Source organism: Barbus barbus, assembly GCF_936440315.1.
Source record: "Barbus barbus genome assembly, chromosome: 13".
Taxonomy (NCBI): Eukaryota; Metazoa; Chordata; class Actinopteri; order Cypriniformes; family Cyprinidae; genus Barbus; species Barbus barbus.
The window spans coordinates 19150361-19386291 of record NC_136741.1 but is presented as its reverse complement, the minus strand read 5'-3'; the positions used below and the strand labels follow the sequence as shown (position 1 = coordinate 19386291).

At 37.3% G+C, this 235931-nt stretch overlaps 1 protein-coding gene across 3 annotated transcripts; it reads right to left on the bottom strand.

The window, feature by feature from the left end:
- Positions 1-14723: 14723 nt before the first annotated feature.
- pik3r3b (phosphoinositide-3-kinase, regulatory subunit 3b (gamma)) lies at positions 14724-178171 on the bottom strand. 3 transcript variants are annotated; one of them, XM_079431954.1, is made up of 16 exons: positions 177841-178171; positions 176639-177527; positions 118212-118307; positions 117499-117576; positions 96787-96918; positions 90524-90725; positions 88063-88148; positions 21048-21159; positions 18772-18870; positions 18493-18673; positions 17827-17952; positions 17509-17651; positions 17250-17426; positions 17079-17153; positions 16818-16988; positions 14724-16297 (listed from the first exon to the last, which is right to left on the bottom strand). In XM_079431954.1, exons 2-16 carry the CDS (start codon positions 176961-176963, stop codon positions 16096-16098), a joined length of 2205 nt encoding a protein of 734 aa, XP_079288080.1. In that variant the 5' UTR covers positions 176964-177527; positions 177841-178171; the 3' UTR covers positions 14724-16095. The 3 variants fall into 3 exon arrangements, with proteins under 3 accessions (XP_079288080.1, XP_079288081.1, XP_079288082.1); XM_079431955.1 differs by lacking the exons at positions 88063-88148; positions 90524-90725; positions 96787-96918; ... (2 more) ...; positions 176639-177527; positions 177841-178171 and adding an exon at positions 30680-31137; XM_079431956.1 differs by lacking the exons at positions 88063-88148; positions 90524-90725; positions 96787-96918; ... (2 more) ...; positions 176639-177527; positions 177841-178171 and adding an exon at positions 27583-27764.
- Between the last annotated feature and the right edge of the window lie 57760 nt (positions 178172-235931).

Below are 235931 nucleotides of genomic sequence, written 5' to 3'. Positions count from 1 at the left end.
TAAATTGGTATTATATAATTGTGTACTTAAATTTAACAGCTGACAGCTATTCAACCTAATTCATTACATACCTTTCTATCAAAGTTATCTGACATTATTAAAATGAATTTGTTCTGACAGTTTTACTCTGAGTTCTTGTCATATTTTATTACCATTTTCTAAATTATAGCGAATAAACTGTGATAATGTGAGAAATGTTGAAGGTGTCTGAATAAATTTAGGTTTGACTGTATGTATATATATATATATATATATATATATATATATATATATATATATATATATAGGTAATGTAGTAATTAATGCAAAATTCCATCCAGATAATTTGTCATTTAGGGTGTGCTTAAAGAATGTAATGAATGAATGGTTTTTAACATTCCAAATGACATACCTTTAATATTTTTTTCACACCACAGACATGCATCAATACAGCACACACTCAATACACACATATGGTCAAACTTTGAAAATGGCTGAGTAACCCAATAATGCTAATACATGCACACACACAGAACCCGATCTGGCAGTAACAGAGAGCAGTATTGTTCTGTATCAGGTGTTGGCGTGACCTAGGCGTGTGATAAGGGCAGGAGCGCCCGGCTGACTGAATGTATGGGGTCAGCTGAGCTCTTCAATGGGCTCCGGCTCCAACCAACACAGCCACTCTCCACTGCTGTATGGAGCCTTTCAGCTCACCCTGCTCCACTTCCAGACCCCTCTACTGGGCTTCTGGCCCAGAGGATCAGCCTGGGTTCATCCAGAGATGTGTAACCAGTGATTCAGCAGGCGTAGACAGTGAAGCTTTTTGTCTCTGTGTGCATTCCCTTTCTGCGTCTCTCTCACTCTCACACATACGCAACAATAGTGATCCAGTCATATGGCCGAGACTGCAAACACTGTGACAAAGAAAAAAACCTTGTAAACCACTCTGTCCCTTGCCTCGTGTTTGATGTTTGCATTATGTGTTTGCACAATGTGTGTCTTTGTTAATGGAACTGAAACTTAGTCTGTTTCTCCTCCATCCTGCTCCTCATGTCCAGCAGAATTTGTTGAAGAAAAATCAAGCTCTTTCAATTTTTTTTTTATGCTTTCCGTTAGAATAGGCCTGTTAAGCAGAAGGTCTAAAAATACTCATGGAGGTCTGGCTTTTCCCCTCTCTCCTTCAGGGCACAGAAGATTGTGGCGGGCTGTGTGTGTATGTGTGTACACGCAAGCTATAATTAGTGTGAGTGAAGGAGAGGTAGTGTTACTTGATGGGGTGGGGTCCACCATTAGGGAGTGATGGAGTGGGGGAGCTAGAAAGAGCTGACGATTGACATGCACACACTCACTTGCATATGCAGTCCAGTATGTGTCCTAGCTTCCATGGAGCCATGTACAAACACAGACATCTGATATGTCTTATCATATGCCTACATGATTCCACACTCAGTGTGATTGATAGTTTGTACTTTAACAAGAAAAAGGCATTTTAGTATAATTAAAAAAAATGTAAATGTAAGAATAACTTTTATATTGTCAGTAATATTACAGGATGAACACTTACTGCAACTTAGGTTTACTTGATCATCCATACATCATTGCTAGAAAAATCATGTTGAAAGGTATTAAATATGATATAGCAGCTTTTGAGGAATCTCTCAATCATTGTTTTATTGCATTACACTATATGTTTGCCGTCAACAAAAACAATTATAGAACTATGACCATAAAACTAAGCATTTAAACATATATAAGCTCTATATATAATAATTTATAATATATAATCTTACTAAGTCTATACTTGCTAAGAATGAATGTTAGTCTACAGTTATAAAGATCTCATTGATTTACATTACAAGCTACATAATTTTATCTTACTCTTTGGTGATATAGATATTGTACCAAATTGCATATTTTTGCTCAGCTTGGGCTTCTACATAAAACGGAGGTGTTTTTCCTCTTTGAGTAGACATCCATATTATCCAGTATAATATATGAGCCATAAAAGCTGATGAATCAAATATGATGCACAAAAACAAAAACCCCACAAATGTAATTTATTTTATTATTTTATTTTATTTTCAATATATCTCCCATTTCAAAAATCAGACCATTATTTTGCATATCAGGCTTTTACAGGGTTAAATAAAATTCAAAAACGGGGAAATTAAAACCATTTTATTTTATTCAGTAACACATTTAGACCACCAAACTTTTCTCTGTATTCCTGTCTAACTCAGTCTCATAATGCCAGACGTTAACCCTGTAGTGAGAAGCAAAATGAAATAATCTCTCTTCCTTGGCAAAGCGACATACACGTCCTTCCAAAAGTTAAACCCTTCCATTTTGCATGTGAGGATATTTCAAGTAAATCTCCCTCTTCCGTTGTGTTTGTCTAACCCTGCCCTCATTTATTGTTCCATTCCTTCACTGCCATTTCCCTTATTTTATTTTGTTAGCATTTTGGTCTAAGGAAAATGGTCTAAAGCGACATCTCTGTGTCTTCCATTAGTGTATCACAGAGGAAAGTTTGAGTAACTGTCGTCAGCTCTTTAAAATGCATGTTATGTTGTGCAGTGTTAGTTCTAAAGGCAGGTTTTCCTTTATAGTGAAGGGTGAATTTGTGATCTCACTGTGTGACATTTAGCAATACCGTGAAATGTCATGCTATACATAATAACATAATATGGCTGAGGTAAATGTTGATTTAAGTTATTTTTGACATCAGTCTTTAAACGTTCTGAGACAATGTTTATAGTCTTCTCCTCCATCTGACTTTTAAAAACATGCGCCGCATATGTGACATTTCAATTATTTTACACACACACACATTTATTCTGTATACTCTCTCTCTCTGTGTGTGTATAGTGTATACATACCCTTTTATTTTCTCTTTTTGCCAGGTCCTTGTTATTTGTCAAGTGCCTCAAAATTTGCTACCATGTACAGTTCACGTATTCTCTTTAGTGTCAGTATCCATGTTATTACCAAAATGTTTCATGTGTTTTCGCCTTTGTTTTCAGCACTGTAAAAATTCACATATTCTGTTTCATGTGTCAGTTTGCAGCACTCAACAGTGAGTAAATACCTGAACTAATCTCCAGTCACACTGTTCGCACGTCTTTTCACACTGCTGCAGTCCGGCCAGTGAAAGCACAGACAGCCAGGTCTTAACATTAAATAAACATTCATTAAACTATTGAAATAGGAGCTGCACATCTGCTGCAGAGTTCTCATAATGTTGTGGCTTTCTTGTCCACTTCAGACACCGCCGGAGAAACTGGAGCTTATTTCAAACATGTAGTCCGGGTCATAGCATCAAAAAAAACAAGGCCACAGCTTAAACAAATATGCCAGAGTTTCTTTAACCTGTGCACAGGGTGGACAAACATAGCCGTTAAAGTGTAACAGTCCTTCCCCCCCATCCAGAAGAACACTAGTCCTCATTCAGAAACTGCCCACTCCACCGCAAGCCAACATCACAGACCTGTAATAGACACAAGGTTAAAAGGAGGCCATTGAAAGGGACCTGTAGGTCACTGCTATATTTATAAACATTACTTTGCAGATTTTTTAGTGGCCTGACCACATATAATTGTAATTGTAATTTAACCCTCTTTCACACACCCAGCACCACCCTTATGTAAACACTGTCACAGAGGATAGTGCTCCACTTTCCACTGAAGCGTCAGGTGACGGGTACAGTCTTGAGAACAAACGTATAGTGCTTTCACAAAAGGGCTCTTAAAAAATCATTCTGAAATCACTCTTATCATCTAGTTCTCATACCAATTCATGGAGCAGACCTCCTGTTGCATTTTGTATGCATGCTTTGTTTAAGCCATTGCAAAGTCCTTAAAATACCCATTTTTGATGTACAGACCTATCAAAGAGTAAAAAAAAAAAAAATGTAATGCTTTTATTCAACATTGAAGCATTAAACTGATCAAAAGAAACTGTAAAAACATTTACTGTTACAGATTTCCATTTGAAATAAATGCTGTTCTTTTGAACTTTCTATTCATCAAAGAATCCTGATAAAAATGCATCATGGTTTCCACGATAATATTAACTGTTTTTAACAATGATAATAAATTACATTTTTAAAATACAGTTATTTTAAGTTGTAATGTTTCACAGTATTACTGTTTTTACTTTATTTGTGATCAAATAAGTGAAGCCTTGGTGAGCAAAAAGAGACTTCTTTCAAAAAACAAACAAGCAAAAAAATTATAAAAAATTAACACCCCAAAGAGTACTGTATATACATTACATTTGAGCTTTTAACTTTAGCTTAAATTAATATACCTTACATATAAATATTTATAAGAGTAAACTTTTGTTTAATGCGTATTTTCATTTCTTAATTCACAAAAATTAGTTTGAGACAATAACCACCTTACTAGCTTACTACTGACCCATAGGGGTCACAGACTCCTGTCTTGTCCAAACATGTGGACATGTGCCTTTTTATTGGAGATATATGCAAAGCTTGGCTCGCTTCTCCACTCCTCCAACACTCCTGCCAACATCTGCAGCTCCTCTGCCAACACCAACATCCACCTTTCCTTTTTACTTGCTTTCTACACCCTTTACACACTCTCTTTCTCTGTTTTTCTTAATCAGTCTCTTTTCAGTGGGTTTATGGTTAGACAACATCCAACTCCAGAACCTGATGAAGTGTAGATGAAAGGAAATGTGTTCCTCTAAAAACATCACTGTAAAGATCAAAACTCGCCAGCAAAAACTTTCCCAGCAGAATTACAGCTCATTCCAAATTACAATTTTAGAAAGTTATAAAAGTTTACTCACAAGCTGTTCCCACATCCCCACGGACTTGAAAAAGAGCAGCCTGGATATTCTTCAGAAATTCTCTTTTTGTTTACCACAAAAGAAAAAAAAAATTCTATAGGCTTGGAATGATATTAGAGCAAGAAAATGACAAAATGTATGTTTTTGTGTGAACTACTCTATGTAATGTCATCTAACGGAAACTTTGTGCTACTTTGCCCAGAGTGATGATGACTCATGATCACAGCTTTAGTTACATGGCATTTTATTAGCATATTACAGATGCTTCTACATGTAAACTTTGATTGCCCTCAGTCACATCAGTAGTGAGTCATTTTCGTTTTATGAACACACATTAATCAGAACTCAGGCCTTGTTTATGATAGCTGACAGTACACGGGGGTCTGAATCCCGTCAAGCAAGGTTCAGCACAGACCTTTCTCTGAAGGTTGTCTGTCTGGAGCTGGAAAGATCCTTGTCATGATGTTGGAGAGATATGAGAGCTAGCTATAGGTGAAGAGGCTTCAGATCATTACTGCTATCTGGCAGACATCGTCTCCTCTCTTAGCTGGGAGTAGTCGAGGCCTTGGGCTGCCAGAACAGTCTGACACATGTCACCTGTGCTTCCTGACTGCAGAGTCAGCAGCTCTCACTCAACGGAGCTCAATTCTGGGGAAACAGACTGAATGGTGATCTGTGAGGATGCCAAAAATACAGTCAAACCAAAACTGTCCAGTATCACTATATAAAATATCATCTCGGCCTCGGTAGTTTGAGGAAAAAGTGTGATGCAGAAAGTTTTTTGCCATTGTTTGTTTTATCATTTTATTTGCATTATTTATTACCTGTTGTTTAGTAGGCCTACTAGAGAAGCTACTTTGAAACAAGCTAGCTATGCTAATCAAGCAACTAATCATGATTTCAGTTAAAATACAATTCAGTTAAAAGATAGCTGTTTCACAGCTGTGACCATATTTCTGTGTTAACACTGTCTGATATCTATGAAAACATTTGTAAAGATTTTATTAAAAACTATTAAAGTCAGTTTATACCACAGGCACAGACAGGCTCTAGTGAGTGTCATATTAATCACTTTATAATTTAATTGGACAATATTATTCACACTCAATAAGGATGGCTTATTATTATTATTATTATTATTATTATTAATAATAATAATAATAATAACAACAACAGTACATTTGTAACAGTTTGGAATTAATAGCTTGTTACTGGAAGAAACACATTTTTAAACTGTTATTTTAGTATTATTTATATACATTTATATACACTTTTATAGTTTTTATTTTTACTTTTTTCAGTTTTCATTAAAATTTGTGTAATTTAAGTACATCAAGTTTATGTGCTTTTATCATTTTCAGTTATTTGTTTTTTATAATTAGAATATACATATATACAGATATACATATATTTTTATATGAATAAATATTTGTATTTAAATATTTTATATAACTTATTAATCATTTTTTCCTTTATAGAATTAATTATTTTTTAATCTATTATTTATAATTTATTTAAGCTTTATTTTAGTTACGGATTTTTAGTAGTTTTAGTTGTAGTTAACAATAACCTTTTGAAAACAGAATTCCTTCTGTCATGCCACTGCAAAATGTAGTTAAATTCTACTTAATTGTCTACTTATAGTGAGACTAGGCTAGTCTCCAATATTGATATTCTTATTGCTTTCCATGCATTTTATAGGCAGCTTTTTCAGCACACTAGTCAGCACAACCAAAGGAGGGATGTGGAGAAATGCAGTTCAGTCAGTCATGTCAGTCTCCGGTGCCAGATATTTGAAGCGCTCAGAGGGAAATGTGATAGGATTGGCAGCGAATTCCAAACCCCATAACCTGTCAGAGAAAGGAAGTCGCTGAACGGTCACAGCAGCTTCACACACTGTCTTTTATACAGTCCACATCTGCCTCGGCTGGGCACCAAAACAAAGTCAACATTTAATTTGAAATGAAGGAAACTTTGTATGGATATGAAATAATGGAAGGAGCAAGGCATGGAAAACTATGAAGTTATTTTTTCATTAGGACTGAATGTTGCCTGTGGGCTTTACACAGAGAAAGAGAGATCTAATGTGCGCCCATTAGGTAAATGGATGATGCAATGACTAATTAGATAATTGAGTTATTTGATTGCAATCAGCAGGAAACTATTTGGATGGCTTGATGGATGATCATGGTGTGTATCACTCCATTAAGAATATGGATGTTTCAAGGTAACTAAACTGGTTATCTCCTCCATCCTGATCCCATTCCATCACTGTCAAATGTTAAAGGATGTCTCCATCCTTTTGAAGTGTTTGGATGCTTCCTTCCAATCAACAAACTAAGGACAAACCTAATTTGAAGTGCTATCAGACAAATCAGAAATATGAGTATCCCATTTGTAAATTGCATGAAGTCAAGATTGATTGCACAACACCAGTTTCTGTTTTTGAATGCCAAGGTGAGTTTTATGACTGTGGACTGTAATATTGTAATAAAATATGAACCTTATGTATACATTGTTCAGTGTTGGGGAGTAACTAGTTACATCCCAGACAGCAACATAGTGTTGGCACAGATCCACAGATGTGGGCCGGATCTGGGCCAACACTGCTTGCTGTCTGGGATATAATGGCATTATGCAATTTAATTACAAAATAAATGTAACTAATCTGTTACAGTTACTGAGAAACAAATTTCATTAAATTATAGTTACAGAGAATTGGCTTTTTGATAAATGTTTTGTATTTGGGTTTATGTATATGCTTTATTTTTTATGATCAACTGTTTTTTTTCCAAGGCATTATAGATTTGATTTGATTTCAAAAACGGTATCTTTTTCAAACTATTTCTTATGATTTCAAACCTGTATTTAACCTCTGAATGTTCTCAAAGTATAAAGAGTTGCTAAAATCTGATTTTGTGGCATCTTTGCTTTAAATGATTATAATCTTAATTCAAGTGATGAAGGATTTTGACAGTAATTAGTGTTTAGTACATACTGTAAGGTTAACCTGCGCGCTTTAAATTGAAAACATTAGTTAGAAATTTAGAAAAGTAATAAAGCAATTAAATGTAATCAGTTACATTTAATAAAGTAATTGAAATGGTTACACTACTTTTTACATTTTAAATCGGGTAATCTGTAACCTATTACATTTCCTGTGTAACCTTCCCGACAGTTACATTGTCTACATGCACTTATAACATCTTAAGGTCCTTGCATGCTAAGTCTGAAGTTTCCGTATGTGTTTTTTCGGGTGTTTTTTCGTATTCATCATCCTTTCCTATCAAAATTCTTTTTATGGATGCAAAAACAGAAAATCGAACCGGATCCAAATTTTTTTATGACTGATGAAAGTTTCGGAGGCAGTGTATAAATGTGACTGAGACTTTAAGTTTGTAAAATTATTCCCCTACGATTGTTATTGTTGCATTGATATTGTGATATTTTGGTTAAACTTTGCAATAACTTTGATTTTAATGTAATTAATTGATTCAAAATCACAGATAACATGAAATATTAGGCCATTACTGGCTGAAGTGTTTCTATCTCTGTTTTCTGTTAGTTTAGAAGTAATGAGACTAAGCCAAATAAAAAAAATCTGACTGGCAACAAAAATCTCAACTCATGCTAAACTACTGTAAACAATAAAAAGAAGGAAACATTGGTACACCACAGCTCCAAAAAATGCAAAAATGTTTATTTCATGTTCTCACCACAGGTGACGTTTTGACCCATATGGCTCTTCAATAGACGGTCATCATGTCTGATGCCAACAAAGCTAAATACAGCAATTTTGATTGACACATCAACAAAATCTCACCATGGGCTCTTATTCTTGCAGTTTATTTGGACAGTGCTGTGATTTTTCTGGGATCCTCAGCTGACTCCAGCCAGCTGCATGTGAATAAGATGACGCTAATGGTCTACATAGGACATTTCATCTTGCGAACGTCCAAAGTAGACGTAAAGGCAAGGTAAGTGCCCAAAGCGATGGTCTGTTGGGAGGTGAGATGACTCAAATGTGTCTCGCAGTGATTTCTGACAGAACTGAAAAAATGCCTTGGTGGCAGTTTTCAAAGTTTACCGTTTTTGAAAGGTGATAATTTCTTTAAAGCGATCAAATTTACACAACCGAAGTAGCACTGGGAAAAAAATAAACTTCATGAGTTCAGTAAAACAATCAAATCACAGATTAATATCTGGGGTGAGGTCTGAGGGAAACTTCACCTTTTAATAACTGAAACTATCAACTCATGATATTATCGAACAGCACGACTTGGAGGCTATTGATTTTGCTATTATTGTGTTTTCTAAAGTTCTAGCAAGGTGACTCAGGGGGCTCAAACTCCATCCCTCCCAATGACCTCACGCTCCCACCGGACGAGTGCAGTTGATAAAGGACGCAAAGATCAGCTGCCCCTTGGCCTTTATAGATTAACGAATATGAGTTGTCAGCACCTCATCTCCATTTCCAATGATTTGCGTCACGTTTAATGAGCCTACCAGGGCCAGATAACGCACTCACAATGACTTCTGGGTCTGCTGTATGCATTATGCACACTGTCCGTTCTAGCAGCTTAAAAACGGTTAAGAGGGTTAAGCTGCTATAAGTTACAAAAATATAAATTTATATTTTGTAGGGGTTTACATTTAAGGAGAGCATCTGTTAAATGTACTACATGTACATTTTGAGGCTGTGCAATATATAGAGAACCTGAAAATCCAGTGAAGTCTTTTGTTTTCATAGTATTTCAAGTAGCTTCTGAACAAATCCAGAGATCATATCGGATCACAGAGTGAAGATCATCCATGCAGCTGGACGAATGACTTGAATTTGATATTTTTGTTTATAATTAATTACAGCTGTGTTTAATGTGACATGTCTTAGCACAAAGTGTATCACAGTGACTGATAAAGACTTGGCTCAGAGGACTTAGCCAAAGCGTAGCCCTTGATCCAGAGCCATGAGCAGGTCGGAACAGTCTGGACATGCATGAAGGCCATATGATCTGGTCCAGGAATAATATCAGACTTTCTCTACCAAAACAAATGCAGATTGAGACATGGGGCAAAACGGTTCACCTGCCATTTGTTTTAAAAATGGCATATTTACTTTAAATTAAGAATAATCTCAGATTAATTTCAAAGTACCATTATTTATTACTTGACATTATATTATTTATCCTTCTTTAAAACCACCTGTTCTCAGAGCTTAATTCAATGCTACACACACACACACAAATATATATATATATATATATATATATATATATATATATATATATATATATATAAGAACCGTTTGTACTGACAGAAGGAGTAGGTTAATTTTCAAAATACACCTCTTCTAACAGATTTCACAACTGTGTTTTTTATTTTTCGTATTTTTTTTTTTATTTTTTTTTCAATTGTTTTGGACGTTTAGATTATTTTCTTAATTTGAAATAGTTTTTATTATTAGGTAATGACACCAGAAACTAACATTTTATGGTTAGTCAACACCATAAACTGCCAATCTAGTCTGGGAATAGAGACGATTCAGTAGATGAAGCTGACAACCAGAATTGAAAAATTGAAAACCATTCTAATCCACAATTCATTCATTAATGCAAGTTTATAATAAATATTTGACATCTGTACTTGTGAATCTGACAGTGTTGATCCATATCGAAAGATGGAAATTTTTATTTTTAAGAAAAACATTTAGAAGAGTGCACCAAATGTAAATGAATACCCCTAGTAAAAAAAAGTAATACATTTACAATATTTCATACTATGTGGGTCAAATCTATTAACGTATTTACTTGCACATGGCTTGAGACTTACTGATATTAAAATAATAAAAAACAAATTGGGGGTACTTGTGCACAATTCACATATTTAAAATACATTGATTTCATAGTGTAGTTCAAATCTATTAACATATTTACTAACACATTGCTTGAGACTTACTGATATTAAAAATTATAATTCAACTTTATTTGGAGTACTTCTTGTGCACAATGCACATTTCTTAATATTAAGCCTAAAATGTGTTTTAATATCACTTAATAAGGATTGTATGATCTTTGAATAATATTGGTCTTAAAATTCTGGATATTTAAAGTGTTCCCGAAGTATACTTGCAATATTTCCACTTTAGCACAATCAAATCTACTTCAGTATATCTTTAGTTGGACTTCAGCACTACTTTCGCACTATTAAAATGAATTAAGAAAATTAGTTCCAGTTTAGCAGACTTTGTCTATTAGTTTAGTATACTAAAAATACGATTGCAGGGTATTTTTATTAAATGCATATGCAAATTTATTTGTAGCATACTTGGCATGAAATAACTGTTTTAAATACATTTTAGTATATTTATTTTTCAGTAGGGATGTCTTAACATGTTTAACTTTTACTATAGCTAAAATAGTTTCTTAGTACATGAACTTGTATTTTCTTATTTAGCCTGTTGTTCCTCATGTTTCAAAAATCAATAAACTACAAATTTATGCAGCAAATGTGCAGCCTTTAAAATGTGAAGTGTTTACTTCATAAGTCATTTACATATATAAAATGCATAGTATACATTTGTATAGGCTATAAGCGATAACGAAACTCCTGAACCCACAAATTGGAAAAATACGTAAAGACAGAGATTTGAACAAAATATTTTCTTTATTCTCCAAGAGAACTGAATATTGTGGAGTTCCATTGATTATATACATGAGTTCAACTCATAACAAATGGAGAGTCTACAACCAATACAAACTATTGTAACAGATACAAGAAAATGTTGTGGTGGAAATCGTAACTGAAGAATACCGATAAGTCCGAAGCAACAACGAAACTCAAATACTGAGAGAGAGGATTTCTGACATCTCTTGTTCTCTACATGAAGTGCCAAGTATCTCATGTCCTTTTGTGCCATAACTTGTCTAAGACATGAAAGACTTGTTTCTAGAAGCATAAACGGACTGGAGCCGGTGTTTATTTTCATTGCAGTATGTATGTTTTTTTGGACATGGAGAACCCGTGGCTTATTGCTCAAGCTGAGTCTAGAAAAGTCCAGAGATGAAAACACTGCTGGTGTTAAGGAACTATTTAGATTTATGCAGAATAAAAGTGAGTTTTCAGTCAATAAGATGATCCGAGTATGAAGAAAACACGTTAGTTTAAAGGTCTAAGATGAGATGCATATTTACGTTACTGAGTCGGTTGTGCAAACGGTATTGAACACGCTGTTGTCTATTGCTTCAGCTCCTCTGTCTCAGTTTTTGTGGACATCATTTTGCTTTTAGTCACTGTAACAAAGGGCTCCAACTTATTTTAGCTGAAAAAGCAGACTTTTTTTCATAAGCTATATTAAAATTTATATTTGACTACACCATAAACAGACAATTAACAGTTTTTGTTCCACATTATTTTTTTTGTATGTTTGTTTTTAATACACAAAACAACAGTCAAGAGTACCAAAGAAGCATGCTGGGTTTAGCGTATGTCAAAGTGGGAAGGAGAGTGATATTTTTTTGAAAACCTCAATTTTCTAATATATATAAGAAATGTGCTGGATATCATGGTGGAACAGCTGTGGTAAGAACAAAAATGACTCCCAATGAGAATCACAACGCATTCGAACCTGACTGCAAATAAAACTTTGCAGAAATGCACAAGGGAGCAATAGCCAGTGCTAGTTAACAGTCCGGAAATAACCTTAGCCAGGTCTTCTAGTCATAACAACCTGCTTTGTACAGAATCTAACTGAAAACTCGAGCGGTTATGAGTCAAGAAAGGTTGTTTTGGTACATGTCCAAACCCTCTGAGCTTTTGAAGCAATGCACTGTTGATTCTTTCGGCTTGTTATGCTGTGCGCTCCCCCTCCCGTTCCCAATTCAATACAAAAGAAATGCACTCTAGTAAATGTCTCTCATACGATTTCCCAATGCAATGCTTTTCATGTCCCTGAAAACTTTAGGAAGGAAAAAGAAAACCAGAATATTTCATGCTTTGAGTATAGGAACAAAGAAAACCAACAAACCCCACTGCTTTCTGCACTGCAGAGAATGACAATCACTTTTCTTATTTTCCTAAACAACCATACATTTCTGTGTGGTATAGGGTTGTGTTCTCTTTAATGAGTTTTACAAAACAGAAAGAAAAAGCAACAATGACTCCAGCTGGAGTAAACGCAAGACTATTCTGTAAAGAAAAGAGGCATAGAAACACTTGATTTTGGTAACTTTAGAGGTGGTTTAGTGACCTAACGGACAAATTAATGACAAGGAATAACTGTGATGACACGCGCACACACACAAAAAAGCATTTATCTTTTACAAACAAGTGCAAAAATGAATCTGCTTTAGGCCAGGCTGTTCAAAACTACATTTCATTTCGGTAAACAAATTGTCATCAGTTTTTTTTTTTTTTTTTTAAATGGCAAAAAAAATTGACCCCCAGCCAATCTACAGTGAACCCTTAAATATACGGACAGTAATAAAGACATTGTTATTTTGCCAGACAAGTGAGTGGCAAGCAATAGCAACCCAAAAAGACACGTCTAGCAAAACGTTAGCAAAAAAATTAAGTTTGCATGAAAGCAAGGCAATTGAAATACAAGGGAAACAAATTATGCATCTCTTCAAAACTAGAACTACCCAAGAAAATAAAACAAACCAAACTTAAATCTTTGGTCTCGACGCCTGGGAAAACGCTAATAAATGTAGCAAAAAAGTGATAAAACATTTTTTTCCAAACAGTTATTCAAATATGATGTGTGCTATACTGGACTCCAATAATCAGCTCTGTGAACATAAATAAGCCCCTTTACTTTCAACAAAACACACAAGTTGAGTTCCAGTCTATACGTTTTATACTCCATCCACTCATGCCATAAAAGGGATTTCCTGTGTTTTAATAAATGTATCTATGTATTATTAAAGACATTCAATGGTGAGTGATGCAAGAGTTCAAGTAATAGATGGGGCCCCTCTGGGGCCCAGCTTAAAAAAAAAAAACAAAAACAAACAAAACATGAATCTGAAACTCAAAACATTTGGAGGATAGAATAAAATGAAAATAAAGCTGGACCTATGATATAGAACTCAGTAACCAAAAGCTTTCCACAGAAAAATGGCAACACCAAGGCTGCAAAGACATTAGTGAGCGGTCGCGCACACACAACTAAAACCAAGCAGCTGATCTGCTGAAGCTAGCGTGTTCTGGTTGTGCCACAGCGATGCTAGAGCAGACAAGAACGCTGAGTTCTGCCAGTAACACCCAATCAAACCCAAGAAAACCACAGCCACTTGCAATAGCAAATGAAAAGAACAGTGGATGGGGAAAAACCTCCATCAGTTTCCCTGTCTGCATGTGGTTTTCATTAGGACTCTAGGTTGTAAGTTCATCTCAACAGCTGAACTGACTGAATGCTCTGCCTGTTTCCAAACTAACCCACCAAAAGACTCCAAGTTTTCCATCTCAAATAATGCAGATCACTTTAGAAATAAATAATGATTTGGCAATTGTTTTGATTCATTCGAAAAACTTCCACCTAAATGTAAATGGGGTGTAAGCAGATCCAAAACAGTACAGTTGTTTGAATTTGCCACCAATTTGGCAAAACATAAAATAGTTAGAAATTGCCATTAGTGTTTTGAGTTGAATTCACTATATGCTGCTCTTTCTACTGCAGCATGCGGTGCATTGAGTGAGATGGGTAACTGCAGTGGTGGGTGAGGGCTGTCTGTGCTGGTTAATGCCCTGTAAGACCGTAACAGTCTTATACAACTACATTTTAAAAAGGGGAAACTGTGGGAGAAAACGAAAAACAACAATGTGGACTTCAATACTAAACACCTGCATGCCAGAAGCCCAACAAAAACAGGAAGTGATATAACTGACGTACCGACAGTGAATATTGTGCATATAGCTTTGAATATTTTCATAAAGGTTTTATTGTGCGACATTAAAACCAACAGGCAGCCAAACAACGAAAAGTGTATTATCTCTTTTCTGATACAGAATGAGTCAACCTGGTAAAGAGAGAAACACTAGGCAATAAAGGGGCTCTTTTTAAAAAAAAAAAAAAAAAAAAAGGAAATTCTTCAAAAGGTTCAAGTGATTATCACTTTTTGATGCCACAGAGTAGTTTGTTTATCTCTCTGACAGACCACTTCTCTACCATCAAAAGCTGGATTGCACTTTTTTTCAAGTTACATACTAAAGCACATCTGCTCTAACACTGCTCCCGCTTACTGAAGAACGACTTCTGAACATGTTTGACAGGTACACAAATCCAATTAAGCATTAAGATGCCACATTAGTGAAAAACCACACGAATAATTGTTTAAATTATTATTTTTTTTTTTCAATTTTGCTGCAGTGGTCAGTTGTCATTCCTATATAAGTGCTTTATGTCGACTGTGTCTGTGCATGCGATTTTGGTTCTTAAAAAAAAAATGTGGAGCTTCTGTTCACAGGACACAGATCCAAACTGTTTTAAGTAGTTTGCAAACTAGGTGTATTAAGTATAATTTTGCTCAATTAATACAAGCCAATTTTATCACAACTAGTTAAAAAAAAAGTAGTCCTCCCCATGCCAACTTTGGTCTCTGCACTGAGCTGTAGCGATCTTCACTGCTTAGGAAAGGACAAAACATTTGATCCAGCCAAATAGAAAACAAGGCCAAAAAAACCTTAAAAAAAACAAAAAAAAACCACCCCTAAGGTTAGTGTTAAAACAAGCTTTGTTTAAGACTACAACACATTTTCACTTGTGCCCTCCCAAACAATCCCACAACCCCTCGTTCAGCAGCAGTCACTGTGAGAACACTCTGGAAAGTGTCAGTCGTCTGTTTGCTACAGTTTTTGCCTTTTTTTTAAACACTTAAAGAGAGAGATGGAGACATTTAAACAAACTAAATATTTTTCTGCCTTACATATAATTAAGAATTTTGCAAAGACCATACAAATAAACAAAAGAAAAAAAAAAAAACAGCTGAATGAAAAACAGAAAGATGTGAGAAAATCGAGGCAGGGAAAAAAAAAACCTTAAGCTAAAGTGGAGCATGTAAAAAGTCCCAGCTGGAGTTTAGGTAGCAGCGCGGGTCACCTGAAACTCTGCTTCCTTCTGCTTTTTTCACATTCACAAACATTTAAAACTTCCTTGTGCAAATCAAGCAGTCTTTAGAAAGAATGCCCTCCAAATTGTTCTTGTAAAAATATATAACTCCAAGGTGGCTGACGTGTGTTGCAGCAAGTGTTTTTTTGTAGTTGTTGGTATTTTTAATTTTTTTTTAATTTTGGGGGGGCGAGTCTTCATCTCCGAGGGCCTGAGGGCATCTGTGCATACACTGGGTACACCAGCCGCACGTTGAGAGAGTCGTTGTGCTGGACCAGTGAGGTCTGGTGGTAGTGCAGGACCAAGTCTTTCAGAGTGCTGTACAAGTTGTAGGGCTCGGCGAAACCATAGCCACGGGGTGTGCTGTAGATGACGCAGTGCTTCACCTCGCCGTCCACACTACAGACAGAAACAAGACCGATCTCATTATCAATGTGCTTTCGAACCAGAATCTGACCTCAGACAAAGATAAAGCGTTTGCTCAATGATAACTAAAGTTCATATCACTCTAGAGGTGGAAAATAATCAGAGGATCGATACATTGATTTGTTTCTTGTTGCTGGTAAAATGTAGTGTCTTAATATTGAAATGCCTATGAAAAATACATCTGATTTTATATAAATGCCTACATGAGATGAGATGGGAACAGACAATGCAAATATGAGACAAAAAAAAATTATGGACTGAAATGGCCTTAATGTTAATGCGAGTTTGTCGTTTCATATACCACTGTTAACAAATGTAATTTTCTTTTAAAACTACTTTTAATAAAAAAAAAAAATTAAAACTGAAACAAATCTAGGCAACAGAAGTATACAGTCTATGAAATCTATTTGTAGACACTTAAGAAATCATCATTCTCCCATTTCATTGGCGTAACTATAACCTCACTATTTCTACATCTTCTTAAGATACTCACACAACAGAGCAGGCGTAACAGCCCTTCTTGCTGCTCTCGCGGATGAGGAAGGCTCCATCGGGTTTGGCGTGTAGCAAGTCCTCTGCCTGCGTTCGGTTTAGGTCCCCCACAAACCAGCTCTTCTCATCGTAGTGTGGCAGATTCTCATCCTCCTCACTGACGAAGTAGGCGCTGTGATTTGGAGAGGAAATGTGTTAGATGCTGTGATGGAGCCAGTCATTTGATCTTAAATTTCAAGTAATGCATGACAATTTGACTTACTCATCTGTGTTCTCGTTTTTGATCCCCAGCCAATCGTTTATTCGTTTCTGTCGAACACCTTTATGATTGAGCCAGCTGCATGAGAAAGAAGCAGTGGAGTGTTTATACATGGAGGAAAAACTGTAAACAATGAAGATGACGAAATGTGGTGCAAAGGAAGGTTCTTCTTACACAAGGTACTGATCTCTAATCTTTCTGAGCTGAATGAGATCTGGCTTTAAGCTGTTCATTTTCTTGTCCGTCTCCCTATTGTCCAGAGCCTGTGTTTTCAGGTCTTGTTCAAGCCGGGTCTTACTGTCGTGAATCTCGCCAAGCCGGGATTTGAGCTTCTCATAGTTCATCATGATCCTGAGAAAGAAACAAGAACAATTTGTAAACCCCTAGATCAAGGTTGCCGACCAAAGCGCTCCTAATGGAGGATTTTGCGTACCTTTCAATCTCTTTTTCATTGCCCTCTCTGCGGAATCGCTCGATGTATTCTTTACTGTAGCGTTCCTGCGTGTGACACTGTTCTTCAAAAATTTTAATGGTCTCATTGAAGGCCTCTATTGCAGTACGTTTCATCTGGATCTCCTGCAATCGAAGGAAAGATAAATCAATGGATGTGATGCTGTGCCTCTTAATAGACTTGGTTAATTGGTCAATGAGCTTCTGTAATGGAATAAATTGTTTGTGCATGTGGCGTTCAGCACTGGAGTTAATGGGTCGGTTGTCTATCGATCCGATAGCGATGTTCTAAGAGGCTTACCTGTGAGGTTTTTGTGTGCTCCTCGTAGAGTCTGTCATATTCTTTACTCTTCTCCTGATATTGATTGTGATATTCCTGGAGTTTCCTCCCCACTGCATCAATGTTGTCCTCTTTCACCAGCTGATCCTGAGAGCGAGAGTAAATGCATTGTTATTGATATGAATTGCTGAGCGAAGAAAAGTGCAATGGGGAAAAAAAAAGGACTGCTCGCAGCAACATACTGTAGGTTTTGCTTACAAAGTGAAAGCTATTTTTCAGGAATTTTCTTCCAGGAATCATTAATAAAAATCTTGTAAGCCCTTGAGAGGCACTTACAGATTCCATTTGTGGAACCCCCTAAATAATGAGCACCTGTGTGTCTGACAAAGATACCGGGAGGGCGAAGGAGGGGGAAACGAATAAATGCCTGGATGGCCTTTCGACATTGTTTATTGTCACAGCAGCGCACCTCCTAAATAATTACACACATCCACAAAGTAATATTTCATGCCAAAAGCATCCTGCTGCCTCTGCAGTTTCACTCACAACAAGCTGCGCAATTCATTCAGCAAACACGCTCTTTAGGGCCGGAGCGAGGGAGGGAGAGGTGGGAGGACAAAGAGGTAAAAGGAAAGGAAGGAATGGCTGTAAATGTGATACCCCCGCCCTCGATCTAAGCTCATTTACCTGCTGGTAGCGGGAGACGGGATACATGAGCTTTACGTCCAGTTTGGTGTTGTACTGGGCCAGGGACTCGTGCCTGTAGTGACTGATGAGCTCCACCACTGAGCTGAACGTGAGCGGGTCTGAGAAACCGTACTTCCCATCCCGGTGGTAGATCTTTATTAGCTTATTGTTTCCACCTTTCCTGTAGGGAAAAAAAGAGATTGCGTTGGACCACAGATCAATGTAAGCTGAATGGAGAGGGTTTTAAACGAGTAGAAGCTTTCCAAAATATTAAGCTACCTTAGAGTTAGTGTGTAATCTCCCTGCATCTTTGTCGAGGCGTCCCGTACCAGGAAAGTACCATCAGGCATGTCTCTCAGTTTGTCATTCACCTCTTCCCTGCACAGAAAAAAGACAGATACACCACACATCAAATACTGCACTTAATAAATAATTACAGCTAAAATAAGTTTTCCGTGGCCTCTGTCCTATACTCTACGGAAAGGGCCAACGCACACACACAAAATAAAAAACATGACTTCTCTTTGCCTGGCTGTATAAATAAATTTGGTCTAGCAGAGGGCAAAGGCACTGGTCTGTGACCATACTGTCTGCTACAGCCGTCTGGGAGAGAGTGAGACATCTTTGAATGGTTTAACTGTTGACCCCGTCCTGCACACCCACATGTATGCCGATACCTCGAGCTCTTGTCTTAAAATCAGACAGTCTGTCTCTTTAAAAGTGCCTCCAGACGACCAGCGGAGGAGCTGTCAGGCTTCAAAGACTTTCCTGCTTTTTTGCCCCTATCTCTATTTTAGTCTGTCTGGGATGAATGTCACACAGGCCTCCTCCCATTCTCCTGACAGCCAACAGCCTAGTCATGCTGGAGCTCAGCTGACCCCGGCCCTGGCTCTCAGGAGGGGGTATATTTAGCCTACTTTGGGCTGCTGAGGTAAGGAGCCTTTGACTAAGCAACACTCCCACCCTTCTGGGGGAGGAGGCCTCTCTTACATCCTGCACTGGGAGCTGTGGGAATCAGGTGCATTTTTAGGCTGCAGTGCATCAGCAAGTTCATCATTTAGGGGAGGTGTCCTATTTTAGTAACATGTTTGCATTAGAGAAACAATTGAGAAATGAAATTACAAGCATGTTTGCTTCTGTAATTGAAAAAAAGCATTGCAATATGATGTATGAAGATGCAAAGAGCAGACAAAAGAAAAGGTTAGCAACTGTGCACAGATGATGTCATGCGCATGATGAGCAAGCAGCAATAATGTCAGTGTGAAGTGGAAAACCTGGGATGTGTTTTTGCATTCAAAAACATCCGGATAGAGGAGATTTGGACAATGAATCAAATTCAACAATTATTGGGTATTATGCAGCCTTACTAATTACTTAATCATAATGGTTTATCAAAATTATCGAGACAAACATTTTATATCTGTGGAATAACAGGCACAAGTTTGTATAAAAAGTAGGCCTACATATTGTAAATAAATAATAAAGTTTGATTTTATCTAAGCTCAAGCCTACAAGAAAATCAGAAATCCACAACAGGCATGCTGATGAGTAACATGACTGAGAACCATTACTATGTACTCAACTAAAATTTAAATCTGATCTCTCAATGCACTACCACTGCCTTAACTAAGTACTAGTATGGTTGTATATTAATAATATTATAATAGGATTACACATTCTTCACTGAGACCATAATGGCAGTCCATATTTTAAATTTAACAGTCAGCATCACTGTGCTTTGGAGTTCTTTATTTGATGCCTAGTTTAGTTTCCTTTCTGATCTTGAAACTAGTAAGCACTGAGCATAGGTTTGAAGTGAAAAGCAGATCTGGTTTATCTGGGAAGGGACTGTGAGAGTTAAAGGATAGCAAGGCTTCAGAGATCGGTGAGCCTGTGAGCATCTCTGCAGAATTTCTACTCGCCCAACATCAAACGAGTCTAAAGCTGGTCACTAAGCAGCAGACTAATCTGCTAAAACCTGCGAGTTTTATGGGTTGTGTTGGAAACTGGCCAGACAGCTTGACATTTTGGAGATTTGGGTTCTTCTATCCCTCCCCTTAAGTAATGGCAACTAAACCACCCCCTGTCTTTCTTTTTTTAGCTCTTCCTGTGTCTCTCCCCCACTGCATTGCCTTTCTGCTTTTGTACAGCTGCAGAAAAGCGTACATGCCTTCAGGATAAGTGAGCCAAAAAAAGAAGAGAGGATCAAAATAAGTTCACCAGCTCACATAAAAAAAAAAAAAAAAAGAATAGAAAACGTTTGCGGAGCAGCTGAAAGAGCAACATGACACTCCAGAGCTAACTCCACCTCAGGCTACCAACTTGGAAGCCATCAGGTGGAGGGATAGGAAGATCTGACATCTCCCAACAACCCAGAGAACTTTTAATCTGATCCAAATGCAGTTTTATGACTGTACTGGCCAACTATTACCTGCCGTACGTGTCCACCACGAGGGCAGCGTCACACATAACTAGCATGAGGAAAGATTTTCAGACCAGAACAGACAGAAATCCAATCAAGTGAGAAATTAAGTCTAGTGTCAAGTGACTCTTACCTTGATATGTCTCCCCAGTACCATTCTGCTTCTTGCAATGAGCTGCTGGCGGCTTCTTTCACACCGTTGCCATTTACTGGTGTCATGGGTTTTGTTGGCTTGGGAGGAAGAGCTGCAGAAGAAATGAGAGATTTATTTTAGTGGAAAGTCTTCTAACCTCATGAGCAATCCTACAAATATGAAGTTAGTGTTGCTACCTTACAGATGAAAATCTAACCTTCTTAAAGAATAAACTAAGCGGATATCATGTTAACAAATGGCTGTGTTGTGAATCCTCATGAATAAGGTTAAGTTGCTAAGAGAATCCAAATTTGAACTTAAAATGCCAAAATGGTAGGAATACAATATCCTGAAGCGCTCTTTTTTTTTTTTTTTTTTTTTTTTTTTTTTTGCAGCTATAGTGTTTTTTTTTGTCTGCAAATACTTGGAGTACTGACAGCCAAATAGTAGTAAAATTACCACCCAGGATTAACTATTGACCTTTAGCCCTTAATTTTCCCATAGATAGCCTTTCAATACTCTCTCCTCTGTCACGTGTGTAGTTAGACGAGCTTGTTTCGGAAAATGCAACAGTGATTTCCACTGAAAAGGCAAAAGATCAGTTTTCACGGAAAATGCAACAACAACATATTCCGTTCGGCCCAAGCAAAAGTGTAAACAAAAAACAAATGACCTTCTCTGCCAGTCTTGCTTTTCTTGTACTTGCTGAATATGTAATGAACATGTTCCTTTCTTTTGAGTGATAAGCTTCCTTTGTTGCCAGCAAAAGCAACAGCTGCCGCAACAGCACGCTGGAAAGCTAACGCTGATGATGCTTTTGTGGCCTTGCGGGTCAGGGGTCACCAAAACGTGCTGCTCAGCCACGTAATGCATTATGACACCCTCACTCACTGAAATGTCGCTGAGAGAGTATGTGCTGTGTGTTACATCTTCACAGCATGCATTCTCATGTCTAATTTCCTGATGTGAATTTGTCAAACTTAGAGCCAAACTAAACTTGAATGACGGTTAAATGCCATGCAAATCTGTTACACTACTTTAAACAAGACTAGCTGAATCTAGGGATGCAACGGCAGTTGCTCTAAACAAGTTGTTCACATGTTTGTGTGTTCAAGTGCTTCAGGGAAACCTTCAAGACCAGGTGCAGTTGGCAAAGACTAGTCTGAGACAAAAAAAAACTGAAGGCTGGAACTCCGTCTGAAATGTACAGAGACATAGTGTTCAAGCCTTGCACCTACCGCCAAGCCAAACTAACCTCCCCCTGACCTAGATGAAACTTGCAACGGGGGCCTTGAAACAGCAACGCACCACTCCGTTCTCAATGCACAGGTTTATTCAGAAGGCTTTTAAGTGAAACCAAAGACATGCTCCAAGCAATACCAGTGGACTGTTTAGGGAGGACGTGGCTCAAGCAGATTATTGCCATAATGAATTCAAATATGACCACATCATTATAAAAGTCAAGTTTCTTTAAAAAGTCACCCAACTGTCCTTAGTCTGGCAGAGACAAGGCTGTGTGAGAATGGGTGTATATCTATGCCAGGACAGGGGAGGGGGAGTGGTCTACTGCATTAGGAAATGGGGAAGGCATGGAGCAAGTGAGCATACAGATGTCATAAAAGCCCAAGCTGATTCTAGAAACCCCTGGGCCCTTCTAGCCAAAGAAACTTCTTTCTGTATGCGAATGAAAAGAGGCAACACTAAGGTTCAATACACCGGAGGTGAGTCACGGAAATAAAAGCCCACAGGTACATGCAATGCTCACTATAGCCAATGAATGAATCATTGCTGCTGGCACACTGTGGAATGACCCACTGCTCCACACACAATTGGCTCCTTTAATAAGAAATGATAATAAAATCGTTAAAGATCAGAGAAGAGATGAAGGCTCTCTGAAGAAAGAGAGAGAGAAAGACACTTTCTTATGATGCCATTTCAGTACTTTAAATTTCTAAAGTTGTCATTGAAGTTTTATTACTTCCCGACATTGCAAACATTTGTGAATTGAAGATCTTTAATGGTTCTTTAAAGTTTTGGTGATGCGAGAAGAGGGGTGTGTGAATGGTTGTCGTTGAGGGTGTCATTAATTAAAAGCAGTGGCGGTTTTTGGAGTGAGAGTGCATGAGTGTAGTCGGAGACCCGGGAGGAAACACCTTGGTCTGGTGGAGTGAGCGGCTTCACCAAAGACAAGCAAAGCCAGGCTAACAGACACATCCCCACCCAAACGCTACTCCTGCAGGTGTGCATACACCCTATTCCAACATTTCAGTTGGTCTGAGAGGAGACCAGCCAAATGCCTTGAATGGAAAATGAACATTTCTTCAAAGCTGAAAATATGGCATCCCTATGCACTTTCCTGTCGTCACAAACTTTAGGGGGAGTGCTCACCACCTGGTAGGGGACCGTTTGTGCAGCATAGCAGCTTATGAAAAGTCATTTGACAATGTATAACCTTCTGTTCCCTCTACGCCAACACAATAATCACCATATTAATATTACATTTGCAAATACCCGCGTGGCTCACCTCCTCCACTCCCTAATGTAATTTAGAGACTCAATAAACCGAGATTCAATCTCTCACTATTCAATACTAACATGTGAGCTGAAAACACACACACCAACAAATATAAATATAAATATATATATATATATATGCGCCTGAAGTAGGGCTGCACGATTAATCGAAAAAAAAAAATCACGATCTCGATTCATACATAAATGCGATCTCATTTCTAAATGACGGCGATTCACTTCCGTGTATTTCCCTGCATTCAGATCATACTGCATTCACGCGTTATTGGTCACTCACACAGTAACAAAACACTACTAATTCACCAATCAATCATAAATCTCGATCACTTGTCTCCTCTCCCTCATTGGCCACGTTCCGCTGTCACTCACGTGACGTGTAACAATGCAGCAGACCTAAATGGAGCCAATAGGCGCGTTCGCAGAATGATCACCGTATGACATCAAAGTACCACGAGAGCGATAAGAAAGCAGTCGGATCCTATGCATTCAAATCGTTCTTGCGGTACTTTGATGTCATACGGTGATCATTCAATCTGCGCAGCGCTGCTTCAACGGGGCGTCAGCATCAACGCTTGACTGAGGGCGTGTCTGAAGCTTGTTGCTGACCAGAGCCGCTGAGAAACAGTTGCAACACGCTTTGATCTCGCCGCCGTGCGGTCACGTGGTTCATAGAGCTCTCAATAGTTCCAAACAACTCCACGCTGTCAATTGGGTCAGACAACAACAGCGGGTATACTTGCAGCATTTTCCGGCAAATATTAACACATTGTCCATTGATTAATTAGTTTAATACACTGATAGTATCATTTTTCTCTGTGGAGTTTAATGGAAATTAACTATGGAGTAAAAACATAGTACAATGCAACACAAGATAAGCCGGTTACATTTCTTTGTATGCAAAGTATAATGTAAACTGCTTAATAAAGATTGGAGACTTGAGGCATGACTTTGTGTTTTTGTGTTACACTTATTCCTGTGGATGTGCAGACCAATGAGGAAATAAATTATGCTTATTTAAAGAGTATAAGAAATCTAATTAGTATGTAAAATGTGTTGTATTAATATACATTTCTTCATCTATGGTAATCTATTATTCACATTTTAATACAATATTATGTTAAAATATAAGATACAATATGCATACACAAGTGAATATCAATGAATGCTAGAAAAATGCTAGAAATGGTTTTAGCCATTTAAAAAAAAAACAACAACATCTAAAGACATCTTTTTCGCCACCAGCTGACCAATTAATACTAGCACTTGCCTATTCTATTTATTTATATTTATTTAAAAAAAATCATGCTATGTGAACTGCGCTATACTAACTGAGACTTGTATTTTGTTGCTCTTTCGTTGCTCTGTTTGCTTCTACATTGTAAGTCGCTTTGGATAAAAGCATCTGCTAAATGACTAAATGTAAATGAAAACTGTAAATTTAAGTTTTGCAAATACTTAAAAATAAAAAAGGCAACCAACTGTATTCAAAATATTTTATTATATAATATCCACGTTATCTAACTGCAAAATATAGCATATACTGCCTATTATCTAAAAATTTAAAACTGCCTATTAACTATAACGTGTTTCATAAAATACAGCTACTGGTCAGATTTCCGAGAGGTAAACTAATGCGTTATAATGGCAAAAAATGCTGTAATTTCCTCAAATTTCTGGCGACTGTGTTTGAGAAGCACTGAAATGAATGGGCTTCAATGCTGAAACTATCGGTTGTTTGGAACTATTGGCTGCTCCATGACATGCTTTACTTACGCGTTCCTATGGAAGCCTATGGGAGTGTCGCAACTCTGTTTCTCAACAGCTCTGGTGCTGACGCGCCATCATAGTGATAACAGCCAATCACATACTTTTCTGGTGCTGCATGAACGGGATTGGCTAGCGTCTGTGCTAGGGTATTTGCATAAGGCGATCTGATTGGCTGACGCCTGCGTTGGCGCTTGAAAAGTTGAAAAGTTTTCAACTTCTGCCGCGTGCAACGCCAGTGAAGCGACGCTAGGGACCCACAATTCAGTTCGGGAACGCTTGACGTCACTCCATTCAAAGTAAACGAGAGGCGTTGACGCCCCGTGTGAATGTGAATATTTTTATTTATTATTGTTAATGTTCTCTTATGTTCAACAACTTAAAGCTTTAAAATTATTAAATTTAAGGGGTCTAAAATAAAGGAGAGACCATTTTTTTTTGTTACTCCAGCACTTTATTATACTGAATGCCCGGTTTCTTTTTTTTTTGTACTTGAGTGCAATACATTTTGGTTGAAAAAATGAGAATCGTGTAAGAGAATCGTGATCTCAATTCCCATGGAGAAAAATCATGATTCACATTTTAGCAAGAAACGTGCAGCCCTAGCCTGAAGCATATATTTCAGCCTGAGATTTCATTTAGTCACAAAGCCTCTTTCAGAGCTACAGTAGCAGCCTTCCACCAGTAAGGGAAATGACCCCCCTTTTTCTCACTCGCTCTCTACAGCAGCCAAAAGGCAGGTGCACAAGCCCAGATGAAACCTCAAATTCCTGCCTACCAGTTTTCCACTGTCAGCTCTTTCTGTAAGTGTGTGACCACCTTTGTCCTACACACACACTTGGTTATCTTTGTGAGCTAGTGATGGGGTGCGAGTATGAAATGAACATGGAAAACGGAAGGAAACAGATCAAGAAAGAGGCAGAGATGTGACTAGGTGATCTCCTTACAGCAGTCGCCCCATCTGTGTTAGTGTCAGAGCTATCGCATCTGGGGGGCACACAATGGAAAGTCCACAAAGACGCAGAATGCACTCATTATTAAAGCTACCATTCACAGATTCAAACTAATCACGATCATGATTTATGGCAAAAGTGAACAAACAAAGGGGGTCAATTTAAATGACAAAAGTGAAAAGATTTCTTTTAAATTTCTACAACAGTAAACTAGCCCAGCATGCTTCACTATAAAAGCAAAAAAAATGTGTAAAATTATTTTTGTAAAACAATTGTAAGATATAATTCAAAATATTATTATTCTTTCTAAATAAACTTCTAATGAAAGAAGAAAAGGGAAACGTGAGAAAAGGAAAGCGACTAGGATGTAGGATGGAAAGGAGTGAGTGGCAATGCAGCGCTGCAGAGCTGCGCAAGTCTGAACAAAGAAAACTATACATCCATAGGTAAAGCCTATGGCGATCGGCGACCAAGCAGTCCATTGTTTAGGAAACAAATATAAATGGCAACATGCAGCTCAGAACAACATCTCCAGAAGTCATTGTTCTGCAGCCATGCACTTGTGCACAGAAACAAAAAGACATGTTCAAACTTCTGGTTCTACAGGTGATTGAGCCGATAAAGCAACGGTACTTTGAAAGACAACACAAACATAGACTGATACCACACACACACGCACGCACACAAAACAGTTTAGTTTAGGGTTTGTATGTACAAATTAGAAGGTGCATTAGCATGAGAAAAAGCATGTGGCAGAGAGTGATGACAGTGTCATTGAGGAGAGCAGCAGGCGAGGGCTGCCACGTCCCAATCCAGGGGGAATGAATTAAAAGTGTCACCAAGCACATGGGTGGATTAGATAGTCCGTCGGGGATATTCACAATCGCATGTGAAACCATACGCGCTCTGTGCACTTATTATCATGATCCACTGTCACCATTCGCTCCCAATGAATGACTAAAAGACAATCCTTGCAGCTGAACTCATAACAGCCTCAAATTATTTTTTAATAAAATAAAATCACAAAACAAGAAAAATGAAGTACAACTATCAATGATTACATGTCCTGGAAAAAGCATGGTTCTTACGTTAATTCATGTTGACAACAGCACGTTTCCATCCATACAAGATCCAGGACACTTCCCACACAAAAGAACAAACACTAATTGTCATTGCGCTCCCCTGACAGTCTGTTCAGAGCGTTACAATAGCAAAGACAGCAAAGACGAAAGCAAAGACCGTGACTGTGAAAAAGCAGAAGAAAAGAAGAATGGTGTCTCCCTTACCGTCCTCCTCGGGATCCTTTTTGAGCTGCATGTATACAGCCTGCACTCAGCTGTCTGTGACACAAGTCCTCTTATTCTTTCTCTCCCTCTTCCTCTCCCTCTCTCCCACTCGCTCTCGCTTTCTCTCCACCCTCTCTCGCTCACTCGCTCAGCCTTTCAGACTAAAGCCAGAGGGAAAATCCCTGCTCCTAAATTCAGATGCTGCTGGCTTAACAAACCCTCTCAATGGAGAAATCGGCAGCAGCCAATGAGAAAGCAGGAGGGGAGGTGGATATAAGGAGAAAGAGAGAGCGGAAAGCTCTGGGGAATGATGGGGGGGCGCTCTTCCCAGAGAGAGAGAGAGAGAGAGAGAGAGACAAGGCAAAGACGCTAACACGCTGAGGCAAACACAAACCAGGACACATGCATCGAACCGCTTTACAGCCACACTGCTGGAAACATAAGAGTACCAGATGCTAAAAGTGTACTGATTGCCTAAACACACTTAATTTATTAAATATATATGACAATGTTTAATATGATTATATAAAAGAAAAAAACGTGTGTGTGTGTATATATATATATATATATATATATATATATATATATATATATATATATATATATATATATATATATATATATTTCACATACATATATTTATTGTATTATGTGCACATATGCCTATTGGTACAGAGAAAGAAAATGCTGTGTTTTCACATTCTGCTAAAGAAAACCCTGCTTCCTCAACATAATATCAATTTTCTGTGGACATTTATGAATGAACAAGCTCAAATACATTCAAGACAGAACAAGCTGAAAAGGCACAGAACAAAGAAAGAACCATGTATCAAGAGAGATAGTGACATTTCCATCCCTTATGTCATACGAATGCCCATTGAGGGATGTTAGAAGCTGACTTTCCCTTTGGTGTCGCTGCACTTTTGTTGTCCAGCCAAAGCACACTGCTCCGACAGCCTTTATTACACTCACACATCACCGGCCCTAAGAGACAGGGGCCAACTTTCCCCTGGGGGCGGCGTGGCACCTGTGCTCATTGGACACTGCAATGGAACAAAGCGGTCGCTTGCTTGTTTGCAGACGCACACACATGCAGGACCGTACCTCAGAGCCTTTCACATCTCAATTCAGCTGTAATAAATATTCTAATGAACATCTGCACGGGAACCTCGTCTTGATTCTTTCCTTTCAGAGTCACTTTCTAATCTACCCATCTTCTCTCGGGCCATGCAGATTTCACTGTCCCGCAGTGCCTCTCTAACAGCGTCTCGGAGATGAAGTGCCGTGAGTTGAGGAAGAAGCAGATGATAAGTCAATGTGTGGCTATTGACAGTACATGGGGACAAACGGACATAGAAAAAAGGAGAGATCTGATAAACCTGTGTGCAGTGGCATAGAATGAAAGATAAGATTAATGTGTGGGTTGATCACACGGTGCTGTGCTCATTCATCCCCGTGGCAGAGCAATCGAAGGGCTATTCAAGCCAGAATCCTGCTTGCCAGATCCGTTCAGTCCACCACAGCTCATTTTCAAGGAAACGAGGAGGTTAGAACTGAGCGTTAAGCATTGTTCCTTTGAACAACGCAGAGAATATCATAAACGTAATAGAATGATTCATTCTGCCCACTCTTGGAATAAGGCTGCATTTGGACCAAGAAACCGTTAACTATCCTGCATGCGGATACATAAAGACAGCACCATCTTCACAAACTAGCAAGCTCCATAAAATGTTACAGATGCGCTGTCAAGAAATGATGCACACAATGTGTTTTGTGTTTTTGCATTAAACACAGTTTGTCTTAAAACCCCTCACAATGGTCACACGGAAGTAACAGCCTCATGCAAAACTGTCAAACACAGTCTCTTTTCTCATTCCATTCACATTTCATGCTTCCAAAGTGTCATCCGTCTCTTTACAGCTGGAATTAACGACATGAATTAACGACCCATTGTCAACTATGCCTGTGACTTCTGAATGGGATCCAGTTTCCAGTCTATGACATCATTGTTAATGGCAATAAAATGGTGTCAGCGCTTAATAAATGACACATGGGTGGCACTGAATTTGAATAAGGAGCGCAGAACACCAAAACTAACATTCAGAAAGCTGGGTAACTTGCTCCAAAAGACCCCTGAAGCACTTTCACCATATATAATTCAGTGACTTCACTGGTCTACAAGTTATATAGTGCCTATCTGCAAAAACGGCTCCGGAGCAGATTCTGTGTAACACCACTTAAAGGTGTCGAACCACTTCATAGAGTGCATTTCGATCTCTCCACATTTTGCATATCAATACCATTTGTGGTGAGAACGTACAAATCTCAGGAAAAACTGACTTGTATAAAAAAAAAAAAAGATGCAAAAAGTAAATGGAGACTGACACTAACATCTCATTTTGTGTTCTACTGAAGAAGAAAAAAATGTCATACAGATTTGATATAATAAGAGGGTGACTAAATGACAGGATTTTCGTATTCAGGTGAACTATTACTTTAAAATTAAAACTACAGAGGGATGTAGACTGTTGCACTCTCTTCAGGGAGAAAGAGGCTTTAATATGGCTCCCATGTCTGAGTGAGAAGTCGGTTGTGATGCATTCAAAATGTTCACGATAATGTTCATGCAGATTATATCAGTACGATTAAGGCACATTTTACTGACAAGCTGACAGCAAATGAACGATTTTAAGATGGCGAAATGGGTTTTTAAATGCAGCCATTCATGGCTCGCTGTACCTAACATTAAAATAAAATAAATTTCATCTATAAAGAGGGGCTTGTTTGTTTAAGCAGACAAATGACTGCAATGTCAGATAATGCGACTTGTGTAAATGTTAAACACGCTGAACGTCATTCATGAAACAAAATGAGATCTGCAGAATGACATCGGAGTCACCATTCATTTTCACTGTATGAAGAAAAGATACAATGAAAGTAAATGGTGACTGGGGCTGTCGGTCTCTAACCTTTTGTGCTTCACGGAGGGGGGAAAAAAGTAATATGTGTTTGTATCAATGTTAGAGTGAGGAAATGACTAAATATACATTATCGGGGTGAACTAATCGTGCTGTTAGATTAATTGTTGTATCTGTACCTGGTGGCTGGTCCATCTCAATGTAAAATATTAATTCAGTGGAATAGGGCATCATCACTTCTCTCCAGTCGTCATCTTCTTTCTCCGTACTCCACACTGTATTGTACATGGTCTGAGTCCTCTGGTGATCGACTAGGCTCTCACCGAACTGAGTAAAATCTAATTTTCAACCCAGACGAATGAAAGACACATAAAAAGCTCGTCTGACTGAACGGAGAGCTCAACTTTAACAGTCTGAATGCCTGCTTCAGAGTAACTGCGTGTCATGAAAGCTGTCAAAGCACCAGGCTTCACTCATCCGAGATCACTTGATCGAGCATATTTTATAAAAAAACAAAAAAACAAAAAAAAAACTCTTTAACAGTCCGACAGAACAGAAAGTAGATACCAGCTCTACAATCCACCCCGTCCTACCATGACGACACAGTAGTGTTCTTTTCAATCAGCTCCCCAGGTCTACCGGCCCTTTCCCTTCACGAGCGAGGAGGAGTCCATTCGGTGCGCACAGCATGGGGGGGACCTGCTCTAACCGTCACGCGTGGAGCACATTACTGTACTCGTGCTTGCGTTTCAGCGGCTAATACATATGATAAATAATTACAAACGGGAAAAGAAGGCCGAGTTTGTAGTTATTTATTGTCGTTTCGACGTGTGTTACGGTGTCGTTTCATTCACAATTGACATCATTTTACTACACCCCTTCACCGGCACGAAATGGACTCGCCTTAAAACGGATCACTGGCACTGTAGGTGCTGTGGAGCACGCGCACTCCAGATTTGGAGCCAATCAGAATGCGCAGCTCTCCCAACTAGTTGCCAAAGTCGGAGTTTGTACATTATTTGCAGCCGCGTGTTTCTCATGATCCAATGAACTGGTTCGAAGAGCGGAAGTCGAGATTTTATTGGTCAAACCGTTACTAAGAGGTACAGAACTGATGGAGAGAGCGGAGTTCGGTTTGAACGAAGTAATGATTTTGATGCTATATACGTAAAAGATAGCATGTTGATTGGAGATATAGACAGTGCATATCAGTAAATATATTAGAAGTATCATAAGAGAAACAGCAGCTCATAAAAGTCTATTATGGGCAACTGTGGAAATACAAACTGGAATTAATCATGGACAATGTCATTTGTGCTTATGAAATAAAGAACACACATGCTAATAATAAAATAAAAGAAGTAGCCTAACATTAACAAATAAAAAAACCTTTTCAGTCAAAAGTTCAGTTCGGTTTGTGTTGAGTCCGTCAGTCTTCTAAGTTTCAAAAATAAAATATTAAGAAAAATACTGAATTTCCTCCAGGCATTTTGCAAAAATTTTATATTTGCTAACTGTTGCCTGTGCTTCAGGTTTTCTTTTATGTGCATATCATTAATGGAGGTTGGTGGTCTGCTTTATAAACAATTATATTGTGGATGGCAATCTGTCTTCCTGTACGCCTCTTTCAGTCCCCTCTGTTCTCATACGTGTGATCTATCCATCAAGACGGAGAATGACCCTCTATGGCCAGAGCAAAAAATAGGATCACAATGTTTGCATCTCTTTAAGGGAGGAACCTCCAGATGGCTCGTGCCTGACAATGGCTGTCCTTGTCAACTGTGTCAAACTTGCTTAATTGTCACTGTCCATGCTTCAGTTCAGCATGAGCAGATGGATCCAAAACAATGACAAGCAACCGAACAGTCACAGTAATCCATAAAAAGCTGTGGGAAAATATTAATCACTTACACCCAATGCATAATGAACAAGTAATAAATGTACTGGACCATGTAAATTATGTCCATACGAGCTGTAAATTCAAGACTGATGCATTTATCTGCGGTCACTAGTGTATTGCTAGCCGCCTCAGCAACACTGGAGAAAGACACACGTGACTATGGGATTTGAGCGTCAGAAAAGTGTGTGTGCCTTAGAAACCTTAATGCACAACCAACTGAGGCTTGTTATTGGTCCATGCCTGTCCTCTTATTGGACAGTGAGCTAAATGCTAACAGTGTTTCTATGGTATGTCTGCAGGGTATTCAGATTTGGCTGATCCAAGATGTGCAAATTAAAAAGGAAAAGATCTTGAGCTGGGAGAAACTATATGCACTGCAAACTTTAATTACCAAAGTGAGTATGAACTAAGACATGATGAATGCCAACATTAAAATCAAATGTTTGGTCCCAATTATTCATTGTGTTACAGAGAAATGTATACCCAGCAAACTAAAAACCTGGTCTTCTCTGTGGTTTAAATAAAGTTATGCCTACCAGGACATGTCAATTCTCGAGAGCATACGATTGAACAAATATCTGTGTAGTGCAGGATGAGTCATCAACATTTTTCCATGTAAAATTTAAAAGCAATTATGTGCAACAAGTTTATTTTGTCACTGTTTAGGAGTAAGCATATAGTTAGCCTTAAGGCTAACACACATAGAAATAAAAGCAACAAAACTTTGAAATAAATTCTATTTGCATGTATAACTTATATTAACCTACTTTTTGCCATCAGGTTTATGTCTTTATCTTTTGTAATGTTTGCTAGCTGATGTTTCACACTATACCTGCATGATTTATTATTACACTCTTTTCTCCGATTACGGCGAAATGCGTTTCCACATGTAGATTTTGTGAGCCCAAAAGGCAGGCATGTCTAGCAGAATGAGATTCTAATCTGCCTGACTATAAGACCCAGCTAAACGATGCCAAATCCTGTTGAAAGAATGAGGCATTAAGAAGGGTTAGGGGAGTTACATCCATGCCATGTAAATTTGAGGATGATGAATGAAAGGACATTTTGACGACATGCTAATATAAAAGTCGCCTGCTTGCTGGGTGACAATAGCCTGACTGTGCTGTATTTGTATTGACTAAATGTAGCCGTGAGCATCTCATATTTTATCTGTGACTGTAACAACTAGAGTGGAAAGTACAATTTCAGTTCAGATGCAAATAGGCGGCTTCATTGTTCCATATTTAACACAGACATAAGGGCGGCACAGAAGAGGCACACAAAACCCAGAGCTGTTGTGTGACCACTGGTGTGCATTATACATAATTCATAAAGGAGATGAAAGCTGAAAGAAGCAATATCATTGTTCCCCAGCTGATATCATGGAGGGGGAAATTAATTTCAATCCACTGTAAATTACACACAGTGAGACAGATCAACTTTTCTGTTTTTCTGCTGAGCTCATGAGAATCAGGCTGCTCTCTCTGTCACTGTCTCTATGCCTGGAATAAGCCATAAGCTGTTTCTCTCAAAGCCAACTGAGAGAAAAGGAAAAAAACAGAACTAACTAGAGATGTTTCTTTAAAGGAATAGTGTACCTAAAAATGAAAATTCTTTCATCATTTACTCCGTCATTCTAAACCCAAATGACTTTACTTCCATTGAACACAAAGGGATAATTATACTGTTTAAACTTTCCCACCCAGTTAGTCCCCAGGAGAACTGAAGCTTTCAAATATAATCATAAAAGTGGTCCATATGGCTTGTGAGCTATATTCAAAGTCTTCTGAAGTCATACGCTTACATTACATGAGGAACAAGCTTAAATTTAAATCCTTGTTATGCTGAAAGGAGCGACCAAATTCTGATTTTGTGTTCCACAGAAGAAAAAAGCCATACAGGTTTGGAACAACATGAAGGTGATTAAATTACAAAATTCCATTTGGTGAACTATCCCTTTATTGCTGCAATCTCCATGATAAATATAGACCACATATGACATATAACTCACAAAGCTCATTTTGGACTGGACACACATTATAAAAACAGTAGTTCTTTATTATCAGATACTTCAAGCATGACTAGATATCAGTCTCTTTTATCAACAAGGTTGCACTAATGGGCGCACTCGGCAGAAGGAGTCATGTGTCTTGGATAATGTATGCTCTGATTCGAGTTAAACGATTATGCATACTGTCTGGTATTTGTTCTTCACTTCTCATCCTGAATTGGCGGGATTTTCAGGGGTGCAAAAAGGCATAAATCACCGGTATTGCCGTGCTAGCGCATGCGCAACAGAGCAGCCCCAAAAATGACAACGATGTGTTAATGACTCTGCAAAAAAAAAAAAAAAGAGCAGCACACTGGCTTATTAGCTAGCAAAGGCAGAGGCAGTCTCTCTCCGTCTCCATTTCTGGGTGGCAGGCAGTCTGCGCTCCTGTGATGTCATCCTGCAATGTGAGCATCCCACTAGGACTGATGCAATACTCCGGTGACACTCGGTAACAAGCAGTCAGCGTCTGCCAATCCCCGCCCCCATGCCCCCTTCCTCCGTCTCATTGTCTTTCTCCGTCATTCTCCACCTCTTGTCCACTTTTCTTACAGCGTTCTCAAGTTTTAATCAGCCTCTCTTTCACCTCTCTACCTTTCTCTCTCTCTCTCTCTCTTTTTTCTCCTGGGTCTACTTTTCTTGTCATCCTTTTCTTTCCACACGCCTACTCCTCAGCCACCTTTCTCTCTGAACGGCCCTCTGGTTGTCATGGCATCAGGCACCATTGCTCAGCATTCTGCAGTTCAGCAGATAAAAAAAGGGCTGTTTAACTCTTGCCTGTCTGAGCCAGATCGGTCTGCGAGGCACAAAGATAGTATATCAGCAGTCATAATCCATATATCCTAGACTAATTAACAGCTTACGATGATGATTAAACAGTCCTAAAACTAAATATCAGGGATGATAAGATGAAACACTCAACAAACAGAACATTAGAGGCTTGATCTGTGGTTTGAAGTTGCAATTAGCCCAGCTACAGCGTCTAAAACCATCACAATAAAACAAGCACATTGTCTTCTAGTACAACACCAGGGAAACCTGCTGGGTTCACCGGATATCTTTGCATTCTATCATGAGACTAAAGTGGATAAACGAGGTCTGCAACTATGAGAGCGTGTCCACTTGAGAAGCAAATAGTAACAGATTAACCCTTTGCCATAATGGCAAGCCTGCATTTATAGAAGCCAAGTAATGAATAGACTATCAAAAGATTAGAGGCTGAACCTGGGTGTGCCTCTTTAGGCAGGACTGAGGTCTCATCGTGTCTTACCTACATCACTTTACTAGCTCATACTTTTGTTCTTTTCCTAAAAGTTATGGAACTTTGCATAGCAGCACTTGTTAGAACCTCCTAAGGATGTATTTCCATTAGCTGCTTTGGATAAAAGTGTCTTCTGAATGAAAAAAAAACAATTCTGAAACGGACATCTAAACAGTACTCATCTCAAATGAGCCCTTTAAGAAACACAGATATGTAGCATAATGTAATACATGTGTAAGTATACGCCAATATGTTCTGTCAGTGTTTGTCAAAAGTGTAGAATATCATGACAGTTGATTAATGTGATTAATCTGAAATATTAATGATTCTGGTTCTGATTTTGATTCCTTTGATTCGATTCGTTTCGATACCTAAAAAACTTTTAGTAATTTTGAAAATAGCTGAATGGAACAGAAATAATTCTTCAATGAGATTCACTACATTCAAAAGTCTGGTGTTGAATTTTGATTTTAGTAACACTTTAGAATTAGGTTCCATTTGTTAACATTAGTTAGCTACACAAGTTAAAAGGAACTAACATTTCTTAAAATCAAAAGTTGTATCATGCTCTGATTGCATGCTAAGGGGATGCAGTTTGTCCCACCCACTTTTGTGAAACATTGATTATATTTTTAGAGTTTTATTTTGCTTAGCCACAATGCAAAGTAAATAAGTAACTGCAGGTGGCCTCATAAAACATCAACTTTAAAGCAGAGGCCTCTGTCAGACAATTGCATCAGTAAATGAACGTGCATGTTATAAGCATCAATCCTACAGTGGATCGCACAGACTATATTTGCTGGTGCATGGATTTCCACCAATCACATAGAGCTACCGGGCAAATTTCATGTTAAATAATAAATATTCAAGAGCAAAGTTGAACTTTTATAATTTTATGCCCAATCCCCCATACGCACACAGATGTTCCAACACTTCTGGGTCTTAGCATGAGGTTTTGGTCATTAAAATATATGCATTTTAATATTCATACTTGGGCTGTTTTCTGTCCTGTTACCATGAATAAATATTCAATGTGGCATAACTTCTGTTTTAAAGCTAGAGCCACTAAACAGGATTTGTGACTCCTGGCTACAGTACGGGAGATCTGTTTTATCTGCATTCATATCTTCCTGCTTTGTGGAAGTTTTTTTTATATGCATCAAATGTAACCATTGGTAATGTAAACCATGACACAACAACTTTACATCCATTCTATATATTTTAATACTAGACCACTGAGTGGGATGAAACCTATTATGATAATAGTCAAACTTTGATCTCTTAAACTTTTGTTTATAAAAGTTCTTCCACATCTTTATACGAGTTGTGTTATTCTATTAAATGTAAACCGCATGGGATAACATAACGTCAAGACCCTTCAGTGTAAGTGTTTCAAGGTTTTATCCCATCCCTTGATTGTAACAAGTATCTCAGAGAGTTGTGTGTATAATTAATTTAGTCTGATAACCGTGTGAGTTCCGATGAGATTTCATGCTGAAGTGAACAAACTATCCAAAAACTCCCCCACTCTCCTCCCAGCTCTTAGTTACAATTATAACCAGCACCTGATGCCTGTTTCATCCCTTGATAGAAGACTGAACTCAGTGACACACACATGTCATTGTATCAACTGCTGATTGCCTTCAACTCCCACGGTTGTGGTTGCTAGGCATTTTAATTGCATCCAAACAAAGAATGGAAAGATGCAAATGAGACTCCCATCCTTGCTTGAAACCACAGAAAGATGCATTATAACTTGCATGCGTAATGTTTAACACCAAAATAAAAACAGTTCAGGTAACACTTTACAAAAAGTTCCTATTAGTAAATGCATCCATTAATGCAATATATATATATATATATATATATATATATAGTTAGACTGACCACCTCTAGTAATTTGGTATAACTCATGAACTAACATGATACAAACATTTGAAAAGTGCACCTATATTTTAATAAGCAACTCCCTTCAGTTTATACACCTCATTAGGGTCAGTAGCCATTGACAGAACAGCAGCTGACCCCATCCTAGCCTGCAGAGGGGATCTGTTTCTGTACAAGCAAAACACCATCACTGAGAGGCCAAACAGCCTGTGCTTAACAGTTGTGCCATTGGCAGGTTTGGAGATGGGAGTGTGTGATTGTTCAAGGGAATTGGAGCCAGGTGGAAACACAAGGATTCCATCAAATTCATAAAACACACTCTTGTGTTTGTTTCTCTACTCTACTGTAGTACACACACAAGTTCAGAGAATAGTTTATTTATTTATTATTTATTTATTTTGTTTTTCACCGTATGCAAATCCAGACTTTAACACCACATATTGCAGAAAATGAAGCACTTCGGGGTAAATGTAGAATGTTATTAAAATGACCCACAGTGAAATAGTTTGAGTTGATACAATAAATAACAAGCAAGAAAGAATGATGTAGGGAAAAAGCAAAGCATGGTACTGCTGGCTCAGCAAAATACAGATTTACAAATCAGATTTTTTACCTAAGGGGGATATTCATGAGCAAGCGCCAGTATGAGTTTGTTAAAGTATGATTCTAAAGTGCTAAAGCATGGCAAGGTTTTATTTGTTTATGAAAAATACAATACATGTTGCATTAAATATATTTTTAAGAAGTAGGTTTCTATCACTTAACAGCACAAGAGGTAAGATGAGGTAAAGAAGAAACATGAGGAGAACATAATTGGTGACAAGTGGATAGAGTGAGATATGTGAAATTAAGTAAGAGTCTGAAGTGGCAGGCTGGGTAAAAAAAGAAACATCCATTGTTTTTATTTATATTTCAATGCAACTCAAATGTCCAAAAGGAGAAAGCAAAGAGTATATGACTGCAGTAAGTGTAAACAGAGGATGAAGCAAGTGACTAATTGTGCATTTGAAAGTATTTCTGACAAGCAGAAGGAAACAATAACTAACTCCATATTCAAAATGCGCTGTGCTCTCTCTGTTCAAATATGCATTAAATTGATAAAATGTGGCAGCAAAGACATTTATAATGTAACAAAAGATTTATGTTTTAGGTTTTCATTTTTAACTTCTTATTCATCTACAAATTCTGAAAAACTAAAGTTTCAACAAATATATTAAGCAGAACTGTTTTCAAAATTAAGCACCAAATCAGCATATAGAATGATGTTGTAACGGGGCGAATGAGACGTGAGACGTGCGGATCCATGTGCAAGCTTTTATTAATAAACAGTCAAAAAACAGGCAGGGTCAAACAACAGCAAACAGGTATGGTACGGGCAAGACACAGAGCAATCCTAGGGCTAGCGAGAGTCGACGATTGGCGAACAATATCCAACAGGGCAAGGCAAAGGGTAAATCCAGGAAACACGGGCAAGAATCAAAACACTAGAAAAACACACAAGGCAAGACTGACAACAAAGTGGTTTCCGTATTGCAGCTAAAACTAGGAGAGTTATAAATGCAGAACAATACTGGAACTAAACAGAAAAACACAGAATGGCTCGGTAAGGCAGCTAACACTAGGGGAGTGCTATACTCAGAACAATACTCTGCGATCTGTGAAAGAAGTCCATGGTTTATGTATGGTGTGTGATTAGTGCATACAGCTAGGGATGCAGCAATTAACCGGTTCCGCGATTAACCGCGCTTTAAAACGTCACGGTTAATTAATCGTAAAGGTTCCGCAAAACCGAGTGTTTCTGTTGCGCGGAACTGAACTGTTGCAGCTTGTGCAAAATGAAAAAGTCACACTACTGGTGGTGCACCAGCTTAAAATTACGTGCTTATCAGAGACTCGAAGGCTACTACACGCATTAGATTAGTGACAGAGGGACTAAACAGCGAAGCTTTATTTCCACCAGAGAAATGCCTGTCGATAGTGTGGGACCATTTTGGGTACACCAAAAATGACCAGGGTGTCATTTAAATATTGCCGTAAGAAAACTAATGCTAAAAGAGCGAATACATACGGCTAGCTGTACACTGAATGATTTTAATGCACGACATGAAGGCAAGAACCACCTGACGCGAAGCTACGGCTCGTTAGCTCAGCATTCTGCCCGCTTCAGATCAGAAAGAGATTAAATAGTGCAGTAAGATCACATTTATTTGAATTAATTAATTATATTTAGCTACTTTAATTAATTATTCGAGAGAGAAGGAGAGAGAAGTGATAGTTGCCTGTGTGAATTAGCCTACCTGTGTCTGTGTCTCTCCAGTAGGCCATTTCATTTAATTAATTAATAAAAGTCACGGGCCGCGTTCTCAAGACGTTTGTGTCCTCCTGAATGAATCTCCGATCTCACAAGCCAAAACAATAGACATGATTTTCTCAGGCTACATGTAAAATCATATGAATTATTATAAAGATTATTAAAATGAATACGTATGGATGACAGTTGATTACAATAATATTTCATTTTATTTCCATCATTAGTAACAGTTTCCCCTGTGGGATAAATAAAGTTAATATTAGTTGTATATTAATAATACTTCATTAAATTTATTTACTATCCCTGTTGTAGTATTATTCATAAGTAAAAACCAACAAGATTTTTTTTTTTACCATGTTTCCAAATTCTCTACCCCAGGTCCAAAAGAAACTGAAAACATTAAATACTTTTGTGATCTATTTTCATTTATTATTTTCAAAGAGAAATACTCTCATGGATGTTTACAGAGCAGCGGTCACCTTTTTTAATTCTAATGGGAGAGATGGACTTTTGTTTGTTTATTATTATTTTGTGCTGTATTGTTGGTTACTGTGTTATTTGTTTCAAAAGCCAGTAATAAATAACACTTTAACATCTAAAGAGTGTTCATGTGATTTTATACATTATTAAATGTTAGGAAATGAATAAATGCATAATAATCGTCATAATCGTAAAATCGGGATTATTCATCAGACAATAATCATACCAGCAAAATCTATAATCGTTGCATCCCTACATACAGCTGTGTGTCGTCAGTGCAATGGATGATGGGAAACGCAGTCCAATGTGATGCATGGTGTGAGAGTCAATATGATGGAGAGGCGACCTCTTGTGGCAGTTGGACAAAAGACCACGACCCAGATTCGTGACAGATGTCTGAAAGATCATGTAACACTAAACACTGGAGTTGAAAATGCTGAAAAATCAGCTTTGTCATTACAGGAGTACATTACAGTTTAAAGTATATTGAAAACAGTTATTTGAAAGTGTAATGATATTTTTCAATATTCCGTATTTTTGATCAAATAAATCATGTGCGCATAAAAAAAACCTGAAAAAATCGTACCGATCCCAAACATTTGAACGACAGTGAACCCTATTATAAAATATTTTGGTGAATTTTTTTTTTTTCCTCAAGCATGTAAAATTATTGTATTCACTGTGCCTGGTCAGTTTGACCGTACGCAACTACATGACCACGCGTACGCATTCATAGGACACAACTCTTCTCTGAGACCTCAATGTTCTCTAGGAGCTGGAAAGCAGAGTGATTTACTTGTGAACGCTAGATTGAATTATCCTGAATGAAAAAGGGGAACTGAGGAAGACAAATTACAGAATGAAATCGCTTATGTGCATGGACACAGTTATTGTGGTCAAAAGACAAGCAGTCCACGGAAAATTTAGAAAAGCATGCTAATATGCTATGCAGCATTAATTACAAACACAGAGCGACTGTGAGACATAAGTTTTGTTGAATGTTCCCAAACCAGCTGTGGGAATTCTTGAAGTCTACCTCACATGAATTGGCAGATAAATAGCAGAAGTGCATCATATTAGATTCATGACTGCATTTAATCAAATTGTGATGTTCTTTATGAGATGGGTAATGTTAAATGTAACTATCTATAATGTAAAAAAGTGCATTTTCATTTGCAGTTGTTTTTAAAAGCAGTAGGCCAAGACATGCTTCCACTACTAGGCTGCATGTCAATGTGTTGTTTTGATTTGACTGTGAAATACAGAACTAGTAAGTTCTAGATAATTTGGTTTGACCCCTCAGTCTTTTTCTCTTTCGAGAGTTATGGGGGATTGGTGCAATGACATCACCTCAGAGCATGACAACTGACACCGCAGCTCTCATTGACCCAGTGCACTCTCGGCTTTGTTGACTGAGCAGCCAATCATTAGAGCACATCGTCAATTATTCAAGGTACTGCTATGTCACTTATCCTCCCTGATGAAGACAAATGGGGTTGTGGCTATGGTAGGAGATGACACTGGGGTCTGCTGAGGCCTGACATCAAGTGCTAAAGAGACTTATTCATGCGCTGAGAATTTTTAAGTGTCCTCTGTGATTTGACAATAAAGAAATCCCAAGCATGATGCAGTATGAGATATACAGTGTCTGGACCTGTGCAAACAAAAACAAACCAACAAACCTCCCGAAGTACAGGATCTGGCATTTACATGTCAAACCATCATGAAATCCATCATGCCAATTATTTTGAAATAATCTGCATAAATATCTGCTAGATCTCACCTCTTAAGTGTTAGCTGGTCTATGATTATTCTAGCCTCTTTATTAGCTTAAAATACTTCAGTCAGATGAGGCAGAACACTTTCAGAATGACATCTCATAATGGCAAACCAGCCACCAACACAACTTTGGCAAGACCCATTCAAACATTTTAAAAGGTTATCTGTGGTTAAAAGTGTACTAAAATTGAGGGTTCAGCCCCAGTGAAAAGGTTTTGTTCCATTTTGTTCCAATTTTTCTGCCACTGTGGAATTCCCAAGAGCCCAAGAACAAGATGTTTTTCAAAAACATACTACATGGTGAACTTGGGAGTGGAATGAGGATTAGGTGTTGATTTGAACATTTGTCATTTCCCCTGGGCAGGTGTCCACAGTATGAAGGCCGTAGGTCCAATGGTTGGCATAGAATGTGACCTGTGAACTGGAAGCATTCGTTTATGATGTTGGCCAAAAACCAAATGGTGAACTTCTTAATTGGAGATTCGGTCATGATAGTAAGTTTTTAAGATCCGACATAAGCATGTTTGTTGGAAAACGTTCAGCCGTGTAGTGATCACTGCAGATGAATTCCACTTTTCACTAGCGTAGGTGGCCGTCAGGATGACAATCGACCTTAGAAAATGAATCTTTGTTTGCAAAGCGATAGTCACTTACCTCCAGATGGGCAATAGCCATGGCATTGTTGCAGATGCTTTTCCGATCCGACATGAGATGTCCTTGTCTGAGCTGCTGTCTGGCTCTATGATACTGCCAATGTATGTAAAGTAATTGACTTTTTCAAGCGGTTGCTGACCCACAAGGATGGGGGTATGGACACGGGCGTAGCCGACACAAAGGATTTTACTCTTGGAGGCACTGATCTGGAGTCTGATCTTTACCGCCTTGCACTCCAATGTGCCACTAAACTTGTTGAGAGATCGCTGGGTAGCTGCAAGGAGGGCGATATCATCGTCGAAAACCAGATCCCCTATTCGTCTACCGAGGATGAAGAGGAACAGCGAGATCATGAATCCCCGGCAGACGCCAGTATTAATCTGGAAGTAGTCAGAATTGCCTCAGTACATTTGAACGTAGTAGCTGGTTTCACAGATGATGTTCCGTAAATTGTTGGCGGGATGCCATACCTTCGACAGTGCTTCTTGATGAACGCTATAGAATGCCTTTGTAAAATCGATGAAGTTGATCGATAGATTCTGTTGGAATTACAGTAGGTGCTTTGCTCCATAAAATTCCTCAGGACAAACATTTGATCGATACACGAGCTATCACTTCTAAAACTGGACTGCTCCTCCCACAATTGTGCATCAGTCGCTCAGTGGTGTCGAAGGAAAACCGAGCACAAAATCTTGCTGGGACGGAGAGTAGCCTGATACCTCCCTAGTTGTTGCAATCGGCAAGATTTACCTTCTTCGGAAGTTTACCAATAATGCCTCATCTCCAATTTGCGGGGATTGACAATTATTCTAACATTGGTTTATCAAGGTGGTCATCGTGATGATTAGGGATGGACCACCGTACTTGAGCGTTTCCACCAATATCTCGCCAATGCCTCGTGCACGGCCACTCCGGAGGATCATATCTGCCACTTTAGTCTCCATGCTCGAGATTAGTCCATCTTCAAAGGTACAGTAGGTCAACCGCGGGCAAGAATAATTCCTCTGTGAACTTTGACACCGGTGCAGGCTGGTTCAGAGTCCTTCAAAGTGTTCCACCCAACATATCTCTTGTGCTTCAGCTGTCAGCAGCAGCATACATATTCAGATAAATAATCAGGGAATGTTTGGGAAAAAATGTGTGAAGTGAGACAGAAGGACTTTAAGATCTACTGAGAGAGTTTGTCAGTGTAAGCTTGGGTGTTTAGGATTGTAGATGTGGTTAGCCATAATGGGATTAATGGAGGAAAATATGTGTGAATTAATCTGATTTAACGGAGAGGGAAGCTGAAAGATGCACTGTGCTCCTCGTCCAGCTGCACTGCTACTACAGTTGCTGTGGCATTGACTGGACTAATTTTATATTTCCCCCCATTTTATAATTTTGCTTTAACACTGAAAATGATCTGGGTCAAGGCTCTTCCTTTGGCCACGTACTGTTCATATGCTTATGCATGTATGGATGGATCCAAAAATACCACACCCTACCTTGGGAGCTCTCGTCTGGTGAGACGGCCTACAGTGTCATCTGCTCCCTGCCCAGTGGGTATGAACAACCAGCATCTGCTGCATGTTAAACATTCACATGCACACTCATGCACATAAGCAAGCACACACACACACACACACACACACACACACACACACACACAAACACAAACAAACACACTGCTAAACTGCTGAGAAAACAACTTTCTGCTCAAATCCCAATGTTTAGTTCTAATCCATCCTCTTAACAGTTTTCTAAATCGCACCAAGTGGACCCATATTCAAAAGGAGCACATTCTGGGATGCAATTCATAATAAATGCTGTCAAATATATTTAGTTGATTAATTTAACTTACAGTCCATTAAATCTAATATTTTAAACATAGCTTTTTTTAAGGCTTACAATTTAGCTAACTTTACTTTCTTATGAACTCTTTTGTAGTTGGACTACTTATGAGTATCTTCAAAGCAGTTTCCTCTCCACCATGCTATAGACATATTGAGGGTGTGAAGAGCTGCTTATGATGTATATCAATGTGGCCTTGTTAGGGCAGTCCAGCTGGGAACCCACTTAGCTGCTGTTGTGCCCCCTTTTGCACATGCATGTGAATACATATGTGTTGTGTGTCAGAGTAACATGCTTGACATCTGCATGTCAACAGACTCTTTTAACACAAAGCAGAGCCATGTTGCCCATGTGTTGCATGTGTGAGATGTAAAATCAAATTAGACACAATACATATTCTTTATATCTTGTTCTCTTTGCCTTTTGTATCCCTCTACTGCATTTAAACACCTAAGAGACTGACTTTGTGTTAATATAGCTACACATGACTAATGATATGAATAATTCACTGTGACTGAAGTGATAAGTATGCATAAATGTTTAAATAAATAACATTGATTTTGTTGTGTATTGTTAAAGAAAAACATAGCACAGGTAATTGTTTAAAAAAATCTTGATAAATGTTGTAGATTACACTGTGAACAAACAAATCCACTTGATTTAATTGTTGAAATAAACAATTACTTTCATGCATTTTTTTTCTGTAACTAACATCAATGGCCTAATTGCAAAATATCGTAAAAAAGTTGTCTACAATACCCAAGAAAAAAAAAAAAGTTGTGAGAATCTAACAGTTTGTCTGATCTCCTGAAGGACATTTTAAAGAGTGATATTTTTAACTTAGAAACAGCAGTCAACACCTGATTTAGATTACGGTACAGATCTTGGAACAAGAGAGACAAAGAGGATTCCAAGTGCTTACAAAGCAAGCGAATAAGGCTGCCATACAACATATCTGCCAGGAGAACAAGGAATTGAAGATTACTGAAAAATAGGAGTGACAAACATCTAGATGCTGACCTGAAAGCTAAACAAGGACCAGCTCACCAAAGTAACTGATATTAGTGATAAATCGACAAAATTACAAAAGACAAAATTACAGAACATACTTGAACTAGACTGCAATACAGTCAACACAAAAAGAGGTGTAGAATCACGGGAAACTGGACAAAAAAAGATTTGGCAACTGAAATTAGAGTTACGTGTTTATGATATGATATTATATTAGTTTTTATATAATAAATTGTAATATTTTATATTAGTTGTATTTATTTACTTATTTATTTGATTTGTTGTAGCGGTACTTAAATCTTTAACATTTTAAGTCATTGTGTAAACATCGCATTCAAAATTCACAGAATGGTGCTTTTGTATGGGTTAAAAGGTGGTTGGTTCAAAATTTTGCACATTTGTATTTTAACCAGAGTAGTTCATGGCAAACCTAATTGCATAGTTAGCTGAGCATTTTGATCCTGATGACACTCACAGTTCTTGAATTTGCACTCAGAGAGATTTTAAAATGAGCAATGCTGAAATAAACGAGAGGGAACATTGCTTAGGCCCACTCAATTTATTCAGGGCATCCATCAGAAAGATGAGTCAGCAGGGTCTCCTCCTCATCTGTCTGTGTCTCTGTCCCAATGACCCCCCTTCCCCATGACCCACTCTTTAACCCATTCCCCCTATCGTCACCCCATCAAAAGAGCTTGTGCGCTCAGAGGGTCCAAATCAGCCGTCACGCATGACAATTATGCAGAAGTGACATCTCTCACTGTGACATTAGCCAGATGTACCAGTATCTAGAATGTACAGAGTGAGTTATAGACATCAGTGGGAAGAGAGTTTGGGGGATGAGAGGGGAAAAAAAGGCTAAAAGAGAGACATTAAAGGAAGATGAGAAGTGAAAGATGTGCCAGAGAGGGTTGACCAAACAAAATCATTTAAAAAAAAAATTTTTTTTTTTTTTAATCTGAGCATGATATTAAAGTAAAAAATATTATTTTGTAGACATGTATTTGAAAGTTTTACATTCAATATTAGACACATTCACAAAGATCAAAGTCTGTGACTGAAGCCTGTGATAAATCTCATTACAGTAATGCATTCAAGCAGTCATGCACACATCAAGACATCTGTGCATCAAAGGAAAGGTCAAACATCCATTTCAATGGAAATGATGAGGATCACATACATGGTTTCACACATTATATCAGCAGATCTTCAAGTTTGCCAGTGTTCAGAATGGCACGTAGCATTCATTCTCAGTCAAATAAAATTTTATGAGGCACAACTTTGTATCAGAGTCAGAAGCACATAGAAGGAATTTTGAAATAGGACAATTACTATGTACATGGTGACTGATCAGTTTATGAGAGGTCAGTGGAAGTAACACTTCTCCAAAGTTGGCATTGGGAAGCCGTAACAACTATATTTGGCTTATCGCTCGGACACAGGACACGATTTGGTCCAACAATAGCATCATTATTTACACCCAGATGGAGAGACCAATTGATAGGCGGAGGTGGATTTATGCTGTGAGCGTGAGGAGGGTTGACCTACACCCCTGACCTTCTCTCATCTGTCCCTGAGAGGGGAATTGATGTTTGGATGCACTAGGCCAACAATGGCAGACCTAGACACAGGAAGAGAGCCTCTGGGGGAGGGTGAAAGGAGAATGAGGTTCATCAGTGATGGCTGAGAAGGAAATGACCTACGCCTTAGTGTGGTGATGTCTTTGTATTATTTCAGATCATCCATCTTGGGCTATTGTAACCAGCAAAGAGTATGATATCAGCAAAAGGTTACGAATTCTTTAGGATGAAGCATCAAGAACTTTTTTACCAGGACATCATCTTAAAGGTCCAAAATGAAAATTATAATTTTAATTGTTTTTGTCCATAAAATGAATGTCAATGGGGTCCAAAATATTGACTTTTATTGAACTGACAAAAACCACTGAGACATTTATCAAAATTTTGGCTAACGTATCCCTTTAACAAACAGTGATTGGTTAGGAAAGTGTTTTGAGCCTGTGTACTGGGTCTACAGGCTCAAAAGAAGAGACGGCTAAACAAGCCCTATGGATCAGACCATTAGATGATGCTGTCAGTCACTGGATGTCTAACTGACAGCAAATAACCTCTTGTGGCCTGAAATGGATCTACTCACTTTCCTCAACTCATCCAACAGGCAACTGCTACAATAAAACCCACAGTCCATGAAAGATATATAGCTTTTGATGAAGAATCCCCATCATCCCTCTCTCGCCACTTTGCCTGACATCTCAAGCCTTCCGCTGGCCTCACCTCAGTGAATATATCTCCATTCTCATCCGTTCATCCATCCATATTCCACAGCTTCCCAACAAGATCATCTGTGGGACACTAAATTGAAGGAACCCCCTTGATAATTCCATTCCTGGATAAGAAATACAGGATATTTCAAGATCTAGACATCTCCGTTCTGACTGAACCTGGTAAATCTCCTGGGTCACTGGAGCTGCTGATATGCCCACTCGGCTCTATTGATGGACAATCCCATCTTTCTCTGTAACAGCTGTAGTAATCCATCCAATCAAACGCATACAATTGAGGCCTAGGGTCAATAATGCAAATCCGATAGCGCTTGCGCCAACTAAACATGGAAAACATTCAGATTGTAGCTATATTTGATTAAACTCAAACACTGAAAGCCTGCTGATAACTGGGGTGACTGTGGCAGGAGTTCTTCTGAAAGGAAAACAGGCATTTTGAATAGTGAATGGCAATTTGGATTAAGGAGATAAATTATTCAAGTGTATGAGAGCAAGACATACTGGGCAAAGGTAATCAAAAATTTTTATTTCTCAAAGCATGACATATTTTTTAGATTCAGAATTATTACATCTGATTTGGTGTATTATGACAGTGACAATTCCATGAATAGATCATTGTTGCCTTGGAAACTTTGGTTCAGACTAAAACCTAATGCTAGAGCAGCAGATTTGGCAGTGTGGGAGAAACCAATTCTGCCTCGTCATCACTGCCATAATTTTCTTCGCAACACTGCAAAAAGAAATCCATTTCTTTGCATTTCAGCCATCTGTTCCAGAAAACAGAGACAAAGCTGGCTTTTCAAGGTACATGGATATTTCCCGCACCACACAGTTATCTAGAGGGGTTTTCATTTTTTTTTTAATTTGCATCCTTTGCATCCTCTTTATTAAAATATAATGGCAGCTACAGTTTGACAAATTTTTTTAAAGTCTTATAAAGTATATATATATATATATATATATATATATATATATATATACTTTATAAGACTTTAAAAAAATTAGTCAAACTGTAGCTGCCATTATATTTTAATAAAGAGGATGCAAATTAAAAAATGTGTATGTATGTCTTTTTTTTTTTTTTTTTAAATGAGTTAACATGTACATGTGAGAGAATAATGAGTAGCAGACATTAGGTATGTTTCCATCCACCTATTTTTATGCGCATTTTGGAATAACACATACCCCCCACCCCCCCCACCCCCCCCCCAAAAAAAAAAAAAACGCTGGATGGAAACGCCAATATGTGCATAAATGTGCATAAAAACATATGCACACATTTGAGTAGGAAAACATGCGCATAAACTATGATGGAAACACATTTGCTGAATAAATTCCTCCATGCACAGCGAAAAAGCCATGTGACTTTGTGCTATGAGATGGGATAACTTGACTAACCAGCAGACCGATCTCGTTCACAGCATCTATATGATGTTATGGTCTGTCGTCAAAGTATTTCTGTTTATTTGACTTACACGATTGCATTCCCAAACAGCTGGCATCCACCTCCGAAAGCGATGACGCCATTTATTGTGTTATGTCTGCTCGCTCTGATGCGCAAGTAATTTATCATAGTCCTATATGAAAAGTATTATATTTAGTGGCTTCTCCTAGTTTTCTTAGTTATATTTAGTGCCAGTTTATCAGGAAGTGTTGATTTTGTTGGCTTTGACTCGTTTGATGGAAATGGTCGCAAATGTTTTCATTCTGATATTCCAATTTTGCGCAGAAGTTTAATTTGAATCTTTGGATGGAAACATAGCTATTGATCTTGGTATGTGCTTGTGAAGGCCTAGGCAAAAATAATCGTGCCCGCTTAAGATATTGCATTTAATCAAATATTTATTTCAGGCTCCGTCAACCCCTTGACAGACCCTAGTTAAAATGTATATGTTTCATTGATATATTTGACTGATGGTGTTTTCAGCTCTGTTTTCAATCTGAAATTTAACCTTGACCAACATCACAGCTTTGAAAAGCAAGAGAAAGCATTTTTTTGTCCCTCAAAAAGAGAAAATATGTCAGTCTGACCTCCATATTTTGGTGGTTATACTCTGAGGCAAACTGATTTGAGTTTCAGTTCACAGTTCAAGTCAAGCTCTACACACAAAGCAGTCATAACACAAACAGTTTCTGCAACAAAATCCAACACAGAGTACCAATAGAAAATGGATGGATATTTTAAAGACAATAATATAACTTGGGAAGTTGGGTATCTTTCATGGAAGCATTTACATAAGTGAGAATTTCTCTAACTAAACTCACTTTTCTCTAATTTATGTTCTACATATCAAACTCAGATCAGTCTTCATTGTCTCCCACACAGTCTCACGCACAAAACAACACTGCTGGGTATATGCAGGTGGAAAGCACCCCATGTCTCTTTCTGACCTCATTTAAACCTTCCTCCTTTGCACAAATGAGGAGTAACCAAACGTAGGTGTATATTCTTCATACCTAGTAGAGTTAATTAGGATTTCTTGTCGCCTAAAGTCCAAAGATACCTAGAAAAGCAGACTGGACTGGAAAAAATATCATGTGAACCTACTTCATTGTTTCTCTTTGGCATTCATTTACAAGTTTCACACACATGACAGGCCAATTCAGTTAGATATTTCTATGGGGACCCATTTCAAATTACACTCTCCAATAAGAATTGTTGCATTTGAGCCTGGAGGACAAAGTGACTGACATCAGAATGTAAATACTGCATTGATTTTTGAGACTCAACAATGGGCCTTATAAAGAGCATGCACACACACAGACATCACAGCCTGGCTGACATTTCATGCTATTCGATCCAGGGATCCAGAGAATGAAAGCTTGAATGAGGGCTGAGATTTACACAGAGAGAAACGGAAGTTGAAAGCAGGAAACCTTGGGCACACACGAACAACATCGTTTGACCGTTTATTTGATAATGTGATGTAGGCCTTCCAGGAGACACTGCATGTCTGTATATGTCTGCAAGTATGAGTGTCTTTGGGACTGAAAAGCACCTTTCTGTTTGCTACATCGAGTCAACAAGCATAAGACGTCTCTTATATGCTCACCATGGCTGCATTTATTTGAGATACAGTAACATTGTTAAATATTGTTGGAATTTAAAATGACTGTTTTCTATTTTAATATATTTTGTATAATGTAATTTATTAAATTGTAGAATCTAATTTACTCTTGTGATAGTAATCAGCAACCATTACTCCATTTCAGTAACATGATGCTTCAGAAATTATTCTAATATGCTGATTCAGTGCTCGATTATTAGCAATAACTAGTGCACAAGTATTAATCATAATTATTATTAATGTTTTAAACAGTCTTTGCTTCTTATTATTTTTATGGAAACCATGATAATTTTTGTAACATTTTAAATGTCTTTAATGCATCCTTGCTAAATAAAAGTGTTAATAAAAAAAAAAAAAACCTTACCAACCCCAAACATTTTAAAGGTAGTGCAGGCTGAACAACAACACTTAAATACAAATTCTACTGCAGCAGAAGTACTATTGAAAATGATTGAATTACTGCTATTTGATCATTAAAATAGCATACTATTAAATTATGCATATATGCCTTGCTCAAATGCTATGTTTGCTTCATATCGATAGATTCAACCATGTGATTATTTTACTATTGCCAGCCTTTAAACCCTCTAACATAAACCTTTCAAAAGGGGTTTTTCATAACAATGCCATAGAAAAATGATTTGGGGTTTCTGAAGGAACCTTTCAGTGCACTTTTTTTTCTTTGTGTGAAGAATGTAAAGAATATTTTTGCATTATAAAGAACCTTTTGGAACAGCTAAGGTTCTTCATGGAACCAAAATGCCAATAAAGAACCTCTATTTTTAAGAGTATAATAAATCTGTGCAGTGCTCATCTGCTGGGACAAAAAAAAGACTGGTTCAAAACTAGTACCTAAATTATATTTACACTCAGGACTTGAGAGACATTACATTGAACATTGTGTTGATGGAGCCTCCCATCACCAAAAAGCCATGTATACAATCCATGTGACAAGAGCTAAGGGTTATCACGAGCTGCAGAACACAGAATAACAATACACCAGCCATCACTGACATTTTGCTATCAGATCAAATAAATGACCTCAAGCTGTTCTGAGGATGAAAACACTCATCCTGTCATCCAGGTTCCATGAGGGTCATTGGTGCTCCAGTTCTGTAAGGTGTGAGGCAGCAGGCCCTGATGATGTATCATCACATGCTCCGCAGACATGTGCAGGGCAGCTGACGCCTGCTTTCATACACTTTAAAACTCTCAGTGTCTGTTTTGTGGTTCATGTCTGCTACAAAACAAGCATCACGTCGGAAATTGCCATTTGCATTCAATATTCATCAGATTGCCATTGAACACGCTGTGGGTGGTCTTTGGTCGTATCGCCTGAAGCTTTGGTTTCATGTATAATTCCAAGACATCTTTTCTCTCATGAACAACTTGTGAATTATGACATGTATGACAGGATGCTGTTTATTGATGTTGTGAAACTCAAGATATTCTAGACGGACTGGTTTTAGTGTATATAGTGACATCTGATATGCTATCAGGTGGACCACAGGCATTCAAAATGGGAAATAACCTCATCAATATAGGCTATAAAGACCGACTGTTGCCTTGACCCCAGAGTGGACTCACTAATCATCTCAGATTGTCCTGAAACCAGATGATAACATTTGTTAATGACAGCTGAGAAATTGAGTTCTCCGCAATAACAATGACACTGTAAATAGGAACAAGACATTAGATCGGATAAACTGGGGTCTCTAAAACCATTCTATTGGCTGAACTAATTCAGAAGTGTAATGGCTGGTTATGATGTAAACTAAACTAAACTACACTAAAATAATACAAAAAAAGAGAATAATATAACAGAATCATAACAATAATAATAATAATAAAAATATAACAGATTTTGGAATTCCAAATCGTAAAAACAAATAAAAAATAAAATAAAATACAGTAGTCAACATTTGAAGTGGATCAAAACCTTTCATCAAAGTTGTCCTAAAACCAAAATGCGTTCTTGTCTTAGGACAACTTTGATTAACTTTTTTTCGAAATGTTGACTACTGTAAAATAAAATAAAATTTAAATTGAATAAAATAAATAAAAAGTTTTCAAATAAAATAAAATAATTTGAGAAACAGTTTTGTATTATAATTTCCAATTTAACAGTATTTATATAGTAGACTGGTTACACAGTTTAGTTTAGTTACATTTTTTACAGGTTATGTAAAATTATGTGTTAGGTACACTTGGAAACATGGTACCAAAATCTGGATATATTCATTCATTGTTAGCTGAATCACTCATCTCAGAGATTAAACATATACCTGATGGTTATAACCCAAGGGTTTAAGTGTATTACAGCATTTACAGTAAGAGGTTTATATAAAGCGAGCAGGCTCATAACTATTGAGTGTTTGTGAAACACCCAGGGGAAATGAGGGAGAGCAGCTACGGATGCGCTCTCTATTTCTCTCTCTCTCTCACACACACACATGTTGGTTTTTGTGGTTTATGGGGACTCTCCATAGGCGTAATGGTTTTTATACTGAACAAACTGTGTGTGCTATTGCCCTACACCAACCCTACACCTAAACTTAGCCCTCACAGGAGACTTTGTGCATTTTTAGATTTTCAAAAAAAACACCATTTAGTATGTTTTTTTTAAACCTTTTGAATTACGGGGACATAGGCAGTGTCCTCATAAACCCCCTTCATATAGTAATACCTCTGTCATACCCATGTCATTATACAAATTTGTGTCCTCAAACCACATAAACATGCGCGCACAAACACACACACACACACACACACACACACAGGGTAAGTAATAGCATGGTTTGCACTAGTGCAACAGAGACTATAAAAAAACATAACAGACATTTCTGCTCCTTCACATACACACTCCTTGCTACTCTACGGGGTCTTGACGTACCTTGACTGCAAATTAAAAGCTTACATACATACGCACACACCATAATTCACTTTCTTTCTCATACACACAACCTTCCAAGCTCATTATGTCTTTGGCGTCAGTACTCCATGTGGGTCACATCCCTTTGGCCCAAGAGACTTGTGGTCTGGTTGGACGAGGCCGACACAACCCCCCCCCCCCCCCCCCCCCCCATCTCTGGTTCAAACCGGGACACTGACCTAACTAACCCTTAATCAGCTTAAAGTGCGTCAGTCTTACTTTACCACTCACCCGATGTAAAGCTCACAGACAGCGCAGACCTCAAACTCATGCCCCCTTTCTTCCCCTCTCTGAGCACGAGTCTGAGTCTTGCATAACATGGCAATTCTTCCCCAAAGCCCCCTCATACTGAAGAATTAGACCCCTGGAATGCATTAAAAGCCTTTGCTGAGAGCAATGAAAGACCTGCTGTATGCTCTGTTCAAAGAGATGTAATTTGGCAGAATCATTTTTTTTTTTTTGATTCATCGGCTTTGTGCCTTTAATTTTACCAGAAAGTGGAGTGGGAGAGACTATAGAGTTGGGGAATGATACAAGATGGGATCAGTACATGATTTAGTCTCAAACATGAACATCTGTGAGGATCATGTGCAATACCAAAAATATAGGTCCGAAATTTGGTCGGTAACTTTCTTAGGATAATTATTATTATTTTTATTTATTAGCAAAAACCCCAAATATTTAAATGGTAATGCCAAGTCTGAGTTTTTCCATTGCTTTTGAAAGAAGTCCCTTAGGTTCACCAAGACTGCATTTATTTAATCAAAAATACAGTAAAATTATTATAATATTACTATTATAGGGGAAGTCGTGGCCTAATGGTTAGAGAGTCGGACTTGTAACCCAAAGGTCGCGGGTTCGAGTCTCAGGTCCGGCAGGGATTGTAGGTGGGGGGAGTGAATAACCAGCGCTCTCTCCACCCTCAATACCATGACTGAGGTGCCCTTGAGCAAGGCACCGAACCCCCAACTGCTCCCTGGGTGCAGCAACATAAATGGCTGCCCACTGCTCCGGGTGTGTGTTCACTACTGTGTAGTGTTGTTTTTGGCGGCCTGTTTTAATTTTAGTTTTAGTCTAGTCTTTGTGTGAAGCTGTCATTTTAGTTTTTATTAGTTTTAGTCACGTTCATATTTTTAGTCTAGTCAAGTTTAAATCAACTAAAAGTCTGAGCATTTTAGTCTTATTTTAGTCAGAATTATCCATGACTTTTCGTCTAGTTTTAGTCGACGAAAACTGATGACATTTAATCTAGTTTTAGTCAATGAAAATGGCATTTTAGTCTCTTTTTAGTAATTCTATTTAACCCAGTCAATATAGTATAAGTACCTAGTAGCAGTGGCATACTGTGGGGTTTTAGTCAGGGCCTTCAGTAAGCAAGGTTAGTTGTGTATAGGTTTATAGTGTTTTTTACTTTTATGTTGTATGTCTGTATTTATGTAGCACAGTGGTCCTGCGAGGCATGACATTTCGTTCCACTGTATGTCCCCACATGTAGCGGAATGACAATAAAGCTCAACTTCAACTGTAAACATCTTACACATCTGTTACAGCTAACGCAGCTATATGCATATAATGCACATATTATGCTGCACACAGGCTCTCAACAAACAATGACGGCTGATCAACTATTTTAATAGTAGGCTAGATTGGGGTGGGTTAAATGCAGAGTAAATTTCCCTACATGGTCAGTATAAGTAATCCGCAATACACGGGTCACTGTGCACATTCATGTCACTCTAAAATGACGACGCGCCCAAAGCAGCAAAACTGTACAAATTCTGGACATCCACACACCACACCACAGTATTATCAACACACCACCTACACCTCCATAACAATGTGCATGATACAATACTCATCAAATAATAAAGCACCCACCTGTCACTTGTAAATAAAGTCCATGGATCTGTCATTCCATGCCACTTTACTGGGATTTAAAAGTAAACACATCCAACAAAATAACTTGTGCTCGGTGTTAGCTGTTAGCCACTGATAGCACTCATAGTTGCAATCGTTGAAATGGTGCATAAAACCTTTGCTGGCCTTTGTTAGCGAATTGACTTTGGGTGTAGGTCTTCCTTTCTCAGTTATTCTCTTTTGTCTGCAAAAGAGCGCCTTGAAAAATACGATTTTAGTAGATTGGCAACAAGATCTGGTGTAGGCGCCGCTGACTGCAGCTGTCATGTTCGTACCTTAGAAATCCCTGATTAAAGGAGCGGTCTAACGCTGGGGGTAGCTGGACCCAGAGGGCGGGCTGTCATTTTAAGTCAAAATTTGTCACTAATGCTTGTAACAAATCAGATGTGACGTCTTTCAACGAAAGGGTAGCACTATCTGTAGTGCTGGCCTCTGACTTTTTTATGTAGGATATTCCAGTTCAACCTCAACTAAACTAATCATGGGCAATTTAGTGGACATTACACAAATGAAAATGATAACTAAATAATCAAAATCATTTTTCACACAATTTTGTTTTTTATAGGGCCAGCAGAGAAGGCCCTGCTTCCCCTGACGGCCCACCATTGCGCTAGTAGTATAGACGAAACCAACATTTTCTTTTACCCAAACCCATTTCAAACAAGGTTATCTTATTACATTATTGTAACCTTATAGACTTAAGAATACATCCATGCCAGACAAGGAAGACGCTCTGATTTGAATTTACAACATTTATTTTACCAACCAAACATGTTAACATGTTTGTTGTCGTCTTCTAAATAATGCCGCAAGTGGGGCTTGAGGAAGTGACGTCGCCTGCGTCTGCGCAGTGCAACCTGATGCAGCTCCAGAAGTGACACAGGAAACAGAAATACTGCAAAATAATAATAATAACGTGACTAAACGAGACGAAATAACGTTATAACATTTCGTTTCATCTCGTTTTATTCAACGAAAATGAAGAGACATTTTAGCATAGTTTTTATTTTGCAAAACACATTTAGTCATTTTTATTCGTCAACAATATTGCATTATATATTTAATTATTGTCATCGTCACATGACCAGCATTTACGTTGCGTCTCGTTTTCGTCACGTGATAAAGGTTCGTTGACGACGATATTTAGTCACAATTTCTGTTGACGAAAGCAACACTACTACTGTGTGTACACTTGGATGGGTTAAATGCAGAGCACAAATTCCGAGTATGGTCACCATACTTGGCCACATGTCACTTCTCTTTTCTTTTCCTTTCCCTATTACAGTAAAATATAACTGTATTGAACTGTTATAAAAGAAATACATAATATACACACACTATACGTACAGTGTTCAAGGTTAAAGTAGAACTGGAAAAATGAAAAAGACTGGCAAGAATTATTTTTGGCTGATAAAATCCACCATTGGCAGTTGTGGCAAAAAGTTCATTTTGAGCCCTGTGCAAAACCCACTGTGCCACAGCTTTGACAAATTACTGTTTTTAAACACACAATAGTGCCAAAATGATCTTCCTTACAGGGATAGTTCACCCACAAATGAAAATTTTGTCTTCATTTACTCACTCTCATGATGTTCCAAACCCTTCCTCTGTGGAAAAACAAGAGATATATATTTTTTAAAATGTCTTTTTTTTTTGCCAATACAACGAAAGTCAATGGAGTCCAGAGTTGTAAGAAACAAAACAAACAACCCCCCCCCCCAAAAAAAACATTCTTCAAAATATCTCCTAGATACTAGTTTGGAACGATATGTGGGTGAGTAAATGATGACAGTTTTCATTTAGTAGATAAGAAGTGATGAATTAGAATGAGGGAATATAGGGAGTCCACACAACATAATACCACAGCATGTAGGAGGCAGACAGCAAAGAGAGCAAGCCAGACGTCTGGAACCGAAACATCAAGGCTATATCGACTTAATCGGACTCTCTGCTTGCTTCCAGCTCCAAATGAGAGGGGAAAAGAAAGAGGGGTTGGCTGCTGGTTTGGGTGTAGTGGTAAGACTTCATTGGGCCTTTTTGCTGAAGCTTTCAGGGTTGCGCAGGATTGAACACCCCATTAAGAACTATGGTGATGAAATAGATTTCTTCCAATGAGGGGAATGAGTAGTGGTGGGAATAACAGCGAGAGAATTTGAGGCTTTTGAAGTTTGCTCCAAAATCCATAAGTGTTCAAAGAAACACTAAGAGAGATCATGTTTAGATGAACTTACTTATACATTTAATAGGCAATGGGATATTTTCATTGGCCTTAATGAAGTGTCATACCAATTCTGTGCCTTTTGGTAATGAATTGACCACTGAAGCATATTAAGGGGGGGTATAGATTGAGTATATACATGCAGAGGGGATCACAAATAGCTATAGAACTAGAAAATGTAAAACACAAAGGAGTAAATATGGTCAAATTAACATGATCGAATGAAACCGACTGTTTCTGTTCTGTGAAGCAACATTATACACAGCATTAACCAAGGCAATTTTCCACAACAAAAGTTGAATGTCACACAAGAGCCAGTTAATGTTGGCAAAACTTCAAAATAAAGTCATGGAGGAAATTACATTGTTTGCAAAATACATTTAGTCAAATTCAAATTCAAATTTTATTTGTCACATACATATACATACATAGTACGACATGTAGTGAAATGTATTGTACGACTGTCCAACAAAATTAAGAAAAAACCTCAAGTTTACAAAAATACAAATAGAAAAAGTACAGTAAACATATATATAGAAATAAACTAGCAATAAAATAAAATAACAAATAGATATGAGAATAAAAATAGATATGAAGAATAAAATAGAATATGATTCTATAAAAAGTAAAGTGTATGTCAGTGATAAAGTGTCTGTGTGCTGTGCAGTGCAGTAAAGTGTGTAAGTGAGTAAAAGGAATACTAAAGACAAATGGTATGTAAGTCCCACTCATTTATCCTTACGTGACCTTCTACAAATTAGTGCAGATGTAATGAAAATGTGCAAAGTGGAAGTGTGGGGTGATGTGCTTAGAGTGGAGAGAGGTTAAGACTCCGAATGGCCTGCGGGAAGAAGCTCCTCCTCATTCTCTCTGTGTTCGCCTTCATGCAGCGGAAGCGCCTCCCTGAACGCAGCAGAGAAAAGAGTCCATTGTTGGGATGGCTGAGGTCCTTCACTATCTTCCTGGCCCTGGTCAGGCACCGCTTGCTGTAGATCTCCTGCAGGTTAGGGAGCTCGGTGTGAATGGTACGTTCCGCTGAACGCACCACCCTCTGGAGGGCTCGTCTGTCCTGCATAGTGCAGTTCCCAAACCAGGAAGTGATGCTGCCCGTCAGGACGCTCTCGATGGTGCAGGTGTAAAAAGTCTTAAGCACCCGAGAGGGAAGTCTAAAGTCCCTTAAGCGTCTCAGATGGTACAGACGCTGCCTGGCCTTCTTCACCAGGGTGCTGGTATGACAGGACCAAGTCAAGTCCTGCGTGATGTGAACACCCAGGTATCTGAAGCTGTCCACTCTCTCCACTGGAGTCCCGCTGATCGTGATCGGCTGGTATGACCGCTCCTGCTTCGTACTGAAGCCCACTATCAGCTCCTTAGTTTTGCTGATGTTCAGGTGTAGACTATTCACCTGGCACCAACTCTCCAGGTTCTTAATCTCCTGTATGTAGGCCGTCTCGTCGTTGACATGTCAGTCAGTCATTTACATGTTTAATTAATAAAGCTAAAGTCTAATTTCTGCACCATTAGCATCACAGAGTGGAACTGCAAAAGTAATAATTCTTTTAAAAGACATTTTTCCTGTCATTGTTTGACAAACAGATAGCACCACCGTAAAACCATTCTACTGGCTGACCTAATGTTGAATTGTAACAAAATGGTCATATTAAGTTTATCAGTTAAAATGTAAAGTTTAAGTTTAAATTAAACATGAAACAAAATCACACACATGACCTTCATGAACTGGAATCATTGTGAGAAAGATTATTTATAAAATAAAAGGAAAGGAGATGAGGACCTGTAACACTAAAGTATGTGACGTGAAAGCATCAGACTTAAGCTATAGAATGATCACCTCAAAAATGATGAGGATGCAGATTAACTGCTTATACTTTACACAAATAGGGTGTCACAGAGTTTAGACTGCACCAGTATGAAGAGATTACACTGGTTTCAAAAGATTACGAAAGAGCATGCTACACATCTGTATGTCATAGTCCGCTTTACTGACGTTCAGTGACAAGGGCAATGAAGGACTCCTGGATATCACACACATTCAAAGTATAGCCTATAACATGATATGCCTTGTAAAGTAGTAAAGGCGCATTATACAGGGCTCACTCAGGGATCAAGGAGAGAAGTGTAAATTCAGATGCACTATTGCAAAACAAGGCTTCAGATTCTTGTTCGTCTATACTTCAGAAAGCTCTCTGTGCATTTCAAAAGAATGTTAACATGGTAGGTCACTTTTGTTTCCCACACAAACCAAAGCCTTCACCGAGGATGCAGGAATTAAGTCCAAAAGACAGGGTTTTCCTCTGTGCCTGGTTCAGAGGGAGGACATCATCTTTTAGCGAGGCTTAGATTTCCCACAAAGCTCCCTGGGTATAATTTTGCAATGTAAATCCATGCATGGGAGTACTTTATCCAGGGAAGTGACTGAGACATCCACCACATCAGCACAGTGAACAGATGCTGTACTGACGATGAAACTTAGCAGGGTAATGTCACCTGATCATCTCGCTTTAATTGTAAACAGAGAGAATTGTAGTCAAAAAATTGTATAATGCATAAAAAATACAAAATATACAATCCAAAGACGCTTAGACAGCACAATGATGCACCTAACTGGTCGGTCTTCATAATATAATGTGAATCAGTGTTTAAAAAAAGGATATGACTCTTCTAAAAAAATAATATATAAATAAATAACTTGCTCTTTCATAACATAAAAAATCCATGAAAAATGGCATTTTATATTAAAAAAGGTACTTTTCAAGTACTGTGCAATGTTTTATTTATTAAATGCTTTAGAGTCTGAGACGTCGTCGGTAGTGCGGTACTCCACAGCATTGTGAGATGATGCATATATGTGTGTGCGACTCAAATTAAAACTATTAATTAGATAATAATAAAAAACAACAAAAGAAAGAGGAAAAAAAAATATATAAAATAAAAAATTGATTTAATTATGGTTTAATTTGCAGAATAAAAAAGGAAAAGAAAAATGATGAAATTAAGTTAAATAAGTTAGGATCAAAGATTATAAATAAATAAATATAATAAAATACCAATAAAACCCAGACCTCTGACCTCTGGCCAGGTTCTGTCAATTCCAAGCATCTCAGTTATCTTGCGGACTTCTCTTGTGGGCATATTTATCCTTTATCCCCAGATTGGATGCAGGTATTTCTTTAAGCGTAAGTGTAATCGACAATGTTTACATATAAACAACATGATTAAGAAGCACCTTTATTATAACAAAGATGTGATTTATGCAAGACATAACTCTGCAAAAACAGACACAGACATTTGTTTTTGTTGTATTTGCTGTGTTTGATATTCATGTGCCACCAGGTGAATAGATCAATACAAGCCTTCTATCAAATGAAGAGCCCTGCCAGTATCTGCTCGAACTCTCTGGAGAGAGTACCGGAGGTCAGATGAATGGAAAGAGGGAGGAGGGGAGCCACAGCTCTCAGCCAGACGTCTGTGCTCGCGTGAGAGGTTAGGAGAGAAGGCATGCGATGGAATCCCTTGTCTGAAGTGCAACCACTCGCAACCTCTCTTTTTCTCTCTCACACACACTTACACATACTGTACATATGAACACATTTTTACACACTGTGCGGCAAGGACAATTTGCACTGGTTTACAGTGCAGCCTGTCAGAAGCAGTGGCTTAGCTTGTCACTTTGGCATGATGGCTGCCGCTCTGGGACCTCCTGTCCAATGAATCCTTATGGTCCCTGCTGTAGAGGGGTGTTGAACATGCATGCAAGCTGTGATAAAAGACAGACGCTCCAGTAAAGCAGGAAATGCGTGTTTTCTCTACAGTGAGGATGGTGTCAGAAAATGTCCAGAGACAGTATCTATCGAATGTGGTCCTGTCAAGGGACGTGACTATAGAAACAAGCAACATTCTATTATAAATGTAGAAAATGCTTCAACTTCACTTTTAAAATCTATACTACTTTCGTTGACTTGACAACTGAATGAAAATTAGATGTGAAGTTATTAAACAGGCCCTGTGACACATCTAAGCCAAATGAACATTACCGTTAAGCCTCGTCTAGACAGACAATCTAGTGGTTGACCCATGTTAGCGGAGTACAGACTGTCAGTTTCTTTGCATAAATTGCATGAGGAAAAAACTCACTTTGCATCATGTTCATTTTTTCAGTGGCCAAACATAAGGTTTTACAATAGCAATAGTGTAGACTTAAAAAAAAACACATTGACTTAAATGTGAAATTTTGAAGTTAGAAAGACTGAAATAGTATTTTCTTATAAAACATACTCTTAATTCGAGAGAACTTTTTTTTTTACATTATATAAAACTAAACACAGACAATTAAATAATTTAAAAAATATTTTATTTAGTAAATTAAATAAAATATGGAGTTTGTTGGGTTTTATGAATATTATCTACAAAAGTAACAGTCACTATTATACGCCGACCACTTTATTTGCACCCTGCAAAGTTTAGGCATTTTGACAGCAACTATCCTTGCTTTTTAGTCATAAACCTTTATCAGCACCATAAAGCATATCAGCTCCTCTCTTGTGTAAATACATCTTAACAATAAAACCCCTGGGTAATCCAAAGCCCACAAAAAAAAGATAAAAAGAGTAAGCACTTCAGAACCTACAGAAATCCAGAAGCCTTAAAAGTCTCACAGATCTAAAGCCTCTTGATCTGACTTGGTTTAAGAATTTGTGGTGTGGCATACTAGTGAGGTCAGTTTGGCTAGATTTTGCTGCCATAGTCAAAGTCAGTAGACAGCATTTTTTTGTGCCTGTTGTCCCAGAGACACTTCAAGGAACATTAAACATGAATCAGTATGCCAGGTCATTTGAGGATAATAAGATTGATTTCAAGACCAAGCTCATTCTGGTGGTATCTGTGGGATTCTGGCTTTTGTGTTTTCATAATCCTTGCATCGAGGTAGGTTAAATTGAGAGAAATCTTGTGAGACTATTTCAGAATTGCAAGCGCAAAGGTGTGCGTGTGTTTCTGCATGTGTGGCAAGTGTGCTCTCTCACTCCCTTTCTCTAGCTCACTCTCAATCCTATCACCTCTCTCCATGAACCATTTACCCACCAATCTCCAAGTCCAAACCAATCATTTAATTGACCAGTGCTAGACCCTACTAATACTCTCAAGGTATTAAAGGTAAGGTATTAAAGAGGTCTCAAACTGAGCCTCTTATTGTCTTTGCATAGTCGCACCAAGACGACAGAGGTAGAAGTGAAGATCATTAGAGTAGTTAAATTGGCTTCCACCATTAACAGTTGGATCTTGATGGATTAACATTATCATTCATTGTGATTGAATGGAATTAAGTAATTTACCATTTTAGCAATCTTCTGTAATAGAACCTGTCAGCTGGCTTTGGTATGGTAAGCCCATTTGATTTAAGGTTATCTATGGATTGGGTATTAAGAAAGGACATTGTTAATTGTATAAGGAGGCCGTCTTCATCCCCATTGTTGCTAAGAAGAAAATCAAATAATAATTCGTAATACTGCTTTAAAATAAAATGCGGATATCAAGATGGCAATTACCAAGACAGGTAACAGAGTTGCATTTTAAATTAGAACTCAAAAGTAAAGGTGAACACTGAAAAACAAGATACAAGAGTCTACTGGGAAAGAAAAACAATTTAGTGGATTGAGATGTTAAAAAAACATCTTTGGATGTCCATCTAGCTCAGGGGTGTCCAGACCTGTTCATGGAGGGCCAGAGTTTAGCTCCAAAACGATCCAGCAGGATTAGACACCCCTGATCTAGCTTAGGTAGACGGTGGATCACCTTGGATCTGCAACAAACCAGCAATCAGCAGGTTGTACTTGCTTAAAATGTCCAAGCTGACATTTTAGACATGCTAGCTGGTCAGCTGGTTCATAACCAGCATAAATCAGATAGAAACCATCTACAAACTTGATTTTCCCAACAGGGGAAGACAGCTAAGGTTTTTCTCGGTGACTACCAATGTCGACATTTCTCTTCCTTTAGTACACCAATGCAATATAAACTTAGGTGACCTCAGCAATGTAATCCAGAAGTAAACAAACAAAGCAGATATATGTGGAGAGATACACTGAAAGAAGCTTGGCACACCACTGGCCACGCACTGGAGCTGCATGTTTCTGTAAGTATACAGTACAAGCAGCACCACATTCTATTCCTGTAGCACTTGCTGTGAATGCTGCAATACGTCATTGAGGGTGCAGCCTGGGAAAGAGCTGGTGGAACAGTGGCCCCAGGACTGAATAGTCTGAGGTTGAGGGGATTTTTTCGAAATGTCTAACTCCCGACCAGGCCTCACCCTGACGAGACATCTCAAATACTAACAGTGTGGTGAAAGGATGGCTAAAACTTGTTATAGGACATTTTGGGGTGGGGAGCAATAGCATTGATTTATTGTTTCTAGTTATTCGCATACGTACTGTAGCTTCAGTTTTGCTTTACTAAACAAGAATTAATTTGTTTAAAACCAATTAAAACAAATTTTATCATTTATTTTAGAGTAGCACCACTACAAATAGCAATGCTAGTAGTTAGTAGCAATGTTAGTAGTACTTGTTTTCTGAAAAATGTATGAAAATTAAGTGACTTCATGCTGAAAATAGGAAATGCCAATGGGGTAAGACAAAATAAACTTAATTTAAAACGAAAACAAGGTGTTTTTCCCCACTGCCAGATTTTTTCCTATTTTAAGTGTTAAGTCACTCAATTTTCATACACTCTAAAAAACATACTGGTTTAAAAACAAGCCAATTTGGGTTATTTGGCTACCCAGCGCTGGGTAAATATTGGATAGAACACATGCTGGATTATTTTGACTCAGCTGGTTGGGTTAAATGTTTTTACCGAACATGCTGGGTTGTTAAATTTATTGTTTAAAAATGATTATATTGCTGGCTTAAAAAAATAAAATAAAAAAAATCACACAGATTTACTATAGGCAACAACAATAATCAATCAATAATCAGTCAACAGGCTTTTCAAAATCCAAAAATATTTTTAAAACGGCGCTTTTACATTTCGTTTTGAAACTCTTCTGCCATCGTCTTGTCTTTTTCACCTCACTCTTGTCAGTCAGCTCGACTCACTCTCCTCAGGTGATAAATGAAATCTGATCTGTGATGCGCGACTGTCGTTCGTTCACAAAAATGAACCGAAATACATGCCTCACAGACATGATAAATATATCTAAAGAAAGCTTTAAATTGCTACTTAACGAAATAAATAAAAATGAAAACAAAAACTATTTAATACAATCGTTATCTGTGAAGATGCACTTCTCTTTAAAGGCGTGTCTAACGAGGAGATGGCGAATCCTAACTATTTCCCCCGGACACATTAATGGTAATTACTTTTGCTGGGGCTTTTGATTTATTGCGTGTATTTGAAGGCAGAACTCTTCAGCTGTGCTGACGGCTCGCTGCTGCTGCGGGACACTAAACACCGTCGAGCCGCTCTTGACAGTCGAGGCACGGACTCACGTTGTTTCCACCAGCGCGGCAATTTTTTATTGATGGATGTCTAAAATATAAAGATAAGGAGAAGCCTAAAACAGGCCCGAGGACCGGCCCGCGTCTGAACTATGATGTGAATATTGCCCCGAAGCCCGGCCCTAGGGACATAAGTAGGAGCCCGACTTGAAATTAAATTTAAAATAATAATAATAATAATTGGGGGCTAAAAGTGTGTTGTAATGCAAGCGTTACTGAACATGTACAGAGTAAAATATTACTGAAAATTGATTAGTAATGCCTTACACTACTGCGTTACAGCAAAAAGTAATAGTTACTGTAATGCATTACTTTTGTAACGCCTTACTCCCAACACTGCTTAAAGACTATATAACTTTCTCATCCTCGTGCACTAAAAACGTTGAATAGATGCATTTCTTTATGCATGAAATATTTGAATATAAATTTGTTGTTCATGAGTTGTTAATTGCAGAGAAAACCATAGTTCTGTCATAATTCTGTTAAACCATTTCTGTTACAAAGTATTGTGGTGCCTTACACAAAAAATAAAAAACATTTGAAGAGTCAGGACTGATGTTTGCTATAGTTAGGCCAGAGCTACTAACATATCAGTTTAATCAGTGAATCTTAGATTTTGTATTCTCCTGGGTGCACAAACTGCAGATTGTGAAAATTATAATATAAAAATATGAATTTATCGGTATCTGCATCGGCCATGAGAAGGACTTAATTATCGGTTATTGGTATCGGTTACAATTTTTCATATCGTGCATCCCTAGTTCTCTGCAATCACTTTTTACCGTAATAGTGCTAATTCACGTGCCGGTGTGTCGCCGAAATCTGAGCCGGTGAAGGGCTGCTGTTCGCGGGGGAACTCAAGCTCAACCCAGCGGTTAGGTAGAAAACAACAACCCAGTATTAAAATAACCTAATAAAATGACCCAACAAGCTGAACCCAGCATTTGGGTTAAAAAAAAAACAAAAAAAAAAACAGCATTTGTTTGTAATTTTTCTTATGTAATTTAGCTTTTCCAGCATGTATCTTGACTTAACAATGTTTAGATATTCGTACTGGAATTCAAGACAATGCTGAGCAAGATTTTTTATTTATTTATTTATTTTTATTTTTTTGCAGTGCATCAGTAATACACAGCTTTTGAATAGCAAAGCTATTAAGTAGCATTTTAGCACTGCCACTTACACTTAACTTGAAAAATATTTAAAAATGATTTAATACACAATACATCTAAGTCGGCTGTCAGAATACACTACATACACCATACACTAATGACTTTATTCCGAATGGCATTTTTAACACCTCAGATTAATAAAAAATATGAAGTAACTTAAATGTAGCAAACTACTATCTCCATGTAGCCTGTAGCGTATCTAGCTACTAATCTCCAATAAATAGCCTTAATTTTAGTTTAGCTATTTCTTTAAAAGTTTTTTAATTAAGAACTGAATTAATCAACTTTGGTTAATGTTCCCAAGTACATATGCTACATATGCTAAAAAGTTTGAAAAAGCGAGCGAGTAAATAAAGAAGAGCATGAAAATGTTTTTGGTTAGGTTGCGTGCGACTTCGAGAACTGGTGGCTTCTTGGGAGTGCATTCTTCTCTGACAGCATCATTAGGCCAAACGAGTGTGGCCTGGGAGACGCGTTCTATCAATAAAGTACCAGAGACTAGAGGCAGACTGCCAAAGCTTGCCCAAAGAGAGTGGCTGAGCTGTGGGTGCAAGCAGTGGCTGGAGGCTGGCCGAGAGCTGCGTCCCTGGGGGGTTTGCTTGGAAACACACCCAGCTCTCGCTGCCTCACATTTCCTTGCTCCTTCCTCTCTTTATGACTCAAACTGTCGATGTACAAGCAGAGTCCTCCAAGATCTATGTTTATACTACCCCTCTGCAAACCACAGTTTGGTTTTTACCGCTGTACATGTGCTGAAAAAACACATAAAACAGCATAGTGAGTGGATAGCATGACAACAAAACAAAATAGCCATAACAGTAAGTAGGGCAGAGTGAAGGTCTGATGAGGCCTTCGTGAAAGATGTTCTCCTGGCTTTGAGAAGCTGCTGGCAGCCTGCTCATTGCTGTTCAAGCAGCGTGAGAGAGCAGCTTTGATGACAGACCACAGAGTAAATTTCCATTAATCTAAAAGCAAACGGAGCTACAGCCACTGCAAAGCCAACCACAGAAGTCCCTCAAAGTTCCAAAAAGTGTCTAAAAAAAAATCAAAGCTCAGATGGTACATAAAACGATACAGCTGTAGTTGATATTCATTTTTTTTTTCTGGACCCCCCCCCCCCACAAAATTTAACTGAATAGGGGAAAGATACAAATCATTGCACTGTCATTTGCTACATGTACAAAAATTAACATGTGTCCCTTTTATTGGCACACATACAGTTAGACAAATTAATGCGAACTCCCATTTTAATAGAAGTTCATATAATTTGTGCATGCAACAGCTGAAAAAAAGAGTTGTCATTATCTTTTCTTCATTGTCTATTTTCTCTAGACTGTTTATCAGTGTGTTATAAGTTGTATTCAGTTGTGTTTAGTATAAGCCGTGGATGAAATTGGATCGCTGACTTGTCAGACTTCCAAAAAGGGCAAATCAAGGAAACCTGTTTAACATTAGCAGTCTGTTTTTTTTGGAGTTTTAAGAACAGCAGTCTTCGTGATTATGACTGCATAAACAAAGCATATCACAACATCATCAGTGGGCGAAATATTAAAGTGAACGATAGGGACCATCAATCACTAAGAAGGATGGTGTCCAAATAATGCAGAACTATCACAGCAAACCTCAGTATTCACCTTGAATACACCGTTTCCACAAAAACTGAGCAGAGAGAACTTCACAAAGCCACCATCCATGAAACAGCCGCAAATTTCATAAAACCTGGACAGTTAGAGCACCAAGATAAACTTCAACATCTGCCCTGGCCACACAAATAATCTGACTTGAATTTTATCAATCCACTGTGGGCAGTTTTGGAGAAAAGAGTGAGAAGCCAACATCTCTGAAGCAATTGGCAGATGTTCTTATATTTGATATTCAACTGACTATTCAAAGTCATGTGTTCAATTCCCAGAAAATACGCATACTGGCCAAATGTACATATGGATAGTTCAATCAACAATGAAAATTCTGCCATCATTTACTCATCTTCATGTTGTTTCAAACTTTCTTCTGTGGGACACCATGAAATAACTGATAGAAAGTAGAGCAACATAGGGCTGAAAAATACATCAAGGCTTTCTTCATAGTTATCAATGTTTGAGTTGTTTTGTCTGAAATGCATTTCAGTGCACTATTCTTTATAAAAATGTTCAAAGGAGACCTTTTAAAAGTAAAAAAACTATCCTAAGCACTTTTCTATTGATTGTCAGTGTTTGTTGAACTCATCTCTATTCAGCAAACACACACACACACACAAATACTCTCGCCTAAAGGCAGACATTTCGACACACAGCCAGACATTACACACTCTAGTCTGAAAACTGTGCGCAGAACAACAAGAACAAAGTTTATAATCAGTTATATAGAGCTACTTGGCAGCACAGTAGAAGAAGAAGAGAGATCATATTTTTCCATGCTTATATAACTGCTGGAGAATGGAGGAGGAGGGGGAGGCAAATGAGACTTTGCTAAACGTTAGCTCCGACTGAGAAAAAGTGGAGCAAAGAGATGCCGTGAGAATCTGCTGAGGAAGGCAGCCTCAGTCTGAGATCTGCCTGGGGGCCATCTCATGCAGTCTTTCCCTCTTCTCTTCCTCTATCCCTCTACCGTTCTCGTCTGCTCCTGAGGGTCAGGACCATCACAATCCCCTTGACTGTTTCACGGAAGAGGCACTGCTCTCATTATAAAGTCTGGGACTGTCTTGTTTTCATGTGTTTTTACCAGACTAACAAATCCCTAAGCATAGTGCTTGCCTTTTCGTTCACTTAAACTGCATTAGAGTTCTTCAGCTCAAGGGCTTCAGCTTTCAGAACAGCCAACTTCTTCAAATCATCTACTACAGTAGCTGATAATGAAGAAGCCATTGAAATGTTATGTTGCTATAGCAGCCTTGCATCTGTGACAAATTTGAATGTTACTAGGGCTATCAATTTGACACATTCTTTTAGTTCAATTAAATAATACAATAAAACATTTAACAATGCCAGAATGCCATCTGACCCGATACATGTATGTAGATACAGTGAAAAAGGAATTGGAGATATGCAGGCTTGAAGAACCATCTTGAAACTCCACCGTCAGCATAGATTTCTCTGACCTCTCACTCTCCTCTCTCTCACACGCACACACACACACACTTCAAAAGTCTGGGATGAGTAAGGTTTTTCTTGAATTGATTGAATTGTTCTGGGGACAGTGTCAGAAAAGACAGTTCTAATATACAAAGGATTTCTTTTTTTCCAATAAATGCCATTCTTTTGAACTTTATATTCATCAGAGAATCCTGAAGAAAATGGATCAACAAAATTATTAAGCAGCACAACTACTTTAAAAATTCACAATAATATGAAATGTTTCTTGAGCACTAAATCAGCATGGCTGCAAAATATTCAGCTTTGCTTTCACATTAATAAATTACATTTAAAATTAAATAATAATAAAAAAAGTTATTTTAAATTGCAAAAATATTTCACATTATTACTGCTTTTACTGCACTTTCGATCAAATAAATGCAGCCTTGAGAATAAAAGACTTAAAAACATAAGAAAAAAAAAACTTACCAACCCCAAACTTTTGAACAATAGTGTTTATCATATATAAAAATTAGCACCATTAATTAGCATATAATGCAGTTTCATTAGAAATTTTATGAAATCGTTACAAATGCCCTAGTTGTTACCAATGTATGGTAAATGTACATATGGTTAAGATCCTCTTTGGGAACATCATAATTGAAATATGCAACAAAATTCAATAAAACATTCTGGCAAAGAAACTTGACTGCAGATGCTCTCAAAATGCCAACACTCAACTATCAATTGCCACCATAAAAAGCTATGTCCCAAAGCTTGCAAATAAATTAGATCTGCTTTCCCAGAGAAGGCGCGATCTTTGTCGCTGTCTTGACTCCTGTGGGTTTCTAAAAGGGCGCATCTTTGATAACACTCTGCAAATCGGCCCTGGGGTTCTTCATTTGATAATTATCAGGTAATGTCATTGATGTAATTGGCACTCATTAGAGTACAGTAACTCTTTAACTCTCAGCCCTTCTGAACTTTCATTTTAATAACACACACACACACACATTCATACATTTGTGGCTGGGAGGACTGGGACCTTTGCGGTAAGGGGGGTTATCATAATTACCACCGTAATCAGTTTCTCCTCCACCATGTTATCGTCTCAGTAATTATTCGGGTGCTAATCGGGATTTATAGTAATTAATCATATATCAACACGCATCTCTCCATCAATTAATGTAAATAAGCAGCCGTGTGATGAGAGGCCAGTTTCATCTGCTGCTTTCTAATCTTTTTTCTTGTGATGTTAGGGGTTAGTGAAGAGGCCTAAGGGTATTTAACCCTATAGACATAGCAAAAGACTGGATTATTTTATGAGTTCCCTTTAGAACCAAACGTAATCCTCTTCAGCCGCTCAGATGACGGGAGTAAATGACTAACGTTACTGCTATTTTCATTATTACATCCAACAAAAAAACACCTCAAAACCCCCAACTGCTCCCAGGGAGCCGCAGCATTGGCTGCCCACTGCTCCAGGTGAATGTTCACTACTGTGTGTACACTTGGATGGGTTAAATGCAGAGCACAAATTCTGAGTATGGGTCACCATACTTGGCCACACACCACTTCCCTTTCCCTTAGGAGTCATTCTTGTCCACATCTGCTCCGGCAGTGAAACAACTGATGACAGCTCACTCAGGGCGGGTCTGAGGTAAGACACCAGTGCAGTCTGTGCTAAAACGCTACTGGTCAATCAACAATCGGGGGAGGGGCCTCTGTCCGTGTGACGTCACATGGACAGATGGCTCGATTTGAGAAAGGGGTAAAGATTTTAGTAGATAAAAAAAAAAAAAACACTTGGTGGATTTTTATCATTATAGGGTGGTTGTGTAAACACTGCCAACACACATTTCAGTTCAAACAACTTTTAAAAGTGCATGTAGCATTATATGACCCCTTTAAATATCATTTATGGATTTATTCAGTTTGTGTGTTGATATTAAAAGATTAGTCCACCCAAAATTCAAATACGTGTTAGTTTTTATTTTAATATGTTTCTCACACAAAGCTATCATAAAGCTTCTGAAGACTTGGAATACAGCACAAGATACGTTTTTAAACCACTTTTACAATATTTCTATTTTTGTTATTTTATTTTTATTCTATTAGAGCTTGGCATCACCAATCTTATTTTAAATCCATTATACCGAAAGTGTGGCCAGAAAATTCAAATATTAAACTTTTGTATCTTATGGAAGAAATAAAATGCATAGTGATTTGGAATGATTTGAGGGTGATGATGTGAATGACAATTTTCATTTTCAAGTACTGTATACCTTTTACGTGGATGATTTAAAAAATGGAGATAGAAGCAAGTATGGAGATTAATAAAAAAAAAAAAAAGGAAAATGAGGGAGTGAAAAAGAGACGGTCTGCTGTGTGAGGTCTTATCTGAGTTCTCTCTGCGTGACACTCACATGGTCTCTGTGTATACGTCAGATAATTTTGCACAACAGCACTAGACAATTTTTTATTGATGTTTGATCACCAGGTGGCTTACATTAGCCTTGACAGCAACAGGAGTCAGATTGTGTTATACTCTTTATCCATTACTTTTATAGGTTTTTGGGTGGGACACAGATCAGCGTAATAAAATGTTAACAAAACTGCAATCACCGCGTAAAGCAGCTCCAAATATTCTTTTATTTGTGTTTGGTGTTGAAATGTGAAATGAGCTTATAAAATCTTATTTTCCAAAATGTAGAAAATGTAGAAAAAAGATTCACATTATTTACTGTCAGATTTTAGAAGGCTGCAACAGTGCAAATGTGACACAAGGTCACCTTTAATCTTTTAAGTATCTGTAGTTGACTAAATGCAACTGGTACGTTTTGCAGCAACAAAGTCCTTTGCTCAACTAAATGCCTTCAATCAAAATGACTATGTATCATCTTCCATAGATCTCGGGACATTCAAGGTTGTTCTGCCATCTCAGCATGACATCTGCTCTTGGTCTGACAGCTTTGGATCAGAGGCTAAAGACACGGGCATCTTTAATTGTACGGAGAAACTGTCTTCAGCCAGCAGGGCCCTGAAGCAAAGCAGTTTATGCTATCACAACAAGTTATGCCAGAGTCAATCAATGACTTAAGCAGCTGTTTTCTGACACACTGAGCAATGCATAAAAACATATTTTGGCCTAAATTTAAGATTTATGTGTTTACACATACAATTTCCATCCATTTGGATTATGTAGGTATAACAAAGTAATACGCGCACATAATGAAGCAGGTAAGAAACTGTTTACCTTACTCATCCCAGACTTTTGAAGTGTGTGCGTGCGCGTGAGAGAGAGGAGAGTGAGAGGCCAGAAAGATCTATGCTGACGGTGGAGTTTCAAGATGGTTCTTCAAGCCTGCATATCTCCAATTCCTTTTTCACTGTATCTACATACATGTATCGGGTCAGATGGCATTCTGGCATTGTTAAATGTTTTATTGTATTATTTAATTGAACTAAAAGAATGTGTCAAATTGATAGCCCTAGTAACATCCTAGTAACATAGTTCTATTGCATTTCTGTAATAGAACTAATTAACTGAATCCGTTTTAAATACAAAATTAGCAGGTGCATATATTTATCATCAATAAATTTGTTTTCAAATCATACACATTAACTAAGTGAATATTATTTGTTCCTTAGCTAGTCATATTTTAACCAAGTTCATACTTTTTAACTAAATCAATTTAATTGTTTTCACATTAAGCAGTTTTAATAAATGCATTTTGATATAGATATACAGTAAATGAAATATGATTTATTGGGAAATATTTGAAATATGATTATTTAAATAAAATCAAGTTGATGCAAATGGTTAGTAATCTACGCCACAATTTTTGTGCAGAAATGCAGAGTGCAGAAATCTAATAATTTATGCATGACTGACAAATATGCAACATTCGTTTTATTGTAAAATATGCTTTTATATGGTACAAAATATGTTACATTATTGGTAATTTTCACATACAGTATTTGTGCACTACAACACTAATATCATTATTATTATTGGTTTCTGTCCTAATTTGTCATTTTAAAAGCACATACTGTATACCAGTGCTAATGTACCTATCAGGTGCTGTTGCCACCATCTGTACAACTTGGTGGCAACAGTACAGCCACATATCTCATATGTTAGTCTGGAGCCCTGCCTAAAGACATAATAATCATTAGACTATGTCCCGACATTCTAATTATGAACGCACAATTCATCATGACATGAATTCCTAGAGCCTCTTCTATTCACTATTATCATCAACCAACATGTCTCCAACTCCAAAGATTCATGAAATTTACAGAAAACTTGCAGACTGACCTACAAGACTAAAACTGCCATTCAAAGAAGTAAACACTATTTCAACACGTCACTCACCTTCAGAAACCTGATTCAACCCTATGCCCAGAACAAACCAACTGCTCTGAAAGCCAGACGGCAGCCCTGATTGGATTCAGACGGAGCCTCTTTCAATTTCTAAGTAATGAAATCCAAACTCATTAGCACAGGGAGAATCCCTTTAGCCAACCATGCAGAATGCCCCTATAACAGCCAGTCAGATTAAGACCCTAGAGCAGGCCTAAGACCATGCACCATGGAGCTCCAGTGCTGCCTAGCTAATTCAATAAGACAGCCTTGAGCACCTAGCTCTGTAGCAGGGATGGCCTTTTCCAAAACAAACTGCATTTGGATTTGCATTACAACCCGAATTCCAGAAATGCTGGGACGTTTTTATTTATTTATTTAGCAGACGCTTTTATCCAAAGTGACTTGTTGGTTTTGATTGCTGCTTATGTCCTCATTTGTAAAAGACCAACAATGTGCAAGTGCTATTACAAGTCTTGGTTAGCCTAATGCAGTACAGATAATAATTATTATTTATTTTTTTTAATAAAAAGACATAGTTAAAATAAAATTAGAATAGAGAGTGCTAGAGTTAGAGGGTCAAGTAAAGATGGAACAGGTAGTAGGATGACTGGAAAGGATGAGTTTAGAGACTTCTGCCTGAGAGAGTGGAGAGAAGGATGTGAACGAATGTATGTTTGCTGGTAAGATGTGTTTGATAGATTGTGGTGTGGAAAATTGTGCAGCGAGGTTTGTAATTTTATTAATGAAGAATGTGGCAAAGTCGTCAGCTGTTAGAGATAATGAAGGAGGGGGAGGACAAAGGAGGGAGGAAAATGTTTTAAAGAGCATGCGAGAGTTATGCGAATTGTTAGTTTTGTCATGATAGTATGTCTTTTTAGCAGTGGAAACATTAGCAGAGAAGTCAGAGAGGAGTGATCGATATAAATTAAGGTCAGTAGGATTTTGTGATTTGCGCCACACCCTTTCCGCAGCCCTGAGTTTAGAACTATGTTTTTGGAGAACATCAGATAGCCAAGGGGCAGAAGGGGTGGTACGGGCTGGCTTGGAAGATAAGGGGCAGAAAGTATCTAAACAAGACGTCAGAGTGGAATAGAAAATATCAGTAGCACTGTTGAAACCATAGCAGATAGCCGGGAGGGTGAGAGTGAACGCAAGTTATGTTGAAAAGTGACACGTGGAGGGGTATGTTATGTGTCAGGAATCATGTTGAGGTTAAGAGTGAGGAGGAAGTGATCTGAGGTGTGCAGTGGAGTAACCAGCACATGATCAGTGGAGCAGTGTCGTGTGTAAATAAGGTCCAGTTGGATGCCTGATTTTTTTAATTTGAATAAAATGAAAACTAAACTACTTTCAAATCACATGAGCCAATATTTATTCACAATAGAACATAAAGAACATAAATGTTTTAACGGAGACATTTTACGCTTTTATCCACTAAATGAGCTCATTTCAAATTTGATGCCTGCTACAGGTCTGAAAACAGTTGGCACGGGAGCAACAAAGGACTGAAAAAGCAAGAAGTTTTGAAAAGATGCCAACTAAAGCTCTATCGTGCAAAAAGGAAGCCATGAACATGGTCCAGAAGTGCCGTTGTGTCCTGTGGGCCCATTTAAAGACTCATTTAAAATGGACTGTTTCAAAGTGGAAAAGTGTTCTATGGCCAGACGAGTCCAAATTTGACATTCTTGTTGGAAATCACGGACGCTGTGTCCTCCGGGCTAAAGAGGAGGGAGACCTTCCAGCGTGTTATTAGCGTTCAGTTCAAAAGCCAGCATCTCTGATATGGGGGTGCATAAGTGCTAAGTCCTAATTTCAGGGAAGGCCTTGTGTATTTCAGCAGGACAATGCAAAACCACATACTGCAACTATTACAACAGCATGGCTTCGTAGTAGAAGAGTCCGGGTGCTGAATTGGCCTGCCTGCAGTCCAGACCTTTCACCTATAGAGAACATTTGGCGCATCATCAAAATACGACCACAAACTCTTCAGCAGCTGGAAACATATCAGGCGAGAATGGGACCAAATTCCAACACCAAAACTCCAGAAACTCATAACCTCGATGCCCAGACGTCTTCAAACTGTTTTGAAAAGAAGAGATGCTATGGTAAACATGCCCCTGTCCCAACTATTTTGAGACCTGTAGCAGGCATCAAATTTGAAATGAGCTCATTTTGTGCATAAATTTGTAAAATTTCTCAGTTTAAACATTTGTTATGTTATCTATGTTCTACTGTGAATAAAATATTGGCTCAAGTGATTTGAAATTCTTTTAGTTTTCATTTTATTCAAATTTAAAAAATGTCCCAACATTTCCAGAATTCGGGTTGTACAATGTTGCAACCAAAGAACTACCCATTTCATGCAACCTCCAAATCCAAATGGTATATGGGTATGGAAATATTCATGAGCATTTTGATATGGTGCAGCAGTACATGTGGGGACTATGAATCATAGTGGATGTTAAGATACTGCTGATGATAGATACTTTTAATTGTTAGAATCAGCTCTACGTCATAAAAAAAATCATATACTGTATACACTACACAGCCTCTTGCACGCCTGAGAAATCAAATGCACTTCTTGGTCAAAATGCCTTTTGTGGTATTAATGTAAACACAGTCCGTTTGCCTTCAGTGATTGTAAACGTAAACAAAAAGCCAGGTGTGCCAGAATATTGGATTTGTTGATTGAGCCTTGCAGTGTTAATTCAGCCTAATAGACCTGCTCCTGTCTATTATGTTGTTAATATTAATTAAATACAAATATTGAACAGAAAAAGAAACTATTAATTATTTCTTTGTTCTTTGTAACGGTTTATTTGAGTAATTATTTGGATATTCTATTGTTTAAATATCATTTATTTACTTTTAAATAGAGAAATGTATTCAGTGGCACATTAGTTATTGCTGTTGTAAATAAATCGGTGATGAAAAGTGCGCAATTTCGCTGCTAATGAAAGTTCGATATTGTGATACCTAAGGGATGGTTTGCCTAAAAATGAATCTTTAATGTGAATTTAAAAAATAATAATAAAAACTTAGGCATTTTTGTGTTCCCGTTTTTTTTTTTTTTAATAATTTAAAAAAATTATAATAATCTTTCACAAATTTCACAAAAGACGTTAATTTATGGACTAGAATCATTTGGATTGCTTGTGGATTATTCTGATGTTTATCATCACCTTTTTGGACTAAGGCAATGGCATTCAGTGTCTACCACACGTTTTACCCTAGTGCATGCAGTCAGTTACTAGGTTCAGAGGACAATACAGTGGCATGTTTGAGTAAGAAGAAAAATTATGTACTGGCCTAAATCCACTATGTCCTCAACAGGCTTACACAAACAGAGCAGGACATTCTGAACTCCAGGACTAATTGATACATGGGTGTGCTACGTACTGTACAACAGAATAATGGACAGGATATTCTTCTAGGCTCCTCATGAAGTGAAGCTCGCCGGGGATAAAGTGACTCTGTTCCTTCAGCAATAAGCCATTCAATAAAGAGTATCATGTTGCACATTCATGGCAGGAGCTGTTGGAGATGTCAGACCCCACAGGGAGAGGTTTTTATTGTGAGCTCAAACGCTTCTGTGATGCTAAATCGGTACGCTGCCTCCCAGGCCATTGTGCACAGCCCACATCAGATGAGAAGAGGCTCTATCAAGAGTTATCTTACAGTACTTACATAATCACATTGCAGAACGGATGCCTTACTTTCAATACTTTCATAGGTGAGGCAGCTGGGAAACACAACTATTGTGTGAAATATGTTTGAATATAAAAACACTGTTTTGCTGAACATTAAGTGTAAATAATGCATGTCTTTGCATTATTAAAAAACAAAAACAAAACAAGGTGCTGTTATATTAAAGAAATAAAGCTCAAACACTTTAGCAAAGTGTTTCATAAAAAGTTGTTTGTTTAAAATTATAAAAGAGATATACTGCTCTTATTGAAAACAAAATTTGCATCTAAACCAATGATATTCAGGAATTTTAAGTGTGATTTCAACCCAGTACAGTTGTCATCGTGAGTAGGACAAAAAAGTGTGGGTAAGCACTAGAAAGAAAGAGAGACAAAACCCTGGAGGAAGAAAATATAGGGGATCAGAAATAGATACTGAGTGGTTGTGCATGAAACTCACGGGTCAAATCTTCTTAACCTTTGGCACTGACACGAAAACTCTTCAGAAGAGCCATGGTCATATGGTCATAGCCATGTTATGGTGTGTGTGTGTGTGTCCGAGGACAGCAGGGATGATCGAGACAGCTGGTCTAAGCTAAAGGCTATATGCCAGACTGCCAGATATGACCTCATGGCCTCGCTCAGTACCTAGGATAAAATATGCATTAAAAATTTCCATGAACATATACTAGATTAGTTTTACTACTTCACAGGTTTGATTTATGACCTGCCAATATGCACTTTTTTCTTCTTTTTTTCAACTTCTTATCTTACCATACTTGGTCATAGACAAAATAAAACAGATTTCTCTCAAGTAAAATAGTAATTTTAAACATTTGGACATATAAAAATAAGTATAATACTGTATGTTATTTATATATATATATATATATATATATATATATATATATATATATATATATATATATATATATATATATATATATATATATATATATATATATATATATATATATATATATATATATATTAAAATTTATACAATTATTTATAAAAATTAAATGGTCTGAAAAAAAATTTGTATGATTGATTATGATTAACATTTGGGCATATGATGAGTTACATATCATTTCCATCAAATAGAAAAAAGGTATTTTGATATACAGTGTACCATGACAACAATGATACTTGGACTACATACTCCAGGGCCCTCACATTGTATATATCCACAAAAAGTTTTTTAAATCATGGTTCCCATTAAAACAAAACAAATTAAAAACCACTGAAGTAGCATGGCATTATGCCAGAAAACCAATGATGATTCTTTTTTGTGGTTGTTTGCACCAAAAAAAACAGAATGGTCAACATGTAATTTTCCAGGCTTACAACAACTTATTGCCCTGAGGTAAAACTAAAAACTAAAACATATCAACAATTTTAAAAAGAAATAGTCATCAATATCAAATACACAAAAAGCATACAACCAGTATTACTACTCATTTGAGAGCAAATTTCATTATCCATGCTTCTTCACTAGGGGACAGGGCAATATATACGGTCCACACTTGTGGGTGTGGGCATGTGTGTCTATGTGTGTTTATGAGGCACAAATGCATGTTGACAGGGGCAAACAGTGTGAATGTGTGTGTGAGGTCTCAGGGGCTCTGTTTGTGCATGTGTGTGTGAGGCCGAGATGTCATTGTGTGCCTGCTTCCATCTTGCCACCCTGACCATTATGATCCCCCGGCTGCCTATAAACCTTTCCGCTCATGAGAGGAAAGGTGAGGCAGCTGTTTTATTGAAATGTGAACAGAAATTAGAGCTGTTTCTACACATCTCAGCTCAGGACAATATCAAGGCCCATTTCACATCTTCATACAGGCTAACCTTGACCCCTTGCCCTAAGGGCTTGCTAAAGGCCCATAATGTCACACCATTATTCTCTGTGGGCTAGAATGAGATGGTATCGGCGACAGTGCAGATGACCTGATAAACTGCACTCCACACACTGCTTGGCCACATAAAAGCCGTAAAACCCCAGCCTGGGGCTGAACCTCGTAAATCACACCGCATTAGGGCCTCAGTCGCAGCAGACAAAGCCTTCGCTGCTCATTTATGCAACATTCAGCTGAAGTTCTCAGTGTTACTGCTAGTTTGACTTTCATCCCTTCTCTCTATTGTCCAGCTTGTCCCTGTCTCACCCTTCATCTCTTCACATGCCAGTTTCTGAGACACTAACGTGATGATGTCAAACCTTAGGCTCATGGGTCTAAAGGCAACTTCCTGTTATTAATATTTCAGGCTTTAGTGTTATACTACGTATATTTTCAATAACTAAAAATAAAAGCATAAAAAACAAATAAAATAATTTTTTTTTAACATATCTTATTAGTGACAAGGCAGCATTTCTCATTTTTGTTAAAGTACCGAATTTACTAAAACTGAAAAACAGGCTAAAACTTAAAAACTACATAGACATACCATTTTAAACAAAGACGTAAAAAAACAAACAAACAAAAAAAACCTAAAAGTGACAAAAACATGTAACAAAACTAAAACAACTGAAAATATAAAAATAAAATCGAATTCAAAATATTAACAAAAAATATAATAGTATATCAATGACACTAAAATAACAATGCTACATAGGCTACCTAACCAGTTGTTTATTTGAACTGCTTCTGAATATTTTGAATAAACTTAATTAATAATGCTAAATTCTAAATGATTTGTTTTTCAAGCAATGCCAAGTTTTCCCTAGCGTTATTATGAAATATATATGTTAAAAAGTTTTTAAGTTCTTCTCCATTGAGTACAGGAAACGCAAGCTATACTTACATTTATTTTGACACCCTTGTACTTGCCTTAGTCTCTCTCTGTCCCTCCCTCTCTCTTTCTCCCATTTGCTCGATCATCCAAACATTCCCAGTGGAAAAGAGCTATACAAGGCCTTGCACTTCAAAAGGCAGTGCTAAAACTGGAAGCGAGGCAAAACAAACAAATGCAACAAATATATGCATTAGAGTTGACACATGCTGATGAAACTGACTGGAAACACTTTCAAAGCCGCAGATGGTTTGGAGCACACACCCTCATTTATGACTGACCGAAAAGCTGAGACTTTATTTTTTTATTTTTATGAATCTAATAAGCACGTGTGGACACACTTACAATAAAGTACCATGGTATTACATTGCATTCTATACATCTAGGCAGTAGGCACCTTTTCAAACAAGATGTATTCTTTTCATCAAATGTTATATAATTTTATTTATTTTTTTCAGAAAAGAAAATTGGCTATAATATCTGGAAATTATACATATTTAATAGAAATATACAGAAAACTCAGAGAAAGGTGTAATAATGGAAAATTATGGCATATAATAGCAAAACATTACTGATTGGTTTATAATTATCAACCCATTCTTTCCATTCTGATGCCACCAGGACCTTTAGACAAAACCTCATGTATTTTAGCCAGTTACATCAATTTACCCAGCTGACAAGTTACCAAAAGTAATTTCACAACAAAATGTCACAGAATATTAAGTGCTTACATTTGTAAGGCATTAAAATAAATGTCAGTTATTAAAGAATTCATGATATATAGCATTATCAGATATAGTGACTCTCTCAGTCTATATTATACAAAGACTGCTTTGTATGTCCATAATATTGGCATAAAAATATCTATAAAATCAGAAATCTCAACATAAAAGACATCCGATTGAGGACAGCAATCTTTTAGTCCTTTGCATCCCAAGATCACATTCATTGATACTCTGTTCTTTCCTGGCACATAAAACAATTTCCTCAGCCACAGGGATTTCTCTTTGCCAAGTTGAAACCCGGCTGCTTTTCCTTTTTTTCTTTTATTTTCGGCCAATTTCCTTTGTTGGCGAAGTGCCAGTGTATCTGCATATGACATTTCTGCATGCGTGCAAGTAATTTGTTATATTAATTGGTCCGGATTGTCTCTCCAACTTGCCCCTGAAGAGACAGAGCAAGACACAGAGAAAATAAAAAAGAGGAGGTGGAAAGAGAGAGGGAAAGAGTCAAGGTCGAATAGCTGTGTGTTAGGATTTATTTGCTTTTTATGGTGGTATAAATTCTTTTGTGACACACACTTACTCGCATTCACAAACACACAAACACACGCTTACTCTTTTCGTGCACTACTGTCCACTGGACCTTCTCTGAATCTGTAAGTGTGGTTTGTTCGCAATCAGAATGTGAGGAAATCCGTTCTTTTGTCTATATGTAAATCTGACCAAATAAATCCTCATGCGTACAGCATATGATATCATGGCTGAGCAAACACATAATTGGATGAGAGGCAATGAAGTAAGCAGTAAGATGACAGCGGCAGAAGCTATGAAAATTCTTAGTTCATTAAGGGCGTACACAATTTCTGCGTAAACATACACAAATGAAGTATGTACATACTAACTAGTCTCCATGATAATCAGCTTTGCATAAGCTTTCCCAACTCATAAACTGACCCTGGGGTCAGCCACCATGTACACAATCAGACCGAAGCTTTTAGAAACAGACGAATCTTAGCTAAGCCTGAGACAGCGGCTTTGCTGGTTATATCCATCCCTAACAATGTATATACCTGACACGCGTAATGTATTGATGTTTTTAGGTCACTTTTTAATGGAAATCGCTCACATATCATATGTGAGTAGCTAAGCTGGCAGCAAAAAGTTCATGTGTGTGTATGCCAGATACATATAAAGTAGAATTACTGCCTCAGCACAACAGAAGGACTGTCAGGCCAAGTTATTGGTATTAAAATCCTCTGCTCATTTTGAAAAAAACAGTGTAGTGGTGGAGAAACACACATGAAACAGACCTTGAGGGAAACTGAAGGACCGCTAATGCACAGCTACCGATAACAAGACAAACATAAACAGTAACACAGCTGCGCCCTTGGCAGTGCTGTCTATCAGGAAGCATGTTTAAGGGTTCTCATAAAATGATGGCGAATAACTGCAGGCAAAAGCATTCTCATTGAAATAATTATTGTGAAATTAAAATTTTGGCTATTTTGAACTTGCATTATTATGCCGTCGTAAATGAAGCATTGAATGCTCAGTACAAATAACAGCTCATCACTTTATAGTCAACATGCAGACATGCTAGATACTAATTCCTCTTTTTAACAGTTTATCACATAAAAGATCCACAAATCAGAGTCTTTCTTGTCTGTGCTGGATAGTTAGCTAGTACATGTGTAGCTGTAGGTCCATCATTTTTAATGCGTGTAAAATACTGGCCATACAGTAATGAGCGTCTTGGCTTCATGCCTGTACTTTCCACACTGGCCATCTCATATCAAATATTTGAGTAAGAATAGGTGGCGAATTGCCAGAGGAAATCATTCACAATGTGTTTGTATCTGTGGGGGTTTATTTTGCTAAACTTTAAGGACCAATTTGTCCCAAGACATTAGCTAAATCTGACAACCTCGCTATGGGCACATTCAGTGACATGCTCATTTGGAAAAACAATTAATAAAGCAAGTTTTTATTTTTAATGCTAAAAATCCAAAGTTTATTTTGGGTTTATATGTAGATAGTTCATAGTAGTTAGGATTAGCTATATACAAACAACAGTAATAAATAGCTAATAAAAGGTTGTTATATTAAAAAGGCCAATAAGAAAAACTTAAATGTTCAGAAAATATCTGACCATGACATTTTTATCCAGTTCAGAGAGATCCTTTATATGAAAAGAATGATTAAAAGGCGAATATGGTCCATGTTCACAATTTATATTAACCCTCCCTGTTTTACATTGCAAACATGCACGTAATCTAGAACAACGTCACACATCAGCTGTGGCTAATTCTACACCGGATCACCTTATCAACAATGGTAAAACTAGCTAAACAGCTTAAGATCGTCCGCGTCATATTAATAAGAGCTTGATTTGCCCTGCGCTAAGAGAAGGCAGGGGATCCTTTAAGGAAGATTAATGTGTTTTAGAGTGCAACTGAGGCAACCTTAATGAGATTGCTATCTCTTTAATGAAGAAATGGTGTAATCAGAGGGAGAAAGCCAGGGAACTAGAGAGAGAAAGGGGAAAAGAGAGAGCATCTGCTTTTCTTAGGCATTAAAGCTCAGATGAATTAGTCCATGGCGTGTGAGGACAGCTTGGCGCTAATATCACGTAAAATGTACAGTCAAAAAGTAATCCTAAGCATTCTAAGTATAATATGTGATGAATAGTTCCGCCATTCATTATGCCTGACCTCATCTACTCTCATGTTAACTGCCCAATCACAAGACTTCAGCGCTACAGCTACCCATAATGACCAGGCTTGAGGCCTGTATGACCAAGCAGAATGCCAAATTTGAGCTTGTGCTTGCAAATGACCTTAGATGGATGAAGACAGAGGAAGGGAAAAAATGGCTGTGGAACAAAGGCCATCGAGTGAGCAGCTCAAAGATTATTACATGGTACATTGAAGCATGTGATTTTGTGCAGCTGAGAGGCAGCGGAAGAAAGCACTGGTCATTTTCACTGGGTCATCTGGGACACCAGGTCAGCCAGTGGGGAATTCCATGAGGCTGCAACATGACCTCAGGAGAGAATGTGTGCTTGTGTATATATGGAGGTTAAAGTCAGTGCTTGAGGGCAGAACTGCTGTGTGTGATGGGAAACAAAGGCTAGGAGGGACAGCGGAATATACACAGAGAGAGAGAAAGAAAGAGTGACAGATGTAGAGCTGACTTTTCAACACAACAAAAATAAGCACTCCTTCAGCCAAAGCAAAGAAATGTAAAATTATTATTATTATTTTTATGTGACAGCTCAGCTCATTGCTAAAAGAGAAAGAAGAACTGGAATGAGAATAGTTGAGTGAAAACAAAAGAGGAAAACAGCATGCCGTGGCCTTGAGATGATCTATTGTAGAGTTTGGACAGCTTGGTCACTCTGTTTCCAAAACCTAGTAAGCTGCCTCACTCCCAACTGCCTACACAGGCATCTGTTGTTTAAAGCAACTTCACAACATACTAATTCTTTAGTGCACCCAAAAAGTACAATTCTGTCATTAACTACATGAGTGCTCACCCTCTTGTTGTTCCAAACCCCTAAGACCTTTGTTCATCTTTGGAACACAAATTAAGATATTTTGATTAAATCCGAGAGCTTTCTGACCCTGCATAGAAAGCAAAACAACGGACACGTTCAAAGCCCAGAAAGGTAGTAAGGGCATCATTAAAATAGTTCATGTGACATCAGTGGTTCAATTTTAATTTTATGAAGCTACGAGAATACTTTGTGCACAAAGAAAACAAAAATAATGACTTTATTCAACGATTTCTCTTTTGTGTCAGAATGCACATTCACAACATTTTTTTCAGCAAGGATGGATTAAACTAATCAAAAGATTTTATATTAAAAACTATTTAAAAAAATGCTCAACAAATATATAAACAAATCAGCATATTGAATGAAACAGTTATTTTAAATTTCAATAATATTTCACAATATTACTGTATTTACGGTATTTTTGATTAAAGAAATGCAGCTTTAGTGAGCAGCATGGACAGTAGTGTACATGACGCCTTCAAATGCTCACCAGGTTTCGGGGAAAGAGCAAATATGACTCATGCACATATTCAAAAATGTTCTAAAAGTTGCAATTTTTCTGTATTCTCCATAAAGTAGAAGAACAGAAGTCCCTGACAGTGACATAAATACCATAAAAGTGGCTGTGACCTTTCCTAAACTGTATTCGTCATACCCTTCTCCTTGCTTACTTGTATTTGCCCACTTTCCTTTTTGTTTCCTCTCTCACTTTCTCTATAGAGCCCATGCTAACAGCCACAGTGAATCCATCAGCATTTGACAAGTGCAGTCATCCAAGAGAGAATGAGCCCGACGTGGCCCCCAAAAGATTGCTCTTTAAACGCAATGTTTTGCCAACAAACTTTACCAAGCTGGAACATATTAGGGCCAAACTAGAGAGCTGGAGGCGCAGGAGGGGTCAGTTGTTTGCTAAAGCACTCTAGGTACATTACTAGCTGCCTCCAAAAAGGAAGTCATTCATAAGCTGATGGGTTATCGTGCGAATGGATGCATTCTAACCTATTTTTTGCTCTAGTTGTTCTTTTGTGTTTTGTATAAATCACATTTTGAGCTGTGAAGAGGTTCACTCTGCTCGTAGGCCACCCATCCAGGCTCCTTTGCCCTCTGACCCCAGTTAATGTAGCCTTTAGTGAAAGAGATGATGAAACCATTAGAAAGGAGAGCCTGTGCTCACAGTCTCTGCAGATTCTGAGTTAATTTATCCACACAAATTCACAAGGATGCTCGAGGGCTAGTAGTATCATGCTTGTAAAATATGCAAGTGGAAAAAAACATTTTCTATAGTTCAAAATTATTATATTTTTAAACTGAAAGTTAATACGCTACCGTTCAAAAAGGTGTCACTAAAATTTTTTGACAGAAATTCATAATTTTATTCATCAAGGAAACATTAAATTAATCATAAGTGACAGTAGAGAGATTTTTAAGGTTACAAATGTTTTCAATTAAACAAAATGCTTTTCTTTCGAACTTTCTATTCACCAGAGAACTCTGAAAAAATATAATCACTGTTCCCACAAAATACTAAGGAGCAAAAGTGTTATCAACAATGATAAATAATATAGAAACTTTTTAGGCACCAAATTAGCATTTCAGAATGGAGTAATGGCTGCTCAATATTCAGATTTGCCGTCACATGAATGAACATATGTACATTTTAAAATAAAATAAACAGTTAATTAAATTGTAATATTTTACAGTATTACTTGTTTTATTTTTATATTTTAAATAAACAATTATGTTAATAAATGCAGCCTTGGTGATCATAAGACATTTCTTTCAAAAACATGAAAAAATAACAGTAACAGTAGTGTATATGACAGCCAATCGAATTAAATCACTGAATATAGTTTAGGGGTAAATGTTTCTGACCATGACTGTTAGCTCTAAGTAAGGCTCAAGCTTGCCACTGATATCATTACCCGTAGTCTTGCTTTGGGGCTAAGGTTATGACCCCACAGCAGCGAGAGAAGGTCACACCAGAGCCCATAAATATATGTGTGTCCATGGGTGGTGCATTTATTAGCTTTAAGTTCTAGTCTGTTACTTCACCCCAAACTGAGCCTCTGTGTCAGAGACTGTGTTCCAGTTTCCAATTACCTTTTAAAGTGAATTTTGACCAACTTAAATGCTGAGATTTGTCTCTGAGAGAGAGAAAATTATGTTACACCGTGAATCAAAGTATTATGTTTTTTCCATATGTTTTTTCATGCTTGCTGATTTACAAACCCAAAAATGCTGTACTGCAAATTCAGAAATGAATGTACATCATTCATAATTGCTCAAGTTTGCCCAAAGTGAATTGCTTAAGTGCATCAAAATGGAAACCATAAATACTCCACTGTTTTTTCTTGTGCTGAACTGATATAATTCACATTTAATGCACTGCTTTATTATAAAAAGCTGATGCTAATGTTAACCGCTTAGGACTTCCTGGGACTCCGGACATCTAATAGACCTATATTCATTTATATTATATTGCAGAAGTTCAATGAGTGAAACTCAATGTTTGGATTCTAAATAATGAAAGTAAAGAGAGAAGATCCATAACAACCAAGTTTCATCGGGCCTGGAAAAAAGCTGCATCAATGATAGTACCTATAGATGTAAGTATTGCGAACTATTACTCATTATTTTATCCCTCACAAGCTTACCATGAAAATGTATTAAGTCCTCATCAACCAATCACTTTTATCAACCTCTCTTCCTTACACACACACACACACACACACACACACATATATATATTTAGGCCTACACCCACAGAAGACACTACTTTCACATCTACTTCCAGAAATGTCCATCCTGAAGCATAACATGTTTGGACAAAATCCACAATCTATAGATAATTATGATAATTCTTAATAATTAACCACCCAAGCTAACAAGTTAGTTATCAGTGCCAATGAAACAAAAATGAATGGAATATAAAAACCCACTGGATTCTCAAAAGGAAGCATTGGGTGATGCAGTAAGGGTACAATCATAGTATTAAAAATACAAAGTACACAAATAAAAAAATCATCCAAGAAGATAAACCTATAGAAGATTGATAAAATGATGAGAACCTCTGTTGTCCTACCTGGAGCTGCTTGTATCTCCACTAGGCCTCCAACCATGATAAGTGCCTCAAGAATCTTCACATGATGTTCTGGGTTTACATCCGCACTGGAGCGAAAGAAAGACATTTTAAGATTGAGTATATATAGTCATGCCATGGTTAAAATTGAAGCTGGACCTGAACAAATGCTCTAATAACTGTTACTCATGAAACATGGAAAGTTCAGACAAAATAAAGTAAAACTTACTCTCTCACACACACACACACGCACACAACACACATCAAGAATCAAGTTGGTCCTAATACACACAGGTCATGTCATGAGTTGCAGCGGCTGATGTACTTGGTGAACTGTTGACTGCTTGTTTACGGTCGAAACTTGATTGGATTTTTCGAGGCCAATGTTCATTTGCTTATGTATTCAGCTGTAATTCAGGTCCTGTGATGCCTCAATGACCTCAGGTAGTGTGTGAAGCTGATGACTAACCAGAAATGACTGCTTCTGGCATAATGCGCTCTCTCTCCCTCCTTTCCCTCTATCTCTTTCTTTTTCTGTCTGAACTGTCCCAGAGCTATAAGACAATTGACCGTCCGCTAAGAGCAGGGAAAGTCCCACTGGAGACTCTTGGCAGAGGGACAGAAATGCAGCTCACAATCGAATAAGAGGGAGGCGACTTAATGGACTACAATGTGCTGACTGAGTTAGCAGTGACTCACTTGCACACTACTCTTTATTATGTGCACTAAAGTCCTTCATTCAGGAGGGCGCTTTATAGAAGGTGTGATGTCACCATCTATTTAACTGTGATGAGATATAAATCTCAAAAATGCCAAACTAGCCAAAAATTACTATGGTACATATTATTTGGATATTATTTTTTGTTTTAAAATGTAATTTATTCCTGTGAAGGCAAAGCTGAATTTTCAGAAGCCATTACTCCAGTCTTCAGTGTCACATGATCCTTTGGAAATAATTTTGATACGTTGATTTCATGCTCAAGAAATATTTCTGATTATTATTCATTTGTGAGTAACGATTAGTGCCTCTACAACCTCTTATCCACAGTCAATAACAACAGAGATCACAATAATGATTCATTTAATCTGTGGCATAAAATAAATTTGTAAAAAAAAAAAATCAGTTCCATAGTTAAAGGTGCAACAATAATATGATCATGATACAAAGGTCTGGTACATAATAACAGTCAGGTTACATAAATAGTGAGTTATCAACATTCACTCCTGGTACTCTTCAAATGGCAAGTACAAGGGATTGTAACAGTGCAACACATTTTAATAAGCATTCCCATCTGTTGTATGTTATGTGCTGTTCCTCTCAGGAGATTGTACTGGAGCTGTAGCCATTAAGGGCTGTCTTACAGTGGGCTGAGGGACAGATCAGGAATAACAGCTCCCTCATCTCTTTCTGCTCCACTTTAATTAAACTAGGGGAATAAAGATAGGCTTCGACATATGTTCGACTGAGTTTTCTGCTGAAACAAAGAACATGCATGCACATGCAAGTATGAATGTGAGCATGTGTAAGCCATCAGTCCTTTGTATTGAACTGTTTTTTTCCGCAAGAGCAACCACAAGATTGAACATGATAATATATGTATATACATAATTTTTCCAGTCTCAAACATATTTTCATTGTGATGCAGCCAGTCTAGAAAGGTAATGACTTTTAACTCAAGCCCAAATTATAGTTGTTTATTTTGTTACATAATTTGCCATGATTAAGTTATCTTAGCCTCTTATTCTGCATATACACTAAATATATACACTAAATAAATATATATATATATATATATATATATATATATATATATATATATAGAAACAGTTTTCACTCACAAATAATTACAAAAGAAATGTCAAGTAACACATTGAATGAAACATGACATTTTTAAGTAAAAAGTCTGATATAGAATTTTCTTGTAAAATGTACTTCAAGGTTTTATTTACAATTTTTGAAAAAAAAAAAAAAATTACACTACCATTAGTTTTTTCCAGCAAGGATACATTAATTTTATTCAAAAACTGACAAAAGACATACTGTTACAAAAGATGTCTATTTCATATAAATGCTGTTCTTTTGGGCATGCTTTTAATCATAGAATCCTTAAAAAATATTTCACGGTTTCCACAAAAAAAGATACACAACTGTTTTCAACGTTGATAATAATATGTCATGTAACACTGAAAACTGAATTTATGGCTTCTGAAAATTCAGTTTTGACATCACAGGAATAAAGTAGATTTAAAAAAAAAAAAAAATTAAAATAGAAAACAGTTCTTTTAATTTGTAGTTCTATTTCACAATATTACTGTTTTACTGCATTTTTTGATCAAACAAATGCAGGCATGGTAAGTATAAAAGACTTCAAAAACCTTAAAAATCCTTTTGGCCCCAAACTTTTGAATGGTAATGTAGCTCGAAGACTGTAGATTTCAGTTGACAATGAGTTATTTACAGTACCTGAAATGATTGTTTTTGAAGATGGCCTCGCTGTATGCCAGAGCCAGAAGCCTGGGGCTTGCCTGAGCTGCTCCCCCACTTTGGGCCATCTTACTTAGGTGTCGGGTCAGATGAACCAGGAGCTGGTGGTTAGCCTGAGGGACACTGGGAGAGTCAAGGATTCTTTTCAGCTGCTGTCCACACTCCTCCATGTCTTGGGTTTCTAAAAGAGACAGAGTGAGACTGTTGGCAACACAAAAACACAAACAGCTTCAAGCCTTTATTGACAATCCTGATTTATGAAGGGAAATGGGAGCAGACAGAGAATAATATACATACAAAAACAAATTGGACAATGGAATTCATATATTATTAGATATGAAAATATATGTGATTTGAATGTTAAACATTTAATCTAAATAGAATACACTCATACTTTTGAATGGCTGTCAATGGATAAGATGCATTTAGCAGCCGGATGATGCAGTAGCATATACCAGCAGGGACTAAAAGCGAAACATCCACCCTGTGGTTTTCTAATAATATAGATGTAACTTATCTGAACTCAGACAGCAGCATTGAACATTGGGGCACATTACAAAACCCATGACCTGAGACTGGAAAGTCAGCTCAGCAGGAGTTAAAGTGCTAGCCTAAAACTGCCCTCGAGTCCATTGTCTATGAGCACCTACAAGGACAATGCAGTTATTGCGACAGCTTCCAACATATTGATGAACTCCTTTGAGATGGGGTTTCCCAGCAAAAAGGCCAGCATCTGTGATTCAGGTTTATATGAGCTAAAGTGTACCCTGGTGGCACAACTAAGATATGAGCATTTCATCCCTAAGTCCCTTACACACTATGAATTTGTCTTCATAAGCCAAAGGAACACGGATACAGTCTGGATATCAATGCGGGACATCATCCAGTCTGGAAAGTACAGAACGAGGGGGAATTCACTAAGTATAAACCGCTGATACTTCTGTTTATTCACTACGTATGCCTGGTTATAACTCCCTGGTCACAATCATTTGAGGAATTAACGGTCACCATAATTGATAAAAAAAGCACACAAATACCTCTTTTAAATAAAATTTTCTACATGCTTTTCCACATGCAATGTTCTAGGACTTCAAAAAAGAAGGAGTTTAATTCATACAGACATAATACATACATGTCGAAAATTATGATTGTACACCAAAAAACAAATATCTATTATTTATTTTAAATATAATATATTAGAATATATGTTTAAATAAATAAACAAACAAACATGAATGACTGAATGTAATTAATTGAGAGATGATACAATGTCAACAATTACTCTATGCAATAAGTATAGATTATTCATATCTATAATAAATGTATAATATAATATATAAATAACACAGTATATGTTTAAATAAATAAATACATAACACAAATTAAGGTCTTATAAATACATTATAAAAATTATATTTATGAGACCTTATTTGTAAGTCAAATGTAGACATTTTTATATTATATAAAAATGTATTAATTTATTCTGAAAAAAAAAAGTGTCATGCAACAAATCTCAGCTAGCAAAACATTATATTAAAACAAATGGCTTGTATAGTAAGCTTTCTTCATCATTTGATAAAATGTTTAAAATGTACACTATTTTCTCATATCCCTTTCATTTTTGTTCATTTGAATGTTTCTAAGTCATAATTCAGAGTCAATGTGTCAGCTTGCAAACAGGCCAGTCCTGCAATACACTCAGTAAATCTTACCTGTCACAACACTTTCAATGTAAGTAAAGATTACTGCCTAAAAGCTGCTCTCACCCCCCACCCAACAAACACACAGACTCAATCCCCTGCCAACCGCACTTCCTGCATGAATTATGAGCATGAACAAAGCCATTAAGGCGTTGGCTAGTTAAGGCGCTTCACCCATAGTGCTTATAGAAGATAAGTGCTAAGAGGTCAAAGGTTATGAATAGTGGGTGGCAGGGGGTCGAATGATGAATGTCTGACAATCTGCCGATCAGAAAACGGGTCACTACTTTGACCTTGGCCTGAGACTTGCTGACCATTGATACAAGAGGGTTTCTATCGATAAGTTCTATGCATACACTCAGTAATACATGCACAGACACACACACACACACACACACAGACACCCATGCCCCCAGTCTGGAGCCGGACAGTCCCACCAACCGCTGCCTCCGGGAGATTAGCGATAGAGACTGACCCCTGTTCAATAAAGGCCAGCGTCATGGGCTGCAGGCCACGGCTGGGAACTTGGCCGAGTCCATCTGGACTCAGCACGACACAACCGGGGGAAGGGGAGCCCTGCAGACGGCCAATCGCATTCCTGGAAGAGGGCATACAGCCAGATGGGCACCGGTGCTCAAGGCATGAGAGTTACCACTGAGTAATGCTCTTAAAATGAGACGTAGACACTCAATGGGACTCAAAACTTCTACCTGGAAAAGGACTTTTTGCACTTTTCTTCCACTAAATAAAACTGTCATGCTTTGGGAAGCAATACATTGTCAAGTTGATTTGTGTTAGATTAAAGCTTGAAATGAATTTGATTGTTCTACCCTTAAGTCATGCATCATAAAACTCCTGGAGTTTTGGATAACATGATATTAAAAAAAAAATGATTCAATAGTTTGAATTGGTGTGTTGATTAAATTAAGCATATCAAACAAAAGCATGCTTGATTTCACAATTAAATGGATTTTATCCAGGGAAAAGGGAGGTAGAGTTTGGCATTGTTAAGGGCACCCCATGACAAAGGGGCTTTCCAGGAAAGCTTACTTGTTATAATAGTCCATTGATTCTTTAAGAACGGTTAATGCACAAATGCTGAATATGCCATATGGCAAATCCTACAGTGACTTAGCACTTGAAGACTCACTGACCCAATATAAAATGTATTATAACCCCAAGTACATTATAGTGAGTCATTGCCTTGATTTTTGTTCACTGCACAAAACTAATATTAGTTCCCTCTTTTGAAGATAGAAGGTAATATTTCCTTTTAAATTTTGCAATTTGTTTATGTAACTTATACATAGGCCTGTCACAATAACTTTTTGTTGTGCGATATATTGCCCCAGAAATAATTGTGATAAGCGATATTATTGTCATTTTAAAGACCATTTTATGCCTATGAATAAATAATCACATAACAGCATAATAATGCAAGAAGGCCTACACACTTCCAAATGACACATTTTTAAGAATATTTAGATAATGGAAATTAAGTATCAAAATATTAGACTCCTTAAAAAAATTAAATAAATAGTAAATAAACATTTTCTAACAAAAAGTGCAAAGTAACAAGTAGAAAAAAAGAAAAATGCACAAAGAACTTGTATGGACATTTTTCCATCTACAGATTTTCCCCTGACCTTCTTTTCTCTGTAAATTAAGGATGCACACTATTGCTGAAAAACACAATCACTACATAGAAGTCAGATGTCCGTTTGCACAAAGGCACAGATCCCTAAACAAGACCATATCTGCAGATGAAATTTTTTTTGTAGAAGCATTTTTTAAATTTGAACTAGCAACTCATGACTACACCACGTTATGTACGAGAAGCTGCAAAAGACACAGGTGCAAGTGGAATGTACAAAACATGGTGACATTAATTTTTAAGTAAATATAATGTGTGATATATTGCGTCACCAAAAATTATTGAGGTCATGTGTGAAGTGTGAAGTGACATTCAGCCAAGTATGGTGACCCATACTCGGAATTCGTGCTCTGCATTTAACCCATCTAACGTGCACACACACAGCAGTGAACACACACACCGTGAACATACACCCGGAGCAGTGGGTAGCCATTTTATGCTGCAGCGCCCGGGGAGCAGTTGGGGGTTCAGTGCCTTGCTCAAGGGCACCTCAGTCGTGGTATTGAGGGTGGAGAGAGCGCTGGACATTCATTCCCCCCACCTACAATTCCTGCCGGCCGGAGACTCGAACCCGCAACCTTTGGATTACAAGTCCAGCTCTCTAACCATTAGGCCACGACTTCCCCACTGTATGTCATGTTACTATAACGACTTCCCCACTGTATGTCATGTTACTATATGTCATGTACATATATTGCGCAATAAGTCGATATATTGATTATTGCGACAGGCCTACTTATACACCAGTGCCAGCAGAACTGAGGATGGAAAATTTAATTATTAGGTATAAGCCAATCAATCAAGTATGTTCCTATTGCATGATCTAAATGAAACTTTAGAATGAAACCAATCATGCAAATCAAACAAGACAATGAATGAGTATATTGCAGATTGAAGGTATGAACAATAGACATTATGTTTAGTCAAAAAAGAAGATCATGCCTTGAAATCCTAAAATTAAAAGTAAGTAAATAAATAAATAATAAAACGACCAAAATTTATCTTAGGTTGGCCACACACACTAGACAATTTTCAAATCCATAACTATGGGAGACCACAGACAGTTTCAACCAATTTTTAGCCTTACACTAGATGATTTGACCAGACCGCGAGACCACAAACTTGTTGACAGGTGGAACGATTTCACAGTGACATGAGATCTCATGGAGACTAATGAGATCAAATGTGACTAGAGAAGAAAAACAAATGGAGACGTTCTCAGCTAGCTCTCCTGGCATGCGTTCTGTTTCACAGTGAAAAACTAAGTATAGAAAAGAATATGGATGATGTTCTTTCTCATTACTCTGCTTTCGTGGAATGTTAGTGGAAGCCAAGTTTCATCTATTGAAGCACACAAAATCTGGTAGGTGACGCTTGCTCACTCTCATTGGATATCATGTCAGAGGCAGTTTTAAACGTTTGATATTTGCAATTTGAGTTCAGGGACGCTGCGTCTCAATTGGGAGAAGTTAAATAATTATAATGATGCTACACAATAGAGGATTTTTTTTGGACAAAAAATTGTTTGCAACAAGCCTTGAATCGGGCCCCCCCCCCCCGATCGTTTAGGGGTGCAAATCAGGCTTCTAATCAGCCTTAAAATCCTCTAGTGTCTAGCCAGCCTTAGTATGAATTTTTGTCATTTTCAGTAAAAATATCTAAATGCTTTCAAAACAAGATACATTTAGCTGAGATTTGAAAATGATACGTGTATGCTTTACCTACAAAGTTTATGCCTAAAACAAAGTTGTCAGTAAGTTATAAAAAATATAAATATAAGAAATATTCTCATAAAACAGCATCTTTTTTTGGATCTGAAGCTTTTTTTTTTTTGCATCTTATCCTTAAATACTATTCAACCAGTATATTTAAGGATACAAGTCATCTTAAAGGTGGGGTATGCATTTTTTCAAAAACGAGTCGGGACAGTACCAGAACAAACTTGTAGCTAATCAGCAGTACTACATGTGTCTACTCATGATGCGAGGAGAGAGCGCTCATCAGTGCACATGACGGACATTAGCAGAGCCAAGCGATGAAAGAAAGATAGAGATGGCGGGGATTTGTCGTGTCATGGCGCAGCATCCAGTGTAGACAGCATCACTGATTATAATGAGTTCTATAGTATTTTGTCGCACCGCTCACGTACGGTGTAGACACGGTATTATGATAAGGCAAGAAGAAGGTCCCGTGTACATATTGGATCACTGCGATCGGGAGCCAAGGTTGCTTTGTTTCTTCTCGATAGGTGATTGGTAACATTGGTTTTGCTTTATTTGTTTCACAGAACTAATCGTTGCCGTACATATGTGTGAGGCGGAGTGATCAAAATAGGGGCGTGACCCTTTTGGGGTAGGGGCATGTTTGTTTTGGTGATTTCAAATGTCAACATTGGCTTCCAGAAATCATTTACCCCATCTTTAAGACCGCAAAAAATTTCAGGCATCAGAAACATGATGCGGCAATACTCAGCAAGGGTCCTTACATAATTCTGTTTGTCCTTACAAAGTCAGGCAACACTTATGAGCAACCAGGCATATCTAAAAGATGGGGCAGACTTTGTGTATGCTTGTTTCATTTTCAGTGGGTGTAATGTAGAGTGAAGTCAGAGAGAGATGGTGTGAACCTACCCTCCGGCATAGTAGCGCCCCCACTAACACACACACACACGCACACACACACAAAGTTAGAGTTCATGAGAGATAAGTGTTGATTAATTTAGAAACAAATCCACTGAACACTGATCCATTATCACTCCAATTTCAGTTCATTGACTCACTGAAATTATCAGCGAATCTCGACTTCCTCACTTGAAAGCAATTGCATGATTTTAGACATAAAAAGGTGGTGTTTAAATGTTTTGTGCTGAGCTCCAGAGGACAGCTTACCCTGAGCAGTGTAGACCAGCTCACTGTACACTACAGCTGGGATGAGCAGGCAGGGCAAGTCCTGAATGTAACTCTTAAGTGTATCGGCCAATGTAGACAACTCATATTGCTCAAAGTCCACCGCTGCTGGGTCTGAGGGAGAGAGAGAGAAATAGAGAGAATGGTTAATTATAGACACACAGAGTGCTTTCTCCATTATTTACCCTTTCAAACCATGTGCCCTTGGCGAAACCCTATAACGATTCACTTTACAGTGGTGGTCAGATCCCCTGACCATTTCTGCCCCCTCTGGGGACAATGATCCAGTCACAAGCTTAACAAAGAGAGTAAATTTGAGTGGAAGTCTCCCGGTCAATAACTCAAAGCCTCGGATAATGGCAGCTTGGTAGACAGCAATTATACAGTAGTAATTTTAAAAGGCCCTTCATTGTGCTAAAATTATAATGGCATATTGATGTATTGGAAAGGTGTAAAAGGCGCTGACAGATCTCTCACATATTTCAGATCAGAGCCTTTTCATTTATGGTTTAAGTATAATTCCAGGTTCATAAATACTTTCTACTGTAAATCCACAATGCCTGCAGAATATTGGACAGTGAAAGCAAGTTTTTATGAGGTGAATATTGTAGGAAAAATGTAGACGATCAGAAGCGTGTGAGTAATTTTGACACATTCTTTACACGTGTTGGACATCTGGATAGGCACTAGAAGTCTAGTTGCTGAGACTTCAGCTTAAAAAACTCATTCATGAATATTCATGATTCATCTCTGTCCTTTTTGTACTTAAAGAAAGTAAATGGGTAGTCTGGGAAAAGTAAGGACAGGGTTTTAACAGAAAAAAAAAAAAAAAAGTTTTTACAAGATCTGTTGAAAAAAAAATAGTCTGATTGTATTTAATCATACACAGATTTTGTTTCATTCATGTTATTTATTTTTTAAATAAATACATTTATTTATTTACTGTTCTTTTTTTTTTATTATTATGCAAACAAACATGCTATTTACAGGTGACAAATCAAATACAGAGTAACCAGGGTCAACAAAACATACATGACAGCCAACATGGTTTGTGTGAGTATGAGTATGTGTGTGTGTGTGAGACTGGGTGTTGGGGTTGGAAGTATAACTAAACAAAAAAAAAAGTACAACAGTAATGATAACAGTAATAATAATAATAGTAACATTAATAACAAAAATTAGAGGATAGTAATTAACTAATTAACTTAAAATAGTAATAATAATAATAATAATAATAATGGTAGTAATCATAGTATTAATAACAAAATAATAATAATATTAATAATAGAGAGAAAATAATAATAATAATAATAATAAAGCTAAAAAGAGTAAGATATTGTAAGGCTGCCTCTGGGCCCTCCGTGGGCAAGGCATAGTTTAGGCCCAGGACGAGCCATCTAGGAGAGGAGCTGCAGGGCACAAGGACCAAAGTCTCACCCCCGGCCGCCACTCACATGCCATGTTTACCTTATTTTTACCTTATTTACTGTTCTTAATTAATGGTTGTATTCAAAGTTTGCTTGGGAATTTTTCATTTTATTTAATTTTTTAATTAGAAGTATACTATTATTAGGAGAGTTTGGGATATTGTTGTGTTTTGTAATAGTATTCACATTAGTTTCACAATCTGACGAGCAAGTTAAAGTCTACCTGCAAATGTAAGTTGTTATCAGAATCAGAATCAGAATCAGAAAGAGCTTTATTGCCAAGTGTGTTTGCACACATAAGGAATTTGTCTTGGTGTTATAAGCTTCCAGTACAGAAAGTACAAACATAGTGTAGACAACATATAATTAAGGTGATAAAGAACACTAATGAAGAGAATATACAATAATTAAGAATAACAATAGTAATAAAAATAAAAATATACAGAAAAGAGACATGACCATAGACAGAACTGTGAATGTGCATGTGTCCTATGTGCAGATGAAGGTTTGATGGGTTATTTACAGATGTACAGTACCGGGGTGTGTTATGTGTTGTTCAGGTGGGATACGGCCTGGGGGAAAAAACTGTTCTTGTGTCTGGCTGTTCTGGTGCTCAGTGATCTGTAGCGCCGGCCAGAGGGCAACAGTACAAAGAGAGAGTGAGCTGGGTGTGAGGGGTCCAGAGTGACTTTCTTAGCCCTTTTCCTCACTCTGGAGGTGTAAAGTTCTTGGAGGCTGGGCAGAGGGGCACCGATAATTCTCTCAGCAGTCCTAACTGTCCGTTGTAGTCTTCTGATGTCTGTTTTGGTAGCTGAACCAAACCAAACAGTTATAGAAGAACATAGGACAGACTCGATGATTGCAGAGTAGAACTGTTTCAGCAGCTCCTGAGGCAGGTTGAACTTCCTTAGCTGGCGGAGGAAATACAGCCTCTGCTGGGCCTTTTTCGCAATAGAGTCAATGTGATTGTCCCACTTCAGGTCCTGGGAGATGGTGGTGCCCAGGAATCTGAATGACTCTACTGAAGTCACAGTGCTGTTCATGATGGTGAGTGGGGGGAGAGCAGGGGGGTTTCTCCTGAAGTCCACTATCATCTCCACAGTTTTGAGCGTGTTCAGCTCCAGGTTGTTAAGACTGCACCAGACAGCCAGCTGCTCAACTTCCTGTCTGTAAGCAGACTCGTCACCATCCTTGATGAGGCCTATGACTGTAGTGTCGTCCGCAAACTTCAGGAGCTTGACAGAGGGGTCCTTTGATGTGCAGTCATTCGTGTAGAGGGAGAAGAGCAGTGGGGAGAGAACGCAACCCTGAGGGGCGCCAGTGCTGATGGTGAGAGTCCTGGATGTGAGTTTGCCCAGCCTCACTAGCTGCTGCCTGTCTGTCAGGAAGCTGGTGATCCACTGACAGATGGAGGAGGGCACAGAGAGCTGTCTCAGTTTGTCTGAGAGAAGGTCAGGTATGATGGTATTGAAGGCCGAGCTGAAGTCCACAAATAAGATCCTTGCATAATTCCCAGGTTTGTCGAGGTGTTGCAGGATGTAATGCAGTCCCATATTGACAGCGTCATCCACAGACCTGTTTGCTCTATAGGCAAACTGAAGAGGATCCAGCAAGGGTCTAGTGATGTCCTTCAGGTAGGCCAGGACCAGTCTCTCAAGTGACTTCATGACCACAGACGTGAGTGCGACAGGTCTGTAGTCATTAAGTCCAGTGATTTTGGGCTTTTTGGGGACGGGAATGATGGTGGAGCGTTTGAAGCAGCGGGGAACTTCACACAGCTCCAGAGATCTGTTGAAGATTTGTGTAAAGATGGGGGCCAGTTGGTCAGCACAGACTTTTAGACAGGCAGGTGAAATACCGTCTGGTCCTGAAGCTTTCCTAGATTTCTGTTTTCTGAAGACCCGGTTCACATCCTCTACACAGACTTTAAACGCAGGTAGAATGGTGGGGGAGGGAGTAAGGGGGGCTGCAGGGGGGGAAGGTGAATGTGTGAAGTGCAGATCAGAGCGGGTGCTGGGTGTCAATCTGGCCTTTTCAAATCGGCAGTAAAACACATTGAGATCGTCAGCCAGTTGTTGATTCTCCACAGACTGTGGGGGTGGTGTCTTGTACATGGTGATGTTCCTCAGACCAGTCCATACCGACGCCGGATCGTTGGCTGAAAGTTCTTTTTTCAACTTCTCAGAGTAGTTCTTTTTAGCCACTCTGATCTCCTTTGTTAGTCTGTTCCTGGCCTGGTTATACAAGATTTTATCCCCACTTCTGTAAGCGTCCTCTTTGGCCTGACGAAGCTGTTTGAGTTTCCCAGTAAACCACGGTTTATCATTATTGAATGATAAGAATGTCCTGGTGGGGATGCATATATCCTCACAGAAACTGATATATGATGTTACAGTCTCTGTGAGTTCATCCAGATCGGTGGCAGCGGCTTCAAAAACACTCCAATCAGTGAGGTCAAAACAAGCTTTTAAATCTTGCTCTGCTTCATTAGTCCATCTCTTAACGGTTCTTAATACAGGCTTCGAAGATTTGAGTTTTTGCCTATAGGTCGGTATGAGATGAACCAAACAGTGATCAGAGAGCCCCAGAGCTGCCCGTGGGACAGAGTGATATGCATCTTTAATTATTGTGTAACAATGATCCAATATATTTATGTCTCTGGTGGGACATGTAACGTGCTGTCTGTATTTTGGCAGTTCGCGGGAGAGATTTGCTTTATTAAAATCTCCAAGAATGATTAAAAAAGAGTCCGGGTACCTTTGCTCTGTTTCAGATATTTGTTCAGCCAGCTGTTGCATCGCGGCGCTCACGCACGCGTCCGGAGGCACGTACACATTCACGAGAATGAAGGAGGAAAACTCTCGGGGTGAATAGAACGGCTTACAGTTTATGAAGAAGGCCTCCAAATTAGGAGAACACATCTTCTTCAGAGTTGTTACATCTGAACACCAACCTTCATTTATGTAGAAACATAGTCCACCACCTCTCGTTTTCCCCGTTAGCTCCGTGATGCGGTCTGATCTGAACAGCTGATATCCAGGCAAATGAAGCATGTTATCCGGGATGTTTTCACTCAGCCAGGTTTCAGTGAAGCACAATGCAGCAGAGTTTGTAAAGTCCTTATTTGTGTGGGTGAGGAGAAGTAGTTCATCCATTTTGTTAGGAAGGGATCGGAGATTCGCTAGATGAATGCTTGGGAGCGCAGTTCGGAAGCCGCGTTCGCGGAGTTTAACCAGCGCGCCGGCGCGCTTCCCTCTTTTCCGTCTGAGCGCGCGTTTGACTAGGACCGCTGCCCCTCCGACCAAAACATCCAATAAAGCGTCTGAATAATCAAAAACCGGAAAAAAATTGTCCGGTGTGTGTTGCCTTATGTCCATATATTCATATAGTCAATGTTATATTCATATAGTCAATTTAGTTCATTGGTGTTCAGCACTTAATAATTTAAATAAAAATAACTAAATAAACATCTTTGCCAGTTACAGTATAATGAGATTAGGGTGACCATACGGGCCATTTTTACGGGACGCACTCTTGCCCGGATTGCCTGAAATATCCAGGTTTTGGCTGTTTGCACTGTGCAGATCTATCGTTGTATGACATTATTTCACAAGAGCTATAGAGAGCAGAGCAGACGGCTCCTTATGCTTTCAAATCGCTCTCGCAGTACTTTGGTGTCATATGATCGGTGCGCAGCTTCAAGATAAACGAACATACGAACAAACAAACACGTGCACGTATTTGCATCGCTTTGCATCGTTCTCACCTTCTCACGCGCGACGCACCACAATTGGTAGATTATGTACAATACCTGCATGCTATTGGTCAAACTACGTTGGATGTTTTAGGCAATATAAAAAATTCAGGCCAGGACATGTCCTGTATAAATGGCACATATGGCCACCCTAAATGAGATTAACACTGGAATTGGCCAGTTGTACACCAACAGGAAAGCTCTGAAACAGAAAGAGGCCAAGTGTCATTTGAAAACCTGAGGAGGTGCTTGAAGCCATTCACCTCTCCTCACCTCTTTAATTCTTCACTGCTCTCCAACATCCTATGCCATTTTAGTATAAGAAAAGTGACCGACCCCCACTGCTAAATTGTAATTATATAGATTGTCCCTCTGACTAATTGTAAAATAAAGTTTCCCTGTGACCAGGTTCTAGTGAAATCAAAAACCTATTAAGCTTTGCTAATGATATTCTCTCTCTCCAAATGTAATTAGTTTGTTGACTTGCTGTTAAGCCTGCATCCAATACAAATCTTCAGGATATTCTAGGTATTCCAGATGAACCAGATAAGTAATACAAACTACTTGGGAGGGACTTACAATGGCACCAGGCGAAACCATAAATAGACCATAAATTACCCATCAAGCCCATATAAGAGTAACAGAAATAAAAAAACTAAATGTTAAACATCAAACAATAAATGGAATATTAGAGTCTTTTTTTCATTAATATACTTTGGTGTAGTATGGAGAGAGGATAGTGAATTTAAAATGTTGAACAATTAAGAAGAAATAAAAATTTGGACAAAAACAAAGAAGAAACATTTAAGATTTTGAACTATTTATAAGGTCACTATAAATATCAGGAATCAGGAAAAATGCAAGGTCTTGAGTGAACGCTATAGAACAATAGGGTCTTTTGTATGTTAAAATTTTAACTTAAGCATTCCAAAATGTATAAAATTCATGAATAAGACACTGCACAAAACCCAAGGCCCAAGCACAATGGTCTGTTTATGGCATGTTTACATAGAAAAACAATGGAAAGTCAATGCAGTGGAAAGAAAAACACGTTCTTTCTGAACGACCTCTAAGAGCTCTGAAACTCTAATATAAAAGTAGGCAAAACCTCAAATTTTCAAAAGACTGACTGAACCATTTGTCTCGCCATCTTGTTGATTGCACTTCTGAAAAGGTGCAATTTATCAAGCCTCTACAGACCGTGTTCTTCCAAATCAAACTTCTTTGGCTAACAAAGTGCGCTGAGCTAATATCAAGCTAGATTAGTGCAGGGATTTTCCATAACCCAAGCCCCTCTCTATCACACAGGAACAGTCATGCGAGAAACTACCACCTATTGATCACAGTTTCTCAGTGAATCACATTTACTGGTCGTGATGTCCATCCCGAGCTTCCACATGTATTTCTTATTTTTCTAATCACCCTCCCAGTGGATGCCAATCTGCCGATCTTTAATTTCTTGCCTGCCAGTGGCCCAAATCGATTGTTTCCCCCTGCTTGGCTTGATCCATATATTGTTGGAGTGTGCTTTTAAATGCCCAGCTTGTAAAGTGTCTAATCCACTACAAACAGATTTGTTTCGGTCATCAAGAAGCTTTTGCCCCATCCCTATCTCTCCACCAACCCTAATGTTCATCCATTTACATGCCTATCAATTAAACTCAATGTCAAATTCAGCTCTCCGATCTGTCTAGCCTAAAACTATTGATCCACCAGGCCTTTGATTATTGTGCCTGGCACTTTCTGTTGGCCACTGGGACACATAATCAGCTATGATCATTTGGGGCTTTACCCCACACTCCACAGTGACCATATAGTACCTGCTTAAAATGTGTGAAGAGACGTCACATGGAGAAGGACCAAAAGGTTGTGATAATAGCCTGAAAACCTTCGGACTGGTTTTAGAGGTTGGTGCTGCAAGTTAAAAGCACTGAAACGAGTCATCACTATGATCCTTTGGGTAAAGGTCACCACTGGCTCTGGATAAAGCTGCCTCAGCTGGTCATTATCTGCTGTTAAAATTTTACAGATGCTTAGTCCCTGTGGAAGCGCTGACCTACACAATCTCGCAAGGCTGTGTTGGAAAATAAAGGTGTAAATTATAGTGGTTCAAAAGCAGGAATTCAACGTTATACGTTTGCTGGGAGCAAGACTAGTTATAAAAAAATATTTTGTGCAAAAAAACTGAGAAATGGAGAAATCACAACTTTCAATTTTTTTTTAACTAAATGGTGGACCGTTTAAATTCTACAGTTATTTGTGGACACACTACTAAAGGTGTTTTTGATATATTTTATACACAATAAAAGGAATAAATATTTGATGTAAATATTTACATCAAATAAATAAATAAATATACAAATAAATAAAAATTGTTAACAAAAATGTTTTCATCAGATGTTGATCACTTAACAGATATTTCATTCAGCAACCAGAAATTTCCACTTGGTTCATTTGAGGTCCATTCAAGCTGGTCTATTGAAGGAGAAAAAAAAAAGGGGGGGGGGGGGGGGGGGGCATTAAAGGAAAATGTCAAATGTCAGTGAAGTTTTCACATCAAATCTAATAATAAAATGGTCAAAAAAAAACGTGGATAGGTCAGACAGTGGTGCCTTTTCTGCCTAAGGGAATTAGATTCACCATAATTCCATTTGCCACATTATCTCATCTTTCACTCAGCTGCGCCATGCAGGCAAACCAGCTCGCTCACAATGGTTAAAGCTGTGACTGTGTTGCATAAAAAAGGAGCAGTTGTCAAAAAGTCATGTGGCTCTAAATCAAAAAGCAACCCTAAGTACATTAACTCCATGGAGAATAGAGATGGAATTAGTGTGTGTTTGCTCTGTAGATCTTAACAATTCCTTCTAGTCAGGTGAAGGAAAGATTTAAAAAAAAAAATTGTCTTTATATTAGCCAGTTGTTTGGCCTGTTCTAAATAACACTGAGATGTCTGCTGACATTCATTTAAGAGAGTCACATAGAACTCCAAGCTGGACTGCAGTTTGCAAATCTGATTTTTGCAAGGACACAAAACTAGCTCAAGGTTCTGAAACTACTTACAATATCATATTTTAAAAAGATAACTCATGTCTCTAAATATTTCAAAGCTATAGTTAGATAACACACAACTCACTAAGTAAGCTTTAACCCAAGTAAGTATTAAGTTGGTAAGATTTGCCAGGGTTTGGAGAGGGAAAAATTAAACAAAAAAAAAACAAAAAAGATTTTTAAAGATTTTTTGGTAACACTTTAGAATAAGGTTCCATTTATTAACATTAGTTAATGTATTAACTAACATGAACAAACAATGAACAATGCATTGATTACACTATTTATTAAACTTTGTTAATGTTAGTTAATGAAAATACAGTTGTTCATTGTTTACTCATGTTAGTTCACACTACATTAATATTTATTGTTATTTAATAATGCATTAGTAAATGCTGAAATTAACATTAACTAAGATTAATAAATGCTGTAGAAGTATTGTTCATTCTTAGTTCATGTTTACTAATGTTGTTAACTAATGTTAATTAAATGGAACCTTATTCTAAAGTGTTACCGATTTTTTTCTTATTTTATAACAACCATAACTTACTGTAATGGCTGGTCATTGGCTTACCTAGTAATATTTGTATAATATCTCAATGACTTCTATAATGATACCTTGAGCTTGGAAAAGGAACAACACAAATAAAACTACTTTTTTCTTAACACTGTGTGGCTTCACTGCCTTACATCTGAGAGAAACAAGGTTTTCAGAGAAAGTAATCAGATTTCTCACAGTGGGAATCACGGTCGGTGTGCGTATGCATGCAGAATGTTTGACTCGGTGCCGCATTGTGATTTTATGTTTGAAGCTCCCACACCGTGACAGAAATGGATCTTGGATTTTTCCCTTTTTCTTTTTCTCCCCACTTGACTCACTTGCATTTTCACCCACACATCAAAGTGTTTCCTGCATGGCTTAGACTTCATACTGTGATCTCCTCATATGAACCAACATTTTTAAAACTGTGATCATGAATACCAAAAGGCAGTTCACTCTGCTATACTATCCATTTCCATTTTAGTGATCCTGACAGGATCCAGCTCAAGAACCCAAATTAAAATGCATTCTGTGGAACACAAAAGATTTTTTGTTCATACTATGAATATCAATGGGGTCCAGTGTTGTTTGGACCCCAGGATTCTTCAGGATTCTTAGGAGCTCCATCAACACTTTTTAACACTTTCAAATTCCATTCCACAGATTTACCCCCCAAAATCAATGCACAAAATACAAAAATAGTCCACCGATGGGGCTACTAATAATACACTGGCAGAAGTGATAACTCCCATTCCCTTATGATATTCATGACACTTTTCCAGAATTACACACGCTTGGTGCCAGTCTGGAGTGGAAAAATATGGAACAGCATACCTGACCCTGTCCAAGACAGTTTCTGGCTTTGCATGTGCACATAAAGCCACGTAAACACACTCACACCCTGTCAAAGCATTCTGTGGGTCAGTCCACAAATTCATGCTCTACTAAGCCTACTTTAACCCTTAGTATTGCTCTTTGGTCCATGTTCCGTGTTTGCCCAGCACAACCCTTGATCCCTCGCTTCAATTTCTCTGTCACCTCCTCTATCTTCCTGTCACCAGCCACCCTCTGAAGCAACACAAAAGTCCCAGAGGCTTTTGTTTACGATATTTACGGGTGTAAACAGAGAAAGGCATTCAGACAGAAGGGGCTCGCAGAGGACATGCATAGGGGCATTTAAGGCCCTTGAATGGAGAATACTCAAACCCCAAAAGGGTCAGTTAGTCTCAGTTTATTTCAGGTGGTGGACCAGCTTTTTTAAATATATTTTTATTTTTGCATTTGGCAGATGCTTTTATCCAAAGTGTCTTACATTACACTAAGAGAATACATTTCATCAGTGCATGCATTTGGGAAATTAACTTATGACCTTGGTGGAGCGAGCACCATGATCTACTTTTTGGCTACAGGAATGGTTATTAAAACAAAAAAAGTCACGTAAAACACCTAAAGATGCAAGGATGCAGGATGCAAACACCACAAAGGATACAAATTAATTACCCTTAAATTTTAACCCTACACTGTACCACTTTTACTAATCCATTATTTTAACAGATCGTTGTTTTATTCTTATTTCACTGAAATTAACCAGACTGCTATGTTCATAAATGACCTAGACTGCTACTACTTTATGGCAAATAAATGTTCATAAATGTTGACTTAATCAGTTTATGAATTAAGTTTATTAATCAATTAAATTTAAATTCAAGTTAATTTCAATAGCACTTTTCACAATACACAGTGAAATTTGTATTGAGAACCTCTTATGTATTTAATACAAGACCAGCTTTTTGAAATTCTGGTCCCACTTTATATTAAGTGGCCTTTACTATGTACTTGCATACAAATTAATCATGCAATACAATGCACTTATTGTGTAAATACATGTTTTTACATTGTACTTACATTTTAAAAATGCCTGCATATAATTACATCTGTAATTAGTTTCCGTAAATACATTTATTATAACACGGTTCACCCATCCCTTACCTTAACCCACACTTAAACCTACCCATGCACCAAACCTGTCCCTAACCTTACCCGTATTCCACCTCAATAGCAGCAAAAGTATTTTGCAATACAATATGAACACAATAAGTACATTGTAGTCATTTTCTGATGCAAGTACACATTAGTTAAGGCCACTTAATATAAAGTGGGACGATTCTTCTTTACAATGCTAATATAAGTGCCTTCTCTGTTGATCTCTTTTGACACAGAAATCTCTGTCATTTCAGTGTTCTGTGAGAGGCTACATGTGCTTTTGTGTGCCTCTGGGAGATGTGTGCTGGATGTTATTGTAAGCTTTGATATTGTGCGTTCGTCGTTATTCTGGAGTGATGAAGAGGGCTGTTCCAGTAAGGCGCAACCTTTAGGAACAGGGAGGGTAAAATAGCTTCAGAGATGACAGCTCTCATTCCTGTGTGACCGCAAGACCCGCTGTGGACCTGGCCAGTGGGGCCATGTTCCTCCTAAAACTGAACTCCATCACCTCTTTCATTGTTCTGTGACCTGACTCACAGACACCAAAACATTTAGTTGTCATTTCATTGGTGTAAAAATGCCATGAAATACAGAATGATGCCCATAAATGTAAACATCTGGCAGCACTGTAGATCCTGTCAACAGAGAGTGACATCTACAGTCAAGATGAAGGATATTTGTTTCATGATGACAAAGACCTTACGAAATGTACTTTTTCTTCCCTGGAACACAAAAGGAGATCTTTAGTGGAATGTCTGAGCTGCTCTGCTCAATACAATGAAAGAGGGCTTTCAAGCTACAAAAAAAGACAAAGTATCAAAAAGCGATAAATGCTCCATATTCTGAAGCCATATGATAGCTTTCAGCAGGGGCGTAGAATTAGGGGGGGGGGGGGGGTGGGATGGCTAGAGACGTGTCCCTACCAATATCCAGCCACTACCAAACTGTCTCTAGCAATAATTTTGATCAAATAATTAAATATATGTATATGTTTTTGTCATTTCAGACGCATCTGCAATGTCAAATCATTGATATTACCTAACAAGTTAAAGAAAATACGTTAGAAAACTCGAGAATGGAGTAGAAGCGACCAGGTGGAGCAGAGAGGCAAAACTGTCTTGTTCAGGACTTCAAGTGCTGACACTTTTTTTATTTACATCTGTAAATAGACTATTGTAGTTTTGTTGTATTGTAGTTTTGTGTTTGTTTACTTAGTTAAACATTAGACTGCTAGCAAATGTTAGCAATAGCAGTCAATTAATTACTGCAAAACTACCAAAAGGACATATTTACTATTGTAAAGAGTAGGAATTTAGCAGACAAATATTCACATTGTTTTATAACAGGTTTAGAAGGAGCTAAGGCAAACAACAACACAATGAAATTTAACACGGTTACTATAGTTAAACCATGGTTACCAAAAATTAACAATGGTTTTGCACTATATAGTTCACCATGGTATTTGTAGTAGTAAAACTGTGGTTATACAACTGGTAATTAGTCTGCTAAAAAAAAGAAAAGAAAAAAAAGGTTACTTGTACCATAGGCCTAATAATACCATGGTTAATTTTCCTTATAGGACCAAACATGACCCATGATAATGCAAAAACATGTTAAGATGATAAGATTTTTTCTGTAGCTATTGTACCAATTTTGACATTTAGGTAAGATAAAACAACAACATATGGTCCTAATGTAATACTTATTTTTTTTCTCAAATAAAGTATACTATGTGCAAACAAATTATAATGAGGTGGTTGTTTTGAAACAAGGTGGAAATGTGTTGATGAAAAAACTTAGTGAAAAAAGTAAACATACACATAAGGGACAGAGAGATGTGGAGATGTCAGGGAAAACGAAGAGACTAAAAAGAAAAATGGAAGTTCAAGTGATAACCTTGAATTATTTTGCACGGCCTCAGCCTAGGGATTTAAACTTTTTTATGTGATGATGATGACCCTCCAAAAGTTATGGAACAGTAAAGACAAAATTGCTTTGTTGGCTGTGGAGTCGATACATTTACAAATATGATTAAAAGCTGAATATGAGACAAAACTACAGAATGACACATTTTATTATTGGGTGATTCAACACATAGATGTTTTACCAGCTAAGAAGTTCAGCACTTTTAGAGTTTCATCCCTCTATCTGATGTGAGCATAAGTATTGGAACAGTTGCCTCACAGGTCTTTCTAAGTGATCAGCTGTGTCCTGTTGCATTAATTCTTCAGATATTAAAAGCAGGGAATGTGTCGTATCAGTTATATCCATTACTTCTGTATTCTAAATCTTATACCAGGATGAAGACGAGGGAGCTGACTTTGAGAAAAAAGCAAGCAACTTGGATGCTAAAAGAAAAGAGGAATTCAATTAGAGCTCTAGCAAAAACAAAGGCATGGAGAAATCAAGAGTTTGGAAACCACCAGTGACACCAGCAACCAACAACGACCTGATCGGCTGAGAAAACAACAGTAGTTGATGACAGACAAATAATAAAAGCTGTGAAAATGACTCCTAAAAGACATGTCTGTAAAATCACCAACAACTTCCAGAAAGCTGGGGTGATGCTCTGACAATCTACTGTCCTCAGGAGACTTTGACCCAGAATTACAGATGCTACACAGCAAGATGCAAACCTCTGACCAGCACCAAAAATAGAAAGGCAAGATTAGAGTTTGCAAAAAAAAGCACAAAGGTGAGCCAGAAGAGTTTTGGAACTGTGTTTATGGACCGATGAGAAAAAAGGGTACTGCAATGATCCCAAGCATACAGCCTCATCCGTAAAGCATGGTGGAGGTGGTGTCATGGTATGAGCATGCATGGCTGCCTCTGGAACAGGCCCTCTCAACTTTACTGATGACTTAATGTATGATGACAGTAGCAGAATGAATTTGGAAGGGTACAAAACCATCTTGCCTACCAATATTCAAGAAAATGCCACCAGATTCACTGGGAAATGCGTCATATTGCATCAGGACAATGACCCAAAACACCCTGCCAGTTCAGTCAAGGAATTTATAAGGGCAAAGAAATGGAAAGTCTTAGATTGCCCAAGTCAATCTCCAGATTTAAAACCGATTGAACATGAATTTCCCCAGCTGAAGAGGAAAGGCAGAAACTCTCCAAAACAAGCAACAAGTGGAATTGGCAGCATTAAAGGCTGGGAAAAGCATTTCAAAGGATGAGACCAAGAGTCTGGTGATGTCTATGGGCCACAGACTTACTGCTGTGATTGTGCGCAAGGGATCTGCAACTAAATAATAGCTTTTAATCTTTTATATCTGCCTTATGTTCAACTGTCCCAATACTTATGCTCACATCAATGAGTGGGATGAACTCTAAAAGTGCTGTTCTTTTTATTTGGTAAAACATCTATGTGTTGAAACGGCTCATAATAAAATGTGACATTCTGTAGATTTGTCTCATATTCATCTTTTAATCATATTTGCAAATGTCTTGACTCCACAGCCAACAGAGCAATTTTGTCCTTACTGTTTCAATACTTATGGAGGGCACTGTAGTTGTCCGTGGTTTCAAATTTTGTTGTGGGTTTATGGGATGGCCTGGATGAGTGAGATTTCCCAGCCTGAAATGTTGTCCCAGTCCGTACCTGCTCCCTATATAAAGCATACGGACAGAAAGACAAACGTTGTGCGGAAAGATACACAATCTTTCAGCCTAGGATAAAGTCATGAACATCAACAATAATTTGGGACAAATATAATGTGATTTTTTTTTTTTTTTTTTTTGGTAAACTATGTAAGTGGCAGCAGTAAGTAAGTGTGGTGCAGCAGGATTTGGAACAGCATCCTGAGTCGCCGCAGAGAGTCTTTAACTTTAAATTAATGTTGTTCAACTGAATGTACAAATCAAACTGTTAACTGAAATATCCACAAAATAAAAAACAACACTGATATAAGAACGTGCAGTTTATCTGTCAATCAGATGTGCACGAGTTTCGTTACTACAGCAACAGCAGAGTATTCTTTCAGAATCATCCTGGGTCCAATTCGATTAATTTTAAAATAAAGTGATGTGTGATTAAGACACCCAGTGCTCTGATGCTGATGTTTGATGGTTCACAAAATCATAATTGTGTAATTATTGTCTGTTAAACATACTATTAAAAAAAAAAAAAAAAACTCTTGAGCTATATAAATTATAACCGGTGGGGGGGATTGGGTTTATGTCCCCACCAATGCCGAAAGCCACCAACGTACGCCCTTGGCTTTCAGTGAAGAACAGACTAAAATTAAGTTGTTATCCATTTAAAATATGGTGTTTAAAATGTTGCTTAACAGCAATTTACAGTACATTTACATTGTATTGTAAAAGTGCAACTTGAACATTCTTCAATCAAAGGAACAGTTCACCCAAAAAATAAAATTCTGCCATCAGCCCCACTTTACATTAGGTGGCCTTAACTGCAATGCACTTACATTTAAATTAATAATTAGATTTTTTTTTTTCTTTCGCAAGCCAACACAATTGCTGCAATTGCATTCTCCTGGTACATATCTTTTTCTCCCTTTGTTTGTCTGTTTGTATTGCTTTATTTGCTTAATAAATACAAATAAATTAATTAATTAATAAATAATTTGATACAATGCACTTATTGTGTACATTTTGTACGTTTTTACATTGTACTTCTATTTTAAAAAATACCTGCATGTAATTACATTTGTAATCAATTTCTGTAATTACATTTATAACATTGCTGACCTATCCTTTACCTTAACCCACCCTTAAACATTCCCATACCAACAAACGTGTCCCTATTGTTACCCGTAACCTACCGCAATAGCAGCAAAATTGTTTTGCAATACAATATGAACACAATAAGTACATTATACAAATTTTTTATGTAAGTACATAGTAGTTAAGGCCACCTAATATAAAGTGGGACCAAAGATTATATTTAGAAGAATTTCTGATTTTATGTTCCACAGTATAGAAAGTCCTATGATTTCGGAATTACGTGAGGGTAAATAAATGACAGAAAACTGAATTTTCATTTTTGAAAGTGAAAAAAGTGAAAGTGATGTGACATACGGCCAAGTATGGTTACTCATACTTGGAATTTGTGCTCTGCTTTTAACCCATCCAAAGTGCACACACGCAGCAGTGAACACACACACACACCGTGAACACACACCCGGAGCAGTGGGCAGCCATTTATGCTGCAGCGCCCGGGGAGCAGTTGGGGGTTCGGTGCCTTGCTCAAGGGCACTTCAGTCGTGGTATTGAGGGTGGAGAGAGCGCTGGTTATTCACTCCCCCCACTTACAATCCCTGCTGGACCTGAGACTCGAACCTTTGGGTTACGAGTCCGACTCTCTAACCATTAGGCCACGACTTCCCCATTTGTGTGAACAAATCTCCTTAATAAACACTTGTCCCACGATAGAATATCATACAGGTTTTCGAAATCCATGATGCTGAGTACATACTAACAGACTTTTCATTTTTGGGTCTACTGTTTCTATAACTAAATTGCGCCATCTTTCATTCAGCTCTGTGCCGCAAAGACCAAAAAAGACATTTAGACACCACAATAACAGTCTTGCCCATTTTGTCAATATATACATATACGCTCATAAACGCTGAGACCAGCATTGTGCAACAGTACAGTTCATAATGCCTGTGGCCTGCCACTGTTTACCCTCTGGGATGGGACAGGAGCGTGGTGAGCATGCATTTGTGTACGTGCGAGAATGCATGTGCGATAGTAGAGATAAGGTGATGAGAGTAAAAAATGCGTGGGGAGATTGTCATGTAAACATCTTAGGTGATGAAAGCAAGGAAAAGAAGAGCCAGCACACAGAGAAGAGGGACATGCAGAGACTCAAAACAAATCAACAGACACAGACCTACAGAATTACAGCACCAAATACAGTAGGCCTCGTTATAAACCCAACAGACTAAACTTCCCACTGATTAAAGCTGCAGGTCATTAAACAACTCTTAATCTAATAAAGTGAAAAGATGGCAACTTTGCAAAAGAATCAATCTTAATTATATAAAATTACTCCTGGGCTGCTGATGAGAAAATGTGTTTTGGCCACAGATAATAGACGACATGAGTCTAAAATTATTAAAATTGGACAAATAGAAAGACAAATAAGCAAACAGAAAAGCAAGAAAGCAAACAAGACAGCAATAAAAAAGTTGAAGAAGTCAAGAAAGAAAAAAGAAGAAGAAAGCGGTGCAGAAGAGACGCAGACACTTGTATGTTGTTATTCAGTTTAAGCTGCTGTGAACTCCATTTAATTTACACTGGTTTGGCATTATGTGTCTACATCCAATCAAGTCTTCGATGAGGGCATGAAAAGAGTTAGGGAGTGGAAATAAGTGAAAATGGATGAATGAAAAGGAGTTGTTCAAAAGAGGGGAGACATAAGAGAGAGTGGAAAAACAGAGATTATACAACAGTGGCATTACACTGCAGAGGAAGAAAGCTTCACCAGTTATATAACATGCTTTCCATTGAGGATATTAGGCTTAAAATAAGGCATAATATGGATCATTCCATATGTCTATCTTTCAATGCATGTCCATCTATCTATCTATCTTACATCCACTGTATCTATCCCTCTGTCTATACATCCATCCAACTGTCCATTTGTCATCTATATGTCTGTCTATTTATAGAATCTATGCAAACAGGATTTCTATATGCATTTCAATGGAACAGAATGCATGTGTCCTTATAGACTGTTTAAAAAAAAAAACTGAATCTCTTTTAACTTCACATGCAATCGTGCAGCACTTATAGGAGGAGATACTAAGGCTATGAAATGCATCACAACAGTCAAAAACACCCACATAGCGCATGTTTATATATATATATATATATATATATATATAAACTATATAAAAACAGTGCAGATGGATGCAAGAATGCATAAACGGCCCCTAACTCAGCGGAGGAATCGATCAGAACATTTCTGTCAGGAAACTTTAAAAGCCAAAAAGGCTGAACATGGGAGGAGTCTGGCCACAAGTAAGTGTGTGTGTATGTGTGTGTGTGTGAGGAAGAGAGAGCAATCGAGGGATGACATCATTGTTAGTGATCGCTTCCAAGGCTGTATCTGCAGAAAAGAGGAGAAAGAGCTGGACAGAACAGATGACATGGATAGATTATGCAGGTAGAGTGAGCGTAAACAAAACTAGAGAGGCCGTCTTGCAAAAAGTTGAGGACATTTCCAATGAGACTGCTGAAATGACCGAACTGAGTGGCTGATACAGCTCAAGTCTTCAAGAGTGAACGGTTATGGTTACGTTAAAGATGAATATGCATGTGATGCATTATATATCCCAAACATACCACATAAAATTAATATGCACAAATGATTGCATCTCTGCAGTCTTTAAATGGCCCGCATTTACAGACAGGAAAAAACATAATTTGCAATGAAAAACAATTATAACACCACCCGCAGAACAAAGTGTTCCCTGGGGGCACAGAACCGTCTCCCCTCAGAAATCTTTAGGACTTTAGGGCATGTTAATCAAGACGATCACTAAAAGACTCCAATAAAACAAAGGGCGTAGAAGAGCTCAAGCGGCAGAAGCCTCTTCTGCCCAAGCTGACTGTAAAACGCTGGACTCTAATAGGTTATTGACTATTGCATATGAGACAGGATGACATCACTGGCAGCCAATGGGAGAGCGGGAAGTGCGGAAGATAAAAAGAGTGTTTTTAATTTGTGTTTTGCTGAGCTCAGCTTCTCTCACACAAGAAAAAGAAGAGAAATGCGTCAATAATGAATGTCGGAATTAATAAACAGAAGGGAAGAGGTGCTTGTTGGCATGTTGTCGAGTGGGCATGGGTCAGCCACGCTCTCCGTGCGCCTGTCACTGTATCCAGGGAGACAGAGCTGGAATTGCTTTCCTTTTCTTGTCAACCGTGTATGTGTGTGTGAGTTCAAGCTTGTGTGCTTTTACTGTACACCGAATGCATATTCATGCACACATGCAAATGTTTGTCAATCCTCTTTGACCAGTAGTTTGAATTTACTGCGTGTGAACTTGTCGATCTTCGATACACCTGATCATGAGTCATTCCTCTCTCTGCTCCTCTCTACCTCCTACATGAAACCTTTCCTCTATCGTTCTTTCTCGTTTTACTAAAATATGTAACCCCGTGGCTAAAACTGCTTGCCATCTCCATGACAACACACTGTGGATCCACAAATCGCTGGTTGGTTAGCAGAAGCTCTAGCTGGGTGACATAATGTTGTCTCTGGTCTTCTGTGGCCACTGGACTTCACCACTTCTTGGCTGGGCTTTTAAATGGCAACCATGGTGCGTGTCTGCCAAAACACTTATGAGAGTATGCAATGGTGTGAGTATTTCCACACTGAGTAACTAACCTGTTATATAACTACAGGAAATGGTTGCTGGATATACTTTGCAACATTTCACGGTTGGCTTAATGGCATTCATACAACTCAAAGGTTAGAGTTATGGTTAGATGTGAATGGAAATTTTTAAACAACAAGTGTTATGTAAAAAAAAAGATGCATATAATAAAGAGATGTCACACACTCACACACACACACACTTCTAAAAAAACAATATTCTATTCTATATATATATATATTTAACAATAAATGTCAATTTTAACAATATTGACCCAAAACACTTGTAAAAGAAATCACTTTGAAAAGGAAATTGAGTTTTGTAATGACCAAATTCAATCTAAACTTGTATGGCATGATAAGCGACTGGACTTATAAGCCTGAAGAACATTCTCAAACATACTGAAGGAGTCTTTTAAAAGTCAATGAAAAGCTAACCTTTCCTACACCACTGTAAACTGGCCTTACCACATTGTCAGAGCACATTCATGTCAACCAGTCACAACCTGACAACATCTACCCTATACATATAGTTCCTCAGTTCATAAGAGTGCTTAGTGTCAGAAGACATATTTCAGAATCTGTGCAGCAACTCGTGAAAGACCCTTTGCCCTTTTATGGATTTGTGCATGTGAGCATAAGTGTGCACATGTACTCTAAAGAAAGTGACATGAACATGCCCAGGTCAACATATGTGACATTGTCAACCAGTAGATTTATTTATACAGTTGTGATGCTAAAGCTGTGACAACTAGCTTTATCTGTGCAAATGTGTGCCATACACAATGTCAAGATGTCAAGGGTTTTGCTGGACTACGTATATCTGCACTTCAGTGGCATAACAGATTACAATCCGATTACAAACACAGTCCCTTCTTTAAACTTAATAAAAGTCTCAGTCTGAAATAACAATTTGATGTGAACTGCAATGATAAAAGGAGTTTTCTCCTATGGGAAATCCATGCTCTACGTAATCATTTTAGTAGAGAGGAAGAGGATGAGATGTGTGTGTGTGTGTGTGTGTGTGTGTGTGAATATGCTTGTACTTGCTACATCTAATCCAACAGTAGTGCTGAGTTTTTTTGGGAAACAGCACCCCCCCAAAAAAAAGTACGGAGCCAGAGCACTCCCTTGTGGTGCTAAATAAGAACTTCAGCTAAACTTTGCAAACTTTTTAAACAGCAGTGGCCTGGATTTACACTGCAGAACACTGGAAGTTACTGAACTGCTCAAAAATGTTTAATTGTTGTTTTTTCCTCTTTATCTTTTCATGTTTTTACATATTTTACGATTAGGACTGCCATTCTTATTTTTTTTCTTCTGAACCACATACACACGACAGCAACAATTTGATCTCAGATTTGTCTGAATAAATTATATCCCATTCATGATTACTTTATCATTATACTTTTATCATTTAATTAAGACTCTCAAGACTCTCATACAATCAGAAACTTAATGGTTGTTTAATAACTAGATGCCTATTATGGCACATGGGGCTGAATATGCTATTTAATACATATTATGAAATTAGAATGTACAAATTAAACAACTTATGAAAAACATGTTATGAACTTACCTGTTTCCAAAGTCTGCAATAATTCTGGGGATCCAGTGGAGGTCTGGCCAGACTGGTACAGTGGCTCATTCTCCCAGTCTTGAGCAAAAGACAGAGGTCAAAAGTCAGGTTTATAATCTGATGTGCTATCAGAACTGTTTAGTAAATTGAACTGTTGGAGAAATAAGGTACATTTAAACCCCTTACAAAAAGTACTGTGGTGGTACAATGGTAAAGTAATGGTATTAGATGGCAAAAACATTGCATTTTGATATATACACTACCTTCCAAAAGTTTGAGGCCAGTTCAATTCAGCTTTATCATTAGATGAATAAACTCAATTTTAAAATATCTAAAAATAGAAAATGGTTATTTTAAATTGTAACAGTGTTTCACAATATTATTATTCTTTTTATTCTTTTACTGTATTTTTGATCAAATAAATGCAGCCTTGGTGAGACCAAACCCAAACTTTTGAATGACATTATCATTATCATTATTACCATGCTACAAGAACCTTTCATATGCAATTAACAGACTCTATAGATTAGTTTTTTCTACTTGCAAAAAATATACATTTAATTTAATATGAAGGAAATATACAATAGCGCACTAAATATACAATTACTAGAATTTGTCAATAACATAATGAGTCACCAATGTAAATGCTAGACTGGTGTCTGACTCTCTCTGAGTAGTTAAATTAGATAGGTGAGGCTGAGGAGCAAACTCACCCAGTCTCTCTAGGGCCTCCGTCAGCCTGAGCACCACGACTGGGGTCTGGTCAGGCAGAGCGCACTGCTCCACAACATCTCCCTTTCCACAGGGGCCTGTCAGAGGAGGAGGCAGAGAGAGAGATGATGATGAGAAATCCCAGTGGTGAGACCAAATTCCCTGATTAGGTGGCTGCCTGTAAACCCACATCTCATCTCTCCTTAGGGAACAGTCAGGTTGTCATATTCACACAAGCATGGTAGATATGCAACATGATACTCAAGTCTCAACCTCACACAAATTTAGGTTTATTCAACAGTTCACACAACCTCTAAAAAACAGAATTAATCTAGTTTATTTTAATGTTTACAAATACTAACACATTTTGCCGTTTACATTTATTCATTTAGCTGACGCTTTTATCCAAAGCAACTTACAATTGCTATATATGTCAGAGGTCGCACGCCTCTGGAGCAACTAGGGGTTAAGTGTCTTGCTCAGGGACACATTGGTGTCTCACAGTGGATTCGAACCCAGGTCTCTCACACCAAAGGCATGTGTCTTATCCACTGCGCCATCACCACCACCCAATTCAACGGAAGTCAATAGGAATCTAAACTGTTTAGTTACCAGCATTCTTCAAAATATCCTCTGTGTCCCACAGGAGAAAGAAAGTCATACAGGTTTGGAAATACATAAGTAAATGATGACAGAATTTTAATTTTTGGGTGTACTATCCCTTTAATTGCCTCAAATTATCAACATTTCGTCCAAATGGGTTTTTAAAATTCAGTATATGATATGTCCTCCAGCAGAATGAAATACAGTGGATAATGTTTCATAAGCATTATTGTCTCTACCCATTTCCACTGTCCTTCTACTGAGCACTGACCTTCTGTTGAGGTTCCAGTTGGGAGTGTGCCCATATATCTCTATATGTGGGCAATTATATGCGTTCAGACCACCATGGATAAAATCCTTGAGGGGGTCTGATTTTTAGTATTCACATCTAGTAATGTCAATGACACACTGCCCATATGTGTGAAAGAGAGAAACACGACAGCATCCTTCACATGACACCCTGTCTATGTTGTTCTGGGACACTGAGCATGTCACACATGACCAGAGAGCATGGTGAAGAGTGGAAACACAGCAGACTGTGCATGAAAAGACTATTAGCCCTTAGAACAAAAGAAATATGGAATTTGTAAAATATTATTGAAAAACTGATATTTAAAGGTTTGCTCATGTTTGTTTATAATACATTAGTATTAATTTATACTACTTATTATATTAAAATTGTGTTAGTATATGCAGAATTAATGTTGTAACAACATTAAAGCCTAACCTTAAAAAAAGTTTAAGGTGAGGGTGACAAAAAATTAGCTAACTAAGAAAACATGATGAAGTGGAGTCACTTTCACACATGCAAATAAAGTCTAAAGGTCATATGACAGCAATGCATCACTCTCGTAACTACATGGAATAAACATGATTTCATCTTAATGTATTAATATTACTAACAAAAAAAATAAACAAACATTAAAATAACTATTTAAGTTATTACATATCAAACTCAGAGCGGGATTTTCTTTTCTCTCTGAACAGTAAACTTAACTCACATTTACAAACATTGTTAAACTCATTTATATCAGTATGTGGTTCCATTTACATCAAATTTGCATTATAGCGAGAAATTACGATTTTCTGCACCATTATGTGAAGCATGAGGTCCGTTCAACTGTAGTACTCTTATAGTTGTTGTTTACAGGCTCTTGTGAGTTATCTTCAGTGACAACACTAATTAGCACGGATGTGCACCACCCGCTAATGTCTACACAGAAACCAATGCTATCTCTCGTTTTTTCTTTCTGTAATTAGGAAATGGCTGTTTATTTAACAGAATCTCACACACAAGCATCTGTTGACAGCAGGAAAAGTTTGCGTTCCCATGCACAGGTGTAATTGGTGTGCTAATCTGCACAGCAGTGGCCCTTGTTGCATCCCGCTGTAATTTTCGCACGGGAGAATCACGCTACGAGGTGGCAATATTTTCTGGACTGTGTTATTTGTCAAAGCACCATGATAAAGGTTTAGCTGAAGTGTCATTTAGATCCAACAGGTTAAATCTAACAAGAAACATCAGCATCTTCAGTACAGAAACTGATTAGGCCCATCACTTTGACTTTCCATATGCAAATGTATAAATTGCTGTGATCCTTTAGAAGTAATAGATGAAGCTCCAGGAACAGGAAAGGGGGAGATGACAGTGATTAAAAAAAACAAAGATTAATGAAAAGTTCCCCTGAGGCTTTGATGCAGGTGGCACAAAGATGGTGGAGGTTTGAGATTACACACGTTAACGGCGGAGCGCATTGGTATTCCAACAATACGCGGTGCATTTAATTGCTCCACATCCTGCTGGTTTCTCTATGGACCTCAACAAGTGACGCCTTATGAATGAGCAAACAGGTCAGAGCACGATGGGAGGAATCATAATTCTCTCTCTCTCTCCCTCTCTCTCACACACACACACACACACACTCTTTCTCTCCCTTGTTCCTTTTGTTTTGGAATCCTCACATTCCTTAATTGTTGGCCAGCCAAGATTTATAAGACACAAGATTAATGTGGAGCTGTGTGCAAACTATATCTTTCATTATAGAGAAACTAAAGATGTAGGAGTGGTATTTTAACTTAGATGGTTAGTTGATGAATTATAGTTCCAGGAAGTATGTGAACCCTTTATCACGAGGAAATTAGCCATAAAATTTGATCTGATCTTAATTAATAAGGAGACAAACAATAATACATTTTGTCTTAATTGAACACAACAGTGGAGGGTGGAAAAAGCATGTGAATAACGTGATTTAAGCGGATTATGTTTGTCTATTGATATAAGCGAGATCAAATTTTGTGACCAATTCATGCAGAAATGCGTGCTAAATCCATATTTTTCCTGTATTATATAAACAATTGCTACAAAACACTCAAAAACACTGGAAAACAAATGTATGAGGCATCGGGAAATCATTTCAGACATCTGACTTGGATTTTTACCATTTTTTTTTCCTCATGTGTTTCAAATGTCAAAACTCTGACCTTCGATTTGCACCAGCGTGAACTTGTGTTTACATTTCTGGCACCACACATGTGCGCAAGGACTTTCACGTTTATGTGTGTGTAAAAGCGGTCACAGGTTGTTTGGCTTTGTGTAGAAGGCAGTGGGCAAATTTCCTTTCAATTGGAGTGCTACTAGGCGTTTGGTGCTTCGATTAACGTCACTGTCAGAAAACATCACTGAGGCAATTTCTCAAAACGTGAGGCACTAGCTGATGGGTGAGGGACAGCAAAGAACAGAGGAACGAGAGGGAAAGGACAGAGCATGGGAAAAGCAATACTGAGAACAACACCATGACAACTAATACAACGATTCTGTTGTTTCAACATTTCTTCAGAGTCATGTTCAGTAGCCCCTCCTACTGTGAAATCTCATTGGCTCACATATAGGATGCACAATATCACATTTATTATATATTATTTATTTAATATATTTTATAAATTAATTGTTATCATTGATATGATATATGACAACTAATAATATAAATATTAAGCAAATTGTATTATTTAGCAAATTTAGCAACACTTTTTAAAAAATTATACTACTGTTTAAAAGTTTGGGGTTGAAAGAAATTAATATTTATCAAGGAAACATTCAATGTGTCAAATCGCACCCACTGTTACATGTTTGCAAGCATTTTCCAGGTGTTTTGCAGTTCAAATGCATGCTAATTAGCTTGCAGGTAACTTAAGACAATCAAAAGATCTGCAAAAAAGGAAGGACAAAGCAAACAAAACATGGCACTGTTGGTAAAGGACTTCTAGGGGAAATACATCTCCACTTAATATCTATTGTTGATCCCATTAATGGCATGAGTGTAAAGCACGAGACTATGTTAAACTGTGGGGGTGTCGCTGTCACTGTACAAAGCTTGTGTGTGTCCGTCCTAGCCGCTCTGTGAGAACACACGAGCCTATCAGATCTTATCCGTTTTCTATTAAGAGGACAGAAAGCAATTTCTAGGGGTTTCATTGTCCCGTGTGTGTGTGTGTTTTAACGAGCTCTGGTCACAATGACAAGGAATTACTGAATGGATCAGCACTTCTGCACAAAGCCATTAAGCGTCCAAAGTCGGGGGTCAGCCAGATGAAAATGTGGGAAACACAACAAATTCATATGAACAAACATATTCTCTTACGCCTGGTTTCCCATAAATTAAAACAAATCTTCCTTTTAATTTTCTGACTTGCCCAAGTATATTCAGGACATTGTCAGCACTATTTACTAATTTTCTGCACACATTAACTATTACAATAATTGTATTTTACTGGCTCATTCCCTTTGAGGGTGCCATACAGTGAGACCTGCTCTTTCTTTATTTAGAGTCCACCTCACACGGAGCAATATATAGCAGTGAGCACTAGGGGGTGCCACACTAGCCTCAGTGTCTCAGTGATGCAGATATGTGAGCCTTTGTGTGCTGCAGAAGGGACAAAGGAATGGTGAGAGCCACTGGTGGGATCTTACATAAGATTCTGGGAAGATATCAAATGTGAAATACATACACAAACAGAACAAATGCTCAATCTGAACATTAGATGTATGTCATGCCAAGTTGCACAAATTGGAAAGATTAAATAAAATAAACTTTAAAAACTTAGAAATGTCACCCTGGGAACTAACTATAATAAGCTTAAGTTGAGAAAAATGACTAAAACTGAAATACAAAAATATAAAATGAAAGCTAAATAGAATAAACTATATAGACAAAAAGACAAATGTCCAAAACAAAATTAATAAAAACTGAAAATATTCCATATATTAATAAATGAAACGCATGAATATTTTTAAACTTTATTCGATTCTAAATATTAAACAAATATTCAATATTCAAAATAAATTTAATGGCATATAAACAATACTAAATTAAATAAACTAGCTCAATTAAATACATGCACTAAATTAAATAAACTGGCTTCTTTGTTACAGTTAAATATGAAAATACAGGGAACAAAAACAGAAATAAAATACAGGAAATTTCTTCAAATTCTCTTAAGTTTCCTGTGGCCCCCTGGCGGTCACAAGGCTCCAGTGTGAAGACACCTGGTCAAGATCTATGTGTGAATATACTCATTTTTAATGTCTTTTTTTTCCTTTTATATCAGTGTGACATTCACTATGCTGAATTCATTACTATAGCATCAAATGTGGATGCAACGGATATTGACAACATTGTCTGAGCAAACGGATGAGATTACATCACTTGCAGGATGACAGCAGACAGCCAGATTGAATTTCGAAATCAAATGGGATTTGTGTGCACAATCCACACAACACAATCCATAACGCAACGTGAAAATAAAGCTCCCGCTCTACATAACACACCCTTCATCTCTTTTAAAGTGATGCCACATAGTAAATCAAGCTTTGTACATAAAACCCGGTGCACAATACATAAGATTCAGACAAAGAGAGCTGATGGCTCTCTCGAATGGAATTGGAGTATGAGGAGGAGGAGCAGCGGTCAGACAGATGAAGGCTTGCAGCTACAACGGTCCTGCCAAAGTGATAAGGGATCAGTCTCTTCCTGTAGATCTTCAGAATGCTTTTGAAGGATTTTTCCTTTCTCTTTTCTCCATCTCTCTCTCTCACACACACACAGCTATAGCCATTTCCTCCATTACAGTGTGAAATTGAAACTCTCCCCTGTTTCTTTACCTGCTCTGCTGCTCCACTGTCAATAAGGGATGTTTAGCCTTTGACCCTGCCACAGGCTAGAGTGATGAAAGAAGTGGACCGGCCAGCTCACACACAAAAGGTATACACTCACAAATAACCCCGTAAAGTAGTATGAATTATGATTCAAATGCAGTAGAATCGTGACACACACACAGAGACTCCACAGCTTTTTAATTCCTGCAATCCACGTCCTTATCAATCACATGTGATAGCGGGCGCCACCCCCTTCAACACGGGAAAGATTACCAACTGCCTCACAAAATAGCATCTTACTCACACACACTGGCCACAATGCGTTTGGAATAATTTAAGATAATGGTGAAAATATGTCAGTGAAAATAATTGAATTTAGATGCACTATCCAAACCAGTTGTCCAGATGGATAGAACCGCCCAGCTCTTCCCTTTATATTGATTATGTGCTCATTGTCTATTCCTGAAAGCATAAGAAAATACATTACACAAATCAATAGTTCGCACAAATTTTATCAGGTTCACACAGGCCGAGATTAAAATGATTATGAAGTGAGGGAAAGTGATGCCAAGAGGGAGATTGTCAATCTATCAAATTTTGAACCATTTCAGTAAATTTAAACACCATGAAGAGCCCTCTGGGATAAAAATGGTTGGATTCTCATAGTGAATGTGTGATAGAGCTCATCTTGACTGACGTCTGTATTTTATCAACGAACTTATCCTCAGTGGAAAAATGTGACTCTACCTACACTTTTACTCTACTTCAAAAACGTACCTATTCATGCAATTCCCACTGAAATGAACACTAGAGGCAGTAAAACACATTTTATTCTATTTTATATTTATTTTCATACAAATCATTGATTAATAAAGACTAATTTTCATATGTTTCCTTCCACAAAGTATGTTAACCTCAAAATAATTTTGCCATAGTGCATGATTTGTAAACGAATACATTTTGAAGTTTGTATCACATGCGTATTTTCTGGCACGTAAATTTACTCGGTAGCCCACCTGGTAGCCCACTGCACTTACAATGTAGACTGCTTAAGTATAAAGTCATGACTCATGATAAAAAGCTCAAAGATTTGTATAAGCAAGCTAAAATGGCATGGTTGCTTTAGCAAATGTGTTTAAATTTCACGTTTGCTTTTGTTAACACTATCAGTTAGGTTTAGGGTAGAATTTAGTATAGGTGGTTTGTTATTGTTATAGGTAATTGAGCTTTATCCTTTAAGTGCCACTCACCATACATTTAATTTCCAAAGTGCTGTGATATGTATTGTCAGCTTTACATTCATCAGCTTCAGAACGAACTGAATGCTCTTTTAGTGCTCCTCACTCAACATTTAACTTTGAAATAGGCTCAAAATGTGCAAGAAGCTTTGTAAGATAATTTTGATAAGTGAGCCTGGGTAAAAAAAAATAAAAAAAAAAGTTGAAAAAGTGAAAAACAGAAAGTGAAAAACAGAAAGAAAAAAAAGTGTATATCTACCAGTTAGAGGAGTAAAAAGATTGAAGAGAGGGCAGGAAGGAAGAAAGAGGAAAGTAAACAGCGAAGGAGTAAAGCAGGTGATGGATCCAGGCAAAAAAGAGAGGAAAGTCACAGTGTGGCCATCCCAAAAAGATGCCACCTGGCAGGGGCCTGGCCTCGGATGTTTTGCCTGCAGCCAATGACAGAGTCCCACAAGAGGGGCGTAGAGCACATGCCTCTTCAATTAGAGCACTCCATGAGGGAGGAGAATGAGAGGGAGAGGGATCGTAGTAGCTGAGGAAAGATTTGTGTGTTGTCAGATGAGCGGTATAAGAAAAGAGTTGATGAAAAAGGAGAAATCCGAAATGAAAAAAAAAAAAAAAAAAACTGGAAGAGTCAGAAGAGGGCTGTGAGTTTATACGACTGAGGTTAACATGTCATTGAACAAAAGTTTGCAGCAAATCAGCAAATGGTATTACAGCTTCAATGGTTACAGTGTATGATGTTTTGGGAATAAAGAACTGTTTCTTAAAAAAAAAAAAAAAAAAAAGCAGAGCCTTATATAAATCAAATAAGTTTAAATTTGATGAGAATCTGTAAATACACACCTGAAGTCACAGTTTATATACAGTATTAAACGTGGCATGTGGCTTGGCATGTAAACAACCTGCAGCTATAGTCTAATAAATTATACTACTTGGCAGAAGAATTAATTTAAATTAGTAATATTAATACATTTCATGGTTTATTTATTTTTTCCCCCCTTTTTTCCACTTGAGGCTGTAATATACGAGTTATTTACATATTTCAACTAGGGCTGGGTGATACATTGACAATACCATACTATGCAAGTTCAGTAAATTGTTTAGAAGAAATTACAGACGTTAAAAATCTGACTGACCAATCATTTGATCCATGACCCATCAGTCATCATTTACTCATCCTTATTTCATGTCATTCCAAATCTATATGATTTTAATGGGTTTTTTTTTTGTCCATACAATAAAATTCAATAGGGTTCAACAGTTTTCAATTCACTTTTCAAAATATCTGTTGTGTCGGGTAACTAGATCAATTCAGTGTCCACAATGTGGTGGTCGTCCATCCTTTGCAACGAGAACATTAACGCTCACTTACTGCAGGGCCCTTAATGAGCTATTAAAGACCTCTTCACTACCGTGAGAGAAACTAAAGTCTGTGCGCTGCAAATGTATTCATTCATGAGTGTCTGACCATGGCCTACTGAGGCATGCATAATAAGAAAAGGGAGATAAAAGCAGACTGAAGTTATTTTTTTTCTTCTTGATGTAAATGTGTGCGTTGCCCACCAGCATGTCAATGTGTGCCTCCTGAGCCTGTGTCTATCTGTGCATGTGTGTTTATGTGAGTGTGGGAGATAAGTTAGTAGCATTCCTCTGAGTTATTGCCATTCTAAAGTAAGATGGGACAAATAGACGGCAAATGTAGGCCAACATTTTCCTGCTAGCCACTAAATATTTATCACATCGTACACATATACAAACCCTGCAGCTTCATATTGCACATGAAATACAGACAGATACTGCTCTAGACTGCATTTGAGAGAGTCAGGAGATGTAATTTAAAATGAGTGTATATGTAACAAAGACTGAAAATGAGAAGAAATGAGAAATATGATGTGTGTGTGTCTGCACGTGACCAGGAGGGACATTAAACTCATCTGCTTCTTCCGCCCATTCCCATGGGTTATCATCTATGCAATGACCAAATCTAATGCATTACATACTGTCCCCAATCTACACGTCACACAATTCAACAGATTGAAAGACGAAGGGCTTTTATACAACTGAAATGTAAATGAAATGAGAATACACAAATGCAACCTTGAAAACTGAGGGGCATTTCATGTGCGCTTTCAATTCTCTCGCTTCACTCAAAGAAGAAAAAAAAGAGCTGACTGAGCGGACGTTAAAATTCATTTAAATCTTCCCTTTTCATTGTTTTTTTTTTTAATTTAATTTCTTTACCAATCTCACTGTTTGAAAAAGTTTTGTGGTCGAGCAACAATGGATCCTTTCCTAGTTTCCTCATGTGCTTCCAATGCCGTTTCATCCATTTGTGGCATTAATTCCTCTTCCTTTTTGTCTGACTATATAATCAAGGAAGTCGTTACCATTTCCAAAAAATCTATGAATTATTCAATTAGTTCAAATCAATAGTAAAGACTCATACTAATCTTTACTGTTCAGAAGGAATATCAGATGACTGAACATATTTTATGATCTCATTCACAAGAGAATTAACATCATTTTTCCTAGAACAAGAAACCTTCAAACTTCAAAAGGCACCATTAGGGAAAATAGACTAAATGGATACAGCTTAGTAAGAGGTTGTGCAGGGAAAATATCGGACAGAAGTGAGTAATTCTCAACAGATCTGTCACTTTACATATTATTGCGGTTATAAATGAATTAAAGTGACATGATTGACAGGAAATGTCCTTTGCAAATCAAACTCTTGAGTTAGAGTGCTCCATAAAGAGCTCAGAGAGACAGGAAAGATGGTGTGTGTGTGTGTTTAGTTTATATAAAACAAGTTTATAACACACATCACCTACACTGGAGAACAGACAAAGAAAACAATAACTTACTGTAATTAACATAATGAATGCTGCAACCCAGGCACATTAGAAAAACATGCCTGTAAAAACATGAAAAACTTTGCGACATTTTTGAAAAGTGATATAACATTGCTTCTTGTTTGTTTCATGACAATTTCAAAGTGAAATTTCCAGTGAATGGTGCTAAAAGTGTGTTCAGTTTTATTCAAAACCTACGAATGTGCATCTAGAAATGTTTTATTATGTTCGTTGTTATACATATTGTGCTAGTTCTGAAATGAATTGTCTAGTGGTTCTAAAATGTTAATGAAAAAAATATATACAAGCTATATTAAACCATACCCTAAACCTAACCAACAGTGTTAAAGGCAAACGTGGGATAAAACTTAATTGCATATTTATCACAACTCGTATTTTGTGTTTTAAGGTCATAACATAGCATTGTGCCATGCAAAATAATTCTTTATTAATCAATATTATACATTTTTGGAGTTTAGCAAAAATATAGGTAGAGGCACAATTTTCCAGCGAGCCTATGTTGCAATAATGTCTTAGATCAAATGTTTACAAAAAAAAAAAAAAAAAAAAAAAAAAAAAAAAAAAAAAAATCACAATAACCTTAGTCAATAACCTACAATAAAGTCAATCAAAAGTCAATCCAAAAACAAAAGTGTGTGTGTGTTTATATATGCTTATTTACAGTTTGAGGAAAATCTCTCCAAAAGAGACTTCATACTCCAAAAAAAAAAAAAAAACTAAATATATAATTTCATTAAGCTTAAAGTCTTCATATAAAAATAAAGCTATGCATTATCAATTTTTTTGTATTAATATATAAAAAATATTTAGAAATCATTTAGGCCAACACGATATGGACATTAAACAAATATTATATTGACTCCTAAAACCATTTTTTTGCCAAATCATCTGGCAAAATAACAATATCCTTGAATAATATCCTTGAATTATTATTAATTGGGGACTTGTCTCAGCAAACATTGATACTTGTGATTCATTATATATTGATTAATAAATAAATGCATAACAATTATTGTAACTAAATAGATTCAAAGTTTCAATCGACTGACAGCCAAGACAATAGAAGTATGGTATTTCCTCATTTAGAAAGAATAAATATGTGTGTGTGGTTATGCTAGTACATCTCTGTTAGAGTCCCAGCCTCTTCCTGTGAAAGCTACAGACAGAGACAGATCACTGGTGACCTCCATCACAGCTACTGACCCTATCATTCTGAGCAGAGAAAGGGAACGAGAGCGCGAGAGGGAGATTGGATATGGGGAGGGGAGATCTAGCATGTCTGAGTGTCTTTTCTTGACCCCCTACCTCATCTCCAGCTGTACATCACAGATTGCATCTGCTTAGGGGGCTTTCTGCACACGCTCAGAACAGTGACTTCCCACATGATTTACCGTTCCTTATCATACACACCTGCGCTATAGGTAACCCATTAGTTGTGCCCTATCTTTTGTGTAGATGCTTTGTCTATCCCAGCGTTGGCCAACAAACCAAATGGATAACACGGCACAGCTGGCCATGATGAGAAGGCCTGTGCATTAGAATAATTGAGTGAGAAGAGAAATGAATGAGAAAAGAGCAAGGGATGGGGCAACTGGAACTGGTGCAGATGTGCAGTTCAAGTCCATATGTGTGGATGACACTTCAGAGGCCAAGGTCTGCTGGGAAAGCAGTGCGTGCGCGTTTGTCCTGATTAGTGCACAGCAGATGTGCAATAGTAGGGAGCACAAAGCAAGCTGAGAAAAAAAGGTCCCAGCAAACCTGTCATTATATTCCAGTACATCTCTCTCTCTCTCTCTCTCTCTCTCTCTCTCTCCATAGAGAAATAATTATGCTAACAGTTGTGGCCAATACGCTATGGCCTCTTTAACCTCAACAACACATCTCCCAGAGTCTATTCGAATCAACATCAACGCCAGCTTTTGTAGTGGAAACTCAGGAAATCCCTGTAATAATTTATTTTTACAATAGTCTCTGTAATAAATAACTAATGAATATGATATACATGATAACACGATAAACTACGGTTTGAACCTTCTGTAATAGTTGCATAAGAGTCCCTTAGTTGTCCTCAGTGTGAAAGGATCTCAAAATCCTACAGTCATCGTTGGAAAGGGTTCAAATACACAAAAATGCTAGTTTAACTGTTCAGGACAAACAAGGGACTCATGAACAACTATCACTAAACAAAAAAACAGCTGTGGATCATTCAGGTAACAACACAGTTTTAAGAATCTTTTGAATGTCATTTTTATATTATTTTCTCTTGTACACTATATCTAAACATCTTTTATGTGAAATATCTTATTCAGGTCAGTACTACAGTTGTGGTCAGAATTATTGGAACCCTTGGTAAATATGATCAAAGAAGACTGTGAAAATTAACCTGCTTTGTTAATCCTTTTGATCTTTTATTTAAAAAAAAAAAAAAAAAAAAAATCACAAAAAGCTTAGAGAACACCTGACAAGAGCTGAGGTTAGAGAACACCTGACAAGAGATCAGAGACCATTCCTTCATCCAGAATCACTCCAGATCCTTTAGATTCACAGCTCCATGACGGTGCTTCTTCTCTTCAGTTCACCTCACTCATTTTCTACAGGGTTCAGGTCAGAGGACTGGAATGGCCAGCAGAAGCTTGGTTTTGTGCTCAGTGACCCATTTTTGTGTTGTTTTTGAGGTTTGTGTTTGGATTATTGTACGGTTGGAAGATCCAAACATGGCCCATTATAAGATTTCTAATAGAATCAGTCACTTATTGATTTTTTATCTGTTGGTATTTGATAGAATCCATGATGCCATGTGTCTGAACAAGATGTCCAGGACCTCCAGCAGAAATATAGGCCCACAACATCACAAATACAGCAGTATATTTCATTGTACACATGGGGTACTTTTTATCCCTGTGTTCACCAAACCCATCTTGAGTGTTTGCTGCTAAAAAGCTCATTTTTTAGTTTCATCTGACCATAGAAGCCAGTCCCATTTGAAGTGCCAGTCCTGTCTGATAACTGAATATGCTGGAGTTTGTTTTTGAATGAGCTAGGAGAATTTTTCTTGAAACCCTCCCAAACAACATATGGTGATGTAGGTGCTGTTTTCTGACCCCGAGAATCAACTATTTTCGGCAATTCTCGAGCTGTGGTCGTTAGTTTATCATGTCGTTAGCCACTCAAACTCTCCTTCTCACCATGCATTAGGACGATATAGACACACGTCCTCTTCCAGGCAGTTTCATTACATTTTCTGTTGATTGGAAATTCTTAATTATTGCCCTGATGGTGGAAATGGGGATTTTCGCTGCTCTAGCTCTTTTCTTAAAGCCACTTCACTAATTTGTGAAGCTCAATTATCTTTTGCTGCACATCAGAAATATATTCTTTGTTTTTTCTCATTGTGATGGATGATTAAGGGAATTTGGGCTTTGTTTTCCCTCCTATTTATATTTCTGTGAAACAGGAAGCCATGGCTGGATAATTTCATGTTCATAATCACCCTAGAGTGCTCAAAATTGTGAATATGAATGGGAGTATACTTCAGAGATATTTTACTCTTAAGAATTTCTAGGGGTGCCAATAATTGTGTCCAACGTGTGTTTGAGAAAAACATTTATTTCATAAATGATATTTCCCCCCCATTTTAAATTCTTATTATCCAATGAAAGGTTAGCTTTTTGTGAATTTTTTAAATAAAAGATCAAAAGGATTAACAAAGCAGGTTAATTTTCACAGTCTTCTTTGATCATATTTACCAAGGGTTCCAATAATTCTGACCACAACTGTAAATAAACAATAACATGCATTTTGTATGACCCCTCTTAATTTGGTAAAATCATTCAAATTTAGCAGATTCTGAAAGGGGGATGTAACCTTTTGACCTCAACTGTATAAATATTTTCTTTATACAGAATCTTAAATATTTCTTAATCATTTACTGTATGTTAAAATGTTTCTTTATGTGTTACAATTGTCAAAATCCTAAAACTTTCTGTTTTACCAGGTTGAAATTAGACGCTGAATCCAAGATGTGGTCACATTTGGACCCTAGTGTAAATAAAAATAAAGTTCTAAATAGTAATAAAAATTAGCAGCATTCAACAAATACATACAGTATACATATACAGGAATAACACAGAAATTAATTGTCCATTCAAACTATTTTGCTAAATTTCTTAGAAACATTCAGGGAAACTGTGTCTGATGAGTCCCCAACACTGGATGAAACAGATATATTCCGAGTTTGTTTGTTTTTTTGACTTGGGATTAAAGATGGATAAACTACCCAAGCAAGGAAAAAAGCCACATCATCAAATGTGGGGGGGGGGGGGGTGCAAAAAAAAAAAAAAAGCAAACATTTTGAAAACTGAAAATCAATTTTAATTAAATAAATAGGTCGACATAGCAGTTCTTTGAAACAGGGTTAAAGCAGGACCTTGGCCTCCCAACAGTGCCATACATACACAGAATGTTGTAATTGATCATACTTAAAGGGCACAGCAGGCATTTTTCTATGTCCAAGCCACACTAGACAAATTAAACATGTTTTTCTTTCTGTGTATGTGGGCACAACTGATGAGATGGTGAAAGCGACAATAGTTTCCAGTAAAACTAATACTGCATTGTAAGTTATGGGTTGATAAAGGAATCATTCATCTAAAAATGAAAATTGGCTGAAAATGTACCCACCTTTGGGATATCCAAGATGAGTTTGTTTGTTTAATGGAACAGATTTTTAGAAATTTAACATTACATCACTATGGATCATCTGAATGGGTGCTGTCAAAATGAGAGTCTAAACAGCTGATAAAACCATCACAATAAGGCACAAGCAATCAACACGATCGTGTGCAGTGAAAGGTTGTGTGTTTTTAAGAAATAAATCTAACATTAATAAAGCATTTTAACTTTTAACTCTTATGTCTGACCACAATACCAGTCCAAACAGTCCAAAATAATATTTCCTCCAGTGAAAAATTCCATTGCTTATTGCAAATATGCAGCATTTTGCTTCAATGATGTTAACTGGAGTTGTGTCATTTATCTTGAATTATTTTGATCCTTTCATCAACATTTTGAACTTCCATTCTGACGGCACCCATTCACTGCAGAGGACCCACTGGTGAGCAGGTGATGTATTGTAATGTTAAATTTCTCAAAAGCTGTTCCAATGAACAAACAAACTCATCTATATTTTGAAAGAATGAATGAACGAAACATTTATAAAGTGCATTTTAGATACTAATGTACACTCAATGGAATCAGAGATATTTCCTCCACCACCAGTGTGCAGGTGGATGGCCTCAGATTGAGTACATTTTCAGCAAAGTTTCTTTCTGGGGTGAACTATTGCTTTAAATAATTGCATCTCACTCCACTAATGCATCTCAAGTCATCATCATTTAATGACCAATAATGGGTCACTGTCATTAAGACATTGTGCCTAATAATCAAACATAGCATCAAGGTACAATTACATTAGGCTTTGTGCATGCAAAATGACTTCAGACACCACATCATATACTGGAAAAGGGATATTATGTCACAATATAGGGTTACTGTATAAGTAAATGTGTTTAGGATATTCTTCAACACTGCAAACCATGCAGCTTGGAAGTCTGTTCGAATCTAGAGGTTAATCTGTGATATTTAAATATTTTGAAGGTCAAATGTCTTTTTTTTTTTTCCAACACCAAATAAACATCTTAAAAGAATAGATTTTCAGACATTTCAAATCTTAAAAATCACAGATACATCTGCACAATGTTATTCTAACGACCATGTTAGCAATGTATTGCAAGTGTACATTCACTCCAAAAATAACATCATACACATGAAAATAAAGCTGGTGCAGTTAATTAGGTTTACAATACTTTAGCATTAAATTTAAACACCCCCCACCCACCCACTATTAAATATGGTGTCAGCTTGAGAGAGGCAGCAATTACTTAATAAGCTCTATCTACAGTATGAAGGCTTAACTAAATGAGTTCCTGATATAATTGAACAAGACACATGATGTAAATGAATGTGTAAATTAGCCTCATACTAATGGTCAAACTTTGAAATAATTAAGATTTTTTTATATTTTTGAAATAAGTCTCTTATGAGTAAACATACAGCACAAACAATAATATTGTGAAAATATTATTATGGTTTGAAATAATTCTTCTTATTTTAAAATGTAATACATTCCCGTGATGACAAAGCTGAATTTTCAGAAACCTTCAGAAATCATTCTATATTACCTGTTTTAACACATTAAAATACAAAGCAATTATTTAAAATTGTAATAACACAGTAAAATATTTCAGACATCCTATCTATAGAATGCTCAGAATAAGATACAGGAGAATAAATCAGTTAAAGAGTAATAGCAGTTATCAGTAAGAATCCATGGTGCGAATCGTACTTCCCACTGGTAAGAGAAGGATTCATCAGTTTAAGAAGCCTGGAAATGGACCAGAAAATTGTGTTAAATTAGACATCACTTTTGAGAGGTTCTGTGTGCACTGAGATAGAATCTCTGTGGGGCAGGTGCCATTTACAGCCACCTTTGTTCTGGAGCTCAGATCATATACAGACTCTGGAGAAGTCTATGTGTGCTGCACGTGAGTGTGTGTTTGTACATTGACATGTTTTCTGTGAGGGATATGGATTACCATCCTGCTCCACATGTCTCTCTGCAATGCTTAACTTTCACTTGTTTTCGGGCTCTACTATCTCAGCTCACTCTCTGCAGTTCTGTCTCCTTTGTCACCAAGCGAGCCGTTGCATCTCTTTCTTCTCACTTCCCTTTCTAATCACATCTCTGAAGGTTACTTCCACCAGCTTAGCGCCACCTCAACCTCCACTACTGAATCATACATGATTCTAAGCTTTCTATTCTCTACTTAATATCACTAGTACTGGGGGGGATGGGCAGGGATGATGATGATTTCATTTAAAAGTGATTACAGAAAGTACACCTTTTAAGGGTGTCAAAATCATTTGGGTTTGAGTGAAGGAGAAAATGTGTGCGAATGTGTGTTTAAATGTGTATTTGTATGTGTGTTAGCTCCAGAAGTAATTCAAGTGTATCAAAAATCTCCCTTAAGGGTCGTTCTGAGAGAAAGAAATGATTCCAACATTTTTAAACATTATTTTTCAAACGTTTTAGGTCAAGAAACTTATCTAGCAAGGACACATTAAATTGATAAAAAATACAAAAAATAAATATGATTAAAAGATGAATATGAGACAAAACTACAGAATGTCACATTTTATTATTGGACGATTCAACACATACATGTTTTACCAGCAAGAAGTTCAGCAGGTCTTTCTAAGTGATCAGCTGTGTCCTGTTGCATTAATTCTTCAGATATTAAAAGCAGGGAATGTGTCGTGTCAGTTATATCCATTACTTCTGTATTCTGAATCTTGCATTTGATGATGACACACACAAACCAGGATGAAGATGAGGGAGCTGACTTTGAGAAAAAAGCAAGCAATTTGGATGATAAAAGAAAAGAGGAAGTCAGTTAGAGCTCTAGCAAAAACAAAGGGCATGGAGAAATCAAGAGTTTGGAAACCACCAGCGACACTAGCAACCAACAACGGCCTGATTGGCTGAGAAAACAACAGTAGTTGATGATAGACAAATCATAAAAACTGTGAAAATGACTCCTAAAAGACATGTCTGTAAAATCACCAACAACTTCCAGAAAGCTGGGGTGATGCTCTGACAATTTACTGTCCTCAGGAGACTTTGACCCAGAATTACAGATGCTACACAGCAAGATGCAAACCTCTGACCAGCACCAAAAATAGAAAGACAAGATTAGAGTTTGCAAAAAAGCACAAAGGTGAGCCAGAAGAGTTTTGGAACTGTGTTTATGGACCGATGAGACAAAGATGAACCTTTATCTAAGTGATGGGAAAGCAAAAATGTGGAGAAAAAAGGGTACTGCAATGATCCCAAGCATACAGCCTCATCTGTAAAGCATGGTGGAGGTGGTGTCGTGGCATGAGCATGCATGGCTGCCTCTGGAACAGGCCCTCTCAACTTTACTGATGACTTAATGTATGATGACAGTAGCAGAATGAATTTGGAAGGGTACAAAACCATCTTGCCTACCAATATTCAAGAAAATGCCACCAGATTCACTGGGAAATGCTTCATATTGCATCAGGACAATGACCCAAAACACCCTGCCAGTTCAGTCAAGGAATTTATAAGGGCAAAGAAATGGAAAGTCTTAGATTGCCCAAGTCAATCTCCAGATTTAAAACCGATTGAATATGAATTTTACCAGCTGAAGAGGAGAGGAAAGGCAGAAACTCTCCAAAACAAGCAACAATTGGAAATTAGCTGCATTAAAGGCTGGGAAAAGCATTTCAAAGGATGAGACCAAGAGTCTGGTGATGTCTATGGGTCACAGACTCACTGCTGTGATTGTGCGCAAGGGATCTGCAACTAAATAATATCTTTTAATCTTTTATATCTGCCTTATGTTCAACTGTCCCAATACTTATGCTCACATCAATGAGTGGGATGAACTCTAAAAGTGCTGTTCTTTCTATTTGGTAAAACATATGTGTGTTGAAACGGCTAATAATAAAATGTGACCTTCTGTAGTTTTGTCTCATATTCATCTTTTAATCATATTTGCAAATGTCTTGACTCCACAGCCAACAGAGCAATTTTGTATTTACTGTTCCAATACTTATGGAGGGCACTATATATATATATATATATATATATATATATATATATATATATATATATATATATATATATATATATATATATATATATATATATATATATATATATATATATATATATATATATTTCATCAAGGAATCCTGGAAAAAAATCCAATATTGATCCAAATAAGAAAGGTTTCTTAATCACCAAATCAGCATATTAGACACTGAAGACTGGAGTAATGCTAAAAAAATAGAAATCAGTTATTTTAATAGATAATATTATTTCACAATATTTTTGATAAAATAAATTTGATAAAATCAACCTTGATGAGCCTTTTCTCAAAAATATTAAAAACCTTACAGACCCCAGCCTTTTGAATGGTAGTGAATATAACAACATTTTCAAAAAATTATCATCACACTAATATATATATTAGTATATCAAGTTATCATCATCACAATAATATATATTAGTATATCAAGTATTTTATGCTTTACACTGTATATGTAGATACAATGCTAAACTAATTATTTATTTTCTACAATTCCTAGCCCCCTAAAAATTTGGAACTGGAATGTGGGGTGGTAATTTAGCCAATGCCAAAAATGTCAAAATGCTCTGTTCCCTCTCTCTCTCTCTCTGTCTGTGTGTGTGTGTGTGTGTGTGTGTGTGTGTGTTTTCTTTCTGCTCTCTTTTGAAGCCTGATGAATGAGGACAGGATTGGCAGAGTGGAGATTGCTTTGTTACACACTGTCCCTCTCATTCCTTTGATTAATACAGAGGACAGCCACAGAACAAGGGATGAAGGAGGTATAAAGCAACAAGAGGAGAGAGAGAGATAGTATACACTGACACCAGCAATCCTGTTTAGAAACTCAGTGGGTTTGCACGCAGTGCATAAAATGTCTCCTGTGTAAACTGAACACACACCGAGATGTACTATAACAATACACTGACATTTCCATCCACACAGAGACGCGAGCAGGTGCACACACAGCACACACACAAAGACATGCGGCCACACATAGAAGGAAGAACTCCCTTAGAGCGCAAAGACAGATTCATCAGGAGAGCAACAGAGAAACGAGGTATGAGCGAAAAGCAATTAAAAAGAAAACTCCTCCACGGCCCCACTTGTTTCACATCAGACAGCCCACTCGCTCACTCCTTCTACCCTGGGACGCTTGTTTTCCCCCGGGAGAGGAGACCGATTAGAGAAATGCCACCACAGTTTATTAGTACTGACTTCAGCATTCACTCTTAACTGCGCAGATCATCTTCCTTATAATTAAGATAAGCTCCAACGGATGTTGTGATCCATGTTATTCATTTCGCTCTCTCGTACGGGTGCCTTGTTTCTCTGTCTCTCCCTTGTCATCTCTCACACACATTTACAAACCCTTTCATCAGAACGCTTTTTAGAATTTGTGATGGGTTACAGGGACAGGGGTGTCATGTGACTACTCTTTTGATAGGCACCAGTTTCAAATAATATGAGATGACTAGATGACAGGATTTTTAAAGTAAATTACATGTGGTAATATTTTAGAATAAAATATTTAGCTCACTATATCCTACTCTCACCAGGGCTGCATTTATTTTTATATTTTTATCAAAACTATAGTAAATATGAATATCATTACAATTTCAAAATAACTGTCTTCCATTTTAATATATTTCAAAACGTTATTTATTAATTTGACGACAAAGCTGAATTTTCACCAACCATTCAGTTTTAAGTGTCACATGATTCTTTAGAAATTTTTATAATATGCTAATTTGGTGCTAAAGAAACATTTATAATTATTATCAATGGCAAAAATGATTTGAATTTAGCTTTTAAAACAGAAGAAGTTCCCCTGGAGCGTCTTACCTATGTATTACATAAAAAAACAGGCCAGTTTTATAAAGTCTGGACTCCATATCTGGACTATATGGAACCTCATCTTCGCCCTATTATACTACAAGGAATATTGTAATTGTGTAATTCTCTGGACATTTAACTTTTCTGCTGTATTCATTTTTTTTTCTTTCCCTAATCTGTTATATATGGGGCAGTCCTGTTTTATGTAAAAATCTGAGCTATGTGTGTTTTTTGTTTTGGGTGATGTCTTGTTACTTTTGTATAACAGTGAAAATTCAATAAAAATAATTATAAAAAATAAATAAAATAAAAACAGAAGAAGTGTGCTGAAAAAAAAAAAATGGTGTAGAAACAATATTCATTCAGAAACTGCTAGGAAATTTCACAATATAATTTAAAAGTAAATAGAAAGTAACATTGAATTAAACATGAAACTATGAAGTAGAATGACTGAAATAGTATTTTCTTGTAAAATGTACTCCAATAATCTTTCATTTATAGCTTTTTTTAAATGTGTCTTTGTATGTATGAATGACATTTTTAATGTGTTTTAAATAAATAAAAAGAGTGTCATGACATTGACCCTATAAATGCTTTTTAGCCTTAAATAGTGATACTTTTTTGTTGTTTGTTCAGAGGTTTCATATAAAATCCACTTGGCATGATGCACTGAGTGTCAAATATTGGCAAAGCAATAAGCATTCAATTCATCCGTGATTGCTTTCATTTCTTTCACTTCCTCTGAATAAAATACCATCATATTAGAATGATGTACATGACAGAAACCTTTGAAATGCAGCCAGTTCAATTAACAGCCTCATTTTATTACATGTTCTCCCCCTCTTCCTCCGAAGCAACTCCATTTGATGACCTGATAATAAAAGCAAAACGAATTCAAAGGAATCCTCCTCCAGAGAAATAGCCATAATGCTTTTACTAACATCCACATTTAAAATGACAGAATGGTTTTCAGCACTTGTTTTCCATCTCTGAACCATCAAAGCATCTCTCTATTGTTACCTTCCCACCACAACGCAGCGACAAGGACTTACACCGCTGAAGCGGAAACAAAGAAATCCCATTTCTAGCTCAGAAACGTGCGAAAGTGAAGTCAAAATAAACATCTTATCACAACAATGATGTAAAACCCAAACATATGAGTCTGGAAATGGATTTAGAAAATTCACAGTTTGGATGGTCAGATAGGCGGCTGCTTCTGAACGCAGACAAATAATGGTGAAATATGTGGGAGATGGGGCGGATAACATTTTAAGGCTTGATAAAGGCAAGCTAATCCTTTTTTTTTTTACTCTAGGATTCACTAGACAGCACACAACAGCTAAAGGATGAACAATGGAAGATATGCTTATCTCTGGGAATTTGGGAGTAGGAAATGTTCCTGACATTTTTCTTCATAGGCCTAGATCCTATATGGTTAATGCAGTCAACAACAGACCTGTATTTTGAGCATAAATGAATTATAATTAAATCAAGCTAAATCTTAATCATACCACAACGCATTCTGTCACTTTAAAAGACAGAAGGATTACTAATTGGTCACAGTTGTGTGGTTGAACAGTAAAGACTATATAATTAATGACAGTTTCTCAGAGTAAACCTACATTAAAAATCGACTCCCAACCCACCATTCTCAAACTCAAATATTGTTATGCATTTCATTTTGTCACTTTGATTGGAGCCCTTCTTTTTTTCAGGTGGCGTTTACCACTCAGGAACATAAATCATTGGTTGAACAGCAAACAAAGAGGGCTCTCTCTCTCTCTCCACACTCCTTTCAACCAAGTGATTAATGGAACATAAAACACATTCATCATCACTAATGTCGTTTTCCTTAAGACGCAATTTGTGCTGACCCAGTAAGGGGAAAAAAAGAAGAAAAAATAAAGATGGTGAGACCACATCATCAGCCAGAATCAACAATCAAATACAGAAATACAAAAAAACACTCATGCATGTTCATGATATGTAGAGGGTATCCCTTTCATCCATCCATTAAACAGATATTAGTGCTGGTAGACTATTGGTTGATCATCTCAACAATTTTCAGCATCCACTGCAAAACTCATTACATCCGCACAGTGGGACATTCAGGTGCGCGCTTGACATCTGGACACGCTTTGATGCTTTGACAGAGAGGAGGGATGATCATTGTAGCCCAGAGTGGTTGAAAAATGTAAAACAGACACATGATTCACAGCTCTCCTCTGTCCTTGTGTGTGCATGTGCATAGTGTGGCATAGTTTCTGCCTTTCGCTCTTTCTATGCCTCTCAATGGGCAGTTATAACTAGGCTGTCATGGGAAGGACTGAACTATCCATTAACCTCTGGCCTCATGCCCCCCCGCTGCTGATGGAAGACATAACCTGCATTACAGGGGTCACTTCCAGCTGCTGACACTCACTCTCTCGGTGTCCACTCTAGCTTTCCGTGTGCTTTCACTAGGTCAGAACTCTCTAACAAAGAAGATCAGTGAGCCCACCTATAGAGAGACAAAGATAGTTTTCAGCTCTCAAACACTGTGAGTTTAAAACTACCTGATCACTAGCAGCTCCAAATGGAATGGAAAGATAACTAGATATACACAATCAGATAATGAACCAGTATGCAAATAGATGTAAGAATAAATACCAGTGACAATTCATTATGCAAATATTATAAATAGATCATTGCAATCTGTTACATTTTGAATGAAGAAGATTGCATCATTGCACATCTTTGTAGGTATACTTCTGGTCCATTGGCCAAGATGAGAAAGACTAAAACTTTATTAATTTATTTAATAAATGTATACATTTTACTAGTTTTTTTAGACAGCCTAAAAAGCTACAAAATAATGTTTTTTTTTTTTTTTAAAGTATGTGGTATAGAAAAGCAAGAACAGATAATTGACTGTAAAAAAAAAAAAAAAAAAAAAAAAAAAAATAAATATATATATATATATATATATATATATATATATATATATATATATATATATATATATATATATATATATATATATATATATATATATATATATATATATATATATATATATATATATATATATATATATAAATAAATTATTATCAAATAAATGCAGCCATGGTGAGAATTAAAGACAGCCCTAAACTTTTGAAAGTTAGTGTACTTAAGACTGAAGTTATCTATAAAACAAGAGTGCTTCTCATTTAAGACCCAGTCATAGCAGAAAAAAAAAACATTTTAGGTAGGTCTTCATCTACTATTCAGTTGGTTCTTCCTCACTCTGAAGACAGAAGTTGAGTCGTCATTTAGAATTCAGCCCATGAAAAACTAATGTGGCATGGGAGAGGCTGCATGCTTTTTCAGTCTGAGATAAGAGCGCTCTGAGGTGCCAGCGTTGCATTGGGGGTTTAGACCTGTACATACAACACAGCTGGACCTGATGTTCTCACATCACAGCAGATGGGGTTTGAAATGAGAGGTACGGTGGGATCTGTACGCAAACTACGGGTTGTGCATAGAGCCAGAAGAGGCAGACTTGAACTCCAGCCTCAGCAGGTGGATACTGCAATGGCTCCTGGGAGATCGCTCCGCTTGAGTAAGAGGCATCAACTTGCTTTGATTTTGCAAGAAATAATGAGTGGGAGATAAAAAGATGGGATGGAACAAACAGATGAAAAGATTCCAAAGTAAGTGAGATGACAAAGTGCAAAACAGTGTGGCGAGAATAACTAACTCTCGTACCAGATTGGACTGTCTGAGGCTCAGGGTGAAAAAAAACAACTAAGATCCAGGTGCCCCATGACACTAATTAATATTCCATTACGTTTCAATGATAAAATCAAAGATCACAAAGCAGGACTTTGATGAAAACAATAACTGTCTGTAGAGAAAATCATGCATAATAGGACCTGAATATTTTAATGCAGTGAGACTTGGGTGTCATGGGTCTAGACAAAAAAGACTGGGGAGTCAAAATTAAACATTTAAGAGCCAAATGACTGTAGTTACAAAATTACAAAATCACTTGATAAAGGGCATTGACAGCTTTACATTAATCTATTATTTATTGACTGCTTGGTGTTAAAAGCTACAGTACAAACCGTTGTAGTTCATGATTTATTTTGAATAAAATACAACCAAAAAATGACTTAAAAAAAAAAAAAAAAAAGATTAGTTCATAAAAGTAATTTGTTTGCAAACTGGACATCATGGCTCTATAGCTGTGTTCTTGCAAGAAACTTGGATGGTGATATCTTATGAAACCACAAATAGGAAAAAAATATCACTAAGTGTTTCAAGAGCTTCAGTTGTTTCATTTGTAACCATTTTAGTCAGTCTGAAGCCTTGAGTGTTATAAATCATATATTTTTTAAAGACCCTCGAAACGGCAAACGGTTGCATGGAAGATGTTGTTTTTGACATGTTCTACCAGGCTCAATCTGTAAAGATTGAGAGTACAATGTGTATCCTTTCAGTGCAGTGTCTATCTGACATTCCAAAACAGAGAAAGAAAGAAAGACTGTATGACTAAGTGATCATCTGTGATAAAAACAGAGAGAGAGAAAGAGCGAGAATACAGGTTGTTGGCTATATATGGGGGACAGGCTGTTTATGTAAGCCTGAATGTGTGTGTGTTCGTCAGTTCCACTCAACTGGGGTTGTGATTCAGGCCTGGAGGGAGACGCTGGCTGTCAGACTTACGGGCCACCGCATCACAGCTTACATAAAACACTTAAGGCAGGGAGACAAAATATGGAGGAACGTCAGTTTATCAGATATCATCTTCAAGATATCAAACTTCTCTGAATATATCTTTTACTTTTATCTCACATCGAAGAGAAGAATTGAAGGAAGAGAAGAGGCAGAGGAAAGACTGAGGGGATTCGTTTTTAGTCAGAATGAGAAATGAATGAAGGAAAGAGTGTGGGAGGGAAATAGAGAGAGAGGAATAGGAAGGGAAGGGAAGGGGAACAAAACAAAAAGTTCAAGAGAGGTGAGAGAAATAGCACAGGTGGAACGTGCAGGAAAGAGGAATGAACATCAATCAGGATCAACAAGAACAGGGAACCTGAAGTGAAAAAACGAAGATCTCTCTCTCTCACTGGAATTTTGTCTCACTTTAATAGTCCAGAGCTTATAAAACCACCTTTCACAGAGTACACTGCCCTTCAAAAGTCGATAAGATTTTTCAGTGTTTTAAAAAGAAGTCTCTTATGCTAACCATTTACTTTGATCAAAAATACAGTAGTGAAATATTACGTTACAGTAAAATAACTGTCCTCTATTTTACTATAAATATTATTTCATAAAATATATTTTTAATATATTTTAAAATGTATTCCTGTTACGACAGCTGAATTTTCTGTAGTCATTACTCACATGTTCCTTCAGAAATCTTTCTAATATGCTGATCTGGTGCATCAAAAACATCAAGTAACTTGTTATCATTGTTGTAGCTTATTACAGGTGCATCTCAAAAAATTTGAATATCGTGAAAAAGTTAATTTAGTTTTGTAACATTTCAAAAAGTGAAATTTTCATATATTCTGGATTCATTACATGTAAAGTAAAATATTTCAAAAAGTTTTTTGTTTTAATTTTGATGATTAGGAAATGGTGCACAAGCAACAGGGATGACCGCAAGCTTGAGAATACTGTCAAGCAAAGCTGATTCAAACACTTGGGAGAGCTTCACAAGGAGTGGACTGAAGCTGGAGTCAGTGCATCAAGAGTCACCACGCTCAGACGTCTTCAGGAAAAGGGCTACCAAGCCACTTCTGAAACAATGTCAGAAGCATCTTACCTGGGCTAAGGAGAAAAAAAACCTGGACTGTTGCTCAGTGGTCCAAAGACCTCTTTTCAGATAAAAGTAAATTTTGCATTTCATTTGGAAATCAAACTCTGGAGGAAGAGTGGAGAGGCACAGAATCAAAACAGCTTGAAGTCCAGTGTGAAGTTTCTGAAGTCAGTGATGATTTGGGGTGCTGTGACATCTGCTGGTGTTGGTCCATTGTGTTTTATCAAGTCCAATGTCAATGCAGCCATCTACCAGGAGATTTGAGCACTTTATGCTTCCATCTGCTGACAAGCTTTATGGAGATGCTGATTTTCTTTTCCAGCAGGACTTTAGCACCTGCCCACAGTCCCAAAAACTCTTCCAAGTGGTTTGCGGACCATGATATTACTGTGCGTGATTGGCCAGCTAACATGCCTGACCTGAACCCCAAGGAATCTATGGGATATTTTCAAGAGAAAAATGAGAAACCGTGGATCCAACAATACAGACGAGCTGAAGGCTCAATACTGCCTCAGCAGTGCCACAGGCTGATCGCTTCCATACCACACCTCACTGATGCTGGAGATTGTGATAAAAGGAGTCCCAACCAAGTATTGAGTGCATAAATTAACACATTTTTTTAATATTTTGGATTTTTTTACTTTCATGAGCTATAAGCTCTAATCATCAAAATTAAAACAAAAAAACTTTTGAAATGTTTTACTTTACAATCTAACTATATATTAAAGTTTAACTTTTTGACAAAAGTTACTAGAAAAAAATGAACTTTTTCACGATTAACTAATTTTTGAGATGCACCTGTATTTGTTGTGGAAACAGTTATATTTTCAGGATTATTTGATGTGTAGAGATTAGAACAATAATTGCAGTATGTGCCAGAAAAAAGTGATGAAAAATCAGAAATGAAAAATCATTGCCCTCATAATTTAAAATATGTAATAACTCCATGAAAGGACAGTGACACACAATGAACTATTACACACAATGAAAGGACAGTGACATGGCTGTCATGCTCAGGGGAAAACAAGAAAAAGTTCAAAATCTCATTATAATCCAAGTGTTACAGTTTTATGTACAACACTAACCAAAATGTTAAATTACATTTGCTGAAAATCATGTCCTCAAAGGCCTCAAATTTAAACAGAGGTTTCAAGAGAATAGTGTTCAATATACTTTTTTTTTTCAGTAACTGATTCCTAACTGATTTTTTGCTTGAACTACAGCATCCCTTTAACAGGAACTTTTGCAGAAACAGGAGGAAAGAGAAGGCTTTAATATAGTTAAAAGCATTGGAAGTCTCCTGCTATGAACACGTTGAAAGGTAAAATTCAAAGCAAAGAGAATGAAAGCGACAGATGCTAATCAGACACCTTGAAAGACCAGTGCAAAACAAAGAATTACAAAAACAACCTTTGAGACTTCTGTCAAACTAGGTAAAGAAAGTGTAAATGTGTACAGAGGAGGAGCAAACAATTCAAGACGAAAGCAAATAACTCGAGGTTTGAGGAAGAGCAGGACAGCTGAAGATCAGAGGGTGCAGGTGTCCTTGCCTGAGGGTGTAACCGCGCACCCCACTGTGAGGGCACGTTAAGAGGAGAGCTGAACAGGTGCACGGTCCCATGTATCACTGGCACACACTGGCACAGACCAAAGACACAACATACTGCCCCAGTGAGGCATGACCAACAGGGAATATTGAGAGAGACACACAGACAACAAAGCAAGGTAGTAGGACACTAAAGCAAACCGATAACAGAGATACCATGAAGCAGTCGCAGAAGAATCTCTCCCTTTATACTTTGGGACAAGGATAAACTTCCCTTTCTTTGTCCTTTTCTCCTTTCCACTGATCTCGAACGCACACTCATGGATCATGCTTTGCTCCTATAGACCTCTAATCCCTCTTCCTCCATCCCTCCCTCCGAAAGTCAGGGCAGAGGTGCAGGGCGACTGTGTTTGTGAATGTAATTAACCTTATCGGCGCTGTGCAGCACTGACAAAGACAGGAAAAAGGATCCCCAGCATTGTTCTACAATGTTACCTGAAAGTTCAGCATGAATGGCACCATAGTAGAAAAGTGTGTTGGAGTTCAAATACATGTATGGGTGTTTCTTCAATGTAAATACTTAATACTCCACCTAAAAATGAATGTTATCATCATTTACTCACCCTCATGCTGCTCCAAAACTGTATGACTGACTTTCTCCTGTGGAACACTAAAGATGTTGGAGAAATGACCATCTGAAAAATGCTGGGCTTGAATGCGGTTTATTTCTTCAAATAACTTATTTTGTGTTCCACAGAAGAGAAATGAAACCTTCGTAAATCTTCAGTAAAAATAACAATAATAGATCGCTAGAAATATGATTATCTAACCAAAGAGTGACATAAACCATTCCAGTATTTACGTATTTATATTATCACAAGAACGAAACAGAAACAGCCGTACAGTATATGTGAATGTTATGCAAAGTGCACCCAACAAATTGGTTTGAAATGGAGACCACAACCTCTTCCCATGGGAACATCTGTCTATGTGAATATTTTGCATGTGATCATCTGTTTGTTTGCAATCATGTTTGTTAATGCCATTTCATTAGAGCACGTGTCCGTGCGTGATTATGTGCATGCCATCTTGAAGTTCCTCCAGTGTATTAGGAACCCACGACTGCCGATGAGGAAATGGAAAACTGTGCTCTTTGGCTTATTGAAGGTCTTGCCTGGATTATTTCCCAGTGTGCTTTACTCGCTTTCCTTAAACAAATACCTCTCATCACTTGACACTCTTTCAATACACTCCTTTTGGCCTTGACTAAAAACTCACAAACATTTGTACCTGAGACGAACTCTTTTCACACACAAACAAATGTTTAAAATGTTCATGCAGGTTTCTGTTTTCTTATAAAAAGAATAATGAATGATTCTGAACATATGATAGGATAAATCCATGGAGAAAGATGAGTGGGAGTCTCTGTTTAGTGTCTAAATTGAGTCCAAGCTTGAGTTCCAGTATCTGTTTCAGGTTCGGACCTGTGAATCATGCAATGAGTCACAAAAATGAAAACTGACAAAAGCTGAAAGAAAGTCTCTGACCATTGGCAACAGAATGAGTGGGATTTATACATGCAGAAACGTGGAATAATCTAAGTGTGTCCAATTAACCTAGGAAATACGTTTCGGTGAATGTAGCAGTTAAATATAAAATAAATAAGCTTGTATGTATAAAAGGGCAAACGGTAACAGGAAAATTAATTCTACATGCTGCCTCACACACACACAAAAAAGATCTGTTTTATATGAAAACGTGATAAAGAAACTAGTTACACATGCAAACAACATATACACATGCAACATTTCGCATTATCAAATGCCTGAGGGGAAATCGTCTCTAACTGTGCCAAAGCCCTGATGGTTAATATGCGCTGCGGCATTCGAGACAGCGTCTTATTTACATACATATTAAATACATATATATACAGTACTTGGTTTGCATACATTGCACTTTTAGACGTGCATTTAACAGTACTAGACATCTGTCTGGGGTCAGCTTGCCTATTTTAAAGACATTTACTAGCAGGCATCGGTGACCTATGTAAATCTAGTAATAATACTGCATTTCACGCCCTATCTTTTCGATTTCAAAAAACGCCAGTGTCGGTCTGTTTGTACCTAGTGTGGCAAATATGATGGACCTTATTTAATGATTCAATGGAGTCCCCTACTAACACTAGGCCAAGCAAAACCATTAGTTAAAACATACCTAGTAATAGCAAAGTTCATGGATATTTAAAAAATGTAAAGCATAGACCTTCGTATACTCAGTTTAACATAATAGTGACACATTCAAATGTTCACAGTTAGCAGATGTTGGTTAATGGACATTTCACATGCAAGTAAACAGATAAAATATCTAATCTTTTATTAATAAGTGTTTTATTTTGATTGTGTGTTATAAATATAGGGTGGCCAGTCACATATTGTGATCTGAACTGCAAAATGACACTTCACTTTAGAATGACAATGTCTCATATGCTACTGCTGAGACTTCCAGACACAAAGAACAAAGACTAACGCTTAAGTGTGTTCACTCTTTACAAAAACCAACTAACAATACCAGTTCAAAACAAATATTTGTCTTAAATTCATCACATTCAAACTATAAACGTCACTTTCACTTCACTTTCAGATTTTAAACATGACACTTTGACTTCACTTTAAACCCTCAAGCTTTTAACATGTCAAATACTCTAGCTTTTCTTTGCTAGGATATTGGTGAAATTCTGTAATGTTCTGTCCACAAAAAATGTTGGAGATTGGAAATTGTGCAAACGTGAATATAAATAAAGTAAACAGTGCACATTATGTTCCAAAATGCATGCTAACCTCACAGCACCTGCAAAGAGTTTGTGAGAAGCAGCATTTATCGTGAACTGACACGTGATGGTAATATAAGCTGCATGTGTGTAAATTAACACACAGGCAACACAGAAATACTCTGAAATATGCCATTTACATAGCCTAATTAGTCACTATTTCCACAGCTGTTCTTCAAATTCAGTGCCTGAATAATAATCCATGAATCAATTTTAATCCAAAAAAGGTTACTATAATTTTATTTAATAATTAATGTAATAAATTAATATATATATGAGCGATTTCACACACGTAGACGTGAGATATGGCTGTATATCAGCACGGCTGTGATTCGGCTGTAGGCAGAGTTTGTGTAAATACATAAGAAACAATGGCGTGACTTTAAAAACCCTCTTTTGTGCAGTAGTACTTCCTTCCGCCACGTATTCAAATCTCAGTTTGATAGATTAACAACTGAGCCCAAGCCTCCGTTACGAATTTGAAAACATCACTTTAGAACTAGCAATGAAGGAACGTTGAGTTGCTTCATTAAAAACTTATTGTATTACGGTATTAAAAGTTCACTGCATAATGAAAAGTATTATAAGTGGGATTACCTGCATCTGATACAGCATTCATTCTTCAGCTCAATCTCATATTCACAATAAAACTCTAGTTTGAATGTCCGCAGAGGAAAGTGATATCTTTGTCATACTATCCTTTCATGACGCATCAAGGAGGGGAGAGGATGGAAAGGGCCCCCCCAGCCCACGAACCTGCATCTGCTCGCAAATCGCTCTTGCGGTAGCCTATTTTGATAGGCTAGCTGCACTGCTTCAAGTCAGATGCTGATTGATCTGCTCAAATTGAACACAACTTTATGCGCTCTGCAGACGGTGCACACACGCTCCTCCAATTAATTATCCATTAACAGTTTTAAATAAATAAGTTTAAGGAAACTGAGGGGGCACAAATTCTTTCTGAGGGGGCAATGCCCCCCCCCCCCCCCCCAGCGCCAGGCCTGGACACACTGGAGCTCACATCTCCAAAAATGTGGAAGCAAATTTTCAAATAGATGTTATCTTTATAAACAAACTGCATATTTGAAGTCAAAACAACTACATTCTTGCCTAAAAAAAAACTCTTAAAACTACATTCCGTGACACAGAAACAGTATAATTATTTTAAATTATAGTGGATTTGGGCGTCCGCCATCACACCCAGTGTGAGAAAAATGATAAAACATTCAGAACTGAAGTATTGAAATACTGCTATCTATCTATCCATCCATCCATCCATATATCTGCTTGAAGAACAATGGCATGTAATATACTTGTCTCACTCCCTCTCCAGAGTATGCGAGGTACTTCCAAAACTTTAGTCTTCTAGTTCAGGACACTGCAGTGAACACCGCACAGCATTATTCCCAGAAGGTCAGACTACGATATAATGTGATTTCTGCTCTTGTGGGGGTGGGGTGTGGGAATGTGGGAGTTATAGAGTGGAGAGGCTTGCCCTCTGCTTGCCCACCACAGCATAGCTGTCAATCAAACACTCTGGGCTCAGAGCTCATAATTGATCAGAGGCACTGCTAGACAAGCGCTTAGTGACGTCAAGATCCTCACAAGAATATTCACACTTATACATGTGCTCACACAGAATGTAAGGACACTTAAAATGTTTCTATTCTTCTGTCACTTTACATTTATATGAGAATTTCATTAGCCTGTATTTACAATAGGCTATGCAGTCAAACAGTTCACTCTCTCATCTGCTGCAGGAAAAATACACATACTACTAAGTTTAGAACAAAGAAAGCAGAAATGCATATGCAAGCAACATGCATTAATGTATAACCTCATCAAAGCTGCAATAGTCACAAAACATGCTAATTAAATCGGTAAATGGCTAATGCTACATCTTTATGAGTATCTTAAAATGCTAATTAAAAAAAATGCAGAGACAAAGTTCCTTTTGAGCTTCAGACTATAGCTTTACATTATACCGCCGGCTTCTTCTGGAAGAAGAAATACAAGCCAATTATGCCTGAATACTGGACAGCAGCAATTAAACTGTCCCAGAATGCCTAATTTTCTCTTCACAACCCCCTCTTTCTCTTTCCTCATCACTCTCTTGATTTCTTCAACTCTGCTCCATCTGTTTTCTTCACCTTCCTCTTAATTGGGTTTGTGTAAGTGCATGTTTTATCTCCCTGCAGCTTCAAGGGCAATTTAAGGGGCATTTGGCTCGGAAATCACAAGCTCAACTAGTACATATGTGGATACAAACAGTACTGTTTGTGCACATCCCAGAATCTCATTTAGTGCACAGAGCCAAACACGAGCACAAACATACTCACATTATGCGATAACAGATCAGAACTGATAGCACAAAAGACCAGTGACCTTTACAACGCATTCCAACTTAAATCAACCAAAGCCATTAAAACACGACATTAACGCTGCCGTTTTCTTTCAAATGGAGCTGTAAAAATAATGGGCTTCATTCAGGAAGCATGGAAAGCAGACATGACAAATAGACAGAATGACAGTGAGGTGGAACGATAGATAGAATGACAGATAGAACAAAGAAAGATGGATAAAGCGACAGAAAAACAGATGGAATAACATGAACTATAGCTGGAATAACATGAGCATTTTTAATTGTAATTTTACTGCATTACATTATATTACCATATTGACCCGAATATAAGACGCATATTTATATTATTAATAATATATAATATATTTTCTTGGAAATGCATCTGAAAAAACGTGGTCATCTTATATTCAGGGTCTAGACCAGTGCTTCTCAAAGTCCGGACTCCGGTCCGGATCCGGACCCGGACCCGGAGGGAATTCAATCCGGACCCGCTTCTATTTCATATTTCAAGAACACTAATTATATTTCCTACTTTGATAAACGCACGTTAAACTTGTAAATCATTTGTTTATTTATTCTTATTTTTTATGTCTTTTTGGAGAAGGTCCGAAATTGCAGGCGAGATATTGAAACTTTTCCTTCATGACATTTGTTGTCATCATGACATCCAGTGAGCGTATGACGTTTGACGTAATCGGCGACATTTCACCGCTAATATTTTAATTTTTTTGTTTTGTTATCACTTATATTATGGCAATTTGTCTTATAGCAGTGCCCAGTGTATATATTTATTTGTGGCGGCTTGTCACAATATCAAAACTGACCGCTACAAATAGATTTTACAAAAGGCTTATACTTCGTTGAATAAACAGAGCACTGCGCGTTTCAAAAATAAAATGCTGCGCGGGTGTTTTTATATGAATGTATCTTTTAAAAGAACCGTCCGTTTTCTTCAGAAAAGCTTTGATGTCAATTTTCATTTGGTCTTTCCTGTAATGACTGATAAAGTAGCGCTTATTTGATTACAGTCGTTACCGGGGAAACAGCTATATATCACGCTCCAACAGCGCCTCCTGCTGGCAGAGAATCGACTTGCATTTGCTAGTCTGCGGGAAACACTGGTGTCTGTCAGCAAACATAAACAAAGCATGCTTCAGAACTGTTTTGAGAAGGTGCTTAAGTTTTAAGCCATGTATTATTACTATGAATTAGGCTACTACTACTACTATTACTATCTTGTGCCCTGCAATAACCATTTACGCAAACTCTCTTTTGATATAAAGGGGAAAAAAAGAGAAAATCGGCCCAAAAAGCAGCATCATATATCGGCCATAGGCTGCCCTGATTTCTAAATATCGGCATTGGCCAGAGAAAAAACATTATAGGTTGACTTCTACTGCTGACACTTAAATTAATTGTTTTGCCACTTTTGCACTTGTTATTAAAGTATTTTGAATGCAAAGGGAACCTTTTTTTTTTTTTAAATGAGTGTTTATTTGTTATATGTTATGTATGTTTATTAAAAACACGTTTTGCAATAACCAATTGTTCCGGACCTTTGACACCGATGAAAATTCAGATTTGGACCTTTGAATGTAGACTTTGAGAACCCCTGGTCTAGACTTTGACATGTCAATAATACGCCCACAACAATAGGTGGTGCCAAAAATGCGTAAAACGAGTGTGCCAAGAAATACTTATGTACTGTATGTGTGTTGTAATGTTAGAACAACAGAGTGAAAAAAGAAAAAGAAAAGATTATAGTGGGATGAGTCGTGAATTTCATGTTAACCTGATGGGACAAAACTTCCTCTGTAAGTGATTTTAAAATGCAAGACAATACGCAGATTTGAAGGCTACAATAAAATGTCACTTCTGCTGTTAATGACATTTTGCTAGGCTACTATGAGATGGATAGACTAAGTGGTATATAATTCAAATGGGCCACCTGTTATTTTTATGGTTTATCAAAAAGTGTACAGGTATATTTAAAACTGTGATTGGTGGTACATTTTACAAATATCTACCATACTTTCAAAACTAAAATTTAAATAGGAAAAGTATGCAATATGAAAATAATTTAAGAAAAAACTAAATACAAGATTTGGTTTTCTAAAAGCCTTTTTCCAAAAGGTACCTCTTGAAAAGGGGGGTTGTCTTATATTTGGGTCAATACAGTATATACAGGCCAACTTTTAGTGTTGTCTACCAAGTCTACTGATAGATAGAAAGACATATAGAGAAACATTACAAGGAATGACATATAGAACAATCAGACAAACAAATGAATCATAAATAAAAGGACAAAGACAGAAAGATAAAAAAACTGATAGAAGGATAGAACGAATGACTGAAAAACAGAATGAACGATCAAATCAGTCAGACAGAACAAATGATCAAAAGAAGGAAAAATAAAGCAAAAAAGACAGAAACAGCGTTAAACAGAACAAACGATAGTACGATAGATTTAAAATGACAGAAAGAGAGTTAGACAAAATGAACAAACTATAGAGCAATCGACAGAACGAACAAGTGAATGATCGATCGATAGAGCAACAGTTAGAACGAACAATCGATAGAACGACAAAAACAAACAACCAATAGAACGGACAATTTACAGAATGACAGACAGAACAACCAAAAGAATGACATAGGATTTTCCAATTTTGGGTAACCTATACTTTTAAAAAGTTATGAACTATTGCTTAGCAAGAACAGAACTACACAAGCTATCATTTTTCAGAATTTTATTATATTATTTATTATATTTATTATCTGACAAGCTCAGTAACAAATTCTCTTCCAGTGATCCGGCTTCAGTGTGGTTAGGATTGAAGGACATCACCAGCTACAAAACACCACCCCCCAGCACTCTGGAGAATCAACACCTGGCAGACGATTTAAACGAGTTCTTTTGTCGTTTTGAACGATCACCCCACACCCGCCCAGAACACCCCTCCACACAACCATTCACACCTCCAGCAACCCCTCTCTCCCCCACACCTACAATTCAAATCAGCGAAGATGATGTGTGCCAGGTCTTCAGGAAGAACAAAAGAAGGAAAGCACCTGGTCCAGATGGTGTGTCACCAGCCTGCCTAAAAATCTGTGCTGAGCAGCTAGCCCCCATCTTCACACAGATCTTCAACAGATCACTGGAGCTGTGTGAAGTCCCCTCATGCTTCAAACGCTCCACCATCATCCCCGTCCCAAAGAAACACAAACTTACTGGACTTAATGACTACAGACCTGTGGCCCTGACGTCTGTAGCCATGAAATCATTCGAAAGACTGGTTTTGGCTTATCTGAAGGACATCACTGGACCCTTACTGGACCCCCTGCAGTTTGCCTACAGAGCAAACAGGTCTGTGGATGATGCAGTCAACATGGGACTGCACTTCATCCTGCAGCATCTGGATAGACCAGGGACTTATGTGAGGATCCTGTTTGTGGACTTCATCTCTGCTTTTAACACCATTATCCCGGAAACCCTTCAAAATAAACTAACTCAGCTCTCCGTCCCCACCTCTGTCTGCCAGTGGATCAACAGCTTCCTGACAGACAGACAGCAGTTAGTAAAGCTTGGCAAATTCACATCCAGCACTCGAACCATCAGCACTGGAGCTCCTCAGGGCTGCGTACTCTCCCCACTGCTCTTCTCCCTCTACACCAACGACTGCACATCTAAAGACCCCTCTGTCAAGCTCCTGAAGTTCGCAGACGACACCACACTGATCGGCCTCATCCAGGACGGTGACGAGTCTGCTTACAGACAGGAGGTTAAGGAGCTGGCTGTCTGGTGCAGTCTCAACAACCTGGAGCTTAACACGCTCAAAACTGTGGAGATGATCGTGGACTTCAGGAGAAACCCCCCTGCTCTCCCCCCACTCACCATCATGAACAGCACTGTGACTGCAGTGGAGTCATTCAGATTCCTGGGCACCACCATCTCTCAGGACCTGAAGTGGGATATTCACATTGACTCCATTGTCAGGAAGGCCCAGCAGAGGTTGTACTTTCTTCGCCAGCTGAGGAAGTTCAACCTGCCACAGGACTTACTGAAACAGTTCTACTCTGCCAGCATTGAATCCATCCTCTGCACCTCAATAACTGTCTGGTTCAGCTCAGCTACCAAATCTGACCTCAGAAGACTACGGAGGGTAGTCCGGACTGCTGAGCGAATCATTGGTACAACCCTCCAAGAACTGTACTTATCCAGAGTGAGCAAAAAGGCTGGTAAAATCACTCTGGACCCCTCACATCCAGCACACATCCTCTTTGAACTGTTACCATCTGGTCGACGCTACAGAGCTCTGAGCACCAGAACGACCAGACACAGGAACAGTTTCTTCCCTCAGTCAATACATCTCATGAACACTCAATAAATAAATGTAGAACACACAACTAATTCATTGTCCATTCACCACACTCACTTACTTTATTTTTATTTTCTCATTTCTAATTTGCACATACTTGACCTGTACATACATAGTCGCCTATATTATATATTATATATTGTGTATTTGTTATTTTTTTTGCTGCTTTGTACATTGGTTATTGGCTATTTCTTGTTATTTTGTTTTATTACCTGTGTCCTGTCCTGTTACTGTCTTTCTGTTGCACTGTGGAGCTTCTGTCACTATAACAAATTCCTTGTATGTGTAAACATACTTGGCCAATAAAGCTCATTCTGATTCTGATTCTTCTTCTGATTATAATTTTTAGTAATGGTGGAGTTCCAGACATCCCAGCCAGGGGGCTTTTTCATCTTTAAAAGAGCCTAATGCCTAAAGCAACAGAGAATACACCTGGGGCACAGATTGGGTTAATGGCTAAGAAACTTATCATCTCATGACAAAGAGGCAGATAAGCTCCCGCTCTCACGCTATGAGCGTGCAAAATAAATTAAAGCCAGTCCACTAATAGCCTGCCTGCTTAGAGCTGTGGACACTGCTACTTCAGTGATCAGAGAACAGCAAACTGCATATTATAGCCAACAAATGTTTTTATGTCTTCACCAGCATACTCCAGTTGTCACCACAAAGACACAAAAGAGAGGAAAGCTTGTATGCTTTTTAAAAATATATAAATAAAAAGCGGCAGATCCAAAGAGGCATGTACATAGCAGCGGTTTGAAACAAAGCAAGCTGCACTTCTCCAGCAGAGCGGCATTCAAGCTAAACACACTGTAAAAGGGTCCTGATCGGTTACACTACTTATTCATGCTGCTCCGTAAATGATGCATAACTAATTCAGAAATGGCATCAGAACCTTCATCACTCTGCACAGGACAAATGGGCAGCCAGAAAAGCGATTTTCCACTCCAGATCTCACAATATAATATCATGCAGTCTGCTGACAGTATTTTTGACCCTTACTATTATAAAGTAAGAGCATTTGGGTCTATTGTGAGTTTTTTTTTTTTTTTTGAACCATCAAGATGACATTCAAATCAAAGTATAAATCTTAATAATACATACCAAATTGCACATCTTTTGAACTGAAATGAGGCCAGCAGAAGGATTCACTGATTAGATACTCATACAAAACTTTCAAACATAGGCTAGTGTGCAATTTTTAAAATTCTGAAAAATATTCTTGTATTATTATACATTTTTCTGTCCACTTGTATTAAAACAAACACTATACATATAGTATAATAAATTAATTGCAATAAATAAGTGTCGCAGTAGACTGTTTCGAACAGGGCTCAACCAATCACAATCAATGACCGGAACGATACAGTTATATAATAACTGATAAACAATTCAACAAATCAAAGAGGCATGCTTTAAGATATGACGATCAATCCTAAATTCCAGATACAGATATAAAGACTGTTGTCCAATATGAGGTCATAAAATATACAAAACCTTACATTTTCAACATCAAATTTGTGTATATGAAGAATGACCAAGAAATAGTGCAGAATCCCAAAACTAATGTTAATAATTGACTTTGAATCCAAGATTTTCCTTTTAGACCCCAACGTGTGTTAACACACTTTGCTATTTTTAAATTACTTTAATCTCTTTTTGCAATCCAATCCCAAATTGAAAGTTTAAGATTCATGCACTGGGATACTGGATGCCTTGAGAAAACTTTGTTGAAGTTTAGATTCATTATAACTAATTGTCTGATATCAGTAAGTTACAGTAGTTGAACTACCTTGCTAATACGCTTGTCATGTCTCTGTGGGTAAATTGTGCGTGTTTGATTGAGAGCATGCAGAATCAGCAATCTGCAAAAATACCCTCTTAATGAAATATATATCGATGTGCAAAGTCTTCTGGAGCGATCAATGTTAATAATTGATCCAATTACAATGACGGACAGGATTCAGTGACACAAAGTAAATATCCGTGCAACACAGTGTCCTGTGAGAGTACAGTAATACAAACTGATTTAATTGACATTCGGCTCAGTCAATTCTACATCTGCCTCTCTTCCTACCAACAAAACAAACAATGGCAGAACTACAGCTCAACCGATAACATAAGAAATGAAAAAGAAGAAAACAACACGCATTTCCAGAGTAAATGTGTGCAATACATCAAACACTTTCCAATTCAGTCTTCTTTACAATTAAGTAAAAAGTAGCTTGTTTAAAACCTACTGCGGACAGCTTATCAAAGGCAACTGAATTTATGACTGGATATCACAATTGAACCAGCCATTGTTCTACTCTATTCTCTGTATACCATAAGTAATGTTGTCCTCAATGTCTGAGAGCCATTCAGCTCTGCAACAGGCATCCCACGAGACAGCGCAAGTCGGAGGCTGTAATAACTTCCATTGTCTTATGTTCAGTTCAGCTTAAATAATTAATGGCCTGTGCAGGAAGATGGACATCACCACCTCCTCGTGCTTGTCTGGAGGGAGGGAGCGTCGAATGGGTTGAGGAGCAGTTTGGATGTATTTAAGAGGATTACCACTAATGAGATGAATATCATTAAAGAGATAAAGCTTGATTAATATTGGGCCCGAATGGGAAGTGGTTTTGAGAGCTTTGAAAAACAAGTAAGAGGAAAATAATATATGCAAACGCACATCTGCAAATCTCTTAACCCCTATTTCTGATTGGCAGGCGTTTAAGGAATTAATGAGCAAAAACAACATAACTGAGCCTCACAAATGCCATGGTTTTACTATAATGCAATGGAGACCACACAGAAATAAAATGAATTGGACATATTAAAACTGACAGAACATTTTGTGTTGATAGGCCACTGCCAGTTTATGGCACAGTGCAGATGTTTGTAAAGGTTAATAGAGACCCTCCATGCATTCACTACACATTAATGCATGTATGTGGTAGAGTTACCTGGGGGCAAGCTGTAGGCTGTTGAACCATGGAGCTTATCAAAGCATGGAAGAAAAGGGTGGAGGAATGAGGTTGTTTGAGGCCAGGGGGACGAGGAGCGAGGATGGAGAGTTGTGTGGCTGGTGAGCAACACAGAGAGGTTTTAAAGGGCTCACATTACACATCTAAACACTGATGTCAGCAGAAACGTGGATTGCAGCTCTGTTGGTGGGCTGTGAGTATACAGCCTCTTAAGACTTACCAACACATCAATAAAACGCCTTCTTGTACGGTCTCATTTCTTAAGATGACATGAGCACCTGTTTCAGCAAAGGCTTAGGACTTAGTCCAAAAAAAGTTTTAAAAGGAGCTGAAAATACATAGCTTTTATTAAAAGGCTTTATTTAATTATAAATTATTATCAGAAACTGTCAAAATACACTTCTGTTCAAAAGTTTGTGGTCAGTAAGACATCTTAAGGCTGAATTTATTCATGAAAAAAGGAAAATTGTAAAATATTCTTACAATTTAAAATAACTAATACATTTTAAAATGTATTTTATTTCTGTGATGGTAAAACGTATTTTTTTAGCAGCCATTACTTTTTCTCATGATCTGTCAGAAATCATTCTAATATGCTGATTTAGTGCTCAAGAAATATTCTGTATTATTAATATAATCCACACTCTTAAAAATAAAGATGCTTAAAAGGTTCTTCACAGCAATGCTATAGAAGAACAATTTTTGGTTCCACAAAGAACCATTCAGTCAAAGTCATCTCTTTCTTACATTCTAAAAAATGCTGGGTTAAATAAAACCCAGTGCTGGGTAAATATTGGACAGAACACATGCTGGGTCATAATTATTTGAACATTACAATTATTTTAAATAGACATAGTTTGCAATACTGTAAATTTCTTTATTGCCATTTGTGATCGTTTAATGCATCCTTACAATAATTAAAAAATAAATTAAAAAATAAAATCTAAATAAATTAAAAAAATCTTACTGACCACAAACTTTTAAACTTGTATACAATGGTCAAGTCTATGGCTACTCTCATTCATGAAAGTATAACCTTATCAATCAATCACTTGATGAATGCCAGAGACAGAAAGAAAAAAATACTCCTCAACAATTTTGAACATTTTGTTTCAAATACACATTTTAAATGAATGTAATCTAACATAATAAAAGAATAATTCAGAAGTCGGAGAATTCTGTGTGCTCCAAGACAAATAGCAATGAATGATGGGCATTCAGAATCCACAGAGCTTTCTTCAGAATTCCAAGGGCACATATTCCATGCAACTAAAGACGGTAGACAGATGTAGTTTAATAACAGTACTAAGAGAACAGCAGTTCTTGTAATACAATTAAATGAATTGTGCTTGTAATCAATAGTGTCCTTGGATGTGATATTATATGAATATGAAAGATACACTGAATCCAGAAAGGTGAAAGAGTATCAATAATGTTTGCAGAAATAAGAGGATTGATTGAATAGCCCTATGAGATTAAATGAAGGTTGAGATTATGAAGCGTGCTTGCCAAAGGTATATTGAGCATATGAGCGATAACTTCAGAAGGTGAGGTGTAAGCCACAGGGAAGAGCTTCATTTGAAAGAAAATCTGTGGCAAATGTATGACTGAATTCAAGAATATACACATTAAAGGCTTCATGATAAAGGAAATAAAAATGGATCAATTTGATCAGATTTAAAGAGAACACTAAGAAACTAATAAGTGTGCAACAGTTCGGTATCTTCAAAAGAATCCAACCTGTTCCACATACAGAAACCAGGTTTCTTTATTTCCATTAATAGAACTCTTTCCTATCCGTTAACAATGACAAAATCGAGTAGACACCTTGGAAGATCCGGGAGCTTCAAAGCACAAAAAGGCATGAAATCCTGCTGGGAGTGTGATGGAAGCGAAAGAGAGCAAAAGCATGACAAGAACGTAATGTATTCTGCAGAAAACTTACCTAACAGGCCCGAGGCTTGCCTTCATTTAATAGGCGAGTTTCCAGACACTTTGAAAACAACAAATCACCTCTCATCTATGAAGATGTGAGAGCCTTTTTTCTTTCCGTGGCACACAGATGGATGAATGGATGACAGTGACAGGAAATGTAACAGTTTAGTTAAGTGTTTAGTTAAGTGAAGTGGATTCTTTTCTCTGAAGAGCGCTGGGAGGGCTGGGAATGTGGGGTGAAAAAGAGGGTAACCACCAGACAATGGAGGAATGATATGAGCTTCTTTATCACTCTTCTTTTCTTCAGTAGGAGACTATAATTGCCAATTAAAATAAACTGAGTGTTGCTGTGAAAATGTGCTCACTCAACTAAGTTGGAACCACCTAAGGAATGACTCACTTATGGCAGCTATCTCCTACATGCAGAAGTGTAACAATTTCCCACAGGTCATTGCATGGACTGGATAGTGCACTGACTTAAATATCTTTTACTACCATGGAATTCATTTCTTTACAGCACCAATTATGTTGCAGGGAAGAACAGAATAAAGAGGAAAGAGGAGCACTGTGTTTAAATCTGAAATTAGGAAATGGGAACAAAATGCCTTTGATTGCAAGAGTGAAAACTTTATTTTTCAATGATGGCAATAATGTTATTTCTTTGTTCAGAATTCTTCATGCTTAAATTTCAGAATTACACCACTGTTGCCCAAATTCTTTCACTACCAGCAGGTTCACCTGTCCATTGCCGACTGGTAACTGTGCCAGATTAAGGGTTTATGTATTTGCCCATACAGTTAAAGTCAATGGGGTCCAAAATAGAGGATGGCATATATGTTTCTTTTTACAGATTACGTGTTAAGTTAAATCTGTGAATCTATTTTATATGTGAATAAAAAAAATAAAAAAAAACAACAGCATCAGTAGTGTAGTGATGAAGCTTAGATATATGAATTTTAAAATTGCTAAATATTCTTATGGCATTATTATTTATTATGCAGGTTCAGCTCTAATTTACATTAAGTGGATTCTTTTGTTCATAATTGATTTTAAAAAAATCATCTGATTAATCAACCATATTTTCAGATTGTATATACATAACACCAGTGACTTTCATTCCATGGAAGAAAATAATAATAATAATAATAATAATAATAATAAAATTATTATTTATTTAATTCTAACCAGATTTGGAAACTTGAACATTATTCAGACTATTTCTGCTCAAAACAAATTGAATCTAATAGTAGAATAAGAGAATAATTTATAATTCTGAGAATTTATGATGTTGTAAATAACCAAATATTCGAAAAAAACTTCTCCTATTTCAATAATACAGGAGAAAACCATCCCTCCTGTGAGTCTGCTGTCTTCCAATTTTAACTAAAACCCTAATCATTCCCCATGCCAGCAGCTTAACTTGCTGTCTCTCCCACACTTCCCCCATCCCACATCTCTACCATTCAACCCCTCCTCATCATGCCCCATTTCTACCAAAGAGAGAAAGAAAGAGAGACCTTCACACCATCCCACAGAGGAACGAGGAAAGGCTCTGGTACTGCATGCCGTTTGATCTTTATCCGTGGTGCTGCAGATCTATTTTGGGAAGCGCCTAAGCTAAAGTGATGATTTCTTGCACTTCAAATGCTTCAGCAAAGATAGAAGAGAGAAATAAGTGGGGAAAGAGGGTAAATATGAAGAAAGTACAAACCTCAAAGAAACAAAGCACATCATATATTTTATATCTGGAGGTGCCTGCCCAATAAAAGTAACTGTAATTTACCCCCAAAACAGCCCAATGCTTAAAAAAACACACTGTCACGATATGAACGCTGAATTATGGTCTTTCAACACTGCACACAAAAAAATAGTGTGTCTTTATAGAAGCATGGGTACTAACAGGTTACAAAAATCGCACTGCTTGTGTAAGCAGTAAGGTACTGTGTAGCTGTGAGTTTGGTACGGAGACTTTTTCCGCCAAACATGTGCTAAATTCACACTTCTTTTCACACTATAAATATCTATCAATCTTTTGGAACATCAGTTTTAATGAAGCAACATAATGCAGGGGTTTTCAAACAGCAAAACAACAAAATAATGTTATTTTCAAACAATGTTGTAAATTAGACTCATACTGTTATCAGTGTAGAAAAAAACATTGCAATACATTTAAATAGAAAGCAGAATGCAAAATTAATATCAAATTCAGTGAATGTCAAAAAAATTATTATTCTAAACATATTTCATTAATATTAATTCAATTTCATTAGTTCACACATTAACATTGACAGCACTAATTTTGCATGCACCAGGCACTAAAACAGTACATTTCATTCATAAATTCATACTTTGTCGTGAAACAATCGCGGTGGTTTCTGATTCGCCACGATTGTTTCACGATGCCAATCTTTCGTCTGGGACAGCCGAAAATTGTGCAGTGTGTCTCGGGCTTAAGACATGTTTGACAGCACACATGCAAGCAGTGCTTTTAATAAGTGCAGTTTAGGGCTTTAGAGACGGACACAATTATTGAGAACTGTTTACAATTTGACAAAAGCAAAAGCGGCATTCTGTCAATGTCATAAAGGCTCTTTATGGAAAATGTGTGTTCTCAATGTCTACATCAATTTCGACAAGTAAACAAAATGAAAGTAGCCTGAAGAGCATTAATGATCATGTTATGGAGAACCAAAAATTGAAAGCAAAAGTGAATGGTCACTGTGGTAAAAAAGAAGAGCAGAAGCAATAAATTATTGCAGGAGGAAAATGTCCCAGGGCTGTTAAATCAAAGAGAAAGAGACACATGGGTTGGGTAATGTGTTGTGACAGTAATCAGCAGCTCCTGATCCAAGAGCTCTGCTTGAAAAGGAGAAAGCAGGTAAAACAAAAAGAGTATGCAGTCGCTCCCATGTGGCTACATTTTTGCTACAGCAGTCCTTCTCTTTTATGGCATACTTAGAGATAGATCAGTATGTCCTCTCAGACGGGGATGGGGAAATAAAGATAAATAGTGGTTGTGGGCCTATATACCCCCCCATCTATAAATCACAATAAGAAACAAACATAAAGACTAGTCTACCCAGCATGTACTAATGGAGAAGCAAGAAATGTTATTTCTATTAAATTCTCCTTTTTAGACAATTCTTGATACTTCTGCAGCATACCTCAATATCCATTTGCACATTGTTGCAGCTTGATGTCTAAATAAAGGCAGTTCTTGAAATTCTATGGCAACAGCAAGTATTGTTTGATCCAAACAAGCCAGTTCGCCAGGCCATGCTTCAGGTTGGTGTGTCTTGCGAAGGTCACGCTGTTTTGAGCAGGGAGTTTCCCCTCAACGAGGGGTATGACCGATGCAGCGTTCCCTTACAGGCCAATAAGAGGCCAAAGAAAGGCCAAGGTGGGGCCAGAACTCTGTATAACCCACAGTGATGTGGTCCATACTGGCCCAAACTGTCCATTCACACAAGCCGCAAGTGTGTCTCAGAGCGCTGAGAACATTCCTGCATTACCATGGCAGCCACCATTTATAATCATCAACAACCATCAGCACAAAACACTCTGAGCAAGGCGAGTCTATGCGTCTCATTTTGGTGTAGCCAATATTAATCCCATTTTTGGTCTCATTATCAGAGAGAAAGAGAAAATTAAGGTACATTTTTGTATAGTATCTACCCACACAGAGTGCATGCACTACAGTCCATAGTTTGCTTTGGTTTAAGGATGCATTACATTGATCAAAAGTGACAGTAATAACTTACACTTGTCAATTTCAAGTCCTTAAAGGAAACCATTTAACCCTAACCCTAACCATTTAACCCTAACCTTTTTTTTTTTTTTTTTTTGCATGTTTATATTAGATCTGTGTGGCAGCAGCGTAATATACAGTAAATAAATCAAATCCACTGCTCTTGTTTTCTTGCTTTGCTCCAACTTTCGCCATGGTGTTAGAACTGGTACACGGTTGAAGCTTGCGAAAACACAATGGTGGTGCCGTAGGTGGAAACTTGCAGATTAAGTGCCCTTTCTACATCGATTCGCAGGGGGTGTGAAATCTGAGTGGCTCGTTTTTTCACAAGCTTGCAGAGAAAGGCTTACCAAAATAAATTACTGGGTTGTTATTTTTAACGTTTTCTGGGTTTGTAGGTGCACCGGGGTCCCGATTATAGCACTTAAACATGGAAAAAGTCAGATTTTCATATGTTTCATATATTTCTTTTTTTTTTTTAAGGTCCAATTCTCGCTATTAACAAACCATTAACTACGACTTTTGCCACAATAAACTCCTAATTTGCTGCTTATTAATAGTTAGCTGTTAAGTTTACATATTGGAATAGGGATGCAGAATATGGTCATGCAGAATATCTGCTACTAATAAACAGCCAATATATTAATATAGGCATGCTAATAAGCAACAAGTTAATAGTGAGAATTGGACCCTATACTAAAGTGTTACCAAGACTTATTTCAAAAACATAAAACTCAAAATCTTACCAACACTAAACTTTTTTAAAAAACAGTGTATTTGTAGAGGTAGATACAAGAGGGAAAACATGGGCATGGGCACTAAATGTGAATGACTCACAAATACCATAAACTATCTTTCTTTCCATCAATACTTGACTTTGTACTTTTGATTTTTATCCTTTTATCTTGGGCCAAAAAACCTAAGGCAACTGTGGTCAAAGACACCCAGAAAATGTTTTTGTTATAAAGCTAAGAAAGAAAAGAGCAAATAACAGGTTTTTCAATCCTGGTCCTTGTCAAAAGGGAACAATAATCAGGAAGATGACTGCTGTGAACTTTTGTTTCTTCCTGAGCTTGATGGTTAAAATGGACCTACAGGGTCCGGAGAGAAAATCTGAGCTCAGACTAATGGCGCCTTGGCAGTGCAACAGCAGGCAGACTTCAGAGGACTATTAGTAGTTTCCAGTGAGCAAATAAATTGGTGATTTAATAGTAGTGTCCCCCTGTCAGCAGCTTAATTTGGATGAGGACCACAAAAAGCCACAAAGAGATGATACAATCATCAAATCCATATTTTACTCTCTCAAAGAGCTGAGAACTAGTAGAGGAGTGGAACATTCAAGCTCCAGGGAGGGGAAAATAAAGTCACACTGCAGCCACAGAATTGGATATAAACTCATGAGAACATAGTATAACATAAAATACACAAATATATAAAAAATAATAAACAACTTTAAAAAAAAAAACACTTTGAACAGTATTGTATATGCAAGGATGAATAGTTAACAACAAGGCCAGCAATAAGGCGAGATCTTGAATATCTATGAGTCTAATGCAATTAGCACCATGAACTGAGAAGCAAAAGGGTTTTTATAAAGTTCTCAAGCTTACTGCTATAAAGTGATGAAAGGACACGTCAATTAATGAACAGAATAAATAAGGTCATATAATTAAAATAACAAATCAATTGACTCGGACACGCTATCATTAAAGGTGAAGTGTGTAATTTCTACTTCGCTAACTGCGTCAGACAGTGCAGTCCATCCGCTGACATCCATTATATGCAATAACCGTCACAAAAAAATGTTTTGACATTCACCTGACAAGACAATACTCCTGAGAATAGATCAAATTAGCCTGGAGGAAAATAAACATCTATAGACAAGGAGTTGTATAGACAAGAGACAGTTCTTATGCCATGTGAAGGGAGACCGAGGGCACCGTCACTAATACCTGACCTTTTAACACCTCTCTGCCATGACGGGACATGTATACATTTGAAGTCTGTGATCGTACAGATTCTTAGATTTTTCTCAAGAAAAAAAAAGCTTCTGGCATGTGTAGATTCTCAAGCAAGGCTGCATATATTTCTAAAAATATATCAAACAGGGTTCTGCCTCTTCAATCTAATCTGCAGAGCATATGAGACAACCATGACATGTAAGAACTAGGTTGCCTTCAGGCAATCATTGCTGTAGCGCAGACCCCAACTAACTTTCAATGACAGTGTCAGTCTGAGATCAGGGATGTGTTCTCCAGTATTTGACGTTGAGAAGATACCACCAACAGAGAATGATTCTTCAGCTATTAAATTCTCTGTTGTCACTGAGAAATGGGGTTTGCTTAACCTAAGCTGCTTTAGCAAACAATTTTGTGTAAAAGTCCAATTCAGGTTGCCCTGAATTAGCCTGGGTGTTGTTTGAGCAAATCAAATACTTTCTATGCTTTTGTAAGGTTGGAGAAGAAAGCTCTTGCCTTCAAATAAGTCAGGCTTTTTTTATTTCGGGGATCCAGTCTAAACAATTTTAAGTTTGTGTAGCTCAGGACAGATGGGAAGACTTTAAACAAACTTGCTACTAGTAAAAGAAGAGCAAATTTAAGATGGGGCCAAAGTAAAAAAGCACCACCTGTGTCAACATGGCTCTGTAGGCCATATTTACTTCAGAGACACTGCAAATTTCCAGGGAAGATGAAAGAGGACAGAAGGTTAAGGATAGAGAGTAACTATTTAACTTGAGGGCAGCCTGGCAAACTATGAACTTGTTTAAAGTACTTTTGATGTGTCTGCAAGGACAGGCTACTGTACTGTTCTTTAGTTCTCTGAAAACAAAATTGGAATAGGACTGACAGCTCCTGCTGTCACTAAAGAAATGGTTCACATCAAACCAAAAAAATTAATAAAAAAGATAGATATATATCCATCTATATTTTGGTATCACATGACTTAACCAATCAATCAACAGAAAGCAGAGGTCGGTAGGCCATGGATCTATTGGTTCTGTATGCATGTATGATAACAAAAATATGCACAAATAAATTGCATAGAAAACAATTTATACAAGTCAATTGAATACGTTCTGCCCCGTATTATCTTGGCCCTGTTCTGGTTAATATTTTCCCCGCATATTCTCATTCTCACTGCATTTGATATCTTCATATGGCCCATTTCATACTCGGAGAAATTAACTGAATTGAGAATTACTATTAGAATGTCTGAACAATACATGCTCTGTACATCAGTGGTTCCCAACCATGTTCCTGGAGGCCCCCCAACACTGCATGTTTTCCATGCCTCCTTAATCAAACACATCTGATTCAGATCATCAGCTGATTAGTAGAGACTCCAAGACCTGAAATGGGTGTGTCAGACAAAGGAGAGATGCAAAATGTTGAGAGATGCAGTGTTGGGGGGCCTCCAGGAATGTGGTTGGGAACCACTGCTGTACATTGACAGGAAACTCTCCAACTGCTGTTTAAAGTACATAAAATTATATTTTTATTCAGCAAGGATGCAATAAATTGATCAAAGTTGACTGTAAAGATTGTCACATTGTTACTAAAAATGCCCATTTCAAATAAGCGCTGTTCCTTTGAACATTCTATTAATCAGACAGTCCTAAAATAATATATACATCAAGGTTTCCAATATTAAAAATATTAGCAACACAACTGTCTTCAACACTGATAAGTAATGTTTCTTAAGCACCAAATGGATGAAGGATCATGTGACAACTGACGTGAAAATTCAGTTTGGATATCACAGCAATAAACCACAGTTTAAATAATATTTTATGATATTACTGTTTTTACTGTATTTTATCAAATAAATGTAGCCTTAGTGAGCTAAAGAGTAAAAGACAGAACTCACCTCTTGACCTGCAGCGATGTTATCTGTTCTTCCTGGCTGGATGAGGATCGCTTCTCCACAATATTGTCACAATATGTGAAATCCATTTCTCTGAATCAAATCTATTTCACTACAGCTAACACTGTTACATGCACCAACGTCAGTTTATAGTGCTGGTGAATTGGGCTGTATATCGAAAACGTAAAAAAAAAATAATATACCTCCAAATTTATGTATGACACTCTTCGAACACATGCGAAAGCATATCACATCATCCATAGTTATATAACCCTAGCTTCTTGCTGTACAGCCAAACAGGGGCTCTATTTTCCAAACCCCAACTGACAGTTGGCATACTGGGTATCTCACACATACACAAACATGAAATAGCACTTCACCCACTATACCACGAGTGATAAATGCCAACACAATAAGAGCATTCAACGTAAGAAACGTTGAAGCAGTAAAAGCTGTTGAGGCCAAGAACACTTCAGAATTTCAACCAAGATAAACCTTAAATTGTGACTGCAGCTCAGGTTTCTGATCTCTCACTCAAAACACTCATTCCCTCTGTGGCATTTTCGAGAATGGCCAAGATTAACTATCAGCCCCTGGGTCATTGCAACACTCTAATGTGGATCCGATAAAACGGAACAGTTCTTAACAGAGACTGAAGTGTCCAGTGAATTGGTCCCGCAGCCTACATTTCTTGAGGCAAATTCTGAGATTTTTTTCCAAATAAAAAAAACAAATGCATTAAATTAAACAAAATTGCCAGAAAAGATATTAACAATACTACAAAAGATTGATATTTCAAATAAATGCTGTTTGTTGGAACTTTTGTTAATTAAGGAATATTGAAAAAAAAAATAATAATTATATATATATATATAAAAAACATTTTTTATTATTATTTTTAATATTAATTTTAATATTTATTTTAAATGTGATCATTTTCATAATTTTACTGTTTTTACTGAATTTTGATCAAATAAATGCAGCCTCGGTGAGCATATGAGACTTCTTTCAAAAAATGGAAAAAGAAATATCTTATCAACCGCAAACTTTTGGAAAATACTGTAAAGCATGTTACTAGCAAAATAAATAAATGCATTTAAATAAAACCCACACTTTATCAAATGTGGCACACCATTCATGCACCCCTGTGCATTTTATATCTTTGAGTATTATATTGGATAAATTACACCGCAACAAATTTATCGAGAGCCTTTTGGTCACATTTAAAATGCACAGATGAAGGGGACATAAAATAAGGACATGAAAGGCATGAGTCTTTATGGGTGCTCATAAATAGCAAGAGAAAGTGTAATACTAAGAAGCAGTTGTAGCTGGTTTGTGCTTTTCTTTAGATTTCAGAAAACCACAGTCCAATCCGGAGCCACAGCATAGAAGTAAGGATAGAAACAGATTTATGGTGCATCGTTCTCCCAAGTGAAGGCAGTGTTTATCATCAACCCTGGGCTTCATGAAAAACAAGCGAGACAGAGAATACACAACAGCAGGATAAAATGGCAAACAAAGACTTGGCTTTCGTCCTCTTGTCATGACACTTAGTGGAATGGTGGTGATGGATTTTCAGAGAGATATGACTTAGAGGGTCTGCACCAACCCTCGTTGTCATGCTTAAAGTGAAATCCTTCAAACGTCTGTTCAGAAAATCACATGGGAGAAAGCGCTGGAATGCTGAACAGCTGCAAGAACAGGGATGCCTACCTGCATTGCAAATGATGTGTAAAATGGAACATGTCATGTAAATGTAAAATGATTACATGCCTGTTTCGAGTTTTGGCAATGCAAAAATGAAAGCTAGTGGGACTTATGCTTGTTCCTTTAAAATTGGATTAATTTACTCCACAATGAGAAAAAAAAAAAAAAAAAAAAAAAAAAAACAGTTAGCGAGATGAAGCTAGTAGTATTGACTGGTCATGTGATCTCAACATGGAGGCCTCCATGTGGTGACCTGTCCATGTAAAATAAAACAGCTTTTAATAGACTACCGATATGACTAGTATCTTCCAGCCTTGTGAGAATGAACATGATTTTTTATTTGTATTGTTAACAGTGTAGCAATATATGAAGAGCAAAGCTCACACACAAGTCAATCTTAAACCATGCAGCTTTGTGCTGGTAAACACACGTTACAGAATCTGCTTGGAAAAATCTTTCGGCTCCACATGAAAATCCATAATCATGTGGATTCCTTTTGAAATTTCTAGATTTCGCCACAAAGATTCGCTGTAAACAAAGGTAAATGTGACCACACCTTCATTCTTACCCGAATAATAAAAACGTTGCAAGTTAAAACAATATTTCATGTTAACTGACGAAAAGTCGAAACTGAAACACCTTGCCTTTTTCACCCAACAAATTATCGTTCACTTCAGTGGCTACCGTTGTTCATGAATAGCAATATTTTTATTACCTGCTGTCCTCACATCTCATCTAATCTCTAGAAAATGACATTCAAAACACTGGCTTCTCTTTGGCTAAGACAATGAAATTCTACTATACATGGGGGAATAAGCATAAAACCCCTGTTAATATCCTATTTCCTAACACTACCATTGCTGTCAGTGCTTTAGAGAAAACAACTTTTCGCTATGTAGGAATATAAAATCTTCTGCAGTGAGAAAACACACACAAACACACAAAACAGGAGCCTAAGATATTTTCTGCAGGGCATTAAAAAAATCCTGCTTTTCAAAACTGCCTTTCAGTTTTAATGTGTTTTGGCCAAGTTTACCTAGGTTGTACAGGGCCAATTGATTCAGAAATTATGCTATAAAATTACAAAGTCCTAATCGGCATTTACGTTTTTGAAATCGCTCCACTGCTTTGCAGCTAATGTGGAACTGAGCGGAGGAAAGAAATATGGGAGCCAGCAAGTGTTCTGCCAAAGCCTTGGCCGAGCCTGAACCTCCCTGTCACATGGGAGCATGAAGCACTACACGAGGGCAAATCAAGCAAATTGCAGGAGCCAAAAGCCATAAATGAGGCTTGTAACATTGTGTCTTAAGCATAGGGGATTTTAGCAGTGCGATCAGAGCCAGGAAATTCACCTAGCCATCTTCCATGGCATACCCAACAACTGCACAGCTGTTTCATATATTACACAATAGGGCTGACAATTAATTATACTGTTGTCAAAATAGACATGCAAAGAGTGTCGCTTGGGTGTAAAGTTAATTCTTCCTGGTGCTCTTTGGATAAAGGATCTTCGGTTCAAATAGTAAACTTAGTCCAAGGCCCATAGAGTCAAATATGAATGGAAAAGCCTTTACTTTATCATGAATATGAAGTACAAAAAAAATGTATAAAAAAATATTACATGAAACAGTGTGTTGTGGCTTAGAAAGCCTTTCAAAGGCATTGGTTTGTGGAAAGTTTACTTACCTAATAACCATGATTAAATACAATTATTTTAATTCATATTTGAATATGAAGGCCTTGGGCTATGAGTTTATTATACAAGTTCAGTCAGTTTTATCAATTTTTGTAATTAATGTATTCAGTTTATTTTTACACAGCGAAAACTGTTGGGTTTCTCTGGTAACTTGCCTTTTTAGATTAAAGTCCATACTGCAAGTGTATGTGTTTTTTTTTAAAGAAATTATATTTTTATTACCTGAAAGGATGCATTAAATGGGAAAAGAGAAAGGGAAGTGGTGTGTGGCCAAGTATGGTGACCCATACTCAGAATTTGTGCTCTGCATTTAACCCATCCAAGTGTACACACAGTAGTGAACATTCACCCGGAGCAGTGGGCAGCCAATGCTGCAGCGCCTGGGGAGCAGTTAGGGGTTCGGTGCCTTGCTCAAGGGTCTCACCTCATTCGTGATATTGAGGGTGGAGAGTGTTGGTTATTCACTCCCCCACCTACAATCCCTGCCGGACCTGAGACTCGAACCCACGACCTTCGGGTTACAAGTCCAACTCTCTACCCATTAGGCCACGATGCGGCAGTAAATACAAATACAATACAAAACAATAAATGGTACAAACAAAGCAGTTCTTTTAAACTTTCTATACATTAAAGAATTGTTAAGCAACAATGTTTTCAACACTAAATAGAAGAAGAATTGTTACTTGCGCATTTTAGAATGCTTTCTGAAGGATTATGCAAGACTAGCGTAATGGATGCTGTAAATTCACAGAAATAAATGACATGTTAAAACATATTCAAACAGAAAGCAGTTAGCATTAGTATTGTTGTTACTGTTGTGACCTTGCAGGTGAGCATAAGAGATTTTAAAAAATAAAAAAAAATTCACAATTCTTACCAACCCCATATGCAATTATTTTTTGAATACCATGCATAATAAAATGCTACAACTACACTTCTCAAATCACGAGAAACAACACCTGTTTCTGTGAAGGCACTAGAACCTGTGAGAAAAAAACAAACCAGATTGACCCAAGCATAATTGTGACAGCTATAATTCCCCTTGTATATTGCAGTGCTGGGGTTATTTCAAATGTAGAAAGAAAGGTTTTATTTATTTCTTTTTTGTCCTCAGCATACTCTATGGAGGACCATAGAGTTGCTCAGCATTGCTCTGGCATTGCTCAGTTCCTCATTAAGCCTAGCTGCAAACACAGCCGTGATGCCTGACCTGCACGTCTGGAAAATTGATCCCAGAAAGAGTTGCTCATGCTTCTTCCTGAGTCCTTTCGAAAACCATCATCCCACTTAGCTGTTCTCCGATTCATCTATTAACACATCAATGTGTGCTTGATCAGAGCGTGACACCAACAGTGGCTTTTCCTCCTCAACCATACAACTGCACAAGGCCTTTGAGAAATGAGAATCAAAGTAATCAGGCATCATTGATCAAAGGAGATGGATCTCAAGCCATTAACAAGGATAATGGTGAATGTGAAGACTGCAGGCTTTGACTGACACTTTAACAGTGCTGGTGGGCAAGCTGATCTTTGCCTCGTTGTTGCCTTGGAACATGTCAGTATATTCATAGTGGGAAAAAGACAAAGAGAAACCAGCTGTGGAATGCATCATCTCGGCACAGAAAATCTGCCTGCCTAACATCTGACAGCCAATTGTATGTCCAGGAGACATGACAAAGCTGTTATAAAGTAAAATGGGCCACTTTTGGCAACACTGGAGAAAATTAACTCTAACATAAAATGCTAATGATGCCTCTGCAGAGGCTGACAGAGAAGAAGAGATTGAGAGAAGAGCCAAAAATGAAGGAGATGGCTGCTGACCTTATAAAACTATGCTAATACACAAAGCAGCATATGCTGAATCTTGGAAATTATCCACTTCAGCAACTGTCTAGAGACAATACCAGGGGTCACTTAATACATCTGAGATGATTTGAAAGATTCCAGATCTTCTAATCCTGATAACTGATCTCTGGCTAATTTGGTTCTTTAAACGAATTTGTGTATTTGATTAAAATATCTGGATTAAGTTGTCGAAGATCACAGCGCTTTCTCGTGTTCCATTAAAAGGGCAGATGTATTGATACTCGAAACCACGATCAGCAATGCAGCGACTGGCTGGCAGCAAGACAGCAAAATAATGACATCATATACCGGTAATTAAAAAAAGACACCTGACGAAAAAGTTGTCAAATTTCTGGACCTTTATAAGGAAACAGCAAAGCAAACAAAACTACATAAATGTTATAATAGATAAATGAAATGTGCACTGTTTTTAATTTATTTGTAATTTTTTACATGATTCCCAATTATTTATATTCACGATTTCTAGTATTTGTACAGGCTTTACATTTTTTTATTCAATGTTGTAATTAGAAATTCATTTAATTTGATCTTTGAAGCAGATTTGTTATGTGACAACATTAATTAAAGTTTCTTAAGGGTCAAGATCAAGTTATCTGCATCTCCTGCGCTCCAAGCCACTCCCATAATAACCGCTCAAATTAATGCATGGCTCAGAATAACATCAAATTATTCAAATATTATTTTCAAATTAATTTTTAAATTATTATTATTTTAAATTATTGTCCCTGGACCAGTAGAGTACTCTTGTAATAAAGTAACGGTCTGCTTAAAAAGATGCAATCTAATCCCGTTTACATCAAATAAATCTGCTCCCGAGCAGGTTTAAGCTTACGGACCTATTTCTATGACAGCAAGTCCAGGATGAGCTTCGAAGAACCAAATGATCCAAGATCAAGTGAAATGTCAACAATCAAATCCAGCTAACGGAGTTAGCGACGTACGAAGAACGGACCCCAGGTCAGAAAAAGCAGCAACACTATACTACATTGAGGGTTAAATGGATCAAAATGACTCTTTAAAGTCCTAGAGACAGATGGAAACAATAATTTTTGCCAACTTTCCAACAATCCATTCAGTTATGTATAAATAAATAAATAAAAAACTAACGTTTAGGAATACTTAGCCTGAAGTCAAATCTTTTTTTTAATTAGTACTTTTATTCAGAGACTTTACAGAGCGTTACAGAGACTTGCTACTGCTAATGCATCCACAGACAAGCTGCTGTGAGCATGTTCTGTTACTGCACAAATAGCATATAGTACCAGAGCAGAACTATATGGGTGGAACTGGGGGAGGCAGAGGGTTTTGCAAGACTTTATTACAGCAAACACAGAATCAAACTATTTAAATATTAAGCAAGAAAGCTCACTGGCTAAAAATGAAACGGAGACCAATCACTTGAGCCATAAATTAATGATGTGACATCTAGTAAATTGCATTAAAGACCCATTTGCCTGCATCATAGAGTGTCATGACTGAACTAGATATTTTTACTAGATATTTATACTGCATGTGTTCTAGCCCTGAACTCAGGTATATTGCTGCTCCCATACTCACAGAGGAAGAATGCAACGTGGGTCTTCTTGGCTGAGTTTAAGGTCTCATTTGTCTAAGACATATCTGACTAACACAATCGCTGTCCAACAGGCCAACGCAGAACCACTTAATGCATCTTAAAACAACTAGAATGCTTTCAGATGGGTTAAGTACAATCCAATAATGGGAACATAGCAGATCAAGAACACACACACACACACACACACACACAATAAGACTTTGTATATGTAACTTCATGCAAAGGTTTCATCTGGGTGAACACTAATCTGCAAATTTGTATAGTGAAAAGATGTTTGACCAATAAATGATTTAAACTTTAAACAGATTGAGCCCTTGGCAAAAAATTAAAATTAAATTAAGTTGTCATTTTGGAAATTTCACAACTAAAATAATACAAATTTAAATTGAAAACTAAAGAGAATGGATGCAGTGTTGGGAACTGAAATTCATGCTAGATTTTGTCTGTTTTAAATGTAAAATAATTTTAAATGTTAAATGTATTTATGACATTCACTATTTACATATTATTTAATATTCATATTCAAAACAGAGCCCATGGGGAGGTCCAGTTGCCCATATCCATTGCAGAGTTCTAAATAATGTTTCATGCTTAATTTTATTTTGTACAACTAGACTCTGTAAGTAGGTCAACCACACACTAAACTCTAAAGATATGAATATAAATAAGAAGTTCAAAGTCTTTGGTACGGTTCTGGACTGTTCACTGTTCCAAAAGCTTCATTTCTGTAATGCCTGATTTAAAGAAGAAAAAAAAATTAAAATCTGTAAACTTGACAATTTGCTAGGCTCATAAAACTCTCTATAATCAGTGTAAGTGTTTCGTCAGTGTTCCTCAAGGATCCCTTGGCACAGGGTAAGTCTAATGATTGGCTGACAGTAAGCCATCCAATGCACCAGTGATCAATTATTCAACAGAACTGCATGTTTTTGCCTCTCCTGACACTAAGAAATGGCTATCCAGAATATCACCATCTCTGCACCTTGGCTGAAACAAAAGAAATCAGTAAGCCACTAAAAGAGGATCTACAGTGTATAAAACACATAATTAGGATAAATACAACCTAAACATTCACCATGAAAGAGACATGTGCCCTAGACATTAAGAGAGAAGAGCACTCTTGGAACAACCAGAGTTGGCTGTCTTACCTAGTTAGCATATGAACACCCCCACAAACAGACTGTACCACAGTCAGAAACACAGGGGCAACGCAGGCCCCATAAAGAACTTAACACAACATTTTAAATTTAATTTTAGCTTTAAAATTGCCATTTATGCAAGTACTTATTTCTTATCTCTTTCTCAAAGACATTCACAAATCCTTGACAGATCCCTATTTTCAGCACTGGAAGTAATGTTACTACTGGGAGCTGAAGTCTGTGATTTGCACACAATATCCTCAAATTTCAAGTGAAGCGTTTTATTACAGGGTTCTGCTGCCTAATCCAAATGTGGGGAGGAGATAATTAGCCATCCTGCTCTGAAGATTGAGGGTAAAAGATTAAGGATGCCATAGAGATGTGGTAATATTTTTCACATGATGATAGATACAGTATAAACATCATGATGATAAATGATATATATATATATATATATATATATATATTTTTTTTTTATTTTTTTTATGCAATTTACTATTATAAAGGTACATAACCATGTTTTATTAACTTATATTTATAATTTTATATCATTGTACATTTATTTATTTTTTTGTTACATAAAGCATGTTAAATAAACATAATGGTAACACTCACCCTCTGAAGTAGCGGCCCCTGGGGGCTGGAGCCCTACAGGTGTTGGTGGTACAGGTCTCGACCAGGGCTTCCCTGAAGTAAGGCCCGTCCTCACGACCCCAACATACTCCACAAAGGTGCCGGGGAAGTTTCCCTTCTCCTTTGTGCATTCATTGGTGCCATGCAGCCAGCCTTTTGGGCACTTCTCATCACCCTCCTGGTAATCGGATGTCAGCAGTGCCATCTTACTGACTGTGAGGAGATCTCCAGGCTGCAGGGAGATATCGTCACCCCTCTCCTGCTTGTACTCAAACAGTGCACGGTACTGGAAACTGTCAGAGCTCATGATTTGTTCTTTACATGAGCTCTGTGATCTTTGATGCTTGTTTAAAACTGACCTGGATATAAGTTATTGGTATAAATCCTGAGTGCTAACTCACTTGGAAAGTCCTTGGGATATATCCTGAGAGCTTACTGACATTCAGCTGGGTTTCTTGCAAGGGTTAAAACTCCAATAGTACTGTATGTTGGGCAGAGGCCGTTATTGTGCAGTTCTAGATTTGGTCCATACATAAAAAGTACAAATTTATTTGAAACTAATTCTAGCAGTCTGTGGCGAGATACAAAACAGGGTCAGAGAAAGCAAAAACAGCCCCATAAAGCGAGGGATGAACAGATGGGCGAGGGTGCAGGACAGTGGTAGCACAAATTTGGGGACACAGTGACCTGGAATCGGGATGATGGGCTTTTCTGCAGCGTTGGCACTAGTCCACATATAGAAATGATACATTTATTGAAGTAACCTCTCAGTCCATTAGCAGGTGTGGTCAGAAAGACATTAACGTAGACACTTATTTATCAAATGCCAGAGCAAGAGCCTTGTTCATCTTCTTGGTAAAGACCTTAAAACCTGAAAGCATTCATTTTACAGTTAGTTTCACAAATTCTAACTCAAATCAACTTGAAATTACAATCCTTGCATAAAAAGAGCAACTTTTGCATTTCAATAATTATGCCTGCATTATTGGATTTTACTAATATGCAAAAGCATTGCACTGCATGCATAGCATCACATCACCTGTGTGTTAATCAGTCACTGAGCAATACAATGCAAAATGACATGTAGACTACATGTCTGATTTACACCGCGTGACTGGGACAGTGCCAACTTATGTACAGCGTGCAGAAACTCGACTCGCGTGATATTGCTTACTATAACTTACCTCCTGTCGCACTTCTTCAAGCCGCCCAAAATACAAGATGCACGTAGTCCAACGCAAGAGGAACGAGCGAGCATTATATGGTCTGATTAGTTAAAACATGCGTTTAAAATATATTCCCAAATAACCTGCGTGGCTGAATCAGACATCCAGCCAGACTAGTGCAGTAGTACGACTCAGCCCGAGTGACGTCAGAGACCACGCCTCCGCTGTCTGCTTATCACACCGTGGGACAAAGTTGGGAACTCGGGTGTCCTTATGTAGCGGTCAGGGTATGAAGAACGCACTGCAGCGTGAAAATGTTGCGTCGTACTTTTCTGATCTGCCTAGACGCATTCCCACAAGTTATATAATGCACGTCTGACGTGTGCAGATCACGTTAAAGGCATCCATCATCATAATCTTTTCTCTAGACCGGGGTTTTTATCCTTACAGACCCAAGGAATCAGTATAAAATATTTTATAATATTTATTTGATTTTATTATTAAATTTTGTTTTATTTATTTTTTTGCAATTTATTGCATTTCTAGCAATATATTAAATGGGGGGGGGGGGGTAAGTAAATTAACTGACAATTAATTTTATTTTAATTTTTTTTATTTTTAATGTTTAATGTTATTTTTTTGTGAAAAGTGTACGGCAAATGTATTAGCACAATATTAATGATTTTTGTATTTTTTTTCTTGATATATTTAGTTTTTTTTTGGGGGGGGGGCTTAAATGTGTTTAAGGTGGAACAAATTTGATCATTTTATGATTGATTTAATCGCTTTATATTTTAAGAGTCATTAAATCAAAATGTTCTGTTACAGATTTTTCAAAAATGTATGAAACCAACATGAACACAAATACTAGGCCTACATTTGGAACAATATGATTTATAAAAGATTTGTAAAATAATTTGATTTGAAAAAAAACAAAATTCTCCTTTTCATCATGTCTGCCATTTCTATTTGTCACTGACACTTATATCACATTATGAATAATGTGAATAATGATATAGTTTCTAAATAGTAATCTATATCTACCATCAACTAACCTAACTGGTGGTGGAAGAGGAAATACCCCCTGACAATGTAAAACACTTTGAGTGCCTAGAAAAGCACTATAAATATATGTAATGAATTATTATTATTATTATAACCTATAAAATAATTAACCTGAAATGGTTCATAGGCTTAGTCTTATCTGTTTTTAATGTTGTGCTCATGCTAAATCATTTATCACATTCAGTATATAATTCAAGTATTTCAGATATTAATCTCTCTAATACAGTAGAAAATATTGAGCTTATATATTAATATTAGTATTCATTGCTTGGGCAGTACCTCAGTCAGTTAAACCAAATCAATTCAGGAAACAACCAAACAACCTTTTAAATTAACCTTCTACGGCGGTTATAATTGATGAGATTTTAATTTCTTTTATTCAAAGCTTACCCAGAGCAAGACTATTGTGATAAAGAACTTAATCTGAAATGAAAATGGGATATATTTTTAATGTGGGTCTAGGAGCCTTAGATCCTAATGGTATATCCATCTTTTAAACAGTTGTTTTCTTAGTTGAAATTGTTCTGCCTCTCTTCATTGAAGAGTCACTGGAGGCTTCACTTGTCATTGTCTACCCTCGGTGCTTGGTATGATATTTTTTAATTTTGTTCTTTTGAATAATGCAGGTAATTTCATATGCCATAAGGCTGAAAGTGTAATTCTGATACAAAAGACACCTGAGCTCAGTGCATGAAAATAGAATAGTAAACACCAAGACCTTATGCAAATGTAAAGTGACAGAAATCGTTTTGTGGTACAGAAAGATAGATGAAAAATAATCAAGATAAAGCACCCATTTGGGCATGAATGCATGCACACAGTCTCTGGCACATGCTTTGATGCATGCTGAGATGGTTCACAGGTAGTAGTAGTAATAATAATAATATTTTATTAATATTAGTATGCACCTGAGTCAGTGGCAAATCAGAACAAGAAAAATAATTACATGATGAAAATAGCAGTTCTGAATCTGACTGTCAAATTGTCTCTCAAATGTACTTGGAAGATGTGCAGCTGGCCTCTCTTCCCATAGCATAATGACAGTTTGCATAAAGACAGACAAATTGTTTTGTTCTGCTATTAGTGTTTCTGCATTAACCTTCACAGCATCTAAAGCCTGAGATGCCCTCTTCAGCAGATCCTCAGCACTCAGTGACATGAAGCTCCATTTCTTTTTCAATCAGTAACAGCTGAGCTGGGAAGGTAATAGAGGTCTTCAGTCAGCAATTTGGCTGTTCTTTGGTCCAGCTGCTTGTCTCCACAAAATTTCAAGCCCAGAAATGAAATTGAATTTTATATTCCATCCATCCATCCATCTTCTTCCGCTTATCCGGGGCCGGGTCGCGGGGGCAGCAGTCTAAGCAGAGATGCCCAGACTTCCCTCTCCCTAGACACTTCCTCCAGCTCTTCCGGGGGGACACCGAGGCGTTCCCAGGCCAGCCGGGAGACATAGTCTCTCCAGCATGTCCTAGGTCTTCCCCGGGGTCTCCTCCCAGTGGGACGCGCCCGGAACACCTTCCCAGGAAGGCGTCCAGGAGGCATCCGGAACAGATTCCCGAGCCACCTCAGCTGACCCCTCTCAATGTGAAGGAGCAGCGGCTCTACTCTGAGCTCCTCCCGAGTGACCGAGCTTCTCACCCTATCTCTAAGGGATCGCCCAGCCACCCTGCGGAGAAAGCTCATTTCAGCCGCCTGTATCCGGGATCTTGTCCTTTCGGTCATGACCCAAAGCTCATGACCATAGGTGAGAGTAGGAACGTAGATTGACCGGTAAATCGAGAGCTTCGCCTTGCGGCTCAGCTCTTTCTTCACCACGACAGACCGGTACATCGACCGCATTACTGCAGAAGATGCACCGATCCGTCTGTCAATCTCCCGTTCCATCCTTCCCTCACTCGTGAACAAAACCCCAAGATACTTAAACTCCTCCACTTGAGGCAGGAACTCTCCACCAACCTGAAGTGGGCAAACCACCCTTTTCCGACTGAGGACCATGGCCTCGGATTTGGAGGTGCTGATTCTCATCCCAGCCGCTTCACACTCGGCTGCAAACCGTCCCAGTGCCTGCTGAAGGTCCTGGCTTGATGAATTTTATATTGTAGGGGAAAATTATATAATCAAACCACTCATATTATATTTGAACAATATAATTTATTCTTTCAGGGTCATATCAAATAATTTACATTTATACACACATGCAGCCATTTATTTAGTTTATTTTAGCTCTTACTGATTTAGTATTAAAAAGGGAAGCTGTTCATTGTTTAGAAAAGCAGAAAATTCCATATATTACTTTTTAGACATAAACTGGCCATGTACTTTGTTTACTTTGCTGTTAAGGCCCGTTCACACCAAAAGCAATAACTATATTGTGTCCACACCAATACACAATTGTTATGTTTATTATAAGTACATGCTGCAGTTACTGTATGTCATCTGCCGCTTTATATGCTTGCATTCTTTAAAGCAGGATGGATTCTGATTGGCTGTTCATGTTTTTATTGTTTATCAGCTGGGGAAAATCATTCTGAAAGTGATTGCAACAGCATTGTGTCTCTGTGTCATTATTGTTATAGTTGTGGTGTGGACTATTTTTATAGAATTAGATTGCTTGTTAAAATTTTATCATTGGTGCAAATGGGCCTAAACTGATTTTTTAGTTTTAAAGATGAAAATTATTCTCTCTAAAACTGTTCATTGTTTAGAAAAGCAGAAAATTTGAAGCTTTAAGCTTTAAACTGTCAATAGAGATGTTACATTGTCTTACAACATTCCAACAGAGAGAGGGGGTGGGGGTTTACATTTCTTAAGCATGCCTAAGATATGGAATTGCATTTCATTTAGGGATAATACAACAATACTGAAGCTGAGATCGACACATTTTTTTTTTTTTTTTGAAGTGTATTGGTTTAGGCCGGTTCCTTTTGTAGACTTCAAAGCTCTATCTATCCCAAAGCAAACACTGATCCACACCAAGCCAGATGTTGTTTTGTTTTGTCTTTTCAGGAAAACATCTGTTTTCATTTATCAAACCCACCAACACTGAACCTACTCCTCCAGCCACATAATCCAATGACTGATAAAGACAATAGGAAAGGTTTGAATTACATAGAAAACCTCCACCCACAATAATAAAACCCCCTTCAGTTGGGTGTAAAGATGTGGTCTCTATATTGGTCATGTAGAGCTCACATTCAATTGTCTTTTTTATGTCTGTACTGTCTATATAAATGCATATACTTCCAGGGCAAACATTGCATCTCATAGTCTATAATGACAGCCAGTGCAGGCCCTGAAGCCCTGAGGGTTGATGCTTGCCTGAATGGCCCCATTTACTGCCCCCTCCAGTCAACATATGGGATATCTTCTGCACCTATCAGAGGTCAGGGGAATATTGGTGGCCTATGGTTAGTATAAGACATGTATAGTGAGATAGACAGTCATATGTTTAGCAGAAGGTAATACAGATATTATGTTGTGAATGTAATTTTGGTAGAATTACTGTAGGGAATGTTTGTTTCGCTTATCACACAAAAACATGTGTCTTCAAGTGTAGGTGATGGAAGGAAAGCCACTGAAGTGCGTAATAGAAGCACAGGCAGATTTTAGGTATCGTTTTCAGGAGGTGGCAATCAAGCAAAGAGGCTTAACCTATGTTCTGTATCTACAGAGGATCAGGTAAGAGCAGACTATAGGTAGATGTTGACATTTATAAGCATGAGTGAACACATCGAGAATGCGATATATGTAGCTAAACATTCAGTTGTACTGAAATTGTTGGGATTTCGGGCAAGGTTTCCAGACAGCTAAATATCTGAATGCATGATAGTGTTTGTAGGCTACTGATACTGACTAGGTTGCCATGAAGGTTAATGTGTTGCAGACCAGTGAGATATATCATATATCTATGGTGCACACATGGTTTCTGAATCATATCTTATATTGCAATCTCTTGTATTAGCTGCTTCACTATAAAACTACCCTAAGAAAAATCTGGGCAAAAAAATGACCCAGAGTACTGTTAATTCTGTTAATATGAAGTAATTTTCATGAAATGTTACCCATATTTAGAATATTTAGACATTGCATTGTGTTTCAGGGTTGAAGGAAATGTCTGTAAATTAATAAAACAAATGTACTGGTAATTTTTATCTGTTTTCTACATTTATTTATTTATTTTTACATAATCTTTTATACAAAACTACCTACCTAACGTTTTATTCTCCCAGTTTATTGAATAGGGAAAATAATAATCTTTTTTTATATAATTGAGGACTCCTTATGCCTTAAAGTTACATGAATTTAAAGATACTGTTACACTGAATGTGAAAGAAACTATTTGAGCATGAAGACAAAAGTACTGGAAATTTTGGATTTCAAAATTGTATCATTTTGTAACTTGGCAAAAAAAGTTTGTTAAAAAAATGACAAATTATAAATTATTATTCACAAATGCAGAATGTCAAATGTAAAAGGCACATTTATTGTAAAACTGTACTTGGCATCCTGTGAATGTTGTTTTTCGATTTTTTTGTTATTATTATTATTTTTTTTAAATCGGGTTACAGAGTTTAGTGCCTGTTTTGTTACGTTATTTAATACTGTACATGCATACATACATACATACATACATACATACATACTAACTAAATAAAGAAATCCTATAACTATAAAATAGCAGAGAAAACGTGTGACTATTCTGTCGCTTCTGAAGCACTCAAAAATTAAATGGCACCATACAGAAGAACAGTTAATAACATTCAATGTCATCTCTTGTGGACCAAACATATTAATCAGTCATATTTGAGAGTTGCATACAGTTTCATAAATAGTGAATAGTGACTTGAATTTAGTCTGTTCTTCATACAAATCTATTGCATGGATGAAGACTTGTAATGTATATAGCACTTTCATGACATTTTTCAAGCAAGCTGGCCACTTTGTCACTCCAATAAATAAATAAATAAATACATTAATGAATGAATGAATTAAATTAAAAAGTCAGTCCTACAGGTTTTTTAACAGCATGAGGTTGAGTATTTTTGAGTGAAATATTCTATTAAATAGGCAGGTATGTTTTTGCATGTACAAAAGAGGCTCCAGGAGCATCTTACATCTTCAGCAGGAAATGTTTAAAAGCGTGGGTCGAAGGACAAAGACATTAGACTAGAGGACATAGAGTGACTGTAAAAAAAAAAAAAAAGGACAAAAAAGCACTGAAGAGGGGTCACCTACCGCCTGCAGTATCACTTGTAAAGAGCTGTAGAGCTGTTACCCAACCAAAATAAACATTATAAGGTGCAATGAATTGAATGGAAAGTCACAGAAAGGGAAGGAAGACTGCTGCCAAGCCTGGCTGCCCCAGGGGAGAGCGTATAAGAGAGGATGGCCAAAGCAAGGCAATGATGTCATCACAAGTCAGAAAAGAAAAACAGACCATGAAGGACATGAATGGAGAAAATGAAAGCAATGACAGAATAGGTCTCCTAACCTGTAGAGGTCAAGGTTTGGCTGGTTAGCATGGCCCTGTTAACCCCTGCTGGCTGATGTTGGAACTAAACCCTGTTTCTCCATGTTCATATATACCATGTTCATAACATCTTCTCCATTGTTGACCATTCAAAAGTAGCGGCATTTTTTGAATAAATAATTTTTGCAAATTGCAAATATATGGCTAATACTCTATTATATTACAGTAGATGGCAGATTTAGCTTTCTCCATACACCACTGTGGTGTAAAAATCTGAGAATAGTAAACATGCTACCTGTCGCAGTCCAAGAAAAAAAACCCTAGACAAAACTACAGCTTCAAATTTCTGCCTAATCTAATAACAGACTTGTCTGTATTTCATGCTTATTTCTATGGAGTATGAGAAGTGTAACCTCACCACTTTCTACAGAAGGTCAGTGTTATCATAACATGTTGAGCATATGTGCTCTCAGTGTGGGAGAGAGGCCAGACAGGATTCGTCTGGCACTGAGAGAACCTTAGGGCTTTGAGTCAGCGCCATGACCTAGTAAATGTGTTCATCACAACACACGGTTCCTCACTGGAAAACATGACTGCTGATTGGACCATTGATGCTCATTTTCATCGTTCCTATTATTCCTCGAGACTATCATCAAGTATGCATGTTAATTCTGAAGTGTCCCATGTTGGTTCCAAGTTTACCAAAAGACATTCCCATTCTCTTCATTTGGTGTTCTGCGTTTAGGACACTTTATTTTTCTTAAAGAGCCAAAGCATTAGCAGCACAGAAATAATGACTACAGCGTTAACTAGTAATTTCAACAAATAAAATAACAAATGTGCAAAGGAGCAGCATGCACTTTGTTGTTTGGTTGTTGAAGGGGTACCATCTTTTGGTACCTTGAGATATTATAGATTCACAATTTCAGCTTTTTAAAATAACTTGTCAATTGTTAATACAAGATGACATGTTTTTATTTAGGCCTAAAGTTTTTCTTTAGTATGCAAGTGGACCAAAGAGGATCGAATTCTGTTTTACTTTCATATGATGTTTCTATTTCTTTAAACCAATCAAAATTGCAACTGAACTTGACAGCCAGTGATACAAAATATATTTGATAAAAGTCAGTTACAAGTCATACAAGTTATTCGTGAGTAGGACAGTGATGACAAAATCTTAACCATGTGAATGGGTACTAGTAGTATCACAATAGTACTAGTACAACTATACTAATACTACTTAATAATAATAATAAATGCAACTATGATCAAAGATACTAATAATTTGTATTTTTATTATTATTATTTTGTTTTTGGTATTTGATCAGGCAAGACACTTGTGGGAAACATTTCTTAAAAGTCCTTTTAAATAAATGAGAAAAAAAATACAAATACATAACATTTAAAAATATATAAAATAAACATTATATAATTATATTACTATTATATAATTATACAGTATTACCAATTAAGAAGGGTGAACATGATACCAAAATAAACTAAATTTGCCTAATAGGAGTTTATGTCAAAACATCATGTTTATTTCATTTGGTAAAACTTTTCTGGGATGTCTGTGCACTTTTTGCATTCTGTCAGAAAGTGTAGTTTTGTCTCTATTTTTTTTCGGTGCACCCTGTTGAGGTGGTTTTCAGGTTTTGTTTTTTTTATCTGCCAAGATGTATTGTGTTTTTAGGGCCCTATAGCATTGAATTTTACTTTGTTGTTGTGTTTGAGTTTTCCAATGGCTGATATATTCTCCGCCTTTTTTGTCTGTGTCTATTCCTGTATGCCTACAGAGATCCCGAACAACAAAACTTCAACTGTTCTTAGGTGAGGTCATAAGGAGTTCAAAGCTGTTTAAAGAGTTCTCAAGAATTCATCCAGGCATTCAACACTTCAGCCCCGATTCATCAAGAAACTGCTACTGTTGAGTTAACATGTTGACTTGTAAATTAATAATCACTTGTGGAAGACACGTCTCCGGATTCTGGCAACTAGAGAGCGAACTTCACTCACACAACCTGCTCATTAGCAGTGATAAGTGGAGCGCTCATCATGTGGGATTGCACACAGCACTCGCTCACATACTCTCCAAGACCAGCTCTTTTATTTTTCCTTTCCCTTATTCTTTTGTTCTCATGTGTTTCTGCGACGCTCCACGTCCATTTTCTTGCTCTCTTCTTGTTAAATTCCGTTTCCAAATAACAATACCATGACAAGAAGAAGAATAAAACTACACAAATAGAAAATCAATTTATTATTTTTTAAATATACACTACCATTCAAAAGTTTGGGGTCCAGATTTTATTTATTTATTTTTAAAAGATTAAAACTTTTATCAAGCAAAAATGCATTAAATTGATCAAAAGTGACTTTCATATTGTTACAAATAATTCTTTAAAATTTGCAGTTCTTTTGAACTTTCTATTCATCAAAGAATCCTCAAAAAATGGTATTATGGTTCCCACAAAAATACAAATTTACAAATGTTGCTTGAGCACCAAATATAGTGGAATTTTTTCGAAAGGATCACTGAAGAAAAATTCAGTTTCGCCATCACAGGAATGAATTAGTTTAAAATTATATTACAATAGAAAATAGTTATTTTAAATGGAAATTACATTTCAGAATATTACTGTTTTACTGTATTTTAGATCAAATAAATGCAGCCTTGGTGAGCATAAAGGATGCATTTCAAAAATCTTACAAACTCCAAACTTTTAAAGCATGTAATTGCTGCCCTACATGCCAATGGCATAATGGGTAGTAAGTAATATAACCTAAATAATAGAAAAATCCCATATAAAGAAAAGCATTGGGATGAGAAGACAGACAACTTATACAACAAAGTTTTAAATCAAATTCACCTTTCTACCTTTCTTTCTCTCTGTCTGTTGCTATCTAAGATTTTATGTACTGGACAAAGTGTTAAAACTGTTAGAACGCAAGAGCCAGGTTTAATTTCATCCGACCTGTGAGAAAGAGAAAAAGGAAGCGAGTTCAGTGTCCTTCTGCCCTGATGAAGCTGTGACAGACACAGATGGCTGCTTGGTTACATCCCAACTGGCTCACATTGAAGGCGTCCTCTGCATTGGCTCACCTCTGATTACCACTTTCAGAAAATAAATGTGTTTATCAGAGAACATATGAAGGAAAGTTGGATGTACACACTTACGACCGGCCTAACAAAAACTCAAACTCTGGGAACTTTTAAACGGAATAGTGAGTCATAATGTAGTCTCTGTCATGGCATTCCAGACCCATATGACTTTCTTTATTTCTTCTGTGGAGAACAAAAGGTGAAATGTCTTCCTCCTGTTGTATTATACTAAAGAAAAATCATACAGGATTGGAATAACATAAGGAAACAATAACAATTTTAATTTCGGAGTGAACAATCACTTTAAAACAAATCACTCAACATCCCTGTAAGCAAAACAGCTAATTATTAATGAAGTCCCAAATGCTCTGTTAAGAAAACAGATGCTAGTACTAGGGGAGTCTTTCCTATCAATACTTATTAGCCTCTGGCTAATCAAAAGCTACCAAGTTCTGTGAAAACACCAGTGTAAAAGCACCGTTAAAAGCGGTTGTTCATGTCACTCACCTTCAGCATAACATCCCCAAGGTATACAGAGCAGTTGGTCATGTCAGCAGCAAGTTTTTCTTTTTTGTGCGTGTCTACATCTGTTATTCCCACAGCTGCTTCTTCCATCATACACATGAAACAGGAGAAACGTACACATAATAAATATGTGATTATTTTGCATATTTTAAAAAGCCTTATTACCATCAGCATGAAGCTTTTAAAGTATCTCATATATTTTTTATAAATAAACCATAGCCCTGGTGAGATAATCAATGTCAAACCGTTGACAGATTCCCCCCAGCTACTTTAGTTTTCGACAAATCTCAAATGATGCTTCCCTGAAGTTTATTAAAATTGCACAAACCCCCTGTATAAAATAACAATTTAAACACGTCTCCAATGGAATAGCGCCAATGGAAATGTTGATCATTAAAGCTACATTTCCTTGCACTGTACATTTATGTAGTTGAGGAATACTTCTGCCTTGGCTTTAAATGGTCCACAAATAAGCCCTTGGATTCCTCCAGAGAGGGGCTACTTTTGCAGAGGTTGATCGAGGGTGTGCCCACAAGGCATATAATGTACTTGAGGGTTACTGGGGCTCTAATCACTGGAGAGAGTGATGCTGGAGGAGAGGTGTGTGTAGTCTCAGAGCTGATGAGCTATTCACTGCCTGTGTATTGCAGTGAGGGAACTATCTGACCTAGTTGGGTATTGCCTTCAGTGCTGCTACTAATGAGTAGAGATGTCACAAGCTGTTGCCCACATCCCAATTAGCCCCGCTTCTGCTTCAAATCAAGGAGAACTCTGTTTAACAGACAACAGAGCTGCGGTCAAAGATTCCATGAGACGTTACCGCAGATTAAAGAACTGAGGATATCAGAATTCCAGTGGTTTACAAAGGCTGATAACAAGCAGGTAATCACAGTCGTTCTGATACTCCCAAAACAGCATGATTGTGAGTGTGATACTGCTTTTATGCAGCAGTTCAATCAACAAGAACAATAGTGTGTAGCTTAACTTACATTCAGACTAAATATTTCAGGATACTTTGTCTGTTTTGGATCCACCAATGAAAATATTTCCAAACAAAGCCATGGCAGAATTAAGCATTTCTGATGCCAAGCTACAGGTTCATTCATGATCGATTTGTTTACTTTGTGTTACTCAAACAAGAAGATGCAGTTCTGTTTTTTGTGATTTATATTTGGCTGAATTATAAAGATTTCCTAATTCAGAATATTGCGCATGTGAACATGCTTTGGGAATTTGGTATCAAAGTATAACATTTCAATTAAACTCAAATAAATGAATTGACTTGAATAAAGATTTGCTGAATGAGATCAAACCAATAAAATGATTTGATTTTTCGTTCAGTGTTTTTGAACAAATTGGTCGAGTGAATGATTCAATAATTTATTTATAAAAAAAAAATAAAAATAAAAAAATCAATGGAAATTCTCACTCTGGAATGAGCAAACTAAGAGAAAAAATGTGAGAGAACTTAAAATGGAGGAAAACATTGTATATTGCTAGCTAAATGTGTTAAGACGAAGTCATACAAAAAATAACTTTTTACATAAAAATTTATATATGAATTAAGTATATTAATATTGTTGCTGTATTCATCTTTTTGCTATACCAATTGTTTTCTGTTTCAGTTTGTTATAATGTCTTTTTCTTAGCATAGTTTTCAGCTGATATACAGATAAGAAAATTATTAATTTGAGCTCAAATTAATATTTCATGTCTGCATATTTATTTATTCAGGTAACCATGTGTTGACTGAGATTCAGTTGGTAATTATCATGAAATAAATGCCTTTAAGGTAATACAACACCCTGATCACACTGTTAAGGACCAGACACACTATACTTTTCATTCAGTTGCCTTCCTTTGATAGGCATGTGAATGCAGGAGATGCTAAATGTGAATTTTGCCATGTTCCAAAGCAGATCAGTGTGACTTTTTAGCTGAATTAAAAGAACTTTAAATCTGCAAGATTGGTGCATTGCAGTTAAAATTAAATAGATTACATATTTTTTATATTTTGGATGTATATATATATATATATATATATATATATATATTTATTATTATTTAAAAAAAAAGCCAGAGTATATGATGCCACATTATGACTTGTTCTAGTGTCCGTAGAAATTTCATGTGCACAAAGTCTGACTGTGCCTTCAGTGTTTATTTAGCAACAATGACCAGTTGAGTTGACCATACATTGTCCATTACATACATTATGTTTCTGCTAGCATTCACCATGATGTGCAATTCTGCAGAGGAAGCACTGCAGCCAGCCTCTTTGTCTCCTTTGTCTCCTGCACTGCTAAACCTCTCTCCTCTCCTAGAGGGACCCAGAGAGAAGAACACTCGAAACAAAAGGTTCTCTCCCACTCATACACACAAACTCAACCAAAAAGCACACAAAAGACAAACAAGAGCAAAGAGAGCAGAAATATGTACATATCTCCCATGCTGTGTCATGGTTTTATCAGATATGGCACACCAGGAAAGCCGCAAAGTACATTATACTTAACACAAAATGAAATCTTGGCCATGTATTGATGTTTTCACAAAGCAATTCATTCTGATTTATCGCGTTACTTGCTCAAGGATCTACAATAATCACCTGGAGAAACTCTAAATTGCCCTCTCTAAAAAAAAAGCATTCCACATTCAATACGCCTATTTAACTACAAATGATTTTGTTACAGCTGCATTGCAGAAACTTAGCTTTCGGTTAAATGACTTTATCAACTACAATAAAAGCTACGGAGGTATTAAAATGCGAAACTGATCCAAATATGTCAAGGTTAATGCAGAGAGAAAACATCAATAAACAGTAGGTCTGTGCCCTAATATGAGGAATGTTGTGCAAGGCTCTCATATAATGGCCTGCTGCCGCTCCCAGCGTGAGTGTGGTTATACATTCAGAGATCCAAGAAAATGATCTTTGATAATAAGCAGGCATTCTCAACCATATTCTGGACTATTTATTTCCACTAAGATGCAGAGGTTAGATTTCATTCACTTATTCTCAATAAAACTTATCTGAGACACAGATAAGGGCTGAATGCAGAAAGAGAGAGAGAGAGCAGCAGAAACCCAGTGGATTTCTTGGCTTTTTCAACTTCAGAGAAAGACAAAAAGATAAAAGGAGGCTGTACAGTTAGCCATTGGAGACCAGCACAAAAGCGCAAACTCTCTTCCATCTCTGCTTCAATGATGTATTACGGGGAGATCCTATAGTTTTCTTTGTTCAAGAACAGTGGGTTAGTAAAGAGTTCTTTGAAATACTATCCATTGTGAGATATTTGTGTTGGTGCAACACAGCAAGCATGAGCCATATGGGTAAAATTGTTTAATTATTACTTGTTAAAGTATTTTAATATGGGTAAGTAATCACAGAACCATATTGAAATATTTTAAGAAGTAATCATTTTCAAAATGCACTTTTGTATTTATAATGGTTTTGATTGAACTTTTATGCCATTTCAAGAAAGGTTTAATTTAATGAATCATGTGCACTCTTAATAATAAAGGTTCTGAATGGGATTTTTTTCACAGTAAAATATGCTGTAGAATTTTGGATTCTCTCAAAGAAACTTTCATTGAACAGTTATTAAAAGAACCATTTTAATAAACTTAAAAAACTTTTCCCAACCTTTCACGCAATGCAAAAATTACATAGATATTAATGCTTCATGGAGCCATGCCAATAAAGAACCTTTGTTTTTAAAAGTGTGGTATAAACATCAAGTAACAATACCTGTGGAACTTTAATAATTATTATATGAAAAAATTTACAAATTTACATTTCTCAATGTTAAAAGTATTTTCCACAAATATCACAAATTATTAATTTCTTTCTTTCATTTAGTTTCAAACTGAACTAACCAAAGGAAGCATTAAAGAAAATCTCTATTCAGAAATGCAAAACCTGTTCCTCATTGAAAAGGTGAATTGTACAAATTGCCTTTTTTTTATGTTTTTTTGAATATATTAACAGTCAGGACAAAACATGTCATTGTCCATAATATCTTAGATATTAATATCTCAACCTAGCATTGCAATCAGGGCATGTCTTTCTTCATGCATGTCATCTGTGCATGAAAAGCAACAATCAATCATGTGATAAATGGTTTCCCACGATTGCGAGTGCTGTGCAAGTACATTTATGCCTCCTCTGTGCGTTGAAAAGTCTGTGTATATTATGTGTGTTCGTTTGTAATGAGATCACACAGAGGAGCTCTTGCATTAAACTCATCTTTTACATTTAATATTCGAAAATTACACTCTCAGCTCACGCTGTAATACTCCAGGGATGTTTTTCCCTTGTCGCCACCTTCCTCCTCCTCCTCTCTCTCTCTTTTTTTCATAAGAAGCATTTTCTCACACTCTGTACTGGGTCTCGCCATCACTTCAAAGGCCCTGATTGTCATTATCGGAGTCTACGTTATGAATATTACATCTGTGGCGTGAGGCAGCGCTGTGCCGCATAACCTGCCTCGACAACCGTATCAAATATTTAACTAGGTGACTGCAGGCATTCGTGTGTGTGCGTGTGTGTTGTCTGAAAGAGAGAAAGAGAGTGAGAGAAGCTGGCTTTGAATGTAGGGAGGGTGTTTGTGGGGGTCGAGGGTTTAAGTTGTTCATCATTTACACGGGAGTGCTGATCCTGAAAGCAGCCACCACCTCATCATACCACTTAGGGAAATGAAAAGAACGAGACAGAGAGAGATGGTGGCAGAAGGTTAGGGGACAGGGAGGAGGGTGGACCGAAGGGGTTCGTTTTAATCAACTTACTGTATCAAGCTTACTTATGCAAACAGGCCCCTGTGTGAATGAGATGCGGATGATATCCCTGACAGAATGTCAAACAGTACTGAGATAAACTGATAGTTGAGATGTGGGGGTGAAGAATGTAACGGCCAGGTTAATCATGCACACATCGGAGAATCGGGCCAATATTTGATCATTTATGGAAGCAAACACTGCAGCATAATGTAACAGATTGCTTCTTAAGTTCAGTGGATATAGAATATCATACACTTTCATACAGTTTAGAACAATTAAGACTTTATTTCATGTTTTTGAAAGAAGTCTTTTATGCTCACCAAGCCGGCATTTATTTGATCCAAAATATAGTTAAAATAGTAATAAATAGTGAAATGTTATTACAATTTAAAAGTGTTTTCTATTTGAATAAATTTTAAACTGTAATTTATTTTTGAAGTCTTCAGGGTCACATGATCCTTCATAAATCATTCAAATATTTGGTACTCAAGAAACAGTTCTTCTTATGACTAATGATGAAAACAATTGTGCTGCTTTTTTATTTTGCTGGAAACCGTGATACACTACGATTCAAAAGTTTGGAGAAAGCAAGATATTTTTTTTATTCAGCAAAGACACATTAACTTGATCAAAACGGACAGTAATATTTTTAACAAACAAAGCAAATTCGTTTTTGTCTTTTTTTTCTATTTAGTATAAATGTTCTATTTACTATAAATGATACCGTTACCCTGATTGTTGATTGTTCGTTCATTCAAAACCCTTCCGTTGTTTTTGAATGTGAAAAAATAAGCTACACTTTGAAAATAGCTTCTCCAGCAATGTAGTAGTCTGAATAGAGAAACAGGAGAATTCATTTGATACATTCCTCAAGGAATTCATTATGAATCTGTGATGTGCTGCTTTAGCATACTAGTTTAAAAAAAAAAATCTACTACATAACTACATGCATGTTAGTGATAGCTATATTAAAGCCTACTTTATCTCATGCACTCTCCCTTCTTTTCAGAAAAAACCCCAGCAAAAAACATCAAAAGCAAAGAAATTGGGTCAAACTCCAAAGCAGAAAGGGAGAACAAAAATGAAGGAAAGGCAAGGGATACAATTGAATTTGTGTGTAGGATACTTTGGTGAATCTCATTAATTATTTTCAAAGTAATTTATTTGGTTGCTGTTAGTAATTAAATGCACTGAAATAGATGAACAAAATGGGTTTAGCTGAGGTTTTTACATTTTAATACAAACGCGTGACAGCCTCGACTATGCAGATCCTCTACAGTGTCAGGAGTCATTGCTGACTGTTTCCCTGAGGCAGTCAATATGCCAGGTGTTGTTGTAAAACTGGTGAAATCTGTCAGCTAGATGATGCCTAAGCTGCTTCTCTCTGCACTCATATTACATTAGCTCTGCGACTGCTCTCTTAGATCCCTCACTCAGCATTCTGGGTTTTTCACCCAGAAAAAAATAAAAAAATAAAAAATCTAATTAACATATGGAACTGTATACAATGCCAAGTTAGTTAAACCTAGGCAAATTACAATTTGATATACTGATGGTTGTTTATAATAAATAAAGTATTGTAAAGTAATATAAAGAGCTAATTTATAATTTGGTGAATTATTTAGAGGACGCATATCATTTAAAAAAAAACAACATTTTTTATATAATTAGTTTATTTTTGTAATAATTGATTATTTTCTATGATCTCCCTGATGCTAAGAATTAATTATTTTTATTTATTTATTTTTTTGCTGTGCCTTTCAGACACATCCCCTTGGCATGTGAAATGAACAACACTGGGGTCAGATCAGGTCAAATATTGTTGTTAACTGCTCCATCCTTCAATAACAGCCTCTTTATGGCAGGTTTTACAGTCTGTACTGAAATATGCCTGCAGTGAAATATGCCTTGGCAAACTTTTCAAATCAGACTGACAAGATATTTTGAACTCTTTATACATCTTATAACTTTAGTCCCAACAAATTAAACCATGTATTCCAAAAGAATATTGAACATTATGAATGTTATTTGCCCTTAAATAGAAAGATTTATACGTTTTATTTAAATGTTTTAATAAATTAATCTTTAATTACTAGTTTTGTATTTAAGATGTTCTATGTACTCTCCCAAATGTACAGTATATCATAGGCCTATATACAGTGCATACATACACACACACACACACACACACACACACACACACACACACACACACACACACACACACACACACAGACACACACACACACACCTATCTATCTATCTATCTATCTATCTATCTATCTATCTATCTATCTATCTATCTATCTATCTATCTATCTATCTATCTATCTATCTATCTATCTATCTATCTATCTATCTATCTATCTATCTATATATATATATATACACATACATAGGCCTATGATATAACCTGACTTGTTTGATGTTTTCATAGTAAAGTGAACTCTTACAATATCTCAAAATATACAAGGAAAATTTGATTTCCAAGACATTAATACATCTTATAGATCTCAAAGGGGAATAAATGATTTGGTACTGAAGAGAGCTACTGAAAGTAAAAAAAATAATAATAATAAAAACACATGAAGTGAAAGAGAGAGGGAGGCTCTGCCATTTCCATCTGACAGGATACATGAATTATTTCTCTACGGAAAGTAGAAATAGATTTATTTTAAGGTAAAAGCCGGGAGTCACGGAGAGACATGCACTTGCATTTTCAGACTTGCACTCTCAGACTTGCACTCTCAGACACCTGCACTTCCGCAAGTGATGTCACTTGCAGTCTTTTTAATATTTAAATTTGATTTAATTAATTAATTATTTTTTAAATTTAATCTCTCAACATTTTACACAAGTAGCCAGGTGGTGAATACAAGAAAAAAGAAACTAAATTACAATGTCACAATCCAAACAAACCGTGCGTGTTGCCAATGGAGACAAGACACTCGTGGTGGTTAAACGATTAAAACTAATTTAATATCATATCATACAGGGTCCTGCAAGTCATCTTTAAGAGAAAAGGGCAAGACTCGCAAATCCGCGGTTACAGAACATGAATATGAACGCAGTGTTCTCATTAAGCGCTTTTAATGACTTTCTACGGGAGGAAAAGGTTTACTGAAAGTTCTGCACTGAAAAAAATGTATTATGGCCCCAATTAAATTAAGCATAATTAAATTTAGCTAGTTTAAACCATTTGAATTTAGTTTTTGATTTTAATGAATAATTATTAATTGGTATTATGCGAATTACATGTGTTTTAAATCCAAGTCATGTCAAATAATGAAATTTTGAATATTGAGCCACGACAGAAGCCTGGCTGTTTTTTCTCCAACATGATGCAAACAACAAACAAAGTTCAAATAATTTTCAATGGTTGCTTTGTCGCGTCCAGTGTAGACACAGTTTGAGAGTGTGTAGCTTGGGTATAGAGAATGGGAATCTACGTCATGGTGCATTGCATTCTGGGTATACAATACAAATCACCAGAGGAAAAAATTACTATTTACGTTAATATTTTTAAGAGCTTCTTGCACTTTATTCGAATAAATGGACTAATATTCAAATCTCTTGTGTTATTAAAGTTTGTGGTCAGTTTTTTATGTTTTTGAAATAAGTCTCATGTTCACCAAGAAAACTGCATTTATTTGATCATAAATAAAAACAGTAATGTTGTGAAATATTATTACAATTTAAAATAACAGTTTTCTATGTGAATATAACATAAAATGTAATTTATTCTTGTTTTCGCTAAGCATGATTTCTGAAGGATCATGTGACACTGAAGACATAATGATGCTGAAAATTCAGCTTTGATCACTTTTTAAAACATACTGAAATAGGAAATAGTTATAAAAAAATGGTAATTTCACAATATTACTGTTTTACTGTATTTTAATCAAATAAATGCAGCAGTGGTGAACATAAAATACTTCTTTCAAATACATGACAAATCTGTTAGGTGACTGTGTCTTTCACTGTTCACTTTAATGTTCACTTCTTAATTCATAGTTCATTGTGCATACAGTATCGCTTACTGATTATGATATTTTATTTGTTTTAGTTGTATTCTTTTTCTCTCTTCTCTTCTCTTCTCTCTTTTTTTTTAAAAATAGAGATACTACCTAGTCAATATGTGGCTATGGGACCAATGTTGGTGCTTCAGTAATGTGCAGGTTTTTGTTGATGCCACGGACCATATTAAGGGGTGCTGGCAGATCAAGGTTGGTTCTTGGTTTGATCTGCCATAATTCATGGGAATTTCCTTATGTTTTTTTGAAGGGTAACGGGGAGGGTGGGGGGTGGTTTAATGGTAGACTCAACTGGTTTTATTTTCAAACTTGTATTTTGTCTTATTATGCAGTAATTCTGTTCTATACCTATGACTGACCTTAATATTCTGAGTTGTAATATTAATGAGCTAAATGGACCTCACAAACGTACAGGTTTTCTGGATTTTTTGTGAAGAAGAAAGACTGATTTAGTGTTAGTTCAAGAATCTCATTTGAAAGAGGAGGATATACGCAGGTCTAATAAGTTTTATGAAGTGGTATCTCACTCATCTTCGGATACTAAAACCAAGGGTGTCCTAGTATTGGTCCGGAGGACTTTAAATATTACTATTTTAGAGAAAGGTTGTGATACAGATGGTAGAATAACACATAAAAACAATAGTGGAGAATAGGAATATTGTATTTCTCTCAGTTTATGCCCCTTGTACCCCTGACCCTACTTTTTTTCTGTTTTGTCAAACTATCTCTTGAAGTTTTCAGATTTTTAAATTGTATTGGGTGTAGATACGAATTCTGTAATGTCGCGTATCCTAGATATATCTGGACCTGATCAAAGGAATCACACTCTCAAGCTTTGTGTTCTGACTAACTTCAGCAATCTGTAACCTCATCCTCGCTGATTTAACCCTAGATTGTTACAGGATGAAAACTTTTGCAGTCAATTCAGAAATAAATTTGCTGAGTTTACTGAAATTAACCAAGGTTCAGTGGATGATACTCAAACACTTTGGAATGCAGTTAAAGGATTTATAAGGAATAACTCAATTTCATATGCCTCTTTCCTTCATAAAAACCGACACAAAAAGATAGTTGAACTGGAATCACAGCTCCAGAATCTGACTAGAAATAATCAGCGTTGTTTCTTAGACAATACACTCAGTAAAATCATGGCGGTTAGGTCCGAACTCAATTCATTACTGAGATCCAGGGCAGAATTCCCTCATGTTAGATATGATACATTTTTCAGTTACTTAAGGCTGATTTCACCCATCCATTAATATAGCTGTTATTTCTCTCTTTTTAAAAAAAGATAAAGATCCGTCTTCATGTTCTAGTTACCGGCCACTTTCTTTGATAGGGACTGATGTTAAATTATATGCTAAAGTACTATCTCATCGTCTAGAGAAATTTATGAATAGGCTAGTTCATCATGACCAAACAGGATTCATTAAATCTCGCTCAGCTTCGGATAACGCAGGTTACATCATATTATTAATTCAAATAATAGTTTATCCTCTCCTTGCGCAGTATTATCTGTAGATGCGATGAAAGCTTTTGACCAGCTAGAATGGAACTATTTATGGGCGGTTCTACAGCATCTGGGTCTGGGATCGAGTTTCATAAATATGATAAAAGTTCTGAATGCCAATCCAGCAGCCACTGTTCTCACAGGTGCTGTTCACTCTAACCCATTCTTTATACATCGAGGTACTCGTCAGGGTTGCCCGCTTTCTCCTCTGTTATTTGCCCTATCCTTGGAACCCTTAACTCAAGCGGTCCGACAATCAGAAACTATTTCTCCCATAAATATTTCTTTGTTTGCTGATGATATCTTATTGTTTTTGGAGAAGCCGCCACATTCTATTCCTCATGTGCTGAATTTATTTGACCATTTTGGATCTCTCTCAGGGTTTAAAATTAATTGGAGTAAGTCATGTTTACTTTCCCTCAATTCTAAAATTGATTCCATGTCCCTTTCTATATCTATTCCATTGGTTCAAAACTTTAAGTACTTGGGGATAGATGTTTTTCCTTCCCTGCAGGAAATCGTCTCAAAAAACTATAATGGTGTTCTAGCCAAAGTATCCTCAGATTTGGAAAATTGGTCTTGTCTTCCTACTTCTTTTCAGGCCTGTATATCGGTGATTAAAATGAATGTTCTCCCCCGTATCAATTTCTTTTCTTCCATGATTCCTCTTGCTCCACCGGTTGGCTACTGGAACAAACTAGATGCATGTGTTTCACGGTATATATGGGATGGGAAATGTCCTTGTATTAAACTGGCTACCTTACAACGATGTAGATTACATGGAGGTCTTTCTTTCCCTAATTTTAGACTGTATGCTCAAGCCTTTTCCCTCCGCACTTTAGCAGTTTGGTTTGATCCTGACGCTTCTGTGTCTTGGAGAGCAATTGAGGATTCTATTGTTTATCCGTATAAATTGATGCATCTTGTTTTTTCGGGAGTTCTGCTTAGGCAGTGTAAATCTCGGTTTGGTCCCATTGTAACCCATCTCCTCTCCACATGGAGGGATGTTGAAAGATGTTCACAACTAGCTACAAAATGGCATAGGCATTCACCTATTTTGCACAATAATAACCTTTTGTCAGGCAGTACTCCATTTCAGTACTCCATATGAGTCAGGCAGGACTCATAGTAAAGTAAACACTCTGGGAGATATCTATGATGATAGTAGTTTAAAATCCTTGGAACTGCCTTAGAATCCTTGGGTGCCTTGGAACTCTCAACTGCCTGTTTACCCTTTGCGCAAACTAATCCTTCCTTTGCATTTTTTTTGGGAGTGCCCCTTTCTCTCACCTTTTTGGACTCAGCTCTCACTGGATCATATTTGTTGGGTACTGAGATATGTTTGACTCCACGCCATTTTTTCATGAATGACTTTTGGGACTTCACCTTGTCCGTCCAACAAAGATCTTTACTGTTAGCTGCTCTCACAGCAGCAAAACATTGCTGGTCAACCGTTGGAGTCCTCCTCACACAATGGACTGACGAACCTGGACTGTGTATTTGTTGGACATTATCTCGATGGAACTCTCTACTTCTCGTATACATGGATCTAACATGAAAACTGGTAATTCATGGCATTCAGCTTTTAATGTTGTGTCTTCTTTTCTAAAATCTTTGTAAAAATTATTTTATTGTTATTTGTTTATCTATTAATATTTATTAATATATTTTTATGATTATTATTAATTTTATTAATTAATTTATTATTATTATTTTTAAGTGTACCAGGGGGTGAGATGGGTTGGGGTGGGTTCTAAATTTGTACAGCTGCTTTTTGTTTTGTACTACTGTTCCACAGAATAAAATTCAATAAACAGTTGTTAACAAAAAAAAGGTAAAAGCCAAATAGCTAGGAGCGCTCTAGGCTTCATGTTTTCTTAATGCAGGACTATTTACTGAATTTGATGTCAGGTAAGCTAAGAAGCTCCCCAGGCCAGTTTGAGCGCAGAGGGCTTGTGTCTATTATTAGACCCTGTCTAATAAAGAGAGCAGGTCAGGGCCATAGGTAAACATATAGCTCCCATAATTCCCACCGAAGAGGACACAGGGAGCAATAAGAGGTGCTATAAAGGTAAAAAAAGGGGAAAGACAGACACCAGAGCTAATAATCTCAGTATTGCAATGAACGTGGTGAAAAAGCCCATCCATCTTTAGGTTTGGGGTTAGTGTACTTATGCTGTCAGACAAAGGGTCATTGTGAGAAGGGATGGGTATGTGGTTAGGTAATGTTGCCTTTGTGGTGGCCCTTGGGGCAAATATGTTTCAAGTGTGTGCCTGTGTTTATGTACCTCATTTTTCAATCAGGAAATAAATCTGACACATTCTGGAAAACACAGATGAGCTTTGTTTTTTACAGTGCAAGTACAATGAATATCTGAAAGTCTACTACTTAAAAGAACAGATTGCCTGAAAACTAATATTTAACATTTTAAATTGACACACCTTTTCGTTCCAAACCCATGTGACTTTTCTTTCTTCTGTCTAATGCAAAACATACTGAAGATGGATTGTGCTGGTTCTTTTTTTTTTATGGGGACTGAAGCTTTCAGGCTTCAACACAAGACACAAAAGCCCCATAAAAACAAAGATGCTGTATGATTGCAGAGGACTTGGAATAAAGAACTTGAGTCATATGGACCACTTTTATGCTACTTTTATGTTTTGTGTCCTTTTTGAAGCTTAAAAGCTTTAGCTTCCATTCATTGTTATTGCTTGGATCAGCAAGGAAAACAATCTTCAGCATTTTTCCTTTTGTGTTCTGACTTCTGAGGGAGTCACACAGGTTTGGAATGACAGGAAGGCGAGTAAATAATGACAGATTTTCCATCTTTAGGTGTACTATTCCTTTAAAGACACAAAACTGTTACTATATACAGTGGTGTGAAAAAGTGTTGGCCCCCCTTCCTGATTTTTGTTTTTGCATGTTTGTCACACTTTAATGTTTCAGATCAAACAAATTTAAATATTAATCAAAGATAACAAGTAAACACAACATACAGTTTTTGAATGAAGTTTTTTTATAATGAAGGGAAAACAAAATCCAAACCCACATGGCCCTGTGTGAAAAAGTGCTTGCCCCCTAAACCTATTAACTGGTTGGGCCACCCTTAGCAGCAACAACTGCAATCAAGCTTTTGCGATAACTTGCAATGAGTCTGTTACAGCGCTGTGGAGGAATTTTGGCCCTCTTATCTTGGCAGAATTATTGTAATTCAGCCACATTGGAGGGTTTTCGAGCATGAACCGCCTTTTTAAGGTCATGCCACAGTATCTCAATAGGATTCAGGTCAGGACTTTGACTAGGCCACTCCAAAGTCTTCATTTTGTTTTTCTTCAGCCATTCAGAGGTGGATTTGCTGGTGTGTTTTGGATCATTGTCCTGCTGCAGAATCCAAGTTCGCTTCAGCTTGAGGTTATGAACAGATGGCCGGATATTGTCCTTCAGGATTTTTTGGTAGACAGCTGAATTCATGGTTCCATTTATCACAGCAAGTCTTCCAGGTCCTGAAGCAGCAAAACAGCCCCAGACCATCACACTACCACCACCATACTTTACTGTTGGTATGATGTTCTTTTTCTGAAATGCTGTGTTACTTTTACGCCAGATGTAATGGGACACACACCTTCCAAAAAGTTCAACTTTTGTCTCGTCAGTCCACAGAGTATTTTTCCAAAAGTCTAGGGGATCATCAAGATGTTTTCTGGCAAAACTGAAACGAGCCTTTATGTTCTTTTTGCTCAGCAGCAGTTTTCGTCTTGGAACTCTGCCATGCAGGCCATTTTTGCCCAGTCTCTTTCTTATGATGGAGTCATGAACACTGACCTTAACTGAGGCAAGTGAGGCCTGCAGTTCATTAGATGTTGTTGTGGGGTCTTTTGTGACCTCTTGGATGAGTCATCGCTCATCCAAGAGGATCTTTTGGTCTACTTCACTTTGTCAGGCAGGTCCTCTTTAAGTGATTTCTTGATTGCGAACAGGTGTGGCAGTAATCAGGCCTGGGTGTGGCTAGAGAAACTGAACTCAGGTGTGAACTCTTTTTCACACAGGGCCATGTGGGTTTGGATTTTGTTTTCCCTTCATAAAAAAACCCTTCATTTAAAAACTGCATGTTGTGTTTACTTGTGGTATCTTTGATTAATATTTAAATTTGTTTGATGATCTGAAACATTAAAGTGTGACAAACATGCAATAAAATAAAAAATCAGGCCAACACTTTTTCACACCACTGTAATTTTTTTTTTAACTGCTATTATCCTATTTGTGGTCTCAAAGATGCATAGACCTCACATGGCACATGGCACAATCTATCTTTCAATTCAATATCATATCGATTAGTTGAACTGTGTGCCGTCAAATTTACATAATCATTTCAATAGTACTTCAGTGAGTCTCTGGCTTAAATAAATGTGACCCACTTAACTATAATTCAGTCACCTCTGATCATGGCTCACTCATATAGTGCTAAGCCCCTCTGCCAGGTCTCTATACTCCATTCAAACAACTTCAATTACAGCTTATATAATCCAGGAAATCCACTTAATGGCCTGACGACAAGACTTAACGGAATTTATCCCTTAAATTTAAGGTTTTGGAATTTAGTCCAGACAACTTACACAATGCATTCTCAAAGAATATTGCACATTATGCACATTCTTTCCCTTAGAAAGGGAAACCATAATATATTTTTATCCAAATTTTCAGAATTCTTCAGTGAATAAAATCATTTTTTTTGCAGTTTTATGAATGTCTTGACACTTTTGATCAATTTAATGCATCCTCACTGAATAAAAGTATTAAAATAAATTAACTCTTACTGAATAATAGAGTAGAATAGAATATAGATCACTTCAAAAAGTTGCAGAAAACAAATATGCAAAATGTCATTCTAGTCAAATCTTCCACCACTGAGCTTTCAAGACTCTGATTGAGAGCTTTCAATGATCTGATTATTACCTCTCCAAATCCATCATGGGAGGCAGAGATGTTGCCTCACACATTGATGAGTTTTGGCTGTATATGGGGTGACAAGTACCCATCCTCTATAGATCCTTCAATGATTAGCTAATGTAAATGTCATGGAGAAAATTCACACGCACACATGTACACACAGAGGGGGCACACTTGCATGTCATGGGTTTCCCACAAATGATTTTAATTGCTTTACAGGAAGACACCTGCACTGGTTCTTAATGCAGCAAGACATTAAGATCATCATTATCACATGGAAACATATTAATGGTACCAAGACAAATAGCCCAGAGAAATTGCTTTGGCCAATTGGTCTTTGTAGGTGACACTTTATATTGAAGTACATGTTCAATTATCTTTGGTAATTGCCCTTTTTTTTTCTACATAGAAAAAGAAATTATGTCCACTCATAGGGAAGTCGTGGCCTAATGGTTAGAGAGTCGGACTCATAATCCAAAGGTTGAGGGTTCGAGTCTCGGGCTGGCAGGGATTGTAGGTGAGGGGAGTGAATGTCCAGCGCTCTCTCCACCCTCAATACCACGACTGAGGTGCCCTTGAGCAAGGCACCGAACCCCCAACTGCTCCCTGGGCGCCGCAGCATAAATGGCTGCCCGCTGCTCCGAGTGTGTGTTCACTGCTGTGTGTGTGCACGTTGGATGGGTTAAATGCAGAGCACGAATTCCGAGTATGGGTCACCATACTTGGCAGTATGTCACTTCACTTCATTATTTTAACAACAGGGCACAGAAAAAAATAGCTCATCAAATTACGAGTTCGGTTGACTATCAGTATGAACTACAGTATGAACTACTACCTTATTTCTTCTGTGTTTAGTATTTTCAGTCTGTAAATATCAAGGTCACTTTTTTAATCACTACAGGGCTAAAAGAATTTTAGCACTTAGAACTTCCAGTAAGCTGCGACGATACCTCCGGCTTGATTTCTCAACAATCTCCTGCACCGCTTTACAGTGTAGAAGATTAAGCAGTTGGGATTGAGGCTGTGCCTGTTGGCTGTTGTACTGAGAGAAATCAATAAGGATCAGTGCTGTTAGCTTATAGGCCAGCTAATCCTTCTCTCAACAAGCGCATCCTTCAGTCTGCTTCACCACTAACTCCTAACAATCACTAGTCCAGCCAAATGAATGAGGGAGCACACGGAAGTGACTGTGGCCTTTAGGCAAGAAAGGCCTGGTATTGATCCAGTACAGTTTCTAGACAACACCGCTGGGTATCAGAGAACATAATCCAAACAGCATCTACACAAGTCTTTACCCCAGATTCAACAATTTCTGGGACGATGAACTACTGTATATCAACCCCTTGGCATCTAATTAATAGCGTTCAGGGGCTGGAGGACAAGAAACAAACATTTCTTCTTGTTTATATTCGACAGAGAAGAATCATGATCTGGAGAGTAAGTCTATGCATGTATACACAAGTTTGAGGTCAAATAGATTTTTTTTTTTGTAAGACATCAATAATTTTATTCAGCAAAGATGCATTAAATTGATGAAAAGTGGCAGTGAAGACTTTTATGTTGTTACAAATGTTCTATTTCAAATAATATAAAAAAATGGTGTCCACAAAATATTACTAGCGTTTTTAACATTGAAAATAATAAGAAATGTTTCTTAAGCATCAAATCAGCATATTAAAAGGATTTCTGAAGGATCACGTGACACTTGAAGACTTGAGTATTTGTTGCTAAAAATCCAGCTTTGCCATCACAGGAATAAATTGCCTTTAAAATATACTCTAATAGAAAATATTTGACAATATTACTGTATTTTGATCAAATAAATGCAGTCTTGGTCAGCATAAGAGACTTATTTCCTTAAAAGAACATACTGTATATATGAACATATGAACTTTTGCCAGAAGGTTTTTTTTTTTTTTTTTTTTTACATTTATTTAAAGTTTTAAATAAAAATTTTATTATAAAATATAATAACATATTCAAAACATTTATTTTCATCTTCAGTACAGTCAGTTTGTTTATAAGGAAATGACACTGAAAGAAAAAATTAAATAAAACAATTGTAGTGACACCATATAACCAAAGTATTTAATCAGCAACATATTATCATTCCACCTGCTCTTAGGATACATAGACATACATAGAAGACACTGAGGAATTGTCCTTTTCTGCTGCCCCTCCACATTCGTCAGTATAGTGTAGTAGGATAGAAAATGGTGTCCAGCGAGGTGTGAAATTTGGCTTGCGAAGAGATGAGTTCGAGATAAGGGGCCCAGATCTAGAGCCTTGATGGAAGGTGTGCTTGGAAGAAAAGACTTAATTTAGAGATGGGATACAGGGCTGAGCAAGGGGAAAAGTCGAGTGGAAGAAAACGAAGTCTGATGAACCCAATGTGGCTGGGATTTTCCAAAGCCTGTCCACTCGGTGCTATGTTTGAGCACCTGGAGTAATGCAGCCCATTTGTCTCAGCACGTAAGGACCTGCCACGGCTTCCTCTCGGGCTGTCCACCGATAGCTCTATTTGCTATGCAAGGCGGGTCATCGCCGTTCTCCCAAGAGATGGGGGCAGCGAACAAGACGGAAGATTGAAGAGCAGAGGAAGTGGGGAAAGCAGCAAGCGAGGGCGAGGGAAGTGGGAGGGGACGGGAAATATGAAAGTTCTACGTACCTATTCATACCATGTTGACACTATGTATTACCTCGCTTCGATAGATTCTAATGCCACTGAGAGACTGAGGACTTAATCTGCTGTCAATTTGATACAGCAAGGGGACAATCACCCTCATTTATTAACCCCACACCCTGCTGAGCTGCGTAGAGTTAATAGCCTCCCAGCAGCAGGAGCCCAGACAGGGGTAAGGAAAGAACGGGACAAGAGGGGAATGAAGAAAGATGGAAGAAAAGCCTCACTAGGTCATTATGCATCCTCTGTAGCTTCCAGGGATCATCTTTGCACACATTTTGACATTGTTTGGTGGAGCCATCTATCAGGGTAGAGAAAGCTCAGAGCCGTACCAATGCCACTGAACAGGTGAAGCTGGGAGAAAATTCAAGAGTCCATGGTGATTGAAGATGATGATCGAGGCCATACCAGGTCACTTTTAATCAAACTCCTGCCCCATACTGCGCCTCGATGACACTGATGATGATGATGATGACGATGGTGTTGACGATTATGATGATGTTGATGTTGATGATGATTATGCCCACCATTGGGGAAGTCTGTCCCTTTGGGCAGCATACTGACAATTTGAAAATGCCCAGAAACGGTCAATCAAACCTGACAACTGAGTTCCTGTCTCGCACAGATGGCTTTGCATCATATACCCAGTTCAATCCCCAATGCTCCAAATTAAAACCAGGCCCTTTCAGCTCCGCTTGATGGGATTGAGAGCATCGAAAACACCTTGAGGTGATAGCGGTTTGCTCGGTTCACTCACGCTCACATACAGCCAGGCAGAGCTGTAACATAACAGCAGCACCACAATAAAGTAATCGAAAGCTCCCTGAAGTCCTATTAATAATTAAAGTTTTTATTAACAGCTGCCGTGGGTACAGGAAGGCCAACGGGTAGTTGGTTGACCTTTCCAAAAGCGATTTCTTGAGTTATGTGCTGTAATCGCAAGCGGGCCACAAATCAACAAAAACCAAGGTTACGATTCTCACAAACATGTTCAGGTTTGTGCCACGTTGTTAGTCTTAAATGGGCTCTGGAGCTCAACCTGTAAGACTCCTTGTTTGAAATCTGTTGTTCTCGCCCCACGATGCCTTGGGAACATGGCATGACTGGGGCAATTAATGCCTGACGAATTTATCATCACCCTTGCAGCACTATCAAAATGAGAGGTTAGCATCTAGCTTTCTGGTACCAGGTATGCACTCATCTGAAATGAACGGTATAGAATAGCTCAATCGACAATTTAAGTACCATAGCCATCCAAAGGAGAGGTGGAGGGGGAGGTTTGGCTTTGCTTTTAAGCGTAATGAAGGTGGTAGTTGAGCATGCAGAGGTAGTGAGATGTTTTAGTGGCTTGTGAAATGCAAGCGGTGGAGCCAGACTGGTAAAGTTTTCTGCTTGGCTGGTTCACGCAGACTGGATTTAGGAGTACAGAACAAAAGAGCAGTGTGCGCACACACGAAAACAGCTGGCGCTTCGCACACTTGGCACATATGGTGATACACAGAAACAGGCACGCACACATATGCAGACCTATATTTTTATATCCACTGTTTAATATGCAAAGAAAAACCTTTTCTCTTTTAAATCATAATATATCCATATTATTTATTTAACACAGAGAATGTAAATGGAATTATGCATTACACAACCCCATCTTTAATGAACCATAATGAAATGTAATTTAACATTGATAGCCCACTGCATTAAAAATGAAAAACTGTTAGGGTCAATGACATGGTTCTCATCTGGATGATTCATTATTGAAAAATATATAAAAACGCATTTCATACAATGAATTTGATGATGAGCATGTTTAAATTTTTTAATTAACATTCATTTTGTTATTATTATTTTTTAATTAAAATGTCAGGGTGGTACAACTGCACTGATGTCATAGTAAAGGAAAACTCATTAAAATAATAAAAATGTTATTTAATTTAGTTCCTATTTAATAAATTGTTTTTCCTCAACATTTTTATTGTTTATATATATATATATATATATATATATATATATATATATGTTGTTTTATTTGATAGTTACAGCACATTTAAATTTAATGACTCTTTTCTTTAAAAATGGTTATAAAAGTTTTTTACTACCATATAAAATTACAAAGAATACATGTCTGCTCAAATTATTATTACTTTTAAAGAAATGAATACTTCAATTCAGCAAGAACACATTAAATTGATCAAAAGTGACAGTAAAGACATTTATAATGTTACAAAAGATTTCCATTTCAAATAATTGCTTTTCTTTTAAACTTACTAAAATACCCCCCCCCCCCACCCCCACCCCAAAAAAATATAATGGATTTCTTGGCACTTGGCATTATATTTTTATTTTCATTATCGTTGACACTCTAATGACTCTTGTCATTTATCAATTACATAATTAGGTTAAAAGTTCAGTTTCCGTTATTTACAACACTGCAAAGAGCAGTTACCCACTATAAGCAAGATTAATTTGGAAGGTTTTTTAACTGCAGTATCTAGCTGCCAAAGCTGCACTGCAGTTCAAAATTAGAACATATGAAGGCAGAAGTCAGACTGGGCAAGTACTTAAGTACAGGCTACCATGTGATTAATTTATTATATAGCCTACAGACTAGAGTTTCTCTATCCCTCTATCAGTGCCGGATGGGCTAAAAACCTATTTAATCCCCTCCTGCCCTTCTCCTATCTATTTCATACCATGGCCTCTATCATCTTAATGAGAATTCTTTATGGCAGAGGAGTGGATGCATTTGCAGTGTCCGACTGTAATGAAACCACAAAGGCTTGATATTGGGCCACACACACATGCACATACAGATCAAGCATCAGGCAGTGGACTCTAAAACAGAGCTGCGATTGAGTTAAGTCTAACCCAACCTGACGCCACTTTTTGCCACCCATCCTGTGAAATTACAACTAATCTGTGTTGCTAGTAAGGAAGGCCTCCCCTGGGCATTTATTCAGCACACTATGGGCACACATACATCCATACATTACTGATAAACATGCATATCTTCTCACCCCCATAAACATAGAAGCCCGACTTTCACTGTGTTCTTTGCAATCTCATCACAGCCAATTGCTGTAATCCATATCAATCTGCAACCTCTGGCCCACTCTGTAGCTCTCTAATGAGGACTGTGGGTCAGGCCTCATAAATCCCCCGTTTATACCCAAGCCATGATTCCCTAAACTGACGTGTGTCCCCGTAATAGCAAATTCATGAGAGACATTCTTGAACGACTTATATCCATATAAGCCAGAAGCAAGCAGCAATTCCATGTCTGGTGGGTGGTTTGGAATAAGGGATTTCCAATTATTAATGGCAGTTTGTGTGAGCCTGTAATGAGATGACCTGTAGCGGAATGATGCATCATAATGTGCTCACAAATAGGATCATAGTCCAGAGGTGGCCCTTTCGTTTCCATCGCCACAAACGCCACATATATGATCATGTTCAGGGGTAAAGGACTGAAGCTGAATATTTCAGCTGTCACTCATCCATGCTTCATTGACAGTATCAGATGAGACTATCACCTCACACACCGAGCCATAAATATCCTGCAGCCGTGACCTTCGTTGTGATTCGAATGCTATAACAGGGTGGGGTTAAAGAGCACAGAAATATCTCTATATATTATAAGATGCATAGTATGAATGCATTTTTACTGCTCTAGGGGTTAGGACATGTATACAAATGTAGTTTAGACATGCCTATGGGCACTCTTAGGTTCAAACTTAGGTTCAATTAATGGTTTCTTTACAGTGAATCATAATTATTTAGTGTGATCAGGGTAATTCAATCAGAAACAAATGACTCTTGTGAACATTATCTTTATACATAGTGCTTTATACAACACTGATCAAAGCTTCACAGTCAAATAACAATCAATGATGCAAACTTTCAATATGAGACTAATTTAAACTCCTCAAAAGCAGCTCTACAAACTAGTGTCATTATTCAGCTCAAGTCAGTTCAGCATTGATTCAGTTCATTTTAATAATTGTGTGAGGTTAATCCATTATGAAATTAGCTCAATTCAGATATTAGCAGCTCTACTGAAGACAATGGTGTTCAGCTCAAGTCAGTTCTGTTCAGTTAAAGTGCAAAATTCATCAATTATGGAATGCATAAAGCAGCTCTACAGAAGACAGTAGTGTTGTGTTAAGTTTTGTTCACACAGTTATTAGATTGCATTTATGCAGCCTTTGAAAAGACTGTAAAACATCATTAGAAAGATAATGTAAACACACATTTCGCAAGAATTGCTTTACATTGATTATTGAAATGATCCCATAATGGATCTGCAATTTATTTGTCAAAATATTTTAAAAGTACTAGTACTAAAAGAATAAGAATCAAATTGTTACTTCTCATGTGAAACACCAAAAGGAAAAAAAAATGTCCATCTAGCCCATGTTTACATAGAAAAACAACAAAGTGAAAGTGACATGACATGTGGCCAAGTATGGTGACCCATACTCAGAATTTGTGCTCTGCATTTAACCCATCCAAAGTGCGCACACACACACACCGTGAACACACCCGGAGCAGTGGGCAGCCATTTATGCTGCGGCACCCGGGGAGAAGTTGGGGGTTCGGTGCCTTGCTCAAGGGCACCTCAGTCGTGGTATTGAGGGTGGAGAGAGCGCTGTACATTCACTCCCCCACCTACAATTCTTGCCAGACCTGAGACTCAAACTTGCAACCTTTGGATTACGAGTCCGACTCTCTAACCATTAGGCCACGACTTCCCCCTGAGTGATCCAAAAGTAACAACGTAAAGATCATGTAATTTCAGTTGTTTCCCTCTGTGTGATTACAAAAGTAACAACGTAAAGAATATAACTTGTATTGAGTGAGACACAGATCATCGGCCCAGTTCATAGGATTGAGCAGGTGAAGCTAGAAGTTGAGGCGGCAGCTGTGTGTGTGAGAGAGATCTTACTGACACAAATACATACTCAATTACTGTGGAACAAAGCAAAGCTACTGAATTATGAAGGATCAAGATTTAACATGCACATGAGCGTGTGCATATGTGACATTGTTTGTGAGTATAATTTATAGATGGCTGAGTTTTTACAAAATTGTTAACTATGATAGAAAGCCTGCAGAAAATGGCTATACTGCCCTATTAGAAACATGTACCTACATAACAAACGCCATTCATTACATGAGTAAAAATCACTCAGCGTAAGTGCTGGACTGAGACTAATTAGACCTCCATCAGTCAGTAACTCAATTACCATGTACATGCTTTTGAGAGCAGTACAACACCAAATGGATCAAAGAGCCAAACAACACAATGACTTAGTGGCAGGTGTATGAGAAAAACATTAGGATATAAATGAGCTGATTTTAATGTCAGTTTGTCATAGAAACTGAACCACTTAAAGCATAATTACAAAAGACTCCTGGGCAGTACGGAATCATTTGAGAAGAGCAGCAAAGACAGACTTTTTTATTTGTGCTGCTTTCTTGCTCTTCCCTTCACTATCCTCTTTCTGTCTCTCTCTTTCTCTGTCTCTCTCTCTCTCTCTCTCTCTCTCTCATACACACTCAGTTTCTAACTGCCTGGTCTAGCACACTGTTGATTTCCCTCGGGCACACCCAGTGTTCCCGCTTTTATTGTTATGGCCTATTAAATTCCATGATGGAGAGGCCAAGTTGGGGATGGCATCTGTTCTGCTGGCCATCCCAGATGGATACTTGCGCCAAGTTAACCAAAGCAGACGATTTCTGTAGAGCTGAATATATTTGCTGAAAAGGTCAGATCGATTTAGGAATCATTTATTGCCTACTTTAATGTCCTGTTCAAGGCTGTTGGCCTTTTTCCACCCAATAATTCATCTGCGGTTGCGAGGCCCCAGTGAACTGTGGAGAGAAGGGTGAAATGTCTTGTTTCAGAGTGGCTCCAGATATCTTAGGACCTTACATGGAGTCTTGGTAGGAGATGACTGAAGATTACACTAGATCTGTTGTTGCAATTGACAGTGCAGGCAGAAAGAGGAAATCAAGAGCAATTGAATGTACTGAAAAGACCTCAGCCATCATTTCTCTATCCCCATTACATAAGAATTCAGCTAAGTTAATGTGAGGTCAGCCTTAAAGGAATTGTGGTTCAAAATTCACGTAGTTCCAAATCTGTATGACTTTTTTATTTTGTCTTTTTTTTTTTCTGTGGAGCACAGAAGATAATTTTCTTTAATTATTTAATGAAAGCGAATGAAGCCTGGTGCTGTCAAGCACTGAAAAGGACAAAGATGCACCACAAAAGTGTCATAAAAATGATCCATACAACACATGCAATATATTCCAAGTCTTCTGAAGTGTATAAAAGTTTATAAATGTCTCATCTTATTCTCACCAAGGCTGCATTTATTTGAACAAAAATAGTTAAAACTGTCATATTGTGAGATGTTACTACAATTTAAAATATGCCTAACTGTTTTCTGTTTAAACATATCTTAATTTTTAAACAGCCATCTTCAGTGTCACATGATCCTTCAGAAATCATTCTAATATGCTGATCTTTTTATATTTGTTTGTTTGTTTAATTAGTTAGTCAAAAACTGTGATAATTGTTATTTTTTATGAATATAAAATTCAAAAGAACAGCCTTTATATGAAATAGAAATCTTTTGTATGTCTGTACTGTCACTTTTGATCAATTTAATATCCTTAATGAATAAAAATATTAATTTCTTAAAGAAAATAATAAAAAAAGTAAATATAGTTAATATAATTTGATGACCCTTTTTGTCATTTGGAGCTTGACAGCATTTTAATTATATTGAGAAGAGAAGAGCAGCCAGAATATTTGTTTCATGGCACAAAGAAAGTCATTTGGGATTGGGACAACATAAGGGTTAGTAAATTTTGGGGTGAGCCATTCATTTTATTATGTATTGTGTGGTTTGATGGTTGCATCAACAATAATGAAGTCAACAGAAAATGCTGTGGACTCATTCCAAATAGTTGGCCAGACATATTCCATGACTATCACATTGCTCTTGTTCCAACATTGGGAACAATGCTACCATTTATCCCCATTCGGATTCCCTTCTCCTTAGTGTCATTTCCATCTCAATGAGATTCTGTAATGATGGACCAAATAGTAGAATGGGAATTACAGAGGCAGAGCTTTTGAGGGATTAAGCATCCCGATGACTGACATCGGTAAATGTCAGCACAACAGCTCAATTTAATATTCAAAATAGTCAAATTAATCAAATTTCTGTATAACAAAAGAGAAATAAGCCTGCAGCATCTGGCTGGATAGATAAAGGAGGGAGCGTTTTGCGAGCGCTTGGGTTTTTACACAACATCTCGTTAACCTCCCTGCTGCCGCTCTCATGAATTTCACATGATTAAAGCTGGAGTTTGGATGTAGAGAGTGGCGTTGGTGGGGGGGTGAGGGGAGGAGGTGGAGGTGACGGATCAGATTGGACAGCATGAATCCATGCAGGTACAGTAGCACGTGCTGCGAGCAGGTGGAGATTTGTATCTCCATCGAGTTGAAGCAGGACAGGCGGCTCATTTTGTCGTTTAATCCCCTGCTTAATTTCCAAAGGATAACTGTTCTCCCCTGCTGTATCAAGTGATGCCTTATCTACAGGCGGGCGGAAAGCACAAAAGAGAACATTTCTGTCTATTCCAGAAATATCCCCAGCACAATTAAGCTTTGACAGATGTATTATTCCAAACACTGACCATGCTCGGAAGACAAAGGAACCTAAACCGCTCACAAGCTACTCAGATGCACAGCTGCCTCGGAGTAATGATGTCACCAGCACCATGGAGATCTCTATGAGAAATGCCATGGATCCAAACGTTCTGTTTATCATTTCAGTAAAGCGCTCCCATATCGATGAGCAGGCATTAGCGGACAAATAATTGCAAAACAAACAGGAGAGTACCTGTCTCCAAGGCCAGCTGACTGTAATGCAATATTCACGAAGAGGACGTCAGCGAATGGGTCAAATCCATCAATCTAGCGGCCCTGGGAATCAGTGCTAACTTAATGGGCCCACCCAATGTCAAAAGGAACACATTAGCATGGCTGATGTTACATAAACTCCCTTAATGGATTATTAAATATCAGACTGGAGAGAAGTGAAATGCTTGTGAAACACTGGACCATAAGATGCACTTGGCCCCATGGGAATGTCTAGGTATACATGAGTACATTCCGAAAAAGGCCTTCGGAACTTGAGAAAACCCATAGGCCTGGTGCATTTGCCAAAGTAAGCCTGAGAGCAAGGCAAACAGTGGCAGATGGTTTCCCAAAAACAAAGAAATGCTTTGAGGGACCGCATTAAATGTCCGACACAAGGGATCTTACATTTTTCCTTGTCTGGTGATGTTTTTGATTAATGTAAATTTGCAAACCTTACTCAAGAGGATAAGGGAGTGAAAATCAAAGCGGCTGAGATTGAAGGAACATGGTGTTGAAAGAACACAAATATTTCAAAGAACCATTTGCCAGATCTTACAAAACATCTATGCTTATTCTGGAAAAACTATGTGCTTTTATACCCAACAAAATTATCATGAAAGGACCTAGAACTGTATGTTCCGTCATGGATGATGGTCATGTGTAATCAAACGAGCATTCATAAACACAGGCGGCTATTAGTGCTTAGTGCACATTATTTAAACCAGTTAAAATCAACATTTCATGTTGCGTGCTGAGTGGCAAGAATGCCCACCATAAAGGTCTGCAAGAAAAATGAACTATGTGCATAATAAACCTCATTCGAAAAAATGTGATATGACTTGTACAGAGCTCAAATCACAAAGCTTAATATGGCATTTAGTGAAACGAACATCATGTATCTTGGCAACATGACCATAACCATTGCAATTTTCAAAGTATTTTGTGATTTACAAACAGCTAAATGAACAGAAATGAACTGCCTTTGATAAAATCTCTTTCTCAAGAAATGGAACTGAACATTTCTCCTAATGATCTGTGTCCATTCGGAGGCAGCCAACGTCCATATAGGATTACACAAACACTGTTTCCCAGAGTCTGTCTGAACAAAAAGAAAATCAACAGCCACCGTGTCCAAATATGCTTCCCTACTGTGTAGTAGAGCTGTAAAATACAGTATATTGATTTTATCGAAATAATGCATACTTCGCCATCATGTTTATGTCAATGTAGACAGCAGTGTTACATAAAGTTCCAATGGAGCCTCATTGAGATCGCCATATCTCTGGGACTGAAATACTGTATGTAGGGCCTTGAAATGAAGATTCCAAAAGAAAAGACAGAAGGACATGATATACATTTCTAGTTTCAACATTATTTGTTCTTCAGGCATTCCTCTTTAAAAGAAAGGAAGTATAACATTTATGCAAAGTGACCCACATTTTTTTGACCATTGAAAATGTGCACAATTTCACAATTTACCCCTGGAGCCATGTTGAAATTCCAATATCTCTGGAACTAGACAATATAGGGCCTTAAATATAAAGATGCCAAAAGGAAAGTTTGTTAAGACCCATTATCTAACATAGCATTAAGATTAAAACGTGTATTCACTTGAAATGTGCAGTTTACCCATTTTTGAATGGTCACCATTGGCACGTAATGCAACAACTATTGCTAAAGTCAATAGATTTTATAGACCTACCAATCTCTGTGCAAAAATAAGTTTCATAGATTTTATGCATATAAACTCAGATTCAAAAAAAGATTTTACAAAATGGACAATGGCAACATTAACATGATTCAGTAATTTATACATTTTTACCACACACCCAAATACCAGAATGTACATTATCAACGATTAAGTTCGCCATCAAATTCAGCTTTGAAATTGCTTTCATCCACTCCAGCCCAAAATCCTTCTAACAAAGCCCCCATCCCTGCCGCAGGAGCTGGGAAAGCACTGCAGGCACCAACATCAAACAGTCTGTCACAGACAAATAGAGCCCTGCTGCTTATTAGAGAAGTACAAAAGTTCAGTCAAAAAGTCATGGAGCTCTATGTGTGGATTAGGTTATTATTCAATTTTAAGGACATTCCAGATGGGTTATAATATTCCCCAAAGGCTGCCTAATGATAGAATAAGTGACTTATCAAAGAGTCTTGCTGTACTACTAAACAGTTTTGCAGAAGCACAATGGTTAAACGAATGCACAGTTATATAAACTTTGTCGTACATTCTCTGTGAATGATGCACCATTGCAGTGGAAGAGAAGTGAATTGAGACAGAAAAAGTAGAGTGAGTTAGACAGTTTCATCAGCAAAAAAATCTGAAAATTAGGTGATCAAGTTTAAAATGAGCCATACTTTATCTCAAACAGTATAGCATGGTGCCAGCAAGACCGAGGTTATGGGTTCAATTCCCATGCATGAATTGCCTGAATAGAAACAACAACAACAAAACGTATATTTGAATACATCTACATTCTAATAAATTCATCCTTCAAATACATAAATGTCAATGTAAATTAAGCAATATACTCACATTAGCAGTGTTTACATACAACCAAATAATCTGTTAGTAATCAGATTGATGGCTCAATCAGATTGAAAAATTACACAAAATAACGTTACAATTACTTCTTATTTGCCAAAATCAGGCTTCCAAAGCAAAGATGGATAAAAAAAAAAATTGACAAATAAGTAAAGAAACACATCAGGGCATGATGACGAAGACAGATCTCTAAAATATCTCCTTAACTCCAAAAAGCCCTGTCCACAGTTATATAACATGCAGATGTTGGCTTTCATTAGTGCTCCAGAGCTAAAGGCCAGCCATGCATGCAGTGAGCAAGCTTACGACACACCACAACAGCCGGTCTAAAAAAAGGACTTTGTACCGTATATACCCTACCCAGCACAGTAACTCAACATAACACTCATGATGCACTTAAGCCTCAAAGGACAAAGTTCAAGAGCAGAAAACTTGCAGCGTTGCAGTCTCTTGAGCATAAAGTCTGCTCCACTTGATACAAGAAACTTCACAAAACTGACTCCAGAATGTGTGTAGCAGCCATCTTTGTGTGCATATACATCAGACAGTCAGTGTAAGGCTAATGAGGCTCACATTAGCATATTACCATTGGGTTGTATAGGGAAAACTCTGGCAGCAGGCCACAAAAACAACAAAAAAAGCAACCGCACACGTCTGTATTCCACTGTGGTTTGCTCATAGTGTATTGCAGAGTGAACAATTTATCTGTAGTGTAATCAAATTAAAAAAGGGGGAGAGAATTGAAGCCATGTGTCTGTCAGACCTTTTTCATGTAGTAGGTGACAATGATGGTTAGTATTGGAGAAAAAGGTTAATTGAACTATAATTCACGGCCATGGATTGTATCAGCTGGGAGATTTAAGAGAACAGAAAGAGAACAGGGGAAATGTGGGTGTTGCAGGGGTTAAGGCAGATGATGAATGTGTAGACTTGGGTTAATTCACAAGCAAGGTGTGAGTGAGAGATTGGCTGTCATGAACGTATTTTAGAGAAGCCAAAGGAAGAAAGGATGAGGTTAGTAAATAACTAACCAAATTAGTGGGGTGCTTTCAGCCTATGACTGCTCATTTGACTCTGTTACATGGTGCATTTGTCATCTCCTCCAACTGGTTACGTCATCCTGGCTGACTTTCATGTGAACCAAACCAAAAGCCAGACTCCTTGTGAATCATTCAGAATAGTAGAGACTTAGAATGCTACTGTAAGTCATACATAAGTTTGCAAGATTTGTAACGAGCCCATAAGTACATTAATACACAAATGCATTTACAGTAGAGTGTCAAAATGATCCATGTTGGATTCAATGGCTTTCTTTGAAAAGATATTCTGTTATTTTCTTTACTTTCAGTGTTATTAAACTATTTATGAATTTAAATGCTTCAATGATGTTAATTCGCGTAATATTTTTAAATATTATTCAATTTAACTTTTCTATTTTACATTTTATTCTTGTGATGGCAAAGCTGAATTTTCATCAGCAATTACTTCAGTCTTATGTTGTCTTTTGTTGATTTGGTGCAATTTCTTATGACATTTCTTTATATTATTGATGAAAACAGTTTAGCTGCTTATTATTTTTGTGGAACCCACAATGTTGATATATTTAATGTGCACTTACTTAATAAAAATATTAATTTCTTGAAAAAAAAGTTCTGGCCCCAAACTTTTGAACAATAGTGCACAACAATTTTATTAAATATAATTAATTGTAACTTTAAATAGTTTATTTTGATGTGAGAATTTTTTATTTGCTTGCAATTTTTGATGACTATTTAACCGGGATTTTTGCAGACAGGGTTCTCACATAATTCACACAAAAGACAACAACATGTAAATGCCTTGACCCTTTTACAAAAATAGAATGGCCTTTTTTTAAATGCAAAATATTACATTCACAGTAACATGGTGAGTCTTCCCTAAAAAAACCCAACTTATTTTGTATTAGGAATATCCCAAAAAATGGTATTTTATTCTGAAGCTGTTTCAAACATTGTGTCATATTTGAACAGACAAATACTGTCGCTGGACTACACAAATACCTCTTTCATGACCACGAAACAGTGTTTTCACACACCAAAGCAGCACTACATGACCTATTATTTTTGCGCTTGTATGCGATGTTGGCTCGTAGTGCCATTACCTCACACAAAGACTCGGATTCAGTAGTGTCGTTCTGCACTGAGCTGTCTCAAACTAATGATAAAAGGTGAAAGTGCAGTGAGAAGGGTTTTGAATCTGCTGATGGTGTAAAGTAAAAACGAATGCCGGTTAGAAACAGACAAATGAAAGACAGCAATGCAGGAGAGAGGTCAAGGACAATTGTCTGCTGTTCATTGTCAGACTACCTCATTATTCAGTATTCGGTAATGCTTGAGGCATTTATAACAGTTGTTGTCTAACCCCAGAAATGTTCACGTAACATTTTTCTTCCCCATCTCCTACATCATCAGCATCCGTCACTCACTGTAATTGGTTAGGGAGAAGCAATAATTGCAGCAATTAAAGGCCAAACACTTTGTGCCTAGATTATGCTTGAATCTGTATATTTGAAATTTGCTGTATAATTGTTTTGGCCAATAGGAAATGATTAGGAGATAACTAGAGCTGTTAGGGTCAAGTCAATACTGTTCAGCCACCTAGTCACATTATTATTGCTCAAACCCTGTTCTCCTGGTAGTACTTCCTAAACTTTTACATGCTAACATGCAGCTAAAAAGGTATGATCTAGATGTTTTAGTGACATATGAGGGGAAAATCTCTTTTTCTGTTAGTTTTAACATTATTTTCCTTGTCATAATATTGCATTGAATAATACAAAACAGTACAACTCCAGTGGGATTTTTTTATTCATCACAGTGATTCAAATCTTCCATTCATTCATTAGAAAGATCTTTTCAGTCAACGTTTCTTCACATTGCTGTATATTTACATCAGTAGGTAATTTGCTAGTGTTATGAATAAGTCATTGAATCAATCAATTAATTTGATCGATTCAAAACACCACTAGTGTAGTCTAATTCACAAACAAATGCCTACCATTTAATTTTGAGGTCCTTGGCATCATTCTCATATTTGTCGACTTACTGTAATTCTATGATTCAATACTGTATCAAATGGATTCAAATGGGAGCAGGTTCACAGACTTCTCACACCATTTTCTAGAAGAACACAGTTCTACATTCCGGTGACATTCTAATCACTGTAACCTGAATATCCTTTTCAGAGTGAGAAACTTCATCATCATCAGTGTGCAACGTGGATCTTGTCCTTGGGGAGGAATACAGTATTCGCATATATCCAAACTTGTTCACCTTCATATCTGCCACAGTTCCTCCTCTAGGCTATTCCGACACAGCCGGGGAGAAAATTGAGCTGTAACTCATCCTCTGCTCAGAACAGGTTTGTCAAACCAGTTAGACTGATTATGGATTATTAGTGCATCTGGACCTCTGACCTCTGCGCAAGATATGTAATGAAATTGAATGATTGACTTAAAAGCACAGAGAGGTGAACAGGGTTTTATACCTTGCACGTGGGAACATTCAGATAAGGACAAGAATTATCATATGAAATACAGCAGTTGTTTACTTTTTTTGCACTATAGTATTAAAGAAGATATGATGGCTAGAAATACAGCATTTGTGTTTATAAATGCTAGATTTATTTATTTATTTATTTATTTTTTTAAATATATGTAACTAGACTTATAAAATACAAGAATACTATGATATAAATGTAGATTTCATAATATAAATTTATCTTGAAAAACCCTGAACCAAATTGTTGTTTGGTTGATTTTTAAGCATTCTTCCGCCAATGTGGATGGAACACTATACTAAAAAGCTATCATCAAATAGAATATTCAACATAAAACATACAACACAGTCAGTGTAGGTCAATTCCTGTGTCCCGAACATCCCAAACCAAGTCCCAAGCGTACTGTATGACTAACTAAAAAGGACCAGCTAATAAAAAAATTCACAGTGACCAGTGTAGATCAATCGATTCCCTAACAAATGATAAGTATGAGTCAGTTCTTTTTAGTGAATAAAACACATAAGATATGTTGTGTGTGTAATATCATCATTTGGGAAAAGTACTGTAGTGCACATACTTTATAAAAATCCTTAATGTAACTGTAAAGTCCTTACAAATCCAGTCATAAACTTAATTTAAATAAACAAATAAGATTTTTTTGATAACATCAGTAAACTATAAAAGTTACCATGCTTCTATTTTTAATTAATTAATGAATCCTTATTGTGAAGTGTGGTCATGGTGAACATTTTTAATTAAGTCAATGCTGCCACCAATAAACTGTGTCCAAATGTTATGTGAACTACTAATATAATGTTTCACAATTGCAACATTCCACAGCTGTTTGCTGACTCCAACATTTCCACACAGACACAGAACATGGACATCTTCAGTGTAGCATACTTTCCCCAGTTGAAGCTCACACCATTAAAGTACTTGCTTTGTAATTATGTGAATTACAATTACAAATTTAATTACAAGACCAAACCGAAGCTACAAATGTGTCCTCTTAAGTGAAGACTATAACAGCAGAATGAAGAGATCAAGGAAGAAGGAGGGCAAAAGGCCCACCATGGGGACACCAAAAGCATTAACCAAATCTCATAAGAGCAAGCTATGAGGGGCTGAAGGGATGTGCAATCAATTCCACCGCACTCGCCCTCCGGCAAGCCGTTAAGGAGACCTGTGGATTGATCTAGCCGTGACTGAGGTGGCCGCCTGCAAGAAGCCCAGAGGTACACTGTGTCATCTGTTTATGTGGTCTTGCGAGTCATAAGAGTCAAGTTCCCATTCAAAAGGTCCCCAAATTAAACAATTGCTCCTCTTAACCTTTGTAGTTGTATGCAGCATGCATCAGGGTTTATGTACATTGCCTATCCCTGAGGCCTACTCCAATGTGTTCTGCACAAGATCAAGTCCATTTAACCTAGCAAGGTCTGCCGTTGTTCAATGGGAAGTGCTTTTCAATGGGGCTGAATAGAAAGGCAGCCTCTGGAGAAATCAAATCTGCATGAATGCAAGGTTCTTCCACTTTGTGTGTCTGAAAACATAAAGGGCAAATGGGACAGACCAGTCCTGATTTGTAGAGAGACTATACAGGGTCTGCGAATCTGCGAATCAATACTATCCTTTTCCATTAACATCCTCAATGTTCTGTCTCCCGTCGCTTTCGGCTCATTACAAGCTATTGGCTTGTCAAGGAGGCATTGCTACTGTAGTTTGTTGTGGCCCTTGAGGTTACAAGAATCGTGCTCATGCAAAGCATACAAGTCTTCTGTCGGTGTTTGTCAGTGAAAACAATACAGCAAATACAAAACATCCTGTTCCTTAATTAGACTTTTGATTCATCCAGTCTTCCTCCAGTGAAAGCATCTTTAAACACTCTTTGTCCTCACAAAGGCTGACAAGGGAAAGAATTATAGTGACTATGTTCACCTCAGGTCACTAAATGGTGGCTGGTGTGGTGGCAAATTATTACCCTTTTAGGCTTTGTCAGGCAGATCCACACATTCAAGGTCAAATCTAATTGGCTATGGAGATCATTTTAAATATTCATTGGTGACCCCAGGAGTTTTCCCATGAGCCCCCGCTCTGTTGGGGTGATCGGTTCCCTTGTTAGTCCCCCTGCTTGAATGAAATATTTGGCTTCGGGCATGAATGAAAGACACCCATCGGGGTAAATGTTTAATAATGTGGTGTGTAAATGGACTTAGGACCATTTAGAAGTACAGGAATTGAGTCCACTTAAGAGTTTAGTCAACGTAAAGGGATTTACATGGGTCGTCTTCCAAGAGCAATTTGCATTTAAATTCAGTGTGGTTTCAATGCCAATTAAGATTTGGCCTGAGGAGACCTTTTTATTTTATTTTATTGATGCGTATAACAGTGAGCAGTGGTTTTTACTGTTCATTTAAGCACCTGGAGTCATGTTCCAGGCCTGGCTGTCTTTTAAGCAAGACATGTAGGCTTTATTAGAAGGTTTCAGGGTAGCGAACACCTCTTTAAATGGCACTAAATGGCAATAAACCCCAGTAGACCTTAACAGAGCTTATATAAAATATAAAAACACATTTTGGCCCTTTTCGGGAGAAGCTTGAGTTATTTATTGAGCATACAATGTACGAGATATACTGTAGAAACCATTAATAAAAGACTTTTGCGTATTTACTTATAGAGCTGTATTATTCAGCATAATGACATGCATGGAATTCCAAATGTGGAATAATGGATGTAAAACAAAGAAGACCAACAAAGTACACCGTTTGAAATGCATTATATTTCACTTTACGGGTGAGTTCCCCCAAAATTTAGAATTTTTATGTAATTTAACTAAACCTTGTGTTGTTCCAAGAAATAGCCAATCAGAACTATTTAAAGTGTTACGCTAAGATGTTAAAATATCTTCCTTTGGAATTAACAGAAGGTCATGCAGGTTTGGAACAACATGAGGATGACTAACTGATGACAGAATGTTCACTTTTAGGTGAACTATCCCTTTAAGCCACACTTAAAATGTCAGAGTATAATGCCCTTTATTTTTAACCAACTGATCTCAAGGTTGTTTCTAATGAATGTATGAAGCCACCTCTGCTCAATAGTAATCTCATTCATACACCTAGGCAAATAAAGGAAGATATCTATTAATAAAATAGTAAAAATATGTCAATAATATGAACCACAGCATGGAAAGGTAAGGCAGCTCATCAGGATATTCTCCTCCCTAGATGTGACTTGCAGCTGACTGAATGATAAAGAAGTCACTGCACTAACAAAGCCTGTGCCCTGTGCAGAGGCTTTATTGTCAAGACCTATTTAATCAGGATAGGAGCAGGAGCTAATGTCTTTGGCGGTGGGTTGACCTTCGCATCTTACCTACATCTCAGTGGTGCCCTGTCCTGTCTTCTCTCATCTCTAGTGGCCGTATCCACCTTTTCTCATCTGTAGCTAACTCATTACTGTATGAGGTCTGTATGGTTTGTTCCTTTTAACCATGTAAAGCCTGACATATGAAATAATAGTCAGAAAAATAAATTTTTTGAATCAGTTCATTGAATCTTTAGACTACACACACACACACACACACACACACACACACACACACACACACGGCCTTTATGGTTCAAACGGTATGATATAGAAGAATAGTAACGAACACATAAAATATGCATTTTGATGCACTTTCTGATATTTAAATGGCATGTAAGATTAAAGTTTGATAGCTCTTTAGTCTGATAGTAATGTTTAGTATTTTAAATAGATATTTTTAAAGAGCCTGTCTCAAGATGTTGTTGCATTCATTTATGCACTGTCTGTTAATATTTAAAACAACCCAATAAATTAATTAAACACCATCTTTGCCAATTTAAGACAAGTTTGAGGTTATCCTAACTTTAAGAGGTTATTTAAAGAACATTCTTTTCAAGTGTTCTTCTTTAGAACAATCTTAAGAAAACAAATAAGTACATGTTTTTGGAATACAACATAAGAATGTTAAAAATTTAGACCCTTATAGTCACATTTTTCCATGCAGTTTAACAAGCTTTCAAGCTTCAAAAGGGGCTGAAAAAAGCTTAGAAAATATGTAAAAAAGTGGTCCATATACAATAGCTTTGTGTTAGGAACAGACTGAAATTTGTCATTATTCAGTCTGATTAGTGAACAAATCATTCAGACTGGTTTTATGAACTGGATCAACTGATTCAAAAAGATCTGAAAACTTTAAGTTTGTTCTGACACAAGCCGTATGACAAATTACTTAACATTTTTTCTTTTATTATATTACAAAGAGTGCCCAGGGACTGCTTCAGAATTGACCCCTTTGAGTTATATGGAAGAAATTAGAAAGAGTCATTTACCACATTTATGGCACTCATGGTGCTTTTTCTCATGTTGGAAATTGACAGTCCCAGTTTTATTATGCTGAAAAGAGGTATTCTTCAAAAAATTATCTTTCTGTATTAATATTAAAGTAAATAATGACAGAATTTTCATATTTGAATGAACTATTTATTTTGCTCTCCTGTTTCACTCTAAGCGTGCCTTCTAAGATCACATCATTATGCCAGTTTTTCTTACATGTGTGTTTGAAACAGTGTGCAGACATGTGCTTCTGTCTGTGTGTGTGAGCTCGGGTACGAGCAGAGGGATGATATTGTCTCAGGCTCACTGTGCTGGTTCAGTGAGCATGGCACTGACCCACATTCACCACCATCACATTAGCTTTTCCTTCCTGTCCCTCACACAGACATTGCGAAACACTGCGACTCTTCTCTGCTCTTGAATGTATCACTTTAGCCCAGATTCCAAACAACCAATGTATAAAGTGAGTGCAGAAAATATGCATGAATACATACTGTATGTGCATGTCTATGTGCCAGTGGGTGAGTTGGGCTTCTTGTACTGCATAGAAAAAATTGTAACAACGTCAAAAATAATCCCACCTGCCTTTTGACAACATAATGTGCCTACTGGCAACAATAGCAGCAAATTATAATTTGTTTGCTACATTCTGCCAGAGCCTATGTATTTTATGTACTGACCCAGGGCACTCTTCAACATCCCTATGCCTTTCCAGAGCCCTCTAATCAAAATATAAAATGTTCATGTTATGCTACAGAGGACAATACAAATAGGAATCCAGGTCTTTACATTAAGGGGTACCTTTGTGTGCTGGAAAAATCTTTATATAAACACATCCTCGAGTAATATCACACAATTTCCCCTCAAGGAATTTCTGGTTCACTCTTTCATTTTAAATATAACAAACCTGGTTGAGTGAAACTATAAATCTTCCAATTGTGTGTTCTCTGTACAGAACCTTCTATTGTGTTGCATTTCTGCACAGGGGAAATATGTCTACGTATTTCTACAAGAAACACTGCCCCTCAGTGGTCAAAATTATAAAGGCAAGCATAGTCACAAATCTTACTCTGCTATTGTTCCTATATACAGTACAGTATATATAGGAATGTTCACAGTGCACTCTTTTAATTGGATGTATTAGAGTTCCTTGACTGATTAACTCATTGCCAGATTTACCAATTTCATCTCAATCAGAAATGATATGTTTCCAATGGAATTCAAAGTCATTGCACTAGTAATACTATTTTTTTAAACAATTTTAATATCAATGAGTAAAATAAAAATTGCTCTTCGTTCAGTTGGAATGAGCAACTTTTCCTTACTCTCTCTCTCTATATATACACATATATATCTATAGATAACTGATATACAGATATTTCATGACTTTTCTATTCTCTCTGTATTTTCTCAGTATGTATTATACATAGATCATTTACTTATTTTATATGATCTGTCTCTTTATTTTACATATACATGACCCATGGCCTGCATCAAATACAATGTGACACAGGAGGTAAAGAGCAAAAAATTAATCTCATCCAAATGTAAGATCATTAGAGTTGCTTGATTAAGACTTGATTCTGTGGGAGCGCTCAATTTTACAGTCAGTGCACATGCAAATTTCCCCATGGCAAAGCAGTGGGAAACAGGTCTGCCCTGTTGGTATGGTACAACACGCTCATCATAAGAGGACAACACTGGGAGAACGAACGGGAGAAAGGGAGAGAGAGGGACAGAGAGCCAAAGAGGGAGAGGGAGAAAATGGGATTCTAATGAGTCAGCCATCCAGAACCACATCTGATGCCCTGGGGATGATCCGGGGCATACACTCTACCAACACTGTTTATTCTATCATTTCCACAGGTTAATGACTGTTTCCTTTATAAAATCTTAATTCCAATCTCATAAGGTGATTTAATGGGGCATTTCTGGATCTAACTGACACGGGCAAATGCATTCTAAAGGTAAATGTCATTTTTGCATACCTAAACAGCCTCAGACAGATGATAAAACGTGTCTGGCCTGCTACAATTGAGTTTGTTCCACATTAGCACTTGGGAGACCTTTTACCTTCCTAATAATGATTATATAGTCACATCTTCAGCATAGACGCTGCTCTCTTCATTATTCTGTTATTATAGTCGTATACACCTCATTTTTAAACTGTCATAAAAGGAGAGTAAAAGCTTGGCGCTTGCTATAGCAGCATTGCCTGGGGCTGAAAATATTAGGAAAGCAAATTCAGATTTCCTTTTTTTTTTTGGATAAAACCAATTTTGGATATGGAGTTCTGCATGATGCAGAAAAGGAATAGTAGGGAAAACCATAAGATTAATAGTGTTTGTAGTCACTCTGTGGTGCACAAACACAAAGCACTTCATCACTGTGTGTTAGTGCATATGTGTGGGTCAGGGTCATTGTGCAAATGTCCCCACAAGAATAGCAAAATGTGAAATCACATACATTGTAGGGCCAGCAAAATAGGGTTGTGCACTATTCAGAAATGAATTGAAAAATAAATTCATTTTGAGTTTGCATTTCAAACAAACTGAAATTCAAATACATTTATTTCAATAATTTTATTTTTTTTATTATAGAAAATCAATGTTTGTCAACAAACTGTAAATGTTGGCTTGACAAAGCCTTGTTTAAAAGCTTTGAAAAAGTTTTAAAAGCCTTTAAATTTTAAAGTTTATAGGTCTTACAGAAAAAAATGATATACACAAAGACAGAACTATAGAATGATATACTGTAACTAGATAAATAGAACAACTAATGAAACTATAGATGAATGATGGATAGAATGATACATGAAAAATGATGAATTATAGAAATAATGATGGGTAGAACAACAAAACTATAGAAAGAACTATAGAACTACACCAAAAACTACAGAACTATAAATGGAATTACAGAAGTATATAAAAAAGTGTGTAAGAATTATAAATAAACTAAATAAAAACTATGGACAGAACAAAAAGCTATATTGAAAAAAGTACAGCAAAAGCTTTAGATATACTATAAAACTAAAGCAAGAATGATAGATAGAATGATAGCACTATAAAAATAACTACAGAACTAGAGCAAGAACGAGAGAATGACAGAAGTATAGAAAGAACAATAGATAAGATGAAAGAACTATGAAAAGGATGACAAAAAAGCTACAGAACTACATAAAGAACAACAGACAGAATGACAAATGGAACACCAGAAAGAACTATAAATAGAAAGAATGACAGAAAGAACAATAGAACCATTGAATGAATGACAGAAAGAATAACAGACAGATAAAACTATAAACAGAACTATAGAAAAACTACAGACAAAATAGAACTATAGAAAGAATGTCAGAAAGTGCAATAGAACAACACAAACAATAACAAATAGATAGATTTATTTTATTTTTATTTTATTTTATTTTAGATGGATAGATACTGTAGATTAGACAGACAGACAGACAGACAGACAGATAGATAGATATCAATAGAAAGTCTCCATCGTGTGTGTTTACAAAGATGTCCAGTTTTCTCTACACAATGAGTATGAGATCTCTTCTCCTAATTAGTTTTGGCCCAAGCTGTTAACATCAGACTCATATTCTCAGAATTGTTTACCATATTTCAGCGAAAATAACAGTTCCAGATCTGGATGAGTAATTGCGAATCACTGTTGTGCTAACTTTCCTTGGACTGTGGCTCCTGGCTCTCTGTACTGTATCGCTGTGCATTGAGCATCTACATGTGTCACACAATACCAATAACCCATTTGTCTTCATAACAAAGTGCGTGTTGTGCTTGCTTTTTGAAAGCAGCATGTCCCATCTTTTCGTCTGGCGGCAAGCGGCACCTGTTCCAGGAAGATGAGAGGCGCTGAGTCAGCAAACAGGCCTGACAGAAACATGGTGCTCTGTCTCATCCAAAAAGATGTCCCTTGAGACCACAGCGGCTAGACAAAGACAACAACAACAACAACACGAAGTGGGACACTCATCTCTCACAGACCGTGGCAGAGTCACGAGATAATGAAGCTGTTGTGAGATAAAGAGTGTGAAGAGGAGGGAGGGCGAGAGGGAACGAGTGAAAGTAATCACTCTGAAAAAAGAGTGACAGTGTGGAAACAACAACGGATGGGGAGGCGGAACGGCGTTGCCCCTTCAAGGTCAACTCCTCATGTACATGACGTGAGAAAAATGAGCTAGCGAAACGACAGCGAGGTCCCCGCTCACAATGAGGCCCATCAGCTCCACTGTTGGCATATTTTTCCTTGACGAGTTTCATTTATTAAGTGGAGGGCTTGCGTATGCGCCATGCTTGCCGGCAGTCACCTTTCGAGCATCCCAATTAACTCCTCTCTAATTGATGTTGGAGGTATTAAAGTTAATGAGGAAGCGGTCCATCTGTTGCGTGAGGAAGCAGCAAGGGTATTGTCATTGATAGGACGAGAGTGCACATAATGCAGTAAGGACGGTGGTTTTTGACGCTGCGCAACAAGACAAAGAGCTGTTTGGCGAGTGGGATCCATAATGGAGCTTCTAGATTACCTCACATCGCTCCGTGATGATCCTTCAATTCGTGCATGCATTTTTACGAGTTTCATAAATCAGCTATATGAGTCTATATAAAGGATGTATGACACAATGAATGATTCACAGGGCCTGAACGGCTCAGTATGTCTAATAAATAATAAATCTAAATTTTACTGATGCACACACTGTGTTTTGCTCGCGATTAAATTTTAATCGAGGTGACGGTGGCCGCAGTGGTGGAGATGCCATTGTGGACTTGCAAATCTAGAGCACTCGCTCTCATTGCTTCATCTCCCTGTGGTTTAGCAAAGGGAAAGATTTCAGATCAATTCAGGCAGTTTATGTTATACGCGAGGCTGTACTTGCAAGCATATGAATGTGTGTGTTAATGGAAAAGAGAAAGTGGGAAATGAGAAAAAGTAAGGCAGAAAGGCTAAAGGTAATGTAAAGATGGAAATTTGTTCTTTGGATCTTTACCTAACTGACTGCATGACTTAGCAGAATATCCTAGGACAACGGGAGATCTGTTGCTTCCAGATCACACAATGTACACAATATACCAAAAAACAAACAAAACAAAACAAAACCAGCAACTGTGGCTGGCTAACTATTACTATAAAAATATGTTAGCAGAATGTACGTGTCACGTGTTGGTTTCCGTTTAGATCCTGTTTGCCCTTATTTGGTTTTTCCTGTCCTAGTTTAGTTAATCATCGTTTATTCCATTCACCTGTTTTGTATTAATCATCTTGTTTGCTCTTTTGTTCTTGTTCCTTTATAAGTCCTCAGTTCTCCCCTTGTCTTTGCCTGAGTTTAATGTTATTTAACGTTCATTAAAGGAAAGAGTGTGTTGATGCTACTTCGTTCTCGTGATCCTTTGTTTATTTTTACTACAACCACTAAATCCCGTAACAGTACGCTTAAAATAACAATAATGTTAATATATCAAATAACTCAAATTTGTTGTTTACCTTTATAATATACTTGAAAACACCCTAAAAAACACAAGTAGAAAAGAGAAAGCCACAAAATGTCCATCACAAGTAGCTTTTCCACAAGCTGTATATACTAATATAGCAACACTAATGCACAGAAAGTGCAAAGAAGTCATAAACACAAATACAAAACACCTTCAACATCAAACCCTGATGTACATAACTAAAATGGAAAATGGAAAATAGTTATTTAAATTAAAAACTATCAAATGTGAGCTGTCACACAGGAAATGTCAATTTACAGCTATTCACTGTAGATTATGAGATGATTTGTTTTCACTTTTACAAACCTTACATTTATCAGTATATTACTGTAAAATTACATGGAATTTCCCATTACATCTATTGCAGTTTTTCACTGTACAGCGTAAGGTAAATTATCGTCATCTAATGAACAGGTTTTTACCATAACATTTTACTGTTAAAATTCAAATAATTTTTACAGTGTAGATGATGTGGGAATGCACTCAAAAGCAATCATTCGGCCATTTATTTATTTTATTAACCTTTTGTGTTTTTGTGCTACACAAAGAAAATTTCAAGAAGCTGTGCTGTTATGAACTAATAACATGCAACATTCCAAAATTACACATCTAACATTCAAGGCAAATTGGAGCAGTCACACCCTGTTCCTTTCTTTGTGCTGTGTAACAGCTTCCAGATGAGTCCACATGAGTGTGTTTGAACTGCTGAATTATGTAACCACAGCTTTACAGGTCTGCTGAATGAAACCCTTGAAGAGGGGAATGATGTGATATTCCCTAAACCAAGTGGGTTTGGACCAAAAATGTGGTAAAAACAATGCTAAGTTAAAATAATAAAATGCATCTCACCAGCTAATAATGTATAGTAATGATATTAAAATAAACTGGCTCAAAAGAGAAGAGCTGTTTCCCATAACCTTTGTTTTTGACACCACAGAATGAGCATCCAGTCAAACGCTAGGGTATTTTCACCGCATTGCACACTATGCATGTCAACTGCCTATGCATTTCTGCTTAAATCTCTTATGTTATGTTACACTACATATGGAGAGAGAACTCCGTCGATTCAGTGGCTCAACGTATTTTAAGATTGAGCACTTCCTTCCTTCTTCCTTTTGAACTTCAGCCAAACAATTTACAATCATCGAACGCATTAACCTTTAGTGGGCAACAGAGAGTCATCATTCTTAATGCTTTAAGAAGACACCTTTAATGCACGGCTGATAAAGCTAAGAAAGGAGAAATTGCGTTGAACGGGAGACACCACAAAGAGAGAAAGAAAAGGGTTGAAAGAGTGAGATTACGGTAGGAGAAGAGAAAAAGATTGCCCAGCATCGGATGTGTGGCTGGCATATTTAACCTGCCCATCTACATGAAATACGGCCAGGCGAACGTCGCTCCGCTTCAGTGCTCCCGAGCCCATACTTAACATTTCCGTAGGTGAAAGGGGAGGCGTCGTTAAGGGGAGCCACACTCCGGGGATGCTCATCTCCAGCTCTCCCTGAAGCCATTTATTGCATGAAAGCCTCCATATCATGATCAATCCCCTGGAAAGAAGCGAGAGGGTCCATGCCACCACAAAGGCTTGCACCTTTTATGTCCCCAAATACTGCTCTATTCTCTTGAAAACAATTTAGAGCTTGCAGGACCATTTGAGACCTTTAGCAGCTGGTTTTGTCCATTTACAGTATCTCTTAGAGAGTGGTCTCTAATAGATAGAACTCTTTTTCTACAGCTTTTGTCATAAAACAGCAATTCATTCAACATTATACAAATCAAGCTCCAAAAAGGACATTAACATCCCCTAAAAGACCATGAAAACACCATTTTCAATATCAATATCAATATTAATTTTTGTGTGAAATATTTCATGATGAAGGCCAACAACTCACTGCATGATATAGCCTATAGAACGCAGGTATATCCCCATAAAAGTCAAGATATTTAATTGTATGTGGTTTCTGTCTGATATTTATATCATATGATATAGTTATAAGCAATGATGTAAGCAATATCACACGAGCAAGGAGTGAAATATCACTTGAGTGCTGTTTTTGTCCCAAATAGCACGAGTGCAAATGTGATATTGATTTTATAATAAGAATATTATATAAATAAATAAGAATTTTATATAAAATTTAAAGACACAATATTTTCTGTTTTTGTTTAGTTTCGCCATGGAAAGTTTTAAAGCCAGAGCATAACAGTGTTGCGTCAATGATTCAATGACCCATTCATAAAGAGAGCCATTTACTTCATTCATGAAAGAAACATTTTTGGTTACCATTGACATCCACTGTATGAAAATAAATAAATAAACAGACAAACAAACACATAAATAAATACTGAGACATTTATGAAATTATCTTATTTATATTTTAATAAATATTTTTTTCTAAAGTTGCTTTTTGTTTCTTTTCTCCTTAACACAATAATGGCTTCAATTTCTCTTCGGTTATTTGGGGTAATTTCTCAACCAAATTTGATATGTGATTAATTTGCAATTAATTAGATTACTTAATCATCACTATGTGTAGTTAAGATTTAATTGCTCAAAAGCCCTGGAAGATATATTACAATTTTAATATCGTTCTAAATATTTATAACAATTTATTTTTGTTATTTATTTTAAGCTGTCATTCACTTTTATCCTCCAATAATCCTTTAAGGAACAAATTAATAAATTTATTATATAATACAAAATAATTTTACACACTATCCAAACACAACAATGTATAGAACAAAGGAATGAACAATGTATAGAACAAAGGGAAAAGACTATGATGCACAGCAATGCGTCTCTCTCCCTTTCCATAAACTGTGCTCTCTTCCTTGATCTGATTTATTGGCCTAGTCGCCTATGGCATGATGGACCAGCTTGAATTAATATGCATTTGCTTATGGCTTCCTGTGATAAATTAATACTAGGGGAGACAATAGAGGTCACAGGGGAGTCTCTGTGTTTAGGCACAGTCACTACTGCCTCTGTTTGCTGCTCTGCGCATTTCGTAATCCCTCACTATGATGAAAAGGAAAGTCTCACGCAGGGATTTACAGGCTATGTTTACAATGTGATTATACTGACCGCTGTCAGGGTGGGTTCTCTTGTGGTCTTAATAAAGTAATAGGAATGCCTGATGTGTTTTTCCCCTATGACTATTCGCATAAGGGTATTTGTTTTCTCCAGATGGTGAACTTGACAAAGGATTTGTTTTGGAAGACTAGAACCGCAGTGTTTTCGTTGTTAATGATATAATAAATCAGAGTTTTCACTTGCCTTATCTTAGCTTTGTCTAATCAAATAAAATGGTCCTGAGATTCTCTTACTGAGCCATTACGGTACCGCTCTTTTGTCGCGGTCGCACACTTCCTCATTAGAGCAGAGCTGCTTGTTTTGCAGGTTCGCAGGTCGTATCATTGGCCAGCCTACGACAAGGGTCCTGTCCTGGGAGGAGATCCTTAATGACGGAATGCCCCTTTGGATCATCGGAGCAACGACGAGAAACCAACCATGCATCACCTGAGTTCCTGCCCTGGAGGGAACAGATAATACTTAATCTAGCCAACCTCATTACAGCTGTCCATGTTTTACTGGCTCCACCGATATAGCTGAATTTTCTATCGCTTGCCTTACTTATGATCAAAAAGTATCCACCTAATATTTTCTTCTCCCCCTCCCCAAACACAGGAGTATGTGTGGAGGGGTTATTAACTGCTTTAATTCCTAATGATGCCTGACAGGTGCTCTTCTTGGTGAGATTAAGGACTTGGTGGGTTAACGATGGGACTGACAAGATTGTCATAACTCACAATAAGACCATTAAAGTGATATTACGAAAAGGTCTGCTGCTGATATGTGTTTAACTCGGGCAAGGTGGCACCAGGCAATCTATCAAATTTTTTTTTTCTTTATGTGATTTTCTTGCCTGCAGGGCCCAGTTTTAGATGTGTGAGGAATGTCAAATAATCCTGGCCATGAAGAACGGAAGGGGAATTGGTAGAAATAAGGATGAGAGAAGGTACACGAAAGAAGGATAAAGGTAGACAGAGTTGTGAAAGATGTGTTGCAGAGCAAATGTGTAAATAATAAAAAAGAATAATCATTTGATAATATAATAACAATAATAGTAATAATTATAGCAATATATGATTTATTATTTTTACTATTATTATTTAATTTGATCAAAAATAAAAGGTCATTCCAGCACTCTGGTTTAAGAAAGCTGTAGGACACAAAATGATCTTCAAAAACCTTTGCTGTGGGGATTTAGTATCTCTTTGTTTTGTTTTTCTATGGATTAAACTGGACAAAGAAAGACATTTCCTTCCACTAAGGGACCATCAATCATCTCCAAGTATCTAAGAAACCATAATGGTGAACCAGTGAAGCTATGAAAGCTGAGAGCCTTTGTACTGCAATACTGCCCTCTACTGCCAGGAATATTTGCTTCAGTACAAAAGAACAAAGAAAACCACACAGAAAAGGACACAAAGAAAAATAAGGAATATTTACAACACCTCAAAGTCATCCTTAAAGACAGCATTGACCATATTTTCTGCCCTCCTTTCTCCTTGACCCACCATCTCTGTATATACTCTTTTAAACAATTTCTGAATCCATAAAAATCTATTCAATTATGTATTATATTTTTGAATTGGTATCATAAGTACTTTTCAAATCACTGCCATTCATAAGCAAGTAAATTGTCCAGTATGTGTGAGGGAGAATTTATACCATATACAATTATGTAAACCACAGTGGAGACCACTAGTCATATGACACACAAACCACATTAAAGCCACTCTAACCAGCTATTTTATATCCAAACCACACCCATCTCACCTGTGCACACCTCTTCCCACTTTCTCTCCCTCTAATTCTCTCTCTTTCCCCTCTCTGTCTATTCCTCACTCAACTTTGTTTTCATCTATTACTACACTTTGGATCAAACCAGGTGAGTTGCTTTTAAAGAAGCAAAAACAAAATTTGATTTGAATGGATTTAAGTGGAAAGGCGTCAACATGTACTGTATTGGGAAGTGTGTGTATGTAATGCGAATTAAAATGTCAAATGCAGCTCTGATTTATGTTTATGCTTCATTACAGATTAAAAATGGGCTGCTTCACATTTGTCAAAGTTGTGATGGTTGTTTTCAACTTGCTTATCTGTGTAAGTAAGCTTTTTTCCTCATTAAATGTATACATTAGAGTGCAGGGAGAGGGGTGTTTAGAAGAATAATTGCATTTCTTTATTTATAGACTTTTATGTGGGGTGTAAAGAATGAAATAGATTCAGCCTGCCTCTGAATGAGCAACAAATAATTTATCCTCTCCTCTTTACAACGAACGCACACAGTACGCACATAAATTGAACTAATGCAAACCGATAACATGAATCCATAAGAAAATGCTTCGTTGCTCTACGGTGAAGTCTTGATAATCGCAGTCAAAGTGTGAATGTGAGTAAGTCAGTCACACTTGCTCACATGCAACAATTTTCATCTCATTATTGTTCACAGCCACTTTGTTTGTTTGAGAGCTATAGCCTACAAGTGCTTGAAATGATGGGTATGCTGGGTTGCTTGGTGGGACAGGAGATTTTTAAGGCTGTAGATACAGGAACAAAGGAGAGCGTACATAAAATTGTACAATATTTCATTCAAAGCATTGCTAGAGCAGTATACTATTAATTTCTATTTGGTGAACGGTTTCTATTTATCTGAACTACAACTGACTTATCAGTCTTAATACCTGTCAATGTCGGTAGAGGACAAAACTGGCATTACATAGGTTGTACCGAATACAAGGTCAAGGTTTTCTGCGAAGATTTCATTAAAAGCAAAAAACAAGAAATTTATAACCAAGTGCTTTTTGTTCTTTTTGTCAAAATCTCAACATAAACCACTCAGTCTGTCATTCAGTCTTGAGCCTGACATAATGATTCGAGAGCAACGGTGGGTCACCAAAAGATAAACTAATTACATTTTTTTATGTTTATGTCTTCTTCAAATATTAGAAACTTGCTTTGTTTAACTACTGTGTATGTCTGATTATGGAACATATTTAAACCAAGGACGATAACTATAATGTTAATAGACTAAAGGTCGG

Coding starts and splice junctions, on each gene's coding strand:
- pik3r3b (XM_079431954.1), bottom strand. CDS start 176,963: ATGAGCTCTGACAGTTTCCAGTACCGTGCACTGTTTGAGTACAAGCAG. Junction 21,160..88,062: donor GGAGATACAAGCAGCTCCAG/GTAGGACAACAG, acceptor TTTCTTCTGCAG/CTCTTCCTCCCAAGCCAACA. Junction 18,871..21,047: donor TACTGGGGAGACATATCAAG/GTAAGAGTCACT, acceptor TTTTCTGTGCAG/GGAAGAGGTGAATGACAAAC.